General features: G+C 39.2%; 4 protein-coding genes across 8 annotated transcripts; 2 read left to right on the top strand and 2 right to left on the bottom strand.

The window, feature by feature from the left end:
* Window positions 1–6,317: 6,317 nt before the first annotated feature.
* Window positions 6,318–76,575, bottom strand: stk11 (serine/threonine kinase 11). Of its 4 annotated transcripts, none has more exons than XM_057857144.1 (11): window positions 76,213–76,575; window positions 66,133–66,929; window positions 49,253–49,336; window positions 47,190–47,279; window positions 46,804–46,936; window positions 46,599–46,735; window positions 42,054–42,181; window positions 31,416–31,473; window positions 31,079–31,272; window positions 26,164–26,422; window positions 6,318–11,304 (listed from the first exon to the last, which is right to left on the bottom strand). In XM_057857144.1, the coding sequence occupies exons 2-10, from the start codon at window positions 66,414–66,416 to the stop codon at window positions 26,214–26,216; spliced, it is 1,317 nt and encodes a 438-aa protein (XP_057713127.1). In that variant the 5' UTR covers window positions 66,417–66,929; window positions 76,213–76,575; the 3' UTR covers window positions 6,318–11,304; window positions 26,164–26,213. The 4 variants fall into 4 exon arrangements, with proteins under 4 accessions (XP_057713127.1, XP_057713126.1, XP_057713125.1 ...); XM_057857143.1 differs by lacking the exon at window positions 6,318–11,304 and adding an exon at window positions 12,976–17,169 and having other exon boundaries at window positions 26,158–26,422; XM_057857142.1 differs by lacking the exon at window positions 6,318–11,304 and adding an exon at window positions 12,976–17,169.
* Window positions 76,576–80,558: 3,983 nt separating this feature from the next.
* Window positions 80,559–112,386, bottom strand: sugp1 (SURP and G patch domain containing 1). Its single transcript, XM_057857945.1, has 14 exons — window positions 112,240–112,386; window positions 107,993–108,161; window positions 107,604–107,704; window positions 103,138–103,368; window positions 102,857–102,980; window positions 102,685–102,785; window positions 99,166–99,289; window positions 98,768–99,090; window positions 94,726–94,832; window positions 93,227–93,404; window positions 93,041–93,147; window positions 91,825–91,970; window positions 85,194–85,323; window positions 80,559–85,119 (listed from the first exon to the last, which is right to left on the bottom strand). Exons 1-14 carry the CDS (start codon window positions 112,256–112,258, stop codon window positions 85,093–85,095), a joined length of 1,887 nt encoding a protein of 628 aa, XP_057713928.1. The 5' UTR covers window positions 112,259–112,386; the 3' UTR covers window positions 80,559–85,092.
* A 1,168-nt stretch (window positions 112,387–113,554) lies between these two features.
* LOC130929699 (E3 ubiquitin-protein ligase RNF126-like) lies at window positions 113,555–129,449 on the top strand. Of its 2 annotated transcripts, XM_057857096.1 has the most exons (10): window positions 113,555–113,821; window positions 118,918–119,088; window positions 119,845–119,903; window positions 119,982–120,036; window positions 120,116–120,357; window positions 120,439–120,507; window positions 124,221–124,290; window positions 124,409–124,502; window positions 124,737–124,852; window positions 128,941–129,449. In XM_057857096.1, the coding sequence occupies exons 1-10, from the start codon at window positions 113,747–113,749 to the stop codon at window positions 129,091–129,093; spliced, it is 1,104 nt and encodes a 367-aa protein (XP_057713079.1). In that variant the 5' UTR covers window positions 113,555–113,746; the 3' UTR covers window positions 129,094–129,449. The 2 variants fall into 2 exon arrangements, with proteins under 2 accessions (XP_057713079.1, XP_057713080.1); XM_057857097.1 differs by lacking the exon at window positions 118,918–119,088 and having other exon boundaries at window positions 113,559–113,821.
* Window positions 129,450–140,835: 11,386 nt separating this feature from the next.
* LOC130929698 (potassium/sodium hyperpolarization-activated cyclic nucleotide-gated channel 2-like) lies at window positions 140,836–242,553 on the top strand. Its single transcript, XM_057857095.1, has 8 exons — window positions 140,836–141,644; window positions 154,276–154,699; window positions 174,253–174,414; window positions 201,269–201,487; window positions 230,742–230,888; window positions 230,949–231,189; window positions 231,261–231,425; window positions 238,730–242,553. Exons 1-8 carry the CDS (start codon window positions 140,854–140,856, stop codon window positions 239,659–239,661), a joined length of 3,081 nt encoding a protein of 1,026 aa, XP_057713078.1. The 5' UTR covers window positions 140,836–140,853; the 3' UTR covers window positions 239,662–242,553.
* The last annotated feature ends 4,580 nt before the right edge of the window (window positions 242,554–247,133 follow it).

Here is a 247,133-nt window from a genome sequence, read left to right as displayed (position 1 = left end):
ATTCCTATGCTGGCGACGTAACCCGAATTTCCGCGTAAGTCGGAGTTTACACTTTAAAATGTCAAAATAACCACCTAAAAAGTCCAAAAGTATTTTGTTTAATGGTGGAGGATACACTGCCCTCCAGTGGTAGTGTAGGGTATGGCTGGACTGTCATTCAATAATGGTTCCATTCATGAAAGCACAGACGTTTAACATGAATAAAGCATAGGTGCGCTCTGGTTTGGCCCACATAGGGCTGTAAGTTGTTTCAGCTAATATATGTTGGTGTATGCATTTGTAATTAAGGATAGAGCTACAGTTTGTGGAGTTATTTGCGTGAGCGATTTGCTATGAGAATTGTAAATACGTTAGCGTTTAAGCTAGCGGACTTCTGTATGCCAAATTAAATCTACTAAATTGTCATATTGATCAGACTAGATGGATGTCTGAACATCGTTATGTGTTGAGTGTTTTATTGTTAAAATGCGTGTTGTTTTGTGTACATATTTATGTTACAGCTTTACAAATTGTCAAAAGTGAAGGAAGTCATAAGCTTCAAAAAGCACAATTGCTTTGTTTGCTGTCTGTCAAGCTGAACAACTTCACGTTTAGTATAGGATAGAACAAGTCATGTTAGTAAAGTGAAAAAAATAAGATACTGTGAGGTACAATAAGGTACTGTTTGTGCGACTAAAAATAATAAAAGACTGGAGACAAAATAGCGGACAAGACGGACGGTGTCGTGAAGTCGTAATTCGAGTACTTCATTACCCGGGGACTACCTGTAGTTTCCGTCACATGTTCACAATGTATGACATTTTATGTGTAGTTAGCTTACATGTAGTAGTGTCTGGTTGTGTCACTCGTGATTTGCTGCGCGCCCCCCCACCCTTCCTGACTCACCAGTGTGTCGTTTCCAGTCTCCATGCAGGCTTGCACACACGGTAAGATTTGTTTTCTTGGCCAGAGAGAATATGCTATGTTGCTTTAGCCTTTAAAAGTCTTTGCTGAGTGATCATCACACACTAAATGTAACTCATAGCATTAGCATACCATTCGCTTTAGCATTAGGCTAATGTTTACGGCGAGTGCCGGCTAAACTCTTGGACAAATTATGTTTTTTACATACAGTTCGTGGCGATATAGGTGGTAATAATGAATTGAAAACAGTGTACCGTTTTCCTGGTAAGTGTGTATAATCATCACCAAGTTGGCGTTGTCCTTGTAGACGCTAGAACAGGGGTGGGCAAACCGGTCCTCGAGGGCCGCAGTGGGTCCTGGTCTTTGTTCCAACTGACCCAGCACAGATAGTATAACCAATGAGGTTTCAGCAGAAATGAGAAGCACCTGACTGCAATCGACTGATTGCATTTGTAAAACAGCAGATTGGTGAAAATGTGTCCTCTTAATGGGTTGCAACAAAAACCCGCACCCACTGCGGCCCTTTGTGGAATAGTTTGCCCACCCCTGCACTAGAATATGTGCTCATCTGTCAATGTTCATTCGAAATCGTTTTTTAATTTTATTTATTTTTGGGGTAGATTTTCCAAAATATTACAGACGAAAACATTTTTGTAAACGTCGACTAAAACTAGACGAAATTAGTCGAGTTTTCGTCGACAAAAACTAAACGAAGGAAAACACATTTTAAGATTACTAAAATATGACAGAATAAGTAGTATTAGTATTAGTATTAGGTATTATAGTAAAATATAGCAGTAAGTATTATTGATCCGGAAATGCCCCCAAAATTAACAAAGTGACTCGAAACCCCCCAAAATCAACTAAAAGTGACCGGAAATAGAAAGTTACCAAGAAATGCCCTTAAGTCAACAGGAAGAGACCCGGAAATGACCCTAAATGTACAGGAAGTGAGTCAAAATCAATGTGAAGTGGCTCGTAAACACCCCGAAATCAACAGGAAGTGAGCGATTAACAGGAAGTGACCTGTAAACACCCCAAAAACCAACAGAAAGTGACCCAAAATAAACAGGAAGTGACCGGAAATAGAGAGTTACCCAAAAATGCCCTAAAGTCAACAGGAAGCGACCCAGAAATGACCCTAAATGTACAGGAAGTGGGCCAAAATCAATGGGAAGTGGCTCATAAAAACCCCGCGATGAACAGGATGAGACCTGGAAATGCCTCAAAAACCAACAGAAAGTGACCCGAAATTAATAGGAAGTTACCCAGAAATGCCATAAAATCAACAGAAAGCGACTGATGAACAGGGGGTCACTTCCTATTTCATTTGGGGCCATTTTTAAGTCACTTCCTTCTTAGTAAGCCAAAACTAACAGGAAGTGACCCGTAGATTCCCCAAAATCAACAGGAAGTGACCCGTAAGTGCCCCAAAACGTAAAAGGAAGTGACCAAAAATCAGCAGGAAATGACGTGAAAAGCCCCCAAAAGAACTCGTTTCACGTCATCGGCTGCCACTAATGGCCATAGACGTCCAATCTGTTTAAAGTGGGAGCCACCCTCCCAGTTCAAACGGATTGGACGTCTATTAGTGATAAACTCACAGCAGAAGGATGAAAACAGCTTGTTTTTCTGTTTATCGAAGAATATCGTTATAGTCTTGTTTGGTAGCAACATAAATCTAGAACAACTTTTCCACCCCGTACACATAAAACGTATAATTCATCATGGCGTCCACTGCCGCATGCTTTGATGTGTGAAAGGAATGTCAATGACGTTGTGTAATAGTCAGTCCTTTCAACGCAGAAGGTCGGCGCTGGTGCGTTTACACTCAAGCGCGGCTTTATAGTGGGGGATGAGTCATGCAGAAAATTCATCCATCATCCACGGTAAATACCCTGAAGGACGACCCGATGCGGAACGTTCATTCAAAGGTGGACATTTGTCCAAATATAATAAAAAGAGAAATATATTTTTAACACTGACGGGGATAGAAGTCATGTTTTGGGTACATTTTGGGGACACTTGTTGATATGGGGTCAATTCCGGCTGATTTAGGGCCATTTCGGGGACACCTGTTGATATCGGGTCAATTCCGGTTGATTTGGGGACATTTCGGGGACACGTCCTGTTGATATTGGGTCACTTCTGGTTGATTTGGGGTCATTTGGGGGACATTTCCTGTTGATATCGGGTCACTCCTGCTGATTTGGGGCCATTTCGGGGACACCGCCTGCTATTGGGTCACTTCCGGTTGATTTGGAAACATTCTGGGGACACCCCCTGTTGATATCGTGTCACTTCCGGTTGATTTGGGGCCATTTCGGGGACACATCCCGTTGATATCAGGTCACTTCCTTTAGACTTGATTTGGAGACATTTCAGGGACATGTCCTGTTGATATGGGGACATATTGGGGACACATCCTGTTGATTTGGGGACTATTTGGGGACACTTCCTATTTATACGGGGTCACTTCCTGTTGATTTTGGGCCATTTCGGGGAAACTTCCTGTTGATATCGGGTCATTTTAGGTTGATTTGGGGCCATTTCGGGGACACTTTTTATTGATACGGGGTCACTTCCTGTTGATTTAGGGCCATTTCGGGGACACTTGTTGATATCGGGTCAATTCCGGTTGATTTGGGGACATTTCGGGGACACGTCCTGTGGATATCGGGTCACTTCTGGTCGATTTGGGGTCATTTGGGGGACATTTCCTGTTGATATCGGGTCACTCCTGCTGATTTGGGGCCATTTCGGGGACACCGCCTGCTATTGGGTTATTTCCGGTTGATATGGAGACATTTCAGGGAGATGTCCTGTTGATATGGGGACATTTTGGGGACACGTCCATTTGATTTGGGGACAATTTGGGGACACTTCCTATTGATATGGGGTCACTTCCTGTTGATTTGGGGACATTTCGGGGACACTTCCTGTTGATATTGGGTCACTTCCTTTAGATTTGATTGATTTGGGGCGATTTCAGGGAGACGTCCTATTGATATCAGGTCACTTGCTGATGAGTTGGGGACATATCGGGTCACTTCCTTTGATTATGGGCCATTTCGGGGACACGTCCTTTTGATATTGGGTCTATTCCTGTTGATATGGGGACATTTCGGGGACACTTCCTGTTGATTTGGGGACGTTTCGGGGACACGTCCTCTTGATATGGGGACATTTTGGGGACACGTCCTATTGGTTTGCTGACAATTTGAGGACACTCCCTATTGATATGGGGTCACTTCCTGTTGATTTGATTTGGCTCATTTCAGGGAGACGTCCTGTTGACATCAGGTCACTTGCTGTTGATTTGGGGACATATCAGGTCTCTTCCAATTTATTTTGGGCAATTTCGGGGACACGTCCTTTAGTTTTTGTTTTTTTTCAAAACAACAAAACAAAAATGTGTAACGCAGGCGACAATTTGAAAAGTAATGTAGCGGAGTAAAAAGCACAGATACCTGCTGTGAAATGCCCCAAAATCAACAGGAGGCGACTGAAAATCAACAGCAAATAAACTGAAATGCGCCAAAATGAAACTCATCGCTTGCCATTGACCGCCATAGACGTCCAATCCATTTGAAGTGGGAGGGCGGCAGCGAATGAATGCCACACTCCCACTTCAAATGAATTGGACGTCTACAAGTGATAAACTCAATTACAATGAGTTCCTGACCCATGTATCGATAATTGTTACATCGCCATATTGTAAGATAATCATTATAAATGGTATTGTGAGGAACCCAGATATTCCCACACCTACTGTGCAAAACATTTCAACACGACGGACGGAGTGATTTTCCACACAGCCGTTCTGTTTTGACCTTGCTGACGTAGGAAGTGCGGCTTTCTCTCTCCCTCCCTCCCGCAAATAGTCGTGACTCACCTGCTCTCTGATGTACTCCCAGAGGGAGGGCCGATGATAGGACTTGCTGTAATGTGGCGCTCCTGCTGATGTGATTAGCACTACACAACAGAGTCGCTCAGAGGGGAAGAGAAGTGGAGAAAGGTGAGCGAATGACAGCAGTTGCGCTCGGGTGAGATGATACCTTAGCAGGCAACAAACACTAAATGGTAAAATGAGTGGACATCATACAGTTTTATACACATGCTAACTGTGTTCATGTAATAGTCTGAATATGCTGAAAATGTTCTCGTTATATGCTTTGCATTGCAGAGGCCCATATAGTACTAGAAACTGATTTGGGGAAATTTCGGGGACACTTCCTGTTGATTTGGGGACATTTTGGGGACATGTCCTATTGATATCGGGTCACTTCCTGTTTATTTTGAGACATTTTGGGGACATGTCCTATTGATATTGTCCTATTGATTTTGATTTGAGGACACAGGATTTTTTGCCATTGAAAATGAATGGGAAATTTGGACGTATATGGCTGTCAATGGCATCTACTTAAATATGCGTCAATGGAATCCAAGTAAATTGGCATAAATGACATACATGACCGTCAATGGCAGCTGTGTACATGGGCATCAATGCAACGTAAATGCCATTGAAAAGGAATGGGAAATTTGGACGTACATGGCCGTCAATGGCATCGACTTACATATGCGTTAATGGAATCCAAGTACATTGGCATCTATTGAATTGACATACATGGTTGTCAATGGCATGGAGATGCATAGCCTTAATTGGCATGTGTGCACATGGGCGTCAATGCAATGTTAATGCCGCTGGAAAAAAATTGAAATTTGGACAGACATGGCCGTCAATGGCATCGACTTACATATGTGTCAATTGAATACAAGAACATTGGCATCAATAGAATTGACATACATGACCGTCAATGGCATCCGTGTACATGGGCTTTAATGGAATGTAAATGCCATTGGAAATAAATGGGAAATTTTGACGTATATGGCCGTCAATGGCATGGACGTGCAAAGCCCTCATTGACAAGTGTGTACATGGGCATCAATGCAATGTAAATGCCGTTGGAAATGAACTGGAAATTTGGACAGACATAGCCGTCAATGGCACGGACTTACATATGCGTCAATGGAATCCAAGTACATTGGCATCAATACAATTGACATACATGACTGTCAAGGGCATCTGTGTACATGGGCGCCAATGCAACGTAAATTCTGTAGGAAATGAATGGGAAATTTGGACAGACATAGCCACCAATGGCAAGGACTTACATATGCCTCAATGGAATCCAAGTACATTGGCATCAATAGAATCGACATACATAGCCGTCAATGGCATCAACTTACATATGCATCAATTGAACATACATAGTACATTGGAATCAATAGAATTGACATATATGGCCGACAATGGCATCTGTGTACATTGGCTTTGATGCAATGTGAATGCCATTGGAAATGAATGGGAAATTTGGATTTACATGGCTGTCATTGGCATCCCATTAGAAATAAATTGGACAATTTTTGACCAAATCACATAATTTGGACAAATCAAAAATTCCAGGACGGTGAGCAGCATAAGAGTTGTATACAGAATTTTGGAAAAACAGTTGCCCGAAAATTCGCCCAAAACTGTCCCATACATTTCTAATGGAATCTCAATGACAGCCATGCAAGTCCAAATTTCCCATTCATTTCCAATGGCATTTACTTTGCATTGACGCCCAAGTACACAGATGCCATTGACGGCCATGTCCATCCAAATTTGCCATTCATTCCCAATGACATTTAAATTGCATTGATGCCCATATACCCCATTTATGTGAATTCAATTGATGCCAATGTACATGGATTCTATTGAGGCATATGTAAGTCGATGCCATTGATGGCCATGTACGTCCAAATTTCCATTTCGTTTTCAATGGCATTTACATTGCATTGACACCCATATACCCCATTTATGTCGATTCAATTGATGCCAATGTACATGGATTCCAGTGATGCATATGTAAGTCGATGCCATTGACGGCCATATACGTCCAAATTTCCTATTCGTTTTCAATGGCATTGACACCTATATACCCCATTTATGTCAATTCAATTGATGCCAATGTACATGGATTCTATTGACGCATATGTAAGTCAACGCCATTGACGGCCATGTACGTCCAAAATTCCCATTCATTTTCAAGGGCATTTACATCGCATTGACCTGATATCAACAGGACATGTCCCCAAATCAACACAAAGTGACCTGATATCAACAGGAAGTGTCCCTGAATGTCCCCAAATCAACAGGAATTGACCCGATATCAACAGGACATGTCCCCAAAAGGTCGCCAAATTAACAGGAAGTGACCTGATATCACCAATACATGTCTCTGAAATGTCCCACACTCAACAGGAAGTGACCTGATATGATGAGGACATGTCCCCAAAAGAATAGGAAGTGACCAGATATCAAGAGGACATTCGCAGCCCGAACCGTTTGACCAATAGGCACCGTTCCAATATCGAAACGACCGGAATTTTTGCGCAATGCAGGGACTTTAAATGACCTCAAAAAAATTTGTTCGCCCGTAGATTTTTCGGAGAAAAAAAAATTCAAAACGCTACTTGTCCCATTTTTGACTAAATCGCATGATTAGGAAGTGACCCGAAATCAACAGGAAATGTCTCCGAAATGTCGGCAACTCAACAGGAAGTCACGATGTCAACTGGATGTGTCCCCCAAATCAACAGGAAGTGACCAGATATCAACAGGAAATGCCTCCGAAATGTCGTCAACTCAACAGGAAGTGACGATATGAACTGGATGTGCTCGCCAAATCAACAGGAAGTGACTTGATATCAACTGGATGTGTCCCCCAAATCAACAGCAAGTGACCCGATATCAACAGGACGTGTGCCCAAATGTCCCAACAACAACAGAAAGTGACCTGATATTGTCCCCGAAATGTCCCCAAATCACCCTGGGCGGGGCCAATACCATAGCAAAGCCCCATAGCAATTCCGCCAGAAATGGCAGTTTCTAGTTTATGAGTGTTTAAGTGGGGGCGGAAAAAAAGAAGTCAACACGACAGACTTTTTGGGACATTTTTATATAAATAATAATTAAAAAATAGTCATTGGAAAAACAAAACTATAAGGGAAAGCAGAACTCGCCCCACAAGACAGCAGTCAGTCAGTCTTTGTCCTCTTCCAGCTTTGTACAGCATGCAGGCTTGTTTGTTTGTTGGCAGCGGCGCATCATGTCACTGATTTATGGAAATATCTTGGCGCATTTAGTCCAAACCCTCTTTGTCCCCGCTAATAAGACAATTCTGCACATTAGTATGAGTTGAGCACTCCCACATTATTGTATGACATTTTTGCACACTTTTAGGGCAAAAGTAGCATTAATAGTATGGGGGTGGGAACCTCTGGGTACCTCACGATTCGATATGCGATTTAAGAAGTCACGATATGGCGATACAACAATCATCGATACAAGGGTCAGGAATCATTCTAAGATATTCTACAAAATAACAAATTGAAAAAAGATCTTTTAATCCTTCTGCTGCCAATTGGAATGAGTTCATCAGTAGTAGTCCAATCTTTTTGAAGTGGGAGGGACGGCACCAAATTCATTCTTCGTCAGTAGCGGGGAATGAGAGTTAATTTTGGGGCATTTCATGTCATTTCCTGTTGATTTTTATTCACTTCCCCATTCGGGCCATTTGGGGGTCAGTTCCTGTTAATTTTGAGTTAGGGAACAGGAAGTGACCCTTGAGTGGCCTAAAATCAACAAAAAGTGCAATATAAAAGCCCACAAAAGACTGGCCTTGAATGCACTGGTTTCGCTGCCATTGACGACGCTAGACGTCTAACCAAGTCAAAATGAATTGCACGTCCATGGCTGTCAGTGGCAGTCAATAAGATCATTTTGGGGGCATTCGCGGGTCACGCCCAGTCGATTTTTGGGGGCGTTCGCGGGTCACGCCCAGTCGATTTTTGGAGGCGTTCGCGGGTCACGCCCAGTCGATTTTTGGGGGCGTTCGCGGGTCACGCCCAGTCGATTTTTGGGTGGGGTGTCCGCGGGTCACGCCCAGTCGATTTTGGGTGGGGCGTTCGCGGGTCACGCCCAGTCGATTTTTGGGTGGGGCGTTCGCGGGTCACGCCCAGTCGATTTTTGGGGGCGTCCGCGGGTCACGCCCTGTCGATTTTTGGGGGCGTCCGCGGATCACGCCGTCGATTTTAGGGCATTCGCGGGTCAGGTCGATTTTGGGTGGGGCATTCGCACGTCACGTCCTGTCGAACGGAACAGTAAGTGACCCTTGAGTGCCCTAAACTGAACAGGAAGTGCACTATAAATACCCGCAAAAGACCGGCTGCAAATGCTCCGGTTTCTCTGCCTTTGATGGCGCTAGACGTCCAATCCAGTGAAATTTTTTATGGGTTTATGGGTGTCAGTGGCAGCCAATGCCTGGGAATGAGTTCATTTTGGGGCATTTGCGGGTCACGTCCTGTCGATTTTGGGTTACTTTACACCAGTTGACCCAGAAATGTCTTGAAATGAAGAGCTAAGGACTCAAAATGAACAGGGAGTGACCTGTAAATGTCCACAAAAGACAGGCTAGGTTCATACAGCAGGTTTTAACGGGACAGATCGCATAAAAGTGGACCATTTAAAATCCGATATGGGCCACATTTTTCCAGAATGTGGTGGCGGTCTGAACCGTCAACTCTCCCAAAGTGGGAATTTATGTAGCAATTACATCAGCAAAGAACAAGACAGGGTGCTACGTTAGCAATGGAGGTGTATTAGCATTAGCGCCTAGCAGATTTTAGGGAAAAGGAGGGTCATAATAAATAAACTGAGTATAACACTAAACAGGGATTGTTCATATCTGTTGTGTCCTTTTTGGAAATCAAAATATGATCACCCTAGAATGACGTAGAGCCAGCATTTGTTTTGATGCTCCTGTGCATGCAAGTCAGTTTACATAGCCCATCTCCGACTGCGAATTAGTGCGCATGCGTGATACTTGTACTGGCTCAATGGACAAAGGCAGTCCGAATGAGTGCCCCCCCCCCCTTAATTGTGCATTAAGACCTGTGGTGTGAAGCTAGCCCGTTTGGCTACCATTGACTGCTATAGACACTGGTTAATTTGGGGGCATTTCCGGGTCACTTCATGTTTGAGTTACTGAAAAGTGACTCAAGAATGTTCCCAAATGAATCGGAAATGAGTCAACATCAACAGGAGGTGACACCTAAATGCCCACTGAAGACGTATAGTCTATGGCAACCAATAAGTTCATTTTGGGGGCATGTAGGGGTAATGCCCTGCTGATTTTTGGGGGCATTTAGGGGTCACGCCCTGCTAATTTTGGAGGCATTTAGGGGTCACGCCCTGCTAATTTTGGGGGCATTTAGGGGTCACGCCCTGCTAATTTTGGGGGCATTTAGGGGTCACGCCCTGCTGATTTTGGAGCAGTTATAGGTCACGTCCTGTTGATTTTGGGGGTATTTACGGGACACATCCTGTTGATTTGGAGTTACTGAACACAAAGTGACCCGGGAATGTCCTAAAAAGAATAGGGACTCAAAATTAACAGAAAGTGACCCGTAAATGTCAAAAAAAAAAAAAAAAAAAAAAAAAGACTTATTGGCTACTGTTGACAGCTATAGACGTCCAATAAGTTAATTTTACGGCATTTCCTGTTCATTTTGGGACATTTCACGGTTCCTTTTTGTCGATTTTGGGGCAATTACAGGTCACTTCTTGTCGATTTTGGGTCACTGAACATGGAGTGACCCAAGAATGCCATAAAATGAATAGGAAAGGACTCAAAATGAACAGAAAGTAACCTGTAAATGCCCTAAAATGAACAGGAAGTCGACTTGTATGGCCACAAAAGAATGCTCTGGTTTCAGTGCCATTGACGGCGCTAGATGTCCAATCAAGTTCAAATGTATTGGATGTCTGGCGCCGTCAATAGCAGCCAGTGAGCCAACAGAGACACTGTTCTAATGGAAGATTTCGCAAGCAACCTGTTAGTTCCTTTACAAAAAAAAAATGTAATTACCTTTTCGATATACTAGTACAGTATTGTCACACCCCTTATTAACAGCGTGAGAGATGGGGTGATCTGAGAAGGACCATTCCAATGTGCCGAATAGTCTCAACTTGCAAGGACAGAGGGTTTAAATAGCGCATAAAACAAGTCGGATATCAAGAATATAGAATAAATACTCCAAAGACTTTCCATACAGATGTAAAAATAGAATTATGTTTACTTTCCTTTTCGTTACAGACATCACAATGCACCTTTAAACGGCTAGAAGGTTCTGGGGGGGAAAAAAAGGTCCTCAAAAGCCAAATGTTCCGGATTCTTCTCCATTTTTAAGACAGGCTTGTGAACCAAGAGGGTCGCTCCAATGCTGCGTTGACCATGTCCCAACTTCAAGTGTCCTTTGGTTAGTCTTGTTGCTCACCCTACTTCCTCTCGTCTGCTACAGAGTGGCAAAGATGGAAACAGAAAATCAGCGATGGGCTCACTAATGTCCAGGGTAACAATTTGGAAAGGGAACATGACTTGAAGGAGTGAGAACGTGCAAGGAGGACATGATCGATGGTGAAAATTGCTTTTCCTGGTATTGAAGAGTTTCATTCATCATGGACTAGTTCTACTCTTCCTCCCTCAAAATTGGCGAATTTCCAGGAAAATTGATGATTTCCATAGGAATTTTAACAATTGAAGGGTGGCTTTTAATTTATAGCTCTAATACAACTCTGGGGGGAAAAATTGAGACAAAATTGTTAAAAATCCTCCAATTTTGTTATTGGGCTCTTGATGGCTAGCGATTAGCGGTCTGATTGTTTACCTTTTTTGGTCTTGATACATTGACATGATCACAAATTTTGAGAAAATGGTAGTAAGTTTTAAAAAAATATTTTTTTGCTCATAATTCCAACTAAAACGAATTGACTAAACCAGCTAGAACAGCCTTGTTTTGCAATTTCTGCCATTTTCACATATACACCAGTAGAGTTGTCAGATTAAAGCATTTTAAAATCGGATAATATCGACGTTTCGGGCCGATATGCATGTTGCCTTCAAAGTGAATTTAAAAGCCTTCTGCCTTTGTACAAGGGGTGGTCACAACTTGGCACAGCAGTTATGCTTATTGTCCTTTAGATGTCTCCAAACTTGGATGTTTGCGATTTATTTGAGCAGAACATTTGTATTTATGCGCAAAAATTAAAGTGACACTTGGTAACTTTAGTTTTGGTTGATTTTAGCGACGCCGGTGGACAAAAGCGGTAGTGTTTTGCCTTTAAAGGGGAAGTTCGGAATTTTTGACATCAGGTTTAATTTTCTAGTTAGCGAGGGTTTAATTAGTCGGTGGAGTTGATTTCAATAAATTTGGTATAGTTTGGTAGTTATTTGTTAGTTTCAGGGCTTCGCGGTGGCTAAGCTAGCGTGAGTCAATTGGGCCGACTTCGCAAACCAATGAAAAACAACATGTTATGACCACAAGAAAATCATCGATGACCCATGCAATCAATAGTGTTTTCGGGATAAAGTTAAGGATAAATGGGTGTTTTGGAACAATGATTGCTTTTTGAATTTATTTGACTATATTGGATCAACTTGTAGATCTGTATCGTTGATTTTTTTTTTTTTTTTTTTAATTGGCATGCTAATTTGGTCCCATTGACTCGCGCTAGCTTGGCCACTCCGGAGCACTGAAACAAATAACTTAAACTGCACGTAATTTTTAAAACTACCAACTCATTAAACCCTCGCTAACTCGGAACATTAAGCCTAATGTCAAAAATTCTTAACTTCCGCTTTAAATATTTCCCCAGGGCACCTCTGCATTAGAATCCAAGGATTAGACTTTTGTAAATGAATCGATAGCTTCTTAAATTTTAAATATATCCATTTAGTTTCCTGAACATGTTTTAAAGTAAATTAAACAAGTTGTTGAATAACTCAAATGAACACACTGGAGAAAAACCGTTTTCCTGCACAGTTTGTGGTCAGTCACTCAGAAGGGAGATTTCTAAGTGCACACAAGAACACACACTGGCGAGAAACCTTTTGCCTTCCCGTTTTAATATTGAGACAACGGATCAGAGCAAACCTCTGAACAAGTCTTGCTCCTCATGACTGGGTGAAATAAACTTGATTCCACCAATGAGTCAAGAAATTCAGCCTGGTGGCAATGTGAAGGCAACTAAATAAGTTTCTTTTAAGTCAGGATTTTACCAATTATTGCTCTCCCTTAACGACAATAATGAGTCACTAGTAATGAGTTTGGGTGTCAACTTTAGGCCAAATGGGTTTTGGCAGATGCCATTTTATTTTGGCTTATGGCAGTTTTTTGTATATTGCGATATGGCTTTTGGCATTTTTTTTTTGGCATATGATTTTTTTTTTGTAGGCCATGGACTTCTATGCAATTGATGGCCATGCACATCCAAATTTCAATGTCAATGGCATAAAAACGTGTAGTTGTGATTTTCAACCATGGCAGTAGGTTTTTCTGCTATTGAAAATGAATGAGAAATTTGGACGTGGATGGCCTACAAAAAATGCCACATGCCAAAAATAAAACTGCCATTTGCAAATAAAAAATGCTATATGCAAAAAAAAAAAAAACAGTCATATGCCAAAGGCCATTTTGGCGTATGCCCAAAAAACTGCCATATGCCAAAAGCCATTTTGGCGTATGACCAAAAAAAAAACTGCCATATGCCAAAAGCCATTTTGGCGTATGCCAAAAGAAACTGCCATATGCCAAAAGCCATTTTGGCGTGTGCTAAAATAAACTGCCATGTGCCATAAGCCATTTTGGCATATGCCCAAAAAACTGCCATGTGCTAAAAGCCATTTTGCTGTATACCAAAATAACTGCCAAAAGCCATTTTGGTATATGCCAAAGAAACCTTTATGCCAATAGCCATTTTGGTGGATGCAAAAAAAAAAAAAACCTGTCATCTGCCAAAAGCCTTTTTGGCGTATGCCGAAAAAACTGCCATGTGCCAAAAGCCATTTTGGCATATGCCGAAAAAACTGCCATGTGCCAAAAGCCAAAGCCATTTTAGCATATGCCAAAAAAAAAAAAAAAAGAAAAAAACACCAAAAGCCATTTTGCCGTAAGGGTATCAACTTTAGAGTACATTTTTTAGGTAACACTTTGACAGTGGCGTCATAAGACCGTCATAATTATGAAGTGACACTGCATCAGCATCAACGATTCCGTACGATGGATTTCATTAATTGTCATCCGGCAAATTTTGTCCATTTAGAGCATTTACAGGTTATTTATTCATTTGGGGACACTAGAGTCACTTCCTGTTCTGTAATCCAAAATCAACAGGAAGTGACCTGTGAATGCCCCAAATATAACTCATCTCCTGGCATGAGCAGCCACTAATGGCCATAAATTTCATTTATTCACTGCCATCCCTCCCACTTTGAACAGATTGGACGTTTACTTGTGATAAACTCATTCCAATTCACGGCAGAAGGGTTTAAAGAGCTTCTTTTTCAATTCGTTTTGTGGAATGATTTCCTGACCCATGTATCAATAACTGTTGTATCATATCGTGTGATCGTTATCGTGCACCTTGTATTACAGATCGTATCATGAGCTACGTAGAGGTTCCCACCCCCTACGTGAGAGACTGCAGTCTTCCCTTACTGATTCGCTGTCACAATAGTAAATGAATCGTTAGGTATATTTCAACCTAGTGAAGCTATTTACCTCAACATCCAACAGGTAGTCGAGTAACTCGATTGAGAACACACTGGAGAAAAACCTTTTGCCTGCTCAGTTTGTGGTCAAAGATTCATTCAGAAGTGTGCACAAGAACACACATTGGGGAGAAACCTTTTGCTTTCTGATTTTGAATTACTATTGTGACAACGGATCAGGGGTAAACAAACCAGTCTCTTAACAAGTGTAAGCCTTGCTCTTGCTCCTTATGACTGGGTGGAAAAAAAACTGACGATTGGTTGTTTCCGCCAATGAGTCAAGAAATTCAGCCTGGTGGCAATGTGAATGCAACTTTAAAAAAAAAAAAAAAAAAAGGCTTTTAGGTCAGGATTTTACCAATTATTATCTTCGTCATTAGCAAGCAATGAGTCATTATGGTTTGGGGTCAACTTTAGAGTCCATTTTTTTAATTAACATTGTATGTATACGATAAAAATATAATTGGGTGGAAAAAACACTGGAGACAAAGCGAGAATAAAAAGTGGCATTTGACGTATGGCAAAATGGCTTTTGGCATATGGCATTTTTTTCGCAGGCCATGCACATCCATGCACGTCCAAATTTCCCATTCATTGTCAATGGCATAAAAACGTGTGGTTGTGGTTTTCGACCATACACCAACTATTACAGCGCATTGACATTCATCCGTCACAGTCAACTGGCAATAGGTGTTTCTGCCATTGAAAATGAATGGGAAATTTGAACGTGCATGGCCGTCAATGGCATGGACGTGCATGGCCTGCAAAAAATGTTATATGCATAAAACTGCCATATGCAAAACAGATATGCCAAAAAGCAGTTTTGCCATATGCCCGAAAAAAATGCCATGTGCCAAAAGCCATTTTGCCCCCCCAAAAAACTGCCATATGCAAAAGCTATTTTTTGGGCAAAATGGCTTTTGGCATATGGAATTTTTTGGCATATTGCATTTTTTTCAGGCCATAAAAATCCTTGCCAAAAAAAAAAAAAAAAAAAACCCTGCCATATGCTGACAGCCATATGCCCCCCAAAAAATGCCATGTGCCAAAAGCCATTTTGCCATATGCCCGACCAAAAAACTCATATGCAAAGCTATTTTTTGGCAAAATGGCTTTTGGCATGTGAAATTTTTTTGGCATATTGCATTTTTTTCAGGCCATAAAAATCCTTGACAAAAAACAAAAAAACCCTGCCATATGTTAAAAGCCATGTGTCCCCAAAATATATCATGTGCCAAAAGCCATTTTGCCCTATGCCCCCCCCCCCCCAAAAAAAACTGCCATATGCCAAAAGCCATTTTGCCATATGCCCCCCTAAAAACTGTCATATGCCAAAAGCTAGGTTTTGGCAAAATGGCTTTTGCATATGGAATTTTTTTTGGCATATTGCATTTTTTCAGGCCGTGCAAATCCTTGCCCCCCCCCCCAAAAAAAAATCAAACAAAAAAATCTGCCATATGGTAAAAGCTATATGCCAAAAGCCTTTTTTTGGCAAATGGCATTTTTTTTTGGCATATGGCATTTTTTCAGGCCATGCTGATCCGTGCCCTAAAAACCTGCCATAATGCCAAAAGCCATTTTTTTGGCAAAACGGCTTTTCGCATGTCTTTTTTTTTTTTGCAAATGGCATTTTTCTTCAAAAAAACTGCCCTATGCCAAAAGCCATATGCCAAAGAAAACTGCCATAAAAAAACAAAAACAAAACTGCCATATGCCAAAAGCCATTTTGCCCAAAAACACTGCCAATGCATAATAATGCTAGATGCCAAAATCCATTTTTCCATATGCCAAAAAATGTCATATTCCAAATACCACTTCGTTCTCGTTTCTACTGAAAAAACTGACTATTGGTCGATTCTACTAATGAGCCAAGAAATCCAGCCTGCTGGCAGTGTAAACGCGACTTAATGGCTTATAAATCCGGATATTATGAATTATTATCACTATGGTTTGGGGTATACTTTAGAGCACATTTTTGTTTTAATATCATATTTTTTGACGAGAAAAATAAAATGGGTAATTATTAGGTTTTTCCTCACGAAAGGGTTAAATAAAAAGTCATGACTTTTTTGCTGAAAAATGCTGTAAATAAAATATTTTTTGTTAAAGTACCGAGCCATTACTTCCTTGGTTTGTGTTACAAGCCAACATTTGAGGTAGACGTGATCTTAAGATGCCAATTTCGTACTGTAGTCAAGGAAAGCCGGTTGTCTCCTTTTGTCATTTATATATAGTACTCAAGGAAAATGAGTGAATCAAAATTTCTCGTTTCAAAAGTTGAGAAAAAGAAAACGTCACTGCTTTGGTTTTGTCTCTTAAATCTATCCCCAGAGCTGTATTTTTCTTCCTAATCTTCATCGGAAAATTTTCATCTTAAAGATGCTTGAAAACGACACGTTTCCAATAAATTGCCATGTAATGTTTACCGACCCGCATCTCAAATTCCAAGGAAATCATCTGAAAACCTCTGGAAATTTTCCACCCGATTGAGCGCTCTTATCTACAAGGCCAAGCGGTCGACGAATGAACGGGGAGAGGGTGGGACGTCAGCTTCAGCAGGTTTCTGTCACAAGTGCGCCCGCTGCAGACAGACTGTGGGGGACAGCTCCATCTATAAGAAAGGGAAAGAGACAAGAAATTGACGTACATTCTCTAAGAATAAAAATAAAACCGTGCAATTATATGACGCCGAGAGCCGCATCTAGACAAATATCGCACAGACGAGCGTGGCCGTCTTCGGGGTGAGTCATTGCCTTGACTGATTAACACGCCGCATCTCGTCGAGAGCGCAGCCGTGACAAACAAAGCCCTTCTGGGAGTGTGTGAAGGAGATATCCGTTAGTTTAGAAATCTAGATTGTTATAGTAGTGAGAAAATCCATTCATTCTTTGACTCACTTCCGGACCTTAAAGACTAGGAGAAATGAACCGTTTTCTTTCCATTGATCATGATTGTGAGCTCAACGTTTTGTTTATATTCATAATACATTAGGAGTCGGAACATCTACTTCCGTGAGGTTGACATCCCCCCATCAGACGCAAATTTATATAAAAACGATGTCAATCACAGGCGTGAAAATGGGTTATGGGTGAAAAAGGTGAGAAGGGTGTGGAAGAAATATGTTCCGGTACACCAGACAACTAGGGCTGTCCCAAACGACTAATTTTCTCCCGATTAGTCAGCCGAGTATTTTTACGATTACCTTAATCAGGCGTGAAAATGGGTCATGGGTGAAAAAGGTGAGAAGGGTGTGGAAGAAATATGTTCCGGCACACTATGCAACTAGGGCTGTCCCAAACGACTAATCTTCTCCCGATTAGTCAGCCGAGTATTTTTACGATTACCTTAATTTCCCGAATATAACGCGCACTTTTTCCCCCCAAATCAACTTGTACAATCACGGTGCGCATTATAAACGGGTACATGGATGGAGACTAGTGATGTCTTGATCCGATATTTGGATCGGACACCGATATGGGCAAAAAAATGCGCATCGGTATCGGATCGGAACACGGAAAAATTCCGATCCAGACTTTCGATCCAGTTTTTTTTTTTTTTAACCCGGTCCGGGTTTTCCAGCGCACCGATTTACATAATCCATTCCAGTTTTTGCTTCGGTTTCCCTCAAATCCGGTCCGCATTTTACGGCACACCTTCAACACACTACATTTACATTACCGTCTCCCAATTTACCGAGAGACTATCGGTAAAAATGTCAGCTGTGTGGGATTATTTCACCTTAAAGGACGACAAGACGACGAGCCAGAGTGCAACATATGCCACAATAAAGTCAAGCGTAGTAGTAAAGCTGTAAGAAGTTTTAATACAACCAACCTAATCAAGCATTTAGCGAAATACCACCACAAACAATATGAGGAGTATGTTAAGAAAACCGAAGACAAAAAAAAAAAGGTCCTACGCAACTAACACTGGCAGAAACGTTTGCTATGCGTGACAAACTGGCACTCGACAGTCCCAAAGCCCAGGGAATAACAAGAGTCCTTGCCGAAGAATTCATTCTGGATGACGAGCCATTATCTCTCGTGAGTAAAGACGCACCATCCAACACTTAGAACCACGGTACAATATGCCCAGCCGTCATTACATCCTTAAGCGATTCGGCCGTGGAAGATTCGAGAATGATTCACAAACATTCAAATTCCGATTATTGAAATATGAAGTAAAGCGGAACTAATACACAGCGCGGTCTTCGGGACGCAATGAGAAACTGACCGGATTGCGTCCCGAAAGTCAACGTAATGCTTGTCATAGGCCCGGGTAATGCCAATGCTCAACTCACGGCTTTAGCTCAACTCATGCCGCTGGATAAAAAACACAAGAATACCTGACTGCTGCTGACAGCCACGACAAACTACATCAACGTCGTTTTACTGGAGATAATCGATATCATATGTATATAGAACTAGATGCAAAACGACAGACTCGACTGCGTTAGCAACATTGAAAACCAGATGCGTTAGTAAACAGCCGCCATCTTAAAGCAGAAGACTTCCCTAATAGGCTGTTGTGAACCTTCCAAGCGAACCTAATTAACTTTTTATCTAAAATACTCCTAAATCGGCAAAATCTTGACTTGAATCTATCTTCAAAACAGTTTAAAACTTTCACATGTCGAAAGTAGACAGACGGGAAATTATGCAATAACGGGAGCAATTTTAACAACTTTAACAGTTGATTCGCAAAATTAAATGAATTGAATGTAGTTTAAAGCTGCTGATACAGAATGGGGACTTGAGTATTTTATTTACCGTTTTAAAATGTTAACTTGATACTGAAATAGTCGTTTATTTAAACTTGAGAGGCTTTTTATACAATTTTTGTAACTAATGCACGAAACATTAAAAGCATCTAATAGCTTGGGGGATTTGTGGGATTTTCCACTGAGGTTGGTGTGTTTTGCTTTTTTTAAGACAGTTTACAACAGTGGTCCCCAAACTACGGCCCGCGGGCCGTATCCGGCCCGCCTCCACATTTGGTCCGGCCTCCTGAACCCCCCCCCCCCCCAAATAGTGTTATCTATTTCCTGGCTTTTTTTCTGTGAAGAACCCAAACAGGGTTATTTGGTTATTATCTCTTTAATTAATAGTGTTATTATTATTCATTATTATATGATATTATATCATATTATATTATGTTATTATTTTTATTTTATTTTGTTGCGTGAAGAATCCAGAAAGGGTAATTTAATTGTGGCTTTCTGAAAAACAATACATTTTTACATTTAGGCACTGCTGCAATCGTCACACTGTTTCTGTTACAAACTGACCCGGCCCCTCATCAGAGAAGGGAAAGTCATGTGGCCCTCACAGGAAAAAGTTTGGGGACCCCTGGTTTACAATATTATTTGCATGTTTTACTGACTGACTATGCCATTTCTGTTTGTTATTTATAATGTTTTGTGTTTGTCACTGAATAAACAGGTCAGTTTCTTGTTACCAACCGCTGTGTGTTATTCAAACTCACCAAATTCAGCTGGCTAGTTGTTATCAAGAGTACTAAATTCTTTTTCAACATGAGTCTGACAACTAAGTAAGGTGGCTAAATAACTTTAAACTTTAACACATGCTCAGATAGGTCGGTATCGGCCAGTATCGATATCAGATCGGAAGTGCAAAACAATATCTGTATCGGATTGGAAGTGCAAAAACCTGGGTCGGGACATCCCTAATGGAGACAGAAATATATACATATAAACCGATTTTTTTTTTTTTATTGACACGGCCACGTTGTGTCAAAGAAACGTATGCGGCGACCCGTTGCCGACCATTACGGTACGTGACGTCACCATTTTGTTTCGGTAATACTTCACTCTGATTGGCCGAATGATTTCGTCTGTTAAATTCTGCTTTTTTTCACTTTTCATAAAGCACAGAATTTAGTTTCTTGAACTCATTTGAATCAACATTTATTGCAGCTCCGCAACTCTGACCATAACAAACGTAAGCACACACACTTCCTGTGTCCGTCAACTATATCGGTCCCTCGGGAAACTCAAACCCAAATAACAATAGTTCCTATTGTTCCTATTGTCAGATAATTTCTGGTGAGCACTAGAAGCAATTTGGTGCGCACCAGATTGCTTAATTTTATTTCTGTCGGTGTCCCTTTAGGGCAGGGGTGTCCAAACTTTTTGCAAAGAGGGCCAGATTTGGTGTGGCAAAAATGTGGGGGGCCGACCTTGGCTGACGTCCTTTACGTAGAACAATATATTTAAGCAAATTTTAGCAAGCTGTTCTGTATGTCACATTTGCTTTAATCTAGGGCTGCAGCTATCAAATATTTTAGTAGTCGATTAATCGATGGACTAGGTAGTTCGAATAATCGAATAAGGAACATGAAAAATTAAAATACCTGAGCTGAGCCTCAAACGATATAATTTAAAAAAAAAATGAGGATCTGTGTACAACAAAAGAACAATTGGCTAACTTGGATAGAAAAAGTCTGCTAGCTTAAATGCCATAAAATGCTTAAAGTTTTATTTATTTATTTTTTTATTTTACAATGCTCACAAGTGGTTCAGACACATATTCCCACAAAAAACTGCTAAATATACCTACAAACTAAATTAAGAATGCATTAAAAACATTCGCTCAAACAAAAACTTAGCTTATGTTGGTCTCAACAGGGAGCAGTTGGATTCAGCCATGTGAAAAGAGGCAGACCAGAGGGAATTGTATCCACCCTCATCAGTAAAATTAAATGCAAACACTTTTAAAATCAACCATTACAATGCCACTTTAATTAAACGAATACCCGAAGCAACAAAATTTAGTTCGAATATTCTTTTCTAATCGAATACTCGGGTTAAACGATTAATCGTTGCAGCACTATTTCTTTTTTTTTTTTCAAATTCATAATTTCAACAATTTTGCAAGTAGCCTTTGTGGCGTTCTCTTTCGAATCACGGGCTCTTTCGAAATACCGCTGCTGTGAAATTAAACTAGCTTCAAGTCGCTTCAATTTTTAGCTATGTATCTACCCTGTAATCTTGTCGTACATGTCAGCGTGTCTTGTTTGGTAATATCGCCTCATATTGAACTCTTTAAAAATAGCGACTGTCTCTTTGCAAATGAGGCAGACACATTCGTTGCGTATTTTAGTGACAAAATAGCCCAGTTTCCACCTATCCTTGAAGCGCCAGCCGTTGCAGTCAACTTTTTTGTTGTTGTTGATTGTCGCCATTTTAGAAAATTGGGAGTAAAGGGTCACATGTGGTAATGTTGCTTAGAGTGCTGCTCCCTTTTAGTGGGTAAATGAGGAGCAGCATTTAGTGTGTAAGCTACTTCATACGCTTGTAGTAGTACTGCTGACCAATTAAGTCTGTGTGCGGGCCAGACGTTATTGATTTAATGACAGAGGCTGGGGGCCGGATGAAATCCGACCATGGGCCGCATTTGGCCCCCGGGTCGGACTTTGGACATGTCCGCTTTAGGGGCTCCGTACAAAAAGCTACGCTAAATCCCTATTCCACCTTGAGTGATGTAAATACAAATTTCAACATTTTTTTTTAATTAATACATTGTTGCAGTGGTCGTGGATCAAGTTGTGATAACAACATCCTTTGCTGTTCCTGCAGTTAAGTGATGAGTCAGTGTAGGACTTGCGGAATAGCAATAACAAGACTCCCAATGTTCCTCAAGGACCCTTTTACTCTACATCTGCATGATAATTTGTTTGTCTGTTCTTACTCCAGCTGGATAAGTTCTTCCTTAGGCCATTATAGTGCAAGGGACTTTTTTGTGATTAGAATTAGAGCTGAAACGATTACTCGAATAATTCGAGTACAGTAATTTTCGGACTATATGCCGCTACTTCTTTCCCCTTCATTTTGAATCCTGCAGTTTATAGTCCAGTGTGGCTTATTTGTTGATTTTTTTGGGTTAATAGGTCGCACTTTATTTGACAGCGGCGTCTTAGGATAGTCATAATAATTACATAATACTATCATGGGCATTACTGAATGCTTATGACAGATGTCATTAAGTGCCATCCTGTAAATTATGCCACTAACTCCATTTATGTCCAGCTTGGATCTTTTACAACCATTCAAAAATGGGCAGTGTCGCGTCATAATTACGATTGTCTAATGACAGTCTTATGGCGCCACTGTCAAAGTGTTACCAAATACCATAACTAGCAATTTATTAGGGGTGTAATGGTACACAAAAATCTCGGTTCGGTACGTACCTTGGTTTTGAGGTCACGGTTCGGTTCATTTTCAGTACAGTAAGAAAACAAAATGCAAAATATAAATGTGCTAGTTGTTTATTACACACCTCTGTGCTTTCAACAATAGGAACTTTAGCCTATACAAAGGTAGAATTCTGCTAAAAAAGTAGCAGGTATTTAAAGATAATCCAACAACAATTTGCTTTTCAGACCCCGCTTATTGGTCAGCTTTCTTTCTGAAAGAAAAAAGTCCTGTGCTAAAGAGAAAAGCAATCCCAATGGCAAAGATTTTAACATATTTTACAAATGAAATGCCTCAGTGAATCTTTTTTTTCTTAACGGTTTTCAAAAGCTTTATTGGTGGATTTTCTCAAGTTAAAGCGCCACACAGAAATTAATTGAGGATGTGTGTATTATTATTATTTAATTACAGGTGTTTTAGCTCATTTCAATTTATCTTATTTACATGGGCTATTATTTATTTTATGTGTTTGCATTTTACAAATGTGATGTAGTATTCATTTATATTGTATATTTTATGTTGTATAACTTTAGTTCCTATGTGAATGTTAGTTCCTACTTGTTTTGTTGTGGTAGGAGGGTTTTGTATTGAACACGGGGCCGTGTTGGTTATTATTATAGCAAAGAAGACAGCAGTATATCAACAAAGACAAGTCAACTGTGCCCCGATCCACCACTCAAGAGATCTGATGGACTCAAAAATTAGGTTACGATTGCATATTAGTTTGAAAATCTACCAGATCCACCGTATTTTTACACGAGTGACTTCCGGTCTGCCCTATCCTAGCTACCGGTAGTAGTATTGACGCAAGAGGGTAGCGTCTCGCGTCATAATAAACTCTGCAGTTCTTTTCGCGTGCGTCGCGTTGAGCCGCTTCTGGGACGTGTCTAACACGCGGCCGCACTACAACTGGTGTTCATTGGCTGACTGACTTTAACGCCCGCGTTTCACTGCGTTCTCGTGGCGGCCACGTTGACGTTTCTGGGTTATACTGTCCTACCGTGTTGGCCCTCATTATAGTAGAGAAGAATGAGTAAATATAATCTACACAAAGAAACTAACCCAATCGACTAACAGCCTCGAAAAGTAAGGGTTACATTACGTCAGAAAATCGTTGGGTACGCCTCCGTTCCGAACCGAGCACCACGTACCGAAACGGTTCGATACAAATACATGTACCGTTACACCCTTACAATTTATACAACTACTGGAACAGTAACTGAGGGAATTAGCACAGAACATGAATTTTGATTGTTATTTACATTTGCAGCACTGCAATGCATGCTAGGAGGAATGTTGGACAACAACAGTGTTGACAGCATGTGGCAGCAGAGGTTGACTGTCTCCCCAAGGGAGATGGCCAAATGAAGCAATGAAGCTTTGCAGCTAATTGGTTCAAAGCTTCATTGCTTCAAGAAGCTTCATTTGGCTATCATTGCTGGTGGTTCATTTGGTCTTATGACCGTCGTATGATGCCGCTTTCAAATAAAGTGCTACCGGTTAATATCTTTTGGTGTAAATATCCCAGATTACAATTAGGACATGTGCGGCTTATAGTCGAGTGCGGCTTATCTATGAACAAATGCTGTTTTTTCGGCAAATTTGGTGGATGGCGGTTTATAGTCAGGTGCGTCTTATAGACCCCACTCATCAACGTCACATAATGACGTGTCGCTGTATCCGGCCGCCATATTGTCCGTCATTTTTTATCCGTATTCTCAATGGTTTCAATTTATCGTGCAATTTATAGTGCAATTCATGGAAGCCCCGGTGGCGCTGTAAACTCATTGGATGCGTTGCATAAAAGGCGTTATGTGGAAAAGCTTCAGTCTATCCATTCACCAGATCCATATTTGATGCCGAAATCGATAATTTTCGACCCGCTGTCTTCGCCGTCTCTGCCTGACATCTGCTACCCTGATATCTACAACTATCTTGTCCACAGAAACTCAGCCTATTCTCACGAAACTTTGAAAACTTTAAGAGCAGCACTCTAAGCAACATTACCCCGTGTGACCCTTTACTTCCAATTTTCTAAAATGGCGACAATCGATTAAAAAAAAAAAAGTTGACTGCGAAGGCCGACGCTTCAAGGATATGTGGATATTGGACTATTTCTTCAATAAAACACGCAACAACTGTGTCTGCCTCATTTGCAAAGAGACAGTCGCTGTTTTCAAAGAGTTCGATGTGACGCGATATTACCAAACAAGACACGCTGAAATGTACATTACAGGGAATATACGCAGCGAGAAATTCTAGCAACTTGAAGCTAGTTTCACAGCAGCAGTATTTCACAAGAGCCCGAGTGTCGAAAGAGAACGCCACAAAGGCGAGATTGTTGAAATTATGAATTAAAAAAATAATAAAGCAAATGTGAAACACAGAAGGGCTTGCTAAAATTTGTTTAAATATATTGTTCAACCTAAATCAGCCAAGGTAGCCCCCCACATTTTTACCACACCGAATCTGGCCCCCTTTGCAAAAAGTTTGGACACCCCTGTTTAACTGATGATCCGGAGACGAGGCCAGCTTCTTTCACTTGGTACCAGCTAAATATTATTCAAAAAAATGATGGCGAAAGAAATAAACATCTTTAATTTGAAACTGTATGTTGTCGGCGATTAGCCTCGCAATGATCTTAATTGTGGTTGTCAGCCCAAAACCCTCTAAATATATATTAAATCCTCTTACCAGATATAAAATGACTACTACATAATCTGTGGTGATCGTTTGGTGCCCAGATTTCTCGTCGAATTGCAGCAATCTCGCTCTCCTCTCCGGGTCTCTCGGAATACGGTAGAACTTCAAGTCTCTCCGTCTATCTTCTCTGTTACTGCAACCAACCGCCACACACGCCTTCACCATTCTGATTATTAATGTTAACGAGCAGAAAAACACGTCATAATAGGAGGAATTTACGTAACGGTAATGCGTAAACGCGACGAGCTGACGGACAATATGGCGCGGAGGCGTGGTTGTGACGTCATGTGAGTGGGGTCTATAGTGCGAAAATCACGGTAACTCGATTTTAAAAATTGATTGAGGAATTTTTTCCGCCTCGAGAAATCGCTGTAAATGTTTAAAAAAAAATTAAGAATACACTTTGGTATTCGCTCCCTAATTGTAATAACTGCCTGCCATTGACAACAAAAGACAGCTAATTCAATCAAACTGGGAAGACTTGCTATGAATGCTCATCATTCAATGCCATTGACGACGCTAGATGTGGTAGCCTGACAGCGGTCTTTGACTACCAGCCAAAATAGATTGATCGTCAAGTGCCGTCAATGGCAGCCAATGAGTTCCCTAGAAGGGTTTTATCTTCTATTTTTATAGCTCGACAGAAGACCTGACGCCCACTTTCCTTTCAAGCTTTTCACTTACACTCACCAGGTGGGCTGCTGCCAACAGAGACCGGAGAGGAAGGGGGAGAGGGGGCGTCATTGCTGCTTGCAGGTGGAGAGCTTGCGGATCTTGCTCGCCGTGGAGACCCCTTTGCGCGAGGGGTTGGACGAGGACGAAGACCGCCGTTCGGTTTTGGCCTTGCTGTTCAGGGTCCCGACCTCTGTCCCGTTCACGCAAACGGGCTTGGCCACGGGCGGGCTGTAGTCCGCGTGCCCTAGATCTTGATCTTCTTCGGCCACTTGTCCTAAAAGTCAGACGAAGAGGCGAACCAGACTTTAGACAAGAATCAGGGCAGACGACTTCGATTGATGTAGGAAAATGCACAAGGGCCTAAGCGTAATCAATACTAGATGCACTCAATGCACTCATGTTCTCAGACGCTTAAACATCATGTAATGGTGATGCAGCCGAACCCTTGAAAACCATTCGCACTCCCCACACCAGAAGAATCTCCACTGGACTATTTATAGATCACTTTATTCACATTCTGCAGCTCCAATCGGACCTAAGTGGGGCACCACTTCTAGATGCCCGGCCAGCAGAGATGACTGCATTTATCATTACAGGTTGTTGCCTAGCAACTGATATAGGTCGTGAATACTGCGGGGGGAAAAGAAAAAAAAAAACAAGTGAAGAAGATTGCGATGTGGTCATCCTCTTCATCATTATCAAACCATAGTAACTAAGTGGCACTACTACTCCCACCCATTGTCTAAGAGCAGGGGTGTCCAAACTTTTTGCAAAGGGGGCCAGATTTGGCGTGGTAAAAATGTGGGGGGCCGACCTTGGCTGACGTCCTTTACGTAGAACAATATATTTAAGCACATTTTAGCAAGACATTTTGTGTGTCACATTCGCTTTATTATTTTTTAATTACCGTAATTTTCGGACTATACGCCGCTACTTTTTTCCCCTCATTTTGAATCCTGCAGCATATAGTCCAGTACGGCTTATTTGTTGATTTATTTGGGTTAATAGGTAAAGATTTATTCGACAGTAGCGTCATAAGACAGTCATATTATGACATGACACTATCATGGGCATTATTGAATGCTTATGACAGATGACACTTAATGGCATCTGTTATAAGCATTTATTATGCTCATGATAGTGTCATGTCATAATTATGATTGTCTTATGACAGTCTTATGGTGTCACTGTCAAATAAAGTGTTACCAAATCTAGGAATTACTGAAACTAGTGCTGCAACGATTAATCGATTAACTCGAGTATTCGATTCGAATATTCAAATTTTATTGCTTCGAGTATTCGTTTAATTAAAGTGGCTTTGTAATGGTTTATTTTGAAAATGTTTGCATTTAGTTTTATTGATTAGGGTGACTACACTGCCCTCTGGCCTGCCTCATTTCAGATGGCTGAATCCAACTGCTCCCTGTGAAGACCAATGTAAGCTAAGTTTTTGTTTGAGCTAATGTTTTTTATGCATTTATAATTAAGTTTATAGGCATATTTAGCCATTTTATTTTGTGGGAATTTGTGTCTGAACCATTTGTTAAGAGCATTGTAAAGAAATAAATGTTAGCATTTTATAGCATTTAAGCTAACAGACTTGCTATGCAAGTTAGCCAATTGTTCTTTTGCTGTACATAGATTTTTTTAATACCGTTTGAGGCTCAGCTCAGGTATTTTAATTTTTCATGTTCCTTATCCCAATACTCGATTATTCGAACTAACTAGTTCATCGATTAATCGACTACTAAAATAATCGATAGCTGCAGCTCTAAATGAAACCACTGGAACAGGAACTGAAGAAATAATTAGGACAGAACATGAATTTTGATTATAATTTACATCTGTAGTGCTGCAATGCATGCTAGGAGGCACGTTGGGCAACAACAGTGTTGACAGCAGGTGGCAGCAGAGGAGCCCCCAAGGGAGCAGTGATGGCCAAATGAAGCTTCTTGAAGCAATAAAGCTTTGTAGCCAATTGGTTCAAAGCTTCATGGTGGTTCATTTGGTCTTATGATTCCACAGTCAAAGTGTTACTAGTTCATATCTTTTGGTGTAAATATCCCATAACACAGTGAGGATAACTGCGGCTTATAGTCCAGTGCGGCATATCTATGAACAAATGTCGTTTACGTGTCGAATATGGTAGGTGGTGGCTTGCAGGCAGGTGCGCCTTATAGTCTGAAAATTACGGTAATAATTTCAACAATCTCGCAACTAGCCTTTGTGGCGTTCTCTTTCAACTCTCGGGCTCATGCGAAATACTGCTGCTGCGAATTTAAACTAGCTTCAAGATGTCAACATGTCAGCATGTCTTGTTTGGTAATATCGCCTCACATTGAACTCAACAGCGACTGTCTTTGCAAATGAGGTAGACACAGTTGTTGCGTATTTTAGTGAAGAAATAGTCCAATTTCCACCTATCCCTGAAGCGTCGGCCGTCGCAGTCAACTTTTTTATTAATTGTCCCCATTTTAGAAAACTGGAAGTCAAGGGTCACATAGGGTAATGTTGCTTAGAGTACTGATGCCTTTTAGTGGGTAAATGAAGAGCAGCATTTAGTGTGCAAGCTACTTCATATGCTGGTAGAAGTGCTTCTGACCAAATTTATTAAGTCTGTGTACGGGCCAGACGTTATTTTATCACAGAAGCTGGGGGCCAGATGAAATTTGATCACGGGCGGAATTTGGACATGACTGTCTTAGCGCATCCTTGCTTGTTTAATGGACCCATCGCAAAACCACGCTCCCAAATCAGAAAAGTGACACCAGCCATAGGGTTGCATAGGAATGTACTGTGTGGTTGTGACTTGAAACATCTTTTTTCTAACTTTAAACATATAACCCCTTGCAAAAAGTATGGAATTACCAGTCAAGAATCTGCATTTGACAAGGTGTCAAGAATCAAGAATCTGCATTGGACAAGGTGATGATGCTGGAACTTTTGTTTGGTGCCGTTCCAGTGAGATTTACAAAGATGACTGCCTGAAGAAAACAAAATTCCCCTCAGTCCTTGATGATATGGGGCTGCATGTCAGGTTTCTGAATGCTACAGAGTTGCACTTTTGAACTAATTCATTATTTTTTTCAAGCTTTTTAATCAGAGTTTGTTCTACATGATAAAAAGAGTGCTCGTCCATTACTGGCCATTCCATACTTTTTTGCAAGGGGTTGTAGATTTCACTATCAGTTAACGGGAGACGGGGCTGATCCGTAGGTGGCCTATTTTCAAAAACTTAAAATTCAAATATTTTGAGAACCAAGCCACTAGCGACCTAAAACCAAAACAGGCACCTCCCTTAGACATATACGAGTCTCCATGAGCAGCGACATCAAAAAATTCAGAGTTGTTCCCTAATAAAATCCCGATTATTTTTTCATTAAAAGTATAACTAAAAAAATGGCTACAAAATTCTCAAATTTTACGCTAGATTCACATAAATCCCCAAATGCAGAGATAATCACCTATATTTTCAGGAACAATTAGAACATTTAACATACATGTTTTTGTCCAAAATAGCGACCTACTGTAATTTTTTTAGTGCATGTTTCCGAAAGCTAATCACTCAACTTTCACATCAGAAACTTAATACTTGAGGAAGGCATGCAGAATCATCTTAATTTTGCTCAACAAAAGCAAATTTTGCATCTTTCTACATACAATCACAACTTATTTAGGTTGAATTCCGATGTCACTATTACCTCAGCACTTATTGCCATCTATTTGGCCGTAAACTATTTGTTACATAAACTAAAACACGTAAAAGGCGATATGCACACATAAAAGTGTAAATTAAAGGTTTTTTTTTTTTGTCAAAAACGGGCAGTTGGCCGAAAATTACCTGATTATTTGAATGTAAAGTTTCGCTATTGTGTATCGATACAAAATCCAACGTGACGGCCATCACAAAACAAAGAACTTTAAGTTGAAAATTCTTGTAAATCAATCCGTAAATCCCGGAATTTCTATAGATATGAACGTAAAACAGTGTAGATTCTTGGTTAAAAGAAAAAAAACGGGCAGTTATCATTCATTTTACGTAAGTATTTCAAGCTAAAGTTATGCTTATTTTTTTCCATTCATTAATTTTTTTTCACAGCGTTTCAAAGTGCTTGCATGGCGCTTTTTATATAATAATTACCTTGAATCCTCGACCAAATCACTCGAGACACTCCTGCCTGCTTGTATGCACCAAAACGTTCGCCCTGTTTCCACCTAAATCCGGTGTTAGAATGCAGCTTTATGCTAGGTTTATCGCAGTGAAAGCTGCCATGACGCTCTGCCTGGCCCGGCCTCCTATGTCTGTAGGAGCGGTCTCATCAACTGATAGTCAAGTCTATGCTTTAAAATTGCAAAAATGGTTTAACACTGAGCATGAGGTACCTGTAGTTCCGACACCGGGTACCCTTTTGGACAAAAATACTTAGTAGAGGTGGGAATCTTGGGGCAACGATTCGATTACGATTCAGAGGCTACGATTCGATTAATTTGTGTTAAAGAATTAGTCACATGGACACCACCAACTGTATATAAAAAGTTTTCCAAGAGTTTAAGACACTCACCAAGTCACCGCGCTAAATGCTAATACCAACGCTATGCTAACAAGGCATAGCCAAGAAAATAAAACTTACCAAGCAGCACCTGACACACGCGTTTCACAAAAGAAGCCTGGAATGAGCACACGCTTACGCCTGTGTGTTGAGCGGGGGGAAGCACACTGCTAAGATGCGTGCTAACTATACATACGGTAAGAAAATGTCACACTTTGTGAACTTATTATGGAAACTATGGCAAATTTTTATCTCGCTCTTGTCTAGTCAGACGACAAGTGTCATTGTTGACGAAAACACTGGTTTTCAGACAACTACAGAACATCAAGCGCAAATACCGCAAGGGAAATATTTTCCCGCCCCCTCAAAAGCAGACATACCTGGCACTGTGAAATCCTGAGTGTAGATGATCTCGTCCTCGCCGTCATAAAGCTCGTCATCGTCCTCGTCAGTGTAGCCGTGGAGATCCTCCAGGTAGGGCACCACCGTCATACTGCGCCAAGGGTCTCTGCTCTCCGCGCTGGCGGGAATGGGCACGGGGAGCTCCGTTGAAGGGTGTTTCTTCCGCACCCAACTGGCAGGAAAACATGCCTTCATTAAATATGAATCTTATTGGAGCATTTGGTGAATGTATTGAGTGAGTAGTATTCTCCTCTGACTAGAAAGACCCCATCTAGAATAGCAAATCTGTTATAAGACAAATAATAGACCACTTACTTGTGTTGCCTTATGTTTTGTATGGAAAACCTCTTTGCAGGGTCATACTCGAGCATTCCTGAGAACATAAAGGGGGGGCCCAATTCATTCACAGTGCCGTAAAAACCTCTAGTCAGTTCATTGTAGGTGACTGTAATAGAGCTGAAACGATTACTCAAATACTTTGAGTAACTCGATTTTAAAAATTGATCAAGGAATTTTCCCGCCTCAAATTTTGCCAGCTCTAAGCACGACTGCTGTCAACACTTGTCACCCAACACGCCTCCTAGCATACATTGCAGCGCTACAGATGTAAATAACAATTAAAATTCATGTTCTGTGCTCATTATTTCTTCAGTTACTGTTCCAGTTTCATGAATTGCTAGTTGTAGTATTTGGTAACACTTTATTTGACAGTGGCACCATAAGACTCATATGATCATAACTATAACATGTGTGTTAAGAAAAAGATCTACCTTGCTTCCCCACATTGTTTCCAACGATATTTCTAATTGTTGAGAGATTGTTGTAGCTCTATATATAGGTAAAACCGCGGTATTATAGATTGAACACGACAATACGTGAGTAGGTCGTGCAGCGCATGCGTTGATTGCGTTAAAAATTCATTACTGCCGCTAACGCGATAAATTTGATAGCCCTACTTTAAGCAAAAACTAAAGACTCTGGATGAGTGCAAGACATTTTGTCTGTAACGTTAAATACAATTAGAAAACGATTTAATTAAAAAATATATTAGGGCTGTCAAACGATTAAAATTTTTAATCGAGTTAATTACAGCTTAAAAATTAATCGTAATTAATCGCAATTCAAACCATCTATAAAATATGCCATATTTTTCTGTAAATTGTTGTTGGAATGGATACATAAGACACAAGATGGATATATACATTCAACATACGGTACATAAGGACTGTATTTGTTTATTATAACAATAAGTCAACAAGATGGCATTAACATTCTGTAAAAGCGATCCATGGATAGAAAGACTAGTACAAGTTATAGAAATTTTATATTAAAACCCCTCTTAATGTTTTCGTTTTAATAAAATCTGTAAACTTTTCAATCAAAAAATAAACTAGTAGCCCGCCATTGTTGATGTCAATAATTACTTACACAATGCTCATGGGTGCTGAAGCCTATAAAATCAGTCGCACCCAAGCGCCAGCAGAGGGCGGCAAAACTCCATAAAACACAACAAGTGAGCGTTTCACTGTACTGTCATTTAAATCTGTCTGAGCCGGGCATCTACGTTAATTGCGTCAAATATTTTAACGTGATTAATTTAAAAAATTAATTAACGCCCGTTAACGCGATAATTTTGACAGCCTTAAAATATATATATATATATATATATTTAAAAAAGGCATGTCCGATATTTTTTTGCCGATTCTGATACTTTGAAAATGACGTGATCGGACCCGATCGATCGGGACATCTTTAGTCCTAATGAAATTTGTAAAAAGTCAAAATGAATACGTGTAATAAGCGCTCTGATATCTATAACCCTTGCTAAATCCTGTTTGTTTTTCTCTTGGAACCTGCAGATGCATGTGTTGACTTGCATGCATCATTTTTTTTTTTCTTCCCCAAAACAAATTGTCAAAATTCTGAAAGTCTCAAAAATCATGAAATTTTAGCTGTATCAAATGTGATACGTTTGGCAATAAAGGGATAAATAAGCATTAAAACGCTGCATTGACCATGTGTTTATCTCCATATTTCCATCATTTCTTGTCCTTTTTCAAAACCGAAAGCAGCGCTAAAGACTACATATCCCAGGAACCGTTGTGATGTCAAGAAGGACGAACCTAATGTGAACATTTTTAATAAATTGCCGAGCGAGGCGCCATCTAACGAAAGGGAGGCATGCTAAGCGAGCAACGGCCGGTTTGATTGAGCGAGCGACTTTGAAACGTGCGGAATAAATCGAAAACTAAATTTAGCCCAAGCTAATGCATTATTTCATCAACTCAAGGTAGAAGATGAGCCGCATTTGTCGTTTTCCTCGGATGAGAGTGTCTCGGCAGGTAGAAGTGACAGCAGCGCGCAAACGGCGGAAGAATAGGCTGTGTGACATAGCTCCATGACCTGTTCGAGAGGAAACTTGATTGAGTTGCAAAAAAAATATTGAGTCGCATGCATGAAAAAATTGAACTGAACTACTTGTCAATATTTTTGAAATTCTTTTCAATGTTATATTTCATTTTTTTTCTTCACTATCAATCTTTTCAATTTGTATGTACAGTGCCTTGCAAAAGTATTCGGCCCCCTTCAATCTTGCAACCTTTCGCCACATTTCAGGCTTCAAACATAAAGATATGAAATTAAATTTTTTTGTCGAGAATCAACAACAAGTGGGACACAATCGTGAAGTGGAACAACATTTATTGGATAATTTAAATTTTTTTAACAAATAAAAAACTGAAAAGTGGGGCGTGCAATATTATTCGGCCCCTTTACTTTCAGTGCAGCAAACTCACTCCAGAAGTTCAGTGAGGATCTCTGAATGATCCAATGTTGTCCTAAATGACCGATGATGATAAATAGAATCCACCTGTGTGTAATCAAGTCTCCGTATAAATGCACCTGCTCTGTGATAGTCTCAGGGTTCTGTTTAAAGTGCAGAGAGCATTATGAAAACCAAGGAACACACCAGGCAGGTCCGAGATACTGTTGTGGAGAAGTTTAAAGCCGGATTTGGATACAAAAAGATTTCCCAAGCTTTAGACATCTCAAGGAGCACTGTGCAAGCCATCATATTGAAATGGAAGGAGCATCAGACCACTGCAAATCTACCAAGACCCGGCCGTCCTTCCAAACTTTCTTCTCAAACAAGGAGAAAACTGATCAGAGATGCAGCCAAGAGGCCCATGATCACTCTGGATGAACTGCAGAGATCTACAGCTGAGGTGGGAGAGTCTGTCCTTAGGACAACAATCAGTCGTACACTGCACAAATCTGGCCTTTATGGAAGAGTGGCAAGAAGAAAGCCATTTCTCAAAGATATCCATAAAAAGTCTCGTTTAAAGTTTGCCACAAGCCCCCTGGGAGACACACCAAACATGTGGAAGAAGGTGCTCTGGTCAGATGAAACCAAAATTGAACTTTTTGGCCACAAAGCAAAACGATATGTTTGGCGTAAAAGCAACACAGCTCATCACCCTGAACACACCATCCCCACTGTCAAACATGGTGGTGGCAGCATCATGGTTATTGCCTGCTTTTCTTCAGCAGGGACAGGGAAGACGGTTAAAATTGACGGGAAGACGGATGCAGCCAAATACAGGAACATTCTGGAAGAAAACCTGTTGGTATCTGCACAAGACTTGAGACTGGGACGGAGATTTATCTTCCAACAGGACAATAATCCAAAACATAAAGCCAAATCTACAATGGAATGGTTAAAAAATAAACATATCCAGGTGTTAGAATGGCCAAGTCAAAGTCCAGACCTGAATCCAATTGAGAATCTGTGGAAAGAGCTGAAGACTGCTGTTCACAAACACTCTCCATCCAACCTCACTGAGCTCGAGCTGTTTTGCAAGGAAGAATGGGCAAGAATGTCAGTCTCTCGATGTGCAAAACTGATAGAAACATACCCCAAGCGACTTTAATTAACGCAAGGGGGTCGAATAATATTGCACGCCCCACTTTTCAGTTTTTTATTTGTTAAAAAAGTTTAAATTATCCAATAAATGTTGTTCCACTTCACGATTGTGTCCCACTTGTCGTTGATTCTTGACAAAAAATTAAAATTTTATATCTTTATGTTTGAAGCCTGAAATGTGGCGAAAGGTTGCACGGTTCAAGGGGGCCGAATACTTTTGCAACGCACTGTAGGTGTGTGTTCGAGAAGCTTGATTGCATGTACGTATATACTGTTGATAAGGTGATAGGTACAATACCTAACCTCACAAAGAGATATCTTCCGAACCCTTTTTTTGTTAAAATTACTATTTTGCACAGTATATAACCTGTTTTGACCATAGTATGTGTAAAGGCCAAAAACGCCTATGGCCATACCTGCTGTTTGTGTTGAATTGTCAAACAAACACAGGATTGAAAATGAGGGAAAAGTAGCGTTTTATAATCCGGAATTTACGGTACTCGATTAATCGATGTAATTTTCAGTACAATATTCGATTACTAAAATATTCAATAGCTGCCGCCCTATTTCATAGTATTTGATCAGTTGTCTGCCACTGACAAAGATAGATGTACAATTTACTTAAAAGGAACCTCGGATAAAAAGACGTGTAGTTCTTAAGAGAGAAACGTTAGTATAAGTTGAAGTAATTCGATATTAAAACTCTCGTTATCGTTTTTATACAGTTTGTAAAATTAGTTTAACTGCTAGGTTTTAGGTTTTAAGTTCATACATATAAATACATATAAATAATTCAGGGATTTAAGCATTTATTCACAAGAATTTAACAAAAAAACCTCTGATTCCACTCTGTCAGCTTTGACTGCCTCGCCTACAATGCAGGCCCCCTATTTATCGGCCCTGTGCGCAGTCAATACATTATGAAGTCTATGGTACAACAAAAGAACAACTGGCCAACTTAAATGGCAAAGGTCTGCTAGCTTAAATGCTATGAAATGCTAAGTTTTTTTTTTAACAATGCTGTTAACAATTGATTCAAACACTTATTCCAACCAAAAAATGGCTAAATATACCTATGAACTAAATTAGGAATGCATAAAAAAAAATTTGCGCAAACAAAAACTAAGCTTGTGTTGGTCTTAACAGGAAGCAGCTGTATTCAGCCGTGTGAAATGAGTTATTTCACATTCACCGTTGCCACTAGAAGGCAGTGAATCCACCAAAATCATAACACTAAACGCAATTTCAAAAAGCATTACATCGCCATTTTAAACATACTCGAAGCAGCAAATTTCAATTCGAATCTTTTCCTAATCAAAATCCTCGAGTTAATAGATTAATCATTGCAGCACTATACTGAATATGATTTTCAAAACAATGGCAATATTTTAAGTGTTTCGAATAACGTTTTAGTAAAAAATTGCCCAATTGTTGCTTATTAGAGCTTACAAATCTAAGTCCAAGGTTCCCTTGAAACAGAGTAAAGTCACAGAGAGTGTATAAAATGACCTTTGGAATATTGTGAATGCAGACTAATCCGCTGTGACTGACAAAATACATTTTTGGCCTTTACCACGTGGGCCGAATGTGGCAAAAAAGGAAAATGTCAGCACGATGAGGCAGCAATGATGTTTTACGGACACGGACCTAATAATGTAACCACCTCCCAGCAGTGCTGTTCATAGAGCAGAGTTTATTATAGACAATGTAATATTTACAGACAGTCTACGTCTGATGTGAGGCATCAGACACAGACGTCACGCGAAGGGATATGACACTATCACAGTTGCAGCCATTTCTCTATTTAGAATGGAACTGTAAATTCATCCAAAAACAAGGCAGTGTAACACCTCAAGCCATGGAGAATTGAACTCCCCCACGTAGGCATTCATGAATGGGGAACATTTCCATAAAAGGACAAGCTGCAGTCAGTGAGCAGAATGATTGAAACGCCAGAAAATACAGAGATTCCTCCAAAATGTCTTCACCTCAATCTTTTCAGTATTTTCCCCAAATTTCACAGGCAGTTAGCTGGCTTTGACGTAAAGCCGATATGAGGTTCACCATAAAAGTCTCTTGACTTGTTTAGTTTGAGTTTAACAAGGAGCTTTGCAGCAGCCTAGTGGAGTGTTTAGTATTCTACTGTTGGCTCCAGATCAATAGAAACTACGTCAGCAGCTGAAGGGGTTTCTACCATGTGGGAGGAAAGACCCAATGACTTCAAATGTCACAGCACCACCAGCTGGACATACTGATAAAAGACAGCAGTGCGGTATCACTGCAGTGTTTCATCCTTTTGAGCTTTCTGCAATTTGACACCTTTATGTACCTTTGTTACTTTATCGCTGATGGCAAGTCTCCACATTTATTTTGTTTCAATGTGTGAATACACGCATATTATATCAATTCACCGTGATGGCTGGCTATGCGTGACCTTTTCTCGAGTGACAAATGCACGTTATGCAATGGCAAAAGACAGGTAAGAGTATCAATGGCAAGAACTATATCATGATAAAACAAATGAACACAAGTAGGGCTACAGCTATCAGATTAATCGATTACCTAGGAGCAGAAGTATTTTCAACTAGTGATGCACGATAATGCATTTTTCAGCCGATACCGATAACCGATAATTTCCTCCTCGTTCCAACCGATAACCGATAATGTCAAGCCGATAATTTTATTAAAGATTTATGTAAAATTTTAAAGTATACACAAGAGAAAATATTGCTGTGCAAAAATAATATTGCTCTTTTTTTTTTCAACATCAAATGTGAACAAGTAGTAGTAGTAGTAAATTCCAACATCTAAATAAAGACAGATTGTCTGACATTGTGTAATGGTAAACTTTTGGCAACAATTACTTACAGAGTAAATACATAAGTTGCACAAAAATGGCTTTAAAAGTATGCCATTCCTAAAGTATAACATTACTACACAGCAAAAACACAGCTCCTTAAGACTAGTTAAAGTCCCTTGTTTTCAGTGTAAATCTATTGGAAATAAGTTAAATTAACTGCCAGCACTTCAAGTATATTTCACTCAGATTTCTTGAAGAAAAATGGCCAGCTGAAAATAAGATTAACAGCCTTATTTTAAGCAATAAATTATTATACATAATCCTAAAAAAAAAAAAAAAAAACTTGTCAGAAATGTTCTTTATTCAAGAATATGTATGGTTCAAAACATTATTTGAAAGCAATTTTTTCTTGATTTAGGTGAAAATGACCTTATTTTTTTAGATGTTTGGGCTTAATAAGAACAAATTGCAATATTTAGTTCAAGTAAGTGGAATAATCTGGCGCATTCAACTAGTCTTCAACACTCAAACAAGATGGGGAAAATTATTTGACTAGATTTAAGAAGAATGATCTGATTAAGACGTCATAAATTTAAAGCGTACTGAATGCATTACTGACTGGATGACTCCTTTGTGTCCTTTGGTGCATGTTACAGTTATCAACTAACCACTGTGCCGTCATGATAAACATGGTTTGTTGACATCACCTGTGTAAATGTCCGTGGTAAAACTGATGTGATCGGCATGTCTTTCACGAAGAATCGTGGTCGTATAAACTGCATTATTTTTTCATCCAGGAATTTGGCTATCGGGTCATTTCGGGAATTTCCTCCCGCCTGTGCCCTTCAGTCCGCCCGGCTGCCAAATTAGCACCCACGCCAGGCCTCTGTCTTGAACCGGAGTGGCGGCGGCAGCTAAGTTCGTACCGGATATCCGCCCGCCCCGGCCGGCTCGCTGCGGCGCATTCGGTGCATGGCTCTGCTCTCATCCTCTACCCGCCTAGGGCGAGGTGGCGGCCTGCCGGACCGGCAGGCTCCGTCGGAAGACAGCTACTTGTCAACTATCGATCTCGTGAGGTGTTTAGCCATAGATGGGAGTTTACCACTCGCTTTGGGCTGCATTCCCAAACCCCCCGACTCCGGGAGGACCGCAGCGTCTCTGTATCGTCACAAGCCCCGTAGCTTCCTTTATAGTTTATTTGTTAACAATAGCTTTAGCATTCATGCTAGCAGCAGCCTCATATTCGTTCCAAAAATCATTGTGATGCAGTTTTAAATGGCTGCTGGGTTAGTGCTAGTGGTGTTCAATGAGGACGCTTTCTTTAGGCCTTGAGGAACTGTTTTGTAGATGGCGAGAGCGTCGTTTATTTCATTTCACACACGGGAAAAGCAACGCACGCTAGTGAGAGCGCCTCAACACTGATGTTTAACACCGCCTCCTCTATGACGCCGTACTCCTAAACCCCTCCTCCCACAGGGGCTTCAGAGAGGGGAGGGGTTGAGCAGGCGGCAGTGAAGAAGTGGAGAAAACTGCTTGGTTGCGCACATTTGGAGGCTAAATCAAGTATATAATTATCGGATTGCATTATCGGTTGATTTTTTTATTATCTGTATTATCTGTGTGACGTCATAATTGCCATTATCGGCCGATAATTATCGGTAGCCGATATTATCGTGTATCTTTATTTTCAACCCTTGTGATTTGGCAAGTTCACCCAATTAGAAAATAGAGGTCTGAAATTTTAATCAGATGCATTGCATGCATCCCCCAAAAAATGTAGAAATCAAATTGTATCTTTTTTTCTATAATTTGTGATTTACTGGGGTTCATAAGTATTTGTACTTCTGAGAATCAGCAATAATCATGACACTCAAAGAGTGAACGAATATTCATGCTTCTAAAACACATAACTGCTGTGATACAATATTCATTAGTGAGACTGTATCCACATGTACAGTGGTTAGAACAAGTATTTGATACACTGCCGATTTTGCTGGTTTTCCCACTTGCGAGCCATGTAGAGGTCTAATTTGTATCATAATTACCGTGTTGGTCCTCATTATAGTAGAGAAGACTGAGTAAATATAATCTACACAAAGAAACTAACCCGATCAACTCACAGTCTCGAAAAGTAAGGGTTACGTTACGTCAAACTCGTTCGGTACGCCTCCGTTCCGAACCGAGCACCAAGTACTGAAACGGTTCAATACGAATACATGTACCGTTACCAGTGTTGTCAGTAACATGTTACTGTAATCTGATTACTTTCTTTCAGTAACGAGTAATCTAACGCGTTCATTTTTCTACACCAGTAATCTGATTATAGTTAGTTTCCTTAGTGTCTCTGCGTTACTATTTTTTCATTGCCTCATAATGTATGTAGAATGAAGAATATTGTAGTCATGTATGAAGAGCATTTTGAATACAAATTGCTAAAATAAAAGGTTACAGGTACGTGCTTCCATGACAGCCTCTTAGCTATTTCCTGTTTTGGTTTCACGTCACATGTGTTGTGAGAAAGGCGTGGGCCAGGCGGGTGGGCATTCGAGCCGAGTGTTGAGACGTTGCGAGGGAATGTTGATCTGTGGATATCCATGAATGAAGGTGAGTATTTTTCCTTCATTCTGGAGGGTATCAGCAAAAGGTTGGACCCCCTACATGCGCGGCCGTTTTGTAGCTTTGCCGTAGCAACGACTGGCAGTCATCGCTTCAAGCTGGCAAGCTTTGTTTACATTATATGCGTGTTGCACATTTATGCCGTGAGGTGATGTGTTCGTTTGGCATCTGTGGGATGTGTTGTAAGTCCGATTGAGTGTAAAGTGCTTAGTTGCCGCCACGTTTTGTGGCCAAATTGACCGTGTGTGTGTTGAGAGAAGTACTTCCGGGTTGTGCATGCACATCCGCCACCACCTTTGTGTTTATTGTACTGTACAATCCACTTGTGTGTTGTTGATTATTGTGCAGTCAGTTAGCATTGTTTTACATTGGCACTGATATGCTGTTAACCATAACCCGAAATTCAGAAATTTTGACATTAGGCTTAATGTTAGAGTTAGCGGGGTTTAATTGGTCGGTGGAGTTGATTTCAACAAATTCTAAGCAGTTTGTCAGATATTTGTTAGTTTCAGGGCTCAGGAGTCGCTAAGCTAGCGCGAGTCAACGGTGCTTATGTGAAAAATTCAGATATTCCCCTTTAAATTCAATCATCAGAAAGTCAATTACATGTGATGACATTTTTCTGTTGTCATTCTTATGTTGAGGCGGCAAAGGGAGAAAAGTGGGTAAAAGTAACTGATAGATTACTTTTAAAGTAACTTAGTTATTTTGATAATGAAGTAATCAGTAAAGCAACTAGATTACTTTGAGGCGTAATTAGTAATTAAATTACTTTTTCAAGTAATCTGTGACAACACTGACCGTTACACCCTTACTCACTACTGAAGAAAATAACGCCGTTATATTCTAACGCCGTTATTAACAACCAAGGAGTGGCTGCGTAAAAAGCTTATCAAGGTTCTGGAGTGGCCTAGCCAGTCCCCAGACCTCAATCCAATAGAAAATCTTCGAATGGAGCTCAAACTTCGTGTTTCTCAACGACAGCCCCGAAACCTGAAAGATCGAGACAAGATCTGTGTGGAGGAATGGGCCAAAATCCCCGTTTCAATGTGTGAAAACCTGGTGAAGAACTACATAAAGCCTCTGACCTCTGAACAAAGGCTTCTGCATTAAATATTAGCACCGATTTTCTCAGGGATACAAATACTTATGAACGCCAGTAAATTACAAAAATTATTGAAAAGTTAAACAATGTGAGTTGTGGATTTGTTTCTAAGTGGAACTGCATCTATGATTGAAATTTCAGAACTACCCATTTTCTAAGTGGGCAAACTTGCAAAATCACAAGGGTTGCAGATACCTCCGCTCCTTACTGTATATCATGATAAACTGATCACAAATAGGGCTGCAGCTTTAGTTCAAATAATCGGATTACGAACATTTAATGTGTTGCAGAATAAATTTTAGGACAAGCAAAACAAGTGTTTATGCTTGCAATAATATTTTGGCCTGCTAAGATTACACTTACTAAAAGCACTACATTCAAATAGAAAATAAAAATTTCTGAGTGTTACTTCAAACCGTGCAAACCAATGATATATTGTGCAGGCCTACTATAAACGTCAATGGCACTGAAACAACATAAGATGCATATGATAAGCACGACAACACTCACCTCGCAACAGGTCCGAAAGAAGGGGTCCGCACTCATCAGGAATAGTAAATTCCCCTTTTCCAATGTTCTCAAATAGCTTATAGATATTGTCTCCCTCAAACGGATAAAGACTTGTAGTAATGTTGTATCTGTATGGAAGCAAACATCAAGGGAATCGCTTAAATCATCGTGAAATATTACTTCACAAGTACTACTTCAAGCAAATATTTTTCAACTATGAGTGTATCATTCATTACATTCATATACCAAGTGAAAAAGTATTCTACATTGAAAGAAATTAGTTTAATGGTTGTCCATTTATTGTCACCATCCTCAAATTTCACAGAATAGGTTACTGTGTGTAGTTTTAAAAGATGGGAACAGGGCTAGTAAGTAGGGTTGTTCCGATCATGTTTTTTTGCTTCCGATCCGATCCTGTTTCGTTTTAGTTTGAATATCTGCCGATCCCGATATTTCCCGATCCGATTGTTTTTTGTTTTTTTTTGCTCCCGATTCAATTCCAATCATTCCCGATAATTTTTCCAGATCATATACATTTTGGCAATGCATTAAGAAAAAAATGAATAAAACTCTGACGAATATATACATTCAACATACAGTGTATAAGTACTGTATTTGTTTATTATGACAATAAATCCTCAAGATGGCATTTACATTATTAACATTCTTTCTGTGAGAGGGATCAGCGGATAGAAAGACTTGTAATTATTAAAGGATAAATGTGACTTTGCATATTGTGACTAAATATTGTCATCTAATGTATTTGTTGAGCTTTCAGTAAATGATGCTGTAGCCATTTAACTGTTCTGCCCCAATGCATGATGGGAAGTGCAACCATGACTGTGCGCAGTGGCACCAATTGATATATGTTCTCTGCGTTGGTAAATAACATAGGGTGTAAAGAAAAAAATCAACTACTACTTTTCTTCCCCACATTGCTTTCCCACGAGATTTCTAATTGTTGAGAGAGGAATTTTAAGGCTTTAGCCAATTAAAAAAAGGCTCCAAAGACCAAAGACCGCCAAAATTCACTCTTCATTTTACGCTGCCTTTTAGCTCTATATACAGTGCCTTGCAAAAGTATTCGGCCCCCTTGAATCTTGCAACCTTTCGCCACATTTCAGGCTTCAAACATAAAGATATGAAATTTAATTTTTTTGTCAAGAATCAACAACAAGTGGGACACAATCGTGAAGTGGAACAACATTTATTGGATAATTTAAACTTTTTTAACAAATAAAAAACTGAAAAGTGGGGCGTGCAATATTATTCGGCCCCTTTACTTTCAGTGCAGCAAACTCACTCCAGAAGTTCAGTGAGGATCTCTGAATGATCCAATGTTGTCCTAAATGACCGATGATGATAAATAGAATCCACCTGTGTGTAATCAAGTCTCCGTATAAATGCACCTGCTCTGTGATAGTCTCAGGGTTCTGTTTAAAGTGCAGAGAGCATTATGAAAACCAAGGAACACACCAGGCAGGTCCGAGATACTGTTGTGGAGAAATTTAAAGCCGGATTTGGATACAAAAAGATTTCCCAAGCTTTAAACATCCCAAGGAGCACTGTGCAAGCCATCATATTGAAATGGAAGGAGCATCAGACCACTGCAAATCTACCAAGACCCGGCCGTCCTTCCAAACTTTCTTCTCAAACAAGGAGAAAACTGATCAGAGATGCAGCCAAGAGGCCCATGATCACTCTGGATGAACTGCAGAGATCTACAGCTGAGGTGGGAGAGTCTGTCCATAGGACAACCACTGTACACTGCACAAATCTGGCCTTTATGGAAGAGTGGCAAGAAGAAAGCCATTTCTCAAAGATATCCATAAAAAGTCTTGTTTAAAGTTTGCCACAAGCCACCTGGGAGACACACCAAACATGTGGAAGAAGGTGCTCTGGTCAGATGAAACCTAAATTGAACTTTTTGGCCACAATGCAAAACGATATGTTTGGCGTAAAAGCAACACAGCTCATCACCCTGAACACACCATCCCCACTGTCAAACATGGTGGTGGCAGCATCATGGTTTGGGCCTGCTTTTCTTCAGCAGGGACAGGGAAGATGGTTAAAATTGACGGGAAGATGGATGCAGCCAAATACAGGAACATTCTGGAAGAAAACCTGTTGGTATCTGCACAAGACCTGAGACTGGGATGGAGATTTCTCTTCCAACAGGACAATGATCCAAAACATAAAGCCAAATCTACAATGGAATGGTTAAAAAATAAACGTATCCAGGTGTTAGAATGGCCAAGTTAAAGTCCAGACTTGAATCCAATCGAGAATCTGTGGAAAGAGCTGAAGACTGCTGTTCACAAACACTCTCCATCCAACCTCACGGAGCTCGAGCTGTTTTGCAAGGAAGAATGGGCAAGAATGTCAGTCTCTCAATGTGCAAAACTGATAGAAACATACCCCCAGCGACTTGCAGCTGTAATTGGAGCAAAAGGTGGCGCTACAAAGTATTAACGCAAGGGGGCCGAATAATATTGCACGCCCCACTTTTCAGTTTTTTATTTGTTAAAAAAGTTTAAATTATCCAATAAATTTTGTTCCACTTCACGATTGTGTCCCACTTGTTGTTGATTCTTGACAAAAAATTAAAATTTTATATCTTTATGTTTGAAGCCTGAAATGTGGCGAAAGGTTGCAAGGGGGCCGAATACTTTTGCAAGGCACTGCATATAGGCAAAACGGCGCCATTATAGATTGAACGCGACAACGCGTGAGTGGGTCGTGCAGCGCATGCGTTAAATATTTTACCGTGATGAATTTAAAAAAAAAAAAAAAAAAAGAATTACCGCCGTTAACGCGATAAATTTGATAGCCCTACTTTAAGCCAAAACTAAAGACTCTGGATGAGTGTAAGACATATTGTCTGTAACATTAAACACAATTAGAAAACGATTTAATTAAAAAAAATAATATTAAAAAAAGGCATGTCCGATTTTTTTTTGCCGGTTCCGATACCTTGAAAATGACGTTATCGGACTACTAGTAAGTGATGTAGAAGCCAGCGAAAGAGTACAGTTGTCCTGATGCCTGTAGGAAGATATTTGTTGACGTATTTTTGGTGCATGTGTGGCAAGAAAAACAATAGGGAATAAAGACGCAATGAACAGTACACTTATGAGTACGGATGTGACAATCTATCCAAAAGGTGATATTAGGCCTGTCGCGATAAATTTTAGTAAGCGATATATACAGTTCCTGCCAAAAGTCTTGTCACTTATCCATTTTGTAGAAACAATTGCTAATAACCTGACTTCTAATTATTCAATTGGTTTCAGAAATGGCTCGCATAAAGCTAAGACCCTCCCAAATGATGTTGAATGTACAAAAATATATTTGTTTCACTGAAAAAAGATTTATTTAATGAAGACAAAGGTCAAATTTTGGCAGGACAAAAGTTTTGTCGCCTACAGAAAGTAGTGTGAAAATTGAACAAAAATATACTTCAAATACAAAAATACCGGTATGTTACATAACAAGTGAATTGAGTAGTGGTGCTGTGAGATCCAAATTTTATATTTTGTATGACTTCCATGGGCTTCGGCAAGGATTCATACAATTTATTGATGAAGTCATCAGGAACATCAAAGAAAGCAGTCTTGCATGCTTCCCAGAGTTCATCAACATTCTTGGGTTTCGTCTTCCATCCTGTTCATGTCTGGTGACTGGGCTGGCCAGTTCCAGGAGGCTCTTGATCTTCTTTGCTTTGAACTTTGAGGTAGAGATTGAAGTATGCGATGGAGCACCATCCAGCTGCAGAATTTGTCCCTTTTTATGGTTAGGAATGTAAGGGGCAGCTAAGATTTGTTGATATTTCAGACTATGTTGCCTTCCACCCTGCAGATCGCTCGCACACCCCCCTACTGGATGTACCCCAGACCATGATTTTGCCACCACCAAACCTCACAGTTTTCAGAGTATTTACGGCGGCTGTGGTGTAATTCAATGGAAGATTCATCTGAAAAATCCACCTTTTGCCACTTTTCCAGCTTCAATCCTTTTGACAGGCTGTGGGCCTTGGCAAATGCCACACCGTTTTATTAATTGTCTGCACCCTGAGAGATCTGCAGGGTGGAAGGCAACATAGTCTGAAATATTAACAAATCTTAGCTGCCTCTTACATTTCGAACCATAAAAAGGGACAAATTCTGCAGCAGGATGGTGCTCCATCACGTACTTCAATCTCTACCTCAAAGTTCCTCAAGGCAAAGAAGATCAAGATCCTCCAGGACTGGTCAGCCCAGTCACCAGACATGAACATCATTGAACATGTCTGGGGTAGGATGAAAGAGGAAGCATGGAAGACGAAACCCAAGAATGTTGATGAACTCTGCACGCACGCGGTGATACCTTGCAGCCAGGAAAATTACCGCCCTCATTTTTATTTACCGTGCGATAACTTGACTTTTTGCATATCGCGACAGGCTTGGGTGAAATATCGCGATACTTTTTAGCCAGCGTAGAACCGAACTCGTTAGCAACCCGGGGACGACCTGTAATGTAAAAGAATGCTAAATTCAAACTACTCACAGTGTTACCCCTGCTGACCAAATGTCCACTTTAAACCCTGAAAATGTGTCCAGGCCGTTGGCAATCTCCGGTGGCTGAAAGGCCGGAGAGCCCTGACTTGTACGACACGTGTCATCCTCTGCAAACGGGTGCAGGGCCTGCAAAGCAGAGTAAACCTCAACATACATTTCGTTTCAAATGAGCTCCATTGAAAACACTTCCTTACTTCAGCTACTCCCAGGTCCGATATTTTAAGTGCTCCATCTGTGGTCAACAGCAGATTGCCTGGTTTAATGTCTTTGTGAACAATTCCCTGGCTGTGCAAATATTCAAGGCCATCTAAGAGTTGGCAAAAGTACCTGAAAAGAAGCAAAAGTTGTGTGAGCAAGCATTCGAACCAACAGATTAAGGTTCACAGAGCTTTAGCACTCCAGCATACAGTAATTACACATTCACGCAATCAACCGGCACATATTTGAAAAGTACAAGCGCAGCAGTCCGGGAGCTAAATTTAGGCCTGAAGCAACAGTATTGTTGCAGAGAGGATGAGACTAAAAATAGAAGAGCTAAAGGAGAGGGGTAAGAAGAGCAAGGGAAAACGACAAGACGTACCCGTGAGCTTGAAATATAGGAAACCTTTTTTCCGGGACGCTGTCCAGCATTTCTTGCATTCCGCACACGCAATACTCCATCACCATATACGTACGTCAAGAGTCAAGGGGATTAAAAAAAATCTTAATAAATGCACTAACTTGTCATATTTGGTAAGCTAATACATTTTGTCTGGTACTCAAGAGTGAATGGGCGATTCTCATGAAGCTAACCTAAACTCAATCTTAAAAATAGTTCACATTTAGTTGAAAGATGTACAGTGGTGCCTCGACATTAGTGCTGCAACGATTAATCGATCAACTCGAGTTTTCGATTAGAAAAAAAGATTCAAATTAAATTTTGCTGCTTCGAGTATTCGTTTAATTAAAGTGGCGTTGTAATGGTTTGTTTGAAAGTGTTTGCCTTTAACTTTATTGATTTGTGTGGATACACTGCCCTCTAGTTGCCTCATTTAATATGGCTGAATTCAGCTGCTCCCTGTTAAGACCAACCTAAGCTAGGTTTTTGTTTGCGCTTCAGTTTTTTTTAATGCATTCTAGTGCCGCAACGATTAATCGATTAACTCGAGTATTCGATTAGAAAAAATATTCGAATTAAATTTTGTTGCTTCGAGTATTCGTTTAATTAAAATGGCGTTTTAATGGTTTATTTTGAAAGTGTTTGCATTTAGTTTTATTGATTAGGGTGGATACATTGCCCTCTGGTCTGCCTCTTTTCATATGGCTGAATCCAACTGCTCCCTGTTAAGACCAACGTAAGCTAGGTTTTTGTCTGAGCTAATGTTTTTCAATGCATTTATAATTTAGTTTACAGGTATATTTAGCCGTTTTTTTTGTGGGAATATGTGTGAACCATTTGTTCAGAGCGTTGTAAAACAAAAAAAAGTTTAGCATTTTATAGCATTTAAGCTAGCGAACCTTTTCTATGTAAGTTAGTTCTTTTGTTGTACATAGATCCTAATTAAAAAAAAAAAAAAAAAAAAACCGTTTGAGGCTCAGCTAAGGTATTTTAATTTTTCATGTTTGTTATCCGATTACTCGATTATTCGAACTAACTAGTCCATTGATTAATCGACTACTAAAATATTCGATAGCTGCAGCCCTAAACTCGAGTATTCGATTAGAAAAAAAAATTTTCGAAATAAATTTTGCTGCTTCGAGTATTCGTTTAATATAGTGGCGTTGTAATGGTTTGTTTTGAATGTTTGCATTTAGCTTTATTGATTTGGGTGGATACACTGCCCTCTAGTGGCAACAGTATGACATAACTCATTTCACATGGCTGAATCCAGCTGTTCCCTGTTGAGACCAACGGAAGCTATGTTTTTGTTTGAGCTAAAGTTTTTTTTCTAATGCATTCGTAATTTAGTTTATAGGTATATTTAGCCGTTTTTGTGGGAATACTGTATGTGTGTGAACCATTTGTTAAGAGCATTGTGTAAAAAAAAAAAAAGTTAGCATTTTACAGCATTTAAGCTAGCGGACTTTTGCAATGTAAATTAGCCAATTGTTGTTTTGTTGTACATAGATCCTCATTTATTTTTTTATACCGTTTGAGGCTCAGCTCAGGTAATTTTTCATGTTCCTTATCCGATTACTCGATTATTCGAACTAATGGTTCATCGATTAATCGACTACTAAAATAATCGATAGCTGCAGCACTACATTTTACTGTAAATAAAATATTAGGGAGCTCAAACTGTTGATGGAAAAATACCGAGTCATCATAGCATTCCATTTTAAGTTAGCTTTGGTAAATGTCCTTCATGACTGCATGGCATTCGTGAGAATCACCCAAGTATACAGTATGTGTTTCCAGAAATTGTGTTTAGACACAGACCGAGCAACTAAACTAAAAAAAAGTTGTTGCAATTTCCTGCTTTACAAGTGCTTGGAATATTTTTAGCTACCCCCATTTATCAAGTGTATACAAGAAACATCTTGCAGCATATGTAACCAATGTACAGCAATGGCTGCATATCTTTTAATTAGATTCAAATTTAAATACGATATTCACAGAGATACCAGAGACTAATAAAAAATTAAACAATCAGGAAAGGATATATTTTCTGCTTTTCTTCATTGTAGAGAACGTCCACCAACTGAATCACATTCTTGTGTTGCAGTCTTCTTAGCAGCTGAATCTCCCTGTAAAGACACAAACATGGAAATGATTAATCAAAGGTTTTTTACGAGATTTTATGAGGACTCAAAACCACAGTTTCAAACTTTAAAAACGTACTTGTTGCACAAGACGCATTTAAAAACTGCTGACAAGGGGTGTGACTATATATCAAAAAGGTGATATATCACGTGTAGCCAAACAAGTTATCAATGTGCTCCCGCCAAGAATCGCTATATCATTTTAAAAAGGTGTCATCCGTTTAAAGAGGGAAAAAAAAGGGTTGTTACTAAGCCTGAACGATATACCGTTTAAACACCGCCATTGCGATATGCAAATATTAGAGAGTCCCATCGCAAGGACATGCGATATTTTTAATCCAAAAACTTATGTTTTGCTTCATACTCTCTGCACAGTCTCCCTCTCCCAGCTCTTTGTTCCTCAGTCACTGTGGCACTTGCCTATTAAAGTTAACAATGTTGGCAGATGGTTGTGTTTGATCTTGCCAAAGAAGCGGACTTCACACGTCGAATTCATGTTGAATGTGTCAATCATTGTTTAACTTGGTAAACAGTTGCTGCAGCAAAGAATTGGCGCTGGAATGAATGTGTGTGCGTGTGTGGGGGTGTGTGTGTGTGGAGACGTTCGAGGCAGCCGGATGTGTTGTGTCGTGGCAATAAACGGCAGAAGTGATCCTGAGGAGTTTGTAATTTCTACATGCCACTCCAACACTCACAGCCAAGGTAGGTAAACAGAAGCATTTAATAAAGCCAAGCATTTTTCTACTACAGTACTTTATTGTTTAAAAATGATTCGGTGGGACAGTTGTTTAAAACTGATCATAATTATTACATCTGAAGTGCTTAAAAACCATTTATTAATCTCTCTCTATATTATATACATATATATACACACACACACACACACACACTCACCGGCCACTTTATTAGGTTCACCTATCCAACTGCTCGTTAACACTTAATTTCTAATCAGCCAATCACATGGCAGCAACTCAGTACATATTTAGGCACGTAGACATGGTTTAAGACAATCTCCTGCAGTTCAAACCGAGCATCAGTATGGAGAAGAAAGGTGATTTCAGTGACTTTGAACGTGGCATGGTTGTTAGTGCCAGAAGGGCTGGTCAGTATTTTAGAAACTGCTGATCTACTGGGATTTTCACGCACAACCATGTCTAGGGTTTACAGAGAATGGTCCGAAAAAGAAAAAATATCCAGTGAGCGGCAGTTCTGTGGGCGGAAATGCCTTGTTGATGCCAGAGGTCAGAGGAGAATGGCCAAACTGGTTCGAGCTGATAGAAAGGCAACAGTGACTCAAATAACCACCCGTTACAACCAAGGTAGGCAGAAGAGCATCTCTGAATGCACAGTACGTCGAACTCTGAGGCAGATGGGCTACAGCAGCAGAAGACCACGCCGGGTGCCACTCCTTTCAGCTCAGAACAGGAAACTGAGGCTACAATTTCCACAAGCTCATTGAAATTGGACAATAGAAGATTGGAAAAACGTTGCCTGGTCTGATGAGTCTCGATTTCTGCTGCAACATTCGGATGGTAGGGTCAGAATTTGGCGTCAACAACATGAAACCATGGATCCATCCTTCCTTGTATCAACGGTTCAGGCTGGTGGTGGTGGTGTAATGGTGTGGGGAATATTTTCTTGGCACTCTTTGGGCCCCTTGGTACCAATTGAGCATCGTTGGAACGCCACAGCCTGCCTGAGTATTGTTGCTGACCATGTCCATCCCTTTATGACCACAATGTACCCAACTTCTGATGGCTACTTTCAGCAGGATAATGCGCCATGTCATAAAGCTGGAATCATCTCAGACTGGTTTCTTGAATATGACAATGAGTTCACTGTACTCAAATGGCCTCCACAGTCACCAGATCTCAATCCAATAGAGCATCTTTGATGTGGTGGAACGGGAGATCCGCATCATGGATGTGCAGCCGACAAATCTGCACCAACGGTGTGATGCCATCATGTCAATATGGACCAAACTCTCTGAGGAATGCTTCCAGCACCTTGTTGAATCTATGCCACAAAGAACTAAGGCAGTTCAGAAGGCAAAAGGGGGTCCAACCCTTTACTAGCATGGTGTACCTAATAAAGTGGCCGGTGAGTGTATATAGCATTCCTAGTGCACACATTTAGAATAACTGCATCGTTTCATAAATGAATCGCCAAAATAAGCAGCTTATAAACTTGGGGTACAATGGCATCTAAAAACTCTTACAATACGGCCAGTTGGAAAGTGTTAGAAGTCAGTCATTGCTGAATACAGCTTCACTATGTGCGTTAGATTCACACAAACCCCCAGCTAAACCCCAAAAAGACCAGTCAGCATTGCCACCCAAGGCACAGTGGCATTCATCTGTAACCTAAAACCAGCACAGTTAGGTGTTGTGTTCGTGGGCTGCAGAATATAGGACAGATTCTGAAAGATTCTCAGATTGAGAGATTGAGTCTTCAACGCACTGGAGTTTATCACATATAACGTGGCGGGTGTGAAACGCATGCGCTGGCATGTCATTCCAAACAAAGGCGTGAATGTTGCCATGGAAATGGCACTGCACAGTCAACTTCACTGGGGGCCTTGAGGGACTTGTCAACATCATACCAAAGGCCTCAACAAGCTTAAAGATAACATTTGAGGTCTCCGCTAAATAGATAACATACTGTGCGCATATTCAAAACATGCCAACGAAGATTTTCTTCCCTTCATGAGCTCATACGACTGCCCCGATGATTTCTATAATTAGCGCAGGCTGCAATAATATTTAATGATGTATGCTGTGATTAAATCCTCTGATACTTTGCTGGAAAATGGGAAATCCAGAAATGCTGAATCAGAGGGCAGTAAGAAAAGGCGACCGAATAGGGTAAGGAAAACATTAATAATGCAGCATGGATTGATGTTAAGGGTGGGAACCTCTGGGTAGCTCACGATCACAATAATCTCATGAAAGGGTGATACAATTATCAATACGTGGGTCAGGAAATCATTCTACAAAACAAAACAGAAAAACAAGGTATTTTCATTCTTTGAATTTTTCACTAGTAGACATCCAATTTGTTTGAAGTAGGAGGGATGGCAGCGAATGAACAAATTGGACGTCTATGGCGGTCAACGACAGCTAGGGCTTAACGATATTGGGGAAAAAACTGACATTGTGATTCTTGGGTGGTTTGCGATATAAATTGCGATATTAAAATTGGAAGAATTTGGATACTTTGGTTGACTCACCATGACCACATTGTATTCATATTAGGGCTGTCAAACGATTAAAATTTTTAATCGAGTTAATTACAGCTTAAAAATGAATTAATCGTAATTAATCGCAATTCAAACCATTTATAAAATATGCCATATTTTTCTGTAAATTATTGTTGGAATGGAAAGACACAAGACTGATATATACATTCAACATATGGTACATAAGTACTGTATTTGTTTATAATAACAAATCAACAAGATGGCATTAACATTATTAACATTCTCAAAGCGATCCATGGATAGAAAGACTTGTAGTTCTTCAAAGATGAATGTTAGTACAAGTTATAGAAATTATATTAAAACCCCTCTTAATGTTTTCGTTTTATGTAAAAATTTCAATCAAAAAATAAACTAGTAGGTCGCCATTGTTGATGTCAATAATAACACCATGCTCACTCATTGTGCTGAAACCCAGAAAATAATTTGGACCCAAGCACCAGCAGAGGGCGCCAAACACCTAAAAACAAGTAACAAGCAGACATTTCACTGCTGTCATTTTAATGTTTGAGCGGGGCATGTGTGTTAATTGCGAATATTTTAACGTGATTGATTAAAAAAATTAATTACCACCCGTTAACGCGATAATTTTGACAGTCCTAATTCATATAATAGTTTATTTCAGGCTAAGGAGGTTAGCTTGTGGATGAAAGATTGTTATATATAAAAGCAAAGGTTACATTTACTCCGTTACATTTACTTGAGTAACTTTGACAGAAATGTATTTTTTACTTTTACTTGAGTAGATTCGTGAAGAAGAAAACATTACTTTTACTCCGCTACTTTGGACTACACTGGAGTAGAGCCGGGCGGGAGACTGAAAATTTACCGTTACCGAAATTCTTCACGATGACCGACGTAATTTCGACAATGTCGGTAAATTCGGTAATTTGATAAAACAAGAAAATATAGTCTTTTCATCCCGCTTTGACTGTGGTGTTCGGCTATGTTTATTCCCCTTTAAAGAAAGAAGTCAGTGTGCTTACGTATGAAGTCACGTGGTTATCAGGAACTTAAACAGAAGCCCGGTAGGTTAACGCTAGCGACTAACACTAGTGGCTATCACTACAAGCAAACGTGATGGAGTTGGGCTTAAGGGAGCTTCGCCAAACTTTCACCCGACATCAAGTAGACGCTTGGCGGCCTCCAAACGGGCTTTCACCAGCTTTTCCTCCCTGGTTCTTTTCGATTTCAGCAGAGGGTGCTTTCTAATGGTAGCCAGGCCACAGGCTAACGCTAGCGGGTAATGCTAGAAAATGAACGTGATGGAGTCAGAGAGCGGCTCTAACTTTGTCAAAACGGCTGAACTCAATGAGTGGATTGGGCACGGACCGCATTATTTTGTATCTGTGGGTGTGTGACTTGCTTTGATATCTTTTATGAGGGTAAAGCATTCAGCATAAATTATAATGCAACAGTGAAGCCTATAATGTGACCATTAAATGGCCACAGCTATTTTTCTGTTTGTGCTCGCCTAATTCTGTTATTACTGTCATAATAAAATCTTAAATGTTTCATTGGCAAAAGAGCAATATGGCTTTACTGTGTATGTGTGGGGGGTGCATGTGTGCGTGCATGTATCAAAAAATGCTCTGGGGTGGAAAAAACCTGAAACCTTGAAGTAAACACTTGTGTTGAGTAATTATGTCACAGCAGCCATTAATAGAGGCGTGCGAAATTTCCGATTCTTAGGCTACGTTCATACTACAGGTCTTAAAGTGCTTGTGACACGAAAAAGCATGTTTATTTCATAATACACGCGGTATTTTATGCTCCTGAATGATATGGACCGCTTGGATGTGTGTGGAAGCGATCGCTATATTTATTTAGTTTTTTGAATCCCGCGCCAGGAAAATGAGTGACTTCCGGCTTCGGTCTCGCATTGAGGAGGAGGGCGCTGTGACGTGTACGGTAGAAGACGTCCTCTTCACGCTACAGTGTACTGTTGTGTATGAGGACGAAGGATTCAGCTGATTTTGCGGATTAATACTTCTATTTTTTGCATCACGCCAGCCAAACGGCTGCAGAAAAATCATTCTGTATGCGGGAGAGGCGTATGCGCCTTTTTGGAGTTTCAAAAGGTTCCCATTCACCGTGGATATTTACTGTGGGACCATTGGACTTACAAGGAAGTGAGTAAACATCTTGTTTTGTATTATGTCAAATACGAATACAGTGATTACAAAGTAAACACTATAAAATTCCTTTAAATAAAGGACTACTTACGTTTGATCATTGATAGGCATGTAAAAAGCTATCCTCACGCTCAATAGCAGTTAGCTGTTAGCACGTTAGCTACACAACAATTCCAGCCACCCTCCTCCAGGGAACGAAATGTAAATTGCTCTCCCCCGGGCGGTTTGCCGATCCGCAAAGAAACTCGACAACCGGGTCGTCATGTCAAATAATCCAGGCTAGTTATGTGTGATTTTCCACTTCGAAGACTTTGAAACATCCCTCGGTTCGGGTTAGCATGTCGGCTAGCTGTCACTCCTTCTGGTCTGTTTACATTCTCCGAAGCCGGGGAAGGGAAATGAGATTTTTCCGATTTAGGTGTCATAAAATATCGTTCGGCAGGTGTGACAGTAAAGGTAAAGTCGACTGTTTTGACCATTATGGAGTAATTTTGCCATGTCGTCTTGAATAAATGGATTTTTATTATTTTATATTCCATTTAGCACAAGTTATTTGTCATGACCATGCCATTTATTTAGCAATTGGGGAAAGTACTTGGGTAAAAAGAATATCCTGTAAAAATATTGAAGTAAAGAGACAGAAACAATGACATTTTGCCGCTCTCTTCGTCTCGTTTTCCTCATTGTGAATAGTTCCCCCTCGACGGGCTGACTGGTCCTTCTCAAGCCATTTATATAGCTATTGGGGAAAAATACTTGGATAAAAAGAATATCCTGTAAAAATATTGAAGTAAAGAGACAGAAACAATGACATTTTGCCGCTCTCTTCGTCGCGTTTTCCTCATTGTGAATAGTTCCCCCTCGACGGGCTGACTGGTCCTTCTCAAGCCATTTATGTAGCTATTGGGGAAAATACTTGGATATATAGAATATCCTGTAAAAATATTGGGAGTAGAGAGACTGAAACAATGACATTTTGCAGCTCTCTTCTTCTCGTTTTCCTCGTTCTGAACAATTCCCCCTCAATGGGCTGAATAGTAAAACCGATGAGCTTAGTCTACCGCTGACGTCATCCACCTGTTGGGGACGCTAAAGCCCTATAATTGTAGGCGTGGCTAACCGGCAGATTAAAAGACTAATTTCTCGTCATCTGCGCTTTGCTAAATTGTTGTATATAGTCGAATCGTCTCAAAATATGATTCTAATTCACATAATAATGCCATTTAAGACTTTTTTTCTGGTGTCGTATGCTCTTTAATGCACGAATCCGATTTTTTGTCATATCCGTTTTTTTTGGCGTGCCGGTTCAGACTGCCTTTATCCATTGAGACCGTTCAAGTATTGCGCATGCGCACTAATTCGCAGTCCGACACGCGCTAAGCAAGAAGACCCGCATGCGCAGAAGCATCAAAACAAATGACAGACGTCATCCGTCATTCCAGGGATATCATATTTTGCTTTTCAAAAGGTGGACACAAATAACAGACATAAATAATCCCCGTTTAGGCTTATATTCGAAGTTTATATGGATCGATAGCATGCACGCACTGTCCGTGCACGTCACACACACATACGGGCAGTTTGTCCCGACTCTCGGCTGTGGAGGCAATGTTGAAATATTGCTCACTTGGAACAGAGAGAAAACTGAGCATTCTCAGGCTTATCCTCAACCCATTTTTATTTTTTATGACTGTTGTCAAGCTCAGCTCTTCCTCAAAAGCCGTGTTCACTGCAAGCTAGGCGCTAATAACGCACAGGTGCATCGCTACGGTAACGACTCTCTCGCTATTTGATGACGTAATTGCTGCATTAAATCCGATTTGCGGGACTGGACAGTACAGACCGCCGCGACAGTCTGGGAAAATGTGGCCCAGATCGGATTTAGACCACATACGAAAGTGACCCAGATCGGATTTGAAATGGTCCCGTTCTATGCGACTTGTCACGTTTAGACCGTCAAGTTAATGCCTCACTCGAGTCGGAAAAACACGAAAAAATCGGATTCGCGCATTAAGACCTGTAGTATGAACGTAGCCTTAGATTATTCACGATTTGGCCGTGGAAGATTCGAGAACGATTCACAAATATCCAAATTCCGATTATTGAATTATACCAGGTAAAGCGGAAGTAAAACACAGTCAGCGCGGTCTTTGGGACGCAATGAGGAACGGACCGAGAGCAAATATCAGTTCAACTCATGCCGCTAGATTAAAAAAAAAAAAAACAATCATACCTGACTGTGGCTGACAGTCGCTACAAAAAGCGCCTAGTTGCTACAAAGTGGCTACAGTAGATATCATATATATGTAGAACTAGATGCAAAATGACAGACGACGTCGGTGTTAGAACATGTATTTTTGAACAGAGATGCTAAATGACAGACTTTCCGGCGTAAGTAAACAGTCGCCATCTTAAAGCAGTAGACCTCTCATTGTAGCGAACCTAATTATCTTTTTATCTAAAATGCTCATAAATCGGCGGAATCTTGTCTTGAATCTATCTTTAAATGATGAAATAGTGTTAAAACTTTGACAAAAGTAGACAGAAGGGAAATTATGGAATAACGGGAGCAATTTTAACAACTGTTACAGTTGATTCACAACATTAATTGAATGTAGTTTAAACCTGCAGATACAGAATGGGGACTGAGTTTTTTAAATTTAGTGTTATTTTTGTGTATTTGTTTACTGTTATATGTTAACTTGATACTGAAATAGTAGTTTGATTTAGCCTGAGAGGATTTTTGAACAATTTTGGAACTAATGTACAAAACATTTAAAAAAAGGAGGGGGGTGCATCAATAATCGTTTTATAATCGAATCGGAGCCTCTGAATCATAATCGAATCGTTAGGTGCCCAAACATTCCCAACTCTAGCCATTAACAACTTGTCTGAAGAGTTTTGTTCAAACTAAGTCATTTGTGTTTAAATGACATGTTTGCACAGTCGTCGTATAAAAAGTCATACAAGCTGTTATAAATGCTCATACTTGAATTCTTATGGTTTACACGAAAATTTTATATACTTAATGTTTAGACTGCATGTACAATTGTTTAAATATGTTAAATTGATTTGTAGTTCACGCATTGATTCAGATTTTCAAATTATATAACAGTCCCCTTGGGCGAATTTATCGTCATTTATCGCTATCAAGATAAATCTGCTCGATTTACCGTTATACTTACTTTAGGCCATATCGCCCAGTCCTGCACTGGAGTCGTTACATTTTTCGTATTTGTCCTACAAATTGACTATTTTGTCAGAGATGCCAACAGTAGCCCCACCAGTTTCACCAATGAGACGTCGCAACAATGATCACATGACTCCGTTATACCAATCAGACTCAAGCTTGCCGTTCTATCACGCCAGCCTGTTCAATTACATAGTCTTTAAAACACTGTAAAAGTTAGGGCTGTCAAAATTATCGCGTTAATTAATTTTTTAAATTAATCAAGTTAAAATATTTGATGCGATTAACGCATGCACTGAATGACCCGCTGACGCATTGGCTCAAACAGATTACAATGACGCCGTTTATGGACGTTAAGAGTGAAGAGAATGCAACCGGCCACTTGGGAGCAGCGCCGTTCCATACTAATGTTATTCCTTCTAAACGTGGGAGAATTAGTAGTTGTGAGATGTTTATGCTGTTGCATTGTGCTATTTGTGCTCCACACATATTTCTGTTAAGTTTTCTTTCTTTTAGTGGCAATTATGTGTCTATTGTTGTATTTTGGGTAAGATATGTACAGAGATATAAATATGTTATAAAGGCGAGTGGACACAGACGTTCTTTGGACCGCGCCGTTTATTGGCATAAGCTCCCGCAACTCCTTCACAACAAATTTAAGTATCATTAAGTGAAAGCACAACAAAAATAATATTGCTATCTCTCAAAAAAATATGTTCACAAAAAGAAAAGCACTTCAGTCTGTAGTAATGAGGCCCTAGGTAAACAACAACTAAAAGTGAACTGGCATTCCCAATCAAAATAGTTATGCAAAACACACATAAAACTTACTCAGACTTTGGTCACTCTATTCTTATTATTATAATAACTCTACTTTTGATTATAAATTTTACTAAAACGAAAACATGAAGAGGGGTTTTAATATAAAATTACTATAACTTGTAACTATAACATTTATCTTTTAAGAACTACAAGTCTTTCTATCCGTGGATCACTTTAACAGAAAGAATGTTAATACCATTTGTGGATTTACTGTTATAATAAACAAATACAGTACTTATGTACAGTATGTTGCATGTATATATCCGTCTCTTGTCTTATCTTTCCTTTCCAACAATAACTTACAGAAAAATATGGGATATTTTAGAGATGGTTTGAATTGCGATTAATTAAGATGAGAGCTGAAACGAATACTCGAGCAACTCGAGTAACTCGAGTTTGAAAACCGATCCGAGTAATTTTATTCACCTCGAGTAATCGTTTATTTTGACAGCTCTAAGCATCACGTTTTGCTCGGACTACTTTAAATGCGGGACAACACGCTGATGTCACGTGCGTAGAGGAAGACGCAAAAAAATAAATAAAAAACTTACATCAGCCGACAGCAGCAACAAACAATGCCGACGTTGCTAAATACCAGCCCGCACGATGCTAGTTGATTGGTAGGTAGCATCTGATGAGTCTCATAGAGATCACACGTATGTTGAACTAGATGCGAAGTGACAGACTCTGCTGCGTCTGGGCAGCGTTAGTAAACAGCCGCCATCTTAAAGCAGTAGAGTGCTAAGCGCTAATAAAGAGCGCTAAGCGCTAATACATAAGATTAACGTTTAGCTCACGTAACGTTAGCCCTGCGGAGGGCTGGGTTTCTATTAATTATGACCACTGTCGATGCGTGGCTAACGTGTCTTACATACAGGCTTTAACATAACATAGCGTTGTGGAGTGATGAGGGTGTAAAATTTAAACATAATAAAGCTAACTGTCAGTTTTAGCTCAGTAGTCCTTGCTGGATAAAAACTCAAAAACTCAAAATCCTATCAGGACTTACAGTTTAGACTAACTTAAAACTTAAACTAGAACTTAAAAATGGCTTGACACAAATAGAAATTCAATTGAAACACGTGATAAAAAAATCTTAACTTTTAAGTGATGTGTGTTATCAAGCGTAACGGCATTTTTAGGTATAATTATATATATATTTTAAATAAGATCTAATGTTTTTTTGAGTGAAAGCAGTGAATTAGTCTTTTTTTTAAATTCTAGTTACATCTGAGATGCAATTGTTGGCTGTTTTCAACAATATACATTGATAATAAAGACATTGACTGAAAATGGTTCAAGATTAGATGAAATGTCTTGTTTTCTCATGTATATTTATAATTGCTCTTCACCTAAAAATATATTTGTTTTATCCGATTACTCGATTAATCGATAGAATTTTCAGTCGATTACTAAAATATTGGATAGCTGCAGCCCTAATTAAGATGAATTAATTTTTAAGCTGTGATTAACTCAATTAAAAATTTTAACCGTTTGACAGCCCTAGTAAAAGTATGACGTATTTGCTGTATGTTCTGAGGGGGAAAAAAAAAAAAAAAAAATTCAAACATCGTGAGCAGTTACTCACAATGTTACTCATTACTTGAGTATTCTTTTCACGAAATACTTAATTCTTACTCTTACTTGAGTACACTTTTTGGTTAGTCTACCCAGCTGTGATAAAAAGGATCCAGGAGGCCATGTCTCTCTGCACACTTGCTTTTATGAAGCAAAAAAAAAATTTTTTTAATTGCACATTCTGTGCCATAGGACTATTGCACATGCGCACATTGCGATGGTGATTTACAATCGATATATTGTTCAGGCCTAACCTAATGGCAACCAACGAGTTTAATTTTGGTGCATTTCAGGTCATCTGTTGATTTTTAAGCCACTTCCCGTTGATTTCAGTTAATTTATGCATCATAGAAATGGATAGAAAGTACTTGACTAACAAGTTCACAAGATGGGTGAAAATTTACGACAAGCAAAAGTTTGCATGAGGCAGAAATAAATACCGTATACTTTACATCCAAATCATGGTGCTCTCCCATTGATAACATGACAGATTAGTCCGCAGAGATTGGGATTTCTGTTTAGTTTCATTCTGAAACTACAGATTTTTTTTTTCACTTTATTGATCTTTGGCCATCTGCAGTCATCTTTACAGGACAGACACTTCTTCAACGCTGAACTTTTTCTATTAGTGCTAACTGCACAGGACTTGAATGTACAAGCAACAATTCTAAACTGGTGAATTTTCTCTAGTGGCCAGAGCAGCTTTAACGCACACCTTCAATCTCGTCTCATTAATTGGACTCCAGCTTGGCTAACACCTGATTCCGATTAGCTATTAGCAGAGACTGGTCATGCATTAAATTTACTCAGTTACATTAACTTGAATACTTTTTTTGAGAAAAATGTACTACTCGGAGTAGTTTTACCACACAATACTTTTTACTTTTATTTGAGTAGATTTGTTTTCACCTCTTTAAAAGCATGTACAAACCCGCCATCCTTGACTAAAACATTAAATAGCAATAAATGTCCAGTGGTATAAAAAAGTATCTGAACCTTTTGGAATTTCTCACATTTCTGCATAAAATCACCATCAAATGTGATCTTTGTCAAAATCACACAGATGAAAAAACAGTGTTTACTTGAAAACATCCCAAAAATTTATAGGTTTTCATATTTTAATGAGGATAGTATGTAAACAATGACAGAAGGGTGAAAAATAGGTAGGTGAACCATCACATTTAATATATTGTGGCCCCCCGTTTGGCAGCAATGACTTCAACCAGACGCTTCCTGTAGCTGCAGATAAGTCTGGCACGTCGATCAGGGCTAATCTTGGCTCATTCCTCTATACAAAACTGCTGCAGTTCAGTCAGATTCCTGGGATGTTTAGCATGATTCGCTGTCTTTAGGTCATTCCACAGCATCTTAATGAGGTTCAAGTCTGGACTTTGACTTGGCCACTCCAGAACGTGCTTTTTGTTCTTCTGAAACCATTCTGGAGTTGATTTACTTCTGTGTTTTGGATCATTGTCGTGTTGCAGCATCCATCCTCTTTTTATCTTCCATTGTCTGACAGACGGCCTCAGGTTTTCCTGCAAAACATCCTGCCAAATGTTTGACTTCATTCTTGCATTAATGATTGCAAGTTGTCCAGGCCCTGAGGTGGCGAAACAGCCCCAAATCATGATGCTCTCTCCACCATGCTTCACGGTGGGGGTGAGATGTTGATGTTTGGTGAGCTGTTCCATTTTTCCTTCACACATGACGTTGTGTGTTACTCCCAAACAATTTAACTTTGGTTTCATCACTCCAAAAAATATTTTGCCAAAAATTCTATGGAGTGTCCAAGTGCCTTTTTGCGAACATTAAACGAGCAACAATGTGTTTTTAGCAGCAGTGGCTTCCTCCGTGGAGTCCTCCCACGAACACCATTCTTGGCCATAGTTTTACATATAGTTGATGTGTGCACAGAGATATTGGACTGTGCCAGTGATTTCTGTAAGTCTTTAGACGACCCCCAGGGTTCTTTTTTACCTCTCTGAATATTCTGCGCTGCGTTCTTGGCGTCATCTTTGGTTGTCGGCCACTCCTTGGGAGTGCCACTCTCTTCGTTTGTAGATAAGTTTCATGACTGTCGATTGATGAACATGCAGACTTTTAGAGATGGTTTTGTATGCTTTCCCAGCTTTATACCAATAAACAATTCTTGATCGTAGGTCTTCACACAGCTCTTTTGACAGAGCCATGATGCACATCAGAAAATGCTTCTTATCAAGACATTTCTTAATAAGTGTGTGTTTTATAGCTGGCAGGGCAGCTTTAAACCACTCATCATTGATTGGGCACACACCTGACTTACAATGTTTAGTAAAAATTGGTTTTAGTTGCTATCTAAGTCTCCATAGGCAGAGGGTTCACATACTTATTTTTCCCCCTTCTGTCCTTGTTTTCATGCTATCCTCATAAAAATATGAAAACTTATAAATATTTGGGCGGTTTTAGTTAAAGCAGACACTGTTTTTTTCATCTGTGTGATTTTGAACAAAAATCAGATCACATTTGATGGTGATTTTAAGCAGAAATGTGAGAAATTCCAAAAGGTTCAGGTCCTTTTTCATACCACTGTATTAGGAATTTGCCGGTTACTGGTTTCAAGGTACCGTGGTATGAAAACATCACTGTTTAAATACCACTAAAATTTTCCGCCATACCTAGAGATGTCCCGATCGATCGGGTTTTCAACGTATCGGAATCGGCAAAAAAATATGGGACATGCCTTTTTTTTAATATATATATATTTTTCAATTAAATCGTTTTCTAATTTTATTTAACGTTACAGACATAGTATGTTACACTCATCCAGAGTCTTTAGTTTAGGCTTAAGGTAGGGTTATCAAATTTATCCCAATAATTGCAGTAATTAATAAAAAAAAAAAAAAAAAAAATATCACGTTAAAATATTTAACGCATGCACTGCACGACCCACTCACGCATTGCCACGTTCAATCTGTAATGGCGCCGTTTTACCTATATATAGAGCTAAAAGGCAGCGTAAAATGAGTAGAGTGAATTTTGGCAGCCTTTGGAGCCTTTTTTTAATTGGCAAAAGCCTTACAATCCCTCTCCCTACGATTAGAAATATCGTGGGAAGCAATGTGGGGAAAAAAGGTAATAATTGATCTTTTTCTTAATAACCGATGTTATTTCTCAACACAGAGAAAATATATCAATTGGTACCACTGTGCACAGTCATGGTTGCACTTCCCATCATGCATTTGGGCAGAAGTTAAATGGCTACAGTATAATTTACTGAAAGCTCAACAAATACACTAGATGGCAATATTTAGTCACAATATACAAAGTCACATTTATCCTTTAACAATTACAAGTCTTTTTATCCGTGGATCCCTCTCACAGAAAGAATGTTAATAATTTAAATGCCATCTTGTGGATTTATTGTCATAATAAACAAATACAGTACTTACAGTATGTACTGTATGTTGAATGTATATATTCGTCCGAGTTTTATTCATTTTTTTCTTAATGCATTGCCAAAATGTATATGATCGGGAAAAATTATCGGGAATGATTGGAATTGAATCGGGAGCAAAAAAAAAAAAAAAACAATCGGATCGGGAAATATCGGGATCGGCAAATACTCAAACTAAAACGATCGGGAACAAAAATACATGATCGGAAAAACCCTAGTCATACCGAAGTACGGTATTAGCTATTTTTTGATGTCCCAAAAATGCAGCGAGACATCCTTGACTTGGAGCGACAGCGCTCGCCCCTCCCCTGTGGTTGTTGCTTTCCTGTGTCTGTCGCTGTGCTGTAGAATAGACACAATGGCCAAAGGTGCTGAAACTACACCTGAGCTCCATCCTCAAAAAAAGTCACAAGTATGGGAGTACTTCAGCTACCGGAAAGAAACAGACTGACGCGGCTTAGAGGAGGAAGGACAGCAGGACCTCCAACCTGATTTCACATTTACTTGACCATCGTCCATCACTTTACACAAAACGTAAGTAAACACTGTCATGAACATTTCCCACCAGCTACGAGAGTTCACTCCAGCCGGTTTAGTGTGTCTAGCGATGGTAAAACAATTACTATAACATAAGCTTGCTAACAAGGCAAATGACGTGGCTAGTTTGCATGCCAAGACGGCTAACTACAATGGGGTAAATAAGTATTTAGTCAACCACCAATTGTGCAAGTTCTCCTGCTTGAAAAGATTAGAGAGGCTTGTAATTGTCAACATGGGTAAACCTAAACCATGAGAGACAGCATGTGGAAAAAAAAAACTGAAAATCACATTGTTTGATTTTTAAAGAATTTATTTCCAAATTAGAGTGGAAAATAAGTATTTGGTCACCTACAAACAAGCAAGATTTCTGGCTGTCAAAGAGGTCTAACTTCTTCTAACGAGGTATAACGAGGCTCCACTCGTTACCTGTATTAATGGCACCTGTTTTAACTCATTATCGGTATAAAACACACCTGTCCACAACCTCAGTCAGTCACACTCCAAACTCCACTAAAGCCAAGACCAAAGAGCTGTCGAAGGACACCAGAGACAAAATTGTAGACCTGCACCAAGCTGGGAAGACTGAATCTGCAATAGGTAAAACGCTTGGTGTAAAGAAATCAACCGTGGGAGCAATTATTAGAAAATGGAAGACATACAAGACCACTGATAATCTCCCTTGATCTGAGGCTCCATGCAAGATCTCACCCTGTAGTGTCAAAATGATAACAAGAACGGTGAGCAAAAATCCCAGAACCACACGGGAGGACCTAGTGAATGACCTACAGAGAGCTGGGACCACAGTAACAAAGGCTTGGGCAGGGACTCAAATCCTGCACTGCCAGACGTGTCCCCCGACTGAAGCCAGTGCACGTCCAGGCCTGTCTGCGGTTCGCTAGAGCATTTGGATGATCCGGAAGAGGACAGGGAGAATGTGTTATGGTCAGATGAAACCAAAATAGAACTTTTTGGTAGAAACACAGGTTCTCGTGTTTGGAGGAGAAAGAATACTGAATTGCATCTGAAGAACACCATACCCACTGTGAAGCATGGGGGTGGAAACATCATGCTTTGGGGCTGTTTTTCTGCAAAGGGAACAGGACGACTGATCAGTGTAAAGGAAAGAATGAATGGGGCCATGTATTGAGAGATTTTGAGTGAAAATCTCCTCCCATCAGCAAGGGCATTGAAGATGAGACGTGGCTGGGTCTTTCAGCATGACAATGATCCCAAACACAGAAGCATTTCAAGGTCCTGGAGTGGCCTAGCCAGTCTCCAGATCTCAACCCCATAGAAAATCTGTGGAGGGAGTTGAAAGTCCGTGTTGCCCAACGACAGCCCCAAAACATCACTGCTCTAGAGGAGATCTGCATGGAGGAATGGGCCAAAATACCAGCAACAGTGTGTGAAAAGCTTGTGTAGAGTTACAGAAAACGTTTGGCTTCCATTATTGCCAACAAAGGGTACATAACAAAGTATTGAGAAGAACTTTTGGTATTGACCAAATACTTATTTTCCACCATCATTTGCAAATAAATGCATTAAAAATCAAACAATGTGATTTTCAGTGTTTTTTTCCCCACATTTTGTCTCTCATGGTTGAGCTTTACCCATATTGACAATTACAGGCCTCTCTAATATTTTCAAGTGGGAGAACTTGCACAATTAGTGGTTGACTAAATACTTATTTGCCCCACTGTAGTTTCTTCTCTACTATTAGCCTACTTTTGTAAAGTCTTCCGCCACATCTGTTCAAAATAAGATTTTCATAATACCACCTATGGTGTTTTTTCTCTGAGAATTGAGAAATAAAACAATCCCACTCACTTTTTCACATTTGCCTCTCCGTTCGGAATCCTCCTCAGCTTCTTCTTTTTCAGTATCTTGACGGCCCTGCGGCATAAAGTTTCCGAGTCCAGCATTTCCTTCACCTTTCCGTACGATCCTTCCCCCAGCAGATCCCCCATCAAGTACTTTCCTATCAACTTGGCCCTCTTCCTCCGCGGCTGATAAATCACCTCGGTGGAGTCGATGCGGTGAATGAACGTGTCCATCTCCATCAGTTCGTTTTCATTCAGGTAGTTCAGGTGATGTATCTCTCCGGTACTCATGACTGATCCACAGACTGAGCCTACTCGGGAAATCTTCCTTGGTGGCGGAGAATCAACCTCTCGGCCCGGAAATGAGAGGTAATAACGATAAATACTGAACGTGAAAGGGGACGGCGATTACTCCGGATTTGTCAACATTATTGTTCTTTCAAAACAAAAGCTGCACGCTGAAGTGAAACTCCGCTTGTCTCAGTCAGTCATTTTGTTTGAAACAAATGCACTTCAAGAAAAATGTATTGGTTTTAAAAGGTTTGTTTTCTACCCTCTTGAAGGATTTAATACAATTCAGCCGTACGTAGGGGCAACGAGCCCTGGTTCGAGGCCGTGCAGCACAACATTTCCGTCAAGGATCCATGCTGCCTGAGGTCAGGTAAGCGTGTACACCTGGAATGCATCCAAACACACTTCCGCTGCTAGAGTCGTGCAGCTTGGCTTCAGTGGGAAGACCGAGCCGTCCGAAAGTGCCCTCCTCGCACACTCAGGTATCCTCCATGTCTACGCAGTTCGGGATGCCTAGAAACAAAGGTTGTTTAAATATGAATGAAAATCCATAGTTCTCAAGTATGAGCCAATCGTAACATTGGTTAGACTCAAGGGCGTAGCTTTGCATTGGGACGGTAGGGACATAACCCAACCAACTTTTCAGAATGTTCAAATTGTCCCCATCAACCTTTAAAGCAACCTTATATGCATTTAGTGCTGCAACGATTAATCGATTAACTCGAATACCGTAATTTTCGGACTATAAGACGTACCTGACTAAGCTGCCACCCACCAAATTTGACACGAAAAATGCATTTGTTCATAGATAAGCCACACTGGATTATAAGCTGCAGCTGTCCTCACTAGAGCTGAAACGAATACTCGAGCAACTCGAGTTTAAAAACTGATCCGAGTAATTTTATTCACCTCGAGTAATCGTTTATTTTGACAGCTCTAAGTATCACGTTTCGCTCGGACTACTTTTAATGCAGGACAACGCGCTGACGTCACGTGCGTAGCGGAAGAAGCAATAAAAAAAATATAAAAAATATTTCCGCAGCCGACAGCCGCTCCAAACTACGCCGACGTTGCTAAAAACTAGCCCGCATGATGTTAAGTTGGTAGCAGGTAGCATCTGATGAGTCTCATAGAGATCACATGTATGTTGAACTAGATGCAAAATGACAGACTCGGCCGCGTCTGGGCAGCGTTAATAAACAGCCGCCATCTTAAAGCAGTAGAGCGCTAAGCGCTAATAAAGAGCGCTAAGCGCTAAGGAATAAGATTAACGTTACTTTCTGAGTCACTAGCTCACGTAACGTTAGCCCTGCGAAGGGCTAGGTTTCTATTAATTATGACCACTTTCGATGCGTGGCTAACGTGTCTTACATACAGGCTTTAACATAACATAGCTTTGTGGAGTGATAAGGGTGTAAAATAAAAACTCAATAATGCTAACTATCAATTTTAGCTTAGTAGTCATTGCTGGATAAAACACCAAGTAGCACTGGTCCCTAATGTGCTCCAATACAGCCTATATCACACATTTATTTTGAACACTGCAAAAACTCAAAATCTTATCAGGACTTACAGTTTAGAGTAGCGTAGAACTTAAAAATGGCTTGACACAAATAGAAATTCAATTGAAACATGTGGGAAAAAATCCTAACTTTTAAGTGATGTGTGTTATCAAGCGATATGTCATTTTTAGGTATATATATATATATATTTTTTTTTTTTTACTAAGATCTAAAGGTTTTTTGAGTGAAAGAAGTGAATTTGTCTTTTTTTTAATTCTAGTTACATCTGAGATGCAATTGTTGGCTGTTTTCAACAATATACACCGAAAATAAAGACATTGATTGACTGAAAATGGTTCAAGATTAGATGAAATGTCTTGTTTTCTCATGTATATTTATAATTGCTCTTCACCTAAAAATATATTTGTTTTATCCGATTACTCGATTAATCGATAGAATTTTCAGTCGATTACTCGATTACTAAAATATTCGATAGCTGCAGCCCTAGTCCTCACTGTATGATGGGATATTTACTAAAGCGGTTCCAAAAAATCGATTATTACATGCATCGTGATTCGACACGTGATGATTCGATTACGATTCATAAAGGCTCAAAAACGATTTTCATAACTTTACGATAGCCGCTCGTAGCGAAATGAAATTCAAGACAAGTCTGCCGCCTGGACACTTTTAACGGACGCACGCACGTTATAATGGATGCTGCCTATACCTGAGTGAGATATTTACTCTTTTTCAAAAGACTGGAAAATAAATTTGTGTATGAGACAGGCCGGCACAGGTTGCTTCTGTGCGCACATTATTTTTTTAGAGCGAGAGGGGAAGAGAGATAGTTCGTTGCTCCTCGTATTTCAGATGTCCAGCTGTAGTTTCAAGTCATGTCAATGGAAAAATGTCCTGAGTGTGTTGCTAAGACCCGTGTGCGTCTACAAGAGGTGAGTACACAAACCCTCTTGTACTGTTTAGCCTTTATTGTTGCTGTTTTTGAGGCGTTTATAGTTCGCGCTACGGCTGCAGCTATCGAATATTTTAGTAATCGAGTAATCGACTGAAAATTCTATCGATTAATCGAGTAATCGGATACTTTTTTTTTTTTAGGTAAAGAGCAATTATAAACATACATGAGAAAAAAAGACATTTAATCCAATATTGAACCATTTTCAGTCAATCAATGTCTTTATTTTCGATGTACATTGTTGAAAACAGCCAACAATTGCATCTCAGATGTGACTAGGAAAAACAAAATCACTGCTTTCACTCAAAAAACTTCTAGATCTTATAAAAAAAAAAAAACATATTTCTTACCTAAAAATGTAATTACGCTTGATAACACACATCACTTGAAAGCTACGTGTTTTTCCCACGTGTTTCAATTTAATTTCCATTTGTGTCAAGCTATTTTTAAGTTCTAGTTAAGTTTTAAGTTAGTCTAAACCAGTGCTTCTCAATTATTTCCTGTTATGCCCCCCCCCACAGGAAGACGTAAATGTTCCGCGCCCCCCAACTCTCTGCCGCCACTGTAAATATACCGTAGTATCATTTGTATACAAAATTCTTATTATTATAAGTACACCTCTGCATAACATTGTGTCCTTTTTAAAATTGAAGAAAAAAAATAGCGTTAAAAAAAGAACACATCCATCCTGTAAATATAGACTCAAGATACATTTTTTGACCGTATGATACTGAAAAAAAAATAAAAATAAAATCAAAAAATAATCCTAAAGTCAACTTGATTAGCAACATTTTACTCAAGAGGACAATATGCCAAACCATTAGACTGAAAAAAAACCCAAAAATTAATAGAACAAAAACGACAGTGTCATTGGAGAGACAGTTTTTATTTTTGCTGTAGGCAGTATCAGCTCCTTTGCTGTGGTGTTGGGTTATTTTGCATTGAGCAACTTGGTATGCCACCTTATGTAATGCTGACAGTGCTTGCTTGTTTACGGATGTAACACTAACAAAGCGGGACGATTGTTGGCAATATTCGGCACCTTTTCGCTGAAAAAAAAAATCCTGCTGTCCGCTGCTAACATTTTTAGACAAAGTAAACAAACTGGTTTTTCCTCGTCTCCCACTGTACTAATAGTCAAAAGCCAAATGCTACATACGCTTCGTCATATTTCTTTGTCTTAGCTTTTCATATGTCCAGTGCTCTTTGCTCTGTGCTCTTGTTTGGTTCAAAAATACTGCGCACATGCTGAAAATGAGAGCGCCACTGCCACCCTCTCAGCAGATGTGCAATTACACTTTATTCTAGTTCGGCAAAAAAGTATGTTCCCCCGGGTGACATGCGCCACCCCCAGCATCACTCTGCGCCCCCCTGGGGGGGCCCGCCCCACTATTTGAGAAGTACTGGTCTAAACTGTAAGTAATGATAGGATTTTGAGTTTTTGCAGTGTTCAAAATAAATGTATGATACCTGCTGTATTGGCGCACATTAGGGACCAGTGCTACTTAGTGTTTTATTCAGCAATGACTACTGAGCTTAAACTGACAGTTAGCTTTATTATGTTTAAATTTTACACCCTCATCACTCTACAGCGCTGTGTTTTTACAGATTAACTAAAGCCTGTATGTAAGAGCTAGCCAGGCATCAACAGTGGTCATAATGAATAGAAACCTAGCCCTCCGCAAGGATAACGTTCCGTGTGTGACAGTAACGTTATACTTATTAGCGATGAGAAGTCTACTGCTTAAAGATGGCGGCTGTTTACTAACGCTGCCCAGACGCAGCAGTCTGTCATTTCGCATCTAGTCCTAAATGCATGCGATATCTATGACACGCATCGGACACTACCTGCTACTAGCATCATGCGGGCGTAGTTTTTAGCAACGTCGGCGTAGTTTGTAGCGGCTGTCGTAAGTTTTTTTTCCCTTTTCTTTCTTTTATTGCGTCTTCCTCTACGCACGTGACGTCAGCACGTTGTCCCGCATTAAAAGTAGTCCGGACAAAACGTGATGCTTAGAGCTGGGAAAATCAAACGATTCCTCGAGGTGAATAAAACTACTCCGATCAGTTTTTAAACTCGAGTTACTCGAGTTGCTTGAGTATTCGTTTCAGCTCTAATTCGCTAACGTGCATTTCATATACAGAACGTGTAAAACCACAATTAAGTACAGCGGTAACACTACAAACATGCGAAATACTACAGAAATCTGTGAAAACAAAGTATATTGGTTAAAAGAAGGCTTATTTCTCAAGACACTTTCTTTCAAGAAAATGTGGAATTTATCCCACCTGTGTAAATTTGATGGTATTGTTCAGTGAAATAAGTACTCCCTTTAAAATGGTTAATGTTTTTGTACTTTCTTGTAAAAATGAATAAATAAAAAAGCAGTTTAAAGGCAGCTTTTTGTTGTATGGGCATGTTTTCATCGTTCCAGTTGAATCATCAGGATATAATTTAAATAAATAATGGACAAAAAATTTGTTTGTCTACTATAATAATTAGTAATGTACGATGCATCGATAATCGTGATAACCGTGATCATCATCAATACTGTGATCATCGTTCAAGAATCGAATCGTAGCCCCCGGAATCGGAATCGAATCGTGCCTAAAATGGCACACCCCTAATATTTACACCAAAAAATATTAACCGGTAACACCTTATTTGACAGCGGCATCATAGGACTGTCATAGGACCAAATGAACCCCCATGAAGCTTCGAACCAATTTGCTACTAAGCTTCATTGCTTCAAGAAGCTTCATTTGGCCATCACTGCTCTTTTGGGGGAGACAGTCATCCACTGCTGCCACATGCTGTCAACACTGTTGTCGTCCAACATGCCTCCTAGCATGCATTGCAGCGCTACAGATATAAAAATCAAAATTCGTGTTCTGTGCTATTTCTTCAGTTACTGCTCCAGTTGTTACATGAATTGCTAGTAATGGTATTTGGTAACACTTCATTTGACAGTGGCCTCATAAACCTGTCATAAGACCATAATAATTATGACATCACACTGCCATGAGCATTAATGGAGGCTTATAACAGATGTGATTTAGTGTTATCCGGCAATTTATCTCACTTTAAAACGTCCGCTGGCATCCAAGCTGGATTGTGACATAATTAGTAGAGATGTCCCGATCGATCATGATGTTCGATCAAGTCATTTTCAAAGTATCGGAATCGGCAAAAAAATATCGTACATGCCTTTTTTTTTTTTTAATATACTGTATATATATATATTATAATTAAATCGTTTTCTAATTGTATTTAACGTTACAGACATAATGTGTTGCACTCTTCGAGAGTCTTTAGTTTAAGCTTAAGGTAGGGTTATCAAATTTATCGTGTTAACGGCGGTAATTAATTTTTAAAAAATTTATCACGTTAAAATATTTAACGCAATTAACGCATACGCTGCACGACCCACTGACGCATCGTTGCGTTCAATCTATAATGGTGCCGTTTTAACTATATATATATATATATATATATATAGAGCTAAAAGGCAGCGTTAAATGAGTAGAGTGAATTTTGGCAGCCTTTGGAGCCTTTTTTTAATTGGCTAAAGCCTTACAATCCCTCGCCCACTGATTAGAAATATCGTGGGACGCAATGTGGGGAAGAAAGGTAGTAGTTGATCTTTTTCTTAACACCCTATGTTATTTCCCAACGCAGAGAAGATATATCAATTGGTACCACGACGCACAGTCATGGTTGCACTTCCCATCATGCATTTGGGCAGAAGTTAAATGGCTACAGTATCATTTACTGAAAGCTCAACAAATACACTAGATGGCAATATTTAGTCACAATATACAAAGTCACATTTATCCTTTAAGAATTACAAGTCTTTCTATCCGTGGATCCCTCTCACAGAAAGAATGTTAATAATGTAAATGCCATCTTGAGGATTTATTGTCATAATAAATAAATACAGTACTTATTAGAGGTGTGCAAAATTTCCGATTCTTAGATTATTCGCGATTCGGCCGTGGAAGATTCGAGAACGATTCACAAACATCCCAATTCCGATTATTGAAATATGCCAAATAAAGCGGAAGTACACAACACTCAGCGTGCCGCGCGGTCTTCGGGACGGAACGGAGCGAGAGTAGCTAAACATCATGCTTCCCATTACCCGGCCACTCGGGTAATGCCAATGTTCAACTCACGGCTCTAGCTCAACTCATGCAACGAGATAAAAAAACACAACAACATACCTGACTGCTGCCGGAAAGCTGCTACAAGTACATCCATATAGTGTTACGGTGAATATCATTTATATAGAACTAGATGCATTATAAATTTGGTAGTGTTAGCAGCACATCTACAAAAAGCTAGATGCGGGCGTTATAAACGGCCGCCATCTTAAAGCAGTACACTTCCTTGCAAGGCTGTTGTAGCGAACCTTCTAAGCAAACCTGATTAACTTTTTATCTAAAATACTCCTAAATCGGTAAAATATTGACTTGAATCTATCTTTAAAATAGTTTTAAAACTTTCACATGTCGAAAGTAGACAAAAGGGAAATTATGGAATAACGGGAGCAATTTTAACAAATTTAACGGTTGATTCACAACATTAAATTAATTGAATGTAGTTTAAAGCTGCTGATACAGAATGGGGACTGGAGTTTTTTATTTAATGTTATTTTTGTACATTTGGTTACTGCTACATTTTAACTTGATGTGTGTGGTTTAGCCTGAGAGTATTTTTGAACAATTTTGGAACTAATGTACAAAACATTAAAAAAAAAAAAAAAAGGAGGGGGGTGCATCAATAATCGTTTTATAATCGAATCGGAGCCTCTGAATCGTAATCGAATCGTTAGGTGCCCAAAGATTCCCAGCTCTAGTACTTATGTACTGTATGTTGAATGTATATATTCGTCTGAATTTTATTCATTTTTTTCTTAATGCATTGCCAAAATGTATATTGATCGGGAAAAATTATCGGGAATGATTGGAATTGAATCGGGAGCAAAAAAAAAACAAAAAAACAATCGGATCGGGAAATATCGGGATCGGCAGATACTCAAACGATCGGGATCGGATCGGAGGCAAAAAAACATGATCGGAACAACCCTACACCCAAATAAATCAACAAAAAAGATGCACTGGACTATAAGCCGCAGGATTCAAAATGAAGGAAAATAGTAGCAGCTTATAGTCCGCAAATCACGGCACTTCTCAAGTATGAGCCAATCGTAAAATTGGTTAGACTCATGGGCATAAGTTTGCATATGGACGGTAGGGACATAAAACTACCAACTTTTCAGGATGCTCAAATTGTCCCCACCAACCTTTAAGCAACCTTATATGCATTTAACTCGAACTCCAACATCGATTAGGAAGAGCTTCGATTCAAATTTTGCTGCTTTGAGTATTCGTGTAATTAAAGTGGCGTTGTAATGGTTTGTTATGAAAGTGTTTGCATTTAGTTTTATGGATTTCGGTGGCTACAGTGTCCTGTAGCGACAACAATATGACATAAGTCATTTCACATGGCTGAATATAGCTGCTCCCTGTTAAGACCAACAAAAGTTTTTGTTTGAGCTAGTTTTTTTTTTTTATGCATTCGTAATATAATTTATAGATACATTTAGCCATTTTTTTGTGGGAATATGTGTTTGAACTAGTGCTGCAACGATTAATCGATTAACTCGAGTATGCGATTAGAAAAAAAATATTCAAATTAAATTTTGCTTCTTCGAGTATTCGTTTAATTAAAGTGACATTGTAATGGTTTATTTTGAAAGTGTTTGCATTTAGTTTTATTGATTTGGGTGGATACACTGCCTTCTAGTCTGCCTCAGTTCACATGACTGAATCCAGGTGCTCCCTGTTAAGACCAACATATGCAAAATTTTGTTTGGGCTAATGTTTTTTTAATGCATTCGTAATTTAGTTTGTTGGTATATTTAGCCTATTTTTGTGGGAATATGTGTCTGAACCATTTGTTAAGAGCGTTGTAAAAAAGTTAGCTACTTTCAATGCTATAAAATGCTGACTTTTGCGAAGTAAGTTAGCCAATTGTTCTTTTGTTGTACATAGATCCTTATTGATTTTTTTTTTTTTTTAATACCGTTAGAGGCTCAGCTCAGGTAATTTAATTTTTCATGTTCCTTATCCGGTTACTCGATTATTCGAACTAATGGTTTATCGATTAATCGACTGCTAAAATAATCGATAGCTGCAGCCCTAGTTTGAACCATTTGTGAAGAACACTGTCAAAAAAAAAATAACTACCTTTTATAGCATTTAAGCTAGTGGACTTTTGCTATCTAAGTTAGCCAGATGTTGTTTCGTTGTACTTAGATCCTCATTTATTTATTTTTTATACTGTTTGGCGCTCAGCTCAGGTATTTTATTTTTTTTAATGTTCCTTATCCGATTACTCAATTATTTCGAACTAACTAGCTTATCGATTAATCGACTACGACAATTTAAGCATCCTGAAAAGTTGGTAGTGTTACCGTCACTATGCAAACCTACGCCCTTGAATTAAACGAATATTTGAAGCAGCAAAATTTGATCTGAAGCTCTCGAGTTAATCGATTAATCGTTGCAGGACTAATATCAAGCTACAAAGTATCGCGATACATCACAATTTCAATATATTGCAGCGTATATGAAAAAACTCCTGCATATCAAAAAATGTAATTAGCATCTTAAAAATATCATAACAAGGTGAAAATATTTCTACACATTAGTTTTCTTGGAAAAAAATTACAACCTTTATGAATAATAACTACCAATAATTCAAATACTCATCTGCAAAGTGACCTCAATTTCAAATCGTGAAATTTATCGGGGTATATATTTACCATGATTTAATACTCTCAACTATTAGCGTACCAAAATGCTAACGTCGCACATCTGCTTGAATGAACGAGCTTGCCGCACTATACTTTTGACATTTCTCCTCCTTTCATAAAACAAGTTAAACAAAACGTGAAGCCCGTCCACGAACTTTCTACACAAATACATTCAGAACAAATACATAAAGCGGGTGTTATTTATGGAGCGTGAAAGAAACGTCGTCACACAAGTGAAGCTACATGCAGCTCTAGCTAGCCATTTTACAAACGTCAAACCAAGCGCTTCATGATTTACCAGTGGTGTCGGAAAAAGAGTCGAATTTCTAAGTCGTAGTTTGCAGCTTTATCCCAAACCAGAACCGAACCGGAATGCGTTCTGCCGAGCACAGCAGCGGGGTGTGAAAGCATCCAGATAAATCAAGCTAACGCAAGCTAAGCGGGGTTGCGTTCACGTCGAGCTAGTTTATTTCCAACTCCTCCAGTGTGGGAAAACTCACCTAAAAAACCGCGTGAATCTCTGATTTGACTCGCTTCTCCTATGTCAGTCCTCGGAATCACAACAGCGCGACTTGAGCCAAGTTTCATATCAATTCACATTTTTTTCCCCGGGACTCTTCGTATTACTCTCGCCAGTCAGATTGTCGCCATCTTGTTTACCTCCAACCCCCCTCAAGCCCCGAGTCAACTCGCACTGTCAGTCCGGTGCGTTACTGCGTCAAATCAAAGTTTGTAAAACCCGCAAAGTCCCGGAGCGACGAGAAATCACGGACAAAATATAATATTCAATGACACATTAGATAGTTTAAACTAGAACGCGGAGGAATTGCGTGTCTGCTCGTTTCATTCATCGCTTGAAAACATAATTCACTTTAAAAGGACTTCAGTCCCCGCCCACCTCCACAATGTTAACTAGTAACTCACGATACGATACGATTTGTGATACAAGGTTCACGATAACGATCTCACGATGCGATAATTATCAATACATGAGTCAGGAAATCATTCTGGGATATTCTACAAAACAAACAAAAAACAAGTTATTGAGTTTATCACTAGAAGACGTCCAATCCATTCGAAGTGGGAGGGTGGCCAACCCTCCTACTTCAAACGGATTGGACTTCTATGGCCGTCAGTGGCGTGCGAGGATTTCATTCTGGGGCATTTCCTGTTGATATTCGGTCACTTCCAGTTGATTTTGGGGCATTTGTGGGTAACTTCCTTTTGATTTTGGGTGACTGAAAAGAAAGTGATTCAATAATGTCCCCCAATGAACAGGAAGTGACTCAAAATTGCTGTTCCAACGATTCGTTAATTAGAGGGGCATTGTAATGGTTTGTTTTGAAAGTGTTTGCATTTAGTTTGATTGATTTGGGGGGATACACTGCTCTCTAGTGGCGACGGTGAATATGACATTACTCATCTAACATGGCTGAATCCAGCTGCTCCCTGTTAAGACCAACAAGATTTTTGTTTCAGCTAATTTTTTTTTTTTTAGTTTATAGGTATATTAAGTCGTTTTATTGTGGGAATATGTGTTTGAACGATTTGTTAGGAACATTGTTAAAAATGTTACCGTTTTATAGCATTTAAGCTAGCAGACTTTTGCTATCCAAGTCAACCGATCGTTCTTTTGTTGTACCGTAGCTTTCTTATTTGCTGATTTATTTGGATTAATAGGCAACACTTTATTTGACAGCAGACAGATACGACTGCTATCAGACCGTCATAATTATGACATGACACTACCATAGGCATTACTGAATGCTACTATCCAGCTCGGATCTTTTACGTCCATTCAAAATGGAGATAATTTGCCAGATAACACTAAATGACATCTGTTTTAAGCATTCATTTATGGTCATTACATTGTCATGTCATAATTATGATGGCATAATGACAGTCTTAAGGCGCCACTGTCAAATAAATTGTTACCAAATACCAGGGCCGGCCCAGGCTATTTGGGGGCCCTAAGCAAAATAATGCAAAGGGGCCCATATTTTTGGCCCACCATTTCGTCACAGTGTACTTTGAAACCCATATATGCAATCCAACCCATACGTCCAGATTTTGTATATTAATCAGATTTTGTTGCACTGCATACTTCAAACTTCCAACCCCAAATGATTGTCAGTACTTACAGTAGATAGCGCCAAACCTTTTTCTAAAAGAGGAAAGAAAGAAAGTTAAGGAAGAACTTTTATTTTTTAAGCTTGTAATCAAGTATCAAAACTCACAAAAGTCAAAGAAAGAAAACTGTAGTAAACAAAAAAGAATCTAAATTAAACAATTGCCAGATTGGAGGCCCCCTAGTGGTCAGGGGCCCTAAGCAGCTGCATAGTATGCGTATAGGCTGGGCCAGCCCTGCCAAATACAATAACTAGCAATTAATGAAACAACTGGAACAGTATCTAAGGAAATAGCGCAGAACATGAATTTTGATTGTTATTTACACTGTAACGCTGCAATGCATGGTAGGAGGCATGTTGGGCGACAATAGTATTGACAGCAGGTGGTAGTGGAGGTTGACTGTCTCCCCCAAAAGACAGGGATGGCCAAATTAAGTTTCTTGAAGCAATGAAGCTTTGTAGCCAATTGGGTCAAAGCTTCATGGTGGTTCATTTGGTCTTATGACAGTCTTATGATGCCGCTGTCAAATAAAGTGTTACCGGTTAATATCTTTTGGTGTGAATATTCCAAAATACAGTGGGGACAGCTGCGGTTTATAGTCCGGTGTCTTATCGATGAACAAATGTCGTTTTCATGTCAATTTTGGTGGGTGGCATCTTATAGTCAGGTGCACCTTAATAATGCAAAAATGACGGTACTTAAATCCTCATTTATTTTTTTATACCGTTTAAGGTTAAGCTGTTATTTTAAATGAAAGTGCAATTTTGCATAGTTAGACACTAGAGATTTTAATTTTGTACTTACATTTAATGCTCTTTTGAAAGTGCAACGTTAGCAAATCTGAATTGGATATCTATGGTCGAATCAAATTTTGCTGCTTCAACGGTTCGTTTCATTAGAGTGGCCTTGTAATGGTTTGTTTTGAAAGTGTTGGCATTTAGTTTGATTTTGGGGGGATACACTGCTCTCCAGTGGCAACAGTCTATATGGCATAACTCATCTAACATGGCTGAATCCAGCTGCTCCCTGTTAAGACCAACAACATAAGGTAAGTTTTTGTTTGAGCTAATGTTTTTTTTTTAGTTTATAAGTCTATACAAATAAAGTTGATTGAGTGATTGATTGATTGATATTTAGCTGTTTTTTTGTGGGAATATGGTTTGGAATGATTTGTTAAGAGCATTGTTAAAAAACGTCACCATTTTGTAGCATTTAAGCTAGCAAACTTTTGCTATCCAAGTTAGCCGATTGTTCTTTTGTTGTACTTAGATACTCATTCATTTATTTTTTTTAAAATACCATTTAAGGTTAAGCTCAGGTATTTTAAATCATTTTTAAATGAAAGTGGAATTCTGCATAACTTGAAGATACACTCGAGAATTTGATTTTGTGTTTGCATTTAATGCTCTTTTGAAAGTGCAATCCTAGCAAGCCTGAATTGGATATCTATGGTAGCGCTGCAACGATTAATCGATTAATTCGATTCGAAAAATGCTTCGAATGAAATTTGCTGGTTCGACGATTTGTTTAATCATAGTGGCGTTGTAATGGTTTGTTTTGAAAGTGTTTGCATTTGGTTTTATTGATTTGGGTGGATACACTGCTCTCTAGTGGCGACAGTGAATATGACATAACTCATCTAACATGGCTGAATCCAGCTGCTCCCTGTTAAGACCAACATAAGGTTTTTGTTTGAGCTAAAGTTTTAATCCATTCTTAATTTAGTTAATAGGCAGTTTTAGTGGGAAAGTGTGTTTGAATGATTTGTTAAGAGCACTGTAAAAATAAAAAAGTTAGCATTTGATAGCATTTAAGCTAGCGGACTTTTGCTATGCAAGTTAGCCAATTCGTTTGTTGTACTTCGATCCTCTATTATTATTTATGTATACCGTTTGAGGCTAAACTCAGGTATTCAAATTTATTTTGAAATGCATTTATTGCGCTTGTGAAATTCTGCGCTCAGGAATTTTGTATTTAATGCTGATTTGAAAGTGCCACTTTAGCAAACCTTTGGATTAAAAACCCTACAATTTATTCTGCAACGCATTACATTTTCTTAATCCGATTACTCAATTATTCGAATTAATTAGTTGATAGAATAATCGATTACTTAAATAATCGAGAGCTGCAGCCCTAATCTATGGTTGTCAGTTGCAGCCATTGCCATGCAGTGAGTACGTTTGGCGCATTTCAGGTAATTTTCTATTGATTTTCTGTAACTTCCTGTTGATTTTGGTTCATTAAAAGGTCACCTTCCTGTTGATTTTGGGTTACTGAAAAGAAAGTGACTCGTGAATGCCCCCAAATCAATAGGAAGTGACTCCAAATCAACAGGAAAAGTACCTGTACATGCCCGAAAATGAACATGAAGTGACCTGTAAATACCCACAAGTAAACGCCATTAACGGTGCTATATGTCCAATCCATTTGACTGGGGTGACAGCAATCATTCGCAGCCAGCCTCTCACAGTCCAATTGGATTGGACGTCTCATGCCGTCGATTGCAGCCATTTAATTATAAAAAATAAATACCGAATGAACATGCAAGGGTGAAATCCAAACATCCAAAAACAGTTTATCAGTCTTACTCAAGATGGATCCTTCTCACTGATATTATATTGTGAACATTGAACATCTCGATTCAAGTGGAAAATAAAGGAGAACAGACAAGTCGGAAATAAAAGCAGACACATGGAAATATACAATAGTTCTTTAATTATTTCTGGTGAAACAGTAATTGTGTTAAGGAAGCAGTTGGGATATTCAAACCCGGATGAAACCTAACGTTTAAGAGTGAATCACCCTTATTGCCAGATCTCATACACACTTTCAAATGACAATATTATGGAGACCTCAAGGTGCCAGGCTAGAAAAAAATATTTTTCATAGCTAATCTGTAACCACAGTTTAGTAGTCAGTGGGTACAGTATAGATTATTAAATTTAATAGCTAATCATTACCAACAGTTTAGTAATCTGCGGGGTCAGATTACTAAATTGTGACCACAGTACAGATTACTAAATTTAATAGCTAATCTATAACTAGAGTTTAGTAATCTCTTGGGACAGATTACTAAATTGTGGGTACCTATTATTAACTGTGGGTACAGATCAGTAATCTGTGAGTACAGATTACTAAACTGTACCCATTTTACTAAACCTTCTCAAATGACAATATTACGGCGCCCCCTGTGTTCCAGGGTAGAAAAAATATTTTTCATAGCTAATCTGTAACCACAGTTTAGTAATCAGTGGGTACAGTATAGATTATTAAATTTAATAGCTAATCATTACCAACAGTTTAGTAATCTGCGGGTTCAGATTACTAAACTGTGGGTACAAATGACTAAACTTTCGCAAATGCTAATATTATGGAGCTCCAAGGGTGCCACGATAGTAAAAATATTTTTCGTCGCTAATCTGTCCCCACAGTTTAGTATTATGTGGATATAGTTTAGTAATCTGTGGGCACAGATTACTCAATTATACCCACAGTTTACTATTGTGTACCCACAATTTAGTAATCTGTACATACAGATTAGTAAACTGTGCCCACAATTTGGTTATCTGTACCCATAATTTGGTAATCTGTACCCACAGTACAGATTACTAAATTTAATAGCTAATCTATAACTACAGTTTAGTAATCTCTTGGGACAGATTACTAAATTGTGGGTACCTATTATTAACTGTGGGTACAGATCAGTAATCTGTGAGTACAGATTACTAAACTGTACCCATTTTACTAAACCTTCTCAAATGACAATATTACGGCGCCCCCTGTGTTCCAGGGTAGAAAAAATATTTTTCATAGCTAATCTGTAACCACAGTTTAGTAATCAGTGGGTACAGTATAGATTATTAAATTTAATAGCTAATCATTACCAACAGTTTAGTAATCTGCGGGTTCAGATTACTTTAGTAAAGTTTAGTAATCTGCGGGTTCAGATTACTAAACTGTGGGTACAAATGACTAAACTTTCGCAAATGCTAATATTATGGAGCTCCAAGGGTGCCACGATAGTAAAAATATTTTTCGTCGCTAATCTGTCCCCACAGTTTAGTATTATGTGGATATAGTTTAGTAATCTGTGGGCAAAGATGACTCAATTATACCCACAGTTTAGTATTGTGTACCCACCATTTAGTAATCTGTACCCATAATTTGGTAATCTGTACCCTCAGTAAAGATTACTAAATTTAATAGCTAATCTATTACTACAGTTTAGTAATCTCTTGGGACAGATTACTAAATTGTGGGTACCTATTATTAACTGTGGGTACAGATCAGTAATCTGTGAGTACAGATTACTAAACTGTACCCATTTTACTAACCCTTCTCAAATGACAATATTACGGCGCCCCCAGTGTGCCAGGGTAGAAAAAATATTTTTCATAGCTAATCTGTCCTCCCAGTTTCGTAATCTATGGGTACACTATATAGTAGTCTGTACCCACAGATTACTAAACTGTACCAACAGATGGCAAAATTGTACCCACAGATTACAAAACTACTATATACAATATTATATTAATAAATTATACTCAGAGATTACCAAATTGTGGGTACAGATTAGTAAACTGCGGTTGTAGATGACTAAATTGTGGTTACAGTTTAGTAGTCTGTACCCACAGATTGCTAAATTATACCTACAATTTAGTAATCTGTACCCACAGTTTAATAAACTGTAGCCACCATATAGATTACTAAATTTAATAGCGAATCTATACCCACAGTTTTCTAAATTGTGGGACCATATTAGTAAACTGTGGGTACAGTTTAGAAATCTGTGTGTACAGATTTCTAAACTCAACTCACATATTACTAAACATATTACGGATCCCCCAGTATGCTAGGCTAGAAAAAATATTTTTCATAGCTAATCTCTCCCTAAAATTTCTTAATCTGTGGGTACAGATTACAACATTGTGGGTAGAGTTTAGTCGCCTGTACCCACAGTTTAGTCATCTGTACCAAACAGATGACTAAACTATACCCACAGATTACTAAATTATACCCACAGATTACTAAATTGTGAGTACAGATTCGTAAACTGGGTACAGATTAGTAATCTGTGGGTAAATATTACTAAATTGTGGGTACATATTAGTAAACTGCGGGTACAGCTAAGTAATCTGTGGGTACAGTTTAGTCATCTGTATCTACAGATGACTAAACTGTACCAATATATTACCTCACTGTACCCACATATTACTAAACTTTCTGAAATGACAATATTACGGACGGTGCCAGGGTAGAAAAAATATTTTTCATGGCTAATCTGTCCCCCTAGTTTCGTAATCTGTAGGTACAGATTACTAAATTGTGGGTAGACTTTAGTAGTCGCTACACTTAACTAATCTGTACCCACAGATGACTAAACTCTGCCCAGATTACTAAATTATACCAATAGTTTCGTAATCTGTACCCACAGATTACAAAATTATGGATACAGGTTACTAAACTGTGGATATAATTAATATTCTGTGGGTCCAGTTTAGTAATCTGTACCCATAATTTCGTAATCTTAATTGTGGCAACAGTTTACTCAACTGTGGATACAGGTTACTAAATTTTGGGAACAGGATACTAAACTGTGGGTACATTTTCATCATCTGTGGGTACAGATTACTAAACTGTGGGTATAATTAATATTCTGTGGGTACAGTTTAGTAATCTGTACTCACAGATGACGAAAATGTACCCACAGTTTAGTGTTCTGTACCCAAAATTTAGTAATCTGTAAACTGTAGCCACGATTAAGTAATACGTACCAACAATTTAGTAAACTGTACCCACAATTTAGTAATATGTACCCACAGTATCAATTACTAAATATAATAGCTAATCTGTATCTACAGTTTAGTAATCCGTGGGTCGAATCCTAAATTGTGGGTAGATATTATTAAACTGTGCGTGCAATTTAGTAATCTATGGGTACAGATTACTTAACTGTACCCACAGATTACTACACTTTCTCAAATGACAATATTACTGAGCCTCCAGGATCCCAGGAGAGAAAAAATATTTGTCATAGCTAATTTGTCCCCACAGTTTAGTAATCTGTACCCACAGATGACTAAAATGTACCAACAGTTTAGTATTCTGTACTCACAATTTAGTATTCTGTACCAACAGTTTAGTAAACTATATCCACAGTATTAATTCATTCATTTTCCATGCTGCTTTTGATTACTAAATTTGATAGCTAATCTTTATCCACAGTTTAGTAATATGTGGGTAGATTACTGAATTGTGGGTACAGATTAGTAAACTGTTGGTACAATTTAGTAAACTGTACCCACAATTTAGTAATATGTAACCACAGTATCAATCACTAAATATAATAGCTAATCTGTATCCACAGTTTAGTAATCTGTGGGTCGATTACTAAATTGTCGGTAGATATTATTAAACTGTGCGTGCAATTTAGTAATCTATGAGTACACATTACTTAACTGTACCCACAGATTACTAAACTTTCTCAAATGACAATATTACTGAGCCTCCAGGATGCCAGGAGGGAAAAAATATTTTTTTTATAGCTAATCTGTCCCCTCAGTTTAGTAATCTGTACTCACAGATGACTAAAATGTACCCACAGTTTAGTATTCTGTACTCACAATTTAGCATTCTGTACCAACAGTTTAGTAAACTGTATCCACAGTATTCATTCATTCATTTTCCATGCCGCTTTCGATTACTAAATTTGATAGCTAATCTTTATCCACAGTTTAGTAATATGTAGGTAGATTACTGAATTGTGGGTAGAGATTAGTAAACTGTTGGTACAATTTAGTAATCTATGGGTACATAGATAATAGGTAATATTTTTAATAGCTAATCTGTCCCCACAGTTTAGGAATCTGTACCCACAGTTTAGTAGTAAAAGTGACATTGTTTATGGCTACCAAAGAAAACATGCATTAGTTACCTTTGAAAACAACTTTATTCGTTAAGGGCAGCGGAATCCCATGTGCAGCTGATTGCTTAGTCTGTCAACATTAGGAGTCCTTGCTAAATCAAATTGGTGACTACCGTTTTCGTGTCATTGGTAAACTGTGGGTACAGATGACTAAACTCTAGGTACAGGTTACTAAACTGTGGGTACAGATTAGCTATGAAAAAGAATTTTTTTCTACCCTGGCACCCGGAGGGCTCTGTACAATATTGTTATTGTGCAATGAAAACCAACTTCACAAGTGAGCTAAGCGGTGGCCCCCGCTATCTCTGTAAACAGCTGCCTTTTTTCAGTAATATGGTCTCCGTGGATTATTCTGTGAAAACAAAACAGTGGGTTGATGCACATTTGTGGTTTTACTGTTTAAAAAGAACAGAGACAATAGGTTACCAGTGGATTAGGCCGAAATCGGTAGGCAAGCATCATCCTCTTCCTGAAGGCATCGTACTCATCATCGCTTTTTGAGAGCTCAGCCGGACGCTCGACCCCAAACCCTGCTCCATTTGAGGCTGTAGTTCCCCTATAGGTGGACACGAAAGCACATTATATCGGCTATAAAATGCTGTTTCACACTAGCGGCAGCCTGGTGTGAAAGGTTGTTCGGCTAATCGACCATGCTTATCAAAGCCCTAAATGATATTCGTCAGAATGCCGATGCGGGCAAATCATCTGTTCTGGTACTATTGGATCTCAGCGCCGCATTCGACACGGTTGATCACAACATACTACTCAGCAGATTGGAACAGTGGGTAGGGCTTATTGACACTGTTCTTCAGTGGTTCACATTTTATTTACATGATAGGGATTTCTTTGGGTCAATCGGAAACCGTCAGTCAGAACGAACCAAATTCACGTGTGGAGTCCCTCAAGGGTCAATTCTTGGACCACTCTTATTTAACATCTGCAGTGGTAGATGTTGCCCAACGACAGCCCCAAATCATCACTGCTCTAGAGGAGATCTGCATGGAGGAATAGGCCAAAATGCCAGCAATAGTGTGTGAAAAGTTGTGAAGAGTTACAGAAAACGTTTGGCCTCCGTTATTGCCAACAAAGGGTACATAACAAAGTATTGAGATGAACTTTTGGTATAGACTAGGCCTGAACGATATATCGTTTAAACATCGCCATCGCGATGTGCGCATGTGCAATAGTCCCATCGCAAGGACGTGCGAGTTTTTTAATTTCATTTTTTTAAATCCACAAACGTTTGTTTTGAGGAAGGAGAGGGAAAAAAGCGCACAGCTTCTTTCCCTCCAGCAAGTCATCGGCTCCTCCCCCTCCCCCTGCAACAGCGGAGTGGAGGGAGGAGGGGCCGAACAGCAGAGCGGAGGGAGGAGGGCCCGTTCTCAAAGTGAAAGCAAGCAATCAACACGTTGGAGGAGCAAGGAAGACTGTATCCAAAAGGAGTTTTGGAAGTATTTTGGCAAGAACAAGACTATAAGGGACAAAAAACAGCCCTGTCGACAGTGCCTCGCCATGGTTGCCTCAACAAGAAGTAATCTGTCAAACATGTGGGACCATTTAAAACGCAGGTATCTATGCATTCCTGCTACGAGCTCCCCATCAGAGGCTTTTTAACACAGGTGGGAACATTGTTACGTGCCAACGTTCTTGTCTCAAGCCTGCTATAGTGGATAAACTAATAGTCTTGGCCAAAAACCTATGAGACCCAGTTGAGAATTGCTGAGCAAGGAAGGTGGACGATATGCAGACAAATACATAACACAGCTGAAGGAATGTCTTTTCTTCTTTTTATTCATGTGACAGCTATCAGGAAGGCAGGAAATTTGGGAGTTAAAATGGTTCTGTTATTCATCACAGTTATTTGCAGTTATTCAGTTCAATTATTTACAAGTTCAATTGAGTTTGTTTCTTTTATATTTAAATTTATTGTAAACCGTATTTTTCAAATAACTATATATAGTACAGCTGCACATAAAGTTTTGGTACTTAATATTTTTGTTGAAATATTTTTACAACTTTGTTGCCGTTTTGCAGTTTTATATTGTTATATTTTGTGTAAACAACTCAGGGGACTAATGCACTTGCACTTTTATTAGTCAGATTTAATATTTAAGTTCAAATATGTTGACAACTTTGTTGTTTAACTGAGGTTTTTATGTATTGCTATAGTTTGTGAACTCTTTTGTCATATTTAATATTTTTGTTCAAATATGTTGACAACTTTGTTGTTTTACTGAGGTTTTTATTCATTGTTATAGTTTGTGAACAACTCTTTTATTTGTCATATTTAATATTTTTGTTCAAATATGTTGACAACTTTGTTGTTATTTTACAGAAGTTTTTATTTATTGTTATATTTTGTCAAAAACTTAGGGGACTAATGCACCTGCTCTTTTATTTATCATTTAATGTATTTGCTGCTGTTGAAGTGTAAAATATTGTATTCAATAAATGATCTATTTTGTGCAGACAGACATGACTTCCTGGATACCTTCATACAGAAATCTTCATCATTCACAAATTAAACGGTATTATATGAATACACTGTGGTCACGGTGTGTTATGTAAAGTATTTCCAAACAGCCATTCAAGTCATTTAGTGAAAATTTCTTTAAAAAAGATAGATCTTTTTTTTTTTAATATCGCAATATAATATCGCAATATATTGCAAACCTAAAAAAAATCGCAACAATAGTTTTTTCCAATATCGTTCAGGCCTAGTATAGACCAAATTCTTATTTTCCGCCACGATTTGCAAATAAATTCTTTAAAAATCAAACAATGTGATTTTCTGTTTTTTTTCCCCACCCACATTCTGTCTCTCATGGTTGATGTTTACTAGAGGCGTGCGAAATTTCCGATTCTTAGATTATTCGCGATTCGGCCGTGGAAGATTCGAGAACGATTCACAAACTTTCAAATTCCTATTATTGAATTATACCAGGTAAAGCAGAAGTAAAACACAGTCAGCGCGGTCTTTGGGACGCAATGAGGAACAGACCGAGAGTAAATATCATGTTCAACTTACGCCGCTAGATAAAAAAAACAATCATACCTGACTGCGGCCGACAGCCGCTAAAACAACGCCCGGTTGCTAGTTGCTACAAACAAACGGCTACACTAGATATCATATATATGTAGAACTAGATGCAAAATGACAGACGACGGCAGTGTTAGAACATGTATTATTGAACAGAGATGCGAAATGACGGACTTGCCGGCGTTAGTAAACAGCCGCCATCTTAAAGCAGTAGACTTCTCTAGAAGGCTCTGTTGTAGTGAATCTAATTAACTTTTTATCTAAAATACTCCTAAATGGGCAAAATCTTGTCTTGAATCTATCTTTAAACGATGAAACAGTTTTAAAATTTTGACATGTCAAAAGTAGACAGAAGGGAAATTATGGAATAACGGGAGCAATTTTAAATACTGTAACTAGAGATGTCCCAATTGATCGTCATTTTCAAAGTATCGGAATCGGCAAAATAAATATCGGACATGCCTTTTTTTAATATATATATATATTTTGATTAAATCGTTTTCTAATTGTATTTAACGTTACAGACATAATATGTTACACCAGAGTCTTTAGTTTAGGCTTAAGGTAGGGTTATCAAATTTATCCCGTTAACGGCGGTAATTAATTTAAAAAAAAAATTATCACGTTAAAATATTTAACACAGTTAACGCATGTGATGCACGACCCACTCACGCATTGTGGCGTTCAATCTATAATGGCACCGTTTTACCTATATAGAGCTAAATATAGAGCTAAAAGGCCGCGTAAAATGAGTAGAGTGAATTTTGGCAGCCTTTGGAGCCTTTTTTTAATTGGCTAAAGCCTTACAATCCCTCTCCCTACGATTAGAAATATCGTGGGAAGCAATGTGGGGAAGAAAAGTAGTAATTGAGCTTTTTCTTAACACCCTATGTTATTTCCCAACGCAGAGAAGATATATCCATTGGTAGCACTACGCACAGTCATGGGTCCACTTCCCATCATGCATTTGGGTTGAATGGCTGCAGTATCATTTACTGAAAGCTCAACAAATACACTATATGGCAATATTTAGTCACAATATACAAAGTCACATTTATCCTTTAAGAATTACAAGTCTTTCAATCTGTGGATCCCTCTCACAGAAAGAATGTTAATAATGTAAATGCCATCTTGGGGATTTATTGTCATAATAAACAAATACAGTACTTGTGTACTGAATGTTGAATGTATATATTCGTCCGAGTTTTATTTATTTTTTTCTTAATGCATTGCCAAAATGTATATGATCGGGAAAAATTATCGGGAATGATTGGAAATGAATTGGGAGCAAGAAAAAAGCAATCGGATCGGGAAACTCGGGATCGGCAGATACTCAAACTAAAACGATTGGGATCGGATCGGGAGCAAAAAAACATGACCGGAACAACCCTAACTGTAATGGTTGATTCACAACAATAAATTAATTGAATGTAGTTTAAAGCTGCTGATACAGAATGGGGACTTGAGTATTTTATGTACTGTTATTTTTGTATATTTGTTCACTGTTACATGTCAACTTGATACTGAAATAGTAGTTTGGTTTAGCCGGAGAGGATTTTTGAACAATTTTGGAACGAATGTACAAAACATTTAAAAAAAAAAAAAAAAGAAAAAAGGAAGGGGTGCATCAATAATCGTTTTATAATCGAATCGGAGCCTCTTAATCGTAATCGTAATCGAATCGTTAGGTGCCCAAAGATTCCCTGCTCTAATGTTTACTCATGTTGACAATTACAGGCCTTTCTAACATTTTCAAGTGGGAGAACTTGCACAATCAGTGTTTGACTAAATACTTTTTTGCCCCATTGTATATGCTTCCCTTAGCTGAGATTATGGAACAGTATGACATCTCCTATCACGCCTATGCAGATGGCACACAACTCTACAGTTCCGTGTCCCCACATGATTATAGTCCCTTAGTCTCCCTGAGTAAATGCATTCATCAAATCAATGAATGGATGTGGAGAAGACTGAAGTGATCATTTTTGGGCAAAGAAAGGAAAGGTCAAAGATAAGCAGGCACCTTAACAGAATGTCACTTACAGCTACAAATCAAGTCAGAAACCTTGGCGTAATTATTGACTCAGACCTTAAATTTGATAGCTATCTAAAGTCTGTTACTAAATCTGCTTATTACCTCCTAAAAAATATAGCCAGAATTAAGGGGCTTCTGACTCAACAGACATGGAAAAACATGCAGCAGATTGGACTACTGTATATTTACAGGTCTTGATAAAAAAATCAGTCAGGAAGCTGCAGCTAGTACAGAATGCTGCAGCCAGAGTCCTCACAAATACAAGGAAACTGGACCACATTACAGCGGTTTTGAAATCGTTACACTGGCTTCCAGTGAGTCAAAGGATAGACTATAAAACACTACTGCTCGTCTAAAAAACACTTCATGTCCTTGGACCAAAATACATGCTTGATTTGTTAGATTCCTATGAAACATCTAGACCCCTAAGGTTGTCTGGAACCGGTATGTTTCAAGAACAAGAACCAAGCAGGGTGAGCCAGCATTTAGTTCTTATGCTCCTCACCTCTGAAACAAGTTACCTGAAGGTCTGAAGTATACTCAAACTGTTAACTCCTTTAAATCAGGGCTAAAAACGCTTTTGTTTAGCACTGCATATCCATAACCGTCTATATATTTCAATCTATTTGCTTTCTATTCCTCTTGTGCTTATCTCCATTGCTGATTTCAATTATTAGCAGTAGTACCGTATTTTTCGGACTATAAGTCACGTTTTTTTTTCATATTTTGGCTGGGGGTGTGACTTATACTCAGGAGCGACTTATGTGTGGAATTATTAACACATTATGATATAATTTCACATGTTATTTTGGTGTTTTGCAGTGACACTGATGGTTTTGTAAAGTTGTTAGCATGTTCTTATGCTATAGTTATCTGAATAACTCTTTATAGCTATGGCCACGTTCGCGTTCTGCCTTTGGCAGTGTATGTTCAATTGTATTATTGACTTTTTTATCTTGAAATGGATGCATTTAGTTTGTGGCGCTTTCACACCCACGTGAGGGCGCACTCGCACTTGTTTACGTGAAGAAGAGTGCTCACACGCCATAAGAAGACGGACAGCTACGTAGCTCTGAGTGAGTGAGTGGGCGAGTTAGCGAGATAGAATAGACGGCTGCGAACCTACTTTCATTGTTTATGCTTTTAAATCATCTCTACAGAGGCAACGCCTGCATGTATCATCTTTTCTGTTGTTGTTGTGTGTTTTCCACCCGCGATCGGACACTTAGAGCCAGTTGTGTGGTTGTTTGAACGATGTGCTAATTATAGCGAACGCATGCTAACCTGTTACTTATTACTAATAGTACCTAATTATCATTTATTTATGTTAATGCGAACCTGTTTTCTATCGAGGACCAAATTGATTCAGCAAATTATACGGACGTCCAGCATTGTCTTTTGGGAGTTCGCTGTATAGCCAGGACCGAGCCGTAACGTAGGACAGTATATTCACATTTCGTTGTTCATACACTGTACATTTATTTAGCGTGTTGTTCTCTATTGTATTTTTATATTAAATTGCCTTTCAAGATGACATGTCTGTTTTATGTGTTGGATTTTATCAAGTAAATTTCCCCCAAAAATTCGACTTATACTCCGGTGCGACTTGTATATGTTTTTTTTCTCTTCGTTGGGCATTTTATGGCTGGATCGACTTATACTCAGGAGCGACTTGTAGTCCGAAAAATACTGGTAGTAGTATTTGTTTTTATTTTTTTTATTTATTTTTTTATTCTATTCATGATTAAATGAGATTTTTATGTATAATTTTATTTCCTAGTTCGATTGTCTTTGTTTTTACGTTCTATTGATTTTAATGTGATTTTTATGATCTTCATGTGATGTAAAGAATTTTGAATTGCCTTGTGTTGAATTGTGCTATATAAATAAATTTGCCTTGCCTAATCTGAGGCAAGGCCTAATCTTTATTCCCCACCTGTACTGTATTTAATAATGTAATAATTTAAATAATGAATACACACTTGTTGACAGGAGCCTTGATGCCTTGCCCTTCAGTCCCGAGGCCTTCCCCTTCCTTCCAACCCATCTTCATCAGCATGCGGAAACCCAGATTCTCCACTGTCAACTTGAACTCTTTATATTCAGAGTAATCTGGGTCCCGTCCCTCCTGCAGATAAATAAGACATCCATTCACTCTGTTGCACTTGCGACTAGAGGTGTAACAAGTAGAGATATTTGGAAATTTGACATACAGTATATCTGTTTCAGCCTTTTTTTTTTTTTTTTAATTATTATCCGACCGGCTGATATGGAAAAAGTCAATTTAAAACTAGGGATAGGAACTTGGAAACCATTTTTCAGAGGATCAGATTTAAATTTTAAAAAAGTTAAGATGTTTTCTCACTCTCCCTTCTGCTGCTTTTCTTGGTCAGCAGTGCACTGCAGTTTTGCTTGTTAAAGTTAACAATGATTGACAGATGTTGAAGCTCTGATCTTGCCAGAGAAGCTTGTAAGTGCTACCTTCAAAGACGCCGAATGTGTCAATCATCGTTTAGCTTGTTAAACACTAGTGTGATGTGGCAACTAGTGCTGCAATGATTAATCGATTAACTCGAGTATTCGATTAGAAAAAAATATTCAAATTAAATTTTGTTGCCTCGAATATTCGTTTTATTAAAGTGGTGTTGTAATGGTTTATTTTGAAAGTGTTTGCATTTAGTTTTATTGATTAGGTTGGATACACTGCCCTCTGGTCTGCCTAATTTCACATGGCTGAATTCAACTGCTCCCTGTTAAGGCCAATGTAAGCTAAGTTTTTTTTGAGCTAATATTTTTTTAATGCATTCATAATTTAGTTTATAAGTATATTTAGCAGTTTTTTGAGGGAGTATGTGTCTGAACCATTTGTTAGGAGCAATGTAAAAAAAAAGTTAGCATTTTATAGCATTTAACACACATTAAACACAAACAAGTACCCAAATGGGATTGCTCATAGCTACCGACAAAAATTGATGATCAAATTCGTTGGCAACTAACTTTTTCATCGATTGTAATCGATTAGTTGTTGCAGTCTTATGAGAATCAAGATATCGTTTTAAATACGTGTCACGGTGTGATTTCCGGCTCATTTTGCTATGGCAGGTCACATATTTTTTTGTTCGCCACAGTATTTGTATTTGAAACACAGAAAGAACTTTTTAACATTTTTTTCTCGCTCAAATATCAATGACAGCTGACCTTGAGTGCTTTAAAAGTCTCCATAAACTTCTCCAGCTCCTCAGGCGGCAGAAAGTCTCCAATGAAGTGTTTCCCTTTTCCCATGTCTGTCAGAGATTCTGCCCACTCTGAGGAAATCGGCACAAAGAAACAATATGATGTAACACAAATTAGAGGCTAGTGACTCATAACCATTTTCCGTCGTACCTCGCGTCTTCTCCATTTCCATTTTTCGGAGACGATGCTCCCAGGTGCCGTCGTCCTCGTCCACTTCTTCGTCGCTGTCGTACTCGCGCTGGTGGTCTTTGATGGCCTTGTCCCACATCTGCTGCATCTCGGCCATTGCGCGCTTGTGTTTCATGATCATGTCGAACATCTCTTGCATCTACAATGAGTGTTGACAAAAAAACAAACACATTTTATTCAAATATTGAACAGGACTGATGTTTATTAGTGTAAATGCCCCAACAGTAAGGCTAGGTACTAGAGGTGTGCAAAATTTCCGATTCTTAGATTATTCGCGATTCGGCCGTGGAAGAGTCGAGAACGATTCACAAACATCCAAATTCCGATTATTGAAATATGCCAAGTAAAGCGGAAGTACAACACACTCAGCGCGCCGCGCGGTTTTCGGGACGGAACGGAGCAAGAGTAGCTAAACATCATGCTTCTCATTACCGGGCCCCTCGGGTAATGCCAATGCTCAACTCACGGCTCTAGCTCAACTCGTGCCACGAGATAAAAAACACAACAACATACCTGACTGCTGCCGATAAGCTGCTACAAAGTACAGCCATATAATGCTACGGTACATATCATTTATATAGGACTAGATGCATTATAGATTCGGTAGCATAAGCAGCATATCTACAAAAAGCTAGATGCGGGCGTTAGTAAACGGCCACCATCTTAAAGCAGTACACTTCCCTGCAAGGCTGTTGTAGCGAACCTTCCAAGCAAACCTAATTAACTTTTTATCTAAAATACTCCTAAATCGGTAAAATATTGACTTGAATCTATCTTTGAAATAGTTTTAAAACTTTCACATGTCGAAAGTAGACAAAAGGGAAATTATGGAATAACGGGAGCAATTTGAACAACTTTAACGGTTGATTCACAACATTAAATTAATTGAATGTAGTTTAAAGCTGCTGATACAGAATGGGGACTGGAGTTTTTTTATTTAATGTTATTTTTCTATATTTGTTTACTGCTATTTGCGAACTTGATACTGAAATAGTAGTTTGGTTTAGCCTGAGAGGATTTTTTATCAATTTTGGAACTAATGTACAAAACATTTTTTAAAAAACAGGAAAAAAAAAAAAAAAAGGAGGGGGGTGCATCAATAATCGTTTTATAATCGAATCGGAGCCTCTGAATCGTAATCGAATCGTTAGGTGCCCAAAGATTCCCAGCTCTATTTATCAGTATATTACAGAAAATAATTAACTTTATCACAATATGCTATTTTTTTTAGAAGGACCAGTATTACTACAACCTCACCGCTTACTGCTATTTATTCACAATCTGTGTACACTGTAATCTGTTTTTATGTTAGCCTAATTGTACTTTCAGTTTCTTTTATGTGGTGTACATTAGGGCAATGCTTGAAATCTCATTGTACTCTGTACATTGTTAATAAAGGCTTTCGAGACTGAATTAAAGTGGGGGCTTTTTCCCCCGACTTAGTATGAACAACAACTCACCTCTTGTTGTTCTTTTAGTTGTTTCTTCTGGTCTTCAGATAGTTCTGTCACACCAATCAGACCTACAGGCTTTCCCTTTCTATAACCAAGACCTTGAAGATCTTGAGCTAGAAAAGATAAGATATTACCAGCATATTTAGTGAATGTGTGTTTATCACAGCCTGGCCTAAGATAATTTCACTTCAAAAACAACAACCTCATTGCATCAGTCTCCCCTGGATGCAAAAAAACGCAAAAAGCTTTTTCATCAGTCATTTTATATTCTACTTTTTTTCTGTAAGTCAAAAAGGATACTCTATAGACCCTACCCACGTGACATCACAACTCCGCTCTCCTGAATGGTACCGCCCAATTGACCGTCAAAACATAGTGTTAACCTGTTACGGCTACGTACATTCCTCCTATTTACGGCGTGTTTTTCTGCTCCTTAACATTAATAATCAAAATGGTGAAGGCGTGTGTGGCTGTTGGTTGCACTAACAGAGAAGATGGAAGGAGAGACTTGAAGTTTCACCGTATTCCGAGGGATCCAAAGAGGAGAGCGAAATGGACGGCTGCAATTCGACGTGAAAACTGGGCACCAAAAAATCACCACAGACTATGTAGTAGTCATTTTATATCCGGTAAGATGCATTTAAGATATACTTAGAGGGTTTTGGGCTGACAAATAACCACAATTAAGATCATTGCTAGGCTAATCGCCGACAACATACACGTATGTATGTAGTGAGAGTGCTATCGCTAAACCATATAAACATTAAAAGCCTTAACTCCATTGACAAACGACATGAAATACATTAGACTTGACAGTGGATGTTAGCAATAACAAAAGATTTTGAATTGAAAATTTCGTAACTCACCTTTCCAAGCACAAGATAGATTCCTGCCGAATTTTCGTGGACGAGGACCCGTTTCACCCAACCAGCAACGAAGTATTTATAAGCCTCCAAGCTCTTGAAGTTTCTCAAATTTTCGTGAGAATAGGCTGATTTTGTGTGGACAAGATAATTGTAAATATCAGCGTAGCAGATGTCAGGCAGACAGGGCGAAGACAGTGGGTCGAAAAACATCGATTTGGGCATCAAATATGGATCTGGCGACTGTATAGAACGAAGCTTTTCCACATAACGCCTTTTATGCAACACATCCAGTGAGTTTACGGCATCAGAAAGCACCGGGTCTTCCATGAAATGCATTTTAAATTCCTCGATCAATTGAAACCAATGCTAATACAGAGACAAAATGACGGACAAGTGGGCGGAACCATACAGCGAGCACGTGGTTTTGTGACGTTGGTGGGTAGGGTCTATAAGAAGGATTTTGACAATTAGGGGAGGGAACCTCTTTGTACCTCACGATACGATACAAAGCTCACGATAACGATAATCTCATGATAAGGTGATATAACGATTATCGATACATTGGTCAGGAAATCATTCTAGAATGTTCAACAAAACTAGTTTTTTAATTAAAGCATACAATAAATGGTAAATAGAAATAGTTTCAGGATATGTTTATGCATTTAGATGCGCGCATAGCACACTCCAAGGAACATATTTAAATCATTAGTAACATGAAATATAATACAACAGGCATGTCATGAAGTTTTTCTGACCGTTTTCTACTGGCCTTTTTATTACAACATACAGTGTATCAGAAAAGTGAGTACACCCATTTCTGAAGATATTTACAGTGGGGCAAATAAGTATTTAGTCAACCACTAATTGTGCAAGTTCTCCCACTTGAAAATATTAGAGAGGCCTGTAATTGTCAACATGGGTAAACCTCAACCATGAGAGACAGAATGTGGGGAAAAAAAACAGAAAATCACATTGTTTGATTTTTACATAATTTATTTGCAAATCATGGTGAAAAATAAGTATTTGGTCAATACCAAAAGTTCATCTCAATACTTTGTTATGTACCCTTTGTTGGCAATGACGGAGGCCAAACGTTTTAACTCTTCAAAAGCTTTTCACACACTGTTGCTGGTATTTTGGCCCATTCCTCCATGCAGATGTTTTGGGGCTGGCTTTGGGCAAAACAGACTTTCAACTCCCTCCACAGATTTTCAATGGGGTTGAGATCTGGAGACTGGCTAGGCCACTCCAGGACCTTGAAATGCTTCTTACGAAGCCACTCCTTTGTTGCCCTGGCTGCGTGTTTGGGATCATTGTCATGCTGAAAGACCCAGACACGTCTCATCTTCAATGCCCTTGCTGATGGAAGGAGATTTTCACTCAAAATCTCTCGATACATGGCCCTATTCATTCTTTCCTTTGGACAGATCAGTCGTCCTGGTCCCTTTGCAGAAAGACAGCCCCAAAGCATGATGTTTCCACCCCCATGCTTCACAGTGGGTATGGTGTTCTTCGGATGCAATTCAGTATTCAATCTCCTCCAAACACGAGATCCTGTGTTTCTACCAAAAAGTTCTATTTTGGTTTCATCTGACCATAAAACATTCTCCCAGTCCTCTTCTGGATCATCCAAATGCTCTCTAGCAAACCACAGACGAGCCTGGACGTGTACTGGCTTCAGCAGGGGGACACTTCTGGCAGTGCAGGATTTGAGCCCTTGGCGGCGCATTGCGTTACTGATAGTAGCCTTTGTTACTGTGGTCCCAGCTCTCTGTAGGTCATTCACTAGGTCCCCCGTGTGGTTCTGGGATTTTTGCTCAATGTTCTTGTTATCATTTTGATGCCACGGGGTGGGATCTTGCATGGAGCCCCAGACCGAGGGAGATTATCAGTGGTCTTGTATGTCTTCCATGATCTAATAATTGCTCCCTGTGATGGCCCTGGCCACTTAATAGTGAATTTTCTGAGGTTCTTCCAGTCAGCTGATCGTCGCCTCCACCAGCTGGCTGCTTCCCCTCCCACTGTGACGACAGCTGATCGACGCAGGACGGACCGACGACGTCACCACCGCTGATTGGCCACCGGAAAAGGCGCCAAGCTTCTTAAACCTGCCGCTGTCAACGCTCTAGGAGGTCGCATTTGATAGCATTCTGTCGCGGTCCTCCTCGCCAGCTATTTGCTCGCCATTCACTCTCGTTTGCATTCGATCGCTACTTTGATACACTCCCGCTTTTTCGGTGAGGTCTTTTGTGTTTATTCGTTATTGGATCGTTTTTGTTCACCACTGTAAATAAGAGCACTGAAGCAAGTAAGGGTAAATCGCCATTTCTGTTCAACCCGTTTTCTCCTGTTTTGTATAGAGTAGGAAGTTAGGTTAGACGCTGTCTTTTCTTTGTTCCTTTTAGATGATCAGGGTTTAGTTAGCGGGTGGGGTTTAAGTGTAGTTCCTTTTGTTTGTTGTTTTGGCCTGGGCTTACCCTGAAGTCACGCTTCGTCGGCATTCTGTACATATTCATTGCGAGTTTGATTGTTCTGTAAATAAATTTGTGTCCACTCGTACGTTTGTGTGGCTTGTTTTATGTTACGCCCTTCGCGAGCCGTCTTCGGCACGTAACACTCCCACAGTTGATTTCTTTACACCAATCGTTTTACCTATTGCAGATTCAGTCTTTCCAGCCTGGTGCAGGTCTACAATTTTGTCTCTGGTGTCCTTCGACAGCTCTTTGGTCTTGGCCATAGTGAAGTTTAGAGTGTGACTGACTGAGGTGGTGGACAGGTGTCTTTTATACCGATAATGAGTTAAAACAGGTGCCATTAATACAGATAACGAGTGGAGCCTCGTTAGAAGAAGTGAGACCTCTTTAACAGCCACAAATCTGGCTTGTTTGTAGGTGACCATATACTTATTTTCCACTCTAATTTGGAAATAAATTCTTTAAAAATCAAATAATGTGATTTTCTGTTTTTTTTTTTCCACATTCTGTCTCTCGTGGTTAAGGTTTACCCATGTTGACAATTACAGGCCTCTCTAATCTTTTCAAGTAGGAGAACTTGCACAATTGGTTGTTGACCAAATACTTATTTGCCCCACCGTATCATAATTGTTGTATCGCCATATCGTGAGGTTATCGTGAGCTACCCAGATGTTCCCACTCCTAGTACTGTGCATGCATGTCAAGTACCAGAAAGCGATGGCATGTTGGGGTCTGGAACAGCCATATCCTGAGGGATGACGATGGAAGGAACGGGAAGCTCCACTTTGTCGTCTTCGGACCCCCATCTACTCTTCCTCTTACGTTTGACGGGCGGCGTGTCTTCCGCCTGACCGGGCGCTTCAGACACCGGGGGGACCGAAATCTGCGGTCGCGGAGGAGCAGCCGCTCTCCGAGGCTCTGTCTCGAACTCCGCCTCCGGAGATGAGGAAGTCCGCGAGGCGGCCTCGCGATACTCTCGTAGCTTCTCTTTGTAGAAACGGTTGGCTGGGTTTTGCTGATCGAATAAAAAACTGGAGGGGTAAATAGGTCAAAGGCCGATCAACAAACCGCCTTTACGGAAAAAAGTCATTTTGAAAAAAGCCGACCTGAAGGTAGGGTTGTCGCGGTTACGCTCGATAGCGATGCTTTCCACTTCTGGGCCACCCTCAGCCACAAACCTGGCGAGCTGCTCGGCCACTTCCTGGGTTTCCGCATCCACTGAGGGGGAGACTTTAAGCAGTCTATCAGTACTGGGGCTCAAATGACACTAACACTGAACCATATTCAACTGGCATCAAACATCACCATTCTAGAGCTAATGGGGGATAAAAAAAAGAGGGAGGAGCAACGAGGACAGCACTGGTGAATGGCAAATTGAATTGATGAAGCAATTTATTCTAACAATGAATAAAGTACCTTGTTTTTACCCATACTTTTGTCATTATGTTCATGTGCATTATCTCTACCATGAATTACAACTTAATTTCTTGTGAATTTATGTAAAAATACTAGTTCAGGGTGATTAAATTCAAAGAAGGAAAAAAGTATGTTACAGCATGATAGCCAAGTTATCAATGTAATGGCAACTGACAATGCAATAGGATGCGCCACTTCTGAGGGGAATTCTCTGTTATTAATAGTGTTGCACCGATACCAGTATCGGTACTGGACTGGGTATACAATAGTGGTGTCAACAATAATCGATGCGGCAATGCATCCCAATGCGGGGCATGGACGATTCGATTCGGGCAACAAGCCGAATCGATTCAGCGCATTTTAAAATACATACAGTGCCTTGCAAAAGTATTCGGCCCCCTTGAACCTTGCAACCTTTCGCCACATTTCAGGCTTCAAACATAAAGATATAAAATCTTAATTTTTTGTCAAGAATCAACAACAAGTGGGACACAATCGTGAAGTGGAACAAAATTTATTGGATAATTTAAACTTTTTTAACAAATAAAAAACTGAAAAGTGGGGCGTGCAATATTATTCGGCCCCCTTGCGTTAACACTTTGTAGCGCCACCTTTTGCTCCAATTACAGCTGCAAGTCGCTTGGGGTATGTTTCTATCAGTTTTGCACATCGAGACATTCTTGCCCATTCTTCCTTGCAAAACAGCTCGAGCTCAGTGAGGTTGGATCGAAAGTGTTTGTGAACAGCAGTCTTCAGCTCTTTCCACAGATTCTCGATTGGATTCAGGTCTGGACTTTGACTTGGCCATTCTAACACCTGGATACGTTTATTTTTGAACCATTCCATTGTAGATTTGGCTTTATGTTTTGGATCATTTTCCTGTTGGAAGATAAATCTCCGTCCCAGTCTCAGGTCTTGTGTAGATACCAACAGGTTTTCTTCCAGAATGTTCCTGTATTTGGCTGCATCCATCTTCCCGTCAATTTTAACCATCTTCCCTGACCCTGCTGAAGAAAAGCAGGCCCAAACCATGATGCTGCCACCACCATGTTTGACAGTGGGGATGGTGTGTTCAGGGTGATGAGCTGTGTTGCTTTTACGCCAAACATATCGTTTTGCATTGTGGCCAAAAAGTTCAATTGTGGTTTCATCTGACCAGAGCACCTTCTTTCACATGTTTGGTGTGTCTCTCAGGTGGCTTGTGGCAAACTTTAAACGAGACCTTTTATGGTTATCTTTGAGAAATGGCTTTCTTTTTGCCACTCTTCCATAAAGGCCAGATTTGTGCAGTGTACGACTGATTGTTGTCCTATGGACAGACTCTCCCACCTCAGCTGTAGATCTCTGCAGTTCATCCAGAGTGATCATGGGCCTCTTGGCTGCATCTCTGATCAGTTTTCTCCTTGTTTGAGAAGAAAGTTTGGAAGGACGGCCGGGTCTTGGTAGATTTGCAGTGGTCTGATGCTCCTTCCATTTCAATATGATGGCTTGCACAGTGGTCCTTGAGATGTTTAAAGCTTGGGAAATCTTTTTGTATCCAAATCCGGCTTTAAACTTCTCCACAAGAGTATCTCGGACCTGCCTGGTGTGTTCCTTGGTTTTCATAATGCTCTCTGCACTTTAAACAGAACCCTGAGACTATCACAGAGCAGGTGCATTTATACGGAGACTTGATTACACACAGGTGGATTCTATTTATCATCATCGGTCATTTAGGACAACATTGGATCATTCAGAGATCCTCACTGAACTTCTGGAGTGAGTTTGCTGCACTGAAAGTAAAGGGGCCGAATAATATTACACGCCCCACTTTTCAGTTTTTTATTTGTTAAAAAAGTTTAAATTATCCAATAAATGTTGTTCCACTTCACGATTGTGTCCCACTTGTTGTTGATTCTTGACAAAAAAATTAAATTTCATATCTTTATGTTTGAAGCCTGAAATGTGGCGAAAGGTTGCAAGATTCAAGGGGGCCGAATACTTTTGCAAGGCACTGTAAGTACTTTCAAAAATCTTACCTGCGGAATTCCGGTGATGCAACGGATTTGGTTTCTCCATTTGTATTATTATTCTCATGTTTCATTTTTTACACACCGCATAACTCTGGTCAAGTTTCCCACCAACGTCGTAGAAGCCAAAATGTCTCCAGATGCCTGCTTTCAATGTCTTAGGTGCATCAATAATCTTTCTCGCTCCCTCTTTCTCCGCTTCAGCCATTGTTATGTCATTGTGTTGTCCTATCTCTTAGAGGTTAGATCTTGTGCCCGAACCCGATTAACATTTTGGGCCCGACCCGACCCGTTAAGCATTCACGTTCGGGTCGGGTCGGGTCAGGCCGCCGCGCCGGACAAATAAATTATATATATATATATATTTAAAAAAAAAAAAAAAAAGGGATAAAACCAAGAGCAGGCTCTCTGTATTGTGCATTTGCTTGTGCAGCACATGAACACCGTGGCCCACGAGTTTTTTTTATATCAAACTTTCCCAGCGTTATTTCGTTGTGTAAATGCTTTTATAATGGTCATAAAAATATGTAGAATATTTAAACATTAAGAAAACTGAGAATTCGTTACGAAAGACACTTTTATTTATGCACACAAAGGCAACACAAATGTGATCCTTTTGAATCTTCTCCTCTGTGTTTCTGCAAAATAGCATGTTTTTTTTTTTTTTTTTTTTTTTAAATATTAAACTTTCCCGGCGTTATTTGGTTGTGTAAAGGCTTTGATAATGACCATAACAATATGTAGACTATTTAAACATTAAGAAAACTTGCGTTTTCTTTCTAGCCACTTTCACCCCTGATTACAGGTTGAGCGCGACAATGCGTGAGTGGGTCGTGCAGCGCATGCATTAATTGCGTTAAAGATTTTAACGTGATACAATTTTTAAAAAATTAATTACCGCCATTATCGGGATAAATTTGATAACCCTACCTAAAGCCAAAACTAAAGACTCTGGATGAGTGTAACATATTATGTCTGTAACGTTAAATACAATTAGAAAACGATTTAATAAAAATAAAAAAAAAAAATAAAAAATATATATATATATTAAAAAAAGCATGTCCGATATTTTTTTGACGATTCCGATACTTTGAAAATGACATCTCTAGTATGCAGTATGCTTTAAAATCGTACCGGTGCAACACTAGTTGTTAACATGAGAAACTGTAGGGGGCGCCATATTACATCTCCAATCCTTACCGTTAACGGCCGTGTTCTCAGGCGTTGGAGCATTGTTTCTCAATTCCGCAACTGTCTTTTTGTAGTACAGATACTCCATACTGTTTCTGTCATGTAAAAATCTAGAAGAGTAGACAACAAAATATTTGGACTTCTCTAAATCTAGAGTAGCAAACTTGTCCTCCAAACTTACGAGAAAACGGGATCGTCCTTGTAGTCCTCCTTGGCCTGTCTCTCCAGCTCGGGTCCCCCCTCCGCCACAAAGGAGGCCATCTTGTTGATAATGAGTCTGGTGTCTGGGTCCTCTGGGGGAGAAACTTTAAGCAGGCTATCAGTACATTTACTCTTAGGTCAACTGGGCCAAAATTGCCAGATGTAAGCCAAGTGCGCCCTCGGAGAAAGTGGTGGGGAAAGAACTAAATTGTCCCAGCTATTTTGTCGTCCATGGCGACACAAAAAAAGGCCTTGATTTACCTTTCATATTTAAGAGTTCTGTGAAATCAATCTCATCCTCGTCGTCGTCATCCGGGGAACAAAACACACTTGGCCTCTGGCTGAGAACTGGATTCTTCTTCGACTGCGAATAGCTCTTAAACTGGCTGAGCATGGTACCGACGCCGGGCCGCTTGCCGACTAAAGCGTTTTTTCTCTGCGCAGGGTTTCCTCCTGTCGTTGATTGGGGATTTTTGGAGTCAGTGGGGGAGCCTAAATAAAACAAAAGAAATCATAGAAATTAGACAAATGGATATGTCCATTTTCTTTATTTATAGGGCCCGAGCACCAACCAGTGCGAAGGCCATTGTTCTGCAAAGGATTATTACTAGGGTTGTTCCGATCATGTTTTTTTGCTCCCGATCCCAATCGTTTTCGTTTGAGTATCTACCAATCCCGATATTTCCCGATCCGATTGCTTTTTTTTTTTTGCTCCCGATTCAATTCCAATCATTCCCGATAGATTTTTCCCGATCATATACATATTGGCAGTGCATTAAGCAAAAAATGAATAAAACTCGGACGAATATATACATTGAACATACAGGACATAAGTACTGTATTTGTTTATTATGACAATAAATCCTCAAGATGGCATTTACATTATTAACATTCTTTCTGTGAGAGGGATCCACGGATAGAAAGACTTGCAATTCTTAAAGGATAAATGTGACTTTGTATATTGTGATTAAATATTGCCGTCTAGTGTATTTGTTGAGCTTTCAGTAAATGATACTGTAGCCATTTACCGTAATTTCCCGAATATAACGCGCACTTTTCCCCCCCAAAATCAACTTGTAAAATCATGGTGCGCATTATAAACGGGTACATGGATGGAGACAGAAATATATATTTATATATATATATATATATATATATACCGATTTTTTTTTATTTAGACGGCCACGTTGTGTTGAAGAAACGTATGCGGCGACCCGTTGCCATTTTGTTTCGATAATACTTCACTCTGATCGGCCGAATGATTTTGTCTGTGTTAAATTCTGCTTTTTTTTACTCTTCATAAAGCACGGAATTTAGTTTCTTGAACTCATTTGAGTCAACGTTTATTGCAGCTCCGCAACTCTGACCATAACAAATGTAAGCACACAGACTTCCTGTGTCCGTCAACTATATCTGTCCCTCAGGAAACTCAATCCCAAATAACAATAGTTCCTATTGTTACTGTCGTGGTCACAGCGATGAGCTCTCACGGATTTCCGACTTACGTTCTCACTTTCATTTTACCGTATCAATCCATGGAAGAAACATTTATTCATCATGATGAAACGAGCAAGTTATACAGCAGCCTTTAAAAGAAAAGTCATATCTGTTTTGTTTTCTCCTAGATTCTGGTAAGCTGGAGAAATTGTCAAATCGTATTATTACCGTAAATATTGTCAGTTTATGGTAATGTTTTGAGATATCAATATGCTATGCTTGTGCTGTGTTTCACCAGTCAGTAAAATGACATTTCTGTATCTGTACACGAGCTCCGTTTTCTTGTATTCTTCTATTTATTGGTGTTAAAAATTAGAGTGCGCGTTATAAACGGGTACAATATTTTTCCCTAGATTTTACAAGTAAATTTGGGGTGCGCATTATACACGGGTGCGCCTTATATTCGGGAAATTACGGTAACTGTTGTGCCCAAATGCATGATGGGAAGTGCAACCATGGCTGTACTTAGTGCTACCAATTGATATATCTTCTCTGCGTTGGGAAATAACAGGGTGTTAAGAAAAAGATCAATTACTACCTTTCTTCCCCACATTGCTTCCCACAATATTTCTAATCGTAGGGAGAGGGATTGTAAGGCTTTAGCCAATTAAAAAAAAAGCTCCAAAGGCTGCCAAAATTCACCCTACTCATTATACGCTGCCTTTAAGCTCTATATATGGGTAAAACGGCGCCATTATAGATTGAACGCGACAATGCGTAAGTGGGTCGTCCAGCGCATGCGTTAAATATTTTAACGTGATAAATTTGTAAAAAAAATTCATTACCGCCGTTAACGGGATAAATTTGATAACCCTACCTTAAGCCTAAACTAAAGACTCTGGATGAGTGTAACATATTACGTCTGTAACGTTAAATACAATTAGAAAATGATTTAATTAAAAAAAATATATATACATATATATATATATATATATAAATATATAAATATATATTAGGGCTGTCAAAATTATCGCGTTAATGCGCGGTAATTAATTTTTTAAATTAATCACGTTAAAATATTTGACGCAATTAACGCACATGTCCCGCTCAGACAGTATTCTGCCTTTTGGTAAGTTTTACAGCAAGGCTTTTTGTGCTGTCTAACAGCAAACTCTTGTGGTTGCTTTGCGACATGGTTTATTTTTTTTCTTGCCAGTTCAATATGGCTGCACGACGTCTCGGGCTGACGCCTACGTTGTAATGTTGTGCTTATATGATCCTTGGACAAGATTTGTCCGTAAGTATGGTTGTTGTAAAGAATGTACATATTATGTTAGTAAGCGAAATGTTCTATTTTTTGTATGAGACGCTTTTTGTTTATGTTTAGTGAACCTGCATAGTGTGCTAAGCTAACGTTGTTGCTAATGCAATGCTTGTGTACTTTTTTTTTGTAGTTTTACGACGGTCTAAAGAGGACAATGATTTGAGGCTATTTTATTAATAAATCAGATGAAAAAGGAAGAAGTCTGATTATTAAGGCGTCGTTTACTTGCTGTCTAGCTTTGGAAAAAGTAGACGCTTCGGAGTGAGGACAGCAATTACAGATTTAAATGACAGTAGAGTGAAATGCCCACTACAGTCCTTATGTGCCGTATGTTGAATGTACAGTGGGGAGAACAAGTATTTGATACACTGCCACTGGGAAAACCCATTGGCAGTGTATCAAATACTTGTTCTCTCCACTGTATATATCCATCTTGTGTCTTATCTTTCCATTCCAACAATTTATTTTACAGAATATATATATAATTTACAGAAAAATATGGCATATTTTATAGATGGTTCGAATTGCGATTAATTGCGATTAATTAATTTTTAAGCTGTAATTAACTTGATTAAAAATTTTAATCGTTTGACAGCCCTTAATATATATATTAAAGAAAGGCACGTCCGATATTTTTTTGCCGATTCCGATACTTTGAAAATGACGTGATCGGACCTGATCGATCGGCATCTCTAATCATTACAGTATTCTTTTTTCATGGCAAATGAAAATGGCCCATTTGGAGGTCTTAACATGCTCCAAATCTCACCAAAATTTGCACAAACATGCGGATTCGCGAAAATTTCGATAATTTGGCAACGTTGTGAAAAAATGTCAAAAAATGGCTCAGTGGCGCCCCCTGGAATTTTTAAAAAAGGCCTCTCCATTTAAGTTTTTTCAACGTAGAGCGATGAAATTTGGGGAGTCGATACCTTGTGCAAAAATGCTTTAAAAAGTCTCTTGCACCCATATTCCAAACCCAACAGGAAATCGGGTATTTTTGGATTGAATGTTGAAAAACATGCTATTTTTGTCGAAAACCAGGGTGCACGTTTGAGACCATTGCGCCGAGGCAGTTAGTTGGATCCTCCTCAAAATTAGTGAGACTCTTCATGAGACATATGAGATGTTAAGTTATCAAAATGGTGAGTTTTCATTCACGGGCCTGGCCGGAGTACCAAAGTCGGGCTTATTAGGGGATTAGGGTTGGGGTTTAGGGTTATGGCTTCTTTAGGACAAATGAAAATAGCCAATTTGAAGTTCTGAATACAGTGCATCATCCATCAAAAAACAATACTTTTGGACTTTTTGGATAGCTATTTGGGTGTACTGAAAGGGTTAATTCCGACTTAAGCGGAACCTCGGGTTACGTCGCCAGCATAGGAACGGAACTCATTCGTAACCCGGTGACTACTTGTGCATCCAAAAATTCAGGATGCCAAAGAGGCACAAATGTTCAATACTGTATTTGCTAAAAACATATGGTTTGGCCAAAATTGCCAAAAACATACACATTGATTTCTAACGGGCAAAATTTCTCATTCATTTCCACTACCTCCGTGAAGTTGGCCCTCCATCAGACACAAATTTATAGAAAAGTTATGTCTTTCGTTTGTGCTGATTTTTTTCCCGGGTTAGTTCTTGTCATGTTCTTCCCACGCCTTCCAGCCTGCCACATGCCCCAAAAAGCATGCATGGTATGCTGATTGAACACTCCAAATTGTCCGTAGGTGTGAGTGTGTGCGTGAATGGCCCTGTCGTGTTATTTTATATTTTCGGTATTTTTCAGCCACACATTGCCGGTCCGTGAAAAAAAAGGCCCACATCACGCCGGTCGGAAACCCCTGATTTAAAAAGTTTCTTTAGGGAAAAATTATGACAATAATTGACAAAAATAGTGCGAGTGTGTTGGAGTTCATCCATGCACATTGACCTACTAATAACATGTGCAGCTTGTGGTACTAACCAGAACTGCTGTTCGGTTTCTGCTTCTGCATCTTCATGAACTGCTGTAAGAAGCTGCCATCGTTGACGAACTTGTTGGAGGTCCCTTGCGTTGTAGGGGAACTAACGGGATAACAAGACGAATAATTTTTCGTTTACATTACAACAGAATGGATTTACAATACTTTACATGAACTCGTTGGCTGCCAATGACGGCAATAGACATCCAATCCAATGTTTAGTCATGACAATTCATTTTAATTTTACATCAGAAGGATGAGTAGAGCTACACGATCGGACGTCTATCGTCGTCAAAGGCACTGAAAGTGTTAAGACAATTGAAAATCCCAACAATAGCCGCTTGTAAAGATGAATGATTAAAAAAAAAAAAATTTAAATACAAATACTCACCTTGGAGGCAGACATTTGTTGGGCGTTTGTGCATTGATTTTAGCTTGCTCTGCCATTCTGGCCTCAATTTCCTTCTTTTTCTTAGCTATCAATTGTTCTTGGCGTATAATATTCATGTTCATCTTCTGTTTCTGAGGGTTCTGATTCTTGGTTTTCCATCCTCCTCTCCCTAAAATGATGGAGGATGAGCAGAGAATATTACAAGAGAATCACACATCATTATCTTTTATGGTAATTTGATTAGAGATGTCCCGATCCGATATCTGGATCGGACGCCGATACGGGCAAAAAAATGCGCATCAGTATCGGATCGGCCGACACGGAAAAATCCCGATCCAGTTTTTTTTAAAGTCCTGGTTTTCCAGCGCACCGAGTTACATAATCCAACCGAGTTTTTGCTTCGGTTTCCCTAAAATCCGGTCCGCATTTTACAGCACACCTTCAACACACTACATTACAGTCTCCCAATTTACCGAGAGACTTTATTGGTAAAAATGTGAGCTGTGTGGGATCATTTCACCTTAAAGGACGACAAAGACGATGAGGCAGAGTGCAACATATGCCACAATAAAGTCAAGCGTTGTGGTAATGCTGTAAGAAGTTTTAATACAACCAACCTAATCAAGCATTTAGCGAAATACCACCACAAACAATATGAGGAGTATGTTAAGAAAACCGAAGACAAAAAGAAAGGTCCTACGCAACTAACACTGGCAGAAACTTTTGCTATGCGTGACAAACTGGCACTCGACAGTCCCAAAGCCCAGGGAATAACAAGAGTCATTGCCGAAGAATTCATTCTGGATGACGAGCCATTATCTCTCGTGAGTAAAGACGCACCATCCAACACTTAGAATCACGGTACAACATGCCCAGCCGTCATTACTTCCTTGAGCGATTCGGCAATTGTAGCTTTGAGAACGATTCACAAACATCCAAATTCCGATTATTGAAATATGTCAAGTAAAGCGGAACTAATACACGGCGCGGTCTTCGGGACGCAATGAGAAACTGATCGCGCGTCCCGAGAGTATGATGAGAGCATGCTTGTCATAGACCCGAGTAATGCCAATGCTCGACTCACGGCTTTAGCTCAACTCATGCCGCTGGATAAAAAACACAAGAATACCTGACTGATGCTGACAGCCGCTACAAACTACGTCAACATCGTTTTACTGTAGATAATAGATATCATATGCATATAGAACTAGATGCAAAATGACAGACTCGACGGCGGTAGCAACATTGAAGTATGGACAACTAGATGCGTTAGTAAACAGCCGCCATCTTAAAGCAGGAGACTTCCCTAGGCTGTTGTGAACCTTCCAAGCGAACCTAATTAACTTTTTTATCTAAAATACTCCTAAATCGGCAAAATCTTGACTTGAATCCAGTGTTTCCCCTAGGATTTTTTGAAGCTGTGGTGGTGGGCTGCATCGGAGTCGGACAGCCTCACCATGTCGTGCCACAGCGAATTTTTTTTTCTTCATTTTTTCCCCCAAGAAGAACCATAACAAAGATATATTTGAAATATTTCATTAGCCAGGCTAATGTTGTACCTCTCAGCTACAGTACATGTATGTAAAATGCGTAGCTGATTACAGCTACGTTACCCGATGTACTAATGCGACTTTTTTTCTCGTGGCAATAGTACGACTTACATCTCGTAGTGACTCAGGGTTGGCAACCCAAACTGATGAAAGAGCCATATTTGACCCCAAAAAAAACAAAAAAAAAACTGATACAGTATGTCTGGAGCCACAAAAAATTAAAAGCCTTGTACAAGCCTTATAATTATCGATACTAGCTATATTAGCCTACTATAGAAATGACTAAGTTGGCTAGAAATACGTAATTAGCCTTCATGATTAAATGTTTATTTTCCCTGCAGTGGATCCTATAGAGAATGACGCACCACGTAACTACTCTGTTGTACTATGCCACCACAAGTTTAACTTCATTACAATATTAATGAATTGAAAGAATGTTTGTGTCATGTTTGTCCTCCTAGAAATCCTATTAAAACAAAAAAAAATATTTCCCTCCCCCATCTTTTTCCATTTAAAAAAAAAAAAAAAAAAAAAAGCTCCGAAGCATCGCTAAAGAGCCGCATGCGGCCCGAGAGCCGCGGGTTGCAGACCACCGTCGTAGTCCTCCTTTTTCCTTTTATTTGACCCTCATAAGTACTACATTACCACAACAATAACAGTCCTTCTGTCAACTGACCCATTTAGAGCACTGGGGGAATTCTAATAGCCGTGTAAAGAGTTTTACTTGATTCGGTGAGAAGGTGAATAGTTTTTTCCCCGTTGTTCGTAAACTAAATTTCCACACAAAGGCACGTCGAGGTACCATTAACTTAGCAAGGAGAGGTATGAGAGTCATTTTTCGAGTGTCCCAGAGCTCGCGAAATTTGGGTGGGGGGGCGCATTTATCAAAGTTTCGTCAGCCGTAATTGTCTGAAGTTGGCGCGCCGGTGTTGTGCCGAAAAATAGCCACTCCACGTGAAATGTCCCCCCTGACGGGAGCGCCCACACGTCACTCGTACAAACAGCCTTTTCTTACCAATCGATGGAACCAGAAACGACGTTCTTGTACCGTGAATATGTATCATTTTACTCTGCTTGAACTGATAAATCGTTTACTGTGACCAGCGCTCTGAAAATAGAGCAAGGCTTTATTTTGGGCCCCGCCTCTCCGCAGTCTCTCAGCGCAAGTTAGTCAAAGTTTGCTTTCCGTCCAAGACGGCCGTCCACCGCTCACTTTCGCCGAAAAGTCCGATCCAAATTATTGTAATGCCCCGGATATGGGCAAGAAGGAGAGAAGTCTGTATTTGCTTACCCACTTTATTGTGGTAACAATAATAAAGAAAAACAATAACAAAATAACAGCGGGCTGCTACGACATGCGACCGCTATCTCTCGCTATCTCGCTCGTTCTCCCATTCTTCCTACTCGTTCCCCTTGCGTCTCTTAAGGGGGGGCCTGCATAGTTACGAACATTAGGCTACAATACACAATGAATAGGTGTCCGCTGAACTCCTCCCACTCGGCTGCCGCTAGTTTGAAGCGGCCTTAAAAATTTTTTTTTATTTAAACAAATAAATAAAATACATCTCATTTGCCAGGCGTGGCGGCTTTCATTTTAGTGTGGCGGTGCGCCACAATCTGTTGAATATAGGGGAATCCCTGGAATCTATCTTCAAAACAGTTTTAAAACTTTCACATGTCGAAAGTAGACAGAAGGGAAATTATGGAATAAAGGGAGCAATTTTAACAACTTTAACAGTTGATTCGCAAAATTAAATGAATTGAATGTAGTTTAAAGCTGCTGATACAGAATGGGGATTTGAGTATATTATTTACTGTTTTAAAATGTTAACTTGATACTGAAATAGTCGTTTATTTAAACCTGAGAGGCTTTTTATACAATTATTGTAACTAATGCACGAAACATTAAAAGCATCTAATAGCTTGGGGGGGTTTGTGGGATTTTCCACTGAGGTTGTTTGTGTGTTTTGCTTTTTTTAAGACAGTTTACAATATTATTTGCACGTTTTACTGACTGACTATGCCATTTCTGTTTGTTATTTATAATGTTTTGTGTTTGTCACTGAATAAACAGGTCAGTTTGTTGTTACCAACCATTGTGTGTTATTCAAACTCACCTAATTCCGCTGGCTAGTTGTTATCAAGAGTACTAAAACCCTTTTCAACATGTGTCTGACAACTAAGTAAGGAGGCTAAATAACTTTAAACTTTACCACATGCTCAGATAGGCCGGTATCGGTATCGGCCAATATCGGTATCGGATCGGAAGTGCAAAACAATATCAGTATCGGTCGGAAGTGCAAAAACCTGGATCGGGACATCCTAAATTTTGATGTTAACATTTTTGCAAGAAACGCTTTACAGTGGAATTTTACGTTAAGTGTTTTGATGTACCCTATAAATTCTATACAATGGAATGGACTGTATTTTAATAAATGTAAAAACAGACGTCAGACAGACACAATTTCGTGCAATGTATTTTCTCCGGGATTTTTCGTTTTCAATTTAATCGCAGGTTCGAAAGCAAACTGCGATGTCCAAATTGTAAATATGAAGGTTTATTTACATACCCAATTTACCATTGATTATGAAGTTTAGGATTGCATGCATGCTAGTTGGCTAATGCCGTCTTCGCAAAGTCTAATATGGGACTAAAAACTACAAACACTAAAATTTCACCAGGCCAGTTGAGTGTACCTGTCTCATTAGACTCCATCGTCGTTGCAGGGAAACGATTTAATCTCGAAAATGATGGTCGCAGTCAATTTTTCAGTTTTGTGTCGATGCTATTGACTGCTGAGATTACGTTGTTGTTTGGTAGTTGGGAGTACTTCCTGTGCCGAGAATTAACTTCCGGTTTAGTTTTGCTTTCGGAATAAAACCTTATTATTACCTTATTACATTTAAATTGAATGCCAAGAGAATAGCAAGCAACCATAATGGTTTTTATTGAAGGCGTATGCGATAGACGAAATATCATTTTTTAAATTAAAAAAAAAATTAAAATCGTGTCTAGGACTATCACAGTTAGCAGCATCAACCACCGTCGGCCATCTTATAGCAGAATACTTAGGCGTGCTGTTTTGCAGCGAACCTAATGTGAGTGATTTTCTGCACTAAAATAATCTTAAATCGATAAAATCTTGACGGATTTTTAAACGGTTCGGTTTATAACCAACTGCATTAACGCTACTAGATATGGGACAAATCTCTAAATAATTATATTTAACCATACAGCTGATTTACTGTTACTTTGACGCTTATGGAAAACCAAAACGTTTGGAAATCTCTTGAAAACTGAACAAATTTATTGCTATTTCGAAGTTGGCACTGATACAAAATGGCCGACAAGTGATAACTCTACAGCCCCGAGTGGTTTCGCCTTTTTTTAAATTGAAGAATTATACAACCAAAACAAGACATTCAAGTAGCATCATCAAATAAAATATGGCAGATTAAGCACTATTAATAAACAAACAACAACAAAAAAGGAAACAAAATATTTAAATCTAAGCAATTTTATACAGACGAAGGGCCATCTCCGAAGGGCCGATTGGTTTATGCTGCCTTCAAGTAATGTCGTAATTATAGGAAATACCAATTGTCGAGTGAAAAAATATGCAGAAAAAGCCCCCTCAAATCGTATTTTCTGCGAGAAAAATATACTTTTATGATGATACCTGAATTTCCAAGATGGGACGACTGTTAACTATTCAAACTGGCAGGAGCACGAACAAGAAGTTCTGAATAGTAAGAAAATCTATTTTTTAAAAAGAAGATTCTTAAAGACTCTTCTTTTTCAACCAAGTGGTTGCTAAAACGTTCAGTTAGTTAGTTATTTGTTTTGTTTTGCTTTGACAACAAAAGCACATGAAAAAGACGTACTGTACTCGTAACTACCAACTAGCAAATGGTAAATTTGATTTTTCCCAGAACATTCGAAGGCAGCATAACAGTGCGCAACTCCCATCTAGCTCTTTATGTGATATCTACGGACTTCGCTTGTTTTGCTATCTATCCCAGAATGCTTTGCGCAATGTCGTCAGTTTTTATAGTACAGTACAGTAGTAAATGGCTGTAAGTACGCTAGTTAGTACGTTTTCACTCGTCTTCATTGCTCCTTCTTTGGTCGTGAAAAGGTCCAGTCCACCTTCCTACGTTCGTGAGTACGTTCTCGCCTCAAAACTGCCACCTGAGTGGGGAAATGGCTGAGGCTTCCACACCGTCCTGCCGGTTCTTCTGCCACCGGTGTTCCACGGAGATAAGCCCGCGTTTACCGGTAAGCAAGAACTCAAGCAATTGATTTAAGTGTATGTTTGTGTTGAGGAATTGCTTAGTCACGATTACTCCCGATTATTAGCTAACAACTACTAAGTGAACGTAGTGGTGCAACTTGGTGAATTTATTCTGTATATAATCGTGTAACGAACAGATTTACCACTCTTATTTTAAACTGTCGGCCTGTGCTCAAATGGTTACAATCGCTTACTGCCGATAAATTAAGTCAAGTTATACTTATTTATACACGAGTGAGGGCGGACTATATTAATAGCACTGTGATATTCTTGGCTTTTCATATTTTCAGTTTACGAATGTACAGACTGATGGAATTAATTGAACCCCGCGCCTGCCATTGACAATGATAGAAGTCCATTTCGTTTTAACTGGGAGGTTGAGTGTGGAAGCTTATTTTTGAGGGCTATTGACGGCACTGGACGTCCAATCCAATTTGTCTATCGTGAGTTTTTTTATGTCACATGAATTGCGGGAAATGTGTAGGCAATCCAGCAACTTGTCACTGTGAACTAATTACAGGGATCTCGTGCTGCAATGATTAATCGATTAACTCGAGTAGGGCTGCAGCTATCGATTATTTTAGTAGCCGATTAATCGATGAACTAGTTAGTTCGAATAATCGAGTAATCAGTTAAGAAACATGAAAAAATACCTGAGCTAAACCTTAAACAGTATAAAAAAAATGAGGCTCTATGTACAACAAAAGAACAATTGGCTAACTTAGGATGACCATATTTTGATTTCCAAAAAAGAGGACACTCGGCCTGACCTCGAGATACTTGAATTTTACTTGAAGATCAATCAAAGATGCCTATATAACCCACTTTTTTTTTTTACTCAACAGGCTTTATTCTTCACAAAAAAAAAATACTCAAAAAAACAAAAAAACAAAAAAACAAAACCAAAGTGAAGAATGATTAAAAATATATATATAATGCAGACCCATGGAAATGTAGTCCAGTCAATACACACACACAGTAGGCTATGTGCCAACTCAACAATTTTTTAAATTACAATCACGACAATTGTCGTTGACAAATTGTTATTCCCACTCAATTTTTATTCTCATTCAATGTTCTAGATCAGACATGTCCAAAGTCCGGCCCGGGGGCCAAATGCGGCCCTTGGTCAAATTTCATCCGGCCCCCAGCCTCTGTCATAAAATCAATAACGTCTGGCCCGCACATACACTTAATAAATTGGTCAGCAGTACTGCTACTAGCATATGTAGTAGCTTACACACTAAATGCTGCTCCTCATTTACCCACTAAAAGGCAGCAGCACTCAAAGCAACATTACCCCGTGTGACCTTTTACTCCGAATTTAAAATAGCGACAACAAAAAAAAGTTGACTGCGACGGCCGATGATTCAAGGATTGGTGGAAATTGGACTATTTCTTTACTAAAATACGCAACAACTGTGTCTGCCTCATTTGCAAAGAAACAGTCGCTGTTTTAAAGAGTTCATTGTGAGGTGATATTACCAAACAAGACATGCTGACATGTACGACAAGATTACAGGGAAGATACGTAGCGAGAAATTAAAGCAACTTGAAGCTACCGTAATTTCCCGAATATTACGCACACTTTTTCCCCCAAAATCAACTTGTAAAATCATGGTGCGCATTATACACTGGTACAGGGATGGAGACAGAAATATGTATATAGATTATATATATATATATATATATATATATGAACTCATTTTTTTAAATTGACACGGCCATTTTGTGTGAAGAAACGTATGCGGCAATCCGTTGCCGACCATTACGGTACATGGCGTCACCATTTTGTTTCGGTAATACTTCATTCTGATCGGTCGAATGATTTCGTCTGTAATAAATTCTACTTTTTTCACTCTTCATAAAGCACAGAATTTTGTTTCTTGAACTCATTTGAGTCGACGTTTAATGCAGCTCCGCAACTCGGACCATAACAAACGTAACACGACACAGACTTCCTGTGTCTGTCAACTATATCTGTCCCTCGGGAAACTCAAACCCAAATAACAATAGTTCCTATTGTTACTGTCGTATCTACAGTCAGCGATGAGCTCTCTCGGATTTCTCACTTTTATTTTACTGTATCAATCCCTGGAGGAAACATTTATTCATCATGATGAAACGAGCAAGTTATACATCAGCCATTAAATGAAAAGTCACATTTGTTTTGTTTTCTCCTGGATTCTGGTAAGTTGAAGAAGTTATCAGATCATATTATTACTGTACATATTGTCAGTTTAAGGTAATGTTTTGAACGACCAATGTGCTATGCTTGTGCTGTGTTTCACCAGTCAGTAAAATGACATTTCTGTATCTGTACACGAGCTCTGTTTTCTTGTATTCTATTTATTGGTGCTAAAATTAGGGTGCGCGTTATACACTGGTACAATAATTTCCCCTAGATTTTACAAGTAAATTTGGGGTGCGCATTATACACGGGTGCGCCTTATATTTGGGAAATTACGGTAGTTTAATTTTACAGCAGCAGTATTTTGCAAGAGCCCGAGAGTCGAAAGAGAACGACACAAAGGCTAGTTGCGAGATTGTTGAAATTATTAATTAAAATAAATAATAAAGCAAATGTGACATACGAAATGGCTTGCTAAAATTTGCTAAAATATATTGTTCTATGTAAAGCACGCCAGCCAAGGTCGGCCCCCCACATTTTTACCACACCAAATCTGGCCCCCTTTGCAAAAAGTTTGGACACCCCTGTTCTAAATTGTATGCAAACAATAACCGAAATAAACTGACAAGCTATTCAACCAGCATGTTTCCAAACGCAGCAGTTCAAAACTACATTGCCCATAATGCCTAGCGCGGTCGAGTTCACTGATTGCTACCCTGTTTGCAAGTACGGGAGTCAAGGCAAAATCAGACTTTGCTATAAAAGTTTACAATCATCAGCAGCGCAAAGATGCGACACCAAACGGGATTTTACAGATTACACCAGTACAACTCTCCAACAGAAGTCAACAGTTGCCATTATATACGTATTTATCGTAAAAAAAAAAACTCATAAGAAACACTGCTATTTAGAATGTAATACTAGCATTCAACCAAATAAACTAACGCAGAACAATTACGAGACTCATACAATATACTGCATCTCTGTGTACACATATAACCCTATATACAACAGAAGGCACGTGATCGACATTAACAGTAGATAAACTTACAGAAAGGTGTATGGAGCCACGTCTTTTAGAAGTCCTTATTGAACTCCTTACTGTAGTCTGATCTCTCGCCAAACCGTCAGTAGATGGTGGTAATTCCCCATGAAACAAAGTGTAAACTGCCAACAAAAAAGAAGATCTACTCCTTCTCCCGCCCCTACTAGTAGGAGCCTTGTCAACGCAGGGAAATGCTGCCCCCTAGCGTCCGGAGGAATTCTCTTCAAATTGGTCCCGTGAAAAATCATAAAAACCGGACATTTTCATGAATTTATGAAACCCGGGCGGACCCTCCAGAGGGCACGTAATAAGAGGACATGTCCGGGCAAAAGAGGACGTTTGGTCACCCTAGGCTAACTTGCATAGCAAAAGTCTGCTAGCTTAAATGCTAATTTATTTATTTTTTACAATGCTCTTAACAAATGGTTCAGACACATATTCCCACGAAAAACTGAATCCAACTGCTCCCTGTTAAGACCAACATAAGTTCTTGTTTGAGCTAATGTTTTTTAATGCATTCGTAATTTCGTTTATAGATATACAGTGGTACCTCTACATACGATCGCTTCGACACACGAACTTTTCGACATCCGACGTAAAATTTGACTCGCCATTTGTTTCTACATCCGACGATATGCTCGAAATACGACGACAATGGCAGCACCGCAGACGAATGCACGGCGGATTTTCTTGTGTGACAAATCAACACTGGTTTCAGAAAAGGTTGGTACAGGTGGTGAAACAAGGAAAAAGTTGACGCTTACCTTGTAAATGAAGATGCAAATGACAGAAAAATATGAGCGTAGGGTGAGCATCCGTGAAATGGCTCAACAATACATCTCCACAGTCCTCCTCCGACCATCGTTCGCCAGTCTTTATAAGTTAAGCTGACAATTCTTATTGTGGTAACATCTCCAGAGAAATCGCCAACTTCGCCACGTTTTTATCATTTATTTCACAACTTATTCAAAACAAAAACACCTTCTGTCTGCCGCAATTGACGGTGTTCTCAAGAAAACATTTAAAGTGAAAGTGAAACTCAAGCTCACCGGTCTGTCTCTGGCACGTCAGCCCCGCGGTGCGTTCAGGGTCGGCAAAAAACGTCCGCCACATTAGAACCCGATTCGTTACATTACTACAGGAACTATTATTATTATTATTATTATTATTATTATTCCGATTTTGATTTATAATTTATTTGTTTTGCTATGTGTAATTGCCATTTGTAATAGTACCAGCAGTATTTTTTAAGGATTTAGTGAAGGTTTTTGGGCTGTGGAACGAATTAATGGAATTATAATGTATTCCTATGGGAAAATCCTGCTCGACATACGACCATTTCGACTTACAAACAAGGTCCTGGAACGGATTAACTTCGTATGTAGAGGTACCACTGTATTTTGCCGTTTTTTTTTTTTTTTTTTGTGGGAGTATGTATTTAAACCTTTTGTTAAGAGCATTGTTAAAAAAAAAATTGTTTTTTTTTAAAAGTAGCATTTTATAGCATTTAAGCTAGCGGACTTTTTCTATGTAAGTTAGCCAATTCTTCTCTTGTTGTACATAGATCTTTTTTTCCCTTTTAATACCATTTGAGGCTCAGCTCAGGTATTTAAATTTTTAATGTTCCTTATCCGATTACTCGATTATTCGAACTAACTAGTTCATCGATTATTCGAATACTAAAATAATCGAGAGCTGCGGCCCTACTATTAACCCAAATAAATCTTCAAATAAGCCGCACTGGACTATAGACCCTACCCACGTGACGTCACAACTCCTTCCTCCTGACTGGTGCCGCCCAATTGTCCGTCAGCACATCATGTTTACCTGTTACGGCTACGTACATTCCTCCTATTTATGACGTGTTTTTCTGCTCGTTAACATTAATAATCAAAATGGTGAAGGCGTGTGTGGCGGTCGGTTGCAATAACAGAGAAGATAGACGGAGAGACTTGAAGTTCTACCGGATTCCGAGAGACCCGGAGAGAAGAGAGCGAGATGGGCTGCTGCAATTCGACAAGAAAACTGGGCTCCAAACGATTACCACAGATTATGTAGTCGTCATTTTATATCTGGTAAGATGCATTTAATATATATTGAGAGGGTTTTGGGCTGACAACCACAATTAAGATCATTGCTAGGCTAATCGCCGACAACATACACGTATGTATGTAGTGAGAGTGCTATCGCTAAACCATATAAACATTAAAAGCCCTAACTCCATTGACAAACGACATGAAATACATTAGACTTGACAGTGGATGTTAGCAATAACAAAAGATTTTGAATTGAAAATTTCGTAACTCACCTTTCCAAGCACAAGATAGATTCCTGCCGAATTTTCGTGGACGAGAACCTGTTTCACCCAACCAGCAACGAAGTATTTATAAGCCTCCAAGCTCTTAAAGTTTTTCAAACTTTCGTGAGAATAGGCTGATTTTGTGTGGACAAGATAGTTGTACATATCAGGGTAGCTAGCAGATGTCAGGCAAATACGGCGGAGACAGCGGGTCGAAAAACATCGATTTAGGCATCAAATATGGATCTGGCGAATGGATAAACTGAAGCTTTTCCACATAACGCCTTTTATGCAATGCATCAAGTGAGTTTACGGCATCCGAAAGCACCGGGTCTTCCATGAAATGCATTATAAATTGCTCGATCAATTGAGACCATTGATAATACAGACACAAAATGACGGACAAGGGGGCGGAACCATACAGCGAGCACGTGATTTTGTGACGTCGGTGGGTAGGGTCTATAAGCCACAGGATTCAAAATGAGGGGGAAAAAGTAGCATTACATATTAATCTTTCTTTTTATGTCTGAAGGACTTTACCTGTCCACTTTGCGACTCTGGATTCATTGAGGAGTTGCCAGATGAACCAAGGTATCAGGACAAATGCAGAAAATTTGTTATTCGGTGGGAATATGTTGTATGGATATTGTTTTTGTTTTTCCCACACAGAAATGAAAATAGCACCCCATCGACATCCTCCACAAATGATCAGACCCCCTTTCAGGTGAGTTAAAGCTCTCGTTGATAGAATTTCGCACTCTTAAAAACCTCATGTGACGGCGTCCCCATTTTGTCTTTTCTAGCCAACTATGAATCACCAGCATATGTTCACCTTTCCTTCCGGGTACAGTCCGTTCACTCTGGGAGTATTCAATGAAAACTTTGAACTCAGAACTTGGCTGCCCACAGAGGATAACAGGGAGACCGAAATTCAACGGGAACAAGACACGGCGTCGGAGCAAGGAGACGGTACGCGGCAACCGCGGGGTCGACACGCGGCTCAACGACAGGGCACGCGTCCTGAAGGAGTTCCCACGTTAGAGGGGTAAAGGCTTTTTTTCTCTTTCATTTTTAACTCTTTTGAGTGTGAGTACGCCATCTCATTTTTTTCTGTTATTATTAACAGAATTATCCAACAGCTAGTTAATGGGATCATAGCACCCACGGGTATGCCAAATATTGGAATTGGACCATGGTGAGTCACTACCTTACATATGTCTTGTCATTTAGGGTGCGAGGGGAACCTCTGGGTACCTCACGATACTCGGGTTACAGCTATCGGTTATTTTAGTAGTCGATTAATCTATCAACTACCGTAATTTTCGGACCATAAGCCACTACTTTTTCCCATTCATTTTATTTATTTATTTTTTTAACCTGTTCTGTTCAGCTGTTTGACACAGAGAATAGAAGTCTGAGTGCCCGGTTGGTCTGAACAGTTTTAATTAGGGTTGTTCCGATCATGTTTTTTTGCTCCCGATCCGATCCGGATCGTTTTAGTTTGAGTATCTGCCGATCCCGATATTTCCCGATCCGATTGCTTTTTTTTTTTGCTCCCGATTCAATTCCAATCATTCCCGATAATTTTCCCCGATCACGTACATTTTGGCAATGCATTAAGAAAAAAATGAATAAAACTCAGAAGAATATATACATTCAACATACAGTACATAAGTACTGTATTTGTTTATTATTTGTTTATATAAATCCTCAAGATGGCATTTACATTATTAACATTCTTTCTGTGAGAGGGATCCACGGATAGAAAGACTTGTAATTCTTAAACGATAAATGTGACTTTGTATATTGTGACTAAATATTGCCATCTAGTGTATTTGTTCAGCTTTCAGTAAATGATACTGTAGCCATTTAACTTCTGCCCAAATGCATGATGGGAAGTGCAACCATGACTGTGCGTCGTGGTACCAATTGATATATCTTCTCTGCGTTGGGAATTAACATGGGGTGTTAAGAAAAAGATCAACTACTACCTTTCTTCCCCATATTGCTTCCCACGATTATTCTAATTGTTGGGAGAGGGATTGTAAGGCTTTAGCCATTTAAAAAAGGCTCCAAAGGCTGCCAAAATCCACTCTACTCATTTTACGCTGCCTTTTAGCTCTATATAGTGTATGGGCGCCATTATAGATTGAACGCGACAATGCGTGAGTGGGTCGTGCAGCGCATGCGTTAATTGCGTTACATATTGTAACGTGATAAATGTAAAAAATATAAATTCTCGCCGTTAATGCCATAAATTTGATAACCCTACCTTAAACTTAAACTAAAGACTCTGGAAGAGTGTAACACATGTCCGTAACGTTAAATACAATTAGAAAACGACTTAATTAAAAAAAAAATATATATATGTATATATATATATATATATATATATATATATATATATATTTTAAAAAGGCATGTCCGATATTTTTTTGCCGATTCCGACACTTTGAAAATGTCGTGATCGGACCCGATCGATCGGGATGTCGATCAATCGGGACATCTCTAGTTTTAATGTTTCTAGAGCTGTCCCGACTAGTCAACATAGTCGACGTCATTGATGATGTACAGTGACCTCCATAATTATTGGCACCCCTGGTTAAGATGTGTTTTTTTTGCTTCTAATATATATTTTTTAATTCAAATAATATGGGACCTTAATGGAAAAAAAGAGAAAAATCCAACCTTCAATACAAGTGCATTTATTCAGTGGGGAAAAAATCCCACATAAAGAAATAATTATTTGACATCAAATAATGTGTGTCACAATTATTAGCACCCCTGGTGTTAATACTTTGTACAACGCCCTTTTGCCAACAAAACAGCACCTAATCTTCTCCTATAATGTTTCACAAGCTTGATTTTGTATCTGGTGAACCATTTCTTTGTAGATTTAGCCATATGTTTAGGGTCATTGTCTTGCTGAAAGACTCAGTGATGACCCATCTTCAGCTTTCGGGCAGAGGGCAACAGATTTTAATTTAAAATCTCCTGGTATTTCAAAGCATTCTTGATGTCATGCACCCTAATAAGGTTTCCAGGGCCTTTGGAAGCGAAACAGCCCCACAGCATCACTGACCCACCCCCATACTTCACAGTGGGTATGAGCTGCTTTTTAGCATGCGCATCTTTCGTTGCGCGCCAGACCCACTTAGAGTGTTTGGTTCCAAAAAGCTCAATCTTGGTCTCATCTGAGCGCCACCTTTTGCTCCAATTACAGCTGCAAGTCGCTTGGGGTATGTTTCTATCAGTTTTGCACATCGAGAGACTGACATTCTTGCCCATTCTTCCTTGCAAAACAGCTCGAGCTCAGTGAGGTTGGATGGAGAGTGTTTGTGAACAGCAGTCTTCAGCTCTTTCCACAGATTCTCCATTGGATTGAGGTCTGGACTTTGACTTGGCCATTCTAACACCTGAATACGTTTATTTTTTAACCATTCCATTGTAAATTTGGCTTTATGTTTTGGATCATTGTCCTGTTGGAAGATAAATCTCCGTCCCAGTTTCAGGTCTTGTGCAGATACAAACAGGTTTTCTTCCAGAATGTTCCTGTATTTGGCTGCATCCATCTTTCGTCAATTTTAACCATCTTCCCTGTCCCTGCTGAAGAAAAGCAGACCCAAACCATGATGCTGCCACCACCATGTTTGACAGTGGGGATGGTGTGTTCAGGGTGATGAGCTGTGTTGCTTTTATGCCAAACATATCGTTTTGCATTGTGGCCAAAAAGTTCAATTTTGGTTTCATCTGACCAGAGCACCTTCTTCCACATGTTTGGTTTGTCTCCTAGGTGGCTTGTGGCAAACTTTAAACGAGACTTTTTATGGATATCTTTGAGAAATGGCTTTCTTCTTGCCACTCTTCCATAAAGGCCAGATTGGTGCAGTGTACGACTGATTGTTGTCCTATGGACAGACTCTCCCACCTCAGCTGTAGATCTCTGCAGTTCATCCAGAGTGATCATGGGCCTCTTGGCTGCATCTCTAATCAGTTTTCTCCTTGTTTGAGAAGAAAGTTTGGAAGGACGGCCGGGTCTTGGTAGATTTGCAGTGGTCTGATGCTCCTTCCATTTCAATATGATGGCTTGCACAGTGCTCCTTGAGATGTTTAAAGCTTGGGAAATCTTTTTGTATCAAAATCCGGCTTTAAACTTCTCCACAACAGTATCTCGGACCTGCCTGGTGTGTTCCTTGGTTTTCATAATGCTCTCTGCACTTTAAACAGAACCCTGAGACTATCACAGAGCAGGTGCATTAATACGGAGACTTGATTACACACAGGTGGATTCTATTTATCATCATCGGTCATTTAGGACAACATTGGATCATTCAGAGATACTCACTGAACTTCTGGAGTGAGTTTGCTGCACTGAAAGTAAAGGGGCCGAATAATATTGCATGCCCCACTTTTCAGTTTTTTATTTGTTAAAAAAGTTTAAATTATCCAATAAATGTTGTTCCACTTCACGATTGTGTCCCACTTGTTGTTGATTTTTGACAAAAAAATTAAATTTCGTATCTTTATGTTTAAAGCCTGAAATGTGGCGAAAGGTTGCAAGATTCAAGGGGGCCGAATACTTTTGCAAGGCACTGTATTTTAGTACAAGAGAACAATTGTGGTTTATTAGAGCCTACATGTATTTAAGTTAGAGGATCACTTTAAAAATGTACTGGGTGAGGCTTGTAATCAGGGGCACCCAATAGTCCAGAAATTACGGTAGCTTGTTTTTTTTGTTTATTAGTTGTTTTGTAGAATATCCTAGAATGATTTCCTGTTAATTCTTGTATCGTGAGATCATCCTTATCGTGAGCCTTTTATCGTATCGTATCGTGAGCTACTCTGAGGTTCCCACCCCTACTTGTCATGGTTGTAGTCGTCTTAACAACTCATTTGTCATTTTAACAGGGGTGTGCTTCATTCCAACCCAATGGATTATGCGTGGGGAGCCAATGGACTGGATGCCATCATAACACAGGTATGAACAAGCTTGTTTTATGCTACTGTCATTGAAAAGTATGATGAGAAATATCACGCAACAACACTACAAGTGTGGTTGCTGAATTTAATTGTGGCATGTACACACTCACTTGTAGCTACTCAACCAGTTTGAAAACACGGGTCCTCCTCCAGCAGACGGAGAAAGGATAAAGAGTTTGCCTACTGTCTCCATCACAGAAGAACACGTGGGTGAGTTATCATCTCATGAGTCGAAAATTAAACCTCCGTGAAATTACCCCCCATCAGACTCAGGTTTATATAAAAATGATGTCAATCGTATGTGCTGTAAAAAGTTTCGTTTGTGCCGCTATTGTTTTTTAGATAAAAATTTTGAGTGATGACGTCACACACCCCTCCATTTGCTGCAAAATGGATAAAACATATTGGAGTTCAGTTGTGCTGAAATCTGTTTTACTCGTGCAGGCGCTGGTTTAGAGTGCCCTGTTTGCAAAGAGGACTACAGCGTGGAGGAGAGCGTCAGGCAGCTCCCGTGCAATCATATGTTCCACAATGATTGTATAGTCCCTTGGCTTGAACAGGTACGTCTATAGCCGTCAAAGACATACAGTATAAAATTCGGCCACTATGGCATTCCTGAGAAGGTTACTCATTTAAAGTGCGTACGACAGGAGAAAAAAAAAGTCTTAAGTAGCATTATTATGGGAATTAGAATCATATTTTGAGACAATTCGACTATATACAACAATTTAGCAAAGCGCAGATGACGAGAAATTAGTCTTTTAATCTGCCGGTTAGCCACGCCTACCATTATAGGGCTCTAGCGTCCCCAACAGGTGGATGACGTCAGCGGGAGAATGGGCTCATCGGTTTTACTATTCAGTCCATTGAGGGGGAATTATTCAGAACGAGGAAAACGTGACAAAGAGAGCCACAAAATGTCATTGTTTCAGTCATTCTACTCTAATATTTTTGCAGGATATTCTTTTTATCCAAGTATTTTTCCCTGGTAGCTAAATAAATGGTCATGACATATAACAGTCTTGCGCTAAATGGAATATGAAATAATACAAATGCATTTATTCAGTACGACATGGCAAAATTACTCCATAATGGTCAAAACTGTCGACTTCACCTTTACTGTCGCACCTCCCGAACAATATTTTATGCCACCTAAGTCTGACTTATGTCATTTCCCTTCCCCGGCTTCGGAGAATGTAAACAAACCAAGAGGCGTGACAGCTAGCCGACATGCTAACCCGAACCGAATGATGTTTCAAAGTCTTCAAAGCGGAAAATCACACAAAACTAGCCCGGATGATTTCACATGACGACTGGGTTTTCGATTGTCTTCGCCAATCGGTGGAGAGCAATGTACAGCTTTCCCTTGTTCCCCTGCTACATTGAATTGAATTGAATGTGCAGCTAATGTGTATGAGGAGAGCTTTTTACATGCCCATTCATGATCAAACATAAGTAGTCCTTTATTTAAAGAAAGTTTGTAGTGTTTACTTTGTAATCGCTGTATTCGCGGCTATTTTTAACACAAAGTTGCAATTTCTGATCATTTGGAAAATTTGACAGAACACCGGGCACATGAAGAGGGCAATTAGCGGTCTCCTACTTCCCCTCTCCACTCTGCCTGGGTATTCACCCTGCGCTCCGTCGCGGGTTGCTGGCTAGACGCCGGTGTGTTGGCTACTTCGGCAGGGGACCCTGCCCTGCCCTGCCCTGCCCTGCCCTGGGCTTGAAGGGCCGCTGGGGGTCCCGTGGCGTACCGTGCTAGTTGGGGGGCTGCGGCTGTGGCTCGTGGGCTGGCTGGGTGGGTGGGCGGTGTCGGTGGTGGGTGTGGGGTTGGTGGTGCGTCCCCTCTTCCCATCCCTGAAGGCCTGGGATACCACCCTGGATCCCGGGGGGGGGGGGGGGGGGGGGTTGACGATGGCTCCATTGCTGGGCTGCAGTAGAGGGGATGGGCTGCGCTGGCTTACAAACCCCCACCCCGGGCTGGCTGGATGGATAGGGGCTGTGGCCCTGTGGTGCCTCCGCCCGTCTATGTGGCTGTCGCATGTTAGGTGGGGCTGCCGTGTACCTGGATGTCATTGGGCGGGCTCGGGTGGGGGGGTTGCCAGGATTGGCGATGGGGTGGCGTAGGGTCGGTTGCCGACGGGCTTACACTCACAAGGGAGTCACACGATTGCTGGTTTCTAGATCACAGAACTGATTTGTGCACACTCCACCCCTCCCGATCACTTATCCTATAGACTCTCTCACCCCCCCTCCCCTTCTTTCCCTGGTCAACAGGCCCCCCACATGGTGTCAACCGGAAATACATCAAGCTGACGATAGCACCAACATATTCATAGTTAGTGTAGGCTTTCAATGTATTTCTTGTTATTTGTGTGTTTTTTTTTTTCCTTTTCTTTCTTTTTCTTTTCTCTTTTTTTTTCTTTTCATCTGTTCCCCCATAATCCCTTCATGTCCGCTGCTTTGTCATAATAAACGAGGTATGTTGAATGATCACATTTGGAGTACAGTGATACCTCAGCTCACGAACGCTTAAGATCACGAACTTTTTGCCTCAAGAACATTAAATTCGCGAGCATATAGTCTCTGCTGACGAACTAGTTTTCGGCGGACGAACCAAACCACGCGGTCGAACAGCGCCACGAGAAGCTGACGCACGCTCACGGCGTCCCAGTTCGTCCCCTCCTTTTCGTTGAGTGCGGACGTGGTTTGTGTTTGATAGACATTTTGGAGCATATTGAGTGTACTTTTGCTATTATGGGACCGAAAAAGACCCCACCACAGGCTAGTGTTAAGCCTAAGAAGACATTAAAGAAAATAAGGTATATTTTTGTGTAGTTTTAAGGCTTATTTAGTAGAAAATTATGTTTTATGGGGACCTGGGAACGGAATTTTCTCATTTTAATGGTTTCTTATGGGAAATAAATGTTCGGAAGACGAACTTTTCGCCTTACACCAGTACTTCTCAAATAATGGGGCGCGCCCCCCTGGGGGGGCGCAGAGCAATGCCAGGGGAGGCGCATGTGACCTCGGGGAACATGTTTTTTTTTTTGTTTTTTTTTTTTTGCCGTACTGGAATAAAGTGTACTTGCACATCCACTCAGTAGGTGGCAGTGGCGCTCTCATTTTCAGAGTGCGCGCAGTATTTTTGAACTAAGGAAGAGCACTCAGCACACACAGACAACAGATATGAAGAGCAGTGTGCCACCGCCGTTTTCGAAAGCCGTTTTCCGACCGGACTCACTCACGCAGCGACCCACTGTCTTGTCCGGTTCTCACGTCGCCGCCCGAGAAGTGCCATTTTCGGCTTGGGATCGTCACGACGACTGCCCTCACCTACGGCTCTACCTCGGCCGCCGTGAATGCGCTTTTTTCGTGCCGTTTGCCTTTTAGCTTTGACTTTTAATACAGTGGGTGATGATGAAAGACCACTGTTTACTGTGTCTAAAAATAATTATAGCAGACAGCAAGAAGCGTAATCAATTAAGACGCCACTTAAAGACATTAGACCCCAATCTCATTGTTAAGCCGCTTGATTTTTTCAGTGAAAACGTGCCGAATATTGCCAACAATCGTCCTGCTTTGTCAGTGTTATATCAGTAAGCCAGTGAGCATTGTTAGCATGCTAATTGCAAAATAACTCCACACCATTGCAAAGGAGGCAAATACTGTGAGCAGCAAAAATAAAAACTGTCCTGTCCAAGGACACTTTTTTTCCCCTTTTATTCAGATTTGTTTTTTCGGTCAAATTTTTTGGCACATTGTCCTCATGAGTGAATGTTTCTAATCAATTTTAATTTGGTATTATTTACTGATTTTATTACATTTTATTTTTCTGTATCAAATGGTCAAAAATGTACCTTGAGTGTATTTTTTAGTTTGGATGTGAAATTTTTTTTTAATTCAGGCAAATTGATGCACGTCAAGTATTCTCTGTTACAAACAAAACAATGTTAATAAAGTTATACTTTATTATAAGTTGATCTATGTTACTTTTTTCTTTATTAGAAAAAAAGGACACAATGTTAGGCAGATGCGTATTTATAATAGTAATTTTATAGACAAATGATACTATTTACAGTGGCGGCAGAGAGTTTGGGGGGGCACGAAACATTTACGTCTTCCTTGGGGGGGCGTGACAGAAAATAATTGAGAAGCACTGCCTTACACACACTTTCTGGGAACCAATTATGGTCGTGAGCTGAGGTATCACTGTATGTCATACTCTCAATGTGAAAAATTAAAACTGTTCAGACCAACCGGACACTTCCATTCTCCATGTCAAACAGCTGAACAGGACAGGTTAAAAAAAAAAAAAAAAAGGAAGTGACCTGTAAATGCACACAAAAGACTTGCTGTGAATGCTCTTGTTTCAGTCCCATTGACAATGCTGGATGTCCAATCCAGTCCAAATGAATTGGATGTCTAGCACCTTCAATGGCAAACAGTGAACTAAAATAGACACTATTCTAATGGAAGATTTGAGAACAATTTTGGTTCTTTTTTTTGTTGTTTGTTTTTTTGACACCTTTTTAAAACATGAGCATATCGATAACCTTTTGGGCTACAAATTATCGCCATACATCACCTTTTTGATATGTTGTCACATATGCAGTAACATTTGCTTTCCTTCTCCTCCCCTCAGCATGACACGTGCCCCGTGTGTAGGAAGAGTCTTAACGGCCAGAACACAGCCACAAACCCACCGGGTTTCTCAGGAATGAACTTCTCTCCCGCTTCATCGTCCTCTTCTTCTTCCAACTCGCTTAGCAATGAGAACGCTTCGAGCAACTCGTAGATTTTCCACCTCAAAGCTGCAAACTTTCAAGAAATCTTGTCTTCAGCGTACTCAAGTCTTAATTCTTACGGACGTGTCATTTGACTGGTCGCTGGAGCTACTCTTGCTGCATTGCCGCAAGGTTGAGGACACATTTAAAAAAAAAAAAAAAAAAAAATTGTAAAATGCTGTTTTTAAAAACTGCCTGCGGGGGCGCTGATGTGTAAGTATCACTTTATTGGAACAAGCCTGAGCCACTGTTATAGCAATGGGATAAAATTTGTGTGTATGCTTCTGAATATTTTAATTGATTTGCACATTTGGTTTGAATTTATGCACAATGTTGAGTATTTTCATAATACATCCGTTGAAATGAACTGTGGATTTTGTTCTTGATTAGGAATTTATAGTAGTTTGCTTTTTCTTAGCTCATGATGCAATTGGCTGTTTCCTTTTTATTTCAATTATCGTGGGGGGGGGGTCTCCATTAACCGCGAAAAACGAGAGATCACAATCACGTTTTGACATATGTCAAAAGGTGTTAACTATCATCTAAAAATGTGATAATTATATAGTGCTGCAACGATTAATCGATCAACTCGAATATTCGATTAGAAAAAAAGATTCGAATTAAATTTTCCTGCTTCGGGTATTCGTTTAAAGTGCCGTTGAAATAGTTTGTTTTGAAAGTGCATTTCGTTTTATTGACTTCGATGGATACACTGCTAGTCAGCCTCGTTTCAGATGGCTGAATCCAGCTGCTCCCTGTTAAGACCAACATAAGCTAAATTTATATTTGAGCAGTGTTATCACAGATTACTTGGAAAAGTAATTACTGATTACGCCTCAAAAAAGTAATCGAGTTACTTTACTGATTACTTCATTATCAAAGTAAGTTACAGTACTTTAAAAGTAATCTGTCAGTTACTTTTTACCCATTTTTCTCCCTTTGCCGATGACAACAGAAAAATGTCATCACATGTAATTGACTTTCCGATGATTGACTTTAAAGGGGAATATCAGAATTTCGCGCTAGCTTAGCCACTCCGGAGCCCTGAAACTAACAAATATCTGACAAACTGCTTGGAATTTGTTGAAATCAACTCCACCGACCAATTAAACCCCGCTAACTCTAAGATTAAGCATAATGTCAAAACTTCTGAATTTCGGGTTATGGTTAACAGCATATCGGTGCCAATGTAAAACAATGCAAACTGACTGCACAAAATTACATAGGTGGTGGCGGGCGCGGATGCGCGTCCACAACCCGGAAGTACTCCTCTCAACACACACGCAGTCAATATGGCCACAAAACGTGGCGGCAACTAAGCACTTTACACTCAATCGGACTTACAACACATCCCACAGATGCTAAACGAACACATCACCTCACGGCATAAATGTGCAACATGCATGTGATGTAAACAAAGCTTACGTTATGAGGCAATGAAAAAATAGTAACGCAGAGACACTAAGGAAACTAACTTTAATGAGATTAGTGGTGTAGAAAAATGAACGCGTTTGATTACTCGTTACTGAAAAAAGTCATCAGATTACAGTAATGCGTTACTGACAACACTATTTGAGCTCATGTTTTTTTAATGCATTTGTAATTTAGTTTATAAGTATATTTAGCCGTTTTTTGTGGAAAATGTGTCTGAATCATTTGTTAAGAGCATTGTAAAATAAAAAAAAAAAAAGGGAGCATTTTATAGAATTTAAGACAGCGGACTTTTGCTATATAAGTTAGCCAATTGTTCTTTTGTTGCACATAGGTCCTCATTTAATTTTATATTTCATACCGTTTCAGGCTCAGCTCAGGTGTTGTAATTTTTTATGTTCCTTTTTCTATTACTCGATTATTCAAACTAACTAGTTCATCGATTAATCGACTACTAAAATAATCAGTAGCTGCAGCCCTAATAATACATATATATATTAGGGGGCTGTCAACCGATTAAAATTTTTATTCGAGTTAATTACAGCTTTAAAATTAATTAATCGTAATTAATCGCAATTCAAACCATCTATAAAATATGCCATATTTTTCTGTAAATTATTGTTGGAAAGATAAGGCACAAGATGGACATATACATTCAACATACGGTACATAAGGACTGTATTTGTTTATTATAACAATAAATCAACAAGATGGCATTAACATTATTAACATTCTGTTAAAGCGATCCATGGATAGAAAGACTCGTAGTTCTTAAAAGAAAAATGTTAGTACAAGTTATAGAAATTTCATATTAAAACCCATCTTACTGTTTTCGTTTTAATAAAATTTGTAAAATTTTCAGTCAAAAATTAAACTAGTAGCCCGCCATTGTTGATGTCAATAATTACTTACACAATGCTCATGGGAACTGAAGCCCATAAAATCAGTCGCACCCAAGCGCCAGCAGAGGGTGGCAAAACTCCATAGACACAACAAGTGAGCGTTTCACTGCACTGTCATTTAAATCTGTCTGAGCGGGCCATCTGCGTTATTGCGTCAAATATTTTAACGTGATTAATTAAAAAAAATTAACGCCCGTTCACGCGATAATTTTGACAGCCCTAATATATATATGTCAAAATGTGATATATGTACAGTAATATGAAAAAGTATCTGAGCCTTTTGGAATTTCTCACATTTCTGCATAAAACCACCATCAAATGTAATCTGATCTTTGTCAAAATCACACAGATGTAAAACAGTGTTTTAACTAAAAGCACCCAAACATTTAGAGGTTTTCATATTTTAATGAGGACTGCATGCAAACTGACAGAAGGGGGGGAAATAAGTGAACCCTCTGCGTAAGGAGACTTAAAGAGCAATTGAAACCAATTTTTCCCAAACAATTTAAGCCAGGTGTGTGCCCAATCGCTGATGAGTGGTTTAAAGCTGCCCTGCCCACTATAAAACACACATATGGTAAGAATTGTCTTGATGAGAAGCATTGTCTGATGTGCATCATGGCTCGGTCAAAAGAGCGGTCTGAATGCCTGCGATCAAGGATTGTTGATTTGTATAAAGCTGGGAAAGGATACAAAACCATCTCTCAAAGTCTGGATGTTCATTAATTGACAGTCAGAGAAGTTGTCTACAAATGGAGAAAGTTTGGCACTGTTGCTTCTCTCCAAAGGAGTTGCCGCCCACAAAGATGACGCCAAAAGTTCAGCGCAAAATACTCAGAAAGGTAAAAAAGAACCCCAGTGTGTCTGCTTAAAGACTTACAGAAATCACTGGCACAGTCCAATATCTCTGTGCACACATCAACTATATATAAAATTATGGCCAAGAATGGTGTTCATGGGAGGACTCCACCGAGGAAACCACTGCTGTCTAAAAAAAAAAAAAAAAACTCATTGTTGCTCGTTTAATTGTTTGCAAAAAGGCACTTTGACACTCCACAGAAGATTTGGCAAAATATTTTGTGGACTGATGAAACCAAAGTTGGTTTGGGAGTAACACACAATGTCATGTGTGGACGAAAAATGTGACCGTTCACCAACATCAACGCCTCATCCCCACCGTAAAGCATGGAGGGAGCATCATGATTTGGGGCTGTTTTGCTGCTTCAGGGCCGAGACAACTTGCAAGTATTAATGGAAGAATGAATTCCAAGGTTTATTTGGGTGTTTTGCAGGAAAACCTGAGGCTGTTTGTCAGACAGCAGAAGCTAAAAAAGAGGATGGATGCTGCAACAAGAAAATGATCCGAAACACAGAAGTAAATCAACTTCAGAATGGTTTCAGTTGAACAAAATTCACGTTCTGGAGTGGCCAAGTCAAAGTCCAGACTTGAACCCCATTGAGATGCTGTGGCATGACCTAAAGACAGCGATTCATGCTAGACATCCCAGGAATCTGACTGATTAGATCGATCAGGACTAATCTGCAGCTACTGGAAACGTGTAGTTGAAGTTATTGCTGCCAAAGGGGGGGGCACAAAATATTAAATGTGATGGTTCACTTACTTATTCCCCGTTCTGTCATTGTCTGCATACTATCGTCATTAAAATATGAAAACCTATAAATGATTGGGTTGTTTTAGTTAAAGCAGACACTGTTTTTTCCATCTGTGTGATTTTGACAAAGATCAGATCTTATTTGATGATTTTTTTTTTTTGCAGAAATGTGAGAAATTCCAACAGGTTCAGATACTTTTTCATACCACTGTATTTATAATACTGTAAATACAATACTGCCCTCGGGTGGACAAGACAAGCACACCAGAAACGACACACATCGAAATACATTGACATTGGAAAAAAGCTACTGACTACATTACAAGTACTTCTCAAAAATAAAAATTGCAATTAAACGGCGAGTATACACGCATGCACGGCTGTATGAGGCCGTCACTTTAGTTCATTACAAGGGAAAGGCCTCAGTCGGATGGATTCAACTGATTAAGAGCAGCTTAAGCTAATTAAGGTAATGACATTAAATGCAGTTCAAGTGCTTAATTATGGCATGCTCAAAACTATAAAAGAAGGAATAGTTTCGTCACGTCCATTGCAAAGACGTTGGCGTATTTATATGATATTCTTGATGTCTCCAGTTTACAGTGCCTTGCAAAAGTATTCGGCCCCCTTGAACCTTGCAACCTTTCGCCACATTTCAGGCTTCAAACATAAAGATATAAAATTTTAATTTTTTGTCAAGAATCAACAACAAGTGGGACACAATTGTGAAGTGGAACAACATTTATTGGATAATTTCAACTTTTTTAACAAAAAACTGAAAAGTGGGGCGTGCAATATTATTTGGCCCCCTTGCGTTAATATTTTCTAGCGCCACCTTTTGCTCCAATTACAGCTGCAAGTCGCTTGGGGTATGTTTCTATCAGTTTTGCACATCGAGAGACTGACATTCTTGCCCATTCTTCTTTGCAAAACAGCTCGAGCTCAGTGAGGTTGGATGGAGAGTGTTTGTGAACAGCAGTCTTCAGCTCTTTCCACAGATTCTCCATTGGATTCAGGTCTGGACTTTGACTTGGCCATTCTAACACCTGGATACCTTTATTTTTGAACCATTCCATTGTAGATTTGGCTTTATGTTTTGGATCATTGTCCTGTTGGAAGATAAATCTCCGTCCCAGTCTCAGGTCTTGTGCAGATACCAACAGGTTTTCTTCATGAATGTTCCTGTATTTGGCTGCCTCCATCTTCCCGTCAATTTTAACCATCTTCCCTGTCCCTGCTGAAGAAAAGCAGGCCCAAACCATGATGCTGCCACCACCATGTTTGACAGTGGGGATGTTGTGTTCAGGGTGATGAGCTGTGTTGCTTTTACGCCAAACATATCGTTTTGCATTGTGGCCAAAAAGTTCAATTGTGGTTTCATCTGACCAGAGCACCTTCTTCCACATGTTTGGTGTGTCTCCCAGGTGGCTTGTGGCAAACTTTAAACGAGACTTTTTATGGATATCTTTGAGAAATGGCTTTCTTCTTGCCACTCTTCTATAAAGGCCAGATTTGTGCAGTGTACGACTGATTGTTGTCCTATGGACAGACTCTCCCACCTCAGCTGTAGATCTCTGCAGTTCATCCAGAGTGATCATGGGCCTCTTGGCTGCATCTCTGATCAGTTTTCTCCTTGTTTGAGAGGAAAGTTTGGAAGGACGGCCGGGTCTTGGTAGCAGTGCTTCTCAGTTATTTTCTGTTACGCCCCCCCAAGCAAGACGTAAATGTTTCGCGCCCCCCCAAACTCTCTGCCGCCACTGTAAATAGTATTATTCGTCTATAAAATTACTATTATAAATACGCATCTGCCTAACATTGTGTCCTTTTTTCTAATAAAGAAAAAAGTACCAGATCAACTTATAATAAAGTATAACTTTATTAACATTGTTTTGTTTGTAACAGAGAAGACTTGACGTGCATCAATTTGCCTGAATTAAAAAAAAAAAAAGTCATATTCAAACTGTAAAAATACACTCAAGGTATTTTTGACCATTTGATACAGAAAAATAAAATGTAATAAAATCTGTAAATAATAACAAATTCAAATTGATTAGAAAAATTTACTCATGAGGACAATATGCCAAAAAATTTGACCGAAAAAAAACAAAAATGAATAAAGGAAAAAAAAAAGAGTGTCCTTGGACAGAAGGACAGTTTTTTTTTTTTTTTTGCTGCTCACACTCAGTATTACCTCATTTGCAGTGGTGTGGAGTCATTTTGCAATTAGCATGCTAACAATGCTCACTGGTTTACTGATATAACACTGACAAAGCAGGACTATTGTTGGCAATATTCGGCACGTTTTCGCTGAAAAACAATCAAGCGGCTTATCAATGAGATTGGGGTCGAATGTCTTTAAGTGGCGTCTTAATTGATTTGGCTTCTGGCAGTCCGCTATAATTATTTTCAGACACAGTAAACAGTAGTCTTTCCTCATCACCCCACTGTATTAAAAGTCAAAGCTAAAAGGCAAACGGCACGAAAAAAGCGCATTCTCGGCGGCCGAGGTAGAACCGTAGGTGAGGGCGGTCGTCGTGACGATCCCAAGCCGAAAATGGCACTTCTCGGGTGGCGACATGAGAACCGGACAAGACAGTGGGTCGCTGCGTGAGTGAGTCCGGTCGGAAAACGGCTTTTGAAAACGGCGGCTATAGTGAGTGGATCGGGATAGTGAACCTACACCGGCGCACTGCTCTTCATATCTGTTTTCTGTGTGCTGAGTGCTCTTCCTTAGTTCAAAAATACTGCACGCACTCTGAAAATGAGAGCGCCACTGCCACCCACTGAGTGGATGTGCAAGTACACTTTATTCCAGTCCGGCAAAAAAAAAGAAAAAAGCATGTTCCCCGAGGACACATGCGCCCCCCCTGGCATCGCTCTGCGCCCCCCCAGGTTGGCGCGCCCCACTATTTGAGAAGTACTGCTTGGTAGATTTGCAGTGGTCTGATGCTCCTTCCATTTCAATATGATGGCTTGCACAGTGCTCCTTGAGATGTTTAAAGCTTGGGAAATCTTTTTGTATCCAAATCCGGCTTTAAACTTCTCCACAACAGTATCTCGGACCTGCCTGGTGTGTTCCTTGGTTTTCATAATGCTCTCTGCACTTTAAACAGAACCCTGAGACTATCACAGAGCAGGTGCATTTATACGGAGACTTGATTACACACAGGTGGATTCAATTTATCATCATCGGTCATTTAGGACAACATTGGATCATTCAGAGATCCTCACTGAACTTCTGGAGTGAGTTTGCTGCCTGAAAGTAAAGGGGCCGAATAATATTGCACGCCCCACTTTTCAGTTTTTTATTTGTTAAAAAAGTTTAAATTATCCAATAAATGTTGTTCCACTTCACGATTGTGTCCCACTTGTTGTTGATTCTTGACAAAAAAATTAAATTTCATATCTTTATGTTTGAAGCCTGAAATGTGGCAAAAGGTTGCAAGAGTCAAGGGGGCCGAATACTTTTGCAAGGCACTGTACCTTATTGTACCATAGGCGGGGGTTGAGGGGGGCAGTAAACCTCCCGGTGGCCGCAAAATGTCATTGCCTATAATTGACTTTCCTATAAATCAGTGGTTCTTAACCTTACTAAAGGTACCAAACCCAAGGGTGTAGGTTTGGTCTTAACACGGGTAGGGACAATATAACAGCATAACCTGCATGTACACTTTTTGGTGGGGATGGGACATTATTATGACCAAACAGATTATTGAACGGGGGTCACGGCCACATTTCTCACCAATATGAACCTAATTAATTGATAGGTGAAATGATCAAAGCAAAGTACTGTATTGGCCCGAATATAAGACGGCCCTGATTATAAGATGAACCCTCTTTTTCAAGACTCAAGTTTGAAAAAAAGACTTTTTGAACACCAAATTAATTTTTATACAGAAAATAATTACAGTACATCTGAAACAAAAGATTACAATAATATATTCGAGAGAAAAAGCATATTATTTTGCCTCTTTCAAATCTTAATATCTGAACATTTAAATATGTAAACTAAAGTGTGATCACATTCGTGAATAAATGGTTTCTAGTTTTTGAAATGTAAATAAACCAATCTATTGTGATAAAACAACAACATTGCAGTAACTGCATTAACCATCAAAGTCTAACTAACTGTAGTCTTGAAACAAATCTGAATAAGTAAAAACATTGCAATTAAATAATGCAAACTGGTTAAACTTGAGAGTAGGTGAGGTGTGTCATGACAGAACATCGCTTCAATGATATCTGGCGCCATCTAGCGTCATGAATGGGTATAATGTCTAGACAGCGAATATAAGACGACCCCCACTTTTTCAGTCTTGCTTCAATGCAAAAAAACACCATCTTACAGTGCCCTCCATAATTATTGGATTTATAATAATTATGTGGTTTTTAGCTTCTAATATTTTTTTTCCTAAATAATATGGGACCTTAATGAAAAAAACGAGAAAAATCCAACCTTCAATACAAGTGCATTTATTCAGTGGGGGGAAAAAATCCCACATAAAGAAATAATTAGTTGACATCATATAATGTGTGTCACAATTATTAGCACCCCTGGTGTTAATACTCTGTACAACCCCCTTTTGCCAACAAAACAGCACCTAATCTCCTATAATGTTTCACAAAAAGAGAAAAGACAGAAAGAGGGATCTTCAGCCATTCCTCTTTGCAGAATCTCTCTAAATCATCCAGAGACCTGGGTCCTCTCTTCTGTACTCTCCTCTTCAGCTCACCCCACAGGTTTTCAATGGGGTTGAGGTCTGGGGACTGAGATGGCCATGGGAGGAGCTTGATTTTGTGTCTGATGAACCATTTCAGTGTAGATTTGGCCATATGTTTAGGGTCATTGTCTTGCTGAAAGACCCAGTGACGACCCATCTTCAGCTTTCGGGCAGAGGGCAACAGATTTTGATTTAAAATGTCCTGGTATTTCAAAGCATTCATGATGCTATGCACCCTAACAAGGTTCCCAGGGCCTTTGGAAGCGAAACAGCCCCCACAGCATTCCTGACCCAGCTCAATCTTGGTCTCATCTGACCAAAGCACACGGTCCCAGCTGAAGCCTGAGACTGTGTGTATTTTTGTGTGAGACCAAGATTTAGCTTTTTGGCAACAGACACTCTAAGTGGGTCTGGCTGAAAAGCACCTCATACCCACTGTGAAGTATGGGGGTCGGTCAGTGATGCTGTGGGGGCTGTTTCGCTTCCAAAGGCCCTGGGAACCTTGTTAGGGTGCATGGCATCATGAATGCTTTGAAATACCATTTTTTTAAAATCAAAATCTGTTGCCCTCTGCCCGAAAGCTGAAGATGGGTCGTCACTGGGTCTTTCAGCAAGACAATGACCCTAAACATATGGCCAAATCTACACAGAAATGGTTCACCAGACACAAAATCAAGCTCCTCCCATGGCCATTTCAGTCCCTAGACCTTGTTTTGTTGGCAAAAGGGGGTTGTACGAAGTATTAACACCAGGGGTGCTCATAATTGTGACACACATTATTTGATGTCAAATATTTTTTTCTTTATGTGGGATTTTTTCCCCACTGCATTAATGCACTTGTATTGAAGGTGGGTTGGATTTTTCTCTTTTTTTCCATTAAGGTATCATATCATTTGAATTAAATATATATCTATATATATATATATTACAAGCTAAAAAACTCATCTTTTCCAGGGGTGCCAATAATTATGGAGGGCACTGTAAGACTGTTTATTGCATTGAAATAAAATTGAAAAAGAGGGGGTCGTTTTATGTTTGCGGTCTAGACTTTATACCCATTCACGACGCTAGATGACACCAGATATCATTGAAGCGATGTCCTGTCTTGAAAGCTCTGTTATTCTCCCCATTCACGACGCTAGATGGCGCCAGATATCATTGAAGCGATGTTCTATTAACCAGTTTGCATTGTTTTATTGCAGTTTTTTCCGATTCAGATTTGTTTCAAGACTACAGTTAGTTAGACTTCACTTTAATGGTTAATGCAGTTATTGAAATTTTGTTGTTTTATCACTATAGATTGGTTTATTTACATTTCAAAAACCAGAAGCCATTCATTTACGAATGTGATTGCACTTTAGTTTACATATTTAAATGTTCAGATATAAAGATTAGCATGAGACAAAATAACATGCTTTTTCTCTCAAATATATTGTAATAATCATTTGTTTCGGATGTACTATAATTATTTTCTGTAAAAAATTAATTTGGTGTTCAAAAAGTCTTTTTTTCAAACTTCAGTCTTGAAAAAGATATGGGGCGCCGTTTGTAAAGCAGCACATGCCAAAAGTTACGACGACATTTTCTCACATTTAACTTAATTTTAGAGTCACTAAATCTTAAATCTCAATCTTAAATCTAAATTTTAAATCAATCTTAAACGTAAATCCTTAATGTAAATGTTAAATCTAAATCCTGAATCTTAAATCTAAGTCTTAAATCTAAATCTTAAATCTAAATCTTAAACGTAAATCCTTAATGTAAATGTTAAATCTAAATCCTGAATGTTAAATATAAATCTTAAATTTAAATCTTATATTTATAATGTAAATCTTAAATATATATCTTAAATGTAACTCTTAAATCTAAATCGTGAAACGTGTGAAACTAAATATTTAGCTAATATGCAAACACAGTCTGAGCTGCTCCAACTTTTATTTTTATTTTTTTCTCTTCCGGTCACCAGTCATATGAATTTACATGTTACATAAATATTTATTTCCACCCGTTTCAAGATTTAGGATTTACATTTAACATTCACGATTTGGATTTGAGATTCATGCTTAAGATTTACATTTAGGATATATAGCTAAGATGTAGATTGAAGATATATATTTAAAATATAGATTTAAGATTTAGATTGAACATTTAGATTGAACATTTTAGAATTAACATTCAGATTAAGGATTTATATTTAACATTTAGATTTAAGATCAGCCTATATACGCCTATATGCAGACTATGCCTATACGCAGACTATGCAGCTGCTTAGGGCCCCTGACCACCATGGGGCCCCCAATCTGGCAACTGTTTAATTCGTGTTCTATTTTGTTTACTACAGTTTGCTTTATTTGAATTTTGTGAGTTTTGAGACTTGCTTACAAGCTTAAAAAATAAAAGTTCTTCCTTAACTTCTTTCTGTCCTCTTTTAGAAAAAGGTTTGGCGCTATCTACTGTTAGTACTGACAATCATTTGGGGCGAGAAGTTTGAAGTATGCAGTGCAACAAAATCTGATTAATATACAAAATATGGACGTATGGGTTGGATTGCACGTATGGGTTTCACAGTACACTGTGACGAAATGGTGGGCCAAAAATATGGGCCCTTTTGCATTATTTTGCTTAGGGCCCCCAAATGGCCTGGGCCGGCCCTGTTTAAGATATACTGTACATGTAAGATCTACATTTAAGATTTAGATTAAAGATTTAAATTCGTTCTGGATTTAAACATTTGAGCCTAATACTTGTTATTTAAGTATATTTAAATTGCTAAATAATGTCGTAAATGTGCAAAAAAAGTGACTATAATTTTCACACCACATTTTAAACACTGATGCGGTACTAAATGTGAGAAAATGTCGTAATTTTCTTTACCAACGGCGGCCCATAAAAAGGGGGGGTTGTTTTATAATCAGGGCTGTCTTATATCCGGGCCAATAGGGTATTATAAATATTCTTGTAAGTTAATTTTATTGCTGACACTGCGTTTCGGGGTCATCAACATGTCATCAAACTCCGCCTATGGTGGCGGTTGCCCCTCCGCGCCACCCCGATGAATCCGCCTCCTCCGTGTAGTTGCCGGAGGAGGAGGAGGCAGAATCGGGATGAAAAACTTGACGCCAGGAGGGGGAGCCGCCTCCTCGGCTTCCAGGAGGCACTCCAGCGAGGAGCCCTGCCTTCCTCACGCAGAGGACGTTCTCGCCTCCTCACGGCCCACTGCTGCCACGGAGACCCGCGGAGCTGATCCGGGCGATGCTGCCCACCACGGCCGGAGCGGCACAGCATCTGGGGCGGAGGCGTCGGACTCGGAACCGATAGACACCGCGGACGCGACGACGAGTGATGGTCGCATCAGCCTCGCTCCAATTTCCAACATGAAATGCAACAAAAACGGAGAATGCAGGAGGGACTCGGGCACCGGGAGCCTGCGCTCGATCATCTCCAAGACGGAGAAGCAAACCGGGTCGGCGAGGGCCGATGACGCCAAGCGCGGAGCATGTAACTCGACCACCGCCAGCATGGACGGCTCCGTCACGCCAGGCGGGTCCCACGCAGGCGACGGCGTGCCCGAGAAGAAGGACCCCAAGGTGTCCTTCTCCAACGCGCCCAGTCGGAAAGCCTCGTCGTCCCTGCACGGGCCGGGCCAAACCCCGCAGCCCAGGAACTCCGTCACTTTCCAGAAGCCGGACGACGGACCTCCGATCGTCCCCGCCGAGGATGCGGAAGCCCGAGGCAGCCAGGCCAGCTTCATGCAGAGGCAATTCAGTAGTATGCTGCAACCGGGAGTCAACAAATTCTCCTTACGCATGTACGGCAGCCAAAAGGCTGTGGAGCGAGAGCAAGAGAGGGTCAAATCGGCTGGGAATTGGATTATCCACCCTTACAGTGATTTCAGGTAAGACGCACTCAATAATTGTCCTCTACAACTTCACACCGCCGCGCGTTCATCCCACCCGGACAACCTGTTGTCAGTCAAATGGACTCGAGAGAGTTGACGTCGGAAAAGTCAACGCTGGCTCTTTTGCCCTGTTTGTACAGGAGCGCGTCTGGGATGGCCTGCTAACACGTCAGCCGCTCTTTTTGCATTGCGCGGCGGGCGCTCCTAACAAAGAGTGGCGGCTCGCTCCATTTCCAAATCGTTTCACACATCGACTGAGTCAGCCTTATGTAGATTTATGAAAAAAAAAAAAAAAAAAAACATAAACAAACGTACGGGTAGGCTTGAGGTAATACGCGTGCGCGATGCACACAGTAACGGAATGTCACCTTGAGCCAAAAGCACGCTCACTAGAGACATATCCGCCCGGATCCCGCATCCTAATCTATTTACTGAAGTAAAAATAAGAATGAAAATGGCGACAAACATTTAATCAGACACGCACGCCAAAGGGTAACTTAATCCGCGTGTTGTGGTTGTTACATGCAAATTTATAACGTCTCATAGGCGGAGTTTGACTTTTGACATGTTGATGACCCCAAAACGCAGTGTCAGCAAGAATATTTATAATAATAAGTTGACAATGAGCATTTTTTGTTTCCCATCATTCTTGAGGGGAATTCTAAATCAGGCTGCTTATAGGCAATACTCTTCGCCAAGATCATCATCCATTGAATTTGGTACGCCCGCCGGTGTCGTGCCAATGTAGTTACCCCAGTCAAAAATGGTATCCCCTGGGCGTAGTTATATGGAGGTAGATTTGGTTCTTTATTATTCTATCAAAATAGAAGTTGCTTCAATAAAAAAAAAAAAAAGTTGCTTCAATCAGAAAAAATGTTTTTGAATGCAAAAAATAAATTTAACAAAAATCTGAAGAAAAAAAATGCACGTGAAAGCTATTTTTCTTTGATTCATTTTTAATTAAAAAAAAAATTTTTTTTGGATTGAAGTAATATTGATTTGTGTTTGGGCCACATTTTGGCTAGGACATTTTTCTCTTTATTATTCAATCAAAAATAAGTTAAAAGCTTAAAAAAAATATAGATTTTCAAAAAGAAAAATCTCTTCAATCAAAAAAAAGAAACATTTCAATCATAGAAAAAAGTTTTCGAATGCGAAGAAATATTTGAGATTAAAAACTAACCCCAAAAAAGTTGCTTCGATCAAAAAAATATTTTCAATCAAAAAAAAAAATCATTAAATGTTTTTTTCTCTAATACACACACACACACACACACACACACACACACACACACACACACACACACACACACACACACACACACACACACACACACACACACACACATATATATATATACGTATATTTTTAACCAAAAAAGTCGCTTCAATCCCAAAAAAAAAATGTTTTCCAATGCAAAAATAAATTTAACAAAAAACTAAAAAAAAAATGCTTGTGAAAGCTATTTTTCTTTGATTAATTTTCTTTTTTTGGGGGGGGGGCGGTTGAAGCAATGTTGATTTGTGTTTGGGCCACATTTTGGCTAGGACATTTTTCTCTTTATTATTCAATCAAAAATAAGTTGCTTCAAAAAATAGAGATTTTCAAAAAGTAAAATCTCTTCAATCAAAAAAAAAAAAAAAAAAAAGAAACATTTCAATCATAGGAAAAAGTTTTTGAATGCGAAGAAATATTTGAGATGAAAAAGTAACCCCCAAAAAGTTGCTTCGATCAAAAAAATATTTTCAATCAAAGAAAAAAAAAATTATTACATTTTTTTCCCTCTAATACATATATATACCCGTATATTTTCAACCAAAAAAGTCATTTCAATTTAAAAAAAAATGTTTTTGAATGCAAAAATAAATTTAACAAAAATTTTTTTTTTTTTTTCAAAAAGCATGTGAAAGCTATTTTTCTTTGATTAATTTTTATTTTTATTTTTTTTTATTGAAGTAATGTTGATTTGTGTTTGGGCCACATTTTGGCTAGGACATTTTTTCTCTTTATTATTTAATCAAAAATAAGTTGCTTCAAAAAATATAGATTTTCAAAAAGAAAAATCTCTTCAATCAAAAAAAGAAAATTTCAATTATAGAAAAAAGTTTTTGAATGCGAAGAAATATTTGAGATGAAAAACTAACTCCAAAAAAGTTGCTTCAAATCAAAAAAATATTTTCAATCAAAGAAAAAAAAAATCATTTTTCAAAATATTTTTTTCTTTACTATATATATATATAAATATATATATATATATATATATATATATATATATATATATATATATATATATATATATTTTTTTTTTTTTTAAATTATAATGCAAAGCAAATGACTGTCTAAGGTGATCGAAAAATAATTTCGACCCATTATAAAAATGTTTTTTTTGTTCATTTCATTCATTTTTGTTGCAGTTTTATTGCTTTACAACTTTTATATACATGTAGGAAAGTGAATTACATGCAATGACACTTTTCGGCCACCAGGGGCGGCCTGCCCCCCCCTTAAAATCCGTTTATGCGTCTTAATCAGATTATTTTTCCTTAAATCTTACTTTTACTTTAAGTAAAAATTAGGGCTGTCAAACGATTAAAATTTTTAATCGAGTTAATTACATCTTACAAATTTATTAATCGTAATTACTCGCAATTCAAACCATCTATAAAATATGCCATATTTTTCTGTAAATTATTGTTGGAATGGAAAGATAAGACACAAGATGGATCTATACATTCAACATACAGTACATAAGTACTGTATTTCTTTATTATAACAATAAATCAACAAAATGGCATTAACATTATTAACATTCTGTTAAAGCGATTTATGGATAGAAAGACTTGTAGTTCTTAAAATATAAATGTTAGTCCAAGTTATAGAAATTTTATATTAAAACCCCTCTTATTGTTTTCGTTTTAATAAAATTTGTAAAACTTTCAATGAAAAAATAAACTAGTAGCCCACCATTGTTGATGTCAATAATTACACAATGCTCATGGGTGCTGAAGCCCATAAAATCAGTCGCACCCAAGCGCCAGCAGAGGGCGACAAAACTCCAAAAAACTCAAGTAACAAGTGGACATTGCACTGTGCTGCCATTTTAATCTGTTCGAGCGGGGCATGTGCGTTAATTGCGTCAAATATTTTAACGTGATTAATAAAAAAAATTAATTACCGCCCGTTAACGCGATAATTTTGACAACCCTAGTAAAAATTACTATTTGTTCTTAAACATACCGGTCCTTCTCATGAAATTAGCATATTGTGATAAAGTTCATTATTTTCTGTAATGTACTGATAAACATTCGACTTTCATATATTTTGGATTCATTACACACAACTGAAGTAGTTCAAGCCTTTTATTGTTTTGATGTTGATGATTTTGGAAAAAAAAGTCAAGAAAACCCAAAAATCCCTATCTCAAAAAATCGGCATATTTCATCCGACCAATACAAAAAAAAGTGTTTTTAATACAAAAAAAGTCAACCTTCCATCAATTACTGTATTGGCCCGAATATAAGATGACCCTGATTATAAGACGACACCCTCTTTTTCAAGAGTCAAGTTTGAAAAAAAACCTTTTTGAACACCAAATTAATTTTTATACACAAAATAGTTTCAGTACATCTGAAAAAAAAAAGATTATCACAATATATTTGAGCGAAAAAGCATGTTATTTTGCCTCATTCAAATCTTAATATCTGAACCTTTAAATATGTAAACCACAGCCCCAAAACATCACTGCTCTAGAGGAGATCTGCATGGAGGAATGGGCCAAAATACCAGCAACAGTGCGTGAAAAGCTTGTGAAGAGTTACAGAAAACCATTGGCCTCCGTTATTGCCAACAAATGGTACATAACAAAGTATTGAGATGAACTTTTGGTATCGACCAAATACTAATTTTCCACTCTAATTTGGAAATAAATTCTTTAAAAATCAAACAATGTGATTTTCTGTTTTTTTTTCCACATTCTGTCTGTCATGGTTGAGGTTTACCCATGTTGACAATTACAGGCCTCTCTAATATTTTCAAGTGGGAGAACTTGCACAATTAGTGCTTGACTAAATACTTATTTGCCCCACTGTATATATATATATACGTATTAGGGCTGCAGCTATCGATTATTTTAGTAGTTGATTAACCGATTAACTCGATTAACTAGAATAATCGAGTAATCGGATAAAGAAAATAAAAAATTACAATACCTGAGCTGAGCCTCAAACCGTATAACAAAATAAATAAATGAAGATCTTTTTCTTTACAAAGCTCTTAACAAATGGTTTGAACACATCTTCCCACAAAAAACAAAACATGCATAAATAAAAAAAAAAAACATTAGCTCAAACAAAAACTTATGTTATGTTGATCTTAACAGGGAGCAGCTAGATTCATCCATGTGAAATGTGTTATGTCACATTCACTGTTGCCACTAGAAGGCAATGTATCCACCCAAATCAATAAAACTAAATGCAAACACTTTCAAAACAAACCATTACAACACTGCTTTAATTAAACGAATACTCGAAGCAGCAAAATTGAATTCGAATCTTTTTTCTAATCGAATTACTCTAGTTAATCGATTAATCGTTGCAGCACTAATATGTATATATGATATATTTATATATATAATACATATACAGGATATATGTAGATGGCGGAAAACACTAAGGTGACTTGAAGTTCCGCTCGCAACCCCCAATTTGTCCAAATTTCAAAATTGTCCGATGTAGACGTGTGATACAGCATTGGAAAGCTTAAAATCTCAATTTTCTGGGGGAAGAAAAATTTTGAACAGGAGGGGATTTAAAAAAAAAAAAAAAAATACAGCAAAACCTTAACTGGAGGTGAGAGCACGACAGAGCAGAATTAAAGACACCATAATTTTAATGAGATATTATCACGTACTTACCTCGTTTTGATCCAAAAACTCCATATAGCATGTATCACCGAGTGTCAAGACACAGATGTGAATGGCCACAGCCGGATTTTGGGGGGATTTTATGGGTGAAACACGGTAATATAACAAGGGTCACGATGCAGAAATCGCAGACATCAAGGAGTAATCGAGATTTACATTTTCATATATTTACCCTTTAAACTTTTTTTTTTTTCCAATTTTTCTTTGTTTGTATCGACTATTTATCATGTAAAATATTGGGGAAAATGCGACAGTAACGAAAAAAATACAATTAAGCGATAGTTATAAGGTAGATATCCGTGACTTTTTTACAGACGCCTATTTTTTCATTGTGACGTAATTTGTTTAAAAGTTTAAAATATGTAATTTTTTTGAAGTCGTTTTTTTTTAAACTAAATATTAGACATCGATTAATGATTCTAAGCTAAAACTGACAGACATTTTGAATAATAAATATAATTACTTACCTTTCTTTTTATGGCTGGGTTGAAACAAAAGCGGTTGCGCGACGTCTGTAAATGGGGCTTTCCGGGGTAAAACGGACAAATTAAAAACAGTTCGGGGGCTTAATGCGCCATGAATCTGCTATGGCAGCATATACAGTGCCTTGCAAAAGTATTCGGCCCCCTTGAATCTTGCAACCTTTTGCCACATTTCAGGCTTCAAACATGAAATTTATTTTTTTTTGTCAAGAATCAACAACAAGTGGGACACAATCGTGAAGTGGAACAACATTAATTGGATAATTTAAACTTTTTTAACAAATAAAAAACTGAAAAGTGGGGCGTGCAATATTATTCCGCCCCTTTACTTTCAGTGCAGCAAACTCACTCCAGAAGTTCAGTGAGGATCTCTGAATGATCCAATGTTGTCCTAAATGACCGATGATGATAAATAGAATCCACCTGTGTGTAATCAAGTCTCCGTATAAATGCACCTGCTCTGTGATAGTCTCAGGGTTCTGTTTAAAGTGCAGAGAGCATTATGAAAACCAAGGAACACACCAGGCAGGTCCGAGATACTGTTGTGGAGAAGTTTAAAACCGGATTTGGATACAAAAAGATTTCCCAAGCTTTAAACATCTCAAGGAGCACTGTGCAAGCCATCATATTGAAATGGAAGGAGCATCAGACCACTGCAAATCTACCAAGACCCGGCCGTCCTTCCAAACTTTCTTCTCAAACAAGGAGAAAACTGATCAGAGATGCAGCCAAGAGGCCTATGATCACTCTGGATGAACTGCAGAGATCTACAGCTGAGGTGGGAGAGTCTGTCCATAGGACAACAATCAGTCGTACACTGCACAAATCTGGCCTTTATGGAAGAGTGGCAAGAAGAAAGCCATTTCTCAAAGATATCCATAAAAAGTCTCGTTTAAAGTTTGCCACAAGCCACCTGGGAGACACACCAAACATGTGGAAGAAGGTGCTCTGGTCAGATGAAACCAAAATTGAACTTTTTGGCCACAATGCAAAACGATATGTTTGGCGTAAAAGCAACACAGCTCATCACCCTGAACACACCATCCCCACTGTCAAACATGGTGGTGGCAGCATCATGGTTTGGGCCTGCTTTTCTTCAACAGGGACAGGGAAGATGGTTAAAATTGACGGGAAGATGGATGCAGCCAAATACAGGAACATTCTGGAAGAAAACCTGTTGGTATCTGCACAAGACCTGAGACTGGGACGGAGATTTATCTTCCAACAGGACAATGATCCAAAACATAAAGCCAAATCTACAATGGAATGGTTCAAAAATAAACGTATCCAGGTGTTAGAATGACCAAGTCAAAGTCCAGACCTGAATCCAATCGAGAATCTGTGGAAAGAGCTGAAGACTGCTGTTCACAAACACTCTCCATCCAACCTCACTGAGCTCGAGCTGTTTTGCAAGGAAGAATGGGCAAGAATGTCAGTCTCTCGATGTGCAAAACTGATAGAAACATACCCCAAGCGACTTGCAGCTGTAATTGGAGCAAAAGGTGGCGCTACAAAGTATTAACGCAAGGGGCCGAATAATATTGCACGCCCCACTTTTCAGTCTTTTATTTGTTAAAAAAGTTGAAATTATCCAATAAATTTTTTTCCACTTCACGATTGTGTCCCATTTTTTGTTGATTCTTGACAAAAAATTAAAATTTTATATCTTTATGTTTGAAGCCTGAAATGTGGCGAAAGGTTGCAAGGTTCAAGGGGGCCGAATACTTTTGCAAGGCACTGTATATTTTTCTATCAAACACACCAGTTCTTTTGGCTTAAAATTACGCAGTTTATTTTAAAGAAGGTTGCAAGATCAGAAACTGCTTTTTCAGCCTTATCTGTGTTTTCCGCCATATTAAATATGTTCTGCTTTGCTAAATGGAGGTTAGTGACACATACTTTCAATTAAACTAAAGTTTTAAAAGTTTAACCCTTAATGCCATTGGTGTCTATCTTCATCAATAGCAGCCAATTAGTCTGAGCTTCATTTTTGAAATAATTTTTCAACACTTTTCCACATTCCTTGGGTCAAACTGGCTCGGCAAAACTCGTCAGAAGCTGAACAGGGTCAGGAAATGTCTTTTCTTGGTTTGTGTGGCTTTCAGCAACACTCAAAGCGGACAGCTCCCTTACTCTATTGCCATTAACGTCTGGCCCATTTGTATCACATAACACAGCGTCTGTATACCACTTACGGGCTCCAGCTTGAGTTAAACATAGCTGCCGGAGACCACAGGCCACCGTAGAGAGACCTCGTCTCCCACGCAGAGTTCAACCGCAGCTGCCTTTACTCTCATTGTCATGCTAATGCATGCGCGGTGCGAGCGCCATCACCGGGGTGCTTATTACTGTTGCGATGGCGCGCAGGAGTCGGAGCTCGTTGCATAAGTCGCAGGGTAGTGACTCAGCGCTGCACCTGTCCTGCAGAGACAGCTGTGACGGGGGGGGGGGGACATCACATACTTTTACGCTGACTGCACGTCAACGTTAGCGTAGAAGTCCATGTGGGCTGCATGCGCAAATCCAAGGCGGTTGCGTATTTGAAATAGTGGAATAAGTTGTTCTTCAAAACTAAATCTAAAGCCAACAAAATTGGAATTCTACTAACATGAGTTGAAAATGTCATTGTCAAGCTAACAAAGCTAGCAGCAATATCGTTGTTAGTCAGTGTTGTTTTTGGCTACCATTTAATTATCGTGTTAATCTTTTCGGACGTAGTCCTAGTCAAATCTGAGTCATTCCAAAACGCGTTCGTCTTCGTCTAGTTTTCATTGACGAAAACTCAAAGACAATGGTCGAGCAGATATTGTAGCATCTACATGGACAACGGTGATTATAATTCACACTCAGCAAGAAAAAAGTACATTTATTTCAGTAATGATACCTATATGGACGCCACGAACTGTGTGTAAAAAATAATTTAAAATGACGCTCGCCATGCTAAATGCTGATGCTAACGCGAATGCTACGCTAACGCTACAAGTTACATTTAGTGCATGATAATCACTCAGCACGGACCTTTAAAGGCTAAAGTAACATTGCGTATTCTCTCTTGCCAAGATTAGAAAACAAATCTTACCATGTGTTTCAAAAAATGCAGTCAGTCACCCAAGACACGTTTTTAATTCTTCATCGTCATGAAATAATTGTTTGTTGACAATTTTTTGTCGTTACGGTCATCGCTGACGAAAACAACAATGAAACACAAACAGAAAGACAATTAAGAACTACTCACAGCCATGTATTCTTTATCCTCTGCAAAGAAAAAAAAACATTTTCACTGTTTGTAATATACTGCCTCCCGGTGGCCAACGTATGCACATCATGCAATATCCACTACACGTCTTGATACATTTTTGTTATTATTGTATGTTTTAATAACACACAACACTATGTCCTATTTTCTACTAATAACATAAAAAATAATATTTGAAATTATTATTTTTTAATTATTATTATTTTTTATTATTATTATTTTAACTATTTTAAAGTATTTTTTTCCAATCTTGCAGTAATTTAATGGCTTTTATACAGAATACAGAGCCCGTAAAGGGACATCGACAGAAATAAAATAAATTTAAGCAGTCTGGTGCGCACCAGATTGTGTCCCCCAGATGTCCCCAAATCAACAGGAAGTCACCTGATATCAACAAGACGTGTCCCCCAAACGTCCCCAAATCAACAGTCAGGAAAGTGACCTGATATCAACAGGAAGTGTCCCCGAAATGTCCCCAAATTAACAGGAAGTGACCTGATATCAACCGGACGTGTCCCCCAAATATCCCTAAATTAACAGGAAGCTACTGGATATCAACAGTATGTGTACCCCAAATGTCCCCAAATCAACAGGAAGTGACCTGACAGGGACATCAGCAGATACAAAATAAATTTAAGCAATTTGGCGCGCACCAGACTGTTTCTAGTGCGCACCAGTAACTATCTGGTAAACATTATCATTTTATAGCATTTAATTATTATTTTTATTTAATCTAGTGGACTTTTGCAATGCAAGTTAGTCAATTGTTGTAAACATTAGCATTATATAGCATTTAAGCTAGCGGACTTTTGCTAAGCAAGTCGGACAATTGTTGTAAACATTAGCATTTTATAGCATGTAAGCTATCAGACTTTTGCTATGCAAGTTAGACAATTGCAACAACGCAACAATTTGTTAACTCCTGTATGGAAGCATTATTGAATACCAGTCCAGCCAGACCCAACGCTGCCAACAGAGGGTAGTGTGTCCTCCACCATTAAAAAAAAATACAATACTTTTTGAGTTTTTGGATAGTTTTCTTTATTTATTTATTCATTATTTATTTTGGATAATTATTTTGCGTAGGAACGGAACTCGTTCTTAACATGGGGACAACCTGTATTACAGTATACATCATACTTTTGTATGCACTCCAAAGGAGAGACAGCGAGAACGAAAAGTGGTATTTGGTATGCGGCAAAATTGATTTTGCCATGTGGCATTTTTTTGGTTATGTGACATAATGGATTTTGGCATGTGGCATTTTTTTGTATGTGGCAAAATGGCTTTTGGCATGTGGCATCTTTATTTGGTATCTGGCAAAATGGATTTTGGTATGTGGCATTTTTTGGGTATGTGGCAAAATAGCTTGATGTGGCAAAATGGATTTTGCCATGTGGCATTTTTTTTTTTTTTTGAGTATGTGACATAATGGATTTTGGCATGTGGCATTTTTTTGTATGTGGCAAAATGGCTTTTGGCATGTCGCATCTTTATTTGTTATCTGGCAAAATGGATTTTGGTTTGTGGCATTTTTTTTTTTTGGTATGTGGCAAAATGGCTTTTGGCATGTGGCATGTATTTGGTATGTGGCAAAGTGGATTTTGGCATGTGGCATTTTTATGGCATGTGCCATTTTTTTGGTATATGGCCAAATGGATTTTGTCATGTGCCATTTTCTTGTGGCAAAATCGTTGTTGGCATGTGGGATTTTTATTTGGTATGTGGCCAAATGGATTTGGCATGAGGCATTTATTTATGGTATGTGGTATTTTCATTGTTATGTGGCAAAGTGGATTTTGGCATGTGGCATTTTTATGGCATGTGGCAAAATGGATTTTGCCATGTGGCCTTTTTCTTGGTACATGGCAAAATGGTTGTTGGCCTGTGGCATTTTTTTGGTTTATGGCAAAATGGCTTTTGGCATGTGGCATTTATTTGGTATGTGATATTTTCATTTGGTATGTGGCAAAGTGGATTTTGGCATGTGGCATTTTTATGGCATGTGGCATTTTTCTTGGTATGTGGCAAAATGGTTGTTGGCCTGTGGCATTTTTTTGGTATGTGGCAAAATGGCTTTTGGTATGTGGCATTTTTATGTGGTATGTGGCCAAATGGATTTGGCATGTGGCATTTTTTATCGGTATGTGGCAAAATGGATTTTGCCATGTAGCATTTTTCTTGGTATGTGGCAAAATGGTTTTTGGCATGTGGCATTTTTTTTGGTATGTGGAAAAATGGCTTTTGGCATGTGGCATTTTTAGTTAGTATGTGGCAAAATAGATTTTGGTATGTGGCTTTTTTTTTTTTTTTTTTTTTTTTTTTTTTGGTATGTGGCAAAATGGCTTTATGTGGCAAAATGCATTTTGGCATGTGGCAAAATGGCTTTTGCCATGTGGCAATTTTTGGTAAGTGGCAAAATAGGATTTTGAATGTGGCATATTTTTCGGTATGTGGCAAAATGGCTTTTGGCATGTGGCATTTTTATTTGGTATGTGGCAATATGAATTTTGGCATGTGTCTTTTTTTTTGCATTGGGCATTTTTTTTTTGGTATGTGAAAAATGGCTTTATGTGGCAAAATGCATTTTGGCATGTGGCAAAATGGCTTTTGCCATGTGCCAATTTTTGGTAAGTGGCAAAATAGGATTTTGAATGTGGCATATTTTTTGGTATGTGGCAAAATGGCTTTTGGCATGTGGCATTTTTATTTGGTATGTGGCAATATGAATTTTCGCATGTGTCTTTTTTTTTGCATTGGGCATTTTTTTTTTTGGTATGTGAAAAATGGCTTTATGTGGCAAAATGCATTTTGGCATGTGGCAAAATGGCTTTTGCCATGTGCCAATTTTTGGTAAGTGGCAAAATAGGATTTTGAATGTGGCATATTTTTTGGTATGTGGCAAAATGGCTTTTGGCATGTGGCATTTTTATTTGGTATGTGACAATATGGATTTTGTCATGTGTCTTTTTTTTTGCATTGTGCATTTTTTTTGGTATGTGAAAAATGGCTTTATGTGGCAAAATGGATTTTGGCATGTGGCAACACGGATTTTGCCATGTAGCATTTGGCAAAATTGATTTTGTAATGTGGCACATTTTTTGGAATGTGGCAAAATGGCTTTAACATGTGGCATTTTTATTTGTTATGCGGAATTTTTATTTGGTATGGGGCAAAATTGATTTTGGCATGCAGCATTTTTTTGGGCATGTGGCATTTCTTTGGTATGTGGCAAAATGGATTTTGCCATGTGGCATTTTTTGGTATGTAGCAAAATGACATTTAGCATGTGGCATTTTTATTTGTTATGTGGCATTTTTATTTGGTATGTGGCAAAGTGGATTTTGGTATGTGGCATTTTTTTGGGAATGTGGCATCTTTTTGGTATGTGGCAAAACGGCTTTTGCCGTGTGGCATTTTTCTTGGCATGTGGCAAAATGGGTTTTGGCATGTGGCATTTTTTAGGTATGTGGCAAAATGGCTTTTGGCATGTGACATTTTTATTTGGTATTTGGCAAGTGACATTTTTATTTGGTATGTGGCATTTTTTGGGTATGTGGCAAAAATGGCCTTACGTGGCAAAGTGAATTACGTGGCAAAGTGAATTTTGGTATTTGCCACATACCAAAATCCATTTTGCCACATACAAAAAAATGCCACACGGCAAAATCCATTTTGCCACATATCCCCAAAAAATGCCACATGCCAAAAAAAAAATTGCCACATGCCAAAAGCCATTTTGCCACATACCAAATACCACTTTTCGTTCTTGGCTCTGCTGGAAAGTGAAAGGAGAACTACATCTTAATTGATGGTAATATACATCCTACGGATGGACTGGATGTCTATCACCATTCATGGAAGCCAATGAGTTAAACAGTAGTTTTTTTTTGCTGCATTTTGAATTCTAATCTTAACTGTTTTTTTTCTCCCTCCGCACATACACACACACCTCACGCCCACTTCAGGTTCTACTGGGATTTCACAATGCTGCTGTTTATGGTGGGCAACCTGATCATCATCCCTGTGGGCATCACCTTCTTCAAAGAGGAGACCACCACGCCCTGGATCATCTTCAACGTGGTCTCGGACACTTTCTTCCTCATGGACCTGGTGCTCAACTTCCGCACGGGAATCATCATCGAGGACAACTCGGACATCATTTTGGACCCTGAAACTATTAAGAAAAAGTACTTAAAGACGTGGTTCATAGTGGACTTCATCTCATCCATCCCAGTGGATTACATATTTCTAATAGTGGAGAAAGGAATCGATTCCGAAGTGTACAAGACCGCTCGAGCCCTGAGGATCGTTCGCTTCACCAAGATCTTGAGTCTTCTGCGACTGTTGAGGCTCTCGAGATTAATACGCTACATACACCAATGGGAAGAGGTAAGAAAATTAAGAAATTTTTTTTTTCTTCTATCGGATTAATGTCTGCCGCATGGGTTGACCAAAGCCCCAACTTTGGTCAACACAGATTAAGTCGCTAGCACCCGACTAGAGGTGTGACAAAACAGGTAGTCCTCGGGTTACGGCGTACTCGACTTACGCAATTTTGACTTTACGACGCCAGAGTCTTGTGTATAGGTGGAGTTTGACTTTTGGGCAGGGTGGGCACAACATGTCGATGACCCAAAAACGCAGTGTCAGCAATAAAATTAACTTACAAGAATATAGTAATAAGTTGAAAATGAGCGTTTTTTGTTTCCCGTCATTCTTGAGGGGAATTCTAAATCAGGGCGCTTAGCAAAGCGATACTTTTCACCAAGATCCATTGAATACGGTACGCCCACCAGTGTCGTGCCAATGTAGTTACTCCAGTCAAAAATTGTATCCCCTGGGCAGAGCCATATGGAGGTAGATTTGTGTCTTCATTATTCGATCCCCCTAAAAAAGTTGCTTCAATCAAAAAAAATCCCTTCAATCAAAAAAAAAAAAAAAGTGTTTGAATGCAAAAATAAATTTGAAACTCAAAAAATGCATTTTAAAGTTATTTTTCTTTGAATTTTTTGGCTTGAAGTCAAATTTTTTTTGGGTCGAAGCAACTTTTTTTGATTGAATTAAGGTTGTTTTGCGTCTTTATTATTCAATCAAAAAATAAGTTGCTTCAAACAAAAAAATATATATTTTCAAAATAAAAATCACTTCGATCAAAAAAAAAAAAAAAAAAAAAAATCAATCATAGAAAAAATATTTTAGACTCAAATATTTGCATTTGAACACTTAATATTTCGTTAAAAAAGTTTTCTTTCATTTTAGCTATCCTTTTTGTGTTTGGGCCATATTATGGGAGGGACATTTGTGTTTAAATCATTCAATCCCCCCAAAAGTTGCTTAATCCAAAAAAATATTTTCAAACAAAGAAAATAATTTAAAAATTTTTGAAAAATAAAATTGCCCTCCCCTATTTTATTTTATTATTATTTTTTTTAAATAATATGCAAAACAAATGAGCGTCTAAGGTGCTCATCACATGATCTGTTTGAAAATTTTTTTTTTTTTGATGTGTTATTTGTTTTATTGCTTTACAACTTTTATACGTAAAGGAAAGTCAATTACATGCAATGACACTTGTTGGCCATATGTATATATACATCTACATATATATATATATATATATATATATATATATATATATATATATATATATATATATATACAGTACATATGTATTTTTTAAATTAAATCGTTTTCTAATTGTATTTAACGTTACAGACATAATATGTTACACTCATCCAGAGTCTTTGGTTTAGGCTTAAGGTAGGGTTATCAAATTTATCCCGATAACGGCGGTAATTAATTTTTAAAAAAATGTGTTACGTTAAAATATTTAACGCAATTAATGCATGCGCTGCACGATCCACTCACGCACTGTCGCGCTCAATCTGTAATGGCGCCGTTTTACTTATATACAGAGATAAAAGGCAGCGTAAAATGAGTAGAGTGAATTTTGGCAGCCTTTGGAGCCTTTTTTTAATTGGCTAAAGCCTTACAATCCCTCTACCTACGATTAGAAACATTGTGGGAAGCAATGTGGGGAAGAAAAGTATTAATTGATCTTTTTCTTAACACCCTATGTTATTTCCTAACGCAGAGAAGATATATCAATTGGTACCTCTACGAACAGTCATGGGTGCACTTCCCATCATGCATTTGGGCAGAACAGATGGCTACAGTATCATTTACTGAAAGCTCAACAAATACACTAGATGGCAATATTTAGTCACAATATACAAAGTCACATTTATCCTTTAAGAATTACAAGTCTTTCTATCCGTGGATCCCTCTCACAGAAAGAATGTTAATAATGTAAATGCCATCTTGAGGATTTATTGTCATAATAAACAAATACAGTACTTATGTACTGTATGTTGAATGTATATATTCGACCGAGTTTTAGTCATTTTTTTCTTAATGCATTGCCAAAATGTATATGATCAGGAAAAATTATCGGGAAAGATTGGAATTGAATGGGGAGCAAAAAAAAAAAAAGCAATCGGATTGGGAAATATCGGGATCGGCAGATACTCAAACTAAAACGATCGGGATCGGATCGGGAGCAAAAAAACTTGATCGGAACAACCCTATTTATAAGTGTTTCTAATAACATATTTTAGTCAAAGAGAACAATTGTGGCTTATTAGAGCTTACAAGTCTTTAAGTCTCTGGTACACTTTCAGGCATTTTTTTAGTACGTCCTTCCTATATACATCTAAACCAGCGGTCTCAAACCGACTCCACAAAGGGCCGCAGTGGGTCCTGGTTTTTGTTCCAACAGATCCAGCACAAACAGTTCAACCAATGAGGTTTCTACTAACATAAGCAGCACCTGATTGCAATCAACTGATTACACTTGTAAGAAACCAGATTGGTGAAAAGGTATTTGTCTCGTTTGGTTGGAATGAAATCCAGTACCCCCTGCGGCCCTTTGAGGACCGGTTTGAGACCACTGATCTAAACAAAACAAGCTGAAATCGCATGGTACTACTGAGGATGTCAAATTCGCCAGTGTAGGATATTTTGGGAGAACACCGGTTTAAATCAAAATATGGTTGACCTATAAAAGAATGGTAAATATTAGGGTTGTTCCGATCATGTTTTTTTGCTCCCGATCCGATCCCGATCGTTTTAGTTTGAGTATCTGCCGATCCCGATATTTCCCGATCCGATTGCTTTTTTTTTTTTTTTGCTCCGGATTCAATTCCAATCATTCCTGATAAGTTTTCCTGATAAGTTTTCCCGATCATATAAATTTTGGCAATGCATTAAGAAAAAAATGAATAAAACTCGGACGAATATATATATTCCACGTACAGTACATAAGTACTGTATTTGTTTATTATTACAATAAATCCTCAAGATGGCATTTACATTATTAACATTCTTTCTGTGAGAGGGATCCACGGATAGAAAAACTTGTAATTCTTAAAGGATAAATGTGACTTTGTTTATTGTGACTAAATATTGCCATCTAATGTATTTGTTGAGCTTTCAGTAAATGATACTGTCGCCATTTAACTGTTCTGCCCAAATGCATGATGGGAAGTGCAACCATGACTGTGCGTAGTGACACCAATTGATAGTTCTTCTCTGCGTTGGGAAATAACATAGGGTGTTAAGAAAAAGATCAATTACTACATTTCTTCCCCACATTGCTTCCCACGATATTTTTAATCGTAGGGAGAGGAATTGCAAGGCTTTAGCCAATTAAAAAAATGCTCCAAAGGCTGCCAAAATTCACTCTACTCATTTTACGCTGCCTTTTAGCTCTATATATAGGTAAAACGGCGCCATTACAGATTGAATGCGACAATGCGTGAGTGGGTCGTCCAGCGCATGCGTTAATTGCGTTAAATATTTTAACTTGATAAATTTGTAAAAAAAAAAATTAATTACCGCCGTTAACGGGATAAATTTGATAACCCTACCTTAAGCCTAAACTAAAGACTCTGGATGAGTGTAACATATTATGTCTGTAATGTTAAATACAATTAGAAAACGATTTAATTAAAAAATATTTATATATTTAAAAAAAGGCATGTCCGATATTTTTTTGCCGATTCCGATACTTTGAAAATGACGTGATCAGACCCGATGCCGATCGATCGGGACATCTCTAGTAAATATCTAAAAAAAACGATAGCAGCACAAACAAAACCTTGTTCAGCATAAACAAACGTAGCACAAACCTTTGACATCCTTTTGATACACTGTAAATTTGCGTCTGATGGGGGGCCAACTTAACAGAGGTCAGAGCTGGCTGGATATTAATGTTCTGACTTCTCCTGCATAATATCAGCAGGATGTCTGAGGCTTAACAAACTTTGCATTCTAATTACTGTTATTGTCACACAACCCCCACCGCCGTTCACGGCGCCCACCTGCCTGTATCTCACTGTCTGACCTGGAAGTCCCACAGGCAGCATCAGGCAGTCTAATAAGCAGCCTATTATCAGGGCAAACACAGTTAATCAATTAACGCAGCGCTGAAAGAGCAGGTTTGCTGAAATGGGAATACTGTGGAACAGTAACACTGTGGTCGGCCGCCGCGATGACGTAAAGCGCAAACTCCTAAGATGAAACGCCTCAAAACTGGCACAAGTTGAGGAGAAGTTTGTTTTGTGATGTCAACTAGGGGTGTGACAAAATATCGACATGGTGAGTGGTTGGTATTAAAAAGTATCTGAACCTTTTGGAATTTCTTACATTTCTGCATCAAATCACCATCAAAGTGATCCCAGCCAAGACCAAAGAGGTTTCGAAGGACACCAGAGACAAAATTGTAGACCTGCACCAAGCTGGGAAGACTGAATCTGCAATAGGTAAAACGCTTGGTGTAAAGAAATCAACTGTGGGAGCAATTATTGCAAAATGGAAGACATACAAGACCACTGATAATCTCCCTCAATCTGGGGCTCCATGCAAGATCTCACCCCGTGGCATCAAAATGATAACAAGAACGGTGAGCAAAAATCCCAGAACCAAACGGGGGGACCTAGTGAATGACCTACAGAGAGCTGGGACCACAGTAACAAAGGCTACTATCAGCAGTGTTGGGCACGTTACTTTAAAAAAGTAATTAGTTACATTACTCACTACTTCTTCCAAAAAGTAACTGAGTTAGTAACTGAATTAATCTATAGTAAAGTAAGTAGTTACCGGGGAAAGTAACTATTTCCGTTACTTTAAATAGAACTTGTTGTATGTCAAAGAATTTGAAATTTTCTGAGCAGTATTTGAGTCAGTGGAATAGAGAAGAACAGACAGTTGTTAGGTGCTTCAGCAGATTTGAACTGCTTACCACAGATGTCGACAAAAGCTTTGCCCCGGGACTTAAATTACACATTACATGCAGGTTCTTTCCTTTAGTTTCGACAAACTTGAAATAGTGTCTATATCTCCTCCTCTTAAAGGACTATTTTTCTTCTGAATGCTCTGCCATCCCGACCCTGTGCATCTGTTTTGCGTGTGTGTGTTTTCCGCACGCGCTGTTCCGGTTTGCTTGTGAAATCACCGGCTCTGATTGGCTTACCACGACACATGACTCTAACCCTCAGCCAACCATAATCACTTCCATCGCATCTCTCGAGGGGCTGCATTCAGGTAGGCTCGTTTCCCGACAAATTCACGTCACCTTCAAAGCGTCTGCCGTCCTCAAGATGGAAGCAGAATTATTGCTGGCTGACAGTGGGAGATGGGAACGAGGCTAGCATCAGGTGTAGCAAACACAGAAACGTGACCAAACTTTGGAAAGCATTGTCTAATTGAATGAGCAGGGACATACAGCTTGGAGTCAGAAGTACATGCGCTATTCTCGAACCTGAACGCACCCCAAGTCTTGGATGACAAATCAACAGAGCAGAGAGTCGAATCGACACATCTCGTATTTTCTTCATTTTATTCAGAGTAAGTAACGCACCGCTTTTGACCGTCAGTAACGGTAACGATGTTGTAACGGCGGAAAAAGTAATGAGTTAGATTACCCCATTACTGAAAAAATAACGGCGTTACATAACGCCGTTATTTATAACAGCGTTACTCCCAACACTGACTATCAGTAACACAATGCGCCGCCAGGGACTCAAATCCTGGACTGCCAGACGTGTCCCCCTGCTGAAGAAAGTACACGTCCAGGCCCGTCTGCGGTTCACTAGAGATCATTTGGATGATCCAGAAGAGGACTGGGAGATTGCGTTATGGTCAGCTGAAACCAAAATAGAACTTTTTCGTAGAAACACAGGTTCTTGTGTTTGGAGGAGAAAGAACACTGAATTGCATCCGAAGAACACCATACCCACTGTGAAGCGTGGGGGTGGAAACATCATGCTTTGGGGCTGTTTTTCTGCAAAGGGACCAGGACGACTGATCTGTGTAAAGGAAAGAATGAATGGAGCCATGTATCGAGAGATTTTGAGTGAAAATCTCCGTCCATCAGCAAGGGCATTGAAGATGAGACGTGGCTGGGTCTTTCAGCATGACAATGATCCCAAACACACAGCCCGGGCAACAAAGGAGTGGCTTCGTAAGAAGCATTTCAAGGTCCTGGAGTGGCCTAGCCACTCTCCAGATCTCAACCCCTGTGGTGGCCACCACTACCACCACAATTAAGTGTTTCAAGATTTAGTTAATTATTTATGTGATATTTTTTTGGACATGTATTTTCTAATAGGTGCACACTTCAGTTAATATTTGTCTGAATGCTTATTAGATTTAATTTGCCAATTAGAGGTAACGACCACAGCTGTGTAAGATCTGGCACCTACCATTCTGAAGGGGGGTTATTTAAGTTGATTTAGTTATGATTGTTTGGAGTAAAGTTTTCACTGTTTGTTTAAATGCACATTAGTTATTGTTTGAATATATGTATATTTTTCATCTGTTGTTGTCTAGTAAGTTGAGAATGTTTGGTTGATTTGTCATATCTCCTTCAGGTGGTCGTTAGTAGAGTCCGCCCTGATTTAAACAGCCACAGCGATGTGTCTGGAGGTCAGGTCGGTTTTTGGTTGAAGACTTTTGTTATGTTGGCTTCTTTTATGTTGGGCCCAAGGTTTGTGTTACACTGTTTGTTTTGTGACTTTATTAAATTGAATTTTGCCTAAGTTGAAACACCAGTGTCCACGTGTATGTTTGGTCCACTACAACCCCATAGAAAATCTGTGGAGGGAGTTGAAAGTCCGTGTTGCCCAACGACAGCCCCAAAACATCACTGCTCTAGAGGAGATCTGCATGGAGGAATGGGGCAAAATACCAGCAACAGTGTGTGAAAAGCTTGTGAAGTTACAGAAAACATTTGGGCTCCGTTATTGCCAACAAAGGGTCAATAATAAAGTATTGAGATGAACTTTTGGTATTGACCAAATACTTATTTTCCCACCATGATTTTTCAGTCTCAAATATTTTTTCGCATTCAAAAACTTTTTGCTATGATTGAAATTTTTCATTTTTTGGTTGAAGTGATTTTTCTTTTTGAAAATCTTTTTTTTTTTTTTTTTTTGAAGCAACTTATTTTTTGATTGAATGATAAAGAGAAAAAAAGTCATAGACAAAATGTGGCACAAACACAAATCAACATTACTTCAATCAAAAAGTTGCTTCAATCAAAAAAAAAAAAAAAAAAAAAAAAAAACGACTTCAATCAAAAAAATAAAAATTAATCAAAGAAAAGTAGCTTTCACATGTATCCTTTTGTTTTTTTTTTTTTTTTTTTAGTTTTTTTGAGTTTCTAATTTATTTTTGTATTCAAACACTTTTTTTTTCATTGAAGCGATTGTTTTTGGTTGAAAATATATATTTTGATTGAAGCAACTTTTTCTTTGATTGAAAATATTATTTTCTGATTGAAGCAACTTTTTGGGGATTGAATGATTTAGACACAAATGTCCTAATCATAATATGGCTCAAACACAAAAATAATTGCTTCCGTCAAAGTAATGTTTTTCAATGAAAATTTAAGTGTTCAAATGCAAATTTTTAAATCTCAAATATTTTTTCGCATTCAAAAACTTTTTGCTATGATTGAAATTTTTCATTTTTTGGATTGAAGTGATTTTTCTTTTTAAAAATCTTTTAAAAAATATATTTTTTGAAGCAACTTATTTTTTGATTGAATAATAAAAAGAAAAAAGTCCTAGCCAAAATGTGGCACAAACACAAATCAACATTACTTCAATCAAAAAGTTGCTTAAAAAAAAAAAAAAAAACGACTTCAATCGAAAAAAAATAAAAATAAATAAAAATGAAAATTAGTCAAAGAAAAGTAGCTTTCACATGCATTTTTTTTTTTTTTTTTTTTTTTTAGTTTTTTGAGTTTCAAATTTATTTTTGCATTCAAGCACATTTTTTTTTTTTTATTGAAGAGACTTTTTTGGTTGAAAATATGTATTTTGATTGAAGAAACTTTTTCTTTGATTGAAATTTTTTTTTTTTCTGATTGAAACAACTTTTTTGGGGATTGAATGATTTAGACACAAATGTCCTATCCAAACACAAAAAGGATTGCTTCCGTCAAAGAAATCCTTTTCAATGAAAATGTAAGTGTTCAAATGCAAATTTTTAAATCTCAAATATTTTTTCGCATTCAAAAACTTTTTGCTATGATTGAATTTTTTCATTTTTTGGATTGAAGTGATTTTTCTTTTTGAAAATCTTTTTTTTTTTTTTTTTTGAAGCAACTTATTTTTTGATTGAATAATAAAGAGACAAAAGTCCTTGCCAAAATGTGGCCCAAACACAAATCAAAGTTGCTTGAATCAAAAAAAAAAAAAAGCGACTTCAATTAAAAAAAAAAAATAATAAAATAAATAAAAATGAATCAAAGAAAAATAGCTTTCACATGCATCTTTTTTTTCCTGCATTTATTCGCATTCAAAAACTTTTTTCTATGATTGAATTTTTTCTTTTTTTGATCGAAGAGATTTTTCTTTTGACAATATATATTTTTTGTTTGAAGCAACTTATTTTTTGATTGAATAATAACGACGCAAAACAACATTACTTCAATCAAAAAAGTTGCTTCGACCCAAACAAAAATTTACTTCAATTAAAAAAAAAAAAAAAAAAAAAAAAAAAAAAAAAACTTTAAAATGCATTTTTTTGAGTTTCAAATTTATTTTTGCATTTAAACTCTTTTTTTTCTTTTTCTTTGATGGAAGCGACTTTTTTTAGTTGAAAATATATATTTTGATTGAAGCAACTTTTTTTTTTTTTTAAATTGAAGCAACTTTTTTTGATTGAATAATAAAGACACAAATCTACCTCCATATGGCTCCGCCCAGGGGATACAATTTTTGACTGGGGTAACTACATTAGCACGACACTGGTGGGCATACCAAATTCAATGGATGACGATCTTGGCGAAAAGTACTGCCTAAGCTGCCTGATTTAGAATTCCCCTCGAGCATGATGGGAGACAAAAAATGCTCATTGTCAATTTAGTACTATAAATATTCTTGTAAGTTAATTTTATTGCTGACACTGTGTTTTGGGGTCATCAACATGTTGTGCACCCCCCCTGCCCCAAAGGTCAAACTCCTGGTGGCCTAAAAGTGTCATTGCATGTAATTGACTTTCCTATATATATAAAAAAGTTGTAAAGCAAAAAAAACTGCAACAAAAATTAAAGAAAAAAACCCAACAAATTTTTATAATGGGTCAAAATTATTTTTTTGAGCACCTTGGACAGTCATTTGCTTTGCATATAATTTAATATCTATCTATCTATCTATCTATCTATCTATCTATCTATCTATCTATCTATCTATCTATCTATCTATCTATCTATCTATCTATCTATCTATCTATCTATCTATCTATCTATCTATCTATCTATCTATCTATCTATCTATCTATCTATCTATCTATCTATCTATCTATCTATCTATCTATATCTATCTTTACATAAATATTAGAAAAAAATATTTTTCAAAACATGTTTTTTTAATTGAAAATATTTTTGTTTTGATTGAAGCAACTTTTTGGGGGTTAGTTTTTAATCTCAAATATTTCTTCGCATTCAAAAACTTTTTTCTATGATTGAAATTTTTCTTTTTTTTTTTGATTGAAGAGATTTTTCTTTTTGAAAATCTGTATTTTTTTGAAGCAACTTATTTTTGATTGAATAATAAAGAGAAAAATGTCCTAGCCAAAATGTGGCCCAAACACAAATCAACATTACTTCAATCAAACAAACAAAAACAAAAAAAAAACAAATTAATCAAAGAAAAATAGCTTTCACATGCATTTTTTTTGTTTTTGTTTTTTGTTAAATTAATTTTTTGCATTCAAAAACATTTTTTTGATTGAAGCGACTCTTTTGGTTGAAAATATATACTTTGATTGAAGCAACTTTTTTACTGAAGCAACTTTTTTGGGGGATAGATTAATAAAGACACAAATCTACCTCCATATGGCTCCGCCCAGGGGATACAATTTTTGACCGGGGTAACTACATTAGCACGACACTGGCGGGCATACCAAATTCAATGGATGACGATCTTGGCGAAAAGTATTGCCTAAGCAGCCTGATTTAGAATTCCTCTCAAGCATGATGGGAAACAAAAAAACGCTCATTCTCAACTTATTATTTTAAATATTCTTGTAAGTTCATTTTATTGCTGACACTGCGTTTTGGGGTCATCAACATGTTGTCCCCCCCTGCCCCAAAAGTCAAACTCCGCCTGAGCAGCAGCCGGATTCCAAGGAGGGACGGTCCGGCAATGTCATGACTCCCTTCGACTTTGCGTTTATGCCGCTATTGGCAGCGCGGCGTTGGCATTTTGCAGTGCGGCGGGCCTCCGCTGCTCACTTGACCTTTGGATAATTGGATTTTTGAAGATATGATGTGATACGCACACACGCGCAGAGTGATGCATGATGGGAAGTGATACTTGGCATGCATGGAGAATGAGAGTGGAGATGAGGGGTTGAGTGAGTGTCATCTCCCCTCCCCATCATGGGAGTCGCAACACTTATTTCATTTGGGACCTTGTAAATTTGCCCACATGCTGTAGTTTTGCACTCGTGGATCAAAATAAACAGACAAATATGTAAAGGTTAAATTGTTATTTAGGAAGTCGAGCACATGTAAGAAGCCTAGCCTCATTCCTCTTCATTGGAAAGTATCACTTCTCCCTCAGCTGCGCTGACCTATTTTCTTATTCCTCTGTTGCATGAGGTGCGTGTCAGCTGTAGTCTCACCAAATTGATTTAGACTGTTTGTTAAATTCCAGCGACTGTAAAACATTATGTAGTTCCCTCGCGATATCGCGGTCAATAATTTGCGGCCCCAACTTTGTCAATATATAAACATTAAGGCACTGGGTAGTCATCAGTGAGCATTGTTTACATCATATTCGTGTTGCACATTTATGCCGTGAGGTGACGTGTTCATTTAGCATCTTTGGGATGTAAGTCCAATTGAGTGTAAAGTGCTTAGTTGCCGCCCAGTTCGGGTTATGCGCGCGCATTCGCGCCCCACTTTTGTGTCTACTGAACTGTGCAATTCATTTGTGTGTTGTTGATTCTTATGCAGTCAATTTGCATTGTTTTACATTAGCACTGATATGCTGTTAACCAGCGCCTTATTTGTAAATCATAAGGTGCTGGAACGCAAAGTACATATGACAGCGCAGGGATGACAAGACGGGCACAGGTCCCGGAACATACGCAGAAAATGGTGCTGAAAACAACACGCAAATGCCCACTTGCCATGCTGTGGGACTTACAAGTCTCAATTTCAGATAATATCCATGGTATACATGTTATGACATCAATTTACAATTACCTTAATTTCCCGAATATAACGTGCACTTTTTCTCCCCCAAAATCAACTTGTAAAATCGTGGTGCGCATTATAAACAGGTACATGGATGGAGACAGAAATATATATATATTACATATATATACAGTATAAACCGATTTTTTTTTTTTTTATTGACACGGCCACGTTGTGTTGAAGAAACATTTGCGGCGACCCGTTGCCGACCATAAGGGTACGTGACGTCACCATTTTATTTCAGTAATACTTCACTAATCGGCCAAATGATTTCGTCTGTGTTAAATTCTACTTTTTTCACTCTTCATAAAGCACAGAATTTAGTTTCTTGAACTCATTTGAGTCAACGTTTATTGCAGCTCCGCAACTCGGACCATAACAAACGTAAGCACACAGACTTCCTGTGTCCGTCAACTATATCTGTCCCTCGAGAAAATAAAACCCAAATAACAATAGTTCCTATTGTTACTGTCGTGTTGACAACGATGTGCTCTCACGGATTTCCGACTTACGTTCTCACGTTCATTTTACCTTATCAATCCATGGAAGAAACATTTATTCATCATGATGAAACGAGCAAGTTATACAGCAGCCTTTAAAAGAAAAGTCACATCTGTTTTGTTTTCTCCTAGATTCTGGTAAGTTGGAGAAGTTGTCAAATCATATTATTAACGTAAATATTGTCAGTTTATGGTAATGTTTTGAACTACCAATGTGCTATGCTTGTGCTGTGTTTCACCAGTCAGTAAAATTACATTTCTGTATCTGTACACGAGCTCTGTTTTCTTGTATTCTACAATTTATTGGTGCTAAAATTAGGGTGCGCGTTATAAACGGGTACAATAATTTCCCCTAGATTTTACAAGTAAATTTGGGGTGCGCATTATACACGGGTGCGCCTTATATTCTGGAAATTACGGTATTTAGGCTATACTTTGCACAGAATGGGCAATTGCCCACATAACCATAAGCCATCTCCCCAGTGCCTTTGCCTGATTAGCAGCCCCATATCCTCAAGGACTGAGGGAATTTTGATGTTTTCTTCAGGCAGTCATCTTCGTAAATCTCACTGGAACAGAACCAAAGCAAAGTTCCAGTACCATCACCTTGTCAAGAGTCAAGAATCTTCATTGGACAAGGTGTCAAGAGTCAAGAATCTGCATTGCCCTCTTCGTGTGCCCGGCATTCTGTCAAATTTTCCAACCCATCAGAAATTGCAACTTTGTGTTAAAATGGCCACGAATACAGCGATTACAAAGTAAATACTACAAACTTTCTTTAAATAAAGGACTATTTACTTACGTTTGATCATGGACGGACATGCCAAAGAGTTCTCTTCAGACACATCCTGCCATGTTAGCTGCCTAACAACTCCACGCCGCTCTCTGTTTACGTCTTCGCCATGTAGTAAAGCATTATTTTACGCCATATTTGTGTTAACCATATGACAGCTACGCGCTTCTCCGACGTTGGCCGGTTTGTCCGGCGGTACTCTCCAGCTGCTTCCCCGGTGAGTTCTCCTGTCCGCAGCAGGGGAACAAGTTGTAACTTGCTCACCGTCAGGCGGGTTGTTGATCAGCGAAGACAATCGACAACCCCGCCGCCGTGTGGCATGGTCCGGGCTAGTTTTGTGTGATTTTTCGCTTTGAAAAGCGAAAATAAGACTTTGAGACGTCACTCGGTTTGGGTTAGCATGTCGGTTAACTGTCATTCCTCTTGGTTTGTTTGCATTCTCCGAACCTGGGGCAGGGAAATAACAAAAGCCTGTCTAACTACGGTGGCATAAAATATCGTTCAGGAGGTGCAACAGTAAAGGTGAAGTTGAGAGTTTTGACCATTATGGAGTAATTTTGCCATGTCCTACTGAATAAATGCATTTTTATTATTTCATATTCCATTTAGCACAAGACTGTTATTTGTCATGACCATATAAGCCCTATAATGGTAGGCGTGGCTAAACGGCGAATTAAAAGACACATTTTTTGTCATTTGCGCTCTGCCAAATTGTCGTACAGTGGGGCAAATAAGTATTTAGTCAACCACTAATTGTGCAAGTTCTCCCACTTGAAATGTTATAGAGGCCTGTAATTGTCAACATGGTGAAACCTCAACCATGAGAGACAGAATGTGGAAAAAAAAAACAGAAAATCACATTGTTTGATTTTTAAAGAATTTATTTGCAAATCATGGTGGAAAATAAGTATTGGTCAATACCAAAAGTTCATCTCAAAACTTTGTTATGTACCCTTTGTTGGCGATAACGGAGGCCAAACGTTTTCTGTAACTCTTCACAAGCTTTTCACACACTGTTGCTGGTATTTTGGCCCATTCCTCCATGCAGATCTCCTCTAGAGCAGTGATGTTTTGGGGCTGTCGTTGGGCAGCACGGACTTTCAACTCCCTCCAAAGATTTTCTATGGGGTTGAGATCTGGAAACTGGCTTGGCCACTCCAGGACCTTAAAATGCTTCTAACGAAGCCACTCCTTTGTTGCCCTGGCTGTGTGTTTTGGATCATTGTCATGCTGAAAGACCCCGCCACGTCTCATCTTCAATGCCCTTGCTGATGGAAGGAGATTTTTACTCAAAATCTCTCGATACATGGCCCCATTCATTCTTTCCTTTACACCAGGGGTGTCCAATCTTTTTGCAAAGGGGGCCAGATTTAGTGTGGTAAAAATTGGGCTTACGTCCTTTAAGTAGAACGATATATTTAAGCAAATTTTAGCAAGCCATTCTGTGTGTCACATTTGCTTTATTATTATTTTTAATGAATAATTTCAACAATCTCGCAACTACCTTTTGTGGCGTTCTCCTTTGACTTTTGGGCTCTTGTGAAATACTGCTGCTGTAAAATTAAACTAGCTTCAAGTTGCTTCAATTTCTCGCTACGCATCTTCCCTGTAATCTTCTTGTACACGTCAGCGTGTCTTGTTTGGTAATATCTCCTCACGTTGAACTCTTTAAAAACAGCGACTGTCTCTTTGTAAATGAGGCAGACACAGTTGTTGCGTATTTTAGTGGAGAAATAGTCCAATTTCCACCTATCCTTGACGGGTCGGTCGTCGCAGTCAACTTTCACACGGGGTAATGTTGCTTAGAGTGCTGCTGCCTTTTAGTGGATAAAGGAGGAGCAGCATTTAAGGTGTAAGCTACTTCATATGCTGGTAGCAGTCCTGCTGACCAATTTATTAAGTCGGTATGCGGGCCAGACGTTATTGATTTTATGACAGAGGCTGGGGGCCGGATGAAATTTGATCATGGGCCCCATTTGGCCCCCGGGCCGGACTTTGGACATGTCTGTTTTACACAGACCAGTCGTCCTGGTCCCTTTGCAGAAAAACAGCCCCAAAGCATGATGTTTCCACCCCCATGCTTCACAGTGGGTATGGTGCAATTCAGTTTTCTTTTTCCTCCAAACACGAGAACCTGTCTTTCTACCAAAACGTTCTATTGTGGTTTCATCTGACCCTAACACATTCTCCCAGTCCTCTTCTGGATCATCCAAATGCTCTCTAGCGAACCGCAATCGGGCCTGGACGTTTACTGGCTTCAGCAGGGGGACACGTCTGGCAGTGCAGGATTTGAGTCCCTGGCGGCGCATTGTGTTACTGATAGTAGCCTTTGTTACTGTGGTCCCAGCTCTCTGTAGGTCATTCACTAGGTCCCCCCGTGTGGTTCTGGGATTTTTTGCTCACCGTTCTTGTTATCATTTTGACGCCACGGGGTGAGATCTTGCATGGAGCCCCAGATCGAGGGAGATTATCAGTGATCTTGTATGTCTTCCATTTTCTAATAATTGCTCCCACAGTTGATTTCTTTACACCAAGCGTTTTACCTATTGCAGATTTCGTCTTCCCAGCCTGGAGCAGGTCTACAATTTTGTCTCTGGTGTCCTTCGACAGTTCTTTTGTCTTGGCCATAGTGGAGTTTGGAGTGTGACTGACTGAGGTTGTGGACAGGTGTCTTTTATACCAATAATGAGTTAAAACATGTGCCATTAATACAGGTAACGAGTGGCGCCTCGTTAGACCTCGTTAGAAGAAGTTAGACCTCTTTGACAGCCAGAAATCTTGCTTGTTTTTAGGTGACCAAATACTTATTTTCCACTCTACTTTTGAAATAAATTCTTTAAAAATCAAACAATGTGATTTTCTGGTTTTTTTTCCCACATTCTGTCTCTCATGGTTGAGGTTTACTCATGTTGACAATTACAGGCCTCTCTAATCTTTTCAAGTAGGAGAACTTGCACAATTGGTGGTTGACTAAATACTTATTTGCCCTTCTGTACTTATTTTTCACCATGATTTGCAAATAAATTCTTTAAAAATAGAACAATGTGATTTTCTGTTTTTTTTTCCACATTCTGTCTCTCATGGTTGAGATTTACCCATGTTGACAATTACAGGCCTCTCTAATATTTTCAAGTGGGAGAACTTGCACAATTAGTGGTTGACTAAATACTTATTTGCCCCACTGTATATGGTCGAATCGTCTCAAAATATGATGCTAAATCACATAATAATTCTATTTAAGACTTTTTTTTATCCTGTCATACGCACTTTAAATAATCCCTAAACCCTTTAGAAGCCAACAGATTTTCACCTGTTGTGGTCCTATCTGAAAACGGGGGTTAACCGTTATAGACGTTGCCCAGGTGAGAGTTGAGCGGCCTTATTGTTTGATTGACATTTAAGATGACACAGACTATCAGTTGTTAAGAATCATGATGGTCCCTGTCCATCATGCGTTCGTACAGTGTCGATCCACACACGTGTGTCTGTGCCCGCAGGCTCGCGTGTGTGGCTGGACCCAAACGCGTGTGTGTTATGTGTCTCGCTTGCTTCCTGCTGTGTGCGACGCGGGACTGATGGGAGCTTGTCATTCCCACTCATTTATCAAACTCTGTGTAATCTGAAGGAGACAGTGGAGCCGAGCGGGTGTGCCGTTTTATGTGTGTGAAATTTGAATTCAAGGACCTGACAGCTATTTGCAGTGATAGTCAACTATGTATATACAGTCATGTGAAAAAATTTGGAAACCTCATTAAATATTCAGTTATTTATTAAGAAATGGTCACATATCAATGTGAGTTAATTGCAGGTAAACAACAAAAAACAACATTGCTTTTCTCTTTAAACCAAATATATCAACAAAAATGCATATTCTAAACGAGGAAAAAGTTAGGACACCCTACCACCTAATAGCTAGTGTTACCCCCTTTGCAGTGCTTAGCCCTTAAAGTGCCTGTGACACGAAAAAGCATGTTTATTTCATAATACACGCGGTATTTTATGCCCCTGAATGATATGGACCGCTTGGATGTGTGTGGAAGCGATCGCTATATTTATTTAGTTTTTTGAATCCCGCGCCATGAAAATGAGTGACTTCCGGCTTCGGTCTTGCATTGAGGAGGAGGGCGCTGTGACGTGTACGGTAGAAGACGTTCTCTTCACTATACAGTGTACTGTTGTGTATGAGGACGAAGGATTCAGCTGATTTTGCGGATTAATACTTTTATTTTTTGCATCACGCCAGCCAAACGGCTGCAGAAAAATCATTCTGTATGCGGGAGAGGCGTATGCGCCTTTTTGGAGTTTCAAAAGGTTCCCATTCACCGTGGATATTTACAGTGGGACCATTGGACTTACAAGGAAGTGAGTAAACATCTTGTTTTGTATTATGTCAAATACGAATACAGTGATTACAAAGTAAACACTATAAAATTCCTTTAAATAAAGGACTACTTACGTTTGATCATTGATAGGCATGTAAAAAGCTATCCTCATGCTCATTAGCAGTTAGCTGTTAGCGCGTTAGCTACACAACAACTCCAGCCACCCTCCTCCAGGGAACGAACTGTAAATTGCTCTCCGCCGGGCGGTTTGCCGATCCGCAAAGAAACTCGACAACCGGGTCGTCTCATGTCAAATAATCCAGGCTAGTTATGTGTGATTTTCCACTTCGAAGACTTTGAAACATCCCTCGGTTCGGGTTAGCATGTCGGCTAGCTGTCACTGCTTCTGGTCTGTTTACATTCTCCGAAGCCGGGGAAGGGAAATTACATATGTCCGATTTAGGTGTCATAAAATATCGTTCGGGAGGTGTGACAGTAAAGGTGAAGTCGACTGTTTTGACCATTATGGAGTAATTTTGCCATTTCGTCTTGAATAAATGGATTTTTATTGTTTTATATTCCATTTAGCACAAGATTGTTATTTGTCATGACCATGCCATTTATTTAGCAATTGGGGAAAGTACTTGGGTAAAAAGAATATCCTGTAAAAATATTGAAGTAAAGAGACAGAAACAATGACATTTTGCCGCTCTCTTCGTCGCGTTTTCCTCATTGTGAATAGTTCCCCCTCGACGGGCTGACTGGTCCTTCTCAAGCCATTTATATAGCTATTGGGGAAAAATACTTGGATAAAAAGAATATCCTGTAAAAATATTGGGAGTAGAGAGACTGAAACAATGACATTTTGCGGCTCTCTTCGTCGCGTTTTCCTCGTTCTGAACAATTCCCCCTCAATGGGCTGAATAGTAAAACCGATGAGCCTAGTCTACCGCTGACGTCATCCACCTGTTGGGGACGCTAAAGCCCTATAATGGTAGGCGTGGCTAACCGGCAGATTAAAAGACTAATTTCTCGTCATCTGCGCTTTGCTAAATTGTTGTATATAGTCGAATCGTCTCAAAATATGATTCTAATTTACATAATAATGCCATTTAAGACTTTTTTTCTGGTGTCATATGCTCTTTAAATACCTGAAACATGAAGCAATAATCAGAGAATCCCAAAATTTGAAAAAATAAGGTCCTAATTAGGGTTGTTCCGATCATGTTTTTTTGCTCCCTATCCGATCCCGATCGTTTTAGTTTGAGTATCTGCCGATCCCGATATTTCCCGGTCCGATTGCTTTTTTTTTTTCTCCCGATTCAATTCCAATCATTCCCGATAATTTTTCCCGATCATATACATTTTGGCAATGCATTGAGAAAAAAATGAATAAAACTCGAATATATACATTTAACATACAGTACATAAGTACTGTATTTGTTTATTATGACAATAAATCCTCAAGATGTCATTTACATTATTAACATTCTTTCTGTGAGAGGGATCCACGGATAGAAAGACTTGTGACTTTTGTATATTGTGACTAGATATTGCCATCTAGTGTATTTGGTGAGCTTTCAGTAAATGATACTGTAGCCATGCCCAAATGCATGATGGGAAGTGGAACCATGACTGTGCGTAGTGCTACCAATTGATACTGTATATCTTCTCTGCTTTGGGAAATAACATAAGGTGTTAAGAAAAAGATCAATTGCTACCTTGCTTCCCCTTATTGCTTCCCATGATATTTCTAATCGTAGGGAGAGGGATTGTAAGGCTTTAGCCAATTAAAAAAAGGCTCCAAAGGCTGCCAAAATTCACTCTACTCTACTCATTTTATGCTGCCTTTTATCTCTCTATAAAGATAAAACGGCGCCATTACAGATTGAGCGCGACAATGTGTGAGTGGGCCGTGTAACGCATGCATTAATTGCGTTAAATATTTTAACGTGATACATTTAAAAAAAAAATATTTACCACCGTTATCGGGATAAATTTGATAACCCTACCTTAAGCCTAAACTAAAGACTCTGGATGAGTGTCACATATTATGTCTGTTACGTTAAATACAATTAGAAAACGATTTAATAAAAAAAAAAAAAAAAAAAAAGAATAAAAGGCATGGCCGATATTTTTTGCCGATTCTGATACTTTGAAAATGACGTGATCGGACCCGATCGATCGGGATGCTGATCGGGATGCCGATTGATCGGGACATCTCTAATAAATACAATTACTTACCTTCTTTTTATGGCTGGGTTGAAACAAAAGCGGTTGCGCGACGTCTGTAAACGGGGGCTTCCAGGGTAAAAGGGACAAATTAAAAATAGTTCAGGGGCTTATTGCGTCATGAATCTGCTATGGCAACCTATAGACAGATTGTTCTAATAAACACAACAGTTCTTTTGGCTTAAAATACAGCAGTTTATTTTCAAGAGGGATGCAAGAGCAGAAACTGCTTTTTCAGCCTTGTCTGTGTTTTACGCCATATATAAAAAGTGGCACGTTAGCATGGATGCTTGTCTTAACTTGATGTTGCTGCTACGCTCCAGATCTTCCATATGACCTATGACCTGGCCAGCGCTGTGATGCGGATCATCAACCTGATTGGCATGATGCTGCTGCTGTGTCACTGGGACGGATGCCTACAGTTCCTGGTTCCCATGTTGCAAGATTTCCCCTCTGACTGCTGGGTGTCGCTCAACAAAATGGAGGTGAGGAGCATGGTTCAAACAAATCTAAATGCAATGCCCAGGGGCGGACGGGAGGTGCGGCGGCACCCGGGCCCAGGCCTTTAGGGCAGTGTTTTTCACCCGGTGTGCCATTTGAAATCATCAGGTGTGCCGCGTTTTTTTTTTTTTTTTCACGTCGTCGGGCAGAGTTGCAGTAGGAAGAAGGAGTAGGTAGAAAGTTCTAGGTCGTGTGCAGATGAGCAAGGTATTGCTCGTGTTGCGTTCAAAAACTGCTCAGATTTCTAGCCATCAGCAACCCTGCTGTCCGCAACAATGTGGACCCCAGCACGTCTACAGTGGCGCCACCAGGGGGCCGTGGCCACCCCTATAAACTGGTTGGCCACCCCGCTTGCCAATATATCGTTAGATTGTTGAAGCATCAGTTCTGCATTTCATCCCAAATGAATGCATTTATTTTGTTTTGTTAAATGTAGGGCTGTCAAATTTATCGCGTTAACGGGCGGTAATTTTAAAAAAATTAATCACGTGAAAATATTTATCGCAATTAACGCATTCGCGGTACGACTCATTCGCGCATTGCCGCAAACAGCCTACAATGGCGCCATTTTACTTATATACAGAGATAAGAGGCAGTGTCAAGTGGGTGGAGTAGATACAAGCATTCATTGGGGCCGTGCTTTTAACTGGCAAAAGCTTTGTCATCTCTCACACACCAACTATAAATATTGTGGGAAGCGACGTGAGGAAGAATGACAGGAGTTGATCTTTTTCTTTACACCCTGTAGTGTACCCAACGCAGAGAAGATATAGAATTTGCAGCCACCACACGCAGTCATGGTTGCACCAATTCCCATCATGCATTTGGGCAGAACAGTTAAGTCGCTACAGTATCATTTACTGAAAGCTCAACAAATACACTAGATGGCAATATTTAGTCACAATATACAAACTCACATTTATCCTTTAAGAATTACAAGTCTTTCTACCCGCGGATCCCTTTCACAGAAAGAATGTTAATAATGTTAATGCCATCTTGTGGATTTATTGTTATAATAAACAAATACAGTACTTATGTACAGTATGTTGAATGTATATATCCGTCTTATCTTTCCATTCCAACAATAATTTACAGAAAAATATGACATATTTTAGAGATGGTTTGAATTGTGATTAATTACGATTAATTAATTTTTAAGCTGTGATTAACTCGATTAAAAATTTTAATCGTTTGACAGCCCTAGTCAATGTACACCTTATGCCTAATACATACATAACACAATAAAACAGAATTGTTGTGGAACTCAAAATGTTGACTGGACAGTTATGGACTATGCACATGAAATCATTAGTAACATCAAATATTACACAATACACCAAAGTATATCAGTAGCCGTGTCCTTAAGTCTTTCTGATAGTTTTCCCCTGACCTTTTTACTGCAATAATATAATGAAAACCTGAAATTATGGCTTTTAGTTTTGGCCACCCCAAGATTTTAAGTGGCCCCATCTGGCCACCCTATGAAAAATTTCTGGAGGCGCCACTGCACGTCTACTGTGTATCATTTGATTAGACTCGTCAAGTGTCGATAAACACGAAAGTGTCCTTTCCATTTTATCCATAAGTGACGACCGTCAATCCTCCCCCTGTGTTTTCTTCCAACACATTGTCAAGGACAGCAAGGTGGCTGATTGCTAGAAAGCCAAGCAGTTCTTAAACGCAGCACCAACAGCGATCCAAACAGCTTCAAACTATGAAATATTTTGTTTGCCTTTGTGAAAACAGAGAAATGTAAATGAGAAACCCCTCAAATCCAGTTAGCTTGTTGCTGAACTTGTTGCTAATTCCACCTGTCTGCAAAGCTATTATCAGCGAAATGCTGATGCTGTTAAAGACATTTCTAAAGTCCTCCTGTCTGATAATTCTGAGCTTTTCAAGCCTAACTGCTATGAAAAAAAAAAATAAAAACAGAGAGACTAAGCGCTGTTGAAGAAGACTCCTGCCAGGATATCGGCTTTGTGTTCATCTAAACAGGATCAAATTTCACACTGAGTAAGTATTAATACTGAGAAATTATTTTTAATTAAATATACTGCTCAGAAAGTAAATTTGGAACATTTTTGGTTTGGGGTGTGCCGTGAGATTTTTTCCAATTTAACGTGACTCAGAAAAGGTTGAAAAACACAGCATTAGGGGGATGGTCAAAATGAATTTTGCGATGATGCATGGAGCTATAGTGTTTACGTAACTGTTAAAATATAGCCTTCACTTTTCGGCAGCACCCGAACCTTGACGGGCAGTGGTCCCCAACCTTTTTTGCACCATGGACCAGTGTGATGTGTGCCTTGTGTGGCTTGACCACGGAATTAGAAAACGGGGCTCACTTCAGACAGCAATCAGACAACAATAACATAGGGATTGTGTAAAAGGGTTAATTGAACACACACACACAAAAAAACACGCAATCGCAAAAAGGGAGACACAAAAAGAGTCCCTGACAGTAGGTAGGGATAAAAAATTTTTAAAAACCCAGAGGGAAAACCGCGGTGAGAGACAGACTTTCGAAAAAAACAAAACAAGGCAATGCTGCAACTAGCAAGGAAGGGATATACAAACTGTTAAATAGCAGCAAGTCAATATCCTGGCAAGCCGTCTAGGATCGGTTTAAAAACACTGCTGATGAGCTGGAATCAGATTGCAGGTACGATGTCAGGAACTCATCCCACAGCTCTGTAACAAAATAATCGGAGCAGAAGCAGAATGTGACAAAATCATGCTAGTCATCATGCTAGCTTCGCTTGCTAGCTAGCACAGCTATTCTCCCAGTCCAGCCCAAATCACCAAATGCAGACATAATCACCTATATTTTCAGGATCAATAGCAATATTTAACATATTATGTAAGTTTTTGCCCAATATAGCAACTTAAATTTTTTTCAAGTTTTCATCACCTAATAAATTACTCAATTTTCACATCAGACACTTAATACTTGAGGAAAGCATGCAGAATCTTCTTAATTTTACTCAACAAAAGCAAAATTTGCATTTTTCTATACACAATCACAACTTATTTAGGTTGAATTCCGCTATTGTGTAGCGATACAAAATCCGACGTGGCGGCGGTCACAAAACAAAGAGCTTTTTACATTGAAAATTCTTGTAAATGAATGCTTAAATCGCCGAATTTCTACAGATATGAACGTAAAACTGTCTAGATTCTTGGTTAAAAGCAAAAAAACGGGCAGTTATCGTTCATTTTATTCAAATATTTCAAGCAAAAGTTATGGGATTGCGTAATCCAACATGGCCGCCCTCCCGAAACAAAGAGCTTTATAAGTTCAAAATTCTTGTAAATAAATAATTAAATCGCGGAATTTCTACAGATATGAATGTCTCTAGACTCTTGGTTTAAAGCATAAAAACGGGCAGTTATCATTCATTTTATGTAAATATTTCAAGCTTAAGTTAGGCTAATTTTTCATTTTCATTTCATTGTATTCACAACGTTTCAAAGTGCATGCATGGTGCTATTTAATATAATAATTACCTAGAATCCTCGACCAAATCACTCTTGAGACACTCCTGCCTGCTTGTATGCAGTCGAAAATTTGTCCTATTTCCACTTAAATCCGGCGTTAGAACGCAGCATGTGTTTGAGTTTACCACAGTGAAAGCCAACTCAACTTCTGCCTGGGTCCGGCCCCCTATGGGAAGGCCTGGGGCAATGTCTGTGGAGGCTGTCTTGTCAACTGATGGTGGAGTCTATGAGTTAATATCTCGGCAAGCTGCCTAGGATTGGTTTAAAGACGCTGCTGATGAGCTGGAATCGGATGCAGGTGAGATGTCAGGAACTCATCCCACAGTTCTGTAACAAAACAATCTGACCACCAGCTAGGATTGCCACCTTTTAGAAATAAGAAATATGGGACGCCCCCCTCGCGCCCAAAGCTGTACAGTCAGAGAAAAAAAAAGAGACATCCCCAAAACTCCTAAAATGCATAGAAATGTACAGTGCCTTGCAAAAGTATTCGGCCCCCTTGAACCTTGCAACCTTTCGCCACACTTCAGGCTTCAAACATAAAGATATACAATTTTAATTTTTTGTCAAGAATCAACAACAAGTGACAATCGTGAAGTGGAACAAAATTTATTGGATCATTTCAACTTTTTTAACAAATAAAAAACTGAAAAGTGGGGCGTGCAATATTATTCGGCCCCCTTGCGTTAATACTTTGTAGCGCCACCTTTTGCTCCAATTACAGCCGCACAAGTCGCTTGGGGTATGTTTCTATCAGTTTTGCACATCGAGAGACTGACATTCTTGCCCATTCTTCCTTGCAAAACAGCTCGAGCTCAGTGAGGTTGGATGGAGAGTGTTTGTGAACAGCAGTCTTCAGCTCTTTCCATAATTCTCGATTGGATTCAGGTCTGGACTTTGACTTAGCCATTCTAACACCTGGATAGGTTTATTTTTGAACCATTCCATTGTAGATTTGGCTTTATGTTTTGGATCATTGTCCTGTTGGAAGATAAATCTCCGTCCCAGTCTCAGGTCTTGTGCAGATACCAACAGGTTTTCTTCCAGAATGTTCCTGTATTTGGCTGCATCCATCTTCCCGTCAATTTTAACCATCTTCCCTCTCCCTGCTTAAGAAAAGCAGGCCCAAACCATGATGCTGCCACCACCATGTTTGAGAGTGGGGATGGTGTGTTCAGGGTGATGAGCTGTGTTGCTTTTACGCCAAACATATCGTTTTGCATTGTGGCCAATAAGTTCAATTTTGGTTTCATCTGACCAGAGCACCTTCTTCCACATGTTTGGTGTGTCTCCCAGGTGGCTTGTGGCAAACTTTAAACGAGACTTTTTATGGATATCTTTGAGAAATGGCTTTCTTCTTGCCACTCTTCCATAAAGGCCAGATTTGTGCAGTGTACGACTGATTGTTGTCCTATGGACAGACTCTCCCACCTCAGCTGTAGATCTCTGCAGTTCATCCAGAGTGATCATGGGCCTCTTGGCTGCATCTCTGATCAGTTTTCTCCTTGTTTGAGAAGAAAGTTTGGAAGGACGGCCGGGTCTTGGTAGATTTGCAGTGGTCTGATGCTCCTTCCATTTCAATATGATGGCTTGCACAGTGCTCCTTGATATGTTTAAAGCTTGGAAAATCTTTTTGTATCCAAATCCGGCTTTAAACTTCTCCACAACAGTATCTCGGACCTGCCTGGTGTGTTCCTTGGTTTTCATAATGCTCTCTGCACTTTAAACAGAACCCTGAGACTATCACAGAGCAGGTGCATTTATACGGAGACTTGATTACACACAGGTGGATTCTATTTATCATCATCGGTCATTTAGGACAACATTGGATCATTCAGAGATCCTCACTGAACTTCTGGAGTGAGTTTGCTGCACTGAAAGTAAAGGGGCCGAATAATATTGCACGCCCCACTTTTCAGTTTTTTATTTGTTAAAAAAGTTTAAATTATCCAATAAATGTTGTTCCACTTCTTGATGGTGTCCCACTTGTTGTTGATTCTTGACAAAAAAATTAAATTTCATATCTTTATGTTTGAAGCCTGAAATGTGGCGAAAGGTTGTAAGATTCAAGGGGGCCGAATACTTTTGCAAGGCACTGTAGTTGTTGTTGTGTTCGCTAGGTTAAGCGTGTTTAAATTGTGCGTCATCTATGATCTTGTCCGAAAGGGTTAATCCACTGTCAATCGGGAAAGGGGTGTGGATGTGCATATAAGCGGGTCGGCGTCGCGGTAATTCACGGTCACGTTGCCGTAAGAGACACACACCGCCGGTGAGTTTGTGCACATTTATTTGTATTTGTATTATGTATTTCCACCTTCACGCTTCAAGCGTTGCATTGCATTTGTACGGTTCGGCGTTTCTTTCACGGTGATCGCTTGATAGCCTTCTAGTTTGTGTCTTATGATAGCCGCTGACAGGTAACAACGAGCGTGTTGGCATTGAGTCAATCTCGCAGCGAATCAGAGAGCAGCTCAAGTCACGCAGTGAATCATGGGAAATGTAGTCTCGGGACAACACTGAAGTGGTGCTTTGTAATCTGTTCGCTTGTGTGAAAAAAACTACATTTCCTCACGCCATTAGACGCCACTTCCTGCCGAGAGCCCCAAGCTGTGTTTGTACTCTTAGCTCCATGTGTTAATAAAGAAACAAAGTTGTAAGCACGTCGTGTGTTTGATACCTTTGTCAACAAAAAGCTCGTAACAAGACACTATGCACGATCCGTTTAAGAGACGCTGGGACTGAAGAGCTAAGAGTAGTAGGAGGCGAGGGGAAGATGAGCGAGAAGCAAAACGTCGCGGTCGAATGTGGCGGCAGTCCGCTATTATTTTGTTATCTTGTTGTTGCCACAATAAGGTGGAGAAAGCCATCAACGACTCATCTCCTTTTTTCCCCCCAACATTTTTATATTATTATTTTATATGCACGAGAGCTGCCGGATCTGCCATATTGAACGTGCAGTCTGATTGTTATTTTTTTAAACAATGTTATCAGACAAAAACATAAAATTATGTGCAAATGCCTGCATCTTCAAATCATGAAAATAATAACAGCCTATATTTTACCAATCTTGTAATCTCGATGGGTCTTGTCTCCATTCCATGTCAGGTAGTCTAGGCACATTGTTTGCATCCTGATTAGCGTCTGGCTAATACATGTTAGGTTCAACATAAAATTCCAACCTCCTCTTCTTCCTCCAACTCTTCAAAAACTTGGATCTCCTCCCTTGAGCTCGATCTATCGCTTATATCGCTGTTTGAATCATTGTTTGGAGGGCTTTGTATGGCGGGCGTATGGAGCGCTGCCATCGCTGTTCTCGGTGTGACGTATCACTTCCGGGTTCGTCCCCTTTCAGGCTCGAACTTCGGAAACGCGATTATTTTGTCAAATATACAATATATGAATTATTTTTTCATGCTTTATTTGTTGGACAATGTTTAATTACTTTAATTGTGACCCTATTTGGCATGTTATGAAATTACCGTATTTTTCGGACTACAAGTCGCTCCTGAGTATAAGTCGATCCAGCCATAAAATGCCCAACGAAGAGAAAAAAAACATATACAAGTCGCACCGGAGTATAAGTCGAATTTTGGGGGGAAATTTACTTGATAAAATCCAACACATAGAACAGACATGTCATCTTGAAAGGCAATTTAATATAAAAATACAATAGAGAACAACATGCTAAATAAATATACAGTGTACAGTGCATGAACAACGAAATGTGAATATACTCTCCTACGCTACAGCTCGGTCCTGGCTGTACAGCGAACTCCCAAAAGACAATGCTGGACGTCCGTATAATTTGCTGAATCAATTTGGTCCTCGATAGAAAACAGGTTCGCATCAACGTAAATAAATGATAATTAGGTACTATTAGTAATAAGTAACAGGTTAGCATGCGTTCGCTATCATTAGCACATCGTTCAAACAACCACACAACTGGCTCTAAGTGTCCGATCGCGGGTGGAAAACACACAACAACAACAGAAAAGATGATACACGCAGACGTTGCCTCTGTAGAGATGATTTAAAAGCATAAACAATGAAAGTAGGTTCGCATCCATCTATTCTCTCTAGCTAACTCACTCACTCAGAGCTACGTAGCTGTCAGTCTTCTTCTGGCGTGTCACGTAAACAAGTGCGAGTGCGCCCTCACGTGGGCGTGAAAGCGCCACAAACTAAATGCATCAATTTCAAGATAAAAAAGTCAATAATACAATTGAACATACACTGCCATAGGCAGAACGCGAACGTGGCCATAGCTATAAAGAGTTATTCAGATAACTATAGCATAAGAACATGCTAACAACTTTACAAAACCATCAGTGTCACTGCAAAACACCAAAATAAGATGTGAAATTATATCATAATGTGTTAATAATTCCACACATAAGTCGCTCCTGAGTATAAGTCGCACCCCCAGTCAAAATATGAAAAAAAACGCGACTTATAGTCCGAAAAATACGGTACTTCACATTTCTGCTTTAAGTCTGAGGTTGCTTTTAAGGTGTTTTTTAGTTCGTTTTTCCTGCATGCACCTAAACAAAACAAGCTGAAATCGCACGATAGTACTTAGAATGTCAAATTCGCCATCAAACGCAGAAAACAACTACAGGCTGAAAAGTTAATAGATAAGCTGATTTGGTGTAGCTCAAAACGAGAGAGAAACCCCAACGTTGAGTATTATTGTTCCACGACAAGTTGTTGTTAGCGGCTCAGATCGTCCAGAGAGATTTTAGCACGCCGCGCTTCAACGCGATGGGGTGACGACAGGAAAGATAAAAGAGGGGAAGAGAAGGTTGGGGGTGAATATGGCTGGACAGCTGGGCTCTTTGTTGCCGCGCATCTCTCCGTGAGATAAAAGCCGCTTGTTTATACGTCTGTCTGTCGGCCTTTTAGCGAGCGCGTAGGGACCACCGGCACACGGCCAAATGCACTTTTAAAGAGATTTGCTCTTTTCTCAACGACAGATTCAATGTCTTATACCGGCTAATTGCCTCCCAATTTTGGCTTTGAGGGATCGGTGTCACCTTTGATTTTATTGCTACGAAAAGTAGGGAAGTTAATGAGACCTGTAAAACAAGATCCTCCGTGTTTAATTTATTGACGGAACAGTGAATTGTTCGGGTGAGTCAGGAGGGGCCAGTTGTTCAGGGATTACAGTTCCAAAAGATATTTTGAAATTTATATACATGATCAAGCTCATAGTTGGCTAAGATGGAGTCAATTACGAGGCCGACTTGGAAATCAAAAACAATATTTCTAGAAAAAACTCTTTCAACCAAAGTCTTTTATACAATTTTAGCTTGGTAGTCATTGATGGATAAAACACCAAGTAGCACGGGTGCCTAATGTGCTGAAATACAGCAGGTGTCGTACATTTATTTGGAACACTAGCAAAAACTCAAAATCCTATCAGGACTTACAATTTAGACTAGAGGTGTGCATCGGCACTGCCCTCACGATTCAATTCGATTACGATTCTGAGGGCCATGATTCGATTCGATTCAGAGGGTCTCGATTCGGTTCGATGCATTATAGCCTGGGATGCATTAAAATTCTAAAGCAAAGCATATTTTTCGTGAATCATGAGGCAACACAAGCGGTCAGACATTAAACAACTTTTTATTGGCTCTCGTGGCACTCCTGGTTGAAGTCAAATGAAAATACTTTCAGATATATATATTTAAAAAAAAAACAACAGATCACAGCATTTAATTAGTGCTTTGAATGAGACCAGGGCTTTCTCTTTTTTTTTTTTTTACACATAGTAGCAGCCTTTCACACAGTGCAACATCTGAACTCCTGTGCCAAATTAGTAATAACAGTCACTGTATGTTAGTCACAATGACCCATCGATAAAAATATTCAGGTAAATATTATAAAGAAAACGACAAAGAAAATATTGTAGTGCAGCAGCATCTTTATGGCAATATCAATCCAGGGATCAGTTCAGTTGCAAACAAAACATCAACTAAATTGCAATGTAGAACAAAAGTAAAATGAAGGCCTAGCCCACTAAAAATGTGCAATCAACTTAGAAATGCAATCAGTTACTACCACATAACAATAAAAAATAATGAATTAAAATGAAGTGCAGCAGCATTTTAGCAGCCATAACAATCTGTTTCAACATGAGGAAATATCAGTTTTTTGCAATCAAGAGAGCAGAGAGATAGTAGAGGTTAGATCGGGCCTAAAAAATCCAGCCCGACCCGACCTGGTATTGAAACCTGACCCAGCCCGAAAAACCCGATTTTTTTGTTTTTTGTTGGAGTGAAGCGGAAAAAAACGCAGCAGCAGCAATTTATTTTCATTTCTTCGAGTTGGCAGAAAAAAACGCAAGTTTTCTTAATGTTTAAATAGTCTACATATTTTTATGATCATAATAAAAGCATTTACACAACGAAATAACGCTGGGAAAGTTTAATATAAAAAAAGAAAAAAAACATGCGATTTTGCAGACACACAGAGGAGAAGATTCAAAAGGATTACATTTGTGTTGCCTTTGTGTGCATAAATAAAAGTGTCTTTCGTAACGAATCGCAAGCGCCACAGCGGGAGGAGAAGAAGAAAAAGCAGGCGGCGCCACTGTGTTCATGTGCGTGCACAAGCAAATGCACACTACAGAGAGCCTGCTCTCGGTTTTATCACATTAAAAAAAAAAAAATTATTAGTCCGGCGCTGCGGCGGGACCCGACCCGACCCAAACGTGAATGCTGAACATTTTGGGCCCGACCCGACTCGTTCGGTTCGGGCACAAGATCTAACCTCTAAGAGATAGGACATAACATAACAATGGCTGAAGAGGAGAAAGAGGGAGTGAGAAAGATTATTGATGCACCTAAGACATTGAAAGTAGACATCTGGAGACATTTTGGCTTCTACGAGGTTAGTGGGAAACTTGACCAGAGTTATGCAGTGTGTGAAAAAATGAAACATGAGAATAATAATACAAGTGAGGAAACCAAATCCGTTGCATCACCGGAATTGCGCAGGGAAGATTTTTGAATGTACTTTAAAATGCGCTGAATCGATTCGGCTTGTTGCCCGCATCGAATCGAATCGCCCATACCCCGCATCGGGATGCATCGATTATTGTTGACACCACTAATTTAGACTTAAACTTAAAACTTAAGTTTTTTTTATAAGATCTATAAGTTTTTTGAGTGAAAGCTGTGAATTTGTTGTATTTTTTTTTCTAGTCACATCTGAGATGCAATTGTTGGCTGTTTTCAACAATGTATATGTAAAATAAAGACATTGGTTGTTTAAAAATGGTTCAATATTGATAAGGTGAAATTTCTTGTTTTCTCATGTATATTTATAATTGCGCTTTACCTTAAAAAAACGTTTTATCCGATTACTTGATGAATCGATGGAATTTTCAGTAGAATACTCGATTATGAAAATATTCGATAGCTGCAGCACTGCATTTATGCTTTGTCAATAAAAATCAGCAAAAAATGAGTCATGAATTCTAAGTGATTAAAATTGATTAGTATATTAGTTGCCAACTAATTTGATTATCGATTTTTGCCCGTTTGGGTCCTTGTTTGTGCGTAATGTGAGGCTGCACGCGTGCACCAGTGATTAGAGTAAGAGAGAGAGAGTTCACTGCTGCACCTGCTGCTGTTGTTGGGTTGCTGAATCAATAATATTAAAAAGTACCGAGAGCAGTGTTGTTAATCTTACTGAAAAAAAGTAATTAATTATAGTTACAAATTACTTCTCCCAAAAAGTAATTGCGTTAGTAACTCAATTACCTGAATGTAAGAGTAATTAGTTACTTGGCAAAGTAATTGGTGATAATTACTTTTTTTTTTTCCCTAAAAAAAAAAACAAAAAAAAAACATTGGCCACACTATGTGAAGTTTTTTGTGAAGGTTTTTGGTACAATTGGCCCGAGCCCAATTCTTTACCCTAATTTACCCTTTACCCTGAATCAACTGTAAAAAGTTGTTAAAATTGCTCCCATTATTGCATTTGTTCCCTTCTCTCTACTTTCGACATATAAAAGTTTTAAAACTGTTTCATCATTTAAAGATAGATTGAAGTCAAGATTTTGCCGATTTAGAAGTATTTTAGATAAAAATTGACTTAGGTTCGCTAGGAAGGTTCTCTACAACAGAGCCGTCCTAAAAAGTCTACTGCTTTAAGATGGCGGCTGTCTACTAACGCATTTAGTGCCATGCAGTGTTGTTAATTTTACTTTAAAAAAGTAATTAATTACAGTTACAAATTACTTCTCCCAAAAAGTAATTGCGTTAGTAACTCAGTTACCTGAATGTAAGAGTAATTAGTTACTTGGCAAAGTAACTAGTGATTTTTTTTTTTTTCTCAAAAAAAAAAACAAAACAAAAAAACACACAGGTCACACAATGTGAAGCTTAAAGTGTTTGGGGGACAATTGGCCCTAGCCCAATTCTTTACCCTCCACTTAACTAGACACAAGGGTATTGCGATAACTAGCTAGTAACCTTTGCTATGTGTGGAAGTCATTTAAAGTTGTGAATCAATCGTTAAAGTTGTTAAAATTTCTCCCGTTATTGCATTAGTTCCCTTCTGTCTACTTTAAACATGTGTAATTTTTAAAACTGTTTCATCATTTAAAGATAGATTTAAGTTAAGATTTTGCCGATTTAGGAGCATTTTAGATTTTAAAAAATTACTTAGGTTCACTAGGAAGGATCTCTACATCAGGGCCTTCCTGAGAGGTCTACTGCTTTAAGATGGCGGCTGTTTACAAACGCATGTAGTCCTTAAAACATGTTTGCAGTGCAGCAGTGTCTGTCATTTGCATCTAGTTCTATAATATGATATCTACCGTGTCATGTGGGCGTAGTTTGTCGGCTATGGCTGCAGTCAGGTATTATTGGAGCCACCTAGCATCGCGGTTGCAACGGCGTCTTCCCCACTCCTGCTCTGCTCTCGTCCCCGTGAGTCCGTTTCTCTCAGACTTTTTTTTATTCAACCAACTTAGTAACGCATAGTAACGCACGCCTTTCCCGCCTCAGTAACGGTAACGGCGTTGCCAAGATGAGAAAAGTAATTAATTAGATTACTCATTACTGAAAAAAATAACGCCGTTAGTAACGCCGTTATATTGTAACGCCGTTATTAACAACACTGACCGAGAGTTAGATTGTCTTTTCTGTTATTAGATCCAGTATGCCTCTGTCAGAGGGGAGTGCAGGTACTCCCCGGGTTACGAACAAGTTCCGTTCCTACACTGGCGACGTAACCTGAATTTCCGCGTAAGTCAGAACTAACCCTTTAACACTGGAAGTCCCGGAATTTTTTGGCCTATAAAGAAATACCAGAAAGGCGTCAAATGACCACGATACCAATCTGACGACTTGGCTTTGTCAAACCATGGACCATTCAAACAAGCAATCAAGCAGCCTAGGTGTGAAGGGGGTTTCACTCTGGATAGCTGCAATTAGCATCTTGAATATTTGCAAATCCAGACTTGTTAACTCCTGGGTTAGTGTTAAAATGATGAGAGGGCCATGTGGCATTAAACTACGACTAGGATCCAGAACTGAAGCTAAACCAGACTGTCTACATTTTTGAAAATTGAGTGTTTGAACATCTGGGACAAATCCCATTAAGCACCTTTATTTTGTCTTGACAAGTCCAACATTCAGTTGTCAAGGTTCACAGTTTATTATGTTGAAGCACACAATGACTAAAGAACTGTTTTGTCACAGCAAACACAAGCTTCAGTATACAGTACATACTGTTGGCAAACTGCAACTTTTGGAATACAGTGGGGCAAAAATGTATTTAGTCAGGCACCAATTGTGCCAGTTCTCCCACTTAAAAAGATGACAGAGGCCTGTAATTTTCTTAATAGGTGTACCTCAACGATGAGAGATGGAATGAGAAGAAGAAATCCAGAAAATCACTTTGACTAATTTTTAAAGAATTTATTTGCAAATTATGATGGAAAATAAGTATATAGTCAAGAACAAAAGTTCATCTCAAAACTATGTTATATTCCCTAAATTGATAATGACAGAGGTCAAAACGTTTTCTGTAGGTCTTCAAAGGTTTTCACACACTGTTGCAGTTCTTTTGGCCCGTACCTCCATACTGATTTCCTCAAGAGCAGTGAGGTTTTGGGGCTGTCGTTGGACAACACGGACTTTCAACTCCCCCCAAGGATTTCATATATGGTTGACATCTGGAGGCCAGCTAGGCCACTCCAGGACCTTGAAATGCTTCTTACAAAGCCACTCTTTGTTTCCCCAGCAATATGTTTGGGATCATTGTCATGCTGAAAGACTCAAAATCTCACAATACATGGCCCCATTCATCCTTTCCTTTTACACAAATCAGGTGTCCTGGTCCCTTTGCAGAAAAAATGTGGTAAGGCATGATGTTTCCACCCCCATGCTTCACAGTAGGTGTGGATACAATTAAGCATTCTTTCACCTTCAAACACGAGAAGTTGTGTTTCAATTTTTTGTTTCATCTGACTATATGACATTCTCCCAGTCCTCTTCTGGCTCATCCAAATGCTCTCTAGCAATCTTCAGATGGGCCCGGACATGGACTGGCTTAAGCAGGGGGACACATCTGGCACTGCAGGATTTGAGTTCCTGTTGGTGGAGTGTGGTATTGATAGTAGCCTTTATTACTTTGGTCCCAGCTCTCCCCAGGTCATTCACGAGCTCCCCCAGAGTGATTCTGTGATTTTTGCTCACTGTTCTTGGGAAAATTGTGACCCCACAGGGTGACATCTTGCGGGGAGCGCCAGATCAAGGCAGATGATCAGTGGTCTTGCATGTTTTCCATTTTTTAATAATTCCTCCCACAGTTGATTTCTTCACACCAAATCGCTTACCTATTGCAGATTAAGTCTTCCCAGCAAGATTCAGGTCTAGAATTTTGTTTCTGTTATGTCCTTTGACAGCTCTTTGGTCTTGGCGATAGTGGAGCTTGGAGTGTGACTGTTTGAGGTTGTGGACAGGTGTCTTTTGTACTGAGAATGAGTTCAAACACGTGCCATTAATAGAGGTAACGAGTGAAGCACAGAGGAGCCTCTTATAGATGTTACAGCTCTGTAAGAGCCAGAAATCTTGCTTGTTTGTAAGTGACTAAATACTTCTTTTCCACCATAATTTACAAATAAATTCTTTAAAAATCAGACAAAGCGATTTTCTGGATTTTTTTTCTCATTCTGTCTCTCATCGTAGAGGTACACCTATGAAGAAAATTACAGGCCTCTGTCATCTTTTTAAGTGGGAGAACTGGCACAATTGGTGCCTGACTAAATACTTTTTTGCCCCACTGTATATAAAAAGGTTGTCCGCCCGACTGCCTGCCTGAGCGGTCCACTGTCCAACAAAGCTAAGGCAGCCCTTTCCTGCAAACACTCAAGATGCTAATTGGAGCAATCCAACCCTTTGGTTTTGCGAGTGTGAATTGGAATGACTATCAAAGACCTCAGTGCTCACAAAAGATATGCTGATTAGGGTCAGATGACCCTTCCCTGGTTACAAAAGTGATTTGTATCAACTGATCCACCTTTGGTAGTTCTAGTGTTAAGTACCCCAAAATAATCAACCAAAAGTATTGTATTTTGTTGAATGATGGAGGATTCATTGCCCTGTGGTGGCAGCGTTGTCTGGTCTGTCGCCTTGTATGACTGAAAAGCAGACTCGGACTCTAACATGGATAAACTACAGCTGCGCTCTGGTTTGGCTCACACAAGGCTGTAAGTTGTTTCAGCTAATATATGTTTGCTAATGCATTTTTAATTACGTTTACACTGACAGGTTGTGGAGTTACGTGTGAGCGATTTGCTGTGAGGATTGTAAATATGTTACCAGTCATAGCATTTAAGGTAGCACTTTTGTTTGGCAAATCAGGCTAATTCAATCTAGTAAATTTACATATTGATGAGACTAGATAGACGTTTGAACGCCAGTTGCTTTGTGTCAAGTGTTTTATTGGTTAAATGCGTGTCGTTTTGAACAAAAGTTTACATATATGGCAATGGCAACCCATGACTTTAATTTTGGGGCATTTCAGGTCATTTGCTGTTGATTGTCAGTCACTTCTTGTTGATTTTGGGGCATTAATGGGTCACTTCCTTTTGATTTTGGGTTTCAGGAGAGAAAGTGACCCGAGAATCACCCCAAATGATTTTTAATTTTTTTTTCAAAACAGTGACACCTTTTTAAAACGGCATATCAATTCTTGGCAGGCGGCTATCGGTAATCTTTTGGGATACATATTATGAAATATCACCTTTTCGTTACTTTGTCACACCGCTACCCATGATCTTATACCAACTTGGCTAAAGGAAAGATGACTTGGCTGTGCTTGAAGTTGTCGAGCGATTTCTGACTGACACAACACTGGCTCGTCCATCGCTCTCTCCCCTAGTAGAATCAGAGACAGGCAGTCCCCATAGAGCCGTCACTCTCCAAGTAAAGAGGTGCTTTGGCATGGTACAGCCTGCCTAGAGCCACCTGAGACCACCCTCCTATTGAGTGGCTGACAACTTGTAACATTAGCCATTGTGTTGCAGCCAAGCCATCCATCACAGCTCACACCCTTAGAGTTGCTTTGGTGGCGAGGGGGGCCCTCAGGCAGGACCCATGGAGGGCGTTGGGAACATCGTGTAAAGCCCGATGACATTCTCAAGCCAGTAATTGGATTTGGTAGAACTTGTAAGTTGTAACACCTCAGGGACTAAGTACAACTTCAATCTATTCAAGTGTATATTAGGGATGTGAAAAGGTACGGAGCCCTTGAAGGCAAATTGACAGAAATGTAAAAAAATGTAAGCAATCAACAGAAATCACCAGAAACAATCTGGTGCACACCAGAAACTATCTGGTAAAAATTTGCATTGTGTAGCATTTAAGCTGGCGGACTTTTGCTACGCAAGTTAGCCAATTGTTGCATTGTTGTAATTGGGTAACTTGCATAGCAAAAGTCTGTTAGTTTAATTCCTATGTAATGCTAATGTTTACAAGAATTGGCGAACTTGCATAGCAAAAGTCCACTATCTTAAGTGCAATATAATTCTAGGTTTTACAACAGTTGTCTGATTTGCACAACAAAAGTCCGCTAGCTTAAATACTGTATAATGCTAATGTTTATAACAATTTCTTAACTTGCATAGCTAAAGTCTGCTTGCTAAAATGCTATATAATGCTAATGTTTATAACAGTAGGTTAACGTACATAGCAAAAGTCCGCTAACTTAAATGCAATATAATGCTAATGTTTACAACAATTGTTTAACTTGCATGGCTAAAGTCTGCTAGCTTAAATGCTATATAATGCTAATGTCAACAACAATTGGCTAACTTGCATAGCAAAATTCCGCTAGCTTAAATGCTATAGGCTATAATGCTAATGATTACAACAATTGGCTAACTTGGATAGCAAAAGTCTGCTAGCTTAAAAGCAATATAATGCTAATGATTACAACAATTGGCTAACGTGCAAAGCAAAAGTCCGCTAGCTTAAATGCAATATAATGCTAATGTTTACAACAATTGGTTAACTTGCATGGCTAAAGTCTGCTAGCTTAAATGCTATATAATGCAAATGTCAACAACAATTGGCTAACTTGCATAGCAAAATTCCGCTAGCTTAAATACTATAGGCTATAATGCTAATGATTACAACAATTGGCTAACTTGCACAACAAAAGTCCGCTAGTTTAAATGCAATATAATGCTAATGTTTACAACAGTTGGTTAACTTGCATAGCTAAAGTCTGCTCGCTTAAATGCTATATAATGCTAATGTTTATAACAATAGGCTAACTTGCATAGCAAAAGTCCGCTAGCTTAAATGCTACATAATGCTAATGTTTACAACAACTGGCTAACTTGCGGCGCAAACGTCTGCTAGCTTATATGCTATATCATGCTAATGTTTACAAAAATTGGCTAACAAATGAATGCTATATAATGATAATGTTTGCTAGATAGATGTTTCTGGTGCGCACCAGAAACAATCTGGTTTCTGGCGCTCACCAGATTGCTTAAATGTATTTTATTTCTGTCGATGTCCCTTTAGGGGCTCTGTAGAAAAGGTGATATATCGCAATGCTTTATAGCCCAAAAGGTTATCGATATGCTCCCACCAACAATTGATATATCATTTTAAAAAGGTTTTCAAAAGCAGCCGACATGTTTGCGTTCGATATCTTCCATTAGAAAAATTTGATTGACGGCGCTAGACATCCAATTCATTTTGACTGGATTGGACGTCCATCTCTGTCAATGGCACTGAAACCAGAGCAATTCACAAGTCTTGTTACAGTAGCCTACAGCATCCATGCTAGGGTAGGGAGGGGCTTTAAATATGCTTTGCAATCTCCTCCTCTAATGTCTCACTAGAGCAATAAACTTAACTGTGCATTACAACTGCACTGGAGGTGCTGGCATCTTTGTACATTGGAGTGATTCTTTATGCTAAGCTAATCACCTCCTGGCCCAGGCGCTATACTTAATGGAACATGAAAGTGCCATTGATTGCCTTATGCATTATTTTGGGCAGTCAGGTGAATACTCAAGTCATCCCCGTGGAGTATAGTTTCTTCCAAATGCCACTGTTCATTCCAAATGTTGTTTTATAGGCCTAAGCAGTTTACATCAACTTTCACTCAAAACTGGAAGTTTTTTTTTTTTTAGCCAGATAGCCCAAGATAGCTGTTAGCTTCAGATACAAGTAGTCCCTGGTGTAGAAGCCATATTCACTATCCATTCACTAATAATTTATTTTGAAACTGTGTTATTGTTTTTTGCCACCGGGGGGCACAACCAATGTCATTGGGTATTTTACTATAAAGGTATAAAGGTCTGCCGTCACCGCTACGCAGAAGCATAAATCAGCCTTAAGCCTGTATGTGTGGCGGGGGGTGTTGGGGGAGGTGCAGCACGTCACATGAGTGATACGACCAAACACTGCTAAGATGCGAGCTAACGACACATACGATAAAAAAATATCACATATTGTGAATTTATGACGGAAAATATGGCGAATTTTCATCTGGTTCTCGTGCCGTCAGACAACTGGCATCCATCTTGTTATGCTTGAGTCCCCCAAGAAACGTTTTCAGCACGTCAATGTCACGAAAAAATTGTTCGTTGGCGAAATATTTTCGTTGTTGTCGTGGTTGACGAAAACAAGACTGTAAGTGATATTGCATAATTTCTCGTGGCACACCTGATGATCTCACACGGCACTAGGGCTGCAGCTATCGAATATTTTAGTAATCGAGTAATCGAATGAAAATTCTATCGATTAATTGAGTAATCGGATAAAACAAATAAATTTTTAGGTGAAGAGCAATTATAAATATACATGAGAAAACAAGACATTTCATCTAATCTTGAACCATTTTCAGTCAATCAATGTCTTTATTTTTTATGTATATTGTTGAAAACAGCCAACAATTGCATCTCAGATGTAACTAGAATAAAAAAAAAAGACTAATTCACTGCTTTCACTCAAAAAACTTTTAGATCTTGTTAGATATTTTTCCCCCCGTGTTTCAATTGGATTTCTATTTGTGTCAAGCCATTTTTAAGTTCTAGTTAAGTTTTAAGTTAGTCTAAACTGTAAGTCCTGATAGGATTTTGAGTTTTTGCAGTGTTCAAAATAAATGTATGATACAGGCTGTATTGGAGCACATTAGGGACCAGTGCTACTTGGTGTTTTATCCAGCAATGACTACTGAGCTAAAATTGATAGTTAGCATTATTAAGTTTTTATTTTACACTCTCATCACTCCAGAATGCTATGTTATGTTAAAGCCTGTATGTAAGACACGTTAGCCACGCATCGACAGTGGTCATAATTAATAGAAACCTAGCCCTCCGCAGGGCTAACGTTACGTGAGCTAGTAGTGACAGTAACGTTAATCTTATTCATTAGCGCTTAGCGCTCTTTATTAGCGCTTAGCGCTCTACTGCTTTAAGATGGCGGCTGTTTACTAACGCTGCCCAGATGCGGCCGAGTCTGTCATATTGCATCTAGTTCAACATACATGTTATCTCTATGAGACGCATCAGACGCTACCAACGTAGCATCGTGCAGGCTAGTATTTAGCAACGTCGGCGTCGTTTGTAGCGGCTGTCGGCTGCAGTAAGTTTTTTTTTCTTCTCCTTCTTCTTCTCCGCACGTGACATCAGCGCGTTGTTCCGCATTAAAAGTAGTCCGAGCAAAACGTGATGCTTAGAGCTGTCAAAATAAGGGATTACTCAAGGTGAATAAAATTACTCGGATCAGTTTTTAAACTCGAGTTACTCAAGTTGCTCGAGTATTCGTTTCAGCTTTACACGGCACACTCAACTAGCACACCGGTTGAAAAACACTGCCTTAAAACACTAAATGTTTAACTAATCACTGTCATTTTCTCGGGAATCTTTTGTTGACCTGTTGATTGTTGACCCTGGACCCAGCCTTCATCTTCGTCTGGGTCTGTTTTTGCCTTGCTGTCGACTTGGAATAAATTGATAAATTAGATACAGGAGGTTAAAACTAAGGTGAACGCGTGAAGTTTGGCCTTTTGGCCGATTTGGTGGGGTTGCGGCCCAAGTTGTATGAATTGCGCTAGCGTGGTTCTGGCTCGTCTGCAGGACTATCACATGTCTGATGGGATTCACGCATGACTAGGTGTAATTGGCTCCAGTTATGACTCGGTTTTCATGTATCTATTCAATTCAATTCAATTTTATTTTTATAGCCCTAAATCGCAACAAGGTTGTCTCAAAGGGCTTTGCAGAGGCAATATGATACACAGTCAGAAACAGCAGATGAAATAAATAGAGATGAAATAAATAAAGGTCAAGTCCTGGGCATCCCCCATCCTTCGACCCTCCATGTCGGCAAGGAAAAACTCCAAAACTCTCTGGGAGAAATGAGACACCATGGGGAGTACCACAGTCAGGAGAGATCCACTCCTAGGACGGATAAACAGGGTGCACCCGGACTGCCAATAGGAATTAACAGATGGAGTTACAGTTTGTAAAGATGCAATAGAGTAAAGGAACAAGAAGAGGTCCATCTAGCCACATCAGACAAAGGTGGCAACGAGGACATCCATCCAGCCAGGGGTCCGGATAGTCAGGAGGCTGCAGCTGAAAAATAGCCCCTCCCCAGAGGGGAGAGGGGAAAGGGGACACCGAGTGACTAGTGATGAAGAGACTAGTCAACTAGATATTAAACATTGGAAAATAGAAATAAAGTAAGACAACTGATAGGTAGAGTGAGAAAAAGGAGATAGAACTCAGTGGCTGTACTTCCCCCAGCATTATAGCTTCTAGTGCAGCTTAGACTGAACTGTGAGTCTAGTCCGACTTCAACTAGCCTGACCATAAGCTTTGTCGAATAGGAACGTTTTTAGTCTAATCTTAAATGTACAGACTGTCTCGGCTTCTTTTATACTAGCTGGAAGCTGATTCCATAAAACAGGGGCTTGGTGGCTAAAGGCTCTAGCTCCGACAGTACTTTTAGAAACCCTGGGAACTACCGGTAGACCTGCATTCTGAGAGCGGAGTGTTCTGTTGGGGCGGTATGGAACCAGAGCATCGGTGAGAAACGATGGCCCCAACCCATTAATGGTCTTAAAAGTAAGAAGGAGGATTTTAAATTTAATTCTAAACTCGACTGGAAGCCAGTGAAGGGCCTGGAGCACAGGGGTGATGTGCTCTCTTCTATTAGTTCCTGTTAAGAGTCTTGCTGCTGCGTGTTGGACTAGCTGAAGACCTTTTAGAGAACTTTTAGGACAAGCTGCAAGTAGGGAGTTACAGTAATCCAATCTAGATGTAACGAACGCGTGAATTAATTTTTCTGCATCGTTTTTAGATAAAATATTTCTAATTTTGGCCATATTGCGCAAGTGGAAAAAGGCAGTTCTGCAGGTTTGTTTAATATGAGCTTTAAATGATAAGTCTGGGTCAAATAGAACTCCTAGGTTTTTAACTGTGGTGCTGGAGGCTACACTTACGTTGTCCAGAGTGACTATCTGGGCAGTTAAAGAGTCTCTCACACTTTTTGGGCCTATTATAAGAGCTTCTGTCTTTTCAGGGTTAAGTAGAAGATAGTTAGTGCTCATCCAGGTATTTATATATCGGACGCAGGTGCTTAGTTTATCCATTTGCCTGATCTGCTCAGGTTTAATTGATAAATACAGTTGTGTGTCATCAGCGTAACAATGGAAGTTAATGCTATGTTTTCTGATGATATTACCCAGAGGAAGCAAATACAGCGTAAACAGTCTGAATGATATGAGAGAATACGTCCGCTAACCGCAACATTAGCTCCACCTTTACATTCTGATGAAATCAAAAGCTTGTCTTTTCAAAGATAATAAGCCTCAATTTTGGATCTCATTACTGTAGAGTGCGCACGTTCCAATCAATACAGTGTCCGGCGAGTGTACAGAGAGGCATTTTAGAGGAGTCGAGAAGTCGATGTGCATCTGATGAAGATGTTGATTATCAACAAAAACAATGATAGTTCCCAAATGGAACCCTCTTGGGGAAGCTGTTGAGACGCTCTTCTCTCTCTTGACTGAGCTATTTCAGAATCAAAGTGCTCGTTGTTCATCTATTATTCAATCTGTTGCACTCCACTGTTTCCTTACTGTGTTCTCATCCACTTGGTGGAGCTGTATTTATTTTTGGAGTCTTTGAGGAGAGAGAGACTAGTCAATGTAGCCCTGGAAGAATGTTGTTCCTTTTCTATTGGCAGAGGTGGGTTGTGTAGCCAAAATTTTTACTCAAGTAAGAGTGGCGTTATTTCAAAAAAATATTACTCAAGTAAAAGTCGTCATTCAAAAAATATACTCAAATACAAAGTAAAAAAGTATTTGGTGTAAAGAATACTTAAGTCACGAGAAACATTGTGAGTAAATGCTTACAATGTCTGATATTTTTTAAAAACAACGGTACAGGTTAATTTACACGTAAATCGGAATTAACCCTTTAAAAAAACTATCTAAAAAGTCCAAAAGTGTTTTATTTTGTTTAATGATGGAGGATACACTGCCCTCTAGTGGCAGAGTTGGGTGTGGCTATACTATCGCCTTGGCTTCTATGACTGAGTAGGAGAGTTGGAGAGAGTAGTAGAAAAACACTGGACACAAAACAATTGGTGTTCAAACTTCCATCTAGTCTGATCAATATATAAATTTAGTAGATTAAATTAGCCTAATTTGCCTGACAAAAGTCAGCTGTCTTAAATGCTACCAATGCTAACTTATTTACAATTCTCATAGCTCACACATAACTCCACAAACTGTAGCTGTAAACTCAATTACTTATGCATACACAAACATATATTAGCTGAAGCAATTTACAGTCCAGACAGACCCAACGCTGCCACCAGAGGGCAGTGTATCCTCCACCATTAAGCAAAATACAATACTTTTGGACTTTTTGGATAGTTATTTTGGGGTACTTAAAGGGTTAATTCCAATTTACGCGGAAATTCAGGTTACGTCAATACAGATTAAATTAGCCTATTTTGCCTAACAAAAGTCCGCTATCTTAAATGCTACGAATGCTAATGTATTTACAATTCTCATAGCAAATCGCCCACACATAACTCCACAAACTGTAGCTGTCAACTCAATTACAAATGCATACACAAACATATTTTAGCTGAAGCATCTTACAGTCCAGCCAGATCCAACACTGCCATCAGAGGGCAGTGTATTCTCCACCATTAAACAAAATACAATACTTTTGGACTTTTTGAATAGTTATTTTGGGGTAATTAAAGGCTTAATTCCGATTCACGCGGAAATTCAGGTTATGTCGCTACAGATTATTATTAGCCTATTTTGCCTAGCAAAAGTCTGCTAGCTTAAATGCTACGAAGGCTAATGTATTTACAATTTACATAGCAAATTGCTGAAACGTAACTCTACAAACTGTCGCGCTAAACTTGATCACAAAGGCATTCAAAAACATATATCAGCTGAAGCAACTTACAGTGCAGCCAGACCCAACACTGCCACCAGAGGGCAGTGTATCCTCCACTGTAAAAAAAAAAAAAAAAGTACTTTTGGACTTTTTGGATCGTTATTTTGAAGGGTTCATTCCGATTTACGCGGAAATTCAGGTTACGTCACTACAGATTAATTACCCTACTTTGCCTAACAAAAGTCCGCTAGCTTAAATGCTACAAATCCTAACCTATTTACAATTCTCATAGCAAATTGCTCAAACGTAACTTAAACATAAATTTGATGACAAATGCATACGCAAACATATATTAGCTGAAACAACTTACAGCCTTATGTGGGCCAAACCAAAGTGCAGCTATCCTTTATCCATGTCAGACGTCTTGAGTCTGCTTCTGTCATACAAGGTGACAGCCCAGCCAGACCCAACGCTGCCACCAGAGGGCAGTGTATCCTCCACCATTAAACTAAATACAATACTTTTGGACTTTTTGGATAGTTAATTTGGGGCACTTAAAGGGTTAATTCTGATTTACGCGGAAATTCAAGTTACGTCACTACACATTTATTAGACTACTTTGCCTAACAAAAGTCCGCTAGCTTAAATGCTACAAATGCTAACCTATTTACAATTCTCATAGCAAATCGCTCACACGTAACTCCACAAACTCTAGCTGTAAACTTGATGACAAATGTATACACAAACATATATTAGCTGAAACAACTTACACCCTTATGTGGGCTAAACCAGAGCACAGCTATATTTTATCTGAGTATGCCTCTGTCATGCAAGGTGACAGTCCTGCTGGACCCAATGCTGCCACCAGAGGGCAGTGTATCCTCCACCATTAAACAAAATACAATACTTTTGGACTTTTTGGAAAGTTTTTTTTTTTTTTTAATGGTTAATTCCAATCTACGCCGGAAATTCGGGTTATGTCGCCAGCGTAGGAACGGAACTCGTTCGTAACTTGTGGACTACTTGTACTCTAATGTGCTTGTTTAAAGAAAAAAAAACATGCAAACACAGGGAGTAAATCTATAAAAGAGTCGCCGAACCTCAGAATTGTACGGAAGACATACTAACCACTTATCATATTGTGGTTAGGAAGTGATTTGAATTGAATATCTTTTTGTATTCCTAAGAACCAGACATTCCTTTTGAATACCATATAAATCCCAATCTTACATTTTGCCAATTGTGAAGCATCAGAAGCCACTGATGACCAGAGTCAGTCTGCTCAGAAGTATTTAACAAACTCTCGTTATCGTTTTTCTCTGAGGAAATTATTTCCCGACCACTTTGCTCCGCTGATTAGGGCTCAAAGAATTCCCCTGACGACATTTCTGTTCAACTCCTCAGTCTTTGTAATGCTAGCATGTCCCTTGAGTTCTTATTTGTATAAGTGCTTTTGCCATCACTTCCTCCGACCATTTTGCTCAATGCTAAATCAGCTGAAATTGTTACTCCGGTGACATCATCACCAAGATGGATGACGGGAGGAGATCAACGGAAGATTTCATCAAAGACGGATTTCTTGTCATCCACGCCATGCTCAAGTGTTGTATATATAGTTGAATCGTCTCAATATCTGATTATAATTCCAATAGTAATGCTATTTAAGCTTCTAGCTAGTAGATACTAGCTTTAAGCTAGTAGCCTCGTCCGTCACGAACTTTATTTAATAATAACAACAGTCATATTACATTTTATTTCAAATTGCCTTTCATGACACTCAAGGACCCTTTACAACCAAGTGCAAAAGTATTTAGAAGGTAGCGTATAGTAGTGGCGTGTAGTAGAGCCGGGCGGTATACCGAAAATTTACCGTTATCGAAATTGTTCACGATGACTGACGAAATTTTGACCATGTCGGTAAATTTGGTAATTTAATAGAACAAAAAATATAGTCTTTTCATCTGGCTTTGACTCTGTGTTTTTTGGCCATGTTCATTCCCCTTTAAGAAAGCAGTAAGTGGAACCCAAACAAAAGCCCGGTAGGCTAACGCTAGTGGCTAACGCTAGCGGCTAACGCTACAAGCAAACGTGATGGAGTCGGGCTTAAGGGAGCTTTACCAAACTTTCACCCAACATTAAGTAGACTTTTGGCGGCCTCCAAACGGGCTTTCACCCGCTTTCCTCCCTGGTTCTCACGATTTCAGGACAGAGTGCTTTCTACTGGTAGCCAGGCCACAGGCTAACGCTAGCGGCTAACGCTATAAAATGAATGTGATGGAGTCGGATCGCGGCTCTAACTTTGTCAAAACGGCTGAACTTAATGAGTAGATTGGGCATGGACTGCATCTAGCAATTAGTATATCGCATTATTTTGTATCTGTGTCTGTGTGTGTGATTTTATTGGTATCTTTTATGAGGGTAAAGCATTCAGCATAAATTATAATGCAACAGTGAAGCCTATAATATGACCGTTTAATGGCCACAGCTATTTTTCTGTATGTGCTTGCTTCATTCTGTGTCGTTACTGCCATGATAAAATCTTAAATGTTTAATTGGAAAAAGAGCAATATAGCTTTAGTGTGTGTGTGTGCATAGGTGCGTGCATGTATTTAAAAATGCTCTGAGGAAAAAAACCTGAAACCTTGAAGTAAACACTTGTGTTGAGTAATTACGTCACAGCAGCCATTAACAATAAGTTGTCTGTTTGAAGTGTTTTGTTCAAACTGTAAGTCATTTGTGTTACAGTGACATGTTTGCACAGTCGTCGTATTGATTTTTATAATGTTGTACATTGTTCAAGTCATACAAGCTGTTACAAATTCTTCATTCATTCTTATGGTTTACATGAAATGTTGATATACTTAATGTTTAGACTGCATGTACAATTGTTTAAACAATTTAAATTGAAATCCGGCAAATAAATCAACGTGAAACGGTTCATTTGCATTTCACGCATTGATTCAGATTTTCAAATTATATCACAGTCCGCTTGGGCGAATTAATCGTCATTTATCGTTATGGAGGTAAATCTGCTCAATTTACCGTGATACGTACTTTAGGCCATATCGCCCAGTCCAAGTGTGTAGTGGTGAGTTTGAATCACTGCCTATTCTTTTCCGGGTCACTTCCTGTTCTGTAACCCAAAATAAACAGGAGGTGACCCAGAAATGCCCCTATGTAAACAGGTAGTGACTAAAAATTAACAGAAAATAGCCTGAAATACAGCAAAATGAAACTCATTGGATGTCATCGACCGCCATAGACGTCCAGTCCGCTCGAAGTGGATGAATTGGATGTCTACTAATGATAAACTCCATTCAATTCACAGTTGAATGCCTTTTCACGACCCTGCCGTCCTTTACAAAAACATCTTTTACGTCCAATAATACATTTACCTAATCGATCACGCTCTCTCTTTCTCATGACAGAACGATACCTGGTCCGAGCTGTACTCCTTTGCCGTCTTCAAGGCAATGAGCCACATGCTGTGCATCGGATATGGTCGCCAAGCCCCGGAGAGTTTGTCAGATATCTGGCTCACCATGCTGAGTATGATCGTGGGAGCCACTTGCTACGCCGTCTTTATCGGCCACGCCACAGCACTCATCCAATCCCTGGACTCCTCTAGACGGCAATATCAAGAAAAGGTAGGTCAAATAAGCAATTGCATTGTTTCTGAAACCCAAACCCGGGTAGCCTTGATGTTAAAACGGTCTCACTGTGCCAATAAGTCTGAATCACAGCCTGGCGCCTCTTGCGTCTGACAGATTTACAGTATATATGTGTAATGACACCGACACAAATGGCAAACTACGAATAGAATCGGCAATCAATATTGCACGCAAGCGCTCCTACAGCACATCGTATACACACACTTGTGTAAGATAATTTAATCATGTTGAGTTGTGATATGTTGAGCTAGCGGTTAGCTTGTCACAGTTCAGAGACCCGAGGGAACACAAGGCCATACTGCTAGGGTTTTTTTGTTTGTTTGTTTGTTTTTAAAAAAAATAAAATTAAGATACTATGTATATATATATATATATATATATATATATATATATATATATATATATATATATATATATATATATATATATATACACACACTAGATTTTAGATTTAAAAAAAATGAAAAAAAGATACAAATACAAAAAAAGTCAAATAAATAGAAATAAGATACTATACACTATATAAATAAGAACTAGATAAAAAAATACAAAATAAAAATAAAAAAAACAAAAATAAATAAAAATAAGATACGATATACTATAGCAATAAGATACTGGATTATTTTTTATATTAAAAAAAATATATATATATATATAAATAAGATACTATATAAATAAGATACTAGATTTAAAAAAAATACAAAAAACAAACAATTAAAAATGAAAAAAAATAAAATGAAAAACAATAAAAATAAATACAAAAATAAAAACAAAATACAATATAGTATACAAATAACATACTAGATTATTTTTTTTATTAGGGCTGTCAAAATTATAATCAAATGGTAATTAATTTTTAAAATTAATCACGTTAAAATATTTGACGCAATTAACGCACATGCCCCGCTCAGACAGATTTAAATGACAGTACAGTGAAATGCCCACATGTTGTGTTTTGTGGAGTTTTGCCGCCTTCTGCTGGCGCTTGGGTGCGACTGATTTTATAGGCTTCAGCACCCATGAGCATTGTGTAAGTAATTATTGACATCAACAATGGCAGGCTACTAGTTTATTTTTTGATTGAAAATTTTAAAATTTTATTAAAACAAAAACATTAAGAGGGGTTTTAATATAAAATTTCTATAACTTTTACTAACATTTATCTTTTAAGAACTACAAGTCTTTCTATCCTGGGATCGCTTTAACAGAATGTTAATAATGTTCAAGCCATCTTGTTGATTTATTGTTATAATAAACAAATACAGTACTTATGTACCGTATGTTGAATGTATATATCCATCTTGTGCCTTATCTTTCCATTCCAACAATAATTTACAGAAAAATATGGCATATTTCATAGATGGTTTGAATTGCGATTAATTGCGATTAATTAATTTTTAAGCTGTAATTAACTCGATTAAAAATTTTAATCATTTGACAGCCCTAATTTTTAAATGAAAATGAAAATCCGCATAGTTTGAAGAAACACCCAGAAATTTTATTTTGTATTCGCATTTACTGCTCGTTTTAAAGTCCAATCTTGACAAGCCTTTGTTCTACAGGTCCGAAAATTTATTCTGCAACGCATTAAATGTTCCTAATCCGATGACTCGATTATTCGAACTAACTAGTTGATTTATTAATCGACTACTAAAATGATGGGTAGCTGAGGCCCTAATATGTTGTTTTGTAGAATACCCTAAAATGATTTCCTGACCCATGTATCGATTATTGTTGTATCGGCATATGGTGAGATCACGGTTATCGTGAGCCTTGTATCGCGAACGTGACATGAGCTACCCAGAGAATCCCACCCTTAATTGGGATCAGAGTGCATCTTTGTCATTTTATGATTGTGAACAAGTATGGAGAGTTGCATCAGTGGCCTTTGCAGGAGACAGAGCTCTGTTTCTAAGCAGAGTGGGGAGCTGGAGGGGTGTGCTGCTTGCTCCCAGCAGCCAATCGGACGGCACGGGTGTGTTCAGCCAGGTAGAGGCCGCACATCGCCACGGGCGGGGTCTATGTGGCCGTGCTAATGTGATGATGTGGAAGGGAGACAGAGGGGCGGGAGAGTGTGTGATATGATGTCCCCCTTGGGCAACGGAAGAATTGATGAGGCAGCAGACCTGTGCGTCCTGCCAATGTCATCTTGAAGGTGACGTAGGGAAACATGGCTTCCTCCCTGGCTCCAATTTGGACATTAAATTATGTGGTCTGCTACAAAATAAAAAACTGCAGCCTATAGTGATTACAAGTGGTGCTGCAAAGATTAATCGATTAAAGCAACACTTGGTAACTTTTCAGTTTCGGTCGATTATATTTATTTATTTATTGGCATCATCATCGGCATCATTGACAGTTACAAGATGGCTTTGTGATATGATTAACCCGGAGAAAAAAAACAAAGAAAAAGACAAGGGCTGACGGGAGAAGCATATGCTTATCAAGTCCTGTCCCCTTCAACCAACCAAGGTTGCACAGTCAAAACACAGTAGAGTAGGCATCAGGCATGAAAATCTCTCACCTTTCGGCGAAATTTGCCGTTTTGAAGTCAAAAAGGATGACCTACGTGAATCGTGTAGATCCAGGAGAAACTTTTTAAGGGGGGTTGGGGGGTCAGGTGTAGGCATGTGCCGGTTACCTTCACGGTTTACCATGCTATGAAAACGTCGCGGTTACAAAACCACTGAAATTTTCTGTCATACAGTAGTACGTATTCGTTATTTTTCATGTGTCAAAAATGCAGCCAGCAGTGGCTTGGCGCGGCAGCGCTTACCCCTTCCCCTGTTTGATGCTGCGTGTGTCAGTGACGCTATTCCAGCAAACCCAAAAACAAACACTCCAAACACAAGGCGTACTTTTCTTCAATTTATTGAGCCCTCAAATCGTGGTAACTGAAATATACAGATTGAATACATTTAAAAACGTTGGACAATCGTATTTTCAACGTGTGAGTAGCTTCAACAGTTTAGCTTCATGAAAAAGTTCGCCAAAAACAAAACACACATTTTCCTTTCAAATTCAATACACAAAGTTACTAAAAACTTACAAAGACGAATGATAGGCAAGGCTTAGCTTGGAGAGCAACTTCATTGAGGTTAATCACAGCCGCTGAGAGAGAAACAAGTTTGAATGCAGGGGGGAAAAAAAGAGAGCGTTAAAGATCGCTAATTGCGACAGATGATCTTGTCCTAAGCACAAATTCACGTTCGCTGGACGAGGAGAGGTCTCACTACCAATTTTTTTTTTTTTTAGATGAATGCATTTGCCAGCATATTGAATTTGGTGAGTCATGGTTTTAATCGTTTTCACATTTTGCGGTATGACAGCTAAAGATGCACCGATACCGATACTAGTATCGGCAGGGGGCGCCGATCCGGCCCGAAATGGTGGTATCGGTATCGGCGAGTACCAACAAAGACGGCACCGATACCATTTACCGGTCCATTATTTTAACATTTGACCACAGCCTTTTTCTCCTCCTGGCGCTCACTACACTCTGTCTCTGTGTTGTGTGATGACACGTGAACACCAAGCAGCTATCGCTATTGGCCTGCTCCAGACCAATGAGAGCGGGCCAATAGCCACTCCTGACCAATCAAAAGGGGGATTTTTCATATGGACGAAAAACAAACCAGGAAATATGGCGGCGCCGCGGCGGTCGGGAAATGTTTCCAAATAGAAATCCCGTCGATTAAAATCAATGGCTGCATGCAAGATTTGCGGCCTGAAAGTTTGGAGATGTGGAGTTAAATCGGCCAGTTTCAATACCTCGAAACGTGAACGAACACAACGAGTTTGAGCCTGCAAGAGCAGGACTGCTATCCAGAGGAAGGGCGCAGGACCGGAGCAACAATCTCTGGTCAGTTTACTACGTCTACTTTACTTTTATTGTCTTTTACTGAAAGAAATGCCGCAGTAATTTGGGAAGTGTTTCCAAAGTATTGTTGCCACCTTTCAGAAATAGAAATAAGGGACTCCCACCTCCCGAAAAAAAGGAGAGACGGGATTCTGTGGTCAATTATTATTACTTATAATTGTTAGCGTCCGCAAATGCGGAAACAAGGTTGAACCTCGAAGCAGACAACAAGCGGGGGATACATAAAAGGGTTTAATGATTGCAAACAAAAAATAACACGTGATCACGTGATCGCGGGACAGTAGAAATAACAAAAGGAGTCCGTGACAGCAGGTCGACGGACAAACTAAGACGATAGGCAGCGGTTACAAACGAGAGCAGCACACTAACAGAAAAACCCAATGCAGGGGCATAACAAGCAAATGTAGTGAGATTATTGTGCCAGATGTCAAATAGCGATCAGCAAGGCAAATATCTCGGCAGCCTTCTCTGACATGACCCGTGCTTAAATGCTGCATTGATGAGCCTGCATTGGATTCAAGTGCCACGCCCCCACGCCCAGCAACAAAACACAATCTAACCAGCAGCAGAATGTGACAATAATTTCATGAAAGTTGCACTGTTTGGACTTTGAGAGGTTTAAAAAAGTTTATTCAGTTCATTCAGAGTTTATTATTATGAATTTATTTTTACTTTCTTACTGTTGGGCTAGTATTATACATGTTTTATTAATTTCACAAATTTAGCACTATTTTGGCGTTTGAGAGCGGAAGGTTTATTCAACTATTGTCTACTAGCGTTTAGTGTACTTTTTCCTGTTTTGCAAAGGTAAGCAACAGCCTGACAAAGCCTTGATAGCAATGATTTCACATCCAATTATGTAGCTCTTTGGGAAAAAAAAAAAAAAAATAAAAAAAAATATATATATATATTAGGGCTGTCAAAATTATCGCGTTAACGCGCGGTAATTAAATTTTTTAATTAATCACGTTAAAATATTTGACGCAATTAACGCACATGTCCCGCTCAGAAAGTATTCTGCCTTTTGGTAAGTTTTACAGCAAGGCTTTTTGCGCTGTCCAACAGCGAACTCTTGTGGTCGCTTTGCGACATGGTTTATTATTTTCTTTTCTTTCTTCATTATGGCTGCACGACGTCTCGGGCTGATAATGTTGTGCTTATATGATCCTTGGACAAGATTTGTCCGTAAGTATGGTTGTTGTAAAGAATGTACATATTATGTTAGTAAGCGAAATGTTATATTTTTTGTATGAGACGCTTTTTGTTTATGTTTAGTGAACCTGTATAGCGTGCTAAGCTAACGTTGTTGCTAATGCAATGCTTGTGTACTTTTTTTTTGTAGTTTCACAACGGTCTAAAGAGGACAATGGTTTGAGGCCATTTTATTAATAAATCAGATGAAAAAGGAAGAAGTCTAATTATTAAGGCGTCGTTTATTAGCTGTATAGCTTTGGAAAAAGTAGACGCTTCGGAGTGAGGACAGCATAGACAGATTTAAATGACAGTAGAGTGAAATGCCCACTGCAGTCCTTATGTACCGTATGTTGAATGTATATATCCATCTTGTGTCTTATCTTTCCATTCCAACAATTTATTTTACAGAATATATATATATAATTTACAGAAAAATATGGCATATTTTATAGATGGTTTGAATTGCGATTAATTACGATTAATTACGATTAATTAATTTTTAAGCTGTAATTAACTCGATTAAAAAATTTTAATCGTTTGACAGCCCTAATATATATATATGTATATATATATATATATATATATATATATATATATATATATATATATATATATATATATATATATATATATATATATATATATATATATATATATATAATCGGGGTGGTATCGGTATGGTATCGGTATCGGCCGATACTGCACAGCCAGGTATCGGTATCTGGGCCAAAAAATGGTATCGGTGCAACACTAATGACAGCTAGCCAAATCTCCGGTGAAAAAATAGCTCCCGTTAAGTTAGCGTCAAGCTTGTGTATTTAACGGTAATATAAAAGCAGTGCTGTCAGTAACGCATTATGTGAGTAATGCGTAACTGTAATCTGATTACTTTCAGTAAAGAGCAATGTAACGCGGTCATTTTTCTAAATCAGTAATCTTATTAAAGTAACTTTCCTTGATGCCTGTGCGTTACTATTTTGTTATTGCCCCATTATGTATGTAGAAAGAAGAATACTGTAGTCATGGGAGTGACATCACATGTCACATTTTCTAATCGGGGATGGAAAAAAAACAGGTCACGTGTATTACCATGATGCTTGAGCCGTGAGCGCTGGGAGTTTGCGGCCAAAACAACATAGCCTTGCTACCTTGCCAGGATACAATGAAATAGGCTGGAGATATACTACAAACGGCTGCATTTGCACACTGGAAACACAGCCAGTACTTCACATTTTTGTGAGGTAAAGATGACAAAAATATCTCCGTGCGCTGCGAACTTTGCGCTGGGTCAAAAAGACTGTCGACCGCTAAAAGCATCCAATTCAAGCACCACTTGGAATTACAGTACAACAGGTGACAAGACAGCCAGGACTTTTTGATACTGCTCGTGCTCAATCCTCGGTTCAAGCTCAGTTATTGTTGAAGGTTTTGAAAGTTTAGGTTTAAAGAAATTCTAAATATCCATCTTGCCTCCTCAGCTGTAGTTTTGGCTAAGCAAAGCAAACGGCTGTCTCTAAGATGCTATAGTCACATGATCTGTTCGAAAAATAATTTGGACCCATTATGAAATACTTTCAACGATTCTTGTTCATTTCATTCATTTTTGTTGTTTGTTTTATTGCTCTAAAACTTTTATAGACAAGATTTTAATGGCCATATTCAATAGTCTTTATTTTAAAGAGGAAGTTCAGAATTTTTTACATTAGGCTAATCTTTGAGTTAGCCGGGGTTTAATTAGTTGTTGGAGTTGATTTGAACAAATTCTGTGCAGTTTGCATGTTATTTGTTAGTTTCAGGGCTCCAGAGTGGCTAAGCTAGCGCGAGTCAATGGTGGTTGAAATCAACTCCTTCAACTAATTAAACCCCCGCTAACTCGAATAATAAGCCTTATGTGAAAAATTTAAATTTTCAAATTTGCCTCATGTAGGACGTTTTGCCGACAGAGGACATTTTGGCAGAACGCCGGAACATATTTCCTCCACACCCTACTCACCTTTTTAACCCCTGACCCATTTTCATGCCTGAGGCATTATACATTGCGATACATGAACAGCTTTTTTGTTGTTGTTTTTTTTGTTTTCACATGAATTTTCTTCCCAAAAGTCATTGATTGGACGTCACATTTAGGACCTTTTTGTTGACAAAGGTATCGAACACACGACGTGCTGACAACTTTGTTTCTTTATTAACACATGGAGCTAACAGTACGAACACAGCTTGGGGCTCTATATGGGGCGATAGATTGAACCTGTAGAAGTGGCGTCTAATGGCGTGAGGAAATGTAGTTTTTTCACACAAGCGAACAGATTACAAAGCACCACTTCGGCATTGTCTCGAGACTACATTTCCCATGATTCACTGCGTGACCTGCGCCGCTTGCTGATTCGCTGCGAGATTGACTCAATGGCAACGCTAAACCAACACGCTAGTTGTCAACTGTCACCTGTCAGCGGCTCTCGTAAAACACAAACTCGAAGGCTCATACGATCACCGTGAAAGAAACGCCCAACCGTCCAAAAGCAATGCAATGCTTGAAGCATGAAGGTGGAAATACATAATACAAATACAAATACAAATAAATGTGCACAAACTCACCAGTGTTGTGTGTCTCTTACGGCAACGTGACCGTGAATTACCGCGACGCCGACCCGCTTGTATGCACATCCACACCCCTTTCCCTATTGACAGTGGATTAACCCTTTCGGACAAGATCGTAGATGACGCACAATTTCAACACGCTTAAGATAGCGTACGCCACAACAACTATGATCGGGGATTGCCACGAGTTAGCTTTCAGCTAACGTCGCTAGCTTCTACTGTTCATTCCACAACAGTTGGCAGGTCTGCTTTGACAAAATCATCAGTCATCTATCCAAAAGTCACGCTTACTTTTTGGCAAATCCTTGATCATAAGCAGGCATCTTCAAAGTCTTTGTAGCAGAGAACACGACTCGATGATGGCGTGAAATTCATTAGTTTAGCGCGAACAAAAGATGTCCATTTACGTGCCCTGCTATCCTTCAGCCACTCATACAACTTTTCTTTAGATTGAGAGCAATACATCGCCAAACACCGCCGTGGCATCTTATCGAGAAGCAATGCAACAATACTGTATGTATGGCGGACTTCCCTCGCAGTTCTCGGTGTGACGTAATTTCCGAAGATTGTCGAAGAAAAGCATTTTCGTTGTCAAGGGCGTTGCTATGGGTTAAACAAAGAATCTGGAAGGGTTGCATTAAAAAAATAACGAAAATATGCTTATAATTATTTAGCTTATAATTGTTTATTATTCAAAAACATGGTTGGCCTACCTTACTTCACATTTGGTCTTTAAATCTTCTTAAATCGGAGGTGATGCTACTAAATACTAAAGATGTGTTTTGATTGTTATTTCTTTGTTTGTTTCTCATGATTCATTTTTTCCCCTCAGAATGGAGTTATTCTATATATATATTTCCCTGCACTTGCTCTATAAAAGTAATATTTAGTGACCACGACCAATGTTTTTGATTAATTTCTTTTAGTGTTTCTGAATGCTAAAGAGTTGCACTTTTGAACTAATTCATTATTTTTAAAACTTTTTTTGAGAGTTTTAACTGCATGATAAAATGTCTGAGTGAGTGCTCGTTCGAGACTGGTGATTCCTTACTTTTTGTTAGTGGGTGTTAAGCCTGAACGATATATCATTTAAACATCGCGATGTGTATGTGCGCGATAGTCCCATTGCAAGCACGTTTGATATTTTTTATTTTTTAATCCATATACGCCTTGCTTTCTACTCTGTGCGCAGCCTCACACCCTCCCTCTCCCAGCCCTTTGTTCCTCTCAGTCACTACGACACTTGCTTATTAAAGTTAACGATGGCTTTGATCTGCCCAAAGAAGCAGACTTCACGCGGGCATCTGTCAATCATCGTTAAAATTGTTAAACAGTTTCTGCAAGGAAGCCGCGCTGGAATGAATGTGTGTGTGAGTTTGACATTTCTACATGTCACTCCAACGGTCACAGCTAAGGTAGATAAACAGAAGCGTTTAATAAAGCCAAGCATTTATCTACTACAGTACTTTATTCTTGTTCAAAATTGATTTGGTTGGACGGTTATGTTTAAAACTGATCATAATTTTGACATATGAAGTGCTTTAAACCATTTTATAGACATTTTTTAAATCACTTTGGGGGAAAAAGTGAGAAAATACATGTCTTATATGTATCTCTTTCCAATGCTAAATCTGAATAAATACATTGAGCACAAAAAACACAAAAAAAAAAAAAAAAAATTGGGGGGCGTGCGCTACTTCGCGGTTTTTCACTTATCGCGGTGGGTTCTAGTCCTCATTAACCGCGAAAAATGAGGGATCACTGTACATTGTGGTGAGTCATCAAGTGAAAATTTCTCGAGATGTCCCGATCGATCGGGACGCCGATTGATCACATCATTTTCAAAGTATCAGAATCGGCAAAAAAATATCAGCCATTCCTTTTTTTAATATATATATTAATATATATATTAATTAAATCGTTTTCTAATTGTATTTAACGTTGCAGACATAATATGTTACACTCATCCAGACTCTTTAGTTTAGGCTTAAGGTAGGGTTATCAAATTTATCCCGATGACAGCGGTAATTAATTAAAAAAAAAAAAGTATCACGTTAAAACATTTAACGCAATTAATGCATGCGCTGCACGACCCACTCACGCATTGTCGCGCTCAATCTGTAATGGCGCCGTTTTACCTGTATAGAAAGATAAAAGGCTGCGTAAAATGAGTAGAGTGAATTTTGGCAGCCTTTGGAGCCTTTTTTTAATTGGCTAAAGCCTTACAATCCTTCTCCCTACGATTAGAAATATCATGGGAAGCAATGTGGGGAAGCAAGGTAGTAATTGATCTTTTTCTTAACACCTTATGTTATTTCCCAACGCAGAGAAGATATATCAATTGGTAGCACTACGCACAGTCATGGTTCCATTACCCATCATGCATTTGAGCATGGCTACAGTATCAATAACTGAAAGCTCAACAAATACACTAGATGGCAATATTTAGTCACAATATACAAAGTCACAAGTCTTTCTATCTGTGGATCCCTTTTACAGAAAGAATGTTAATAATGTAAATGCCATCTTGAGGATTTATTGTCATAATAAACAAATACAGTACTTATGTACTGTATGTTGAATGTATATATTCGTCCGAGTTTTATTCATATTTTTCTTAATGCATTGCCAGAATGTATATGATCGGGAAAAATGATCGGGAATGATTGGAATTGAATCGCGAGTATAAAAAAAACAAACGGATCGGGAAATATCGGGATCGGCTGATACTCAAACTAAAACGATCGGGATTGGATCGGGAGCAAAAAAACATGATCGGAACAACCCTAAAAAATTCTTTTAAAAAAAAATATATAAATTTTTTTCAATATCGCAATATAATATCACAATATATCGCAAAAGCCCCCAAAAATCGCAACAATTTTTTTCCCAATATCGTTCAGGCCTAGTGGGTGTACAAGTCAATAGGTAGTGATTTCGAACAAAGCCCCTATCTTTATTTGATATTTCCTTAACCCTCCCCTTTTCATATTTTGCTCATCCACCCTGCATCACTTAAAGAGCTGCAACTGATCTTTGTCTTTATTTGCCCTCTCTTTCCCTCTCGCTATCTCTTCCTATTTGCTGGTGGTGTCCTTGAGCGATGCAGTGCTGTATTGCTAGCTGGCTGCTACACAAAGGGGGTTGGGCGGAGGGTAAGCTGTGGGAGACGGAGAGGCCGTGTTGTCAAAAGAAATCCTCATGCACTGCAGGATGGTAAAATGTGGCTAGGCTATTTTACATTGTTTACATTGCTTTTGTCAGCGTTTTATTCCTGGCTAGCTTTGCGTCTGGGGTGATGCCATTTTTAGTGCGGATTGTAGACGAGTAGGAGTTGAGACAAAGTCACTTCCCGCAAGAATGCCAGTCTTGTGTTGCATCGCCTCAAGTGTTCACTGAAATGTTTTGTTAAATGTTTGAAGCTCTTTAAAGGGCAGGGATTATTTACATAATGATTTCATATTTGGTTCCATCCTGCGATTTCTAGAGGTGCGACGGTATATCGCGTTACTTTGTAGCCTAAACGGTTATGGATATGCTCCCACCAAGAATTAATATATTGTTTTTAAAAGGTGTTACTGTCTAAAACATGTGGTGTCAAACGTGTGGCTCGTGGGCCAAAAGGGGTCCAACAGGGTTAAGATTCAGTTTTTAGTATGTGAGCAGTCAGAGAGGTCCACTACTAAAATTCACCTACCTTGGCCAAAATGTATTCAAAACTGTGGATTTACAGTACTAAAAAAATGAGAACTGTAACCTGATCAAAGTATACAATTCATTTTTCTAAATATTGGCAGTGTTGGGCACGTTACTTTAAAAAAGTAATTAGTTATAGTTACTCACTACTTCTTACTAAAAGTAACTGAGTTAGTAACTGAATTACTCTATAGTAAAAGTAACTAGTTACCAGGTAAAGTAACTATTTCCGTTACTTTAAAAAGAAGTTGTTGTATGTCAAAAATTTTGAAATTTTCTGAGCAGTATTCGAGTCAGTTGAATAAAGAAGAACAGACATGTAGTTGTGTTATAGAACCTTGTAATATTTATAGCACCTCACCAGCACCAGATTTATCCTACACTTGAAGTGCAACAAAAATAAACAGATTTGAATTGCTTACCACAGCTGTCGACAAAAGCTTTGCCCCGGGACATAAATGACACTTTACTACATGCATGTTCTTTCCTTTAATTTCGACCAACTTGAAATAGTGTTTATATCTCCACCTCGTAAAGGACAAATTTTCCTCTGAATGCTCTGCCATCATATCCCTCTGCATCTGTTTTGAGTGTGTGTGTTTGCCACACGCGCTGTTCCGGTTTGTGTGTGAAAACACCGTATATATACAGTATATATACAGTATACAGTATCATAAGAGTTCATTAATGCTCATGGTAGTGTCATGTCGCCACTGTTAAATAAAGTGATACCGGATAACACTGTATCTTTTGTTGTAAATATCCCATAATACAGTGATGACAGTTGCGGTTTATAGTCCAGTGCGGCTTATCTATGAACAAATGCCGTTTTCGTGTCAAATTTGGTGGGTGGCGGCTTATAGTCAGGTGCACCTTATAGTCCGAAAATTACAGTGTTTAAAGTAACTGGAATAATCTCACACAATAATATATTAACAGTCTTTAACACTCAAAACAAGATGGAGAAAATTATTTTACTAGATTTAAGAAAAATAAACATATAAAGACGTTATCAATTTGCAGTATACACAGTAGAGTGTCAGCTTTACACTATTTGAACAAGATAAACACCGTCAAAATTCAATGCATGGCCGTAAAGTCCCGAAGTCGGATTATTAACTGTTTGTATTAAAACGTCTGCGTTTGTATCCACCTCAGGAGAACGGAGATAAATAACAGCGTTTTCACTCCACAGCCGCATTGAATATACTTTTTTTTTTTTTTTTTTGCTGATGGCGGAAAAGTACATTTCCAACACTTTGTGGGATTTTCTGCACTCAAAAGTGTTGCTCCGAGGATTAAATATTTGAGCTGAAGTTGTGCTGAGAAACAACAGTAGAAAGTGTCAGTCAGTGAGGAATAGGATGGAGATGCTGTATTGAATGTAATTAACCTCCCTAACAGTGATAGAACACTTTTGGTGATATTACCAAGAAAACTTTAATTTGCAACTTAATAACGGTATTTGAATTGTATTCAGACGGCGATTACGTTTGAGTTTGAAGGAAAAGAGTCGATTTATCCTTGTTACAAGTTGTTTTATTCTTATAACGAACAGGAGATGATGACATAGAATTCGGGAATAAAAAAGAACAAAGAATTTACACTTAAAGACAGACAAACACAAAAGACATTATGGTACCAAGACAAAGAAAAGTGCTCCCGCCTCCCCGTGCATAGGCTCTTTTTACTCCCCTCTTACTTGGGGGGAAGTGATGACTTCCTCTGGAGAATTGCTTGGAATGTACAACCCCCCAGCCCTGATCAGATTACATACACTGCTGAGCGGACAGAGGCCTGTGTGAAAAAGGAAGAAACAAATGTTGCATCTTTCACATATGATTCTACAAGTTGAAAAAAAAAACAAAATCTGTGATCAATCTAGTGCTGCAACAAATTGAATTTTGCTGCTTCGAGGATTCGTTTAGTTTGAGTGGCATCGTGATGGTTTTGAAAGTGTTTGCATTTAGTTTTGTTGATTTGGGTGGAAACACTGCCCTCTCCGTGGCAACAGTGAATATGTCGTAATTCGTTTAACATGGTTGATCCAGCTGCTCCCTGTTAAGACCAACATAAGGTATGTTTTGATTCGAGCTAATATGTTTGTTTATACATCAGTAATTTAGTTTAGAAGCATATCTATTTTTGCGGGAATATGTTTTTGAATGATTTGTTAAGAATAAAAAAAAGAGCATTTTATAGCATTTAAGCTAGCGGGCCTTTGCCATACAAGTTAACCTAGTACTTTTGTTGTCCTTACACTGCTGGCGAAAAGTATTTGGACCCCTGCAATTCTGTCAGATAATGCTCAACTCCTCCCAGAAAATGATTGCAATTACAAATGCTTTGGTAGTAATGTCTTCATTTATTTTGATTGCAATAAAAAAAACACAAAAGAGAATGGGGAAAAAAATTAATCATTTTATACAAAACTCCAAAAATGGGCCAAACAAAAGTATTGGCACCCTCAGCCTAATACTTGGTAGCACAACCTTTAGACAAAATAACAGCGAACAACCGCTTCCGGTATTCATAAGTGAGTTTCTTACAATGCTCTGCTGGAATTTTAGACCATTCTCTTTTTTTCAGATCTCTCCACAGGTGTTCTATGGGATTCAGGTCTGGACTCATTGCTGGCCACTTTAGATGTCTCCAGTGCCTTCTCAAACAATTTTCTAGTCCTTTTTGAAGTGTGTTTTGGGTCATTGTCCTGCTGGAAGACCCGTGACCTCTGAGGGCTTTCTCACACTGGGCCCTACATTATGCTGCAAAATTTGTTGGTAGTCTTCAGACTTCATATTGCCATGCACACGGTCAAGCAGTCCAGTGCCAGAGGCAGCAAAGCTACCCCAAAACATCAGGTTACCTCCGCCATGTTTGACTGTGGGGACCGTGTTTTCTTTGAAGGCTTCGTTTTTTTTGCCCTGTAAACTCTATGTTGGTGCCTTTTCCCAAAAAGCTCTACTTTTGTCTTACTTGACCAGAGAATGTTCTACCAAAATGTTTTTGGCTTTTTCAGGTAAGTTTTGGCAAACTCCAGCATGGCTTTTTTATGTCTCTGGGTCAGAAATGGGGTCTTCCTGGGTATCCCACCATAGAGTCTGTTTTCATTCAGACGCCGACAGATAGTACGGGTTGACACTGTTGTACCCTCGGACTGTAGGACAGCTTGAACTTGTTTGGAAGTTAGTCGAAGTTCTTTATCCACCAGCCGCACAAGCTTTCGCTGAAATCTCTCGTCAATTTTTCTTTTTCGTCCACATCTAAGGAGGTTAGCCACAGTGCCATGGGCTTTACACTTATTGATGACACTGCGCACAGTAGTTCTTTGGTCTTCTTTCTTTTCTCCATGCTCAATATGGTACACACATAGGACACAGGACAGAGGTTGAGTCAACTTTGATCCATTTTAACTGACTGCAAGTGTGATTTAGTTATTGCCACCACCTGTTATGTGCCACAGTTAATTAACAGGTGCTGTTAATTACACAAATTAGAAAGCAAGCAAAATGAATGAAGATATTACTACCAAAGAATTTGTAATTGCAATCATTTTCTGGGAGAAATTGAGCATTATCAGACAGAATTGCGGGGGTGCCAATTAGAGATGTCCCGATCGATCGGGTCCGATCACGTCATTTTCAAAGTATCGGAATCGGCCAAAAAATATCGGACATGCCTTAAAAAAAAAAAAAAAAAAAAAAATATATATATATATATATATCATTTTCTAATTGTATTTAACGTTACAGACATAATATGTGACACTCATCCAGAGTCTTTAGTTTAGGCTTAAGATAGGGTTATCAAATTTATCTGGATAACGGCGGTAATTATTTTTTTAAAAAATGTATCACGTTAAAATATTTAATGCAATTAATGCATGCGCTGCACGACCCACTCACGCATTGTCGCGCACAATCTGTAATGGCGCCGTTTTACCTATATAGAGAGCTAAAAGGGAGCGTAAAATGAGTAGAGTGAATTTTGGCAGCCTTAGGAGCCTTTTTTTTAATTGGCTAAAGCCTTACAATCCCTCTCCTTACGATTAGAAATATCGTGGGAAGCAATGTGGGGAAGCAAGGTAGCAATTGATCTTTTTTTAACACCCTATGTTATTTCCCAACGCAGAGAAGATATATCAATTGGTAGCACTACGCACAGTCATGGTTGCTAAAGGTGTGTTACATCCACCCATCATGCATTTGGGCATGGCCACAGTATCATTTACTGAAAGCTCAACAAATACACTTGATGGCAATATTTAGTCACAATATACAAAGTCACAAGTCTTTCTATCCGTGGATCCCTCTCACCTAAAGAATGTTAATAATGTGAATGCCATCTTGAGGATTTATTTTCATAATAAACAAATACAGTACCTATGTACTGTATGTTGAATGTATTCATTCATTCATTTTTTTCTTAATGCATTGCCAAAATGTATATGATCGGGAAAAATTATCGGGAATGATTGGAATTGAATCGGGAGCAAAAAAAAAAGCAATCGGATCGGGAAATATCGGGATCGGCAGATACTCAAGCTAAAACGATCGGGATCGGATCGGGAGCAAAAAAACATGATTGGAACAACCCTAGTGCCAATACTTTTGGCCAGCAGTGTAGATCCTCATATATTTATTTTTTTATACTGTTTGAGGCTAAGCCCAGGTATTTTAATTTAGTTTTGAATACATTTATTGATCTTGTGAAATGAAAGTGCAATCCTGCATCGTTTGATTGGACGTCTACTAGTGATAAACTCATACCAATTCACAGCAGAAGCTTGGAAATATCTTGTTTTTCCTGTTTATTCGTAATTTTGTAGAATGATTTTCTGACCGATGCATCGATAATTGTTGTATCGCCATATCGTGAGTTCACTTTGAACCTTTTATCGCAAATCATATTGTATCGTGAGGTACCCAGACATTTTCACCCCTATTTCACGCCATCAAAAATAGCTTGGTTCATTAGCATGTAAAGTGATTCATGTCATTTAGCGTATGGATTAGTGTTATTCTTGAGCACTTTGAGCTTATTAAATCACCAGTGAATTCAATTAAGATGTAAATGCCACTAACACTTGCTTTACTGCCAATTTCCTAGTCATCTGTTGACACCATGACAAAAAATTGAAGCCACTTCATCTTCAATTATAATATCTTATTTCCTTTTGAGGGTCATTCTGAATTACAAACTGCATCAGTACACCTACTTTTTATAGGGAACCTTGGACTTAAAGACTTGTAGGCTCTAATAGGCCACAATTGGCCTATTTTACTAAAATATGTTGTTAGAAACATATATTATTGCCATTGATTTAAAAACTATAATATTTAGTACATGTTTTTGAACTACGGATGGGGTGATGAGGTGGTTGAGCTGAACTGGGAGAATAGCTGTGCTAGCTAGCGAGTGAAGCTAGTAGTGCTGCAACGATTAATCGATTAATTTGAGTATCGATTAGAAAAAAATATTCGAATTACATTTTGTTGCTTCGAGTATTCGTTAAATTAAAGCGGCATTGTAATGGTTTATTTTGAAAGTGTTTGCTTTTAGTTTTCTTGATTAGGGTGGATACGCTGCCCTCTGGTCTGCCTCTTTTCACATGGCTGAATCCAACTGCTCCCTGTTAAGACCAACATAAGCTACGTTTTTGTTTGAGCTAATGTTTTTTAATGCATTCAGAATTTAGTTTATAGGTATATTTAGCCGTTTTTTGTGGGAATATGTGTCTGAACCATTTGTTAAGAGCATTGCAAAAAAAAAAAAAACTTTAGCATTTTATAGCATTTAAGCTAGTGGACTTTTTCTATGTAAGTTGTCCATTTTTTCTTTTGTTGTACATAGATCCTCAAAAAAAAAAAAAAAAAAAAAAGGTTTGAGACTCAGCTCAGGTATTTTAGTTTTTCATGTTCCTTATCCGATTACTCGATTACTCAACTAAAATATTCGATAGCTGCAGCTCTAGAAGCTAGTATGACGACTGGCATGATGTCACATTCTGCTGCTGGTCAGATTGCTTTGTTACAGAGCTGCAGGATAAGTTCCCGACGTCGTACCTGCATCCAATTCCAGCTCATCAGCATTTTCTTTAAACCAATCCTAGGCGGCTTGCCGAGATATTGACTTGCTGCCATTTGACAGTTTGTATACCTCTTTGTTGCTAGTTGCATCATTGCCTTGTTTTTTCATTTGTTCGTCTCTATTTTTTTTTTTTCCATTTTTAAATTCATCCCGACCAACTGTCACGGACATTTTTTTGTCCCGTTTTGCAATAGCGTGTTTTTTGTTTGTTCAACAAACTCTTGTACGCAATCCCTCTGTTATTGTTGTCTGCTATTTGGGGTCCTACCTTGCTTCAGCATTCACGGACCATTTGTTGGCTTTCACTCGAGGACTTGAGTTACTGATTACAGCTTATAGATCGATAAACAATACACATACAATCAATGTAGAAAAAAATAACATGGTCCTTGTGGTGTTACTAAACAGTTTGGTCTTGAACGCTACCTGCATGCAGCGACAGTGTGGACGAACACTACTGCAATTCCTTCCTTCGCCATGAGACGTCCAACACACGCGCACATCTGTTAAAAGCGGCGAGTACTTACTATTTGTGTTTTTATTGAGTCTTTTATGACCTTTTTGTTGCCTCAAAATACTTTTTGCATATGTTTCTCTCTCATACTTTTAAGCATTGTGTTTTTTTGTTGTTGCTGTAAAGCAGATTGTTGATCTGTTGACCACATTAGTTATTTAGCGTATTTAAACCACCCATATTTGATATTACCATGTTTAACTATTTTCTGAAGGCATCTTTAGTATGTTCTGCCTTTATGCTTCTAAACAAAACAAACTGAAAGCGCTTGGTAGTACTATGGGTACTTGGGTGTCAAGTTCGCCTCTTGTAGAACGTTTCGCCGGTGTAGCAATTTTTGCAGAACACTGGTTTTGTCCTACTCTCGTTTCGTCTCATCCCGTCTTTCCTGTTCATTTTGCTTATGCTCGTTTTGTGAAATAATGACAGTGGTGCCCTGCTTAATTAATGCAGCATTGCCCAGTGACGTCACCACCCTGCGACGTCAACAACAATGGTGACCTACTAGTTAAACTAAATTTAAGAATTATATAAAAATGAAAACATCAAGAGAGGTTGCCGATCGATCGGGTCCGATCACGTCATTTTCAAAGTATCGGAATCGGCAAAAAAACATGCCTTTTTTAAATAGATGTATATATATTTTTTAATTAAATCGTTTTCTAATTGTATTTAACGTTACAGACATAATATGTTACTCATCCAGAGTCTTTAGTTTAGGCTTAAGGTAGGGTTATCAAATTTATCCCGTTAACGGCGGTAATTAATTTTTAAAAAATTTTATTAAAATAAATTAAAATATTTAACCCAATTAACGCATGCGCTGCACAACCCACTCACGCATTGTCGCGTTCAATCTGTAATGGCGCCGTTTTACCTATATATAGAGCTAAAAGGCAGCGTAAAATGAGTAGAATGAATTTTGGCAGCCTTTGGAGCCGTTTTTAAATTGGCTAAAGCCTTACAATCCCTCTCCCATCGATTAGAAATGTCGTGGGAAGCAATGTGGGGAAGAAAGGTAGCAATTGATCTTTTTCTTAACACCCTATCTTATTTCCCAACGCAGAGAAGATATATCAATTGGTACCACTACGCACAGTCATGGTTGCACTTCCCATCATGCATTTGGGCATGGCTACAGTATCATTTACTGAAAGCTCAACAAATACACTAGATGGCAATATTTAGTCACAATATACAAAGTCACATTTATCCTTTAAGAATTACAAATCTTTCTATCCGTGGATCCCTCTCACGGAAAGAATGTTTATAAAGTTAATGCCATCTTGAGGATTTTTTGTCATAATAAACAAATACAGTACTTATGTACTGTATGTTGAATGTATATATTGGTCCAATTTTTATCCGTTTTTTTCTTAATGCATTGCCAAAATGTATATGATCGGGAAAAATTATCGGGAATGATTGGAATTGAATCGGGAGCAAAAAAAAAAAAAAGGTTCCCTTTAAGGACTTTCAAGACCGTTCCTTGGAACCGTTTATTTGAAATTGTATAGTGAAATAGAGATCAAATTCAGCGGTTCTTCCATTTCAAGAGTGCAGACGCCGTTTGCCACGATGCAGCACATGACGGGAAGCAACAATGTTTTCCTCCTGCGCTCGCCTCTGTCTCCATGCGTCTGTCAAAGCAGCGCCGTGTCTTCTGCCAACCAGACAGCCTGTCACTGATCACTCCAATTATCCCGAAGTAGGCTGACCTTGCAAAAGATCCATCTCCGTGAAGTTGGCCCCCCATCAGATGAAAATTCATATAAAAATTTCAATTGTTTGTGCTACGTTTGTGCTGCTATCGTTTTTGAGATACCGTATTTACACTTCTTTTATAGGTCAATCTGAGGTCAATCAGTCCTCTATTTTTATCTAAACTGACTATAAATGGTACTTCGTTTGTGCTCAGGAAAAACTTTTGTCTGTGCTCCAATGTTTTTGTTGCCATTCTGCTTCTAATTTGCAGTGATAGCATCCAACAGCCCCCATTTACGGCGGAACGGAACCGTTCGTTTGTGCTACATTTGTGCTGTACAAGTTTTGTTTATGCTACAACAGTTTTGTAGATAAAGTGGGGCAAATAAGTATTTAGTCTACCACCAATTGTGCAAGTTCTCTTACTTGAAAAGATTAAAGAGGCCTGTTATTGTCAACATGGGTAAACCTCAACCATGAGAGACAGAATGAGGGGGAAAAAAACAAAATCACATTGTTTGATTTTTAAAGAATTTATTTTCAAATTAGAGTGGAAAATAAGTAGTTGGTCACCTACAAACAAGCAAGATTTCTGGCTGTCAAAGAGGTCTAACTTCTTCTAACGAAGCTCCACTCGTTACCTGTATTAATGGCACCTGTTTTAACTCACTAACGGTATAAAAGACACCTGTCCACAACCTCAGTCAGTCACACTCCAAACTCCACTATGGCCAGGACCAAAGAGCTGTCGAAGGACGCCAGAGACAAAATTGTAGACCTGCACCAGGCTGGGAAGACTGACTCTGCAATAGGTAAAACGCTTGGTGTAAGGAAATCAACTGTGGGAGCAATTATTACAAAATGGAAGACATACAAGACCACTGATAATCTCCCTCAATCTGGGGTTCCATGCAAGATCTCACCCCGTGGTGTCAAAATGATAGCAAGAACGGTGAGCAAAAATCCCAGAACCACACGGGGGGGACCGAGTGAATGACCTACAGAGAGCTGGGATCACAGGAACAAAGGCTACTATCAGTAACACAATGCGCCGCCAGGGACTCAAATCCTGCACTGCCAGACGTGTCCCCCTGCTGAAGCCAGTACACGTCCAGGCCCGTCTGCGGTTCACTAGAGAGCATTTGGATGATCCAGAAGAGGACTGGGAGAATGTGTTATGGTCAGATGAAACCAAAGTAGAACTTTTTGTTAGAAACACAGGTTCTCGTGTTTGGAGGAGAAAGAATACTGAATTGCATCCGAAGAACACCATACACACTGTGAAGCATGGCGGTGGAAACATCATGCTTTGGGGCTGGTTTTCTGCAAAGGGACCAGGACGACTGATCTGTGTAAAGAAAAGAATGAATGGGGCCATGTATTGAGAGATTTTGAGTGAAAATCTCCTTCCACCAGCAAGGGCATTGAAGATGACTGGGTCTTTCAGCATGACAATGATCCTAAACACACAACCAGGGCAACAAAGGAGTGGCTTCGTAAGAAGCATTTCAAGGTCCTGGAGTGGCCTAGCCAGTTTCCAGATCTCAACCCCATAGAAAATCTGTGGAGGGAGTTGAAAGTCCGTGTTGCCCAACGACAGCCCCAAAACATCACCGCTCTAGAGGAGATCTGCATGGAGGAATGGGTGCCGTACCGGGAACCTTTTATTTTAGCATTTTCTATTCAAAATGCTCTTCGTACATGACTACAATATTCTTCATAATGAAAAAATAGTAACGCAGCGACACTAAGGAAACTAACTTTAATCAGATTACTGGTGTAGAAAAATGAACGCGTTAGATTACTCGTTACTGAAAAAAGTAATCAGATTACAGTAACGCGTTACTGACAACACTGTCAATGAATGATTATAAGTTAAAAACGACAGACATTTTGAATAATAAATATAATGAATTACCTTTGTTGGCTGGGTAGAAACAAAAGCGGTTGTGCGACGTCTGTAAACGGGGGTTTTCAGGGTAAAACGGACAAATTAAAAATAGTTCGGGGGCTTAATGTGCCTTGAATCTGCTATGGCAGCATATAGACATGTTGTTCTATCAAACACAACAGTTGTTTTAGCTTAAAATACAGCAGTTTCTTTTAAAGAGGAGTGCAAGAGCAGAAACAGCTTTTTCAGTCTTGTCTGTGTTTTCCGCAGGGCCGGCCCAGGCCATTTGGGGGCCCTAAGCAAAATAATGCCAATTGGCCCATATTTTTGGCCAACCATTTCGTCACAGTGTACTGTGAAACCCATACATGCAATCCAATCCATATGTCCATATTTTGTATATTAATCATATTTTGTTGCACTGCATACTTCAAACTTCTCACCCCAAATGACATGTAATGACAAGAAAATGGACGTTTGCATGGATAAACGGCAATGCGCGCCACATTATTCACGATGCTCTATTAACAACGTATAAAATGAGGTTACCAGATTGGGGGCCCCCTAGTGGTCAGGGGCCCTAAGCAGCTGCATAGTCTGTGTATAGGCTGGGCCGGCCTTGATTTTCCGCCATATGTTTTTTTCCTCTTCGTTGGGCATTTTATGGCCGGTGCGACTTACGGTACGTCAAATGTTTTCTCTCTGACTACCAGAAAGAAAGAACGTATGATGTTCAAACTGGTATCCGTCTCCTTTGGTTGTCAATCACTGGGCTTTTCATTTTTAAAAAAGCTTTGGAGAGGGTAAGACCTCACAGAATGTTGTTCCTTCCCTCTTGTACTTTTGTGAATAGAAGTCAGATAAGACAAGCGCCGACTTACTCGCTATCTGATATTCCTCTCTCTGGTGAATACGTTTCCTAAGATAATGAGGCGATTTAGCCAGGAATTGAGTGAATGAATTATACATCCTCATGGCCGTTTGGGATGAGCCTGAATTAGAATTTCCAATGGTTGTGGGATGAAAGTGGAGGAGGAACCATATACAGTGCCTTGCAAAAGCATTCGGCCCCCTTGAATCTTGCAACCTTTCGCCACATTTCAGGCTTCAAACATAAAGATATGAAATTTATTTTTTTTGTCAAGAATCAACAACAAGTGGGACACAATCGTGAAGTGGAACAACATTTATCTTTTTTAACAAATAAAAAACTGAAAAGTGGGACGTGCAATATTATTCGGCCCCTATACTGTCAGTGCAGCAAACTCACTCCAGAAGTTCAGTGAGGATCTCTGAATGATCCAATGTTGTCCTAAATGACCGATGATGATAAATAGAATCCACCTGTGTGTAATCAAGTCTCCGTATAAATGCACTTGCTCTGTGATAGTCTCAGGGTTCTGTTTAAAGTGCAGAGAGCATTATGAAAACCAAGGAACACACCAGGCAGGTCCGAGATACTGTTGTGGAGAAGTTTAAAGCCGGATTTGGATACAAAAAGATTTCCCAAGCTTTAAACATCTCAAGGAGCACTGTGCAAGCCATCCTATTGAAATGGAAGGACCATCAGACCACTGCAAATCTACCAAGACCCGGCCGTCCTTCCAAACTTTCTTCTCAAACAAGGAGAAAACTGATCAGAGATGCTGCCAAGAGGCCCATGATCACTCTGGATGAACTGCAGAGATCTACAGCTGAGGTGGGAGAGTCTGTCCATAGGACAACAATCAGTCGTACACTGCACAAATCTGGCCTTTATGGAAGAGTGGCAAGAAGAAAGCCATTTCTCAAAGATATCCATAAAATGTCTCGTTTAAAGTTTGCCACAAGCCACCTGGGAGACACACCAAACATGTGGAAGAAGGTGCTCTGGTCAGATGAAACCAAAATTGAACTTTTTGGCCACAATGCAAAACGATATGTTTGGCGTAAAAGCAACACAGCTCATCACCCTGAACACAACATCCCCACTGTCAAACATGGTGGTGGCAGCATCATGGTTTGGGCCTGCTTTTCTTCAGCAGGGACAGGAGAGATGGTTAAAATTGACGGGAAGATGGATGCAGCCAAATACAGGAACATTCTGGAAGACAACCTGTTGGTATCTGCACAAGACCTGAGACTGAGACTGAGAGATTTATCTTCCAACAGGACAATGATCCAAAACATAAAGCCAAATCTACAATGGAATGGTTCAAAAATAAAGGTATCCAGGTGTTAGAATGGCCAAGTCAAAGTCCAGACCTGAATCCAATGGAGAATCTGTGGAAAGAGCTGAAGACTGCTGTTCACAAACACTCTCCATCCAACCTCACTGAGCTCAAGCTGTTTTGCAAGGAAGAATGGGCAAGAATGTCAGTCTCTCGATGTGCAAAACTGATAGAAACATACCCCAAGCGACTTGCAGCTGTAATTGGAGCAAAAGGTGGCGCTACAAAGTATTAACGCAAGGGGGCCGAATAATATTGCACGCCCCACTTTTCAGTTTTTTATTTGTTAAAAAAGTTTAAATTATCCAATAAATTTTGTTCCACTTCACGATTGTGTCCCACTTGTTGTTGATTCTTGACAAAAAATTTAAATTTGATATCTTTATGTTTGAAGCCTGAAATGTGGCGAAAGTTTGCAAGGTTCAAGGGGGCCGAATACTTTTGCAAGGCACTGTACTTATTTTCCACTCTAATTTGGAAATAAATTCTTTAAAAATCAAACAATGTGATTTTCTGTTTTTTTTCCCCATGGAAAACAAGCTGGATAGGGGCTCTCGAGGACCGCACTGCGCACCCCTGATTTAAAGTGACTCCTTACAGTCGTGGCTATTTCACCTGCATAACTGTAGGGTTATGTAGGGGACAGAAGATGAAAAATATGATTTTTCTTGCTTTAATTCCTGCTGCGTGACATCAGTGATGATGCCCGATGTGAACTAACGGCTGTGCGTCAGAGGCTCGTCATCCGGCACATGTGATGCATTTGTTGCTCCTCTCTCGTCCCTGAGAGTGGGTGACTATTCAAAACAAGAGCTACAGTGGGGCAAATAAGTATTTAGTCAACCTCTAATTGTGCAAGTTCTCCCACTTGAAAATATTAGAGAGGCCTGTAATTGTCAACATGGTTAAACCTCAACTATGAGAGACAGAATGTGGAAAAAAAAAACAGAAACAGTTTGATTTTAAGAATTTATATGCAAATCATGGTGGAAAATAAGTATTTGGTCAATACCAAAAGTTCATCTCAATACTTTGTTATGTGCCCTTTGTTGGCAATAACGGAGGCCAAACGTTTTCTGTAACTCTTCACAAGCTTATCACACACTGTTGCTAGTATTTTGGCCCATTCGTCCATGCAGATCTCCTCTAGAGCAGTGATGTTTTGGGGCTGTCGTTGGGCAACACGGACTTTCAACTCCCTCCACAGATTTTCTATGGGGTTGAGACCGGGAGACTGGCTAGACCACTCCAGGACCTTGAAATGCTTCTTACGAAGCCACTCCTTTGTTGCCCTGGCTGTGTGTTTGGGATCATTGTCATGCTGAAAGACCCAGCCAAGTATCATCTTCAATGCCCTTGCTGATGAGATTTTCACTCAAAATCTCTCGATACATGGCCGCATTCATTCTTTCCTTTACACAGATCAGTCGTACTGGTCCCTTTGCAGAAAAACGGCCCCAAAGCTTGATGTTTCCACCCCCATGCTTCACAGTGGGTATGGTGCAATTCAGTATTCCTAATAAATGAAATAAATCAATAAAAATGAAATAAATGTTGAAATAATTAAATAAAAATTGAAATAATTAAATAAAAATTGAAATGAATGAGTATAAATTGAAATTAAAAAAAAAAATTGAATAAATGAATAAATAATGAATTAAATAAAAATTCAAATAAAAAATGTTGAAATAAATATATAAATATGGAATTAAATGTTGAAATAATAAAATAAAAATTGAAATAAATATATGAAAATTTTAAATAAATAAATATAAATTGAAATAAGTATTAAGAAAAATAAATATATGAATATAAATTGAAATAAATTGAATCATTTTAATGACATGTTTAATTATTTATCTAATTGTGTATTTAATATTTGCACTCCTGGTCCGCCATACCCTTCGAGAGATAAGCTGCGTTCATGTAAATCGGGAGATCTGAGTTCCCAAGTTGAAAAATCGTTCTGATGTGTGGTAAAGTGGTAATGTGGGATAAAAACATGGTTGCTACATAGACAAGTAACCTATTTAAATGCTCCAACAATACATCACAACTTGAGTGACTGTTTGGTGCTTTTTTGAGACACCATGTAATCATTTTTTTTTTTTCAAACTTTGTGACGTATTGTGACTGTCAGTACAAATAGGATAAAGAAGTAGATGACCTCCTCAGTCCCTGAAAGCGGCACAGATTGTGCCAGTGTGCTGAGTTGTCACATTGTCCCTTTTTTTTTTTTTTTTTTTTTAAATGGTGTTTCAGACAGCTTTAAGCCGGCTGTGGTCTTAGGAAACGCTCTATTTGAGCGAGGCTCAACTATACAGTCTGTCTATTCTGTTTGCTGCCTCATTTATCAGCCGTCAGCAACCTTGCCGTATACTGTACAGTTGAGTCCCGCTATTTGCAGGGGATGGGGATTGAGCCTGACCGCCAATAGTGAATTTCCACAAATGATTGTCGCTCAGGCAGACCAGTTCAATTCTCTTCCGCTTAATGGCAGAAGGTACAAAACTGTTGTTTTTGGCAGCACTTTTATTTAATTTTATTTTTTTTCTACCTCGTTTATTAGAAAAAAACAGCGAACAGGACGGGGTTATGGGGGAACAGAAGAAAAGGAGAGAAAGACAGAAGAAGCACAAACAACAACAAGAAATACATTGAGTGCCTACACTACCTATGAATATGGCGGAAAACAGTCAGGTGACTTGAAATTCCGCTCTGAGACCCCAAATTTGACAACATTTTAAAATGAGATAATGTCAAGTTCAAAAATAGACCCTTAGGTAGACATTTGTAAAATTACCCAAAAATAAGGAGAGAAGACACTCAGTTTTCTTGGCCAAGGAGAGCAAAGAGGGACTAGACAGAGGAATGCTAGATCACGCTGTATAGTCACCAAAATTGATCTGAGGAAAAAACCCTCTTTGCTCTTTTTATTAGGGGTTTGTCCTAACACAGAAGGGTGCTGCCCTGAAGGGAGGGGGAAAGCAAGCTGGAGACACCCATGTGATTTTGGTTGGCTATGTGTGAGCATGTAGGTGGAACTAACTAAATACACGTGTGTAAGCAAAGGCACAGGTAAAAAATGGTCAGAATGACCCAGACACTTCAGTTATGCAACGCTGCGGCCATGGAAGATGTCCTCGAATGGAAAATTGTCCTCGAAGGTCTAGACGAAAGTCCATACGCCAGGTGCTGAAGATGTCCCGGAAGGTCTAGTTACGCAATGATGGCCATGAAGCAAGGCAGTTGTCATCCCGACCCTCTTTACTCTTTGTAACACTTAAACATTATACTACAACCTAGTATGGCAAGCAATAATCATTTACTGGTTATATCAATAAGAAAAAAAATATGGCAATATGTATTATGTATGGTATATATGAGCACAAGCAAATATTCAATCAATCAAGCAAATATTCAATCAATCAACCCTCGATAATTACCTCAACAGATAACGAGATATTATCGCGTACTTACCTTGTTTTGATCCAAAAACTCCATGTAGCATGTTTCACTGAGTGTCAAGACACAGCTGTGAATGAACACAGCTAGGTTTTTGGGGGGATTTTATGGGTGAAACATGGTAATATAACAAGGGTCGCGATGCAGAAATCACAGACGTCAAGGAGTGGTCGAGATTTTCTTTTTCATATATTTACCCTTTTAAACGTTTTTTTCTTTTTCTTTCTTTCTTTGGATCAATTATTTATCATCTAATATATTGGGGAAAATGCGACAGTAACAAAAAAAAAAAACATTTAAGCGATAGTTATGAGGTAGATATCCGTGACTTTTTTTTACAGACGCCAATTTTTTCATTGTGACGTAATTTGTTCAAAAGTTCAAAACATGCGAGTGAATAATTTTTTTGTCTTTTTTTTTAAACGAAATATTAGACGTCAATTAATGATTCTAAGCTAAAAATGACATTTTGAATAAGTAATATAATTAATTACCTTCGTTTTATGGCTGAGTTGAAACAAAAGCAGTTGCACGACGTCTGTAAACGGGGGTTTCCAGGGTAAAAGGGACAAATTTAAAAAATTGTTCGGGGGCTTAATGCGCCATGAATCTGCTATGGCAGCATATAGACATATTGTTCTATCAAACACAACAGTTGTTTTGGCTTAAAATACAGCAGTTTATTTTAGTGCTGCAACAACTAATCGATTAACTTGAGTATTCGATTAGAAAAAAATATTCGAATTAAATTTTGTTGCTTTGAGTATTCGTGTAATTAAAGTGGTGTTGTAATGGTTTATTTTGAAAGTGTTTGCATTTCTTTTATTGATTAGGGTGGATACACTACCCTATGGTCTGCCTAATTTCAAATGGCTGAATCCAACTGCTCCCTGTTCAGACCAACGTATGCTGAGTTTTTGTTTGAGCTCATGTTTTTTAATGCATTTTTTAAATGCAATATAATGCAAAAACAGCCCCAAAGCGTGATGTTTCCACACCCATGCTTCACAGTGGGTATGGTGCTCTTCGGATGCAGTTCAGTATTCTTTCTCCTCCAAACACGAGAACCTGTGTTTCTACCAAAAAGTTCTATTTTGGTTTCATCTGACCATAACAGACTCTCCCAGTCCTCTTCTGGATCATCCAAATGCTCTCTAGCGGACCGCAGAAGGGCCTGGACGTGTACTGTCTTCAGCAGGGGGACACGTCTGGCAGTGCAGGATTTGAGTCCCTGGCAGCGCATTGTGTTACTGATAGTAGCCTTTGTTACTGTGGTCCCAGCTCTCTGTAGGTCATTCACTAGGTCCCCTGTGTGGTTCTGGGATTTTTGCTCACCGTTCTTGTTATCATTTTGACGCCACGGGGTGAGATCTTGCATGGAGCCCCAGATCAAGGGAGATTATCAGTGGTCTTGTATGTCTTCCATTTTCTAATAATTGCTCCCACAGTTGATTTCTTTACACCAAGCGTTTTACCTATTGCAGATTCAGTCTTCCCAGCCTGGTGCAGGTCTACAATTTTGTCTCTGGTGTCCTTCGACAGCTCTTTGGTCTTGGCCATAGTGGAGTTTGGAGTGTGACTGACTGAGATTGTGGACAGGTGTCTTTTATACCGATAATGAGTTAAAACATGTGCCATTAATACAGGTAACGAGTGGAGCCTCGTTAGACCTCGTAAGAAGAAGTTAGACCTCTTTAACAGCCAGAAATCTTGCTTGTTTGTAGGTGACCAAATACTTATATTCCACTCTAATTTGGAAATAATTTCTTTAAAAATCAAACAATGTAATTTTCTGTTTTTTTTTTCCACATTCTGTCTCGCATGGTTGAGGTTTACCCATTTTGACAATTACAGGCCTCTCGAATCTTTTCAAGTTGGAGAACTTGCACAATTGGTGGTTGACTAAATACTTATTTGCCCCACTGTATTGCCCTACCCCTAATGACTTTTCAAAATAATGACTTCACCCAATTTATTCCCTCCTACAGTACAAACAAGTGGAGCAATACATGTCCTTCCACAAACTGCCTGCCGATTTCCGTCAGAAGATCCACGACTATTACGAGCACAGATACCAAGGCAAGATGTTTGACGAGGAGAGCATTCTGGGAGAACTCAGCGAGCCGCTTCGAGAGGTGAGATACGCGCAATTTTGTGTCCGTGTCATTATTGAATGCTCCTTCTTCCACCTTCAGGAAATTGTCAACTTCAATTGTCGCAAGCTAGTGGCGTCCATGCCCCTGTTCGCTAACGCGGAGCCAAACTTTGTCACGGCCATGTTGACCAAACTGCACTTTGAAGTATTTCAGCCACATGATTACATTATACGGGAGGGCACCATTGGGAAGAAAATGTACTTCATCCAGCACGGAGTGTGCAGCGTCATCACCAAAGGCACGCTAGCAATGAAACTCTCTGATGGCTCGTATTTTGGAGGTAATGACGCAAGCTTTTTTTCCTTGCGGTTGAAAAGCTGTTTTTTAACAACTGCGTCACTACTGTTCCAGAGATCTGTCTGTTGACCAGGGGCCGACGGACAGCCAGCGTCCGAGCAGAGACGTATTGTCGACTCTACTCTTTGTCTGTGGACCACTTCAATGAGGTGCTGGAAGAATATCCCATGATGAGACGAGCCTTTGAGACGGTGGCTATCGACCGTCTGGATCGCATTGGTAAGAGGGGAACGCATGTGCGGATATACAGTGGTGTGAAAAAGTATCTGAACCTTTTGGAATTTCTCACATTTCTACATAAAATCACCATCAAATGTGCTGAGCTGATCTTTGTCAAAATCACACAGATGTTAAAACAGTGTCTGCTTTACAGTTGTGGTCAAAAGTTTACATACACTTGTGAAGAACATAATGTCATGGCTCTCTTGAGTTTCCAGTTATTTCTACAGTTCTGATTTTTCTCCGATAGAGTGATTGGAACAGATACTTCTTTGTCACAAAAAACATTCATGAAGTTTGGTTCTTTTATGACTTTATTATGGGTTAACAGAAAAAAGTGATCAAATCTGCTGGGTCAAAAATATACATACATGGATCTGAAAAAGCGAATCATTGACTTGAACAAGTCAGGAAAGTCACTTGGAGCCATTTCAAAGCAGCTGCAGGTCCCAAGAGCAACAGTGCAAACAATTGTTTGTAAGTATAAAGTGCATGGCACTGTTTTGTCACTGCCACGATCAGGAAGAAAACGCAAACTATCACCTGCTGCTGAGAGAAAATTGGTCAGGAGGGTGAAGATTCAACCGAGAATCACCAAAAAGCAGATCTGCCAAGAATTAGAAGCTGCTGGAACACAGGTGTCAGTGTCCACAGTCAAGCGTGTTTTGCATCTTCATGGACTGAGAGGCTGCCGTGCAAGAAGGAAGCCCTTGCTCCAAACGCGGCACCTTAAAGTGCCTGTGACACGAAAAAGCATGTTTATTTCATAATACACGCGGTATTTTATGCCCCTGAATGATATGGACCGCTTGGATGTGTGTGGAAGCGATCGCTATATTTATTTAGTTTTTTGAATCCCGCGCCATGAAAATGAGTGACTTCCGGCTTCGGTCTTGCATTGAGGAGGAGGGCGCTGTGACGTGTACGGTAGAAGACGTTCTCTTCACTATACAGTGTACTGTTGTGTATGAGGACGAAGGATTCAGCTGATTTTGCGGATTAATACTTTTATTTTTTGCATCACGCCAGCCAAACGGCTGCAGAAAAATCATTCTGTATGCGGGAGAGGCGTATGCGCCTTTTTGGAGTTTCAAAAGGTTCCCATTCACCGTGGATATTTACTGTGGGACCATTGGACTTACAAGGAAGTGAGTAAACATCTTGTTTTGTATTATGTCAAATACGAATACAGTGATTACAAAGTAAACACTATAAAATTCCTTTAAATAAAGGACTACTTACGTATGATCATTGATAGGCATGTAAAAAGCTATCCTCATGCTCATTAGCAGTTAGCTGTTAGCGTGTTAGCTACACAACAACTCCAGCCACCCTCCTCCAGGGAACGAACTGTAAATTGCTCTCCGCCGGGCGGTTTGCCGATCCGCAAAGAAACTCGACAACCGGGTCGTCATGTCAAATAATCCAGGCTAGTTATGTGTGATTTTCCACTTCGAAGACTTTGAAACATCCCTCGGTTCGGGTTAGCATGTCGGCTAGCTGTCACTCCTTCTGGTCTGTTTACATTCTCCGAAGCCGGGGAAGGGAAATTACATATGTCCGATTTAGGTGTCATAAAATATCGTTCGGCAGGTGTGACAGTAAAGGTGAAGTCGACTGTTTTGACCATTATGGAGTAATTTTGCCATTTCGTCTTGAATAAATGGATTTTTATTATTTTATATTCCATTTAGCACAAGATTGTTATTTGTCATGACCATGCCATTTATTTAGCAATTGGGGAAAGTACTTGGGTAAAAAAAATATCCTGTAAAAATATTGAAGTAAAGAGACGGAAACAATGACATTTTGCCGCTCTCTTCGTCGCGTTTTCCTCATTGTGAATAGTTCCCCCTCGACGGGCTGACTGGTCCTTCTCAAGCCATTTATATAGCTATTGGGGAAAAATACTTGGATAAAAAGAATATCCTGTAAAAATATTGGGAGTAGAGAGACTGAAACAATGACATTTTGCAGCTCTCTTCGTCGCGTTTTCCTCGTTCTGAACAATTCCCCCTCAATGGGCTGAATAGTAAAACCGATGAGCCTAGTCTACCGCTGACGTCATCCACCTGTTGGGGACGCTAAAGCCCTATAATGGTAGGCGTGGCTAACCGGCAGATTAAAAGACTAATTTCTCGTCATCTGCGCTTTGCTAAATTGTTGTATATAGTCGAATCGTCTCAAAATATCATTCTAATTCACATAATAATGCCATTTAAGACTTTTTTTCTGGCGTCATATGCTCTTTAAGGCTCGACTGAAATTTGCTGCTGATCACATAGACAAAGATAAGGCCTTCTGGAGGAAAGTTCTGTGGTCAGACGAAACAAAAATCGAGCTGTTTGGCCACAATGCCCATAAATATGTTTGGAGGAGAAAAGGTGAGGCCTTTAATCCCAAGTACACCATGCCTACCGTCAAGCACGGTGGTGGTAGTATTATGCTGTGGGGCTGTTTTGCTACCAATGGAACTGGTGCTTTACAGAGAGTAAATGGGATAATGAAAAAGAAGGATTACCTTCAAATTCTTCAAGATAACCTAACGTCATCAGCCCAAAGATTGGGTCTTGGGCGCAGTTGGGTGTTCCAACAGGACAATGACCCCAAACACACATTAAAAGTGGTAATGGAATGGCTAAATCAGGCTAGAATTAAGGTTTTTGAATGGCCTTCCCAAAGTCCTGACTTAAACCCCATTGAGAACTTGTGGACAATGCTGAAGAAACAAGTCCATGTCAGAAAGCCATCAAATTTAACTGACCTGCACCAATTCTGTCAAGAGGAGTGGTCAAAGATTCAACCAGAAGCTTGCCAGAAGCTTGTGGATGGCTACCAAAAGCGCCTAATTGAAGTGAAAATGGCCAAGAGACATGTTACCAAATATTAGCGCTGCTGTATGTATATTTTTGACCCAGCAGATTTGATCACTATTTTTCTGTTCACCCATAATAAAGTCATAAAAGAACCAAACTTCATGAATGTTTTTTTGTGACAAAGAAGTATCTGTTCCAATCACTCTATCAGAGAAAAATCAGAGTTGTAGAGATAACTGGAAACTCAAGAGAGCCATGACATTATGTTCTTCACAAGTGTATGTAAACTTTTGACCACAACTGTAACTAAAACCACCCAAACATTGATAGGCTTTTGTCAGGGAAGTCCAAGTTTGAACTCCAAGACAAGTATCGACTCAATAGCTCAAATGAGAAATGAATCAACATAGCCAAGGATTGCCTGCTTCGAAGATATATATCAAGGGGACAATGGCATGATCCAGCCAGGAGCTGTGAACACGCAGGAGTACAATGAGAATACAAAGTCAATGGTCTTTATGCTTGTTGAAAGGGCGCTGCTTACGATTAAACAATACCTACGAAAAAGAAAGTGAACCTTAAGTATCAACTCTGGTGGTTTTCCACAGAAAACATAATGAGTTATGACCTTGGGAACTTAGTCGTAGCTGGTACGAGAGGGAGTAAAATCAGATAAGGCAGTCCACAGAAACTCTTTGTATTATGTTCAAAGAAATAGGTAGACCACACGAACATGAATAGATACAGTCACAGCACAAATGAATATATTATCACAGCACTTATGTTTTTAATGAGCATGAATAAAATATTCTTTCACAGTTTTCATATATAATAAGTAAGCCCTCTGCCAAAGGAGATTTAAAGTGCAATTGAAACCAATTTTTACCAAACAATTTAAGTCAGGTGTGTGCCCAATCACTGATGAGTGGTTTTAAGCTGCCCTGCCCACTATAAAACACACACCTGGTAAGAATTGTCTTGATGAGAAGCATTATCTGATGTGGATCATGGCTCGGTCAAAAGAGCTGTCTGAAGACCTGCGATCAAGGATTGTTTATTTTTGTAAAGCTGGGAAAGGATACAAAACCATCTCTAAAAGTCTGGATATTCATCAATCCACAGTCAGAGAAGTTGTCTACAAATGGAGAGAGTTTGGCACTGTTGCTTCTCTCCCAAGGAGTGGCCGTCCACCAAAGATGATGCCAAGAGTTCAGCGCAGAATACTCAGAGAAGTAAAAAAGAACCATAGAGTGTCTGCTAAAGACTTACAGAAATCACTGGACAGCCCAATATCTCTGTGCACATATCAACTGTATGTAAAACTATGGCCAAGAATGGTGTTCATGGGAGGACTCCACAGAGGAAGCCACTGCTGTCTAAAAAAATACATTGTTGCTCGTTTAATGTTCGCAAAAAAACACTCCACAGAAGTTTTGGCAAAATATTTCGTGCACTGATGAAACCAAAGTTGAATTGTTTGGGAGTAACAGACAATGTCATGTGTGGAGGAAAAACGGAACAGCTCACCAACATCAACACCTTATCCCCACCGTGAAGCATGGTGGAGGTAGCAGCGTGATTTGGGGCTGTTTTCCTGCCGCAGGGCCTGGACAACTTGCAATCATTAATGGAAGAATTACTTCAAAAGTTTTGCAGGAAAACCTGAGGCGATCGGTCGGACAGTTGAAACCAAAAAGACGATGGATGCTGCAACAAGACAATGATCTAAAAGACGGAAGTAAATCAACTTCAGAATGGTTTCAGGAGAACAAAATACACGCCAAGTTGAACTCCAGACTTGAACCCCAATAAGATGCTGCGGCATGAACTAAAGACAGCAATTCATGCCAGACATCCCAGGAATCTGACTGAACTACAGCAGTTTTGTAGAGAAGAATGGGCCAAGATTAGTCTTGATCGATGTGCCAGACTGATCTGCAGCTACAGGAAGCGTCTGGTTGAAGTTAAGCCTGCCAAAGGGGGGCACAAAATATAAAATGTGATGGTTCACTTACTTATTTTTCCCCCCTTCTGTCATTGTTTGCAAGTTATCCTCATTAAAATATGAAAACCTATAAATGTTTAGGTGGTTTTAGTTAAAGCAGACACTGTTTTCTCATCTGTGTGATTTTGACAAAGATCAGATCACATTTGATGGTGATTTTATGCAGAAATGTGAGAAATTCCAAAAAGTTCAGATACTTTTTCATACCACTGTACTTGTGTCACCTGTGGTAATTACCACGTCATTAAGTAAGGGGTAGCGTAACTTTACATTTAAAGGGAATTACATGAGTTTTGATTGGTACCGCATGAAGTTGACTGTATTCATGCCCACAATGGCGCAAGTCGCACTTTTTAAAATACGCCTGCTCGTCTGAAAAACACCAAGCACAGTAGTGCAGTGTGACGGTCACATCAATAAAGGTGTTCTTCTAAGCCTCTAATATGAACTAGATCAACAGTCAGTTTTTGTTTGACATTATTGCGGGTTGTTATTAACAAAGCGTCGCAAAAGTGGACATTTTTTCAGAAATGGTCATGAGAGAAGGACAGAGTCAAAGAGACGAGCATGGTGATGTCACCACTAATCGGTGTTCTCGTGATTAAATGACACATTAATGAGACGTACAAATAGGAGCGGTCAAAGTGCTAAAGAAGCAAATGACTCGTGTCAGTTGGCTTCATCTTGCATTTCCGGACTACTTTGGGTGACCATTGGAAGCCTATTCAAGCGTTAAATGAAATGCTCTGTGAAACAATAATTTGAAACAAAAAACAAGGCTCATTTGTTTTGTTTTTGCCAATGTTGAACACTGCTTATGCTTGTTTGTATGCTGTGCTAAGGGCTAACTACCTGCAAACACAACTATTATAGATTTTATAGATAACAGATTTTATTGACGGACTCCAGGTTCAAATTACAATTGCTTGTTAGCATTCTGTGCTAATGGCATACTTAATTCATTAACAGACTCAAGGTCCAAATTTCAATTGCTTGTTAGAATGCTGTGCTAATGGCTAACTAACTGCAAAAATGACTGTTATAGATTTTATTAATAGACTCTAGGTCCAAATTACAATCGATTTTTAGCATGCTGTGCTAATGGCTAACCGTCTGCCAACGCGGCTGTTATAGATAGATAGATAGATAGATTTTATTGACAGACTCCCGGTCCAAATTACAATTGCTTGCTCGCATGCTATGATAATGGCTAACTTCCTGCAAACACAACTGTTAAGATTTTATTAAGACTCAAGCTCCAAATTACAATTGCTTGTTAGCAAGCTGTGCTAATGGCTAGCTACAGAACCTGCAAAGACTACTGATACAGATTGATTTTATTAACAGACTCAAGGTCCAAATTACAATTGCTTTTTAGCATGCTGTGCTAATGGCTAACTACATTTATCCACAGACTCAAGGTCCAATTTTTAATTGCTTGTTAGCATGCTGTGCTAATGGCTAACTACATTTACTAACAGGCTCAAGATCCAAATTACAATTGCCTTTTAGCATGCTGTGCTAACAAGGTCCAAATTATAATTGCCTGTTAGCATGCTGTGGTAATTATTGGCTCCTTTTATTTACAGACACAAGTTCCAAATTACAATTGCGTGTTAGCATGCTGTGCTAATGGTTAGCCACTTTTGTTAACAGACTCAAGCTCCAAATTACAATTGTTTTTTTAGCATGCTGTGCTAATGGCTAACTCCATTGATTAACAGGCTCAAGATCCAAATTACAATTGCTCTTTAGCATACTGTACTAATGGCTAACTACCCCATATACATGACTGCCATAGATAGATTTTATTAACAGACTCAAAGTCCAAATTGTTAGCATGGTGTGCTAATTGCTAGCTACTTTTATTTACAGACACAAGTTCCAAATTACGATCGCCTGTTAGCATGCGTTGCTAATGGCTAACTCCATTTATTAACACTCGAGGTCTAATTATCAATTGGTTGTTAGCATGTTATGCTAATGGCTATCTACATTTATTAACAGACTCAAGATCCAAATTACAAAGGCTTGTTCGCATGCTGTGCTAATGGCTTACTACCTGCAAAAATGACTGTTACAGATAGATTTTGTTAACAGACTCCAGGTCCAAATTACAATTGCTTATTAGCATGCTGTGCTAATGGCTAACTACCTGCAAAAAAACCTGTTATAGATTTTATTAACAGACCCAAGTTCCAAATTGCTATTGCTTTGTAGCATGCTGTGCTAATGACTAGCTACTTTTATTACCAGACTTAAGGTCCAAATTACAATTGCTTGTTAGCATGCTGTACTAATGGCTAACTATCTGCAAACACGACTTCATCAGTGACTTACGATGTCACAAATGGACAAAGATAAACCCCAGTGCAAAATCTTCTGACAAATCCATATTCTTAAAGACTCCAATCACTGCTGCAGTAAGAGAATAGAACGCTAAATACTATACAAATATTACACCTGGTTTCCTCTCCTTTTAGGTAAAAAGAATTCCATCCTGATGCACAAAGTGCAGCACGATCTCAACTCCGGTGTCTTCAACAACCGCGAGAACGAGATGATCCAGGAGATCGTCAAGTACGACCGCGAGATGGTGAAGCTGGTGGACCTTCAGAGGCCGCGGGCTATGTCCATGACGCCCTCCATCGGTGGCATTTTCGCTCCCCCTGGCCAATCGAATACAGGTTCCGCTATCGCTACCCTTCAGCAGGCCGTGGCCATGAGCTTCTGCCCTCAAATGGGGAATCCCCTAGTAGGTCCGGGGACTTTACAGTCTCCGCGTATGGTGCGAAGATTCCAGGTGATGCAGAACTTACAAAGCCCGGTCTCTGTGTCTCCTCTTCAGTCGCTACCCCCTCAGACATTCGGAGGGGCGTTCGGATCCGCTATTTCCAGCCCGCCCGTCCAAAGCCCCTTAGCAGCTTCAGGTCGGACTTTCCAGTACATGGCCAGCGTGGGCCCCTCGGGGTCGCAGTTATCCTTAGTACAGCACCACGTACCCAGTCCCACACAGACCCAGCAGAGGCCCGCCTCACATAAGAGTACCCACTCCCTTCACACAGGGAGCTTGAGCCAGGATACCCGCGCGTTGTCCGCGTCCCAGCCTTCGCTCCCCCAAGAGGGAGTTCCGCAAGCCGCATCTGCGGTCCCCAGCCCTCCTCCCTCGACCCGCACTTCCAACACGTCCATCGGACCCCCGCACCCCGGACCCTCTGGGGCGGGGAGATCAGCCGGCGCTCAACAGAGGGTTGCCTTTGCCTCCACGCCTCCTCCCAGTGGACCCGCTGCAACGGGGGCGGTCGCGGGAACCGCTGCATCAGGACCTCCGGACTCTGGCGTTCCCAAGAAAGATTCAATTGTCAGCCTTCCAGAGCTAGACTCTGCCAGATCCCGGCTGTCTTCCAACTTGTGACCGTGGTCCATATCAGGAAAGAGGCCTTTTTTTGTAGGTGAATCCGTTCCGGTTCAGACCTGCCGATCCCAATGACCAATTGGCTGTTGCTGGCACCGCCAGTGGATATGTCAGGCCCGGGAAGGAGACACGTGGAATCGAGAAGAAGTCTATACAACGAATCTAGTGTCGAACTGGTTTAGTCTACTATGCCAGCACCTTTTCTTCTTAGTATCACCCCTTAAGGCTGATTTATGCTTCCGCATAGCGGTGACGGCAGACCTGATTCACGACCCTACGCCGTTGCCTAACGTGAACCTCCAAAAAATCCTCACCGAAAGACTGCGATCTGTCCGCTCAGAACGTTGTTTCCGCACAACCACACTGCCGTTTTCAAACATTCGCAAACGTCTTCTGCGTCGCATATGCTTCAACGTTTGCATCAACAACATTTTTTGTTCAATATTGATTAGCTGCAGCTGCAAATACACACGTTCCCTCCGGAACGTAGAAAAACTAAAGGAATTCGACAAGAGTCCCCCAAAACCATACAAAGACAACGCCACACCCCTCTAGTGGCATGGCAGTGAATTACAGAGCAACGCGCTCCGTTGACGCAGAACTTTGAATGTGCAATGATGGCGTAGGGCAGGGATCTCCAAACCAGTCCTCGAGGGCCGCTGTGGGTCCTGGTTTTTGTTCATACCGATCAAGCACAGACCTTTTAACCAATGAGGTTTCTACTAAAACAAGCAGCACCTGAATGCAATCAACTGATTACACTTATATAACACCAGATTGGTGAAAAGATGTTGTCCTTTTTTGTTGGAGTGAAATCCTGCACCCACTGCGGCCATATGTGGAATAGTTTGGAGACCACTGGCGTAGGGTCTACCAGGGGCGTCACGAGGTTTTTAGAACGGGGGTGGGGCTTAGCCCCCAGGAGTTACACAGGATGTAAGTGAACGTAGCATACAAGCACAAAACCTAACAAACAGCTAACAGACTGATAATTTATATACTAAATACATATATTTAATCATATAGGCTACTGCCATGACTTTCGCCCACAACACAGTAAGTTCCCAAATATTTGTAAGTCGCACTGATTACACTTTGGACACATATGTAACAAAAATTCTGTAATTTCAAACACTGAAAAATACTACTATCGTAATTTTCGGACTATCAGGCGCACCTGACTATAAGCCGCCACCCACCAAATCTTAAACAAAAATGGCATTTGCTTATAGACAAGCAGCACTGGACTATAAACCGCAGCTGTTCTCACTGAATTATGGGATATTTAGACGGAAAGATATTAACCGGTAACACTTTATGTGACAGCTGCATCATAAAACTGGTCATAGGACCAAATGAACCACCATGAAGCTTTGAACCAATTGGATGCGAAGCTTCATTGCTTCAAGAAGCTTCACTGCTCCCTTGGGGGAGACAGTCAACATCCTGCTGTCAACACTGTTATCGTCCAACATGCCTCCTAACATGCATTGCAGCTCTGGAGAATCAATCTTAAGAATCAAAATTCATGTTCTGTGCTAATTATTTCTTCACTTACTGTTCCAGTTGTTTCATTAATTACTAGTGATGGTATTTGGTAACGCTATGTTGGACAGTGGCATGTAATTGGCATAATTATGACATGACACTATCATGGGCATTAATGAATGCTTATGACGGTTGTCATTTAGTGTCATCCGGCAAATTATGTCGCTAACTCCATTTATGTCTAGTTCGGCTCTTATACATCCATTCAAAAGTGAAATTATTTGCCGGATGACACAAAATGTCATGCTATAAGTAGGGTTGTTCTGATCATGTTTATTTGCTCCCGATCCGATCCCGATCGTTTTAGTTTGAGTATCTGCCGATCCCGATATTTCCCGATCCGATTGCTTTTTTTTGCTCCCGATTCAATTCCAATCATTCCCGATAATTTTTCCCGATCATATACATTTTGGCAATGCATTAAGAAAAAAATGAATAAAACTCGGACGAATATATACATTCAACCTACAGTACATAAGTACTGTATTTGTTTATTATGATAATAAATCCTCAAGATGGCATTTACATTATTAACATTCTTTCTGTGAGAGGGATCCACGGATAGAAAGACTTGTGACTTTGTAAATTGTGACTAAATATTGCCATCTAGTGTATTTGTTGAGCTTTCAGTAAATGATACTGAAGGCCATGCCCAATGCATGATGGGAAGTGGAACCATGACAAGTGAAACCACGACTGTGCGTAGTGCTACCACTTCATATATCTTCTCTGCGATGGGATACAACTTAAGGTGTTAAGAAAAAGATCAATTGCTACCTTGCTTTCCCACATTGTTTCCCATGATATTTCTAATCGTAGGGAGAGGGATTGTAAGGCTTTAGCCAATTACAATAAGGCTCCAAAGGCTGCCAAAATTCACTCTACTCATTTTGCGCTGCCGTTGAGCTCTCTATATAGGCAAAACGGCACCATTACAGATGGAGCACGACAATGCGTGAACGGGTCGTACAGCGCATGCATTAATAGCGTTAAATATTTTAACGTGATACATTCATTCATTTTCCATTTTTAAAAAAAATTAATTACCGCCGTTATTGGGATAAATTTGATAACCCTACCTTAAGCCTAAACTAAAGACCTGGATAAGTGTAACATATTATGTCTGTAACGTTAAATACAATTGGAAAACGATTTAATTAAAAAATATATATATATTTAAAAAAAAAACATGGCCGATATTTTTTTTGCCGATTCCGATACTTTGAAAATGACGTGATCGGACCCGCCGATCGATCGGGACATCTCTAGTTATAAGCTTTCATTAATGCTCATGGCAGTGTCATGTCATAGCCATGATAGTCTTATGACAGTCTTATGGCGCCACTTTCATATAAAGTGTTAACAAATACCATAAGAAGCAATTATTGAAACAACTAGAACAGTAACTGAAGAAATAATTAGCACAAAACATGAATTTTGATTGTAGTTCACATCTGTAATGCTGCAATGCATGCTAGGAGGCATGTTGGGCGACAACAGACAACAGTGTTGACAGCAGGTGGCAGCAAAGGTTGACTGTCTCCCTTAAGGGAGCAGTGATGGCCAAATGAAGCTTCTTGAAGCAAATAAGCTTCGCAGCCATTTAGTTCAAAGCTTTTTGAGGTTCATTTGGTCTTATGACAGTTTTATAATGAGGCTGTCAAATAAAGTGTTACTGGTTAATATCACTGTTGTCGTCCAACATTCCTCCAAGCCTGCATTGCAGCTCTACAGATGTAAATAATAATCAAAATTCATGTTCTGAGCTAATTATTTCTTCAGTTACTGTTACAGTTGTTTCATTAATTACTAGTTATGGTATTTGGTAACACTATGTTGGACAGTGGCGCCTTAAGACAGTCATAATTATGACATGACACTATCATGGGCATTAATGAATGCTTATGACGGTTGTCATTTAGTGCCATCCTCTTTTACATCCATTCAAAAGTGAAATTATTTGCTGGATGACACAAAATGACATGTTATAAGCATTCATTAATGCTCATGGCAGTGTCACATCATAGTCATGATTGTCTTATGACAGTCTTATGGCGTCACTGTCATATGAAGTGTTAACAAATACCATAAGAAGCAATTATTGAAACAACTAGAACAGTAACTGAAGAAATAATTAGCACAAAACATGAATTTTGATTGTAGTTCACATCTGTAGCGCTGCAATGCATGCTAGGAGGCATGTTGGAAAACAACAGTGTTGACAGCAGGTGGCAGTAGAGGTTGACTGTCTCCCTTAAGGGAGCAGTGATGGCCAAATGAAGCTTCTTGAAGCAAATTTGTCGGGTCAAATAGAGTATTACCAACTAGCATAACTAGCAATTAATGAAACAACTGGAACAGTAACTGAAGAAATAATTAGCATATAACATGAATTTTGATTGTTATTTACATCTGTAGCGCTGCAATGCATGCTAGGAGGCAAATGATCTCACTTTTGAAAGAATGTAAAAGATCCGAGATGGACATAAATAGAGTTAGTGACATAATTTTCCGGATAACATCGAATCACATCTGTCATAACTATTCAGTAATGCTCATGATAGTGTCATGTCATAATTATGACGGTCTTATGACAGTCTTATGACGCCGCTGTCAAATAAAGTGTTACCGATTAACTCAAATAAATCAACAAATAAGCCGCACTGGACTGTAAGGCGCAGGATGCAAAATAAGGGGGAAAAAGTCTGAAAATTCGAGTAATTGCTTGAATTTAAGTAATATCTGAGTCAGGCTAATTTGCCTTACACACACAAAAACATATCCAAACATTATACATACGTACATACAGTACAGGCCAAAGGTTTGGACACACCTCATTCAATGCAACACAAATAAAGGTCCACTGATGACAATATACAGTACGTAAATGAGCTCAGCTGAGAAACACAGCTGATGCTCCAGAAGGACGTCACCCCAAAGATGGTGGTAAAAAGAGTGCACATTTAACTCTACTAGGACCTTCACAATGCATTTCTGACTAACTAGCCAGCAGCAGCTAAGTAGCAGCTTTATTTTATAGCTAGGATGTAACTTTGGACCGCAAAACAACACAGGTAAAACGTGTGCATAGATTATCTGTAGCGTCTGAGCATTTGGTTTATTTATTACATGGGGACTTTCTGCTGTTAGCTGGAGCTAACAAACTGTTACTAACAGCAGTGATAAATACCGTAATTTTCGGACTATAAGGCGTACCTGACTATAAGCCGCCACCCACCAAATTTGACATGAATATGGCATTTATTCATAAATAAGCTGCGCTGTCCTCACTGTATTATGGGATATTTACACCAAAAGACATTAAGCGGTAACACTGTATTTGACAGTGGCATCAAAAGACTGTCATAAAAGCAAACGAACCACCATGAAGCTTTGAACAATTGGCTGCAAAGCTTCATTGCTTCAAGAAGCTTCATTTGGCCATCACTGCTACCTTAGGGGAGACAGTCAACCTCCTGCTGTCAACACTGTTATTATCCAACATGCCTCCTAGCATGCATTGCAGCGTTACAGATGTAAATAACAATCAAAATGCATGTTATGTGCTGATTATTTCTTCAGTTACTGTTCCAGTTGTTTCATTAATTGCTAGTTATGGTATTTGGTAACACTTTATTTGACAAAGGCGCCATAAATCCGTCATAATTATGACATGACACGGTCATGAGCATTAATGAATGCTTATAACAGATGTCATTAGTGTCATCCGGCAAATTATCTCACTTTTGAATGGATGTAAAAGATCCGAGGTGGACATACATGGAGTTAGTGACATAATTTGCCTGATAACACTGAATAACATCTGTCAGAAGCATTCAGTAAAATGTCCATGATAGTGTCGTGTCATAATTATGGCAGTCTTATGATGCTGTCAAATAATGAGTTACTTATTAACCCAAATAAACAAATAAGCCGCACGTAATTTAAAAAACTAGTGCTCCAGGTTTGACAAATATAGTATTACACAGTACAGATCATCTCTGCGCAAGTTTTATCTTTGCTGTTTTTGCGGTCAAAAGTTAAAAAATAACGCTGCTACTTAGCTGCTGCTAGCTAGTTAGTCTGAAATGCATTGTGAAGGTCCTAGTAGAGTTCCAGTAATTTTCGGACTATCAGGCTCACCTGACTATAAGCCGCACCCACCAAATTTCAGATGAAAACTGTATTTTTTCATCGATAAGCCGCATTGGACTATAAGCCACGGCTGTCCTCACCGTATCATGGGGATATTAACCGGTAACACTTTATTTGACAGCGGCATCAAAAGACTGTCATAAGACCAAATGAACCACCATGAAGCTTTGAACAAATTGGCTGCAAAGCTTCAAGAAGCTTCATTTGGTCATCACTGCTCCCTTGGGGAAGGCAGTCAACCTCTGCTGCCACCTTCTGTCAACACTGTTGTCGTCTAACATGCCTCCTAACATGCATTGCAGCTCTACAGATGTAAATAACAATTATTTCTTCAGTTACTGTTCCAGTTGTTTCATTAATTGCTAGTTATGGTATTTGGTAACACTTTATTTGACAGTGGCGCCATAAGACTGTCATAGGAACATTATAATTATGACACGGGCCTTAATGAATGCTTATGACAGATGGTATTAAGTGTCATCCGGCAAATTGTCCCGCTTTTTAATGGATGTGAACATCCGAGCTGGACATAAATGCAGTTAGTGACATAATTTAAAATGTCATTTATGCCCAAGGTAGTGCTATGTCATAATTATGACTGTCTTATGACAGTGTTATGACGCCACTGTCAAAGAAATTGTTACCTATGAACCTCAATTAATCAACAAATAAGCCGCACTGGACTATAAGCAGCAGGATTCCGATCGAGGCAAAAAAGTAGCGGTTTATAGTCCGAAAATTAGGCTACTGAAGGAATTCGGCCTCTCGAGCAAGGTACAAAATCAATCGTCCAATCAGATTCGTCTATTTGCGTGACGTGTTCTTAACGAGTAACGTCTACAACAACACAGATGGCGAACGGGAGAGCCGAGAATATGTTCCAATCCGCGGTAAAATCAGTTTTAAATGACCAAAAACACATCGAAACAAGTCATTGACAACAGTCAACATGGCTCGCGCTAGCCATGTTGAATAAACTTCTCCATTCTCCGCTCACGCTAATTACTTGTCGCTTTAACAACGTCACGTCTGCCCGTCGCTGATTGGTCCACTCCGCTGTCTGTTTGCTGTGGCTTGCTCCGCCCTCGGAATTTGATCCGCCGGACGGTCGCCAGACTCAATCGCTGGAACAGCGTTGAGTTTGGTATACCAGGCAACGCTGGAACAGTGACAGCCTAACCAGATGGCGCAGCCCCAGCAAGTCGACCGGGGAGGCCAAATTCCATGCGTTCACTCCGGCGTTAACCCTTTGTACTGACTCCATTTTGAACGGTTTAAAGAAGCCTCACCGAAAACAGGTTGACAGTTTATTCGGATCACCAATTTATTCCCTTCAGTACTCACTTTCTGAGAAAAAAAAGCATCTTATTTCCATCTTTCATCCATCTATTCACGCTGTGCTCTAGTCTGTGCACGGCAGAAGTACACACACACACAATGCCGGTACGTTAATAATGACAGGTTATACGATTATTGACTTAAACTAATAATCTGGCAACTTCTTCGTGAATATTTCAGCGTTTTTGTGCAATGTTTTTTTCAGCCTAACGACGCCACTGGGGTCTACGCCGTCACCGGAACGCAGAAGCATAAATCAGCCTTAACACTCTGCTTCCAAACACCTACTGTATATCGCTCTTTACTGTAAAGATATTTAAAAAATCACGTCATATTTGCAGACTGTGTAGAATCCATGCAATGCAATCTAGCAGGAGCTGGACTTAAACATGAAAATCAGGGACTCGAGGTCAAACGACAATGACGTTTTA

The sequence above is a fragment of the Corythoichthys intestinalis genome, chromosome 14, assembly GCF_030265065.1.
Source record: "Corythoichthys intestinalis isolate RoL2023-P3 chromosome 14, ASM3026506v1, whole genome shotgun sequence".
Taxonomy (NCBI): Eukaryota; Metazoa; Chordata; class Actinopteri; order Syngnathiformes; family Syngnathidae; genus Corythoichthys; species Corythoichthys intestinalis.
The sequence above is the reverse complement of the archived record's forward strand: the minus strand, read 5'-3'. Positions and strand labels throughout refer to the sequence as shown.

Excerpts from the sequence above, each read along its gene's own strand:
- stk11 (XM_057857144.1), bottom strand. The coding sequence starts at position 66,416 with ATGAGTACCGGAGAGATACATCACCTGAACTACCTGAATGAAAACGAA. Across the intron at positions 46,937-47,189 it reads CCTATATTTCAAGCTCACGG|GTACTTTTGCCAACTCTTAG; the intron begins GTACGTCTTGTC and ends GCTTCTTTTCAG. Across the intron at positions 26,423-31,078 it reads TCAGGATTTCACAGTGCCAG|GACAAGTGGCCGAAGAAGAT; the intron begins GTATGTCTGCTT and ends TCTGACTTTTAG.
- sugp1 (XM_057857945.1), bottom strand. Across the intron at positions 93,405-94,725 it reads AACTAAAAGAACAACAAGAG|ATGCAAGAGATGTTCGACAT; the intron begins GTGAGTTGTTGT and ends CACTCATTGTAG. Across the intron at positions 85,120-85,193 it reads GATTTCGGCCTAATCCACTG|AATAATCCACGGAGACCATA; the intron begins GTAACCTATTGT and ends TTGTTTTCACAG.
- LOC130929699 (XM_057857096.1), top strand. The coding sequence starts at position 113,747 with ATGGCTGAGGCTTCCACACCGTCCTGCCGGTTCTTCTGCCACCGGTGT. Across the intron at positions 120,358-120,438 it reads GGAGTTCCCACGTTAGAGGG|AATTATCCAACAGCTAGTTA; the intron begins GTAAAGGCTTTT and ends TATTATTAACAG. Across the intron at positions 124,291-124,408 it reads TGGATGCCATCATAACACAG|CTACTCAACCAGTTTGAAAA; the intron begins GTATGAACAAGC and ends ACTCACTTGTAG.
- LOC130929698 (XM_057857095.1), top strand. The coding sequence starts at position 140,854 with ATGAAAAACTTGACGCCAGGAGGGGGAGCCGCCTCCTCGGCTTCCAGG. Across the intron at positions 154,700-174,252 it reads ACATACACCAATGGGAAGAG|ATCTTCCATATGACCTATGA; the intron begins GTAAGAAAATTA and ends GCTACGCTCCAG. Across the intron at positions 231,426-238,729 it reads CGACCGTCTGGATCGCATTG|GTAAAAAGAATTCCATCCTG; the intron begins GTAAGAGGGGAA and ends CTCTCCTTTTAG.